General features: G+C 38.0%; 10 protein-coding genes and 1 long non-coding RNA gene across 16 annotated transcripts; 4 read left to right on the forward strand and 7 right to left on the reverse strand.

Annotated features, from left to right (window-relative positions):
• Positions 1 to 32,093: 32,093 nt before the first annotated feature.
• Positions 32,094 to 49,921, reverse strand: LOC5569658 (proclotting enzyme). 3 transcript variants are annotated; one of them, XM_021850948.1, is made up of 4 exons: positions 48,879 to 49,921; positions 33,578 to 33,774; positions 33,385 to 33,521; positions 32,094 to 33,322 (listed from the first exon to the last, which is right to left on the reverse strand). In XM_021850948.1, the coding sequence occupies exons 1-4, from the start codon at positions 48,973 to 48,975 to the stop codon at positions 32,422 to 32,424; spliced, it is 1,332 nt and encodes a 443-aa protein (XP_021706640.1). In that variant the 5' UTR covers positions 48,976 to 49,921; the 3' UTR covers positions 32,094 to 32,421. The 3 variants fall into 3 exon arrangements, with proteins under 3 accessions (XP_021706640.1, XP_021706639.1, XP_001652921.1); XM_021850947.1 differs by having other exon boundaries at positions 33,575 to 33,774; positions 48,879 to 49,906; XM_001652871.3 differs by having other exon boundaries at positions 33,584 to 33,774; positions 48,879 to 49,901.
• Positions 49,922 to 62,648: 12,727 nt separating this feature from the next.
• Positions 62,649 to 64,464, reverse strand: LOC5569659 (cytochrome P450 4C1). Its single transcript, XM_001652872.3, has one exon. The coding sequence runs from the start codon at positions 64,314 to 64,316 to the stop codon at positions 62,811 to 62,813; it is 1,506 nt and encodes a 501-aa protein (XP_001652922.1). The 5' UTR covers positions 64,317 to 64,464; the 3' UTR covers positions 62,649 to 62,810.
• Positions 64,465 to 68,453: 3,989 nt separating this feature from the next.
• LOC5569669 (inactive ubiquitin carboxyl-terminal hydrolase MINDY-4B) lies at positions 68,454 to 103,468 on the forward strand. Of its 2 annotated transcripts, XM_021850664.1 has the most exons (6): positions 68,454 to 69,131; positions 69,189 to 69,274; positions 87,901 to 88,014; positions 88,074 to 88,433; positions 88,505 to 88,726; positions 102,673 to 103,468. In XM_021850664.1, exons 2-6 carry the CDS (start codon positions 69,221 to 69,223, stop codon positions 103,096 to 103,098), a joined length of 1,176 nt encoding a protein of 391 aa, XP_021706356.1. In that variant the 5' UTR covers positions 68,454 to 69,131; positions 69,189 to 69,220; the 3' UTR covers positions 103,099 to 103,468. The 2 variants fall into 2 exon arrangements, with proteins under 2 accessions (XP_021706356.1, XP_021706357.1); XM_021850665.1 differs by having other exon boundaries at positions 68,454 to 69,274; positions 87,901 to 87,990.
• A 7,458-nt stretch (positions 103,469 to 110,926) lies between these two features.
• On the reverse strand, positions 110,927 to 122,284 carry LOC110679125. The gene is made up of 3 exons (XM_021853132.1): positions 122,103 to 122,284; positions 111,406 to 111,869; positions 110,927 to 111,332 (listed from the first exon to the last, which is right to left on the reverse strand). Exons 1-3 carry the CDS (start codon positions 122,112 to 122,114, stop codon positions 110,993 to 110,995), a joined length of 816 nt encoding a protein of 271 aa, XP_021708824.1. The 5' UTR covers positions 122,115 to 122,284; the 3' UTR covers positions 110,927 to 110,992.
• A 3,475-nt stretch (positions 122,285 to 125,759) lies between these two features.
• LOC5569660 (putative Dol-P-Glc:Glc(2)Man(9)GlcNAc(2)-PP-Dol alpha-1,2-glucosyltransferase) lies at positions 125,760 to 135,077 on the forward strand. The gene is made up of 4 exons (XM_001652874.2): positions 125,760 to 126,043; positions 126,102 to 126,572; positions 126,629 to 126,817; positions 134,472 to 135,077. Exons 1-4 carry the CDS (start codon positions 125,888 to 125,890, stop codon positions 135,039 to 135,041), a joined length of 1,386 nt encoding a protein of 461 aa, XP_001652924.1. The 5' UTR covers positions 125,760 to 125,887; the 3' UTR covers positions 135,042 to 135,077.
• Positions 135,073 to 160,529, reverse strand: LOC5569661 (cytochrome P450 4d2). Of its 2 annotated transcripts, none has more exons than XM_021855288.1 (4): positions 160,321 to 160,529; positions 136,227 to 136,610; positions 135,364 to 136,164; positions 135,073 to 135,296 (listed from the first exon to the last, which is right to left on the reverse strand). In XM_021855288.1, the coding sequence occupies exons 1-4, from the start codon at positions 160,472 to 160,474 to the stop codon at positions 135,142 to 135,144; spliced, it is 1,494 nt and encodes a 497-aa protein (XP_021710980.1). In that variant the 5' UTR covers positions 160,475 to 160,529; the 3' UTR covers positions 135,073 to 135,141. The 2 variants fall into 2 exon arrangements, with proteins under 2 accessions (XP_021710980.1, XP_001652925.2); XM_001652875.3 differs by lacking the exon at positions 160,321 to 160,529 and adding an exon at positions 147,223 to 147,564.
• Positions 160,530 to 162,457: 1,928 nt separating this feature from the next.
• Positions 162,458 to 189,375, forward strand: LOC5569662 (cytochrome P450 4d1). The gene is made up of 5 exons (XM_001652876.3): positions 162,458 to 162,730; positions 181,053 to 181,159; positions 181,229 to 181,508; positions 181,567 to 182,361; positions 189,073 to 189,375. Exons 1-5 carry the CDS (start codon positions 162,493 to 162,495, stop codon positions 189,240 to 189,242), a joined length of 1,590 nt encoding a protein of 529 aa, XP_001652926.3. The 5' UTR covers positions 162,458 to 162,492; the 3' UTR covers positions 189,243 to 189,375.
• Positions 189,376 to 206,471: 17,096 nt separating this feature from the next.
• LOC5569663 (cytochrome P450 4d1) lies at positions 206,472 to 220,328 on the forward strand. 2 transcript variants are annotated; one of them, XM_001652877.3, is made up of 5 exons: positions 206,472 to 206,757; positions 215,752 to 215,858; positions 215,928 to 216,207; positions 216,270 to 217,067; positions 220,000 to 220,328. In XM_001652877.3, exons 1-5 carry the CDS (start codon positions 206,601 to 206,603, stop codon positions 220,164 to 220,166), a joined length of 1,509 nt encoding a protein of 502 aa, XP_001652927.1. In that variant the 5' UTR covers positions 206,472 to 206,600; the 3' UTR covers positions 220,167 to 220,328. The 2 variants fall into 2 exon arrangements, with proteins under 2 accessions (XP_001652927.1, XP_021706624.1); XM_021850932.1 differs by lacking the exon at positions 206,472 to 206,757 and adding an exon at positions 211,379 to 211,492.
• Positions 220,329 to 239,359: 19,031 nt separating this feature from the next.
• Positions 239,360 to 263,561, reverse strand: LOC5569664 (cytochrome P450 4d1). Its single transcript, XM_001652878.3, has 6 exons — positions 263,210 to 263,561; positions 253,021 to 253,127; positions 240,627 to 240,906; positions 240,498 to 240,567; positions 239,884 to 240,437; positions 239,360 to 239,823 (listed from the first exon to the last, which is right to left on the reverse strand). Exons 1-6 carry the CDS (start codon positions 263,367 to 263,369, stop codon positions 239,480 to 239,482), a joined length of 1,515 nt encoding a protein of 504 aa, XP_001652928.1. The 5' UTR covers positions 263,370 to 263,561; the 3' UTR covers positions 239,360 to 239,479.
• A 5,592-nt stretch (positions 263,562 to 269,153) lies between these two features.
• On the reverse strand, positions 269,154 to 270,498 carry LOC110677845. The gene is made up of 3 exons (XR_002501234.1): positions 270,089 to 270,498; positions 269,614 to 269,722; positions 269,154 to 269,423 (listed from the first exon to the last, which is right to left on the reverse strand). It is a non-coding gene; the product is annotated as an uncharacterized LOC110677845 (long non-coding RNA).
• A 2,354-nt stretch (positions 270,499 to 272,852) lies between these two features.
• LOC5569665 (cytochrome P450 4d1) lies at positions 272,853 to 279,796 on the reverse strand. The gene is made up of 5 exons (XM_021849508.1): positions 279,425 to 279,796; positions 279,078 to 279,357; positions 273,945 to 274,014; positions 273,330 to 273,880; positions 272,853 to 273,265 (listed from the first exon to the last, which is right to left on the reverse strand). Exons 1-5 carry the CDS (start codon positions 279,692 to 279,694, stop codon positions 272,919 to 272,921), a joined length of 1,518 nt encoding a protein of 505 aa, XP_021705200.1. The 5' UTR covers positions 279,695 to 279,796; the 3' UTR covers positions 272,853 to 272,918.
• Between the last annotated feature and the right edge of the window lie 6,847 nt (positions 279,797 to 286,643).

Below are 286,643 nucleotides of genomic sequence, written 5' to 3' on the forward strand. Positions count from 1 at the left end.
TACCGAATCCATGGTATAATTAAGAACTGCACCAACGATTTTCAACCGACTACAAAAATCTGTTAAGTTTACTATAATCTGGTGAAAATCACTGAGCAGTGCAGTAAATTTGACTATGTTCATAGTAGCATCCACTACAAAGCATTGTAGTTCAATCCGTGACACCCACCGTACAACACAGTGTGGTCAAAAGTATGATGCTAAACTTCTCAAATCAAGAATGTCTCTAGTCAAAAATACTACAACTCTGGTTAAATCAACAGAATAAATTTTCTTGTGTAGTGATGTTGACTATGTTTTGGTAGAGTTAACAGATTAATGTAGTCGGTTGAAAATCGTTGGTGCAGTTCTTAATTTTACCATGGATTCAGTAGTTTATACAATAAAATTCATTTCAGTGTAGTCCCAACAATAACCTAAAACTTTGCGGAAGGCACCAAACTGATCGGACAAACCGTTTCTAAGTTATAATTTTTTGAAAATTATTAAGGATTTTTTTCTTAGGCCCTTCTCAAAAGTAAGGCTAGAGTTAAAATGGCGAGCCGATGATGCAAAAAGGCATTTTTGGGCATAAAGAAAGCATGTGCAAAATTTCATCCAAATCAAAAAATATAAAAATGAAATCTGGGAAAAAAAAGTCGTCATTTTCTGTGGAACCGCTCTAAAACAACAACGACGATAATAGCAATTTGTTAGCGTGCATTTGTATACAAGCTAATAATATCAAACATTGAATGCAATATCGTTTGCGAGGTGAATGCAATGCACCCTGAAATAAAGTTACACAAGAATATGTATGATTCATACAACACAAGGCCGATCATAAAATGCTGATAAATTTTACTCATTTGAAAATTCGTCCAGCTCGGATTTGTCTAATTCGCATGGAATAAAATAAACTATGAAAATATCAGGTGCAGTCATATTACACATACATATTTGTGTTGGCAGAGAAAATCCCCGTTCAACTTTAATCGTACCATTTACAGGTAGGTATACGTCGATTAAGTGGACTCTCGATTATATGGATCCTAAATTTTATGTACTTTCCTAGATGAACCAGCCTCGGGCTCCAAATCTCGTTAATAAAGATAATAATAATGTATGTAATTTGTTTATATTTACATCTTACCTCGATTTTATGGACATAAAAATTTCATGTTTTTATTTTTTATGTTTATCCGATTCTAAACTTGCGTTATGTAAAAAAATGTGAGAGGTTTGCGCTGAATATGCTAATAGAATGGCTAGGTCCTGTTTTGTTACAAAATTTTAAAATAATATTTATAAATACATACAAAACCTTAAACAAGATGAGAGAGTGTTGAAAATAAGAAGGGTTTAGAGCCACTTCCTTAGACTATTTTTTGGCATTTGCATGCTTTTTATTTGGGTTTTGTTCCAACCAGCGAACATCTTTCTAACATAAAAACAAACAATTACTCTTAACATGTTGCCATTAACGGATTCATTATTGCTACAACTAAGCCTATTGTGATAAGCGCGTATTGTAATTATTAAAGGTCGCCATTTATTATTTGGATTGTTCCGAAAATTTCACAATTTCCAATTTTTCATTTGTGTATTTAACTGTCAGGAATCGGTGCTAAAAATAAGCGTTACACAGATTTTTGATTTCAAATTTTCTTTCACAATCATAAAGCTTAACTCTTCAACTAATAAATAAAAATATTCTACATAGTCACCTTAAAAGGTGTGTGAAAATATGTTTTCCTAAAATAAGAGCGTTACAATGGTTCAGAGCTCATATCTCAGCAATCAGACAGAAATATCATAATTTGAATTCGTCGTTGGAAACATTCAAGACCAGCAATGCAGGGAAAAATATCAGAGTCGAAGCAAGGCATATGGAGAATTAGGGGCTCCCATTTGGAATGTTTACTAAGCCTATAAAAAATATTTTATGTATCACGCAATTAATTTTTGATTATGTTTCACGATTCGACACTTCTAGTATGTTAATCACGGCTAGCCCGCGGCTACACCCACTCAGGGTCGGCGTTCGCTTGCTTCGGGTGGACCCACTTACCTTCCCAATTGCACCAAGGTAAACGGAACAAGATAGAGGCAAACCCACTGATAGGGAAACCAAGACTGTCTTCCATTCAATAAAGTCGCACAATACACAGATAGAATAAGCTTAACATATTCATTTTCTAAGGGTTTACATTGAGAAAGAGAAGGGGGGGAGGGTAGGGTTCGTTGCGGCCGATCTGGAACAAGCGGTACTTAGGGCCCAGTGGCCTTCATGCGAGAGAGTGAGAGAGATACAGACATTTTCGGGTTTTACTTGCCACTCCTTTGGATGTCAGCTTAATCCGGTCTTGTGTGGCACCAGGGGTTGCTCCTCAATACTGCGTGCCCAGAGGTTCTCTTAGAGGTTAGAGGGTTCTGAGGGTGGTTCCGTTGTCCACGTGTTGGTGGGTTCTCTCCGGTCGAACAGCGTTCAACCGGGCTCGTGGTGGCTGGCTAGTTGATGGGGGTTGGATCGACGTCCTGAGTGCTCGCTGACGGGTTTGGCAACACATCGGATATTGAGCGATAGTGAGCGGGGTAAACCAGCCGGACCTCACTACCGCCCTCACCACCAAAGCTTTGGTTACCTCTTCCCGTGGCGTGTGGCACAACGATGGCGTTGATTGTTGGTCACCAGCACCAGGCTCGCCAACCGTTGGTTCCTCGAGTGGTCACAGGGATCCACGTGGGTAGATTGCAGGGCGGTTACAGGGATCCAAATGCGCCAACTTCCCACGGTAGCTTCGTGCTTTCCACGCACCGAACTAGACGATCCTGCACTACGTCCGACGACACTTTCCCTTCGGAGTTTTATCTTATTAATTCGATCGCGGGGTCCAACGGGGAACTCCAAAACGCTTTCCACTTGGCCCGAGATAAACTTTTTTCGCTACTTTTTCCAGCTTTCGACGTCTATCCTTCTTGACTTCTGCACAGTTCGAACGAAACGCGTAAATTTCTGAGACATATGATGCACATAATTGGAGCGTGGAAAATCATGGATATTTACATGATATGTCATGTAAACTTCAATTATATGTCATGTAACCCATCAGGATTCTGTGTGATTACATGACATATAACACATTTTTACATGATTTCAGACTTAAATTTACATGACGTCATGTTTACATCGCATAAATGAAGTTTACATGACGTGTAATCTTCATTATTTTTAACTGTGTGGATTCGTCATCAAACGTCAATATCCCACCGCAAAATCGCTAGTGTTTGGAGGGGATTTTAACCTCCAAATTGCCAAATAACCTCCAAATCATCACCTCCAAGTTAGTTGTAGTACCCAACGTTATATGAAATATGGTGGCGCGTCGATCGTTGCAAGTTTATCGTTGAAATGTCAATACTTTCTGCCCTTCCTTCAACCACAGGCAATTTCTCTTCCCATCTCTTTTTTCCTCCTCTCTCTCTTCTCTCTTTCACTCTTATCCGGAACTATCGACTGGGCCCTCAGGGGTACCACGTTCGTAGAGCAGATAATCATTCAGACGAGATGTGAAACGTTCTCAAATGTCAGGGTAGTAGTAAGGGGGGGGGGGGTGATAATGAGAATTTTATATTGAATTATCTAATATTCCTTACTTTTATGCCACCAAAAAAAAACTCCTATCTCCTAATCTACAGTTTACAACAGCCTCTTGGTCACCATAACGCGGGTAATTTAATTGGTAACGATTGGTCGATAACATGTAGATCTTCAATATAAAAATACTAAACTTTAAAAAAACAAACCGATTTTGGATTTTCTTTTATCATTTGAATGCCTAAAGTTATATCTATCAAAGAAAAATAATACTGCACATAGTTGTAGTAAGATGTAAGGTTATTAAGGGGTATGTCCAATTTCTTGGTCCCGTTTGCCTGTAAATCAAAATTTAAAGCAATGACATGTAGTTTTTTTTTCTCCATAAAATTGATTGTAGAAGTCAAGTTAATAAATTTAAATAAATATATCAATTTTTGAAAACACTCAAAATTTATTTCACCTTAAAACTATGGAAAACCTTTCTAATTTCACCTGTTTGTCTATAGCTCAAAATTCAAAGCAATAGCATGTAGTTTTTTTTCGACATGAAATAATTGCAAAAGTCATATGAAGATGTATGAATAAAAATGAAACTTCTGATTGCACTCAAAATTTATTCTACCTAAGGAAGCGTTAAAACCCTATTTCATGAGTCTGCTGTGTTTATCAAAATCCAAAGCTATTTTCGGATTGAATTTTCTTATGGAAGTTAATTGAACATGTTTGAGAAGAAATAGAAATTTTCTTATAACACTTCAAATTTATTTAACTTAAGAAACTACGAAAAAACGATTTCATGGGCCTGTTTGCCTGTAAATCTAAATTCAAAGCGATGGCACATAGCTTTTTCGAAATAAACTTACTAAGAGAAGTTTGGAGAACAAGTTAGAGCAGAAATATAAATTTTTGATGACCCTCAAAATTTATTTTACCCAAGAATTTACGTAAAACCCAAATGCATGAACTTATATGCTTGTGAATAAAAATTCAAAGCGATTGTATGTAATTTTTCTTAAAATTGAAATGTTCATGGAAGTCTAGCAAATATGTTTGAAAGGTAATACAAATTTTAGACTACACTCAAAAAATTTTTACCCAACTAACTACGTAAAACCCTGTTAAACAAATATTTATGTTTGTAAATATATATATATATATATATATATATATATATATATATATATACGAAGCAATAATATATTGTTTTTCCAACATCAAATTGATTGTAGAAGTAAAGCTAATACATAAGACAGGTAATAAACATTTTTTATTGCACTCAAAATTTACGTTACCTAAGAAACTAAGAAAAATTCTGTTTCATGAGCCTGTTTGCCCTTTGAAGCAAAATTAAAAGCGATGACACTATGTTTTATTCGACATAAATTTCTTTGTACCATTTAGAGTTGAAATAGAATGGGATTATTCATAGTTTTATTTATCTTTATTAACGAGATTTTTAGCCCTGGGCTAGTTCATCTCGGGACCAACGGCTTTACTTCCCTTCCGAAGGAAGTCGTCACTATAATTTTTATGTCATAAGTGACTATGTCGGGGATGGGATTCGATCCCAGGTGTTCTAACCACTACACCAGGTCCGTCCCCACATTATTAATAGTTTTTGAAGTATAATAAAGTTTGAGCGCTACCAAAAATTTTAATTCAAACACAAATATGTTATATAACTTAGTAAATTTTTAACGAAAAAAATGTAAGCTCAAGATGCAGAGTTTTCTTAGTTTTTCTTTGCGAAATAGTGCAATCACAAATTTCCATTACTTCCGTTGCATATTTATTTAACTTCTAAAATCAAAACGTGTAAAGAAATATTGCTTTAATTATTTCCCTACAAGCAAAACATATTTATTGGACTAGATTTCACGTTGTTTTTTTTTTTTTTTTTTTGGTTAAAATATTAATAATGAGTATAATCAAAAATTTGTACTACTTCTCAAACATATTTACTTCTTTATTCTTTATTCTTTATTCTTTATTCTTTATTTGGAGCAGGGAAAAGCCCGTTTGAGTTGAGCACCTCAGCTCTATCTCAAATGGGCGCAAAACCTCCTCATCTTTTAGTACCAACAGAAAAACATACAATCCAAATGATACAATTTAACTTAATACTATACACTATACACTATACAACTTACTTCACTTCTACAATCAATTTAATGTTGAAAAAAAACTATGAACTATCGATTTGAGTTTTTATTTACAAGCATATATGTTTATTTAACAGGGCTTAACGTGGTCTCTTTGTGAAAATAAATTTTGAGTGTAACCAGCCATCTCTTTATCTACTTAAACATGGTCACCCAACTTCTATAAGCAAATTTATTCCAAAAAAAGCTTCGTGTTATCGCTTTGAATTTTGATTTGAAGGCAACCTAGCTTGTTAGATAGGGTTACTCGTAGTTTCTTAGGTTAAATAAATTTGAAGTGTTATAAGCAGAGCTGCTCGCTGCTGCTGCTATCAAGGCGTAAAATTTGCTGATTTCGACTGGCCGACTGCGATACAAATCAGAACACTCTGTATACCATCAACATTATGCTGGTTATTCCATCACCAGTGCACTGATGGTGATGGAATATGGATATCACTGTAAGAATAAGTTTGGTCTTAACTTTAGTTAATGAAACGACAACTTATCAAAACGATATTTTTAACAGTGCTGTGGATGGATGGCCACTATTTATTGATCACCGAAAAACATTAAAAGCTTGGATAATTACCACGTGATCACTCATTCTGCAGTGATTATGATCTAGACAGCGGTGTCGCTTCACTGCTGTTGGTTGTCAAATCAAAATGATATTGATAGCTCGATTGTGATATTGATAGTTTTAGTCCATCAGCCATTAGTTGATATGATTGATATTGTGCAACTCTGGTTATAAGACAATATATTACTTCTCAAACAAGTTCGCTTAATTGCTATAAGCAATTTCATGCCGTAAAAAACTATTTGTTATTGCTAAATAATCCGATGTACACACAAACAGACTCATGATAAAAGGGTTTTTGCTGTTTCTTAGGTAATATAAATTTTGAGTGTTATCACAAATTTATATTTCTACTCAATAATAAATTTATATTTCTTCAATCAAATATATGTATAAAAAACTACATATCATTGCCTGAGATTTTGATTTAGAGGTATATAATTTAAAAATTGTTTTTTTTTCTTAGTATTATAAGTATAATATATTTTGAGTGCATTCAAAAAATTATTTTTAACTCAAACATGTTGATATTAGTTCTATAAGTATACTTCTAATGAAATAAATAAATATCATCGCCTTCAAATGTGATTTACAGATTTTTTTCTATAAGCGTTCGACCACAATGCTTTTAGTGGTTGTTAGTGAAAAACTTCCAGCATTTGGACAAATATTTGTAAAGTTATGATTTTTGAATAACGCGTGTAACGCTGTTTTGGGGTCACCGTCGTCTACGGTTTTTTTTTCTCACAGTAGCGTGACAATTAATAGAGCCTAGAGATGGATTATGGAGCTCTTTTAGAGTTTTCTCTAAAAAGGAGTTCTTCAATCCAGCAAGGATTTCTCAACTGATTAATCTATTTATTAAGCATCATTTTTCAGGTATTTTTTAAACGAATCTCCTGAAATTCTTCTAGTAGTTTCTATATTTCAACAAGTGCTTTTTGAAGCACTATCAGGAGTTGTTTTTACGGAATCTTCAAGAAGTACAAAAATGACTCCAAGAAAATGATTACATAATGTTTTACTGAGGTCTCTTTAAGTTTTCTACAGTTGCAAGACAGTTTTTGAAACCAATTTCAACTTTCGTCAATAAATTCGTTCAACAATTTTTTGAAGATAATTTTTTAGTGATACTTCTTGAAGCTATTTGAAAATTTCCGAAACAAATACTTCAAGTTATTTGTTTTTATATTAGTGCATTACTTGACACAGAAGAAACTAGCTGGTGGTGACCAATCGATTAGGTTTTCAGCTCAAACGGATGCTTGGTTCTCCAGATCCGTACTCTTGAAAATTTGAACCTTGGCTTCGATTCATCTTCACCTTAAACTATAAATTTTGCTACAAGAGAAAAGTAGTTTTATGAAAAACATTTCATAGAACGACCTATAAAAAGTAATGATGAGTTCATCATTGTAGAATGTTTGCTTTGGTTAGAAAAATATTATCAGTTTACTTTATGAAGATATCACTTGTTTCCCCTCGAAATCCGTTCTTTTTATGTCGTTGCAGCGCTACATGTTGATCAGCATCAAAAATCGCCAAAATGTTGAATGTCAAGGAAAACATGACCATTCATACTTAGAACCTCGTTCAAACCGCGGTTTTTAAGGTTAAATAGGTACTAGCAAAATCTTGCAAAGTGCTTGGTGAACTTTCAAGAAAACCGCCATTTTCATGCCAAACGGAAGGCCCATCTTACCCCGGCGGGCACTCTCACCCCGTCCTCCCCTATACAAAGAACCAAGTAAACATCTTCTAACAACATTAAATGTCTCCTATAACTATTATAGCATTTACGTAAACATTAATAAATCCACACGAAAGCCAAACTGGTAAAGAACCACACAGCCATTCGCACTGCAAATTTGATCGATTGGTCACTCACAGGATGTGCGCAGAGCGTTGTTTGGTTCTCCCTATTTGTACTCTTGAAAATTTAAACTATGGCTTCAATGCATTTTGATCACCTTAAGCATTTGGAAGTCAATCAAATTTTGCAGTGATTTGCATCTTAATGAACCTACAAATGAGTTTATTATCTTGCCCTTCAGTTTGGCTGACATCTTATAACACGTTATCAAACCCTGCTCCCCGAACATCTACTTAACCCACAGTGTATGAAGAATTTGCCACCTGACAGTTAATCTATTCTGCTCTTGGCAGTTGCGTGACAGCCTCGGATGTAGGTGTCCTTTAGCATGTCGGGTGCCTTCCATCGCTTCACCGTGTCTTGATTTCGCGCCTTGTAACCTCAAAGCACATGCAAATAAAATACCGAAAGACCGGGCAAAATCTTTCCCACCCTAAAGGATAGCGAAAAAGTATCAATGCGCAAATTGCACGAAGCTCATCCAACAACCTGAAAGACGAAACAAAGTTTTGTACCGCGAATGGGGAGGACATTCACCATTCCTTAGCAGTCAGGATTCGTGAAGGAGTAACTTCTAGGATCCGCTGAAGTAATCGAAGCAATAAATCAAACACCCTTCGTGGGCTCCGTATCAATAAATTGGAAAAGACAATCTCATCGTTTGCATAGGTGTAAATTTTCCTTCCGTTCTGTCACGACTTAACCAAGGGTATGCGATATTTTGAATGTTTCCTTAAAAAAAGTGTTGGAAACTAAATATCACAAAACTGGACGAAATCCAATGAGATGAAATTCATGATTCCCAATTTCGTTTGGTTTGTCATATTTAATATATTTTGCTGATTTTTTTGGTAACTAACGAAATGCTACGAACTTCAACGAAATACCGAGATAAATTCCTAACAAAAACTAAATTTGAAATGCAAATCGTATTTTCGAATAAAACTCATAACAGTTTTGATTAAGCACTAATGTTTTAACCAATGGAAAAAATGTCAAAAAAAAACACTTCAATATTGCTTTTACATTCTATAATCAACGTGTATTAAAATGATTTATAAGACAGTGATGCATAATGGATGCAAATGTAATATTTTCATAAGTGTTCAAACATACTGTTATTATAAGTTGCTTTGGAAACCTGTAAGTGTGAAATTGTGAATAAAAGTGCGGGCTTACGTTGCACAGTGGTCCAGGAATCAGTTTTACGCGGAAAGATGCATTTTGAGCTTTAGAATGAAATATTAGACAAAAACGGTCTTCTACAAAGTTGTTTGTATTAGTTAAGCCCTTTGTTTGGTTTTATTGAAAATTAGGGTGGACCACATTTTCATAGAAATTGTGTAACTAACTTTCTTATTTGTAGAAATTATATTATACATGCTTCAGCAAAGTTATAGACCATTCAATTTCAAGCAACTTTGCCAAAAAAAGTTTTTTTGTATCTCTTAAATTGACCGATTTAGAGCTTTTTTCCTGCAGTGACATAGGGTGGTCCGAACAAAACTGGTTTTCTGGCTCTAGAGTTTTCAGTTCAAATTTCTCATCAAAGTAGTCTATGAAACACTTTTAGAGCTTCAAAAAATGCGTAATTTGATGAGTGAAAAAACTCGCTATCTCCTTTCGTTTAGGAGTTATTGTTGTTTTTCTCTCAAAAACATGCCTACTTTGATTGTGAATATCTCTGATTGGGGCAAACATAAAAAATATCTTTTGACGGCATTCAAAAGACAAAATAAAATTGTATATTATATCAAAAAATTACAAATGTGTTATTTTTGTAAATCTAATAAAATGCCTTGAAAAACAAAGGTTTTTAAGCAGAAAAACTTTAATAACTTTTGAACTAAAATAGATATCATCAATATTTTTGCATGAAAATTTGCGTTTTGTTAAGTTCTTAAAGTCGTTCATAGACTGCTTTGACGAGAAATCTGAAATAAGAAAGATAGGGCTCTAAAACTATTTTGAAGATTTTCATGGTATGTATTTCTTTATTATTTTACATTTTGAGCATGAAAATGAAATTTTAGATAAAAATGGTCTTCTACAAAATTGTTTCTTATAATGTAAGCTTTCATACTGTGTCATTTGAAACTAGGGTGGTCCACAATATCACACATATCATATAATCAACTTTTTTGTTTGCAAAAATACTGGTATATGCTCTTAGGCAAAGCGGTAGAACATGAAATTTTGATCAACTTTGCCAAAAAAAGTTTTTCTGTAGCTCAAAATTTGACCAATCTAGAGCATTTTTTCCTAATCATCGCAGGGTGGTCCAACAAAAATAAGTTTTTTAACTTTAGTTTTTGTAATATTATTTTCTCGTCAGAGTCGTCTATGAACGACTTTTAGAACTTTACAAAACGCAAATTTTCATGCAAAAATATTGATGATATCTATTTTAGTTCAAAAGTTATTAAAGTTTTTCTGCTTAAAAACCTTTGTTTTTCAAGGCATTTTATTAGAGTTACAAAAATAACACATCTGTAATTTTTTGATATAATATACAATTTTATTTTGTCTTTTGAATGCCGTCAAAAGATATTTTTTATGTTTGCCCCAATCAGAGATATTTACAATCAAAGTTGGCATGTTTTTGGAAGAAAAACAACAATAACTCCTAAACGGAAGGAGATAGCGAGGTTCTTCACTCACCAAATTACGCATTTTTAAAAGCTCTAAAAGTGTTTCATAGACTACTTTGATGAGAAACTTGAATTGAAAACTCTAGAGCCAGAAAACCAGTTTTGTTCGGACCACCCTATGTCACCGTAGGAAAAAAGCTCTAAATCGGTCAATTTAAGAGATACAAAAAAACTTTTTTTGGCAAAGTTGCTTGAAATTGAATGGTCTATAACTTTGCTGAAGCATGTATAATATAATTTCTACAAATAAGAAAGTTAGTTTAATCATTTCTATGAAAATGTGGTCCACCCTAATTTTCAATAAAACCAAACAAAGGGCTTAACTAATACAAACAACTTTGTAGAAGACCGTTTTTGTCTAATGTTTCATTCTAAAGCTCAGAATGCATCTTTCCGCGTAAAACTGATTCCTGGACCATAGTGCGTTGGATCAGTTAGGTGTCTTTGCCGCACTTATTTGTCATCTCATGCTGAAAAAGAGCTATTAAAACACTAGATCAATCAGGCGTAATCCCGCACTTTTAATCGAAATCCCGTACTTAAATTGTGCCTAATGCGCTATATATCTAAAATTGATAAAATAAATGTTGTGTAATCTATGTTAGAATATTCTCGAAACGGTTTTTCTCTAATGCAAATATTTGCAAAAATACATCAAAATTCTTTTCAGTTTCTTTTTTTTCATAATGTAACATTTTCCTTGAATTCTGGAAACTCGTTTTTATTCTTGATGGTTTCATCTGATGTATGAATGCATAACACATTAATTTTCCTTTTGAAGTTAAACTGAAATAGTTTGGTGTATTGATTATTCTTTGTTATATTATTGAAATACAATTATCCATCAGGTTGAATATTTACTTCAAACATTCTGGATTACAGTTTCTTCCATACAAGCAATTATATAGGGCTTTTCATGTATTTTAAATAAATAATTTCTCTTAAGCTGGCCCAAACTAGTGCTTCGTTCCGTTTCGTATCGTCATGATAAAAATTGCCTAACGCATACCCATAAACCAAACTTTACCCCACCCCTCCCAGCAAACAAAGAACCGGGTGTCAATAAAATAATGAATGCTATTTACACCCTGACATGAACTTGAATCGAAACGGCGAACCTTTGGCGGGAAAGTGCCTTCCGGTTGGGTGGTTCGATGGGCAGATACTTGCAGCTGTCTTGTTGGTTGTTGGTTTGATAGTTTTCCTCACACTCCCGCATCAGTTCACGCGCCCCGAAAAAGTCACAACAGCAATTCGGTGCAAGTGACGACGATCATGCGATACGCCGTACCGAAAAGTGGAGGAAAATGCGGGTTCGAAACCACTGCTAAGTGTTTAGATCGCCTATACCTAGCTTTTGGAAGTAGAGTGAGCAAAACTTTTGGCGGTTGATTGAAACGGTAAACTGTTTTGCAGCCTTAACCTTGAACACTACTGGCTGGAGGAAAAAGTTGCTGCGGAGGAAATTATGAACCATTTTGTTTGCAAACCTCCACCCGCTGTAAATTGTTTGACGGTTTGGACATCTTGGCGCAGTGTGTTGTTTGGAGTAATGGTTGTTAAGTGCGATTGAGTATTTTCTATTGGTACTGTATTTCGCAGTCCATTTAACATGATTTTATATTATTGTTCGCTAAAAGTAAATACTGAATGAGAACGGAATTTTTGCTATTCCGTTGCAAATCAATCAACTTTTCATTGAAAAGATGCACAACATAAAGGCCTGCTTTTCCTACCAAAAAAACAATGCTGAAAAGTGCTACTTTTCAGCACTGGTTTCGGTGCTGAAAAATAGCACTTTTCATTTCTGTTTGGGAGGCGTCAGTCAAATATCCCAGTCTATTCTGCCATAGCATCTGATGTTATATCTAATGTGCGATCCAGATGCAAGACTAATGATATTGTCGGCGCGATAAAAAGTTAGAATCGGTTTCTCGCCGAAGTTAGAATTTTCTCAGAATCTATGCGAGATATCTTCAGAAGTAGGGTCAGGCGGGGCAAGATGAGCACCCTAAGGATAAGCGCGATTTAAGCCTACCACAACGTTCTTATTTTGGTAAAATTGGTAACCATCCTTATCTTTTACATTATTACTTTGACCTCCAACCATTAAAAGTTTCAAAAAGTGATGAATAGTTTTCCAAATAATACGTTAAAAAAAAGCTTTTTATCATCGGTCAAAATAACTGCGGGGCAAGATGGGCACCCCAATAAAAAGATGCAATTTACTAAAGAAAACTATTATTTTTCAATGCTTGCAATATCCCAAGATATTATCTTTAATTTTTGATAGTATTTATCTTTAACTAGCTTAGATTTTAAAACTTTTATAAAAAAATAAATAACTTTTCATAGATTGCTAAGATTTTACTTAAAAATCGATTAAATTTGTTGCTTGTTTATATTTTTTTTAGAAAAAATGTTTTTTGCAAAAAGGATACCGTAAGTCAAGCCCACAGCTAAATGTGGTTCTATAATTTCACAGTTTTACTTAATTTTGAACATGGTGCTCATCTTGCCCCAAGGGTGTAAATTTAATAATATAATCAAAACAATTGAAATATTTTGTAAATTTGATAAAAATTTTGCTCCTGATTATCTATACGGCCAAAAACGTTTGAATTAAATGGTTTACGCAACAAAAATATCACTTTTAAATGAACAAATCTTATATGAAAAAGTAAATGTTTGGACATCTATGTATTTTTGACAATATTTACGTTGTGCTGTTGATTTTTTAGCTGAAATTTATGGCCATCATATCAATTTAATGATATTCATCAGAACCCCAAATAATTTATTGAAAAAAATCGGGAGGAACGACACAAACTAGGGGTGCCCATCTTGCCCCGGGTGCTCATCTTGCCCCACATTACCCTAGTGCATTCGACTCGCACTCGGATGCGATATAATGCGCCCTACTTCTGAAGCATGGTATCATCCATGAATACCGAGAAAAATCCATTTTCGGCGAACTGCATTTTCCAACGATTGGCCGATCTTTCAATACTGGTTAACCTTCCGTCAGTCGCTCAAAAAAAAGTTACACGAGCGGTCGCATCGTGTACTGAGTACACGCGGAGCAATTTTGATTGTCAATCTAAAGCTATGAAAGATAGAGTATTGATGTCTTCGGCAAATATCTTCAGTTCAACGGTACCAATTGGTCAGTGGACAAATGAAACTTTGAAAACATCCTATCCTTCCAGTGGCCATCGGATTGTTCCCCGGGGGAAACGATGAAGTGGACATTTCGCAATGCAACATCTCGAACACAAATATCTCAGTATCTAAATTTTTTAGCAAGATGGTGTCTTCGGCAAAGTTGTTCAGTAGGTCAAGGACTAACATGTGATAGGCTGCTTGTTTCTGAATTCTGGCACCAGTTGGCGCTAGTGAGCATTTAATTTTTCAAACACGAATATCTCAGGATCCTGATTACCTAGAAAGATGCGGTCTTCGACAAAGTTGTTTAGTAGGTCAAGGACTATCATATTATAGCCCATCTAACTTGAAATTCTGCCATCAGATGGCGCTAGTGAGCATGCAATATTTCAATCACGAATATCTCACGATCCCGATTTTTTAGAAATATGGTGTTTTCGGCAAAGTTGTTCGATAGTTCAAGATGCTCAGTATCATGCTGTATTTCCAACCCAAATATCTAGGATCGTGATTGCATAGTCATGAAAATGATGTCTTCAACAAAGTTGTTTATTCTGTCCAAGGCTAAAGTATGTTTAACATGCTATAATCCATTTGATTCAAAACTATGCTACCAAACGGCGCTATTCAGCATTAAAATTCCATAAGTAAATACTTCAGAATCTTAACTACAGTCAAATTTCCAGTCGATATTTAAGGGATCATTCTTAGGAAAACTAATTGAAGGGTGCATCATAGTAACCATGATTTTTGTTTTTGTTTCAAGTATTGTTTCATGAGTCTTTATCGAGCTATGGAACATCGATTCATGGAGGTTTTAAAGTATTTAGAAATATGGCGTTTTCTGTTCTCTTTACAAACTGGGTTGGATTTTTCTTGAAACAAATATTATTCAACTGCTTCCGGGCTTCTATTATTGCTGTTTGCGTTTGACGTGCAAATCCAGTCTTAGTGAGCTTCAAATGCGCGAACACAAAGTATACAAAGGATACTTAGCAACCATGATCCATATCACCGCTAACGCAGCAAAGAAAACCAAATTTTGACTTCGCCTTCCTTGTTAAAAATCTTACTGCGTTTGGTGTTCCCGCATTTGATATTTGCATTTCAAACGCACATAGTAATGCAAACACAATAAGAAATCTTGGATAAACAGGTTAGGAAACACATTTAGGAATTATATTTATCTTCCTTTTTTTATCAGCTTCACCAGTATAAACATTTTTTTTATAAAATTCGTCCTCCTATTCACTTTTAACATAGTTTTTTTTTATAGAATCACTTTACGAATTGAGTTTTCGTCGAGTCTAGTACACGATACTGAAGACGGGCTTACAATGGAGATCGAAATACGCGTATCTGTCAAAGGATACACACTCTAGTGGAATTAAATGATACAGTACTAAATTCGGCTTTCATTCACTTCACACTACTTGAAGTTCAAGATTATCAAGAAAGTAGGGTTTATCCACAGAATTTGTTTATATAGAGAAGCGCGAATACTGAAATCAAAGAACTGTCAAACGCGGTTCCAACCGAGCAATAGGCGTTTTCACGAGATGTGTCAAATAAACTGATTCGAAAGGTTTTTGACAGTCTTGTATGGAAATGACGATCCCGTGTATGCACCAGTCCTCCACCGATAGAAACGAATGGTAACACGGACCTGTCTCATGAAAAGGCTTGTCTAGTTTGCGTCAGAAAGCTGTTACACAAAAACAATTGGGTGTGAGTTAGTGCAAAGCGACTTGAAAGTGACGTCACCGGTTAGCTCGGTCTATTATGGCAACTCACAGGATGAGAACATTGCTCGAATCACCTCAAATGTGATAGAAGAGTGCATGGTGACGTCACGAATAATTCCCCTTCCCTGTCCCTCTCTCATCATGCTCAATTGACTGTCCTGCTCCATGAAATTTACTGCTGGAACTGTTTCGATTTTTTATATGGAATTGGCGTTCACTGACATATGTTTTATATAGAGTTTTGAGGTTATGTCAGGCATGTATTGCCTGTGTTGATTATAAATAAATTCAAAATGCTCTCAGCGCTTCTCTAGTATAATCATATTCTCTGGGTTTATCATTAAAGTCAACGCTCATACTATCTAAACAATAAAATTGATTTTCTATATACTTTGTTCATAATTGATGCTCAATCATAACAAATTTATGAAACACTTTGGCATGGTGTCGAAAACGAATCTTACCAAAATCGAACAGTAATTATGTTGTGAAAAATTCGGTTAGCCGACATCTCGGTAGAACGATAATGAACTTTATATCTCTCGTTTTATTTTGTGCTTTCGTTTTTCACTGGTAACGAAATATTTTAACATTTGACAAAACGTGCACAGTTAGCCCAAATGATCAGAATCATAAGATATTCAGAAAATAAAATACTCACTTTCGCCGGGTTCCATAATTCCAAATATAATTGCCCATAGCATGTCAGCACTTTGCTTACTGAATAACTTTGAAGAATAATCAGGAACTCGAGATTCTGCATAAAAAAAAATAATTAGGACCTCTAGCGTAGCCTGATGGAAGTACATCTAGCAACCCACTCCGTTGTAAAATTGAATGCGGAAGAATTTTGAGTATATTTTACCCCTTACACGTTGGCCCGTGATACACAGAATAACTTGATCAAGGACGCCATCTTTCTAATCTAATGTTCTGTGAAATTTTTAGCTTTTTCGGTGGTGATTTAAAGGTGGCCCAAAGACAATGTAGATTTATATGGAAATTACTATGGAAAAATGTTGAGAAATGTTCCAGACACGTTAGTACTGTAATGTAAGTACAAATTTATCATTCCATACTAAAAACTCATTCTTCAAACCCTAATGAAGGATGTTGCTGAAGAAACAAATCCCTTTTGAGCTAAATTGTTTGGGATTTTCTGGGAACAATTGCAGGACTATAATCCCTTATGAAGCTAAATAAAAGCAAACAAACTCATGAATATCTCTTCTCCAATTCGTTGGAATGAATTTATCTCTTCAGCAAATTACTTCATTATAGTTTGAAGAATGAGTTTTTACTATGTGATGATAAGTTTATACTTACTTAATCTAGTATTAACGTGTTTAGAACATTTTTTTGAAATTTCTTTATAGTAACTTGCATATAAGCCTACATCGTCTTTGAGCCACCTTTTAGTAACCATCTAGAAAACTGAAAATTTCACAGAACATTATTTTTATGGTAATTATAGTAACAAACATATGCGAGATTGGATTTTCAAACTTTTATTAATTATGATCCGCTCTAATAATCACTAACACCGTGTAGTGGAAGAATTGCGAATCAAACGGCACATCACATGTTTAGTCCTTCATATACTTTACAGCTTGCCCCGATCAAAATACAGATGTCGCATTAGCGGCATCTGGTAGTAGAATTTCAAGTTGGGTGGCCTTTCACATGGCATATCCCCTACTCAACACTTTTGTTGAAGGCGTCAGCTTCCGGGATCCTGAGATATCTGTGTTCCAAAAATGTCATACTCACTAACGCCATCTGGTGAAAGAATTCCGAATTAAATAGATCATCACATATTAGTCCTTGAACTATCGAACAACTTTGCCGAAAGAACCATATTTCTAAAAAATCGGGATCCTGATATATTCGTGATTGAAATATTGCATGCTCACTAGCGCCATCTGATGGCAGAATTTCAAGTTAGATGGCATATAATATGATAGTTTTTGACCTACTAAACAACTTTGTCGAAGACCGCATCTTTCTAGGTAATCAGGATCCTGAGATATCCGTGTTTGAAAAATTACATGCTCACTAGCGCCAACTGTTGACAGAATTCAACAGTTAGTCCTTGATCTACTAAACAATTATGCCCAAGACACCATCTTGCTAAAAAAATTAGATACTGAGATATTTGTGTTAGAGATGTTGCATTGCGAAATGTCCACTTCACCGGTTCCCCCGGGACACATTCCGATGGCCACTGAAGGGTGAGAATGCTTTTAAAGTTTCATTTGTCCTCTGTCCAATTGGTATCGCTGAACTGAAGAAATTTGCCGAAAATATCAATATTCAATCTTGCCTAGTTTTAGATTTATAATCAAAATGCTCCGCGTGTACTCAGTACACGATGCGACCGCTCGTGTGACGGGCCCGTTGATTTTTTTGAAAAATTTCTTTCCTACAAGCAAGAAAAAGAGTAGATCTTGGAATAGGACCAACACCCGGATCAATTAGAAGGGGTTTTCAACGTGTTTTTCGAGTTTTCGCAAAGTGCGTGTACTCAGTACACTAGGGCGACCGACGGTGGGTTAAGGAATGGATCGTCCAGCATTCGTAGCGGTGGCAGCAGTACCCGCTACTGTACGCCCCGTCTTACATGCTCTGCCCTCCAATAGGAAATATGGGTCTGTATGACGTGAACTAGAAAATTTGTGACACTCGTAGATACTATGTCGCAGCCTACGCGATTGAAAAATACTACACATGGATGTATGCCCACCAGGGTTGGGAAAAAATCTGAAATTCATTCTACAGTAGCCAAACAAAGCCAATCGCAGTCAGCGAAGGCAAAAAGCCTTGAAAATTGCAAAACACCGGTTGCTAAGGGCAACCCAAAATTACGGTAGAAAAATGTTCTATTTCCCGCTGCATTTCCCGCATTTAGAGCCTTCAATGACACTAACGATTTAGAAAAGTCATGCACCCAACATACGCTACTTGATGAGATTCAAGTTTTTGAACTACTGTACTTAGAAAGCCATGTGATTTTCACGAAATTAAAGCCTGCTACTATTACCATTCCCAGCACTGATGCCCACGTGGTTTCTGTTGAAATGTTTGTTTGTGCTTTTGGAAATGATCCAGCTAAAACGGCATTATTCGTAATAGCAAAAAATGTTGTATGCAACTCGTTGCAAAACTCGATTTTTTCAGCACTCGTTGTACAACTCGTACTGAAAAAATCATCATTTTGCAACTTGTTGCATAAATAACTATTTTGTTCTATTTTTGTTACATTCATACAATTTTATGGACAAATATTTGTGATAAGACCAAAAAAAAATGCTCGAATGACAACCTTGCCCGAAGCGAAACAAGTAACTCGCAATAATTAGGTATTGTTTAGTTGTCAATACCATTCATTTCATTTATTTAGTAAACATCTAAACAGATAACACTGAATCAACAATTTCACGCCACAATACTCGGTTCGTGGCCACATCTCTCCATCCTCGGTTCTTCCCCACGCTCGCCTAATCGATGCGCACTTGATCCTCCCACCTAGCTCGCTGTGATCCACGCCTTCTTGTATCAACCGGATCCAAAGCGAACATCATCTTTACAGAGTTGCTGTCCGGCATTCTTGCAACATGCCTTGCCCATCGTATCCTTCCAGCTTTGGTCACCTTCTGGATACTGGGTTCGCCGTAGAGTTGGGCGAGCTCGTGGTTCATCCTTCGCCGCCACACACCGTTCTCCTGCACACCGCTAAAGATTGCCCTAAGCACCCGACATTCGAAGACTCGAAGTGCTTGTAGGTTTTCCTCGAGCATCGTCCACGTTTCATGCCCGTAGAGGACACCGGCCTTATGAGCGTTTTGTACATGGTACATTTGGAGCGGGCATGAATCTTTTTTGACCGCAGCTCATTCTGGAGGCCATAGTAGGCCCGACTTCCACTGATGATGCGCCTCCGTATTTAAGGTAAACGTTATTGTCAGCCGTCAGCAAGGATCCAAGGTAGACGAACTCGTCGACCACCTCGAACGTATCCCGGTCTATCGTAACACTGCTACCTAGGCGAGCCCTGTCGCGCTTGGTTCCACCAGCTAGCATGTACTTTGTCTTGGACGCATTCACCACCAGTCTAACTTTTGCTGCCTCGCGTTAAGGCGGGTGTACAGGTCTACCACCTTTTCAAATGTTCAGCCGACGATGTCCATATCATCCGCGAAGCAAACAAATTGAATGGATCTCGTAAAAATCGTACCCCAGCTGTTAAGCCCGGCTTTCCGCATAACACCTTCTAGCGCAAAATTGAACAACAGGCACGAAAGTCCATCACCTTATCGTAGTCCCCGGCGGGATCCAAACGAACTAGAGTGTTCGCCTGAAACCTTCACACAATTTTGCACACCTTCCATCGTCGCTCTTATCAGTCTCGTGAGCTTCCTGGGAAAGCTGTTCTCGTCCATAATTTTCCATAGCTCTACGCGGTCGATACTATCGTATGCCGCCTTGAATTGAACAGACGGGTCTGATGCTTCCGCTTCTGTCTATAACGTTCCATGTTCTGTCGAGTACCTTGCTGCAGCATTACTGCCCGCGCTGCGTTCTTCTCCTCCAGAATGATTCTACACTCCTCGTCGATTGGTTCCATCGACTCCGTTCAAGGTACCTAACAATATTCTCGCCTGCGACGTTGATGGCTGCTTTTATTGTACTCCAGCAGTCCTCGAGAGGAGTTTCGGCGAGCGAATCCTCTTCCGGCAACATTTGCTCGAGATGCTGGGCGTATGCTGTGGCGACATCCGGTTGCTTCAGTCACTCAAAATCATACCGAGGTGGGCGTCGGTACCGTACGTTGTTAAAGACGGAGAGTTTTGGGCGCAGCTTCACTATTACCAGATAGTGATCGGAGTCAATATTAGCGCCATGATAGGTCCTGACGTCGATAATATCGGAGAAATGCCGTCCATCGATCAGAACGTGGCCGATCTGCGATTCTGTTTGCTGTGGTGATCTCCAGGTGTATCAGTACGGAAGACTATGTTGAAAGTAGCAAAATCAATTAGTCATAAGATGTTTTCGTTCGTCAGTCGGTGGGTGATGAACTTTCCACTAGTCGGTCTGAACTCCTCCTGGCCAACCTGAGCATTTAGATATCCTATTATTTATTTATTTATTTATTTATTTTTAACTAAAATTTTGAAAGAGGGAAAAACCCCTTTGAGTGATTTCAATTGGAAATCTTTCTCAAAGAGGCACAAAACCTCTTTATCTTTTCGATAAACGTTACAAATCAAACTTAAAACTAAAGGCTCACACGGTACTAAACCATAACAGAGCCGTAATCTTGAAACATAATAATCCGCGTTAAGTGAGGAGTGTCATCGAAAGCCAGTGAGGGAGAGAATCGAAATCGAATCCAACGTGACATCTGAAAATAAAAGTTAAAAGAAAAACACAAAGAGTATCAAACCAAATATGAGATTTCATTTATAAACTGAAATGAAAGTTTCATTACAGGATACCATTTTGTACCAAGTATATCACGTACAGATACAGGAATAGGTTGACCCAAATTTACTATATTGTTCATTAATTTATTTCTAGGAGTAATGAATTTGTCACACTGAAATACTATATGATCGATGTCTTCATAAAATTCCCCACAATCACATAAATTGGAATCTTTTATGTTGATGCGATACAAATGGCTGTTACAAATATAATGGTTTGACATCAATCTCGAAAAAGAGCAAATAAAATTTCTACTTGCTGGCATATTTTTGAACCATGGAAAATAATTGACTTTAGGACAAATAGAATGACACCAACGTCCTTTGTCGCTCGAATTCCAACACGTTTGCCAATCCAAAAGAGATTTTACTTTTAATTTTGGATAATATTCAGAAGGAACTATGTTACGGCTGTAAATTATTCCATGATGAACACCAAATTTAGCTAACGTATCTGCCTGTTCATTCCCATAAATTTTACAATGAGCAGGAATCCAAATAAACTTAATGACAAATCCTCGAGAACTAAGTTCAAGTAATAATCTTTTCATAATTAATATAATATAATGAATTTTGAAGTTGAAATTATTTGTATTTAAAGCCTGGAGACAACTCAAACTATCCGAACAAACAATATAAATATTTGGTGCACAATCTTTAATCAAATTGCACGCAAAGTAAAGAGCAATTAATTCTGCTGAAAAAACAGAATAAGGAGATTGCAATTTAAAAAAATGACCAGAAAATAAATTATAGACACCAAAACCTGCGATACCGTCAATCAATGAACCATCAGTATAAAAAAATGTGCGGGAGTAATTCCATTGAATTTGCGCTCGAATAAAATGTTAGCAAAATGAGAATGGTGAAATTTTGGAATTTGTTTCATTTCATGGAATAGAGACAAGTCAATTAATGGTTTATATGAATGAATGGATATTTTTGAATTATAAAAGGTATACGAAGGAATCGGTTCAATATTTTCTGTAGAGCAATGAATGAATGAATCTAACATTTTGCTCGTAGGATTAATATCAAATAAAGATTTCAAAAATTCAATAAGAGGATGATTGTTTGAAAAACATTTCATCACAAATTTGCAATTCAATTCTTGAAAACGAATCTTCAATGGTACTATACCAGCAAGAACTTCTACTGATTGAGTATGTGTTGAATTCATAAGTTTCAAGCAAATTCTCAAGCAACGAAATTGTATTTTTTCAAGTTTGACAAAATATGTACGTGCAGCGCTCCCGAATGTAAAACAACCATATTCCATTACTGAACGAATAGTAGTTTTGTAAAGTGTAATTAAATCAGAAGGATTTGCGCCCCACCAAGTCCCTGTAATTGTACGAAGAAAGTTAATTCTTTTTGAACAAACTTTTTGAATATATTTTATATGAGCATTCCAGTTCAGTTTAAAATCAAACCAAATTCCAAGATATTTATATTCATCAACTTGTTCAATTTCAATACCATTCCAATATAATTGTATTGAAGAAGTTGAATATTTTCTCGAAAATATTATACATTTTGTTTTTTGAACAGAAAAAGAAAAACCATTTTCATGAGCCCACGTATCAATATTGTTCAGAGCACATTGCATAAAATGTCTTATAATTTCTCTTTTTTTGCAACTGATAGAAATGACATTATCATCAGCAAATTGTAATAAATAACATCCATTAGGAATAATTGAAGCAATGTCACTTGTGAATAAATTATACAAAAAAGGACTTAAACAAGATCCCTGTGGTAGACCGAAATAACTATAACGTATTATTTTCGATTTACCATTATGATAAAAATTCATGATTTTGAAAGAAAATAAATTGCATATAAAATTTGATATTAAATTTGGAATATTCAAATTATGCATTTTCATGTATAATAAATCAATTAAAACAGAATCATAAGCTCCAGAAACATCCAGGAATGTTGACACAACATCCTGCTTTTTATTGAATGAAAGCTGGATTTGTGAAGCTAAAAGTGCAATACAAGAGAAGATGAAAAAATATTATTGTCCTCAGCCCATAATTCAAGGCGATTTAGAATCATACGTTCTAATAATTTTCGCAAACATGACAATAAACTAATAGGTCTTCTACTATCAGCAAATGCTGGATCTCTACCAGGTTTGACAATATTTATAACTTTAATGAAACGCCATTCAAAAGGAATAATATTTTGACAAAAGAAAGTAAATTATTTAGTACAATAAATTCAATGTTGTCAATACCTGGAGCAGTATTTTTGGTTATTGATAAAGCCATGTCAAATTCAGCTATTGAAAATGGATTACAAAGTTCAGGAAAGTAATTGATTGAATTAGTTTTGTAATCAATGGACGGAGGAACAAAATCAGGACAAATTTTAGAAGAAAAATCATCCATCCATTGTTCTGAATATTCCAAAATAGTGAGTGGAGAAGAATTATAATTTCTTAAATTACGTGCTACGGACCACAAAGTTGACAATGAAGTCTCTCTGTCCAATTTTCCAATAATTTCTCTCTTTAAATTTAGTAAGTCTAGTAAACTGTGCTTCAGCTTTGCAATATAGAAAATAATCATTTCTGGAGCCTGATCTGCGAAATAATTTGATAGCTTTAGATTTATTTCTTAAAGAAATGGAACACTCATTATCCCACCAAAACGAAGGACGATTTTTTTTTTGTACTTTTTAAAGATGGTTTATTATGTTGAGATTTTTGCAAGCAATCTATTAACAACTTTGAAAAAGTATTGTAACTATCAATTGGAGTATCTGAATTGACAATATTGATTAATGAAATGGAAACAAGATCAGAAAATTTACTCCAATTAACATTTTTACAAAGATCGGGAGTAAAAACTTCATAAACCACTTCATTGTCTTCAGAAGTTTGCATATCAATCAAAATTGGTAAATGATCACTACCATTTGGATCATGAATAGTTTTCCAAGATGATTGCATTGATAAATTATTTGAACATAAAGATAAATCAACACAGGAATGATTATTAGGAGGCACAGCAATCCTAGTAGGGTAAGTGTTCCCTTAGTTGTGGGTGTTCCTATAGTTGCGGTAGTGCCGTTTTCACTGATTAAATTAAATTAGCCACAGAACCGACACTGCAAATCGACGTATTGGCTTGTTGATACACGAAGTAGTTGAAAAGAGCGTTCAAATTGCTTTAAAACTGATGAAATATCACTAAAATAGCTAAAACTGTTATTGCTTGTACCAATAGTTGCGGTAAAGTGTTCCTATAGTGGAGGATCCCATAAGAAAACCACGGATACCGCAACTATAGGAACACAAATTAAAAATATACCGCAACTAAAGGAACAGTGAACCAATAGTGGAGGTATTATTTTTCACTGACATGCCGTGGGTTACTGCGATGAAATATTTTTTCTCATTAAGCCATTGGTCGTTACTTCCCGTTCCAACACTAACATGTACATTAATTGCACTTCTTGAATTTAGGCGGTTAAATGAAGTTCAATAGTGCTTAGTACCTCCACTATTGGTGCATCTACCCTAATCGATCCATCATTGAGAATATTCAAATTCAAATCATCAATCAAATCCATAATTAATGAACCTCTACCATCAGTTTTTTCACTACCCCAGGCGAAATTATGTGCATTGAAATCTCCTAGTATATAAAATGGTGATGGGATTTCATTTAAGACGCTTTTAATTTCTGACAAACTAAAACTTGCATTTGGGGGGATGTAAAAACATATAATTGAAAACTCATTTTTGCCATTTCTAATCGTAACAGCCACATATTTGTGTTTGGAAGGATACATTTAAGTATTTAAATTCAACATTATCACGAATTCCAATTAAAACTCCGCCAAATGATGTATCTCTATCTTTTCGAATAATATTAAAATTAGGGATACGGAAAAATCTAGCCGTACCTAACCATGTTTCATTTAAACAAAACACATCTACATCGAAATTACTGAATTACGAAAGAACTGAACCGGAAAATGTTATTTTTATACAATGTGAATGCATATATTTTGAATCATTACCAGCAAAGAATAATTTCGATAAACGAACACAATCCAAAACCTTAACAGGAGAAATGGATTTGTTCTTAAAAACACCTGAACCATGAATTTTAATATCTTCACAATCCAAAGATTCATCATATATAATTCCATTAATTTCGCATGCATTAGAAGGAGCATAAACGCGATAGGAATCAAAAAATAATTTGGATTCAAGAAGAGCGTTAGCATCATCTCTTGATCCAAAAACTACACGCAATTTGTCCAGAAAAATTTTTTTAATTTCTTTAATGGACGTGTATAATTTGTATATCTCAGAAGAGATCAATAAAACATTGATTGGTTTCTCTTTCTTACGAAAGTAAACTACAAAAGGTCCAGGAAAACTAGACGGATAAACTTTTACTCGAAAGGATTTATTCGATGAAGAGGAATCACTAGAAACAACGTTTTCTTTTGACCCCTCTCCATCATCAGTTTCCATGACGGAAACTCAACAATTAATATTAAAGTATTATTATACTTTAAAATAGAAAAAAATGAAAATAAAATCAAAAAAATACTTAACAAACTTCAGCTGAACCAAGATGGTTTCAATTTTCAATAATCCAAGGCGAATAACGTCCTCTTGAAATACTCCTTCCGCGCCACACAGGAAATTCTATACTCCTACCGCACCACACAGGAATTGTATCCTCCGACACCGAACTAAAGGGCAAAGATTCACAAAGGCTTCAAGCTTGCAAACCGCCCTTGAATTACTCCTACCGCGCCACACAGGGATTCTTCTTCTACCGCGCCACACAGAGAATCGTCAACTATCGCACCACACAGGCAAAACACACCAAATCCAATCTTCGTAGGTCTTGAAAATTTTCTCACCTAAAAAAGAGAAAGGAAAATAACGTCCTGCCAGTTCAAGGCCTACTACACCCAATTTAGATATCCTATGATGATTTTGACGTCGTGGTTTGGGCAGCTGTCGTACTCGCGTTCGAGCTGCGGTTAAAAAGCGCCTTGATTATCATCAGTGCTTCCAGAGTGAGGGTTGTGCACGTTTATTATGCTGGCGTTGAAGAACCGGCCTTTGATCCTCAACTTGCACATTCTTTCATTGATCGGCCACCTGATCAAACGCTTCTGCATATCTCCCATCACTATAAAAGCTGTTCCCAGCTCGTGTGTGTTGCCGCAGCTCTGGTATGGTATGGTTACCTCTAAACGTTCACACCATTTATCCCTTCCAACACACTTTCTGCAGCGCTACGATGCCAGATCTGCGGTCCTTCAGCACGTCAGCGAGTATGCGTGTGCTCGCAATCAAGTTGAGAGATTTACAGTCCTTTTACGTCGCTGTGGTCTTCGCCGATTGTCTTGGTTCGTATTTTCTCATTGATTATTTGATGCTTGATTTTTTACGGCTGGCTTGCAGAGCCTGACACCAACCCCCTAGATTTCTGGAGCATCATTCGACCTAAATGTTCGGAGGGCCATAGTGCACAGTTTAGCTTAGAGTCCTTCTCTGGCAGTCGGACGATGATCAGCCTCCCCTGACATGGAGAACAGACGCTGTTGTGAGCCGCTCCTAACATGTAGTACAGACGCTCCATGTTTGCAGAATCAAAAGTAAAAGCAAACTCCCCCTCCCCTGTCAGCATACGACCAAAATTTCCACCGGGGTTGGCTATCAGATCTTCCCTAAGGTTGCTCGTACCCCGGCCAGTGCCTCGAGGAGGTAGGGATAGGAGTTGCTGGGCAGGAGGCTAAGTCTCTTTTATTCCTGCAGGTACGCGAGGTACCAATGGTACGCCATGCCCAGCCACTCACCAACCGCAGTGTTATTACAAGTATCGGGTGAAAAATACTGCAAGGCATTGGTTTTAACCTCTACAGTACTGGATACCGACATTAAGTTTCAAAATCCCAAATGCCAGCTTCGATTGATTATGATGTTTTTTTTTAAGAAAAACCACAAATGAGTTATATTTTTGATTCATGCATTAATTATTTTGAGTTTTATGATAGTTCCGGATTTAAGTACAATTTTTGGGGTATTTTTCGGAAATATTGGTCAACAGATTATTTAACTCTCCTGCAACAATGCTAGAAGTGGATTAAGGCGACCAAGAACATCGATCCTGAAACTATCATCTTGGCCAAACAAGATAACTATCCATCATTCACATGGCCCCTAGCAAGAATCATGGAGACCTTTGTCGGACATCATGTTGTGAGTATTTAAAAATTAGCAAATATCGAATGTTTGTGTTCTAACTATCAATTTAAATGGCATATAATAGAATTTCGAACATTCATTCAAATAAATTTCCGTAACGCTAGATAGGTATTCCAGAGATTTGCGTTTCATGATTTCCTCTCGCTTTTGAACACTACCACATCCTTACTCAGTGAATTCGATACGATAGTAGCAAATTGTAAAGCACAGCATGAATATAGCAGTTAAACCGATCACACGCATCGAATTTCTACTCTACCCGAAGTGGTTTAGAAATCTGACCTTACCTACCTTGATACCTTGATGGCTACAGCGTAGCGTCACGCCATTGCCGGGCGTATTGTAGAGCTCCATCTTCGTCGGTCTTGGGCGAAACTTCTCCAGTTGCCCCGAACGATTAGGGTCACCAGGTCCTCTTCCACTGCGTACAGCCAGCGTGTTCGTGGTCTTCCCCGAAGCCACCGACCTCTACCTGGTTCTCTGCTGAATATTATTTTCGCAATTCTTTCTTCCGACATTCGCACAAAGTGACCAGCCCACTGAAGTCTGCCGTATTTTACACGCTTGATAATATTCGCATCTTTGTACACTTGATACAACTCGTGATTCATGCGACTGCGCCACACACCATTTTCGAGTTTCCTACCGAGTATTGTCCGCAGCACTTTACGCTCGAAAACACCGAGAGCTTTCCGGTCTGACTCTTTCAACGTCCACGCTTCGTGCCCGTAGAGAGCCACCGGAAGAATAAATGTTGTATACCGGGCGAATTTTGTTTCCGTTTGCAAACTGCGGGACCTAAGATGGTTACGTAGTCCGTAAAAGGCCCTATTCGCAGCCGTAACACGTCTTTTCACTTCGCGGGAAATGTCGTTGTCACATGTCACAAGTGTTCCAAGGTAAACTAATTCTTCAACAACTTCAAACACATCCCCACCAAACACAACCTCAGCACCTACACCACCATGCCTGACTACCTGCAACCAAGTACTTCGTTTTGGTAGAATTAATGGTCAGGCCTATCCTCGCTGTCTCCATCTTCAGAGGCACGAAGGCCTCTTCCACTGACCTGCGATCGGTTCCAATTAGATCTATATCGTCCGCAAAGCCAAGGAGCATGTGCGACCTTGTGATAATAATGCCATTTCTCTGCACGCTTGGTATTCGCCGACGAAAGACTCCTCGAGCGGTCTCAGTCTGTTAAACAGGATGCGCGACATAATTTTGTACGCCGAATTCGGCAGGGTAATTCCTCTGTAATTGGCACACTCCAGTCTGTGCCCTTTCTTGTAGATAGGGCGGATGAGGCCATCCAACCAGCCGGTGGGCAATTCTTCGTCCTCCCATACTTTCAGCAGTACTCGATGGATCGACTGGTAAAGCTGCTCGCTTCCGTGCTTGAGAAGTTCGACCGGGATCTCGTCCTTCCCAGCAGCCTTACAGTTCTTCAGCTCACTGATAGCCTTCTTAACCTCTCCTATGGTTGGTGGGTCCACAGCTTGATCGTCATCATCTATGTTCATCCTGTTCCTCGCTACATTTCCATCCTCACCGTTCAATTGCTGAAAGTGCTCCTTCCACCTGGCAGCCACCGCCGTTTTATCGGTCAGCAGATTTTCTTCTCGATCATTGCATGACGGGCACTGGTACGGTATTGTGCCGCGCACCATTGACCGTTGCATAGAATCTCCGCATATCATTCCGGTCCATGCTTTCTTGAGCGTCAGCTACCACGTTTTCTTCGTGCTGCCTTTTCTTTATGCAGTGAATTCGGCCCTTAATCAAATTATTTTCTGCTGTTGAAATATTCTCCTGGAAAATGGAAAAATGTTTAGGAAAAACCGAACAAAAGTCCTGCCAAGAGATAATTACTCTAGCTATCGTTCAATCAGCTTGCATTCCTCTATCAGCAATTTACTGAAAAATAGTATTTCTTACAAAATGATGGCCTGTACTCGAAAAAAAAAATGCACCAGACAAAAGTGTTCGTATTAGTGAACTAATACATATGGATTATGTTTCTGCATAGTTACATTATTCAATGCCGCTGAAAGCCCGCACGTTTCCCTTAAGACCCCTCATTACATATTGTGCAATGGTGGAGCTAAACTTTTTGGTCACTTTCATCCATTCTTTCTTCAATTTGAAAGACACCTACACGTTAATGCTTCCAGTGGGCATTTTGCCCTTTGAAGGAAGCACCACACTAGACAACGGACTAGCATGCAACGCCCAGTGGTACAGTCGGAGAACATTCCTCACGAAAAGTTTTCCGGCCTGCAGCGGGAATCGAACCCACACACCTTAGCACGATGCGGCTAAAAGCCTGGTGACACTAACCGCACGGCTACGAAGCCCACAATTTCAGCTCGTTTTTAAACACCTTGGACGATTTTAAAACTATGGCCTTCATTATAACCCAAAATCTTTCCACCGGACGAGTTTCTGGTGAATCTGAGGAGTTGGTAGTTTTTGGTACAAAAATCAACGTTATTATCTCTATACCAATCCAACGTCGATCGCGCGTAATGGCATGATGCCAGACCCGGCCAAAATAATGTCTCGCCTCCGTAAGACCTCAGGAAGGGCAACAGATGCTTCTGGAGGCACTCGGTGCGGTAAATTTCGCTGTTGATGGTACCCATTGTAATGTACGGTTTACTCAGTTTACCGCATTGACATATGGCCTGCCAGAGCAAGTATTTTTTTGGCGAATATGACCATTTTTTCTTCCTTATGTCTTCCGGAACATCAAACCGTGATTTGGCAACGTAGAACTCCAGAACCGGTATCTGCTTTGCGTTTGCCTACATCAAGGGTTTCGTCACCCATTACCACACATTTCGGTTTCGTTAACCACTCTACACAGCTTCCTTGCGCGGGATTTGGCCGTCGTGTTTTGTTGATCACGTCGTTTCGGTTCCTTTCGGCCTTGAATACATGAAGCATACCGTTTTGATTCATATTACGGACACTTAAGGCCTCAGTGAAGTATAACCCAGCTTGGACCATACAAAATAAATCATTCTGTATGATTTTTTTAGCGTTATCGAGCGTCGGAAGCCCTTAACTTTCGGATAGTGGGTAAAGAATACGCGTTCACAACTTGAATAATTTTTAATAAATCAAAACGTGTGGCCTTTTCATGATTCTTATTCCGGACGCTCCCTCACTTTTGCCTCATATTCCGGACGCTTTGATTCGAATTACGGACAGCTCATGATAATCATTAATGGAACAGTCAAATCATAAATTGAAATCGTCCAGCCACTTAAGAGACGTCTAAAGTAGTTGGGCATTATAAATTTGCAATGTGTTTTTGGAAAAAAACCTAATAAAACGAGCCTCGAAAATGAGAACTTTTGGACGGCGAAAATTGAAACATTTCGTGTGAAATGTTTCCCGTACAAACGAGAGTGTCCGGAATTTGAAGCTGTCCGTAATATAAATCAAAACGGTAACTCGTTTCATGGTTTGCTGAACGAATCAGGCGGAACACTTGGTCTTCAGAGCCGCATTGCGAATCTAAAGGTTCGGATTATGCTTGAAATAATCCAACACTTTCAAAGCCTTCACAGGGTCAGCTGTCTTCGAATTTCTTCCACTTCCAGCCCGCGGTCGTCTGGGACACATTAAAAGGTGTTACCACCCGAAAGACATGGTTAATTCCCAGTTGTCTTATCAGTCATCTCTAGCTCGCAGTCGGATTTTCCATGACGACGCGCAAAATTCTCCAGAGATTTTCTTCTTATTTCGATGCCATCTCAATAATTACTGAACCGATTGTTATGAAATTTTGCACATGTAAACAATACATTCTAATTTAGTTATACCCAGATTTTCATCAATTTTACCCATGGACAAAAAAGTAACACACGGATAAAAATGGTGCATTGTTTTTCGAGTACAGGCCTTACCAAAAGGTTCGGACTGCGACATTAATGTTTGACCACTCATCAACTTTTACGTGTAATAAATTTGATTCGTTCCAACAAACTTTAAGCATATTCAAGAGGTCTTGCTCTTATAGACATAAGAGAAATATTCGATAGTGTTTGTCGTGAAGGTACGATTGTAAAATTGAAAACTTCAATTTTTTTATTTACATTGTTCGAATAAAAGTAATCTGTCAAATCGTATACTTCAGGTAAATCTTACTCTAAGTACGAAAGACTTCCTGTAGGAACTCAGATCATGGTACAAATAGCTTCAAGACGTTACATTGCTTTAGCACAAGATTCACATAAATGTGTTGAATGAAATCTGCGTAGTTCTAAACAAACATAAATAGAATAAACGTTAATATAATATACGTAAATGTGACTTTCAGTGTGGAACTAATTCTGAATCAATTAAATAAAAATGTATAAAAGAGACTTCAAAGGTTTACTTAAATTGGAATAAACTAAAAGTATCAAAATCACGTGTATTGTTTTGAAGTGTTGAATGGATTCCGCTTTCAAGAATTTCTAACATGATGCGTCAATAATACAAGTGTGATATAGCTTCCTCTGGTGGAAGAATTTCAATTATAAGACGATGAATTAAACCCCAATGCAATCATCTATGCTTTGAAACTAACGCTCAGATTGATTGCCCAAGATAACGGTAGGTAGTTACTGTTCGATCAAATTACATTTTTTTATTGGTTCTTAACACGAATAGGAGATAAATGCATTTTATAGATTAGAGGGTGGCCTCTAACAAAGTTCTTCTTCTCGGTCATGGATTACTGAAAATTGCATCAAATGGCCTTTTGCATTGCTCTGAGTATTTAATTCTACGCAAATAATCATTTTTCTGTTATTTTACATAGAATGCGACAATAGTTAATTAAACAACTGATGACAAAAAACTTCTGTTCAATAATATTGATCAAATACCACTTCTGCTTAAATCTTGCGACGTTTTAGTCGAACTATGGCCAATTTTAACAAACGTAGTTTAAAACACAGCATTTTCAATGATCCATCTAACATACGAGCTTATCCGAGTATATATTCCAGGATGATTAGCTTCTCCACAACGGATTCCCCAGGAAACGACTCCAGCCACGACCCAACGATTATTTGGAAGTTGAAGCATCAAAGGGCCACCGCTGTCTCCCTGACAGGAATCCTTTCCGCCACCATAATCCCCGGCACAAATACTCGATTCGAAGATCCTGTTGATATACACATCCTGGCAGTCTCTGTTGGACCAAATTGGCAGCGAAACCTCCATCAGCACCTTAGAATGAGGTCCTCCGAAGAATTGCGTTCCCCAGCCAACAACCACTCCTCGATAGCCGTCCCAAGTGTCATCCAACGGAGGCATGCAAATTGGCCAGATGTAGGAGTTGAAGTACGAAGGTCTGAATAATTTCAACAAGGCAATGTCGTTTTCATAGCTGACGGGATCGAAATCTACATGGCTTCGAATCTCCGTCACCCGGAAATCTCTCGACCTTGTTTCATTGTACTGCGTGAAGTCGTATTCCCCCAATCGCACCAGAAACTGATGGATCTTAAGATTCAGCACACAATGCGCTGCCGTCAGCACGTGTCGATCGGTGATTAGAACTCCTCCGCAAAACTGTTGCTGTCCACTATTTGGGACCAGTGCTGCCATCCAAGGCCACTCTCCTGGATCTGCCGGTCGCCCTCCAGCTATCTTCGAAAGCTGCTTCGTAGATATTCCACAGCCACGTTCTTCCGGTCGATCACGACTGTCTCGACCATCTACGGAGTTGTCCCCATCCATGCCATCTACGGCGTCGTAATCATCGGCTTGCGATGGAAGTCTTAGGGAAAACTCTGGACCCACTCCATCGCCTGCATTCTCGGGGCAACAGATTCCTATGGATCTGCGAAATAATTTGTGGAATGAGATATCGGTTTAGATAAAGAAGTCTTGTACTAGATTTACATGTTTTCGATGACACACAGCTGTCCCAGCAGCTTCCATAGATTATCGTTGGAACCCATAGTTTTACAATGTTGGTAACGTCTGCAGTAACCCTTCTCTCCTGATGGAGTTGTACACTCTTGCAATGTTTTATTTTTCTGTAAATGAAACTATTGTATTAAACTGTTTCCGATGAATCAACCAACAATACCACTCTCACCGAAAAAGGGTTCAGCATAACGCTGACGAACCGCTTTTTTCGTAATAGATTGAGATCCAAATGCCTTTTCTGGAGATCGGCCTGCACCACTCGGAAAGCCTTTCGTCGCTGCAATGGACGGTCTAGTCTGCGATTTGATTGATCTATGGAAGTAGCATCTCCACTGATGTGATTTTCGGGGGCCTGGAGAGCTGAAATTAATAAATGGAATCAATTAAGATCATATGAATTAAAAAGTAGAATCGTAAAAAAGATGTAGGTTGTCGTATTAGAGTGACTTGGATTTTTTTTATTCAAGGCTCTGCAGTTTTTGGAAGAATTCGATCAGCAAATCGAAGCAGCCTTCAACCCAGGCTCGTCGATTCAAGTGAAGAAGCAAAGGCTTCCGCCAATCGCGATCAGTATTTCCGAATTTGTTGGATTCAGACAGCATATCTTAACTTTATTAGAATATTATTAGATACTTTGGTTATCTATTCAAATCGTCTCGAAAGGAAACTGTCGTATTTGGCTGGAAAGCATTAGAGATCGCGAATAATTTTGCAGACAACTTGAATAGAAACCTTTTCCATGCATTTTTTTACTTAGCACGATGAAACCGAACGTTTGTTCAATGCCGTCTTGAAAGGTCTTTCGAGTGATGATAAATCTCTTGAAAAAGATCAAAAGTGAAATAAATTTCCAGAACCCTACTCTGTGCCAATAGTAATACCAAACATTTCCGCATGGATCCAAAATGCTCGATTTGTGAAGATTCTGAATGTCTGGCATATGAAAGAAGATGTATAATGAAATTGTATGTGTCAATTGCAGGCAGAGCCGTAGCGTGGTCTCATGGCGCCCTTGGCGAACCGACATTTGAGCGCCCCTTGTTTGAAGCTCAAGTTTTTTTTAAATATATTAAGAAAGCATTATATTACCTATGGCACAAATCTCCCAACTGGTGGGGAACGTGCCGTTGGAGCCGGCCTTCTGATAGTCATGTTCGAGTAATAATACCTTTTTTTTTAGTTTTTCTAATATATCATTTTCAAAATACTAAACTTGCCTATACTAAACGTTTCCTGCTCATTTTGTGTCAAGGCCCCCCTCAAAGGAATCTGATCCGGGCCCCATGAATCCCAAATTCGGCACTGCATACATGTATACCTATTTGAAAATTTTAAAAGAGATTTTGTAATGGACATTATGTCCCGGTTTGTGTGATAATATGAGTAATAATTATGTGGAATCCTACTGCTTCAATGTGAATCAGCTCAGAATCCAATTATTGTCGAAATCTATTTACCCCAATTACCGTTTTAAAGGCACTTTACTGAAGAAATAGTAAATTAATTAACCAAACTTTTTTTCCGCAAAATACTTAAATTAGAATTTCACTGTTGTTCGCGGCTTCTTTCAAAAGATTTGTGCCTTTAAGGTAATTATAAAAAGAAGCCAAACTTTGAATTTTCAAGTGCACAAGACTGGAGAATCTGACAACAGTTCACATTGAAAATCAATCAAATTGCTTGCTTGCTGGTGGAACTCAATGGGATAAATTTTCAACGCGGAGCTCAGTATGGTTCTCAAGTCTTGTGCTCTTGAAAATTTGAGGTATAGCTTCGTTCTATAATCACCTTAAAGTTTTGATTCAATATTTCATTTGTCTTCTGTTTCGCCTTAACTTTGAATTTTTGTGTCGAGATCTCCAAATCATTGCTGGAATTGGAAAGTTTTTATTTAATGTACATTGATAAGTCTGAGATTTGTCACAGGAGTTTTAAATCAACTATATTTTTAATTTTTCTGCATTTTTTCAAGATTCTTCAAAAGATTAAAATTAATTGAGTAACACTTTTTTTCAAATTCTCATTTTTCACCTTGTTTTTCTGGTTTTACGTCTTAACTGGGACAGAGCCTGCTTTTCAGATAAACGGTGGATGTATGGTGACTCGTTCTTTGTGAGAGGAATGGTTCATTGGAATGAGCAACCAGTAAAGGCAAAAAATCACTTGGAAGAATGTAGAAAATGTCTTCACTAGAATATTTTATCAGAGACTAGTTTTATTTCAACTTGCTAAAAAATCTTTACGTCATGTTCCAATAAAACTAAACTAAGTGGTGTTCTTATGAACACTTCCGTAGTTTTTACTGAAAGTTATACTTGCCAATTGACCATTTTTTGCATTTGGATTGGATATCGTGTGGCAAGCACGAATATACTCTATGCCCAGGAGAATATAGGTTTTGAACTAACAACCCTCATTGTAGCTGCGCGTTTTTCGCTAGGACTATTTAGGTCCCATAATTTGCATTGTCATATTTAGAGTTTTTTTAACTGTCTCTTTGAGAGACCCCCTAATGAAATATGTCTCTTCTAAAATTTTAAAAATTATGGCACGCATTTTGGCGCCCCCTAAAGGCTGGCGCCCTTGGCGGGTGCCAACCTGGCCAATAGCACGCTACGGCACTGTTTGCAGGGCAACCTTAAGGGGACACTGGAGACCGTGTTATTTTCCCTATCTTTCGTCTCACTCTAACAATAATTATCAAAACTTTGTGGAAGCAAATCTCGAGTTTTAGTGAACCGATGAAGCTGAAAATTTATCGGGTTGTGCGCTACATATACTACTTCGCGACTAAAAATGGATGAACCAACGTGCGAAGTTCGATTTTTGACCAACTTTGCCGCGTCGCGAGTCACTTCGCTATAGTGCGCATCTATGCCCTCCGCCGTGCGCATTATACGCACTATTGAGAATCGAGTTGCGACGCGGCGAAGTTGGTCAAAAATCAAACTTCGCACGTTGACTAACCCGTTTTCTAAAGCGAAGCAGTATATATAGAATCATAGTGATACATTTTCGCATCGATATATGGAGTGGTTCTTGGGATTTGCTTCTTGAAATGGATAGGGTGATTATGATGACGTCCCGTGCGGCCTTAAGTCAAACTTATAGGATCGCCCTTAGCGTTCAAGGATCCGTCCATCGTCATCATCGAAACTTCAACAGCAGTTTTGCTGAGTTTCGGTTAGAAAATAGAATACAGTGAACATGCTTTCTTATAAACTTTCATGATTTTGTACAAAAAAAAAAACAGCATTCGAAAATTCTCAAATTGATGGCGGATCCTATCCCTTTAAGGCATTGTGAAGACTCGTACCAGGCTGTTCATCTGCCTGGAAACGAGTTTATCGTACTTCTAATGCTATAGATATAATCTCCAACAATTTGGCAGTGCTTTTGATACACGCGCCGCGGTTTGTTCTGTTTTGCTTTTCTTCGAAACAAATCAAAGTGCGAATGTGCAACAATATTCAGTGGTTTCTATTATCGCGTTGCGAATTCTGTGCTACTGGATAGTAAATCCATCCCAGAAAAGTGCGTGAAACAGTGAAATCAACGAAGATTCTAAAGTGTCATAAGTGAAAATCGTGATTTTGGTATAATTTTGCATTCTTTTGTTTTGCGAAACAATCACTGGCTCACCTGGTTGCCAGAAAGTGGGGAACGAAATCTTCAAAGAAATTTTTTTTAAATATTATTTAATGAACTTTCTATTCAATTGGTTTACGTAGCTCCCAAGTGTGCGCAGCTAAAATTAGTCTGTAATAAGTTTGTAATGACTAAATTGCATGTAAATGAATTTTAAATTAGTTGATGATCCAGTGTTTAAAACTTTCTCTTTAAAACTTTCTCTTTTGAATCCGTATCGGCTTTACTTCCCTTCCAAAGTAAGTCGTCACTATGTCCTGTTTTGTGTGACTATGGACCATGGGGTTGCGATTCGATTCCATGTCATCGGCGTGAGAGGCGTGTGTTCTAACGTGAAATTTATTCGACGAAAACGTGTTCAAAGTGTTTCATGTAAACTTATATGATTCTTAGCGGAAATACTGCTCTTCTCAAATTTAATACGAACCTGTTCCCTTAATCGTTTTGTGAGAAAATTCACGTATCATATATGGATTCTTTCGGGAAATCCTCTCTTGAGTCTTGCTGAAATTTTTTCCAGGTTTCCACCAGCAATTTCGTCAACGGTGTTCTTGTGATATGCTTTCCTTGGCTTTAGGACATTTCGTCGAATGACGTTTGGTCGAATGGCATTTGGTCGAAAGGACATTTCGTCGAATGGCTTTAGAACACTTATTTTGGTCGAATGATGTTAAGTTAAATGGAAATGTGGTTGAAAGCTTATTTTAAAAAGGTTCATTGAAAGATCATTTGATAAAATTTATATTTTTTTGCAAAGTTGATAAGATAACGTAATTGAATAATTTGAATCATTAACTGTTGTTGAATACAAATGGGACATTTGCTGTAATCTACTTTTAAATTTAATACACCTTTTTATTTGTTATTTGAAGTTATGGGAAAATCTAAAATTTCAATGATTGTCCAAATGAACTTTTCAATAGTTTTTTGTGCATTAAATGAAATACTCAGCTCTAGTGAATTTATTATTCTTTTAAAATATCCTCATTCTTTGAAAAACTTGTCAACAAGTTATTATATTACTCAACGATGTGAACATAATGTGTTCTTCTTTTATTATTCTTTTGAAATATCATCGTTCTTCGTAATGAAGATCAGCTAATCTGATGGGAGCAGAGTTCGGGATCTTTCTTTGCATTCCGGGTCGTGGGTAAGTTTTTTGAATGCGGAAATCAGAATTCAAACGACAGGAAAAATTTGCTTCAAAGAAAACCTTAATGGCGAAGTGAATGTTAGGTGTCGGAAACTCTACTTATGGCCATTTCGCTTATTGTGAATTTCAGCTCAATAACATTCCTCAAGCAAATATATGGTTTTGCTGACAATGTTGATGACCTCGAGTGAATAACAGAGTTTGCAGTAGAAGCTTTGGATTAATAAAATGAAAAATGTGCTAATGCTATGCACCGCGTAAGGGGAGACCAGTTGACTGAGGTGACAAAAGTTGACTTGTTTCAATTTAAGATCAGCTTATCTTCAATCTCAGAACATACCTGAACGAGAGAGCAGCATGAAACGTCAAAAGGTAGATTAATACGTTGGAAGAGCGTCCATCAAATTGAATATCAAAATTTTGCTAATCGCATATAGATTGTTGGTAAAATGGCTGATACTTTTCCAAATATTCGACCATTCTTGTATAAGAGACAAAATACTACTCTCGACGATAGTCAGACTAAACGTAAAACTTTGTTCCCATAGTATTTAGATTTGAGCACAATTATTTACACGAAATGTCGGTTCGACCAAATATCCTATGCTTTCTTTTGCAACTAAACCTTTTCGACCAAATATCCATTCGACGAAATGTCCGTTCGACCAAATATACTTTCGACCAAACGTCATTCGACTAAATGTCATTCGACCAAATGTCTTTCGACCAAATGTCATAGATTCGCTTTCCTTTTCTCAAGGAATGCAAATCCATCGAATCCTTGAACATAAATATAAATCCTTCCATCAGAAATTCTTTCAACAATTGGCTTGTTTAACGGTATCCAGTTTTTTACAAATTCTGAAAAACTGATCTAGAACCCAATGTTACAGAATTTTTTGTGTCCTGGAATCATTTTTGAAACGCGATTGAAATCAGTATGGAAATCATTTTTGAATCACCCCTCGGCAAATTGTACTTCGGGACGAGCTGTCATTATGTGAATTGAAATGCCATTGAGTCTACAGATTGAAATATCAAAATCATGACATTGAAGCGCAATAAAATTGCGTTATACTTAGAAAAATGTGTTCTTATGATCAAGCTACAAATAACTGTATTTTTTCATCGCTAAACAACCTGAATGGGTAGTTTTATATTGAATTTGGGCCAAACGTCAAATCGACCGATCCCTACCAGAAAGCGAGACTGTTGGCGGCAGCCATTAGCGCACGTAAAAAGCTGGATAGAACAAATGTGCACGTATATGTACGAATCGTGACCATTTGCTCTCCAGCTGCGTGAATCTGGAGCATTTTCACCAGCTGTCAGTCGTTCCAACTAACGGGTCGGATTCGCTAGATGGAAAGCAGTTGTGTTCCAACCAGCGAATCCCCGCTGTACTTCATGCATGTTTTGTAGAAATAGCTCCTGAAATTCTCGAGGAATACATAATACAGTTCTTCCAAACATTACTGTAAAATTTCTCTAAAAATGCATCGAGAGATTATTCTAGCAGTGAGTCTTTTAAAGAAATTTCATTTTTTGAAAAAAAAATCTTCAGACATTTCTTTTGATAGTCCAACAAGGTTTCAGAATTTAATGAATACCTCAAAATATCAAAATATACAATCCATCATGAGCTCTTTCTCCCCATGATCTACCCAAGAATTATCCGGAGGATTCTATGAGAAGTTTCCCTAACAATTTTCTAGTAATAATTCTATAAAGTTTTCTACATTTCTTGAAACATGTGGCTATGAATTTCTCTTAGGGTTATCCAGGATGTCCCAGCAGTGCGGCAAAAGTTCTCTGATTGAACAGAGTAGTGTGTGGTATTTTAACACCTTATAAATAATGCATATACAATAGAAAGCATTGTGTTTGGATGGGCATCTAATTTTTCCAAATGAAGTGCGCTTTCCTGAAGAAGGTCACGTGATTCAAGTTGGAATTGGTTCACTACTGCGTTCATGGGTCCTGTAGTGGCGTAGCGGTAACGCGCCCTGTCTAGTTGATTGGGAGTCGTGAGTTCGATTCTTACCGAGAAGACGTGTAACTTTTTCGCAAATTTCAATTCATTGTCCGTTTAATCCAATTGCAGCGTTCATTTCTTTTGAACTGCCAGCTTTGGCCACCTTCTGAACACTGGATTCGCCGTAGAGTTGGGCGAGCTCGTGGTTCATACTTCGCCGCCACACATCGTTTTCCTGCACACCACCAAAGATCGTCCTAAGCACCCGACGTTCGAAGACTCCAAGTGCTTGCAAGTCCTCTTCGAGCATCGTTCACGTTTGGCGGCGTCCATTTATTACGTAACGCTAAAATTTGAAATTTTTGACCCCCTCCCCCCCTCCGTAACGCTTTTTGTATGAAAATTTTTAAATTTTTGTATGAGCCGTAACGCTGGAGCCTACTCCCCCCCTCCCCCTAGAGCGTTACGTAATTTGTGGATGCCCCCTTTCATGCCCGTGGAGAACTACCATAAGGCCTTATGAGCGTTTTGTGCATGATACATTTGGTGAGGGTGTGGAACTTTTCTGACCACAGCTTTTTGTGGAGGCCATATTAGGCCTGCCTCCCATTGATAATGCGCTTCCGTATTTCACGGCTAACGTTTTTGTCAGTCGTCAGAATGGATCCAAGGTAGACGAACTCGTCGACCATCTCGAACGTATCCCCGTCTATCGTAACACTGCTAGCTAGGTGAGCCCTGTTGCGCTCGGTCCCACCACATAGCATGTGCTTTGTCTTGGACGCATTCAGTCCAACTTTCGCTGCCTCGCGTTTCAGGCGGGTGTATAGTAACCTGGGACACGGTTATATGAAAAATTTAGATTCTCGCTCCAGTCCATTTTTGGATTGCATTTTGATCCCATAAAAACTGTGCAAAATTTCGGCTCGAATGGAGAAACTATATTTTAGCGCCAGCCGTTCAAAGTTTGTATTGGGTTTACTATGGAAAAACATACTTTTGCAAAGAAAAATCGTCAGTCATAGGTCGCCCATTGATATCTATAAATATTCTGAACGCAGATCTCGATAGGTAGTTTTACGATGAACAGCATTGCCGAAGACCGCAAAGCAATCCGATGCTTGTGAAAAAAGTTATTAAGCTTAGACTATTCTGAAATTTCGCCCGATTTTGTTATTATTGTTATTCCTTTACGTGTTAATCAACGTCGCCTTGCCAATAGGTTTTCATTGAATAACTTTTTTCACAAGTGTCGGATTGTTTCGCGGTCTTCGGCTATAATTTTCATCGTGAAAATACCTATCGAGGTCTGTGTTCAGAATTTTTATAGAGGTCAATGGGTGACCTCTGGCGATTTTTCTTTGCAAAGGTGAGTTTTCCCATAGTAAATCCCATACAAACTTTGAGCTAGTTAGAGAAAAAGTGGCGTGATCGGTTGGTTCGGTTGGAGTAAGTGAAAAGTGCCGCGATCGGCTAGTTCTGTTTGATCCTTCGACTTTGACGCTTGCTCCTGCGGGGGCGAGCGACGAGGGCAGGATCAAACATGTCGCGCATCGGTCTAGTAAGAGAAAAAGTGGCGTGATCGGTTAGTTCAGTTAGAGTAAGTGAAAAGTGCCGCGATCGGTTAGTTCTTTTTGATCCTTCGACCTTGACGCTTGCTCCTGGGCATTGCGTCAAGAAAGCCCGTGCAGTCGTCAGTTTTTCTATTTTTTCTGAGTGCTTTTATATAGCCGAGCAAACGAGTGAAGCTGAGAGTGGATTGTGGCTGCTCAGTCAAGGATAACGGATCAATTGGTGAGCTCGTTTCATGCTACTATTTTTAATCTATAAAATATGTATGACTGCCCAGATAGCCGTAGCGGTAAACGCGCAGCTATTCAGCAAGACCAAGCTAGGGGTCGTGGGTTCGAATCCCACTGGTCGAGGATCTTTCCGGGTTGGAAATTTTCTCGACTTCCCTGGGCATAGAGTATCATCGTACCTGCCACACGATATACGCATGCAAAAATGGTCAATCGGCATAGAAAGCTCTGAGTTAATAACTGAGGAATTGCCCATAAGAACACAAAGCTGATGAGCAGGCTCTGCCCCAGTTGGGATGTAACGCCAGAAAGAAGAAGATGTATGACTGCACATTGAATCGTTACAATGGTGCGACGTAAATATTAATTTTCAACAAACTATGAATTGTTCGTCGCTGTGAGTGTCGACACAAACTCTGATTCATGAATTATTTATGTTTAACATTTTTTTTTATTTTCAGAACACCCCGTTTTACCTTTATTTTTTGTAATTAAAAAAAAATTAATGGTTCGACACTACAAGTGTAGACTTGCAAAAGGTTCACTTTATCCAACAAACTTTGGATGGTTCGCCACTGTAAGTGTCGGCGTAAGAATAAGAGTGTTCTATGATGTTCCAACCAATCGAGTTTTTTGTTTCTTTTAAAATAAGTAAAATATAATAACACATGCTTTCGTCCTGACTGCTGTAGGAATGTTACATTTAGATATTTGTTCAACAATCTTTGAAAGGTTCGTCACCTCAAGTGTCGGCATAATTTTCCTTTACATAGAAATTGTCCATATCAAATGAAAATATTATATTTTCATAAAAGCATATTTATATTTGACAAAAAACTTTTTATCATGGTCTAATCACTTATCAAAGTGAATCCTTTGACCCAACGATCCTCCCCATTAACAAACATCCTTCCCAGTAACCTTTGTGGAGATGCAGAGGCAAACACGGTCTCCAAATAGCAAAGGTTACACACTAACATTCCTTCCCCCAATCCCACCTGACTGCAAGGACGTGGCCGGCGCCGTTATTGACCCTGTATAAATAAAGGCACTGAATTATGCACATTGAAGAAGATTATGGCCAATCCCAGCCGAACTTCTAGTTGATTCTTTGTGCATTTTCACTGACTTCGGTCAATCACGGAATAGCAACCATTGGTATGTGTAGTCAGTCTAAGCTAAGCTTAGCTAAGCTATAGATATAATCTCCAACAATTTGGTCTTATTAATGCTCATCTCCACATCCAGATTTTTTCTTCTAAAATATGTTTTAAGCAAGCAGTAGCATTTTTTCATGAAACTTAATAATGAAATCTAGATCAGTTTTAGTTTATCTAGATCACGGCTGTTAAATGTCATGAATATCACGTTACTTCAATATTTGAATATTGCTAATGGAAAAAAGTCATTGGAAAATGTTTTTCCCGGTGACTTTTTCTGAATAACTATCGGTTAGCAATATTGCTGATGCTTCATTTCGACTGAGAAAGTGCTATGAGCATTTTAATTTCTCCAAAATTTTGACATTTATTAGCACTGAACTCCAATTCCGAACAAGACTCATATTCCAAACAGTGGCGATTTCAAATGTAAGAAATAATATCAAGAATCATTAAAAAAAATTGATACAACTGTGAAGAAAGAGAGTGGTTTTCTTGAAAAATTGCTAGAAAAAGTCTAGTATTCGGAATACGAGTCATGTTCTGAATTTGAGATAAAACGCTACAAGATTTGTGACTAATAGTAGCATCGCTTATGACATTTAGAATTCGTTGAAACGCAAAATGCCTGTTGTTACCCAGAACTACTCATAGCGAATGTATTTAATAGGATTTTATGAAGACATTAGTGGAAAAACTAAAAGCAGCATGATTTTTGAACGAATACTTTTGAATTTAAATAAAATCTAAATTCCTCCAAGGAATATTCCAGGAATTTCACCAGAAAAATCTCTACAAGGATTTCTCTAGGGAGACAGAGGGGACGCTTCTTAGCTTAGTGTTCAATGAGCACTTCTACAGTTATTAACTGAGAGCTTTCTTTGCTAATTTTGCCATTTTCAAATTCGTATATCGTGTGGCAGGTACGATGATACTTCATGCCCAGGGAAGTCAAGGAAATTTCCTTTACGAAAAGATCCTGGACCGACCGGGAATCGAACCCAGACACCTTCAGTATGGCTTTGCTTTGTAGCCGCGGACTTTAACCACTCGGCTAAGGAAGGCCGCTTCTCTACATGAGCTTCTCTCAAATTTATTCCATGCGTTTCTTCGCTAATTCTTCCAAAGATTTCGTCGGCTATCCCTCTATGGAAATCTGCATGAATTTCTCCAGGTATTTAATCTAAGATTCCTCAAGGGATTGTCCGGAATATCTCTGGGGATTCCTCCATGGAATTTATCAGGGAGTTCTCCAAAAAATATAAAGAATCCTCCAGGGTTTCCTTCAGGGATTTATCCAGGAATTGTTCAAAAAATTTCTTCAGGAAAAGAAATTTCGGTATGAACTTCTACATAAAAATTATGAAGGAATCCAAGGAGGAATTCTTAGTGTAGTTTCTGAATATATTCCTAGAGGAATTCATTGGGGAATATCTGGAGGAATTTATAAGAAAAATTTTGGAGGAAACTCCGGAGGAATATTTGGAGGCCCATAGAGTAAAGTGGGGCAAAAGTTCGAGTGGGGTAAGAGTTTCTTTTTAAGATTTCTAGCTCAATTCAAAACAAAACTTATAAATGTCATGGTGGTTCGAATGCTATTCAAGTAAGAGACTTTCAACCCAAATATCATAAACATCGATTGAGATTTTAAAAAGTTATAGCTATGTGTTATTTTTCGACGTGAATATTGTACTTTTTGGTCAAATTTTCGATGCATGGAACCAATTGAAGATAAAATCTTTTTGAATATTTTATGTTAGGGCGTTTCTAGGCCTATCATAAGGTTGCTTTGAGGTGTATTAGTTTTTGCATAAATGCTTGGAAACAATTTTGGCCCATAGCGGGGCAAAAGTTCGACCGATGTATAAACTCACGGAAAAATTTGCAAATTGCCTTAAATCCACATATTATCTTCAAATTTAGCTAAATTTGCCTGATCATGCGAAAACTGTCTACAAAATTTTACATTTTCACCTAGTTCTACGAAAAACTGCTATTTTTTAGTATATTACATTTAAACCTGTTTTGGGCAATTTTTTGATGAAAATTTAGTGTGTATTTTTCGGCAAATTTAAGTTCACGGCTAGGGTAAAGTATGCATGTCATAAACGGATCGATATTTTGTGTTTTAGACTGCGAACTTTTGCCCCACACTAGATTCGAACTCTTGCCCCACCGGTGGGGCAAAAGTTCGTTTAAGACAATCAATTTTGAAACTGTTATAACAGTAAATGAGTGAATATTTTGACACATGTTTGTTCAGCAAAATTATAGCCAATGTGTTGAAGGTTCACTGTATGGTATTTGTTTTGTTTCAACTAATATTGTTTTCCTGGTAACTTTGATTACACCACTAAGGTCGAACTTTTGCAGTAATTCATGTAGCGGTTATCCTGGAGTTTTCTCTGGAAAGAATCTCTGGAGAAAATTCTGATGAAACCCCTAGAGTTATCTCGGGTAGAACCCCTGAATGAAACTCCGGAATTATTCGTGGAGGAATCCCTGCAAGTATCTTTGAAGGAATTTCTGGAAAAATCGCTGGAGAAATATCCGTAGTAAACCTTGAAGAGATTGTCTTGGTGATATTCCTGCATGAATCCCTGTTGAGATTTTTGGTAGAATTCTGGATGAATTTCTCGAGAATCTATAAAGGAGTGTTAGGAGAAATCGCTTGGAGAAATCGTGATGGAATCTCTTAAGTAATTCTTGGAAGAATTCTTGGAAAAGCTCTTAGAGATTTTTTTTATAGAAATCCCAGCATTATGTTTGTTTTGAGGAATATATAAAAGAATCACTGGAGGCATTCCAGCAGGAACTCCTTATGAAAGCCATGGCGTCACGAAATTTGTAATGCAATCTCCGTAGACATTTTCCAGCAGAAATCTATGGAATAATCCTTGCACGAATCTATGGAAGAACTGCTGAAATTATTTCTGGAGCCCTATTATAGGCGGTCTCAAAATCTGGTATCAAAAGGTCTTCCTGGAGAAATCCCTGAAGAAATTTCTGGAGCATAAATCTCATAAATAGGGATCCCGATTGAGATTATCTCCGAGGAATTTCTGGTAAAATTCCTGCAGAAATCTTCGAAGGACTTCCTAGAAAAAAATTTGGAGTAGTGTCTTAAGATATTCCTGGAGGAATATTTGGTGTATTAACTGGTGGAATCTGGATATTTCTGGAGATCAGACATTGCAGAATTCGCTCTCATTTGAGTATGAAGCACGATCAAAGCAAGCAAAGAAAAACATCCCACCTGTTCCAGTCCATGATCATACAAGCCCTAGGACTTCAACTTTCATATCAGATAAAGAGGAATTTACGTATTCTCGGCAGTCTAAGCCGACGCCGCGTTTTTTTTTTTTTGTAAGTTTCTCGGACATCAGCAGACAAGTTACGTTTTTGTCTGTTTACATTTATGCGCTGTTCTATCCTCTATCGATACACTCAGACAGAACTGCAACAAGCTTTTTGGGAACGTTTTTACAACGCTTCGAACATCTTTTGTCAGTGTGACTATTGTCGGCAACCTGGTTTTCTTCGGTAGCTTTCCATAAAAAAAAACGGCAGACAAACCTCTTCGACAGCTCCAAATCAGCCGCATTTTGATGCGGATTCATTTGAATTGGTGACATCTCTGGCGAAATTGTTTGTTCTGTCTTGGAAATCTCGTCAACGGAAAGCTGACATCTGAATGTTTTAATTTGTGTGATTTGATAAAAAAAAATGCTGTGCATTTGCCGTTTTAAATTTGGTTGCCGATAATGTCGAGGCCGTAAATAACTTCAATTTGGTTGAAATTACACGATCAAACTAAGATTAACTCGATTTTTTAACATGCTTGCAGTTTCCATACAAAATTCTGTGTTTCTCTTATATGAATAAATACAATACTTTCCTAAACCATCAAAAATAACTTTTGAGAATTTAAAATGTTATGAACTTTGTTGATAAGTATTGTTATACATATGAAGATTGATGCATATGAAGTTTGATTTCTGTGGAAAATTTAGTTAATAAATTGCTGGCAAACTTGCATGGAAGTTGTCTGAAATATTATTATTATTTTTTTCATTTTTTATTGCCATTTTCTCATTTTTGAGGGTACGATATTTTTGGAAACGGCAATGGATTCAGCAACCCTTACCCTCTCTACCGGCAGCTTCATATTTTACCGCAATAAAAACATTCAAACCTTGATTATTTTTTGTTTCTCGATATTTTTGCACCATTTTTTCACAAGTTCTCAAAAAACTCTACTAGTTTAAGAATCTATGTCGATATCTGTCATCGGTGATCTGGTTTTGAAGATATTCCGATGTCCTTGGGGGACCAACATTTTCCATATAAAATGTCTTTGGCGGTTATTTTGTTTTACGTCCATTTATCAAAAAAAAAAAAAAATAAAATAAAATGTGTGCATAAAGCTAGGCGATATGAAGCTACTCTGAAAAAAAATAATACAAATTGGTTCAATATTCTAGGAGATATCAGAAAACTACGATATGATATCTTTTGAAGTTTTTAAGATTTTTATTTGGCCAGCGTAGTACCAGCTACATGAATGCTCATAGCTCAAAGACCACTGTACTAAATTGTTTCATTTTTTCACAACTTACTCTCAATAATGTATTGTTTTGAAGAGTGAATATCCGATAACGATAAAAATTCTCTAGCCGTGGATTATAGCTACGCATCGGTCCCCCAGGAATTTTGGAATATCTCAGGATCCAGTTGACCAATGAACAATATTGACATAGATTCTTAAACTTGGAGAGTTTTTTTGAGAACTTGTGAAACAATGGTGGAAACATATCGAGAGACAAAAAAAATATCGAGGTTTGATTTTTTTACGGTAAAATATGAAGCTGCCGGTAGAGGGGTTTACCAGAACAAAGCAGTATAAGGTACCCCGGGGCAAGTGAGAATCCGGAGTAAGTGGGGCGTTTCGTCATAGCTCAACTAGGAAAAGTTTTTCATGGGGGTATTCTTCTAGAAAGTTGAAGATACAATGACAAGGAATGTATTTAGTACAAAACATATTGTTATTTTTATTACCATGTGGAACATGGGGATGAAATGTTATATATTCTCATCAAGAAACTTCTAGACCATAGCATATCATTCTCGGTTGACATGTTCAACAAGTGTTTAGTTTAGACATCTTAGGTTTAGACCAATGGCTTCACTTGCATTCCAAAAGAAGTCGTCACTATAACATTTGTGTCCTAAGTAACTATCTCGAGGATGGGATTCGATCCCAGGTTCTCGGCGTGAGAGGCGTGTGTTCTAACCACTACACCAAGTGGTATGTAACCTTGACATTTATGAACAACCTTAACGCTTACCTTAACAAAGAAAAAAAATCTTATATACACGCTGTATTTATGTTATTTTTTGTTAAATTAGCACTCCCTTCACTATGATGGCGAGCAACCATACGTTGTCATGATTTTGGTTTTGCTGAATTCATTGCATGTCATATATTTAAGTATCAAATAGCATAATGTGTTCAACATCTCACGATAATGTGGTAATGATGGGATTTTTTTATCACTTACTCTGAATGAGTGCTTTTTCCTAAAGGGGAATTCCCTCGTATGCTTTTATCATCCCGAATAATATGAAGAATAAAGAACGCAGTAATCAGAGCAAATTCTTCTTGGTTTCGACATCTTCTAATTTACTGCTACATGCTTTGGCAAAGCATAAGACCTTTAACATACCTTCATTTTCAAGCTCGCCTTTCATCAAACCAATCGTCGTTTGGATCAAGCAAAATCCAACGATAACCCACAAACTAGTGGACCACTTATAGGTCATTTTTAACAGAACAATTCTCAGCACAGTTCTCTAGTAAACTTCACCACTTCTCATGATACTGACTAAATTTCTATTCCGAGATCGAAAGTCTCACTTTCTCTATTCGCAGCAGAACCTCAAATTTAATTGGCTGGTCTCGATCTTCACCGCCCAGCGCACTTCTCTTGACTGAACGCCACCAATTGACGATCGAAACTCAGTCGCCTTATCGCACACCCTCTCGTCGCAGAGCATTCCATTACTCGAGGCCCGCTGCTATCAGATCGTCCTTCCTGTGTGCGAACGCAAAATGGGGACAAAATTTGCCAAAATATAAATTACAACCTAATATGTGCTGCAGCGTGGATATGTAGGCCTAAGTGTCAATGAATTTTATTGGATTATTGAACTGTAACTCGATCACGGTGCTTGTAGTGCGTTGCCTCGATCAGAAGGCGACCGACTCACGCGCTTGAGAATCTGTTTCAAGGTTGAGAAAAGTGTGATGATTGCCGTGAACAGCATTTCTAATCAAACAAGTCATTGATGTTCTACTGGTTCAATCTGAGTCGTAGCCGCTGATAGATTTGCCGCGCGGACATTTGATTGGTGGTGTGAATTATTACCAAAACAAAAAACCTAACAAACGCAAAGTGCACGATCGTGGGAGAACTAGAGGTGGGCTTACAACTGCCTATTGATAAGCGAAGCATACTTGGCACGGGAAATAGTGCAGACGTGGTTGGAATTGCTAATTTCGGTGCGTATTTTTGATGGAATTAATAGGCACCATGAAAGCACGCGACTAGGTTGAAGGATTAGCATTGATTGATTAGGTTAAACAGTTCATGTAGTATTTACCGCGTCAATAACATATCATATACGCTGCTCAATTGACTCCCTTTTCACCTTATATGTTATTATTTTACCGAGATTAATAACTTAAACATTGTGCATTGCGTGTTAAACTCTCCCAGTGACAATCTTGAAGAGCCATTCACTCACAGAAATTTTATTATGTTGAAATCACCTCGAATTGGAAACGTCTGTGGTAAGTATTACACAGATAAAAATATTTAAATATCAATGTAGCGTAGACAATAAAAGACAGTAAAAGTAATCCAAATTCATCTATTGTAACAACATTCAAGCATTAAATTAAAAAAACAGTAAATTTAAAATGTATTTTATTCAAAAATAAACTATTTGTCGTTGACATTTCAGTTTATTTTGATGCTCCAAATATGTGCATGAAAATAAACTGAATTTTACAACCTATTTTTAGCTGTGTAACATCCAAAATGTTGAGAAAACAAGAATTTCTTCTTTCTGGCGTTACGTCCCCACTGGGACAGAGCCTGCTTCTCAGTTTAGTGTTCTTATGAGCACTTCCACAGTTATTAACTGAGAGCTTACTATTCCAATGACCATTTTTGCATGTGTATATCGTGTGGCAAGCACGAGATACTCTATGCCCTGGGAAATCGAGAAAATTTCCAACCCGAAAAGATCCTCGATCGGTGGGATTGGAACCCACGACCCTCAGCTTGATCATGCTGAATAGCTGCGCGTTTACCGCTACGGCTATCTGCCCCTAAAACAAGAATTTAAGACGTCTTTGTTTTTTGCGTACATTTTCAAAAGAAGTAACCGGATATGGATTCACTTACTCGGACCGGATGCGGATTCACAATATTGAATTACAAGCAGCTCTTATATTCGATATTCAATAAGGTACCGTGGGGCAATTGGGAACGAAAAAAACGATAGTTCAAACAAATTGTTCAATAAAATTTTCAAATGTCAATATTTTTCAAATCCAACAACACAATCACCTTTTGGCAACATATTTGCTGGTGTGTGCATGAAACTAATCGAATAATTTCGAAATTGTGAAAACCTTGGAAGAAAGTTTTAGAATGAGCCAATGGACGCAGTTACCTCGCTAAGCGGGGCAAGTGGGACACATCAAGTTTCATGCGTCAATCCACATCATTAACAACTCTTTAATGAATGTTCGAATCCTCTGAGCAGAATCTCAAATAGAGAAACTTAAAAGTAGATGGAGTACCGTGTACCTTTTAATTCCGCTCCTAAATGCTTATCTTTGACAGATACGCGTATTTCGACTACCACTTGCAGTCTTCTTCAGTGTCAGTTACTCGTATCCACTGAAGAAATCGTCGCATCTCTCTACCTTTCTTTCTCTATTTCTTCAGTAAATACGAGTAACTGACACTGAAGAAGACTGCAAGTGGTAGTCGGAATACGCGTATCTGTCAAAGATAAGCATTTAGGAGCGGAATTAAAAGGTACACGGTACTCCATCTACTTTTAAGTTTCTCCACATCATTAAGTCAACCATTACAATAATAGGATTTTGATAAGTCATAGATGTTTAATTTTAAGTACATATTTGATGTACATAAGGGATCAACCATAAAATACGTTACGTTTTAGGAAGAAACTCTTTATTTAATAGTGTGTCACCTCACATTTAATATTAACTCAAAATTCCTCAATAAAAGCGTGAAGAGGAGTTAAACATGTTCCATATATATCATTTATAAGTTCTTAATTAAAATGTAGCACATAAACAATCAATAATTGACGAAATTATAAATATGTTTTGTTATTATTTATGTACATGGCAGAAAACTACCTTATGGGATGGAATTGTTTTCCATCACTACTTAATTTGGTAACAAATAAAGTTCAAATGACATAGGAAAGTAATCGTTCTCATGATGCATTTCAAATTTCAGCTATGTGTTTGTTCAATTTGAAGTCGTATTTCAAAAATAAAAAAATAATTAAAAAATAAAAAATAATAACACTTTTCTTCTCTCTCTTATGTAATTACGTAATTTGAGGTTGATCTTTTTTGATAAAAATCATTTGTTTGAATGTTTTAGTGCTACTCTCTAGCAAAATGTATGAAACGTGTACGAAAAGTTTTGATTCTGGTTTTTGTTTTGATAGGTCCCGCTTACCCCAGGTACAAATATATTTTGGGGTAAGATAGACCATCGAAAATTTCATATGAAATGAAAACAAAATACTGGTTTATCGTTAGCAGCTTGTAATAATACTAAAAATTATAGGTTAGTGATGGAAATTCGATTTAAAACACATTTATTTTTTGCGAGTCAATGCAAGACGTGAAACGTGTCACAATTTGTTATGCAAGTTGAAAATGGCGCTGACCTGACAACTGTTACATGAACCACATGGTAATAAAAATAACAATATGTTTAGTGCTAAATACATTCCTTGTCATTGTATCTTCAACTTTCTAGAAGAATACCCCCATGAAAAACTTTTCCTAGTTGAGCTATGACGAAACGCCCAACTTACTCCGGATTCTCCCTTGCCTCGGGGTACTTTATCTCAATATCAAGTTAGAGAATCATAGTAAAAGTTGGATCGCAATAGTTTCATAAAGCCTGTCCCGATTTCAGTATCAAATGCTTAAATTCAGGCCAGGAATACATCTTTATTCAATTTTTAAATGCTTTTCATTTGATTGCCGATTTTTTTATTTTGTCACACTCTTTGGTTTAAACTCAAATTTCGGGTGTATTCTGTTTTTCGTGGCCTAGCGTTCCTGTGGTGTTTTTGTCGACTAAGCAATCTTAAACATAATCAAAGGTGTCATGGTTCTAATTCAGTCCTGTCGTCCTGCTTAGTCGCGCTTAGTCGACGACTAAGAAGCTTTTCTCAGATTTTTTACAATTTTCGCCCTGATTCATGAAAAATATAGGAAGAGTGATTAATCATTGCGAGATCATGTGCATCCTATCGCCCTGTAAGACATATATACACATTTTCAAGCTATATCAACGCCCTGGAGTAATTTGACTTTATTATACGTAGGCCAGGTGCATCTGACATGCCCTTTATGACATGAAAACAAGTTGACTATACACGTAGATAAGATGCACTTCAACGCCTAGAAAACATTATTTGAAAATATCAAGATGTATGGACGGCCTGCAGTCATCTGACCGTAGGTCAGGAGCATCTTGTCATCCTTTAAGATATCAATTTGAAATTATAAGCCGTATCAACGCCCTGAAGTAATTGGACATTATCCCACAAAGTCCAGATGTACTTAACGCACTATATGACATCAATCAAAATCTACGCCCTGGAGTTATTTGAATTTGTCTCATGTAGATCAAGTGCATCTCAATCCCCTGAGGTCATTAATTGAAAATTGCAAGCTGTATCGACGCCCAGGAGTAATTTGACATTATTCTACGAAATTCAACCGCATCTTAACCCCCCGAAGACATTAATTGAATGTCCAAGTTGTATCAACGCCCTGTAGTAGTTTGTAGCCTATGTAGACTAGGTGTACTTAACCCCTGTATTTCATCAATGGAAATTTCCTAGTTGTATCCACGCCCTGGAGTAATGTGAATATGTATCACGTAGATCAAATGTATCTCAACCCCCTGAGGGCATTAATTGAAAATTGAAATCTGTATCAACGCTATGGAGCAATTTGTCCTAAATTGATAAGGTGCATCTGAATTTCCTGTTAGTTATCAATTTAATTTTCCAAGCTGTATTAACGCTCTGGAGTAACTAAACCTTATGCTTCATGGATCAGGTGCATCTTGACGCCCTGTAGGACGTCAAATAGGAGTTATATCAATCTACGTAGACTAGATGCTATGTGTTCCAAGGGAAATATGAGACATATCACGTGAAGAAATACCCAAGATTTATCAAAAAATGTTTAGCTAGCTGGCGTACGAGGGGTCCACCAATTTGAGAAAACCGAAAGGACCACCCATAAGTTTTATGGAAAACTAGCGATCAGTGACATAAAATTGGAATTCTAACGATGGGTGCCGATGGCGGTCTGGTTTCAGCAATATTTCAAAAAAAAAAATACTCTACTTTCAATTCAACACAACGATGTCAAAGTAGGCCTTTGCCGAATCGACTAATCAGAAGTGGTCTTTTTTGACAGGCATTTGGTTTCGATTTTGTATTTTGACCTGACACGTCCTGTCTTAGCTCCGAACGACCCATTACCCCGAATTTCGAAATCACGGACCAATGCCATCCAAGGTAATTGTACATTCGAAGAAACAGTGTTAGGGTTTATGGAATTCAGGGTAATAATCGATTCGGGATAATGGGGTAGAATCTTACTCAAAATATCCATCACAAATCACAAAAAATTTTGAGAACCAACTGAACTTGTGGGATTAAAAATTAAAATATTTTAATTGATAATTAAAACTAAGATTTTCACAAGGCACGCATAGAAAATTTTTGAAAATTTTCGATTTTCCTGGGTAGATTTCAAACGAGATTTATAGAAAATCCTAATTCATGGTGAACAATCCATGTGATTAATGAAATTCAAAATACTTCACTTATTGCACTCAAAACTTTTGAGTCGATTCCCGAGGAAACCGTTCACACTAATTTCTGGGGAAGTCATTGAATAATTGTTGGTCGGATTATTAATTTGAGTATTTTAAGGAATATGCTCTGTACAATTTGGAAAAGATTCAAAGAGATGTTCCTAGGAAAAAATCTTGTTAGTTTGTCGCTATATTCACAATTGATTTCTACAGAGGATTGTAGTATCCAAAGGGAGCACATAATAGTAATGAATGATACCATCACTAAATCTATTTTTTTTAACCGTTGCACTTCTCACACTTTTACGACAAACCGTTCGAATTTTCAAAAGTAATAATCCATGATTTTTAACACTATTATAAACTGAGACTTTATTGCAAATTATAAATAAATTTATTAACACAGCCAATCGCGTCAAAACGTGTTTTTTTTTTTTTCTCTCAGAATCACTCCGCACTACCGCCGTACGCACCAACAATTCGTGCAGAAAATCGCCAATAAACTGACTTGGCTCAACGGAATCATGTTCGTCGAACCTCGTCTTCGAAGTTGTTTTCTATCTCCTTTTTGTCTTCATTCCTCATCTCTTTCTCTCCAATTCGTAGCCGCGCTGAATAGGCATACCATCATCCCGGCACAGCGTGAGCATGCTTCCCGAGCATCGATGAATATCTTCGTGTTCGTTTGTTTCAAGGTTTCTTTCGATCGGCTCTCGATAGATCTGTGCGAAGAAAGAATACACTGGAAAAATAATTAAATAATTTTGTTCGGATATATTGCATTCTATTCAACTTATCTGATATGCTTTATTCATTATACTACAAGGATGATAGCAGATTTCTTATGATTCCACAGACGTGATCTTTGGGTTCCCTTGTCCAGGCTTTTTTGCAGGATTCTTTTAAACAGTTAATCAATAAACGCTTGTGCTTCCCAGCATGTATCACAGAATGCAGCAATTGCAGTTGATTCAATTTGAGTTGCATTATATTGATCTGACACTAAACAAACGAACAAAAACTTTATTTCCAATGAAGATTTCAAGTACTTTCATTTACAGGGGTCCGCGGGATTTTTTTTAGAACTTGAACTTGGACTGGAGTTTCAGAAAGTTTGGGAATCACTGACCTAGAATGGCATGTTTTTCAGGGGATTGAACATAATGTTCAGGAAGCTTCGCGATAATATTTAAATGAAATTCTACCCCAGTCTTACAATAATTCCAGTAATTGTATTAAAACTCAAGAATCCCAGAAATAATATTATTCACAGATAGTTTATAACTCTCAGGTTCACGAGCGTAGTGAAAATTCATGTTCAAAATGTGTTTTATTCAGTTTATGGACAAAAGGTCGAAAGGACAAAAGGTCGAAAACGATTTGCATGGTTTTCCTTCTTTGAATAAAGATTTTCGACCTTTTGTCCCTTCTTTTTTGTGCTTCGAACTTTTGTCCTTTCGATCTTTTGTCTTTCGACCTTCGATCACTGTTTGACTTTGTTTTTGAGTAGATGCCATAAGTAGTTAAGTCAATCGATTTTTATTAACACCACCCAGTACATAGCTAATAAATTATTTTAAGGATTCTTAAAACATTCTTAAAAGGCAGATGTATTGACACATCATGGGTGGCCTGTGATCTGGGATCTCCCTGCCTACGACATAAAATCTCTTTATAGAATGTTGAAGCAAAACGTTGTTAGATTCGATTCGCATAATCATTTTGGGACGATAACAAGACTAAAGTTCATGAATTCGTATCGTTGCTTTTTTTCTGTCTCTCTCTAACGAAACCAGTTCAGTCGCATACGAGTGTGAAAACTAGACTCATCCAAAATAGAACAATCAAGCGTATGTGCGATGATATTGACACGATTTCATATAGACACACCCTCTGTCGATCGATTCGTTCTTGGAAACGAATGTGGTTCATTCCTAAATTAGGCCTTTCCTTGCATTTCATGAGTGTTATCGCGGGGGTTTACCTACATATCAAACATATGATTTTCATTTCACATATTCTCTCAATGTTAAGATGAAACGATTCCAAGCCTCAAATTTTCAAGTGCACAAATCTAGAGAACCAGACATCCATTCAAGTAAGAAACTTGATCGATTGGTCATTCACAAGCGGAGACCAATCGATCAAATTTTCATCTTAAACAGATTTCTGGTTCTCTAGATTTGTGCTCTTTAAAGTTCGAGGCTTGGTTTCGATTCATCTTCACCTTAACTAGCTTTCATATGGTCCACCAGTAGGTACTAATGTGAAAAAGTAGTTGCATAATATTGCACCGGAACCGTGTTCCATTCAGCTCGGTTGTTCTGACATGTAATCTAAATCTGTCTTAGGGATTGAAAAAATAATAACTTTCAAAGTACTTTTGCGCCGCAGCTGCCAACCAACAGCAGCATGCAATTATTTCAATAATTTGAAAAGTTTATCCAGTGAACTGAAAAGTTCGGATACCTGTCTGCCTCATCACATACAATGTAAACCGTACTTCCACTATTATGGCACTCACTTCGTATGTTAAACCGGATGACAGGTGTGCATGAAAGGTGCTTTACTCAGGTGAGCTTCCTGGGTTGCATGTCACGGAAGTTGAAAACTTTAGCTGGAATGAAATAGGGTTGAAATATTTGTAATAGTAACACGAATACCATTGTTGCGGCGCAGAGCACAGAAGCTTTGCGATGAGTGATTTTTATGCCCTTCGAAGTCAATTCAACAACTGTCAGTGTCAAGTGTCTGTTGAAAAATATATCATATTCTAGGCGAAAAAGAATCGTGATTGAGTCGTAAAATGAATACAAAGTAATACAATAAATGTTTTTTCAAGTGATAATTTATTATGTAAGGCATTACCTTATTATTTTTCATCCTGTAGGATGCTTGATAAACAAATGAAACATTTTGTAAGACATCTCAAGCATTTCCTAAAGAAGACATGGTAACAGTGGAGAGACCAACACCCCGTCCTAGACAATAAGAATTCGCATAAAAGTTCACGTAGCAACTCGTTAATTCATACAAATTACATCAAACCCGCAAAACACGGTGGATAAAATCGTCAGATTGATGAGTTTCCTCGTATAAAATCTTTTTTTTTTCTGAGTTCATTAAAATTTTGTACATCTTATTTCGTCCCGTACACTCGTACAAAGTAAGTCGAATCAATGCGTAGCAGCTGACAAATTAACATTTGTTATCATAAGTTAAGTTGCAAAGCCTCCAAGTGTTGTTTGGGGTATTTCTTCTTCTTCTTGGCATTACGTTCTCACTGGGACAGAGCCTGCTTCTCAGTTTAATGTTCAATGAGCACTTCCACAGTTATTAACTGAAAGCTTTCTGTGCCAAAGTTATTATTTTCCTGAATAATGGCTCCAAAATTAAAAAACAGGTTTGATTCACATTCTCCATAAATAAATTCGAATGATTATCGCGAGATTTCCAAAATTTCAAGCAAAACATAAGTGATCCATTTTACTGCCATGAAACACATAGTTTTCACTATTATAGGTCACTCATGATGTGCAACTTCAGCCTGCATATTTCATGGTTAAATATGGTTGTCGATTTTCTAGTGGTTTCAAGCGCAAATCTTTCTCTCGGAAGCAGTACCATCCGTAGGATTTGTAACGAGCTATTGAGGAAGCACGAAAGACCGGAAAAATGCGAAGAGCAGCTAAGATGTTTCATGTTCCGTTTTCAACCACCCAACGTTACATTCGAACGCCTCCGAAAGGTCCAAAACCTGGGTCCTCTATATGTCAAGAGCTGCATTTCCATTGAGTGAATCGGGTTTACTCAGCACTGTAAGCGATTATGCAGAAAAAAATCCGGAAGACGAGAAATATCCCCAGTACTTTCCCATGTAAGTTGAATATAGCTAATTAATAAAAAAACATAAATGTGTCTCGTATAACAACATCCAACAGACAGAAACTGGACCCGTTGTTTCTTGGAGAGACACCCGGACTTGAAGTCGTTACGGAGCAGCAAATCCGTCACTGGTTTCTAGAGGTGGAAGAAGCTTTACAAAAGGACAGCCTCTTCCCCTATTCGTTCCATGAGTACCCATACCACTTGTTTCAAATCAAATGGAAAAAACCCTACCGCCACAGGTAGCTCTTATTCAGCTTCTTCGTCTACCGAAAATTCTAATGGGAAATCATCAAATGGACCCACTTCAAGTGATATATCTGCCTCAGATTTTAATTTTCTAACTGAACAATTGAATCTGATGATTGATGCAATGTTCAAAGCCACCACTATGACTGAAGCAGTCGAAGTAGGTGTAAAATTTACAAATCAAATTGTTATTGGATTACGCTTTTCTAATGGATCCAAATAATAATTTAAATATTTTAAATTGTAATGCTCGTTCTCTGAATGGTAAAGAGGACGAGCTGTTTAATTTTCTTACGGTTAATAACGTGCATATAGCAGTTATTACCGAAACGTATTTAAAACCTGGATCTAAACTCAAAAGAGATCCTAACTTTTTTGTTTATCGTAATGATCGACTTGATGGTGCATGTGGGGGAGTTGCAATCATCATTCATAGGCGTATAAAACATCAACTGTTTTCGTCATTTGAAACTAAAGTTTTTGAAACTTTAGGTGTCTGTTGAAACACAGTTTGGTAAATATACTTTCATAGCTGCCTATTTGCCTTTTCAATGCTCTGGACAGCAAGTTAATTTGCTCAAAACTGACTTGCGAAAATTGACTCGCAATAAGTCAAAATTTTTTGTCATTGGTGACTTTAATGCCAAACATCGGTCATGGAATAATTCTCAAAGTAATTCCAACGGCAGAGTTTTATTTGATGAGTGCTCTTCAGGTTATTTCTCAATTCAATACCCTGATAGCCCTACATGTTTTTCCTCTTCTAGAAATCCATCTACGATTGATTTGGTCTTAACTGACTCTAGTCATCTTTGTAGCCAACTGACTACTCATGCTGATTTTGATTCTGATCATGTCCCTGTTACATTTCAAATATCCCATGAAGCGATTCTCAATCCTATCAGCTCCACTTTCAATTATTTTCGAGCCGACTGGAATATATATGAAACATATATTGACTCTAATCTTGATGTCAATATTCCCTTACAAACAAAACTTGATATTGACAATGCTCTTGAAACTTTAACAAATTCCATTGTTGAAACCAGGAGCATTGCAATTCCAAAATGTGAAGTAAAATTTGAATCCGTGATTATAGACGATGATCTTAAACTCTTGATCCGTCTTAAAACGTGAGGAGAAGGCAATTTCAACGCACTCGTGATCAAATTATATGGCAGGATTTGCAGAAAGAAATCAAGAAACGTTTTGCTCAGTTAAGAAACAAAAATTTTGAAAATAAAATTTCTCAATTGGACCCTGGCTCTAAGCCCTTTTGGAAATTATCTAAAATCTTGAAAAAACCACAGAAACCAATACCGGCATTGAAAGAGGAAAACAAATTATTACTAACTAATTGTGAAAAAGCTCAAAAACTTGCTATGCAGTTTGAAAGTGCGCACAATTTTAATTTAGGACTTACTAGTCCAATTGAAAATGAAGTTACTCAGGAGTTCGAAAATATTCTCAATCAAGAGAACGTTTTTGAAAATGCCTGGGAGACTGATTTGGAAGAAGTGAGAACTATTATTAAAAAATTCAAAAATATGAAAGCTCCTGGCGATGATGGAATTTTCTACATCTTCATCAAGAAACTTCCAGAAAGTAGCTTATCATTTTTAGTTGATATATTTAACAAATGTTTTCAATTAGCATATTTTCCTGACAAATGGAAAAATGCTAAGGTTGTTCCAATTTTAAAACCAGACAAAAATCCTGCCGAAGCTTCTAGCTATCCAATCAGTTTGCTTTCCTCCATCAGTAAACTTTTTGAAAAGGTTATTTTGAACAGAATGATGACCCACATCAACGAAAATTCAATTTTTGCCAATGAACAGTTCGGATTCCGCCATGGACATTCGACCACTCATCAACTTTTACGTGTTTGATCCGTTCCAACAAATCTGAAGGCTATTCTACTGGTCTTGCTCTTTTAGACATAGAAAAAGCATTCGACAGTGTTTGGCATGAAGGTTTGATTGTAAAATTAAAAAAACTTTAATTTTCCAACATACATTGTTAGAATAATCTGAAAGACTTCCTGTAAGAGCTGGTGTTCCCCAAGGCAGCATTTTGGGACCAACATTATACAATATTTTCATATCTAAGGTATCTCTCAGGTAAGTTACCTCAGGGATGTCAAAAATCTTTGTTTGCGGATGACACAGGCCTCTCCGCCAAAGGACGAAGCTTGCGTGTCATCTGTAGTCGATTGCAAAAAAGTTTGGATATTTTTTCTTCATACTTGCAAAATTCCAAAACTCAACTAATAATATTCCCACATAAACCAAAAGCTCTTTATTTGAAACCTTCAAGTAGACATGTTGTCACGATGAGAAGGGTTCCAATAAATTTAACTTTCTAAAATCACATTGAGGGCATTCAAGCCAAATGTAACAAATATGTAAAATGTCTCTATCCCCTTATTAATAGTCTTAAGAACAAGCTTTTGATATTCAAACAAATTTTCAGGCCAGCCATGTTGTATGCTGTACCAATATGGACTAGCTGTTGTAATATCAGGAAGAAAGCTCTGCAGAGAATTCAAAATAAAATTTGAAAATGATTCTGAAGCTTCCTCCTTGGTATAGTACCAATGAGTTACATAGAATATCCAATGTTGAAACATTGGAACAAATGTCAAATAAAATAATTAATAATTTCAGGCAAAAATCGTTACAATCTTCTATTGCCACGATTAATGCGTTATATGTTTAGGTTAAGTTAGGTTAAGTATATTGAAAACTTTTTTTTTCTCTTATAAGCAGGTGAAATCAATTCACCTGTAAAAATCTGAGCTGCTACGGCAAATGAAATGTAATATGTTGTTAACAAAATGTTAATAAAATCTTAAATTTGTTTTACCAAATAAGGATGATAGTGTTGTCTAATAACACAGAACACCTAGATATAAGAAATGAATGTAATGTTTGAAATGATACTAATAAAGAAATTAAAAAAAAAAAAAAAAACAAAAGGACAGCATTGATCTATCGATCTTCTGTTTCTGTTCGGGATGAACCACTGCGACCAGTTTTCTTTGATCTTTTGTGGTATACCCGTGTCCTTTGTTTTGTGCATGTCGTTCTACTCCATTACTATTGAGAAATAATGAAGTAGTCGTTTTTTTATACAAATATCATTCCTTACCATTTTGCATAGAGCCTCTTTATAAAAAGATACCGCTATTTATACCTTTTGGAGAAAACAGTTTGTCACCATTAAACTCTCAAAAGCGCGCCCCTTAATCAGGTTCGGCCACTAAGCTGGTTGAATGATACTGATCTTGACCATGCATCGATACTCTAGCGTATCAAATTATTGCTTCTACTTACAGCCAGGTCTCCTATTGGACACATGGTTGGGGGGCGTAATAGGAATCGGCGTTATAGGGAGACCCAGGGCTTACGGGATTTCATCACTTTGGGGGTGTCGTTGAATATCTCGTATTCCAAAAGAGATAGCACAGTACTGTCTTCTGTGAAGTTTCAGTGCTAAGTACGATCTACCTTTAGGAGTTGAGAATCATCCTTTTAGTTGAGAACTTGGCCGGTAGGGGCGCTTTTTCTGATTTGCACTATATGAACCATGAGGGATAAGAATGCAAAATTTTGTAACATATGCTATCTGTAGATCCTGATCAAAGACAAATTAAAGACCTCCATGTCCCTTGCAGTTGCCCAAAATTTTATGGCTCATAAAGTAATCTAGAATGCCGTGAAAAGTGTACTGCGATCTGTCAAACTTGGGTACTTTTTGCACTACCGAGGGACGAAATGCTGTACTAGAAGTGGTACCCAATCTGAGCCCGAGTGAGACGGACCTGTCCTGATGTTTTGGAAGGTTGGTGTCTTCGAAAGAGTTGTTCAGTAGCTCAAGGGCTGACATGCGGTGGTCATTTTGATACGGAATTACGCCACCAGGCGGCGCTAGTGAGCAAAGCATTTTTGTTTTGCGCATAGCTCAGTTGCCTGACCACTTAGAAAGATGGTGTCTTCGGCAAAGTTGCTCAGTATCACAAGGGCTAACATTATTTGAGCCGAAAGTTTCAAAATTTTGCCACTAGGTGAGTCCTTACTCAGTATGATGTAACGTGCAAAAGTTTGGGGTACGACAGAAAGTCTTTCAAGTTTTTCATTTCACTTCAGACTCGCAGCAATGAATCAAGCTGAGTTGAAAGGCGATTAATACATAATCATTTGAATTTATTGGGAAACAAAAAATAACAAACTCGATAATAAGCACTGATACGTTATTTCACTAGTGTATTTATCTAGAATAATTTTTAAATCCACACTCAACAACCCACTCAGGTACCCCATCCAAGGCAGCTCTTCAATTTCTCGCCTCTATCTTGATAGGAATGCCATACTCCGGTCGCAGCACCAAATCGGTTCGCAATTTCACAGAGGCCGTCGCCTCACTTGGCAGCACACGAAAGTTCGCAATCAGTCGAACGACCGTCATCTTCAGCTGCATCATTCCGTACTTTTGTCCGATGCAGTTCCTCGACCCGATGCTGAACGGAATGTAATCGTATGGACCTCGGAGGTTTTCGGCATTCTCGGCAAATCGCTCCGGGATGAAGCGTTCTGGATCTGGATAGATTTTCGGATTTCGGTGCACCATGTAAATGGGGATGAATATGTCTTGTCCGGCTGGGATGGTGGCTCCGTTGAGCTCCGTGTCTTCCGTGAGCTTCCGACCAACGTAGGATATTGGTGGAAGTAATCGCAGCGATTCCTTCACAATCAGATCCAGATATTTGAAGTCTTGGATGTTGTTGAAAGTCAGATGAGTAGTTTTAAGGTTTTGACCTTTCAGGATGGAAACGATTTCCGCGTAGAGTTTGTCTTGGATGTCCTGATGCAATGCTAGTTGCATAATGGTGAATGAAATTGCGGATGAGGTGGTATCGTGGCCTCCAAACATGAACGTGTCAACTTCCTCTCGGATGTCTTCGTTTGATAGGGACTGACCTTCTACGGACATGCACAGAAGGAGATCGAGGAAAGTTTGCTTTTTCTTCGATGAGGTAGTGTTGTCCATTTCGTCATTACGAGGTCCATTCATCAACTGCTCGCGACGTTTCCAGATTACGTTATCCGTGAACTGATGTAGTGTTCGGATCAACTTTCGCTGTTCCCAAGCATTTGGATGCAAGTACCAATATAGCGTTGGAAACATTCCCAGGAAACTGAAAATCCTTAACAGAAACAACTCTGACAATCGATTTACGTCCCGAACGTATTGGTTCTCCGGATCATCTTGAGCATGCACTTGAACTCCCATCGCTGTTTCGCAGATACTATCCAATGCGTACAACGAAACGTAACGATATACGTCGAACTCCGAACCTCCTTCATGCACTTTCAGCTTATCGATCAAGGTGTCCGCATTTCGATTGAACACTTCTGCAAAACCTTCCAAAATCGTGAAATGGAACGTTGGTGTGATAATCTTCCGTCGCTGGAACCATTTTCTCCCGGTTGAAGTCAGCAGTCCCTTACCCAGCCAGGGTTCAATGAAGCTATACGACAGAGACTTTTGCACGGTTTTCGCCATCAGGACCTTTTCCACATTGCGAGTACTGCTAACATTGAACTTCAGAGTGTTGCCAATGCCCCACGTCACGATATCCGGACCGAACTTTTCGTGATAGTAAACCATCCGCCGGAAGATGCCACCAATGTCCGCAGGAAATTGCAGCAAGTTTCCGACCAATAAGGCTGGTTTTGGACCGGGAAAATGTTTGGCCAGTTGCTGCAGTTTGCTCCGGTTTATGCAGAACCGAGCCAACCCTACCACTAAGATAACGAGAAATACTGCAAAGTTAAACATGTCGACTGGTTGAATTCAACAAACTAACTATTTCAGACGTTGCTTGTTGACTTTAAGTAAGTCAAACTCGATCCCAAGTAGTTACTAAGCCTGTGACTATCTCGAAAAGTGAATGGAGCAAATTTCTTTGGGTTGTAAAACGCTTAACTGACCTACTCCACAGGGTACTTGAAATTTATTTTCGCCTATGACAGTGGAGAGGATAGTTAATAATAACAAAATACCTCTTGCTTCAAAATATTTTAAAGTCGATTCAATAGTTCTGACCAAGTTGTGCACGAAAAAACAAGCATTAGCAAGTGTATCCCTAATAGAAATACACAATTAACCCCTTCCCAAGAACCAGTAAAACATAAAACTTCTAGCTATCGATTAGACTAAATTGGCCAGACACGACAACCGTCGTCAATTTGGCGGGCACTTCACAATTTGGCCTGCAATGGAAAGTGTGGCTTCACAATGACTGGGTTGGTGTCCTGAAAACAAATGGCAAAGCTAACAGGCACTAGGTATCTGGATTCCCCATTCCATCGTAGACAAATGGCAAACTGCTGCAGGACCCGTTTTTCAGTGAATGCATGGCAACCGGCGGCGTGCGGTCCTTCCATGTCTGACTGTTGCAATGCAATAAATTCGCGATGAGCGATTAACCACGAGGAGGGTGCTCTGTCTTTCGTTCGGGTTCGAACTGCAGTCGGCGCAGTGCAGTGTTGCTAGACAAACTTGAGTATTTTTGAAAACTGGGAAAAGGCTGTTTTATTCCGATTTGTCGACAAATCACAAATTTCAAGAGCATCCATGAATGTTGTAATAATAGTTTTTTTACATCTTTTGATAGTACCATTTCGAACAGTACCTTCATTTCTTATATCTAGACAACACTATCATCCTAATTTGGTTCCACCGAATTTAGCTTTTAATAGCATTTCGTTAGCAACATATTTCATTTCATTTGCCGTAGCAGTTCAGAACTTTTACAAGTGAATTGACTTCATCTACTTATAAGAGAGAAAAAACGCTTTAAATTAACTAAACCGAAACATATAACGCATTTATTGTGGCAGTAGAAGATTTCAACGATTTTAGTTTAAAATTATTAATTTTAACTGTAACATTTACCACCTCGACATTCACATTTTTCTACACGACCATCAAAATCCAAAGCAAACCTAACCGTTCAAAAAAAAAATGTCGCGGCTCCGCAAAACTGTAATCTACTTCTTCCCAACGTTTTTCAAACCCGAATGCGAAATGACTCGAGCACAGTGGTAACACAATTTTTCCGGTTTTCTGGGTTTTAACTTTTTGCTCGGTAAAGGCGGCATAAAATTGAACTGAGTTGTGTTTGATCCTTCGACCTTGACGCTTGCTCGTTAGGGGGCCGGCGATGAGGGCAGGATCAAACATGTCGCGCGTCGGTCGAGTGAAAGTGAAAAAGTGGCGTGATCGTTTAGTTATGTTTGATCCTTCGACCTTGACGCTTGCTCCTACGGGAGCCGGCGATGAGGGCAGGATCAAACATGTCGCGCGATCGGTCGGGTAAAGTGAAAAAGTGGCGCGTTCGATTAGTTCTTTTTGATCTTTCGAAGTTGACACTTGCTCCTGGGCAGTGCAGCAAGAAAGCCCGAGCAGTCGTCAGTTGTTTTCCCTCTCGGGTCGTGCGCCTATTTTCTCTGAGTGCTTTTATATAGCCGATCAAATGAGTGAAGCTGAAAGTGGATTGTCGCTGCTCAAGGATGACGGATCAATTGGTGAGCTCGTTTCATGCTACTATTTCTAATCTATAAAATATGTATGACTGCACCTTTAATCGTTACAACGGTGAGACGTAATATGATTTTTCAACAAACTATGAAAGGTTCGTCACTGTGAGTGTCGACATAAACTCTGATTCATAAATTATTAATGTCTATTTTTTTTTTTTTTTTTTTTTTTTTTTTTTCAAAACACCTTTTTCCTTTTACCTTTATTTTTGTAATTAAAAAAAAACTTTGAATGGTTCGACACTACGAGTGTAGACTTGCGAAAGGTTCACTTTATTCAACAAACTTTGAAAGGTTCGTCACGTCAAGTGTCGGCATAATTTTTCTCTACATAGATATTGTTCATATCAAATGAAAAAATAATATTTACATATAAGCATGTTTATATCTCACCAATAATTATTTATCATGGTCTAATCGCTTATCAAAGTGAATCCTGTGACCCAACGATCCTCCCCATTAACAAACATCCCTCCCAGTAACCTTTGTGGAGATGCAGAGGCAAACACGGTCTCCAAATAGCAAAGGTTACACACTAACATTCCTTTCCCCAATCCCACCTGACTGCAAGGACGTGGCCGGCGCCGTTATTGACCATGTATAAATAGAGGCACTGAATCATGCACACTGAAGAAGATTATGGCCAATCCCAGCCGATCTTCTAGTTGATTCTTTGTGCATTTTCACTGACTCCGGTCAATCACGGAATAGCAACCATTGATATGTGTAGTCAGTCTAAGCTAAGCTAAGGTAAAGGCGGCATAAAATTGAACTTGTTCATATGTATCGCAACGGAATGATCGATGCGCGCTATAGTCATTACTAATACCGACGTCGTATCCATTTGTTCCGTTGAGTAGCGTGTATGCCGAGATAGGAGTCGAGCTCAAAACATTCGATGCGATCGGGGAGGCAGTAGGTATGATTTTTGCGATTGTATTCAAAATTCCCTTCACTGCGTTCTTCAACTGTTTCACGTCATCCTCAACTGATTTACGCTCGGTGCCGTCAGCTGTTCTTGAGCAGGGCCGTACATTTTCATTTCATTGAAAGCATTTTCAGTCCCCAACTGACTGACTCAAGCTTGCCTTTGAGTTGAAACTCTACTGTTTCGTTTCAATCCGACGAACCTTTCCATTCATCGCAGCAAGCGTAGTCTCTCATCTCTTTCGTGCTGCTTATGCGTCGCGCGTCATAAATCGGAGCCTCACCGCAGCAAGCTGGTCTTTCAATCGGTAGTCTCTAACTTTAGGAGCTGATTAATTCAAATGAACGACGTGGTGGCCCGTATAGTATCTCTATCTTAATTAATTACTCAACAAGTTACATAATTACACTGCAAAAAATAGGTCAAATGCAATTTGAAACATTTTGATAGATTTCAATGAAATTAAATGAAACGAAATTCTTACTCTTTCATTTCACCTTTCTTGTTCGTTGCTTTCAATTCGGATAACGAAACGAATGAGTATGGAACGAAAAACAAAGCGACGCAGTTGTTCGTCACCATCGAGACGACACAACCAAGCCTTCGTGTTTCACAAAATGCTTTCGAAAATGCACAGCCCTGTTCTTGAGTTCCCATCGCATGGAATACCATCCCTCATTTTTCGGAACACACCCATGCACGCACCACACAGCCATAGAATATTTTGCGTCCGCGAGAGCATGTCGAAGTCTCCTTCTTTCAGGCCAACACAGTCAGCGTGGAAAAAGCACACACAATCACCTTCGCAAACCGTGTAAAGATCATCATGACTGTCAATACACAGAGAGCATTTCTTGCATTTCGTATCTTTCGCCATTGCAAGTTGAGAATGTCCACAATTGTGTCGGAATTGAAACAAAGTTTTTGAAACTAATACGGAACCGATGCTGATTACACTATGCGCAAATGCCAAACCGGTTGAACTTTGAACATCTGATGAAAAGCTAAGTTCTTATCTAAACGAATAACAGTAGATAATTAGATACAAAGTCAGAGCGTTCAAAGGCGGGTACACATATCAGATCGTCACAACACAACAGAGAATACCTAAATATAGTTGTGTGTTGACAAACTGATTTGATATTTTTATATTCATATCCTTTTTAATAGTGAACAAGACAACGTGTATTTGATTTTGACCAAATAAAGTTCATCAGATCGTTACCAAATCAAAACAAAATTTTCCTACAAATCATACACTTTTAATAAAAATATCAGTTTACTTCAAAAAGGTTGTATTAACTACAACTTCAATCTCTGGCAACATCCTCTAGTCATGCCTTATATTCACAGTTCATGCCGAACTAGAAATCTCTACAACGGCGGTCACGAGCGAACTTTCCAGCGTTCGTGCCTTGTTCAGGCACTCATAAAATGCTCGTTTCACGCCCATTTTCACACCATTCGGTCGGAAGAACTCATTCCTAGCACAAGTCGCTCCTCGCAATAAAAGAACCTATCCGGTAACCAAAGTGCCCGCGTTTGTTGAACTAGAATACCGCGTAGACGATCCGGCGGAGGGGAATGGTGAACCGGCTATCCAACCCCAATTCGTTCACCTGCTTTGGTTTTTCCATTTCAGCATGGTGTTTTAATTCAATACGCGCCTCAAGTTAGACAACAGTGCGGTGGTCGCGTGTCCGGAGCAAATATCTCTAAGAGATGGTGTTGATCGATGGAAAATTGGTTGGCAGTGAAAGTTATTCATACGATTTTACAAACAACCATTTCACCGAGTGAAACATCTAGATTAGGGTCATTAGCAAAACAAAGTTTTCCGGGAGAAGATTGTGCATGTGATTTCGGTGTGATAACATATTTCACTGGGAAAGTTTCCGCCTGCATTACTGAAGTGTGAGGCTTTTGGCATACATTTAGGAGGGTGTTTCGAAGTGCGTATCAATCAATCGTTCTATTTTATTACCCTGTGATTTGAAGTCGTAGTCAACAGCCATAAATGAAGAGTCATGAAGAAGCAAAATTTGTCGTTTGAAGACGGTTTAAGTGTCTATAAGGTGCAACATTAACGATCCCTTTCATTGGTAGTGCTGTGATTCCCGACTTGCACGAAAAGAGTGTTTTTGGGAGTGGTGCGAATTTATAGTGCCATCGTATTTTTAGATAACTGAATAAACAAAAATTGAAACGAAGAAATGTCGAAGCTGAAACTTGTCGGCGGAAGGCCAATCACCATGGATGAAGCTATTGTAAGTGTGTTTTTCTTCCAGAACGGGTATTGTCGGTGGAGTGGGTTCTTGTCGATGAGAATGCTTTGAAGACGTGTCAATGGACTCTGGAACGAAGTGGCTACAAACAAACTATCGATATCATAGGGAAATTTGGGTTCAGTACTGGTGTTCAACCTTCCATAGGCCTTGAAAAAGTTACGAATTAGAACCTTGGGCTTTGTTTTCATGCCTAAACTAAAAATGAATTGCGATTTTTTTTTCTTGATCAATTGTAGTGCTGCTAGATGAAATTAGAGACATAAATAAAAACTTGTTTCAGACCCAATCTTCAATTGGTTTTTGGGGGAATTATGTTCCTCTACTTAAAATTCTCTATCAACTGAAACATTTATGCCTTTATACATGTTGGTGAATGTTTGGGAATTCGTAAACGCTTTATTGGCAGAACTTCAGGGAAACTCCAAAGATCGCCTAGAAGATATATCAGCCAAATTTCAATGGACTTTATTTTTTAAATAGTGTAGCAGAACTTTCTAGAATAAACTTCGAAAAATATATCCCAAATAATAGCTGTGCATTTGCTTATAGAACACACATTGAGAAGCAAGTTATTTTTAAAACAAAACGTAATGGACGTGGATGGAAAAATGTCACTAATTATGGACCTGTTTTGGGACAAGTTCCCGACGAAAATTTCTTGAGGAATGCTTTATGAAAATTTTAGCGATGTACCTTTTATTTTTTGACTCAACGCCCATGAAACATTTCTGGCAAACATAAAAAAAAGCCCAAACATTTTAAAAATTCTGGCGTATGTGAAGAAATTTCTTAAACTTAAAGGTGAACTTCTGGTAAACTTAATAGTAAAACCTACAGATGAACTTTCCGAACATTTTGTGTTGTTTCATGGGATTTTTTTTGTTTCTGGGTTTTCTGGTAAAGTTCGTATAATGTTCAACCTGATTTGGAAGAATTTTTGAATAGAGTATAGCATCAAAATTGTGTTGATTTCCCAAAATATCTGTGAGGATGCAATTATCAATTACTTGAGTAAGTCTCCAGCATCAATCTATTATTCCAATGTTCTTGGAGGATGTTTGACAGAGTTCCTGAATAAAGCTTGCATGATTTCAAAAAATCAATCATCATATGGGAGACGTTAAAAAATAATAAAGGATTCCAAACTAAGGTACCGTAACGCATATTAAAACAATGCGAAAACAAGGTGAATCATTCCGAATCTCTGGGAGAAAAAAAAATATTCTTAAATTTTTTTTGAGATTTTTTTTTCCGAAATATTAAATTTATTTACACGTTTTGAACAAATTTTTACATAGTACTCAGTATTTTTTTTTTGTCGAAATGTCTGTAAGATATCTTAATCGACCTGTTTCGCTTAACCTCTTTCAAACATTTTTCCAGAAATTACTATGGAAACTACAGGGCATATTTTTTGATAAACTTAATCATTAAAAAAATCATTCAAAAAAACAAACAGGTCAGGATGTATTATCTATATAAAATTGACTATGAACGTTTCTCGTATTGCATATTTTTTTAATAATTTATGTAGTCGTGTCAATTGCTTGTTTTTAGCTGAGAGGTCCAAAGGAGTGCAGACGTTCTGGTCGATTTTGAGTGAATTGTGGAAAAAATCTTGGCTCCCATTAGTATAGAATGCACAATTTCTGAAAAGAAACCTCAAAGTTGATTTTCTCAAAAAGCTTTTTGTTACTTACACCCCTTAGCTTCGAACCCCCTTCTAAACAAATGATTTAGTTAGTCATTGTATATTACGAATATTGAGTTCAAATTGCAGTACATTCTAATATAGAGTAAAGTGGGGCAAAAGTTCGAGTGGGGTAAGAGTTTCCTTTTAAGATTTCTAGCTCAATTCAAAACAAATCTTATAAATGTCATGGTGGTTCGAATGCTATTCAAGTAAGAGACTTTGAATCCAAATATTATAAAAATCGATTGAGATTTGGAAAAGTTATGGCTATTTGTTGTTTTTCGACGTGAATATTGTAATATTTGGTCAAACTTTCGTTGCATGGAACCAATTGAAGATAAAATCTTTTTCAATATTTTATGTAAGGGCGTTTCTAGGCCTATCATAAGGTAGCTTTGAGGTGTATTAGTTTTTGCATAAATGCTTGAAAACAATTTTTGGCCCATAGCGGGGCAAAAGTTCGACCCATGTATAAAATCACGGGAAAATTTGCAAATTGCCTAAAATCCACATATTATCTTCAAATAAAGTTAAATTTGTCTGATCGTGTGAAAAATATCACTAAAATTTTACATTTCCACTTAGTTTTGCGAAAAACTGCTATTTTTGGATATAACAATTAACCCAGTTTTGGGCAATTTTTTGATGAAAATTTAGTGTGTATTTTTCGTCAAACTTAAGTTAACGGCTGGTGTAAAGTATGCCTGTCATAAAAGGATCGATATTTTGTGTTTTAGCCTGCGAACTTTTGCCCCACACTAGATTCGAACTCTTGCCCCACCGGTGGGGCTAAAGTTCGAATAAGACAATCAATTTTGAAACTGTTATAACTAAAAATGGGTAAATATTTTGACATAAGTTTGTTCAGCAAAATTAAACCCAATATGTTGAAGTTTCACTGGATGGTATTTGTTTTGTTTTAACTGCTATTGTTTTCCTGGAAACTTTGATTATACCACTAAGGTCGAACTTTTGCCCCACCTTACTCTACATTTTAAAAAGTCTAAAGGCAAGATAGGGGAAGCTGGTTGAATTTGGTCACTGTTCTAATTCGGACTATCAAGCATTACTCAATACTGGTGCTACTGTTAAGATCGTGTGTATTGTTTGGCTTTGATCTAACGCAATAAATTTGACGCCTTTCAGCTAATTCGTATAATTTTAACATTAGTTTGTTGTTTTCAAGTGCTCTAGTGTGCTGTCAGTTACCATTATGTCCAAGCTTCTGTAAGTGATAATAATTCTCCAATCAGTCTGTGTTTTTTATAATCGATTCCCCCAAACCTAATCTTTCATTTAACTCTATGGTTTTGATATGCCTATGTATTGTTTGTGCTCAACTACACAGCAAAAAAATCTTAAATTTACATGGCACGTTAACTTTCATGATTGTCATGTGAATCGAATTATCATTTGATATTAAACGATAAATAATGTAAACTGCCTCATTGCATTCAGGAATGCTTGTAAACTGAAACATTTCATGATCTTGCATCCAACATTCGCAAATGTTGCATGCTTTCTTGCATCTTGAGAGTGAAATTGAAAACAAGATCGCTCAGTTTACATGATTCCACGTTGAATATTCTGCCAAAAATAATGCACATGAATGGATCGACGGCGTGTCATTCCATGTGCATTATTTATGATTGAATTTTCAGCGGAAAATCATGTAAATCGAGCCGTTTTGCAAGCAACATTCTTTGAGAGAAGGCGTTTCGCGTTCAATATTAAGGAATTTGGTAACAATGTTGTATATGATAGATGTGTTTATAGGTTTTATCATTGAGAGATGGCTTTACATGATTGAAACTAAAATAACGTTACGTGTAAATCTAAGATTTTTTTGGTGTGTAAGAAATACGGAAGACCACAAAAAAACAAAGGAATCAATAAACCAATTACTTGAAAAGCATCTCCATCAATACCACAGCCTACTTTGGATATAGCTTTCCAAAATATTTTGTCAATACGATACAAAAAAAAAGTCAACGAGTGCTTAGAACAATAAAGTCTACTTTCCCTTACAAAATTTGAAGTTTGGCTTCGTTTTATAATCATTTATTTATAGCGTATTTTGACCTTAATACGTATGTCGATACTTCTCCAACTTGATGTCCAAAAACTCGAAGCTGTCACTTTCAGTTTCCCAAAAAAGTTCACCTTTAAACCCCGATATTTTCATGCAATGTTTCAATGTGCTGAAATTTAACTATATTCTAAAAACAAGCCATTCTAGCTTATTCTAACGAATTTTGTGAAAATATGATGAGCGTTTCAAAACATGGCAAAAAAAACTAGCACGAATGATTTTCTAATACATGGCAAATTCCTTCTTCTTCGAAATCGAAACAGTTGCTTAGTGTAGAAAAAATATCAATTGATGGGATACTCTTAATTTCTGTGTCAATGCAAGTTTTTGCATATCTAAACTGTATCTCAAATAGATCTTCTTCTTTTATCTTTATTAACGAGATTTTCAACCCTGGGTTAGTTCATCTCGGGACGGCTTAGCTTCCCTTTCTAAGGAAGTCGTCATTATATCGTTTGTGTCATAAGTGACTATCTCGGGGATGGGATTCGCCCATCCCCTAAATCTCAAATAGATAAAGATACGTGTAGAGTTGTACGGTAAACTAAACCGTATAGTAATAAAATAAATTTACTCATTGCGCTTGATAAAGATGAACAAATTAGTAGCGAAAATGTGAGAACCATTCCAAAGGGTTTGAATCCATGACTCTTGTATGCCAGAAAAGCGCTTTATCCAACTAACCTACTGAGCCAATTGATTTAAGCTCGAAAATCGTAATTTTCTTAATTAAATCGCTCACCAAAAATAAATAGTCGTGGATTCGAATCTCACACGAGCACGTGAACAATCTATTTCATAATTTATCTATCTCATGCATGTGCAATAAGGACCGCACGGTGTGCTGGAACACACATATTATCGAACTTGCATGAACCTTAGAGTAAAGTGGGGCAAAAGTTCGAGTGGGGTAAGAGTTTCTTTTAAAGATTTCTAGCTCAATTCAAAACAATTCTTATAAATGTCATGGTGGTTCGAATGCTATTCAAGTAAGAGACTTTCAATTTAAATATCATAAAAATCGATTGAGATTTGGAAAAGTTATAGCTACTTGTTGTTTTTCGACGTGAATATTGTAATTTTTGGTCAAACTTTCGTTGCATGGAATCAATTGAAGATAAAATCTTTTTCAATATTTTATGTAAGGGCGTTTCTAGGCCTACCATAAGGTTGCTTTGAGGTGTATTAGTTTTTGCATAAATGCTTGAAAACAATTTTTGGCCCATAGTGGGGCAAAAGTTCGAATCAGCGGGGTAAAAGTTCGACCCATGTATAAAATCACGGAAAAATTTGCAAATTACCTAAAACCCACATATTATCTTTAAATTTAGTTAAATTTGTCTGATCGTGTGAAAACTGTCACCAAAATTTTACATTTCAACTTAGTTTTGCGAAAAACTGCTATTTTTGAGTATATTACAATTAACCCAGTTTTGGGCAATTTTTTGATGAAAATTTAGTGTGTATTTTTTGTCCAACTTAAGTTAACGGCTGGTGTAAAGTATGCCTGTCATAAAACGATCGATATTTTGTGTTTTAGCCAGTGAACTTTTGCCCCACACTCGATTCGAACTCTTGCCCCACCGGTGGGGCAAAAGTTCGAATAAGACAATCAATTTTGAAACTGTTATAACTAAAAATGGGTAAATATTTTGACACAACTTTGTTCAGCAATTTTATAGCCAATATGTTGTAGGTTCACTGTATGGTATTTGTTTTGTTTTAACTGCTATTGTTTTCCTGGAAACTTTGATTATACCACTAAGGTCGAACTTTTGCCCCACCTTACTCTATATCTTTTTCACTAAAAGTTAGCCTTGGTAGTCAAAAAAAGCTTGCGGCATATTCAAAAAATTTTCATCGGCAAAAAATTGAAAAAAGTCGATTTTTGTACTTTTGACCTTTCTCCATACATGGGTTCATAGAAGAATATATGAGTTACACTAATTTTGATGAATTTCAACGGATAAAAACCAATTTGACATACCTTGAGGACGAATGAATAATCCTAAGTACACTAGCACAATATGACCAGCCCATGGCGGTATGCCGCATTTTATATAACCATAAATTTCACTTTGACCTTCAGAATAGTAAGCTATTCATAGAAGCACATTGTATTCTTTCTGGTGAAACGTTCCAACTGGGATAGAGACTGCTTGTTCCATGAGCACTTCCACAGTCATTCAGCATATCGTTTTAACTATTTTAAATATTTCGTTTCCGAACTAAAGGGTCAAAAACAATGCAACGGCATTAGAGCAAGAACGGAAAAAACGGCTCAATGTCGACTAAATCAGATTCAACAAGGACTTGACGAGTGAAGTGTAGATCTAGATGGGCTTGCCATTTTGCCGTTGTACCGTGCTGCCGTTCACATTGTGTTTGGGGCTTAACGATTTGGAATTCTGTAGAAGAAAGCCTTGATTTGCTGTGTTTAACATAAAAAATAGTTCTAAATAATAAGCCTAATATGAGCAACAAAATGATAAAATGCGGTGAAAATCAATGTTTTCTTTAGAAGTCACAAATTATGAATGTATTTTCCATCAGGTGTCTTGTTTCCATACCCATGGATTATATTGTCTGTCATATTTTGACGTATGCGACAGAGTTTCTCAATCAAAATATGATATCCTAGATATGGAAGCACATGAGCTACATACTGCAGCATATAGCCTTTATTCATGAGTTTATACACAAAAGTTTTAAGAGGGGTTTCACCATAACACGACTAACAGTGAATGGCTTCATAATATAAGAGCAAGATTATGTCATGAACATGAAACATAAATTTAAGTATTTAGTTTCAGGTAGGTGAATGTTACATAGGGCTTGACGCTTGCTTCTTCGGGAGCAGATGATGAGGGCAGGATCGAACATGTCGCGCGTCGGTCGGAAAAAAAGTGAATCAGTCCGCTAGTTCTGTTTGATCCTTCGACCTTGACGCTTGCTTCTTCGGGAGCGGATGATGAGGGCAGAATTAATCGTGTTGCGCGTTGCTCGCGTGGAACTGTGGAATCGCGGTCGCGGAACGCGTTAGTAGTGTTTGATCCTTTCATCTTGTAGCTTGCTCCTATGAGGGCGAGTGACGAACACTTATTTGGCGTTCAATTCGTTTATCGAGTAATATCGCGAATCTGGTTAGGCGCATTCATTTCAAATTATATATTTATTGTTTACCAAAACGAATCCCTCCCCCATATCCTAACTCCCAGTGTTTACTTGTGGAAGTGCAGAGGACTCCTCGGCTTCCATAAAGTAAGTAACACGTCAACATTTCCCTCTTATCCCCAAATTGACCTGCATTCGGACGCAGCCGGCGCCGTTATTGTTTATTATAATAATGAGAGCACCAGTGCTTACACATTGAGGATGCTACTGATCCCGAGTAGCGTCTGTTGGTTCCCTGTGTAAATACAGCTGTTTTGGCAATAACGGAGTAGCATATGCGGGCGGTCAATCATGCTCATGCTCATGCTCAGGTAGGTGAATGTTACATAGGATACGATAATGATGTGAGATTCTTTAAAATGCACCCAACCAATGTAAAGCTATCATAGATTTTTTTGGTTTGAAATCTTACATTTTCTGTATCGAAACCTTACATTTTCTGTATATGTAACGTTATTTTACAAAAAAAAAATGTATAAGCTCTAATTTTGGATGTAAATATATCGCATAGAGCTCTACGTAAAAGTCTTTCTTTATCTTTCACTCTTTCATGAAAATTTTAAACAACGAGGCCAGTAAGAGTGAAAATGCTATACAAGATCAAAACAGAGTAATGCTCTTTATTTTTAGCTTTATATAATTGTTTAATTATATTTACAATTCTATTATCTTTAAGTTTCATACACAATAAAGAATTCCAATGATTTAAATTATTTAGCATGCTTAGATTTGTAGTATGTTTACTCTAATTTTTTATAAGGTTATGTACATAACTGAAGTCGATGAAAAACGGCATACCACGATGAGCTGGTCATATTGTGTGATTGTATGAAGAAATTATGCTCAATTTGAAATGTCTGATAATTATTTTATGTTCAAGATATTTTTTTTGTTTTATTAACGAGATTTTTAGCCCTAGGCTAGTTCATCTCGGGACCAACGGCTTTACTTCCCTTCCGAAGGAAGTCATCACTGAAACTTTAGTGACTATGTCGGGGATGGGATTCGATCCCAGGTCCTCGGCGAGAGAGGCGAGTGTTCTAACCACTACACCAGGTCCGTCCCCTATGTTCAAGATATGTCAAATTGGTTTTTATCCGTTGAAATTCATCAAAATTAGTATAACTCTAATATTCCTCATGAGCCCATATATGGGGAAAGGTTAAAAATATTAAAATCGACTTTTTTCAATTTTTTGCCGATGAAAGATTTTTTAATATGCCGCAAGCTTTTTCTGACTACCAAGGCCAACTTTTAGTGAAAAAAGATATGAGGTTCATGAAAGTTCGATAATATGTTTGTTCCAGCACACCGTGGATTGTCTCTATCCGAGCAGTTAGAGTTCGCGGCTACAAAGCTAAGCCATTCTGAAGGTGTCTGGGTTCGATTCCCGATCGGTCCAGAATCTTTTCGTAATGGAAATTTCCTTGACTTCTCTGGGCATAGAGTATCATCGTTCTTGCCACACGATATACGAATGCGAAAAATGACAACTTTTGCAAAGAAAGCTCTCAGTTAATAACTGTGGAAGTGCTCATAGTGAGGACGTAATGCCAAAAGGAAGAAGGTTCATGTGCAATGAGTGATTCAATCAGACTTAATGACATCCATTTTTTATATGATTATTATCTACTGTTCATTACGGGCTCACAAATATGTTGTATTATGCGATTGTGTTACTGTGCCCCGAAGGACCCGTTTCCCCGAAAAGCGATGTAGCTCAAATAAATGGAATAGATACTTTAATAGATTTCAGTGGCAAGATGGAGGTATTTGGTAATCCTGTGTATAGTTCAGGATTACCAAATACCTCCATCTTGCTACTAAAATATTGGCCAAAAATGATGACGATGAGGAAACTCCAAAGAATCGCCAATCAAATAAGGAAGGACGCATATCAAAAGACCAGTATGTTCACCACCCTAGAATGTATAAAGTTATGACAATTCTGAGTGCCTGAAATTTTTCGGTTTGAGCTATTCAGGGAAATTATTATGCAGTAACAGTCTGAAAAAATAGACAACAATGCTCTGACCTTACGTAAGTGGATGGCGATAAAAACACCTGACCGATCTTGCCCGATCGCAAGAACGGCCTATACGCAATATCCCTGTTTTTGGAAATCGTCTCTAAAAAATCAAACTAAATTTTATTTCTAACTTCAACTTTTTACCAGTCTTGCTTTATGCCGCCAATAAATGACATAGTCATAGTCAATTTATGGTATTTTAATTGAAAAATATATAAACAATACTCAAACATTTAGCACAATTTCTTAAAACAATTACTATATTCCAAAAATAGAAGACATTGGAAATATTACTCCTTCAGCAATTACCTTCATCATACAATTTTCCGAAGAAACCATACACTTAAACTTCCATTTGACCGTATTAGCTTATGAGCCATTTATGTAAATAACTCTATAAACAGGATTTATCTCAAAACATCGGTCTCATTGAAAGAATCATTTTTAGATTCTCTCCCAGTGTGTAGCGATCTTGCAGTAACAAACTTAATTGAGAATTTATTTGCTAGATGGCGCTTGTAAAACTTTTCCTTCAATCTTCTATATCTTAAAATCCTGATAGACTTTAAAGTTGGTGCATTCGCAAAGCTGTTAAGCTGATCAAAGGCTATCTGAAAGTTACAAACCTGATTGGAAATTTGTCCGCTAGGTGGCACTAATGAAAAATTTCCTTCAATCTTAGGCAGATCAAGGGCTATCTGGCAGTACGAATTTTATTGGGAATTCATCCGTTAGGTGACGCTTGTAACAAATTTTCTAGAATTTTCTATATCTCGAGGTCCTGATAAGCTAGAAAGTTTGTGTTATTGAAAAAAAAAATGGATTGGATCCGCTAAGTGGCGCTAGTAACAAATTTTCATCAAATTTATATATCTCGAGATCCAGAAAAGATAGAAGGCATCTGTCTTCGGCAAAGTTATCAACAGATCAAGGGCAATCGATTTAAGAGAAAAAGAACGTTAGAAGGATATGTTTACAGTAAATATATCTGCCAAAATGTACCTGCAAATTGAGAAAAAAATCGATGGTAAGATTTTTTCTATTGTATGATTCCTGCTAAACTCCTATTCCTAAATTCGGCAGCACCACCAAACAAACAAAATTTAACCCAACATCCCTTTGAGGTAGATTGAGGTTCTTGAAATAGAGAAAAACTCTGATAATGTCACTAGTAACTAGAGACCCGATGGGCTCGGGTCGGGTTCGGATTTGAAAATTTAAAATTTTTCGGGTTCCGGATTCGGGACGGGTTTGAAGCCTACAAAATAATCGGACACGCATACAGAAGATTGGAGAGAATTTATTAGTAGTGAGCGTCATCTTACATATAAATTTCAAATCGGATTTGTTACTGCCAGATGGCCCTTAATCTGCCGAACACTTTTGTCGACGAAACACAGCGTCGTAGCGTGCGGTTGGTCAGGTTGGCACCCGCCAAGAGCGCAAGCCATAGAGGGTGCCAAAACGCGTGACTCACTTGGTAAAATTTTGGGAGATACATGCTGAATCAAAGCACCATATTAGTAAAAATTTTAAAAGAGACAATAATGGAAAATTGGAACAATTACTAAAAGGCTTCGAAATAAACATGCTACAAGCATTTCAACAGACATTATTTATTATTTGCATTGATTCATGAGCTAGAAGTTTACACATTACACTTAAAATTAGATTGTTAATGTGAAGACTCATTTAGGTTTATCAGTTTTACGAGAAATGCTTTCTATTCTGTAGTAGTGCGCGGTCTTTTGATTTGATTTTATGTTCCTGCAGGACGAGCGACAGAATCAAGACAAACGTAATATTCTTCATCGCAAAAATACCTATCGTGGTCTGTGTTCAGAATTTTTATAGAGGACAATGGGCGACCTCTGCCGCTTTTTATTTGGAAAAGAAAATTTTCCCATAGTACATCCCATAAAAACTTTGAACGGCTGGCGCTAAAATATAGTTTCTCCGATCGAGCTGAAATTTTGCACAGTTGTTATGGGACCTAAATGCAATCCAAAAAGTGGACTGGAGCGGGAATCTAAATTTTGTCCCACACAATTTAGGGTGCCAATGGAATGTATGGGATAATTTTGCCATCGAATTTCAAAAAATGGTAGTGCTCAAAACTTTTGTCTCCTCGAAAAAAGTCCCCATGCAAAATTTGAGCTCAATCGGCCTTCGTTAAGTGGACCCCCAAAGCGGTCAAAGTTTGACTTTTTTGACCCATGAAAAATCTCCCAAGGGGGTACATGAAATTTCCGAAATCGATTTTTTTTTTTTGGTGCTGGATGTCTTAGAAATGCATGAAACGTCGAGATCTGGTGTTATTTGGTATTTTTTTTTTTTTTTTTGAAAAAATCGACTTTTTGGGACTTAATTTTTGAGTTGGAGGAATGAATTGAATTTGAAATGAACGATTTGAATTCAATTGCTGAGAAATTCAAGGCAATAGTATTGAAACGTACCCTATATCATTGTTGGCCACTGAAAGCATATTATATGTGATATTTCATTAGGGTGGTTCATTTACTTTTTATTAGGGTGGTCCTTTTTGTTGAAAAATTTAAAAAAAATGAATTTTAATTGAATATTGAAGACAATAGTATTGGAACATCTCTCACATTATCGTAAGCCATTTTCTACATTTAATATGTAGTATTTTATAAGGGTGGTTCACTAATTTTCCATTAGGGTGGGCCTTTCTGTCGAAAAATCATAATTTGAATGGGATATTAAAAACAATAGTATTTTATCACCCCTTTCATCGTCGTAGGCCATTTCCTTCATTAGATTCGTGATACTTCATTGGGAAGGCTCACTTATATTCTATTACGGTGGTCCTTTAAAAAAAATGAAAATTTGAATGGAATAGTAAATACAAGAGTAATTAAACATCTCCTATGTCATAGTAGGCCACTGTTAACATATAATTTGTGATATTTCATTAGGGCTATTGTCCTCAGTTTTGCATAAGGGTGATAATTTAATTTGTAAATTGAAAAAAAATATTCTCAACAGATCTAACAAATCAACTTTGTTTGTATAGTTTTGAATCATGATTCTTTATTGGCATGCAACTCTTCGTTAAAACATTTTCATTAAGGGTTTCTTTTGAATAGTTAAAATAAAACGTTCCAATAACAATAATCAGTGAATTCAGTGAAGCACAACTCTAACTGCCATAATCAAAATACAGATTAAAAAGGAATGAAATAGTTTTTGACGTATTCAAATTATGACAATAGCTTGATGGGCGACGATGAAGGGCAACAAAATTGTTTAGTTTATGTTTTCAAAAGAGATTCTCAGCCTTGGACTCCTTCATTCCCGAAACAAAAATACGTTGCCCAACCAACATGATATTTTTTTAATATCACAATTCCTTTCCTCTCCCTTTCGTTGCTTACCTTATTGCTACTACAACCATTGTAAAATCTAACAGTTCCCCATCTTAAGGGCCCCGGGGTTAAAGTTCAGAGCCTTCTCACCAATCACTCTGATTTTTTTTATCTGAGCTTGCACAGATGGTGCAAAACTGAATTGGAAAGGTCACTGAGGCTCAATGCTTGATCTCTGAGATGGGTGAATCAGAAATCACGATGTTGCAAGCGGATTTTGTATGAGACGAGGACTCCGAACTGGTTCAGCTTAGTGAAGTGTTGCATTCCGAATGAAAATCACGCAAAACTTTTCAAAAGGACCTTTCTAACAATGAGAGGCTTTCTAGAAAACTCTTTTGTTGTTAACTAAGTTACCTTTACATTTTTCGTCGAACATTACGCAAATATTATGTATTAGTTCACACCATAATCTTTCGGTCTGTAGATATTAAGGTTGAAATTTTTACAATGACACCATAATTAAGGAAAGAGGACGAGACTTTTGCGAGAAATCATGGTTTCAAACTATACGAAAAATGATGCACCCTAATGGAAAATGAGAGAAACTCCCTAATGAAATATGTTAACAGTGTCCTACGATGATGTTGCATATCAAATGGAACTAGAGGCGCATGAAGTCAGAGGAATTTGAAGCCTCTCTAAACAAAAATGAAGACAATGGCCTACGATTATAAAAGAGGTGTTAAAATACTAATGTGCTAAAAAAAGGATCAAATTCAAAATTTCTTGATTTTTATTTTATTTTTCGGCAAACACCAATGGAAAATAAGTGAACCACCCTTATAAAATACCACATATTAAATGTAGAAAATGGCTTACGATGATGTGAGAGATGTTCCAATACTATTGTCTTCAATACTCAATTAAAATTATATTTTTTATTTATTTTTATTTTTTAACAAAAAGGACCACTCTAATGGAAAGTAAATGAACCACCCTAATGAAATATCACATATAATATGCTTTCAGTGGCCAACAATGATATAGGATGTGTTTCAATACTATTGCCTTGAATTTCTCAGCAATTGAATTCAAATCGTTCATTTCAAATTCAATTCACTCCCCCAACTCAAAAATTTACTAAGTCCCAAAAGAACGATTTTTTCAAAAAAAAAAAAAAATCCAAATAAAACCAGATCTCGACGTTTCATGCATTTCTAAGACATCTGGCAACAAAAAAAATTTAGATTTCGGAAATTTCATGTACGTTCATTATATTTTTGAAGAAAATAAAACTAGGGAAAGTGTACCAGTTATGGACATAGTGGTTCCCTATTTGGCCATATGCGAAATTCGGATAACTTTCACATTTTTAATATTTTTGAATGTTTTAACATCAAGATATATCGTTAATCTTACTGCTAAAACACAAAAAAAACTTTTAAAAATGTTGAGACATTCAAATTATCACGCATGACAAAATAGGGAACCACTATGGCCATAACTGGTACACCTACCCTAAATCTTATAATATTGTGATTCGTGTAAGTTTTCCAATATTTAGTACCAAACATGTATTGAACTGATTGAGGTACAAAAAATTAAATGTGTCTGAACAAGTATATGTTCAATTTTGCCTTTAAATGTGTTTTCGATGACGAACGGTAAGAATTATCAAACAATTGAGATTGAAATCACAGACAAACAGACGTCACACACTCATCATTGTCCATCGACCACCTTTTTAACGGTCGATTCAAAAATATGTTAGGTTGCCAATCCGCCACCCGCAGCGCTTGCTTCGTTTTTGTTCGTGTTTGACGTTTACACACTACCGCCAACTGTTGGCCCGTCGACCAAACACGCTGATTTTAGCATTGGGCGTACATGTCCGCGTGACTATGATTTTGATCGAGATTTGTTCTAAGTGTTACGTCTGTTTGTCTGTGTTGAAATTTCTTTTGCAAGTTACCCCACAGGGGTAGTCAAGAACGATTTTGAATTTTTATAGTCTGTTCGTGTATACTCTGCATGACACGAAAAGGAGTTGTGCGCCGCCTATACGTCAGTCGTGCAATCAGTTTCGGAGATATCCCTAGTTCATCCACAGCGATAAAGGCCTAAATGAGTATTTTCATTTTCATTTTCATTTTCATTTTCATTTTGCAGCGTTTGGTGGGGCAATGAGAGCGCAAGTCAGTCCAAAGCCGGGGTAAGGGATAGGTAATGGCCGTAATAGTCTATGCGGACCACTTGAACACCATCGGAAAGGATAAGAAGGGTTGGGGTAGGGTATAGGGAATGGAGAAGACTTGACACAGTAATGCGATTAATGCTGCAAAATGTAAATGTGCTGAAAGCAATTTAATTTGAGTTTTGAAGTTTGATTTGACTTATTAACATTCCAAATAGATCGGCCATTGTACAAGTAAGAAAGAATATGCTGATCGCTTTCTAGAAATTTTATAAACAACAAAATAATAACAATATGAGAGTGATGCTAAGGGCTGCTGATGGCACAATGCGACGCTTTAGGAGATTTTGATACTGATTGAACATTACTATACAGAGCGCAATTTAATCGATGGTGATAACTTTACAAACTTTATCTGTTTTTACACTGATTGACGATGCTGATTTATATAAAAATATTTTAAAAATATTTGATATTAGTTCATTTGTTTGTGTGATCTGGAATAATAATTGTTAATAATGGAAAAATTTTACATACCCTTGATGAAATACTTCCCTGACCAGAAATATTATATTTTGAGCGCCCTTTTCGAAGCTATTCTATCCAGATGTCCATGTACTGCTTTCAATCCTGAAATTATTCTTATTGTGCATGCTCATGCATTATATTAGTGATGCTCATAATCATGCAACAGATAAGAAGGAAAGAAAAAGAGAATATAAGAACAGTGATTAGTAATGAGTTAATTATGTAGTTTTGTTAGAATTATAAACAATTAAACAGCAGTAATGAATAACTTATAAAATTACTTTGCAGCATAGCTGAGCCTTTCGGAACGTAAGACCGATGTATAAAAATAATTTGTTTCGAAATTGTCCGCGTGGTCTTCTAGTGCCCCTATTAGATCAGAATCAGTCATAGACATACATATCGAATGCTCGCCATGACCCTATGACCAACATTTGTATATGTATAGACTTAGCTGATGTGGCTATTCTAATAGGTAGTTCTTTCACTCATTGATTGTCTTCAAAACCTTGTCAAGTATAGAAAATTAATTTTATTTCATTTATTACTACATTGAAGCTACATTGTTTTTATTAAGTATTAGGTATTATTTTGTTTTTATCACTATTGATATTATCAAGGCCAGAATTCCCAGTGAGTGAAGAATTTTATAGTACTAGAACACCATAGAAGATCGCTTAACATTACCTAATCATGGAACGGCTTTTTGCTCTATTATTTTAGGTAGATGCTATTGATCTCCCTTTGCTCCTATCCGCAACCCGGTGCACGCGCCCTGTTGGTTTTCGAAAACCTCGTAGAAGATTACAAACCGTCAATGGCATTCCCAATTACTACCCCACATTGCACATTCAAGGGTCTGATTGTGCTCCTAACCCACCCTCAGTTCGTAATCTTCTCGCCATCTTGAAATTATATTTTCCCGAAGTGAAAGTAATTTTGATGAGTGATAGCCTAGTGCAACCCAACTGCATAGTACAGTAGTTTAACCAGAATCTTAAGGTCAGAAGATAAAATCTAAATTTTGTAATAAAAAGGTTGCCATTGCTTTGAAATTTACCCAACATCTAATCAAAACTACTAACAACAGCGAACAATTATCAAAATTCATCGCTCCCTGGAAAATATAATCCCAAGCCCAGGGATAAAGGCCTAAATGAGTATTGGAAGTTTATCATGGCGTTCAACCATCTCCCGGGACACCCTTCTATAAAAGGAGAACGAGCAACGAATATCGCTCTCTTTCTTGCCGCAAAGCTCCATCTCGGCGCCATCACAAGAAGTGGATCGTTGAACACTCCGAGAAATTCTTTAAAGTCAATTATTGAAATTATTTTGTGAATTAGTTGAAATAAAGTTAAGTTGAATTAGTGTAATATAGTGTACGGGTCTGAAACGGTTCCGGAAGGAGTGCGTCTTCGTCGGAACGGTTAATCCCAAAGATGGCGGTTCCGCGATGGAACTTTCTGGGATTCACCAGCAGCTTCACAATGGCGGTAGCTTAGTAACTCACAGGCGCAGGACTGTCGGACTAGCGGAGTTTTGACGCTATCCGGCTCGAAGAACCACAAGTCGAGAGCACAGCGAGCAGCAACGAAACGAGTTTAGCCGGAGGTAGAATTCCCAGAGATAGTAGAGGTCACAGGAGCTTCAAATTGATCAGTCTCACAATAATAATTTTACTAAACAATTCACGCACTTTTATTCAAACAAATATCACTATATTACACTAATTCAACTTAATTATACAGCATCCAATTTTCGTTGTCACAATCAATCAAAACAAATCGTCCTTGGAGTATCCGTCACCGATCAGCTGTCATAAAAGGAGAAAGAAAGGGTAAATAGATCGTCGAAAGGCTTGACAGAAAAGAGCGAAGATCTCTGGTGATTATGCAATTGGTTGATTCGGTGCAGCATTGGAAATGAGAAAACGAAGTGTTGATGGTGATGTAGTTCGCCTTGACCAGGAAACCCCAGAATTGATCGATTGGTTGGATTCTGGCCCCTGTGAAGCGATCCCATTGACGACTCATTTTTTGCGTCCAACATAGTTTTTAACAATCAAATTATCAAAACTTTTATATTGTCTATTTTTACACTACTAAATACTGCAACAGATAGCATATGCCTCGAATGACATATTTCTACCGTTTGTGTGGAACGAGGAACGTTTTTCAGCATTAGTTTCATACAATCCAACGTGTAATATGATATTCACCTCCAGCATACCAACCAAAAAAGAAACAATACCCAAACCCTCACCAAATTCTTCTGTTGTATACCTAAGGTCAATAAATCGCGGAATAAATCATAATAATTTAAATCAATGCTGAACGAAACGACAATTCGATTACATGTCGAAGTGTTGCAAATTTCACCCCTGTTGCAAGTTACCCCGTTTAACAGTACCTAACAATGTACACCCCATTCCGTTTAGACTATAAGGGCTAAATGAAATTAAAGCTAAGATATATTAATCTTCTTGATAAATCAATACATCATAAAACTATTTTTCAGTTTCATCTAATTTTCAAACATTCTTGCTGCCTCAATACCCAAATCTTTCTTTGTTTTATATGGCATGATAGAACACTTTTCCAAAACGTCGAAAAGTACCTTAATACTTAGGAATGTATTGAAAATTGATTTCTTTCTTTAGTAAGTGCTTTTATATCAGTTTATTTAGATTGAACAAGATTTAAAATGTAAGTGTAATATATAATTTAGTGTACGAAGAATCCACACTTGCTGCATAGGAATATCTTGCATACAAAATGGAAGATTTTAAGAATATGGCAATAAAGCACAGAACTGAATTGTACACTAACACTAATTAATTAATGATGAGCTCATCTACAATAAGAAACAATAAACTCACTTGAATTACGGCTGGCTAACTCATCAGACGTTTTATATTGACCGTCCCAAATATCACAGTGAGGATATGTTATGATAACGGAACTATGTTTGAAGATTAAACCAACTATAAATTTAATAAAGCTCAGTGTGATAGCTGTTAAATAAAGACATCCGCAATGTTTCAAGTTGTAGATCAAACTAAAAGCTATTTTATTCGTGTCCTTTTGACAAACCATTGTACTTTAACAGAGATAGGGAGCCGGATCCTATTCTTGGCACTCTTGATTCACTTCGACAGTGGGGTTCTTTGAAAGCTACTGGCCACAATTTGCGTCGTATTGAAATGCATCTTATTGCAAAGTTTTAGACAATTCGGCCGAGAAACCCCCCATGCCAAAGTGAATCATGGAAATTCCCTAGTAGAACTGCACCCCTAAAGTGGACCACATTTAAGGTATACAACAGGCACATAAATCAATATGCAAATATTGTTTGCATAAAATTGATTGAAATCGACAAATAACGCTTTTTAAACAGTCAATATCACAAAAATCAGACGTGCTTTGACATTTCTGAAAACGGCAATAAATTCAACGACCTCAAATTGATGTTGTTCCTGTCCTGTATTATTGAATGATAAATAAATTAACCATTGCCTTCATAAGATACTAATCATACTGTAATTGATTCCATCTTTCCAGGAATTGCGTCAAACAGTATTCGGTTCAGCCGCCAGCCCTCCCCGAGGCGAATGGACCCGTACCGGAATCAACTTCGGTGCCGCAAACGGAGTACGCCCCCCGGCATCACTTTTTGTGCTGAATCGATCCTCAGGCGCGGCACCACTCACATCTCCTTTCCCTTAACCTTTCAGGAATATCCCTACGGACTGCGAACGCCACGCAATGCCACCCGGGGAATGCAATCGGTGCTGCAGGCATTCATCATCAAGCATTTCATATTCGACGTTAAGCCTAGAGATAAGTCTGTGCCACTCGAGGAACTGTTGAAGCCTACCGAGGCCGAACAGGCACAAGCTCTATATCTAGCTATCTCGGATATCCTATGGAACATTGGTGAAAAAACCAAGGCAATTTTCGCTCTACCGGGTGAAGCATCGCACATTCCGCACAGCCACGTGTACTTCCAGGATAACGTTACGGAGAAGCTGTTCTTCTTCGAGTTCACCACGCTGGATGAGATGCAGATCTTCGCCAAGCGTTACCTGCCCTACGTGAGCTGGCCGCGTTCGACATCCTCCGAACTTTGCTTACCGAGTGTCTCTGTCTACCTTATATTTCACAGTTCACCGAGAATCCAGGTCCCGGGGCCCTACTGCTACTGTACAGCGCCGTTGTGACGCGTGGCATGGAAAATCTTAGAAATGATTTAGACGCACCAAAGGGAGCACATTTAATGGGTCCGTATGAAGAAGGATCACTAAATATAGTCACTTTGTTGCTGACAGGCCGTGCCACGCCGTACTTACACAATGGTGTTGTATACGTTGGCGATGAAGATCACTACGTAAGTATGACATGTCGTTTGGTTGCAGATCCACTCTCTTACACTACCCTTGAGCGAAGTCAACTGGTTACCACATATATGTTCATTTCTCCTAAACCTAGTATGAGTCTTCAAAGATTCTGATTGATGTATAATTCCGATAATAGCTCTAGATTCTCCGAGCTCCAGAAGATCTAGACATAATTTTGTAATGAATTCTTAATTCTTCTTATCCATATGCGCCATATTAGTCGCAGATTTTTTCCAGGCAAGATTTCCAAAATCTTTCAAATGTTCCAAAATAAAAAAATTGGCATCCCAGGGGATGGATGGAGGTTCCGCAAAAATGTCAGAGAAAGTTTATTCGACAAACTTGTAAATAAAGACATAGAAAATTTTGATTTGATTGAGAAACCACATTAGCCCACAGTTATAAATTCTTAGAATGAGCAAAGCAAAGAGCTACAAAGTTATGGAACTGTCATTGCAAATTTAAATTTTACAACACATTGTTAACCGCTCTACCGAAAGCTTCATTTTTACCGAAAAATTCAAATTCAAATCGTTATAACTTTTTTGTTTTTCAATATTTTTGCACTATTTTTTCACAAGTTCTCAAAAAAATCTTCTAGTTTTAGGATCTGTGTCGATATTGATCATTGGTCATCTGATTTTGAAGATAATCCAAATTTCCTTGGGGGACCGACCCGTAACCAGAACCCCCGTTTGTTTCTCAGGCTACAGAATTTAAATCGTATTCGGTTATTCACTCTTCGGAACAATACATTAATGAGAGTTTGTTGTGAAAAAATGAAGCAATTTGGTGCAGCCGTCTTTAAGTAATGAGCATTTAGGTTTCTGGAACCACGCTGGCCAAATAAAGATCTAAAAACTTCAAAAAAAATCATATCGTAATTGTCGGATATCTCCAAGAATTCTTAGTTGATTTGCATGATTTTTTCAGAGTAGCTCCTTATTACCTGGCATTATATAGCACACATTTTATTTTGTTGATAAATTGATCAAAAACAAAATGGCCGCCAAAGACATTTTATATGGAAAATGTCGGTCCCCCAAGAAACATCGGAATATCTCTAAAACCAGATCACCAATGATCAATTTCGACACGGATTCTTGAGCAAGAAGAGTTTTTTGAAAACTTGTGAAAAAATGGTGCAAAAATTTTGAGAAACAAAAAAGTTATAACGATTTGAATGTATTTTTTGCGATAAAAAAAAACCTGCAGGTAGAGGGGTTAATTGATGATTTTATAAACTGCCTTCCTTAGCCGAGTATTATTAATCAAATCAAAAAAGGGCTGGCCAATTTCGCCGTTAAAAGAAAGGTCCTCAACTCTTCAATGTAGGTCGTACTGTATACTAAAACATTGCCGAAGACAGAACTGGACTATCTTTTAACGCATATCAGATATCTGACAATATTCCCAAATAGATGAAATCTTGGATAACGCGGATTTTTATTACGCTCCTCAACCGTGTGTCTGTTAGGAGACCTGACTGTAGTTACTTCCACTCTCCGGTTTCGCCAACAGCAGCCGGGTGTTGTTTATAATAGTCTTCAACCATGATCTCATACAGCTACTGATTTAGCTGTGTTGGCTGGCGCGCGTTTCCTGATTGATATTAAGACTCAGACTCCCGGTTTTGATTCCAGACCACGACGGGAAATTGTTTTGTATTAGTGTAAACTAATTCCACAGCCATTAAAGCCATGACGCAGCCAAACTGTTCCCATGCATCTCGAACTCGGCGCGGACACATGTGTATTTTTTTTTTGTTTTCTTTTGCTTCTTTCCATGTTCTTCGTTATACAATGCTTTGTATTGACGACCATTACAATTTCTGTAAATGCAAGAATCTAATACAATTATTGTATTAGAATCATGCAGAATTGTATTGAAATCTTACAGGTACCGGTTGCGTGTAGGGATTCCAACAGAGATTCCTCCGAGAATTCCTCCAAGGAGAACTTTTGATCGTTACTAGAATTTTTTTACCGGTGCCGACAAGGCTCCAGGAATACCTTCAACAATTTCCCCAGGAATTTTTTAAGGTTCTTATTTAGGGATTTCTTATAATATTATTCCAGGGATTTCTGCACGAAATCAATACAAAGATTGTTCTAGACATTTTGCGAGGAGTTTCTCCAGGGGTTCTTCTATAGTCCTTCATTATAATCTTTACTGAGATCCCTCCAGGAATTTCTCTAAGGATTTCTCCGGGAATTTTTCAAGCAATTATTCCAGGGACTGCTCCAGGGATCCCTGTAGAGATTTCTTCAGGATTTCTTCAATCGTTTTCTCTCGTTATTCCTATAGAGCTCACCAAAGATTCCTCCAAGGATTCCACCAGGAAAATCTCTACAAAAAATACTGGCTTTATCCAGGAATTCCTCCAAGAAACCTAAGGAATTACTCCTGTTATTTCTTAAGAGATTTTGCAGAATACCATCAATCATACTTGCAGAAATTTTCCCAGGTAGACCTCCCGAGATTCCTCAAGGAATTATTTCGATGATTTATTCAGGGATTACACCAGGAATTTCTTCTAAGGTTCCGCAAGAAATTCCTCTGAGAATTCTTCCAAAAATGCTTCGATTTTCCTTCCATAATGCTTCCAGGAATATCTCCAAGAAAATCGCTACATGAATCACTACAAACATTTTTCCACGTAATCCTCCAAGAATTACCCGAGAAATTTTCCAGAGATTCGTTATTGGCCTCCAAAAATTCCTGTTCAAATTCTTCTATAAGTTCCCTCATTAATCAGAAGTTACCCTATGAGGAACTCCTTTATTGAAAAAGTTTTTGAAAAGCCCTTAGATAAATTTCTGGAGGAATCACTGTCACTGGAGAAATTTTTTGAGCCATCCCTGGAAGAACCTCTGGACAAATTTTATGAAGAAATCCTTAGAGTAATCCCTAGAGATCCCTGGGTGATCCAATAAAGAAAAAAATATGGAGTGATCTCTGTAATATTAAACATCGATTTTCGGAACATCGATTCAAAATCGCCCAACGCTAATTCCTAGTATACTTAAATATTTACTTACAGATATTCAAACGTACATTCATTTATATATACATCCAAACATATGTACATTAGAGCGATTCAAATTTTAAAATTGTTTGAAAATCCAATTTTCCATATGCTTCTTAGCATCCTTACCATAAAAATAGTGTTATGTGAAATTTTCAGCTTCTTAGGTGATGATTTTAAAGGTGGTTCAAAGAAAATGTAGGTTAACATGGAAATTACTACGGAAAAATTTTGAGAAATGTTCCAAACACGATAGTACTGTAATGTAAGTAGAAACTTATCATCACATATTGAAAACGCATTCTTCAAACCCGAAGGATATTGCTGAAGAAACAAATCCCTTTGGCCAAATAACTCGTAAATAACTCGTAAGGATGCACTTGAAAATGAACCTACCTGTCACACCGTGGCTTTACACCCCTTAAAGAGTATTTGAGTAAAATTTGGTAAATATATTATGTTTATATATATTTTTTAAAACTTTTTTCAATGACGGGTGATTTGCAATTAAAACACATTAATTAGTCATCTTTTTTATGAAACACACAAAAGTCATGGCCGCCGAGATTCAGCATGAAATAATCAACACCTGTTTAGATTTTGTAGAGTGTACTATATTTGTTAAAAAGCATAATTTTCAAAACTTTTTCAATAATTCTTGCGCTTCTTCGTGCAATTCCGAATGCTTCTGTGCGATTCGACGAATTGTCAGTGAGATCACTGGATCTGATGTGAGTAGCAATCGCAATTGTATTTTTTTGACATGGTTACTATGACTGATTTCAATACGACTATAACTACTGTAATAATCACTGCTATACATAAATCAAAGACTCAAGATAAATAAATTGAATGCCTCTCAACTCTTGCAACATATTACCATTTATGACTTTTAATACGGCATGATTTTAAATTAAAATCTTCTTTGGGACGTTACGTCAGGAAGAAGAAGAAGAAGAAGACAATAAGAAAACGAGAAGAAATACAACTGTGGTATATTCACCAAAGTTGTAGAATATAGCACTACCAAAAACTTTGTAGAACATAGTAGGCTGCTAAAATTTGTAAATAAATGACTTATGAGTGAAAAAATGATTTTCTTCATTTTTTTCATATATAAAGTCAATTATCTCAGAAAGTATAAGAGATAGAGAAAAAGTTTGTTCCTCAAAGTTGTTTGTATTAAAATATGCTACAACTTTGCTGAACATACCAACTTGCTATCTAATAACATAAAAAAGTTGGCGTATAGGACACTATTGCGATTAGTGCAGAAAAAAAAAATCCCTTTCGTACGAATTGTAGTACAACTAATTTAGAGACACTTCTGGGAAGCAACCTATACTCTAAAACCACAAAATGACGTCGTAAAGTTCATGTCCGCCTAAACTTGCTAACTGGACCATTGTGCAATGGGATAATAAGTTCGTACTTACATTACAGTACAAGCGTGTTTGGAACATATCTCAACATTTCTTCATAGTAATTTCCATATAAACCTACTATGTCTTTGGGCAACCTTTAAGGTGAGAAAGCTGAAAATTTCACAGAACACTATTTTTATGGAGGATGATAAGGAACACATGGGAGATTGGATTCTCAACCATTTTCGAATGTTGAACCGCCCCAATGTACATAAACACATCTCTCGAAATCACACAAAAAAAAATACTCTAGACCCCCGACCGATTTTTTTTGGTTTCTGCAGCAAATTAACGCAAGAGACCAAGACTTTATTGTGGCAAAGATTCAGACTTACGTATTTTTTTGTAATAAAGTTGTTCTACGAAACACACCTTGAGGGATTTCGTCAGAGATTCCTCCAAGGAGAACTTTTGATCGTTACTAGATATTTTACCGGTGCCGACAAGGATCCAGGAATGACTTCAACAATTTCCCCAGGAATGTTTTAAACTTTTTCTTTAAAGATTCCTCAAAATATTATTTCAGGTATGTCTGTACGAAATAGCGTTAGCGTTAGCGTTAGCGTTAGCGTAGTTACGGTATACTTCGTAGATTGGATACTAACAACATTAATGTTTCGTTTGATAATCTCATCAAGACTGCCTTCAGGAACAAGGCTGGGGAATAAACCTTGAACCAATCTTGAATAATATTACCAAACGCAAGAATATTGCTATTCCTGGCCACGCCCATCTTTACCGTAACTTGGGATAAGGGAAGGAAATGTTGATGTAGCACTTACTTAATGAGAGGCCACCGACTCAGCGACGCCCTCATAAGTGCTACGGAGGTGGGGTTTGGGAGGGGTATAAGGTCAGGTCTGGATTCGCCTGAGAAGCTGGCGATGGACCCAGGGCATTTGTAGTTTAATTGTTTTAAATTTAATCTTTTGATAGCCGGCAATCAAAAGAGAAAACATGTGTATTTAACTTTGGAGACAATTAGTTTTCTGCTCAGTATTGAATACAAAACAGAACCGATCCCTCCAGGGTCATCGGACAGTTCTTAAAAAAAAGAAAAAAAAATACAAACCAAAAACTATAAAAACGCGTTCCGAATATGTAAGCGGACAAAAAACTTGCAAGCACTACGCGCTCTCTAAAAGTAAACTGACCGGAACGGGCAAACCGAAAAACTGTCTGTGAAAACGAGCAAAAAAAAAATCAGTTTCGTGACAACTGACATGTTGAAATGCGTTATCGAACACCCGGAAAACGAAAAAAATACCGATTCTAGAAGTTTCGAAGCATCATATAATCAGACTAATTCTAAGATTCTATGCATAATAATAACGGAACAAACTCACCGGATTGATTTGTTGTAATTATGTCTGTCCCCACCGGACGGAAAAATATGGTTTGTCCTGATACCATGGCAGCCAAATCCAGTTGAATCACAGCATCAGGAACACAAGTCACTCACTTCACTTTCATCTATTTTTATTATTTTTTTCTCGTACATAACAATTATATTTAAACAATGAATATTTGAATATAAATTAGCAGAATAAAATTTCTGTTTTGACGGCGAAGAAAAATTTTCGCGTCCGATTTGCATCACAGCACACTTCGATCTCCCAGGTTGCCCCCTTGGGTTGATCACCTATTTCAGGTATGTCTGTACGAAATCTACACAAAGATTTTTCTAGACATTTTGCGAGGAGTTTCTCCAGTGATTCTTCTATAGTCGTTCATTATAATCTTTACTGAGATCCCTCCAGGAATTTATCCAAGGATTTCTCCGGGAGTTTTTCAAGCAATTATTCCAAGAGACTGCTCCAGGGATTCCTGCAGTGATTTCTTCAGGATTTCTTTAAACGTTTTCTCTAGTAATTCCTATAGAGCTTACCAAAGACTCCTCCAAGGATTCCACCAGGAAAATCTCAACAAAAATTACTGGCTTCATCCAGAAATTCCTCCAAGGAACCTAAAGAATTACTCCTGTTGTTTCTCCAGAGATTTCTGCAGAATACCTCCAAGCATACTTGCAGAAATTTCGCCAGGTAGACGACCTTCGAGATTCCCAAAAAAATTATTTCGGCGATTTTTTCAGGGATTCCACCAGAAATTTATTCTGAGGTACCGCAAGAAATTCTTCCGAGAAATCTACAAAAAAATGCTTTGATTTTCCTTCAATAATGCTTCCAGGAATATCACCAAGAAAATTGCTACATGAATCACTTCACAGATTTTTCCAAGTAATCCTTCAAGAATTACCCGAGAAATTTTCTAAAGATTCGTTATTGGCCTCCAAAAATACCTTTTCAAATTCTTCTAAAGGTTCCCTCATGCATTCCTCCAAGGATTTAATCATAAGTTACCCTAAGAGGAACTCCTTTATTGAACAATTTTTTGAAAAGCCCCTAGAGGAATCGTTGGAGAAATTCTTTGAGCCATCCCTGGAAAAACCTCTAGAAAAATTCCGTAGTAATCCCTAGAGATTCTCTAGGGTTACTACGGAATTTTTCCTAGAGGTACGCAACGTTCTATTTTCTCTAAGGGCCGATTTCTTCACCTTCGTCGCTTAAGCCGTAAACCACGTTGGTTTGGGCGCAAACAATCTGCAATAAAGGCAAAAAACTGGAGTATGAAATCGTGCAATAAATCATGGGAAGTTGTCAAGCGAGTCTTAAGGACGGCCGCTTGACAACGGGCCAGATGTTTCCCGTGCAGCAAATCCTCTAGTTCATAGATTTTAAGACGGCATACGACAGTATCATTTCACACTGGGCCAGGAACAGAATTTAACCAGACAAAACCTCTAGCGCTTTAGAGGTGCATTTTATCGGGTTGGTGTCTTTGGAGACGTATCTTGAATTTATTTGTTCTTTAATTTGATGATACAAGTTACCACCGTGTGGAGTGACATTGGGCCTAGGGGTGACTTTGACCGCACTCTTCAATGCATCTTCATAGCTAGTATGGGAATCTAAATACTTATTGATGGCCATCCAGTGGCTATTTATAACGCATTCTTGAAGCGTACCACATTGTATTTATTATTCCGGTTTATGTTTGCTGTAAAATTATTTTCCCAAAATGACCATTGGCGTAGATAGGGAGGGGCCAGGGAGGACCTGCCCCCCCCCTCCGAATCATGAACTTGCCCCCCTAAAAGTTTTTTGAAAAAAAAAAATAACAGTATAAATAAAATGCATTTCCCAAATTTTTGGATGATCATTGTTTGACAGGCAATTAATGTAGTTTTATAACGTCTCTTATTGCCAAACTGTCTGTTTTTTGTCCTTTATGTTTTAAATGTTAAAGTTCTTCGAAGCACGTTTAAGTGTTGGCAGAATTTGTTTAGCTATTAAGTATGAATACTAACTCTAATATAATGTTCGACATTAAGGGATCAATTGTCTAGATTGATTTTGAATTATTTATAATCCAAATCGTTCTTACCCAGAAACGTTTGTGTATAAGAAAGATATACACTTTATATCAATTCTGTTCAGAAATTTGTTTCATATTTGACAGTTCTAATTTTAAATAAATTACGCCTGTTCGACCTTTATGAATCTTGCTTTGAACCTTGCTTTCAGCTTTGTGCGAATGATGTCTAGGGTTTTCTAATAACAATTTTCAGATTTCTTTCAGATATTCACAGAAGATTCTGTCAGACTTCAACCTGGTAGTACGTACGTTGGGTAGCTCTGATGAAAACTGCCTGTAGTTAGAAGACGTGACGTTACTTATAAGAAAAATAGTTAATTTTTACTTCTAAATCGATGACAAGATATCGATGATACATAGCTTCGTAATGATATGGAATAATTTTTTAATACCCCACGTTGTAACGCTCACATTTGTTTCTTATCTGTGTTTTAAAGCAAATTTGAGGAAAGTCTCACTAAAAATATTCTTAAATTTCTCTTGATTTAGATTCTATATTTCACTAAGTCCGATGAAACAGTCATTGGTTAATCTTCTTTCACTTATAATTCCTGATCAAAAGCTGTTGGTTTTTCAAGAACTAACTCATATGTGTTTGAGTGAATATGTATTTCTCAGGCTCACATTTATAATTTATGATTTATAGGATATTTTTACATTTTTATTAGTCCAATTGTGAACAAGCCATCATAATAGGATATTGTTCAATTCATGAAAAAGGTTCCGTTTTTCTTGTGTACTTTAAACAGCTGTAATTTGAGATCGACAGCTTTTTTTCAAAATAAATGTCAATCCTTCAATTTGATGATAGCCATCCAGCATTAATTTTTATAACAAAAAAGTATTATTCAATTTTATGTTCAAAAAAATAGAATTTTATTTGTTACCTGTTGAGGTTTGGAGAAACGAATCACTTGCTGCTGAAATGCTGAGCAACAAATAATCATAAGTTTCAGAAGTGCTTCATTTTTGGTTGCCTTTTTGGTTTCCAGAGGTTGGAAAATCACATACACAAAAAATGAATTTTCGAGTTGGAAAGGTGAACATGTTTCCTGATTTTAGTCTCCTTTGTGTTATGTGTATATATTTGTATTTCATTTAAAACTATGTGATTGGGTAAAAACGTCATCCTGGCAAAATAAACCAAACAAATTTTCCGTGAAAGTGGCGTAGGGTATACATAAGGTTGATCAATCGATTTTAAACACTTTAATCGGCTCATAACTATTATCGAAACAATCATTGTAAAGTTATGTAAGTACGATCCATTATCTATTATGAGAATGGGCCGTGGCCCCCCTCAAGTCTAATGGTTATTTACGCCTATGAAAATGACCCTTATGGCACAATGTCACCCCGCACGACGATTATTACAAGTCCTAGAAGTCTTGTGTCTTCTATTTTACACGTTCTAAAACTTTGCCGAAAACGTGAAAGCTATTGGACGCGAAATAAAAATTATACATCGCAGCACCACCTATGCGGTGAAATTTCCAACGAACTTCTATCATCAAAACAAAGAACAATTAAATCCAAAACAAGTCTCCTCAGACACCAACCCGATAAAATGCACCCCTAAAATTCTAGAGGCTTTGTTTGGCTAAATTATGTTCCTGGCCCAGTGTGCATTTGTGGAAGTCGTGCCAACAATGGACCTTAGAAGAAGGTCCATTGTTGGCACTAAATGCACTATGCTTAACCTTTCGTTCGTCGCGCGATTTTTTGTAACGCGAGTAGTCGCGCGTTGTACTTTGTACAACACCCTTGGTTTTGCGAATATCTCAGGAGTCTGACCACTTAGATAGATGACGTCTTCGGCAAAACTGATCAGTAGCTTATGGGCTATCATTATCATAGCCAAGAAATTCGGGATTTTTCCACTAGGCGGCGCTAGTGAGCATGAAGCTTTTGTTTCCCAGATCTCATGATCCTGACCACTTAGAAAGATGGCGTCTTCGGCAAAGTTGTTCGGTAACTCAAGGACTATCATTGTTTGAGCTAGTAGATTCAAAATGTTGCCACTAAGCGGCGCTAGTGAACATAACACATTTGTTTCGCAAAAATCTCAGGAGCCTGATCACTTAGAAAGATGGTGTCTTCGGCAGAGTTGTTTAGTAGCTCAAATTCTTTCTTTGTTTAATCCTAAAAGATAGAGATTTATTAAAATAACTATAGTCCCTGAGCTTCTAAACAACTTTGCCAAAGGTGCCTGTTTAAAAAGTCAAGATCCTGCAGTATCCGCAAAACAAAAATTTCATGCTCACTCGCCGCCTGATGGCAAAATATCGTATTTCTTGGCTCAAATAATGATAGACCTTGAGCTACCAAACTACTTTGCCGAAGACGCCATCTTTCTAAGTGGTCAGGCTCCTAAGATATCTGCAAACAAAAGTTTCATGCTCACTAGCGCCGCCTAGTGGCAAAATTTTGAATCAACTAGCTCAAAAAATGATAGTTCTTAACTTACTAAACAACTTTGCCGAAGACGACATCCTTCTAGATGGTCAGGATCCTGAAAAATCTGCAAAACAAAAGTAAAACTTCCATGCCCACTAGTGCCACCTAGCGGTCAAATTCCGAATTAAATGAGGTACCATCAGATAGCGCTTTACCTCCAGAACAACTTTACCAAAGACCGCAAGTTTCTATACTATCTGGATTTCGAGATATGACGATTTCAAACTGTGGTTTCCTCGAACCGTACATAGTGCGTTCATTATTATGCGACTTCCATGTACATTTATTGATTTTACCGTATTATAAAGGGTCATGCTGTAACTAAAAACTGTCGAGTATTGTTCTTAAGAAGATTATTGAGGAATACATTTTGGTTTGGTGTCGATAGATATCTTTGTTGCAAAATGATGGCATATAAATCACAACTGTTGTACAAAGTACAACAGCGCGACAGCCCGAAAGTTAAAACGCCCATAAGACCGGTAGTCCTTTACAGGTATGCAACGTGGACGTTGGAGGACCTGCAAGCTCTTGGGGTTTTCTAACGCCAGGTGCTTAGGATTATCTTCGACGGCGTGCGGAAGAACGGTTTGTGGTGGTGAAAGCTGAATAACGACCTCGCCCAACTCTACGGCGAACCCATCACATATACAGAATGGCCTAAACTGGAGGGATACGATGGATGGACAGAACATATTATAAGAATGCCGGACAGCAATCCTGCAAATATGGTTTTCGCTTCGATTCCGATTGGCAGAGGGCGTGGAGTACAGCGGGCCAGATGGGAGAATCAAGTGCTTAACGATTTAACGAGTGAGGAGCAGATCCAAGAATAAAGAGATGCGGCCACGAACCAAAATGGTTGATTCTATGTTATCTGCTTAATTTTAACAAAATAAATGATATGAAATGACACAGACCACATAGAAAGTCCGTGTCTTCGTTGAAGTTGTTGAGAAAACTTAAGGTCAGTGCTGGGAATGGTAATAGTAGTAGGCTTGAATTTTCGCGAAAATCACGTGGCTCTCCCAGTACAGTAGTTCAAACACGTGAATCTCATCAAGTAGCATCAAGTTGGGTGCACGAATTTTTCTGAATCATGAGTGTCATTGAAGGCTCTAAATGTGTTGATTTAGAGCGATCGATTTAATAAATAAATGCTACGGAAACTTTCTGATATTTGTATAACAATCCCACGCAACATATATATCTGATATTTGTATAACAAACCACGCTTTTAAGAAAGATGTCTAGAAGGGAGAACTTCAAGAAAGAATAATTTGAATGAAGTGAGTAGTTGCTCATAAGGGAGCTCCTAGTTGATTTCACCATGAGATCTTACCATAAACTGGATTGAACTCGACTACATCGAGTCCAAGAAATCTTAGTAGCTAAATTTGAATCAACATAGCCCCGTAAAGTTTTCGGATGTGGAGGAGTTTTGGTTTAATATTCGATACGTGCCATACGAGGGTAGTTTTATGTGAAAATGCTGCATGTAATAACTAAGTGTTCCCGGGAACGACGCATAGGAAAAAAAACGGATAGTAGAATAGATGTTGTCAATCGTCAGAAACAGCTTTATACTGCAGAGCCTAGTCGCATTCAGTTGAGGGTAGAGTTCAAATCTCGAGAAATGTTCAAATCTCGATGCATGAAATTCCCAATGTTGTCAGTACAGGCGTGATAGTTAAAAATTATGCTTATAAGCAGGATGTGGCTCCTTATGGACCAATGCACGAGCTCACCATTTGACGTTTGAGCGGTGCCGTGTTATTTACGTGACCATAGCAACGAGTGAATTCGGCACCGCTCAAACGTGAAATTAGTAAACACGTGCATGAACTAATTTAACGTTTGAGCGGTGCCAAATTCACTGGTTCCCATGGTCACGTAAATAACACGGCACCGTTCAAACGTCAGATAGTAAACGCGTGCATCGGTCCATGGACCAATGCACGAGTTCATTATTTGACGTTTGAGCGGTGCCCTGTTGTTTATGTGACCATGGCAACGAGTGAATACGGCACCGCTCAAACGTCAAATTAGTGAACTCGTGCATTGGTCCATAGTCTGGGGCCAATGGCGAAGACAGTCGAAAGAAAAGACATGAGGTACTACTTTTGCAAGAAGATTCAGGGGTCTATTTTATAAGTCGAGTCGATCAAAATGATTCGACTGGAGTCACTGTCGACCGAAAAATTCGCTCGACTCAGCTCTGTCACTCGAGTTTTTCGACAGTTGTCACTCTATGTGACTGGATTACTATGGGAGTCAACGGGTGACATCTGAAATATGCATGTTTGCTTTGATCGACAATGAATACAGACGAGTCACATGAATCTGCTCGATTTATAAAATAGGCCCCTCAATTGATAATTCAAAGTAAAAAAAAACTCTTGGATTGAAACTAGCCCTTGCTGGTTATGGAGATTGGCATTGATTCTGGTTGGTTTTTAGGGTTTTAGGTTCTCTCGGACAAGCCTCGACCAAGTTCAATGGGACTATTATGATATCGTTGGCTTTTGAATGGCAGTAACATCCATAGTGTGCTCTATAAGAAAAAAAATCATCAAATAAATTCATTAAAACCAAATAAAATAAAGTTTCGCATTATAAAATACTCCACCAGTTATCCAATAACGGACATGTTCACCCGCAGACAACTGCAGTCTGACAGTTTTCGATAATCATACGGTTGCTATGCCTACTACCCATATTTGCCCAACGGAAGGAGTTGATATTTTTCTAGATCATTGATGCAGTATTTTCACGAAATGATAGGAGCAAATCAAAGCAATGTTGCATTGAGAAAAGAGGAGTGTGCATTTTCCTTCTACCTGATTTATTGATCAAAGCAACGCAATGCAAAGGAGATTTTGAAGACTGGGCGTGAGTTTCACTGGCTTCGCTGACTGTGATTGGCTTTGCTTGGCTACTGTAGAGTGAATTTCAGATTTTGTCCCAACCCTACTTAAGGTAATTTTTTGCTGAACACTTCTATTCAAAGCTCTGTCATTGAGTGGCGCTAGTTTAAAGGTTAAACAGTGCATTTTGAGGCGTAGCATGTTCTATTGAAAGATCCAGACCATGTAGGAAAATCGTTACTTAGCTAAGTTGTCCAAAATGCTGGAATCAATGGTAAGCTGAACTCATTGGTTCGAAGTTCTGCCACTACGTAGCGCTAGTTTACTTACAAAATCATGCATTTTCAAGCAAACTTTCGTGTTTCACATTATGCTTTCGAAATTGCAAAATCGTGGTCTGGATAATAAGATAGAACATGCTAATAAAAGGCATGATGGAATAGTTACACTAGCGCCACGTAGTGGCAGAGCTTCGAGTGAAAGTATTCAGCAATCCATTTTGACCAGTCTATTGAAAAGCTTTATGAAGTTCAAATTATTTATTCAAGCCTTGCTGAATAAAATTACATTCCAATAAATTTCATCCATCCATCTCAAAGTTACTACACGAATCTCTTAAATGGTTAAAAATCCTATAGAATTTTATGAAATTCTGATAATCACGCGGCAAAATGAAGAAGATAGTTCCACCAGTTTATCTAAACCTCTATCAATCTTTCTTGTAGGCTCTACCACAGTTCGGCATTCTGGGCCGAGGGTCCATCGGGTTGCTGATATGGGAAGGTGAGAACGAAGCCATGCGCTCGGCGTCCCGTCAGCCCGGATCGCGTCTGAAAACACCGGCCACTCCAGTCTGGGTCAGCTGCTGTTGCGGTCACTTTGGGGTGTTGTTCAACTCGAACCGGGAACTGCTACGGAACTATCACGCCGAAAAACGATTCGAACTGCACTACTACACGCTGGCCGGCTGCTATCTATCGATGACGGTGGACAATCGTCAGCAGGAGGAAGGCGCCGACGATGGCCAGGAAGACGGCGAACGGAAGCAGAACGACATGGTATCGACGCCGCTGGAACGCTTGATCCATACCAAGTGGATGGAAGCCAAGATCACGTACCACGGGCCTTTGCCGGCATCGTTGAATTTCTAGATTTGTTTTTGAATGAAATTTAAGTCACATTGGAACGTAGATAAGTTTTGAAAAGAACGTTAATAATCATCTGTCATTTGCGGTCGATTCTGTGATAAACAGGGTTATAGTCAAAGTGTGTGATTCAAGCAAATTGCATCATAATTCATTAAAAGTTTTACTAAATGTGCTTTTTAGAGGCAGGAATGACAAACGCCAAAAAACAATTACGACAAACGGCACGTTAAATATGAAGCATTGCATTTTAAACACTTATCGATATCAATGTGATACTTATACGTAAAAAGGAGCAATGCATGTCAGTTAAGTAGCCTTGAATTACTGGAGAGTACAAACATTGAATAGTCTCAATAAAGTTTGCAAGTGTTCTAAAAATTTGTATTACTTCGTAAATCCGAATAGTCCTCGCGAGCATGATTGAAACCGTTTGCTGCAAATAGTTTAGTCTGAGGAAAGTCCCCGAAAAATGCTTATCGGCATTGTTTTGCTCTGTTTTCGAGTAAAAATAAAATATCAATCAATCAGTTCCTCTATTTCGAGCTGACTAATAGCATTACTTAGAGAGTCTTTCTTTTATTTTAGATTTTTTCTCATTGAATCCTACACTACCCGTCATTAGTACAGACTAGTTAAAACATGTGATCAATATCGATGTAAAAATTCATACTCGTTTTAGATGTCAAAACTATCAAAGAATAATTAGACCTCTGTGTTTGTTTAACTAAATCGCTGAAAAAAGCCCGAATATTTTTTAACCTTCCAGTCGTCGCGCGGTTTGCCACCGTCAGAACCACCACGCTGCTGTTGTGAACGAAAAACGAGGTTTTTTCAACAGTGTTGTACAAAATACAACAGCGCGACGACTGAAGTGTTAACTACCGTTGTCATGTGTCATGAAGCAACCCAGTTGTCGGTGGATTAACATCTTATATTACCGTGATGCATCAATATCAAGACGCTTAAGCAAGGGCAAATGTTCAAATTCAGTTTCGATCAAGTTTTTCTAAAGTTAAGAATGAGTTCAATTATCTTATAGACAGTTTTATATAAAATCTAGGTAATACTGACAAATTTTATGTCTAAAATTAGATTTATAATATGTAAATCGCTGAATTAATAAAATATGTCTTGTCCTTAAATCCGGACACCAGAAGTAAGCTTTGTATTTAAATCCGGACAGCTGCACGAAACATGCATATTTTATAAAGTATTTAAAAAGAATAGCTTTAATCGATGAAATGCCTCATTGATAAGAACATTAAACACGATCAGGCTCCATCATACATGATTGAATGAAACATAATTATATGCTAGCTTTAATTACCTCACCTGAAACCAGAGATATCCGATTCGAAGCTGTGGGTTCGAAATGTTGCGTTGATTATTTAAATTGATTATTTTTGGGCATTCAAACGGCATTCTGTTCACTAATGACACTTTTTAAACGACGTTGGGTTAATATTGTGTTCATATTATTAATTTACACTCTCGAACACGTAAAATATACCACTTTAAAAAATGTCCGGTTTTAGAGCCATTTGCCTGTAATTCCGGACAGTCTCTGTTTACAACTTTAAATGGCTATTTACACCATATTTGAAGCCACGATGTAACACAATCTTCGAAAAATCGTCGTTTTCACTTGTATGCTGCAATCACATATCTAACAATATAATACAAACTCGTTTTCGCTGACTAAATGTTGTGAAGCGACGATTGTCACAGTTCTGTAAAATTGAACTAGCAGAGGAATGACGTCTAACTGGGGGAACATGTTTGTTTTTATTCCGATTAATTATTTGGCAATGATAACTAGATTGTAAATGATAGTGAAATGAGCAACAGTGTTAACAGTATAAACTATGTGTAAAATCAAACATATAAACATTTAATTTTACTCATAATTGATAAATATTATCAGAGTGTCCGGATATTGGTACCGACCGGATTTTGATTTTGATTGTGCCTATTTGTTATTAAGAAGTAGTGTCAAACTTGAATACATGATAATCAAAGTATAAATAGTTTTTGTTTGAATAGATATAGTCGATTCTTTAATTAAGATACTTCACGGAAAATGTGTTAGTTCTGGGACTATTTCCTGGGAAATCCTATCCGGAATGATGGTACTCTAATGATAATTCTTCTGCTTTGTTTCTAATGTGGACCAATTCTAGTTTCCACACCATCAATGGGGTGATAATGGATCAAATTTCATAGACAAATAGATTAATGGAAAGTTATCAAATTCCAAATGTTGTTACGCCAACAACATTTACAAATGCTCCGGCTTTCGAGAAGGTACACATCATTTGCGGTAGAGTTCTCGGTCTGTACAAGGATGATGTGAAAAGACTCCAGTGCAATAGGGGTGAACAATGTGCGTTCGTTAAGATCGAAGACTTGGCTCTCGCACAGATGATAGTAGGGCTGTTGTTATTCTCAACTGGCCGTTCCTTTGGTGAGTTGAGATGCGATGTTGCGCTACACGATAAGTTGTTCATCTGCTACAACCGACAGCTCACCAAGCCATCCCAAGGAGGGTCGTACTGAATTGGTGAGTTGTGAAGGAGAGCAAAAAATAAAAGGCACAAAAGTCTGTAATGAGTTTTTGAAGTTTACATGTACACGACGAAACACGTGTCAAATATACAAATTGAAATTGAAATTGTATACAGTATTCGACAAAACATTTGCAACATTGTCGATTTTCCATACAAAATGACCAACTTTGGTAAGCTAGATCTCAATTATTTATGGACCGATTCAAATGAAATTTTGACAAAACAGCAAACATAACATGAAATCTAATATATATTTTTGAGTGATTTATCCAATCACGAGTTCAAAAACAGTAACGATTTGACTAAAGTTAATTGACGATTTTATGTAATTGACAGACACAGTTAAATATAATGAAGATTACACGTCATGTAAACTTCATTTATGCGATGTAAACATAACGTAATGGTAATTTAAGTCTGAAATCATGTAAAAATGTGTTATATGTCATGCAATCACACAAGATCCTGCTGGATTACTTGATATATGATCGAAGTTTACATGACATATCATGAAAATATCCAATTATGTGCATTATATGTCTTAGAAATATACACGATTCGTTCGAACTGTGTAACTAAACACATTGAAGATAGCTTCAGGGTATCTTCAACAAAGTTGTAGATTTTGACGAGATGAACAAGTTTGTTGAAGACAGTTTTTGTGTAGGGCTATCAGATTTTGAGATAAATAGTTTTTAATTTTTCGTCGAAAACTTCACTTTAGTTAAATCGTTATTCCATTTGAAATCGTGATAGGAAAAAATCATTCAAAAATATATGTTAATATTCAAGTTATGTTTCATTCGAATCGGTCTATAAATAACTGAGATCTAGCTTACCAAAGTTGGTAATTTTGTATGGAAAATCGAAATATCACTACAAATCGGAAATATCACTGTTGAGTGAATCCCTTTGGGATTCTGCTGTATATCTTGAGATTATTTTTTTTTATATATCTCTAAATTCTTCTGGAAACCCCAGAATTATTTCAGATACCGCACTGGGATTCTCGAAAAAAAAGACATCTTTTTGGAATTCTTTTCATTTATTTAGTTAACATCTAAACAGATAACACTGAATCAACAATTTCACACCACAATACTCGGTTCGTGGCCGCATCTCTCCATCCTCGGTTCTGCCCCACGCTCGCCAAATCAATATGTACTTGATCCGCCCACCTAGCTCGCTGCGCTCAACGCCTTCTAGTACCAACCGGATTCGAAGCGAACACCATCTTTGCAGGGGTTGCTGTCCGGCATTCTTGCAACATGCCCTGCCCTTCGTCTCATCCCAGCTTTGGCCATCTTCTGGATACTGGGTTCGCCGTAGAGCTGGGCGAGCTCGTGGTTCATCCTTCGCCACCACACACCGTTTTCCTGCACACCGCCGAAGATCGTCCTAAGCACCCGACGTTCGAAGACTCCAAGAGCTTGCAGGTCCTCTTCGAGCATCGTCCACGTTTCATGCCCATAGAGGACTACCAGCCTTATGAGCGTTTTGTACATGGTACATTTGATGCGGGCGTGAATCTTTTTCGACCACAGCTTCTTCTGGAGGCCATAGTAGGCCCGACTTCCATTGATGATGCGCCTCCGTATTTCACGAGTAACGTTATTGTCAGCCGTCAGCAAGGATCCGACGTATACGAACACGTCCACCACCTCGAAGGTATCCCCGTCTATCGTAACACTGCTTCCTAGGCCGGCCCTGTCGCGCTCATCTTTATGCGTTCAGCTCCGATACCATCCTTACCAGCAGTTTTGTTGTTCTTAAACTGGTGAATGGCATCCTTAACCTCCCTCAAAGTGGGGGCTGGTTAGTTTCCATCCTCCAAAGTACTGACGAAGGCATTTCCTGCGTTGTCTCTGTAACGTGAGAATACAGCATGCGAACCCCTGAGCATGTGTCGGAGTTAGCTTTGTGTATGTATTGTTCACTATTAGTTTTCACTGTATCGCCAAATGTCAACTATAGGTAGTGCTAGTGAAAACAAGCGACAGAATGGCTAGATCGGTATTATTTTATTCTAAGAGATCACCGAATATCTTTGTAGTGTTGAAAACAAGGCAGAATCATCGATCTTCCATGTGGTAAAATCAAACTCAGCGTTTTATTTACCCTGCTGGAAGATCAGTGATTCTGCCCTGTTTTCAACAGTCTCGATCTTCATTGCCTGTGCTTTCAGCGCCATTCAGGTGCTCATCGAAGTGCTACTTCCAATTTTCGATCACCTCACGCTCGTCCGTCAAAATGCTCCCATCCTTATTTCGGCTCGCGGCACGAAGCCGTTGCGGGATGCGTTGAGCTTCGGATAGAACTTGCGTGTTTCTTGAGACCGGCACAGCTGTTCCATCTCCTCGCACTCCGTCTCCTCCAGGCGGCATTTTTCCTCCCAAAAGAGGTGGGCCTCTTGTTGCCGTTTCCATCTATAACGTTCCACGCTCTGCCGGGTCCCTTGCTGCAGCATGAGCATTCTTCTGCTCCAGAATCTGCCTACATTCTTCGTCAAACCAATCGTTCCGTCAACTCCGTCCCACGTACCCGACGTTGCTCTCAGCTGCATTGTTGATGGCTGTTTTCACTGTTCTCCAGCAGTCCTCAAGAGAGGCTTCATCCGGCTCACTCTCTTCCGGTAATGCAGCCTCGAAGTGCTGCGCGTATGCAGTTGCGACATCCAGTTGCTTAAGCCACTCTAGGTCATACCAGGGCGGCCGTCGGTACCGTACGTTGTTAACGACGAAGAGTTTTGGGCGCAGGTCACCAGATAGTGGCCAGAGTCGATGTTAACGCCACGATAGGTCCTAACGTCAATAATGTTGGAGAAGTGACGTCCATCAATCAGAAAGTGGTCGATTTGTGATTCTGTCTGCTGTGGTGATCTCCAGTTTTATTGGTATGGAAGGCTGTGCTGGAAGTAGGTGCTACGAATGGCCATATTCTTGGAGGCGGCAAAATCAATTAGTCGTAAGCCGTTTTCGTTCGTCAGCCGGTGGGCGCTGAACTTTCCAATCATCAGTTTGAACTCCACTTCCTGACCATCCTGAGCGTTTAGATCTCTTATGATGATTTTGACGTCATGGCTTGGGCAGCTGTCGTACTCGCGTTCGAGCTGCGCGTAAATAGCGTCTATCATCATCAGTGCTTCCGGAGTGAGGACTGTGCACGTTTATTATGCTGAAGTTGAAGAACCGGCCTTGGAGCCTCAACTTGCACATTTTCTTATTCATCGGTCACCACCCGATCACGCGCCTCTGCATATCACTCATCAATATAAAAGCAGTTCCCAGCTCGTGTGTATTGCCGCTGCTCGGGTAGATGGTATGGTTAATTCTAACCGTTCGCACTATTGATCCCTTCTAACACACTTCCTGCAATGCTACAATACCGAACCCACGGTCCTTCAGCACGTCAGTGAGTATGCGTGTGCTCCCGATGAAGTTGAGAGATTTGCAGTTCCGCGTACCGACCTTCCAGTCGCTAGTCCTTTTACGTCGCTGTGGTCTTCGCCGATTGTCCTGGTTTGTATTCTCTCGTTGATTATTCGTTGCTTGATTTTTTTTTTACGGCTGGCTTGCAGGGCCTGACACCAACCGCCTAGACTTGCGGAGAACCATTGCCCCTAAATGTTCGAAGGACCTTAGCTTAGAGTCCTTCTCTGGCACTCGGACGATGATCAGCCGCCCCTGACATGGAGTACAGACGCTCCAGCATGCGACCAAAGTTGTCACCGGGGTTGGTTACCCGATCTTCCCTGAGGTTGCTCGTGCCCCGGCCAGGACTACGAGGAGGTATGGATAGGAATTGGTGGGCATGAAGCTAAGAGCCGTACAGAGGAGTCTATTTTATTCCTTCAGGTACGCGAGGTACCAATAGTGGGCCATGTTCAGCATTTACCATTGGCCACCACTGCCATGATCGGAACAGGAGGCTCCTATCACCTTAGCTACCACTTGCCATCAAGAACTGGATCTATATATTCCTATGAAAGCGACGTCAGCCACAATAAAACGTAGTTTTGAAGTTTAAACCACAGTGGTAGCATATTTAACAAGCATAGCCTTTAGTAAGTCTATGTTTCGCGTCCATATGGAATAGATAGATCATTCCTGAATGACAAGAATATGAAATGAATCAAACCTGAATCTTTACATAAGAAGAAAATCAATCCTGAATTACTCAACCCTGAGTCTATTGAATGTAAGTAATTCAGACCTGAATATTAAGTAAATCAGTTTTGAATTCCTCTAGTATGAAGTGAACGAGTCCTGAATCGCTCAAGTGAATTCAGTCTGCATTTATTTAAGTTGATCAGTCCTGAATCACTGGAATGCGGAGTATGTAAATATAATATGAAAACAATTGAACATGAAAAGAATCAGTGCTGCCTTACAACGTGGTATAACTGTTAAAGCAGTGGATAGCACTGAAAGTGTCCTATATGCAAATATAAAGCTAATATTTTGATTATTTAATGCATGTTCTAATAAGGCTTAGAAGCATTATTGATGCAGCAATAAAGTGATGGAAATGCTGTTATGTATTTTGCATTTTTAGTGCTTTTATAATGCCCATATGCATTCTGATGTTAATTTTGGGCTTATTATGCGTACCTTGGTAGTTACTTGGATCAATCACATGAATATATGAAGAGAATCAGACCTTAATCGCTTGAATATGAAGTAATCCAGACCAAAATCAGGCAAAATACATGAGACATCAATATGCTCTTATATTGTCGGTAATCGCACGAACGGCTCTATCGATCAATAACTGATATGGCGGCGTCCATTTATTACGTAACGCTAAAATTGGAAATTTTTGACCCCCCCCCCCCCTCCGTAACGCTTTTTGTATGAAAAGTTTTAAATTTTTGTGTGAGCCGTAACGCTTGAGCCTACTCCCCCCCTCCCCCTTGAGCGTTACGTAATTTGTGGATGCCGCCTATTGAGAATTCACACGCAGTCATGGATTCTTCTCCTTATTATGTGTGCTCTTCCCGCCAGTCATTACATGGCTGGATCAACTGCATTTCTTACTAACCACGTAATGAGAGTACACCGAAGAAAACACCGAGAGTACACCGAACTGAAAACTTTAACTTTCTAGCTAGAGCTCACTTGGCATCAGACAGAATATATATTACTAAAGAGTTCTCTTGCTTCAAGATAGGTATGCTAAACTCTTCAAGGCGATGCAATATTACGCTGAATTTCCCAATATCTTTTCAAGCGAGTCCGTAATCATGTCGAGTAGTGAATCTATTGGTCTTACAAGTAATCTATTGATAACCACACATTCAAACACACCAAACACACCATATTAAAATCATTCTACATTTCTATTTTTACATCCGGATCATCCATACAGTACATCAGTTCCTCAGCCAAATCACTCCGATTGGCTTCCCGATGTGATCGCTTCCGTCGTCTTTGGAAGTTAACCTTCCCCGGAAAGTACATGTCGTCGTGCTTGGCTTTGATGTGTCCTGAAAAGTTGGAAACCTTCCACGTTCCCGGCCTGTCCCGTCGAATAGTGACCGCAATCACGCTCTCCGGATCACAGAAAGGACAAAATATCCGGGCCAGTTCACCCAACTGATCGCTGCTGACCTCAACCCGCACTAGTTTCAGTCTTTCGAAAAATGGTCCTTCCATATCGTCGTGTTCACGCCTGAAATTAGCACAAAAAGTAATTATTCTGTAACCTTTGTATCTCACGTGAGGTAATTCACCCTCCGGAGTACCTGGAATCGTAATAGCTGAAGATTTTTTTCAGGACTTGTCCGACCGTATCATTCGAATCCGTGAATTCCTCCGGAGTCGTCGAGGTTGTCGGGGTTTCCTCGGTGTTCTCAGGAGTATCCGATCTGGTAGCGCTATCTTGTACCATTTCGGCTTCCGGCTGGAAGAAATACTGAAATCCATACTCTTTGATCGTGGCGGCGATCATTTTGAGCACGCTTCGTTCACCGACTAGGAAACTGAAATCCTTGATGCTTCCCCGATAATTTCCCATTATGGCGGCTACTTCTGATTCGGATTTGTTCAGCAACCTAGGAAGGCGACGAATGTCCGATTCGATGTAGTTGATTGTAGTGTTGTCCAAGTAGATCAGTCCGCAGTGGATGAATTTGGTTTGCTCGAGGGCGGCCTGTACGGTAATCGGTATCGGGCCGACCTTTTTGGAAAGCTCAAACCAAAAATGTTCCTGGAGCAATAAAGAAATAGTAATGAATGAACTGGAAAAAGGGCATATTTTATCCGCCTCAGAAAAGGTCTATAGGTATGCTGAAGGTAGGCTGGCCGGAATACAGCAATTATTTATAACTACTTCGAGAAAGGCATGGAAATGCAATGACCCTAAAGAATTAAGCTGTGCAGAATATGTGGCAGCAATGGCCATAGAGCAAGCGAGTGTAATTAGATCACATAGGGCCAGATAAATGCGGAGACTTAATGGATCAAGATGTTCGTGCTTATATTGCTTATATTGAAATAAGACACCAACACGTTAATGTTTCCAGTGGACGATTTACCGTTTGAAGGAAGCACCACACTAGAGAACATACTAGCATATAACGCCAGTTGCACAGTCAAAATACTTTTATACCGAAAAGTTTTTCGGACTGAATCGGTAATGGAACACACTCCTTGGATCGACGCGCACCGACGCGGCTAAATACTAGGTAACACTAACCGCACTAACCGTTGATTCAGGGATATACAAAGCGTCGTGCAGAACATGTGCTAGCATGAAAGCACTTGGAATGCTGTAAACAGAGGGATAACGCAGATAATGTCATCGCTACAAAGGATATGGCTCCGGGCCGCGATCAAAGTAGGCTTATTTCTCCGTCGGGGACGAGACTAAGTAGCGTGCATACCGTTGTATCGTTAATATGTCTTCGAGACGCCTGAAAACCGGAAGTCATCTTCTAATCGGAATTGCAGGACCAACCCTGGCACTTGGCCGACCGGCATCGAATCGGAGTAGGCTGAGTCCAACACCGGGCACCAGCAAATACCTGTCGGGGCGCCTTTGAACCGGAAACTTCTCTTCCACCGGAATCGCAGGACCGACCTCGGCATTTGCCCGGATAGCATCAGTTCGGGTGATCTTCCGCCGCCCGGGAAATCTTCGTCGGAGTAGGATACTTAGAACATCCACCGGGGACTACTCTGAATAGTACGTAACGTATATCCAGCTTCAGTCGTCGGAGCACCAGTAAACCAGAAGCCATCCTCCGACCGGAATCGCTGGACCAACTTCGACATTCTACCGGCCAGTATTGGAGCAAGAAAAACAGCGTAGGGCTAAAGTCGGTTCGGGAAATTTGCTTGCGTAGGGGATTTCTCCGCAGGAGGACTATGCCGATTAGCATCAATGCGCAGAGCAACCAAGCTTAGCAAGCGCCGAAATGCCGTCCCTAGCGTAGAACAGGTCGTCGCAGAGTAGCAAAGTACAGTGAACCAGCACATGAGCGTCCAGTAGAAGTTGTGCAGGGCTTTTGAGTGAAGCCAGTCCAAGAGTAGAATGGATCGTCGCACAGAAAGCTGCTCAAAACCCCGACGAGATACAACCGCCAATCAAGCAAAACGAGTTATCTCAAAGACACCGTTGGAGGCAGCTTTTTTGACAACATTAAGCTCCAACAGCTGTGCAAAACTGAGCAGCGCGTCCCTAGCGAAATCACCCAACTGGAAAGCACGTCTTACCTTACCGAGGGCTGGATGCAGAAAGAGCCACAATCTAGACATGATTGCACTGTGAAGCTGTGCTCGACAGTAAGTGCACACTCACACTCAGCTAGCATGAGATGTACATAGGCTGTGCCGTTCTACGTGTATGTGTGCTGCTTCTATAATCATTATCATCACCAATGATGTTGTGTAATAGGGCATGCCACACAACAGCAAACTAGCAGACCATGTATAAGCTGAGATTGACGAAGTGCATGAGCACAGCCTACCCCTCAAAGAAGTTGCTTGATGTAGTTCCGGTGGAAATCACGTGATACTTCGTTTAAGGCAGTTAACACTGAAGTTACACAGATGTAATAACCCTAGTGGTCTTTGGCGAATCGATGAAAAAAGTAGAGTCGATCGCAACACACACTTTATCTCCGTAGTTGAGCAGGGGTCATCTATTAGTCATGTGTTCATTTATGGGGTCATTTTGCACTTCTAACAAAGCTAGAAACTTTGACCTAACCCGGCTATCTTGAGAGCTCATGGGATTTAGGCTCTCTGTGGTTCTCAATCAAAGGTCTACTACAGCCTATTACTCAATGGAGGCACGTTTCGAGTGTGGTAACAGAGAAAAAGAAGAGGAAAACAACTCTGCACCACGCCACCTTTCATTGGCTTGTACTACAAGTCTGATGTCCCCCTGGTAGTCCTCATGGTATTACTCCAAGGGGCTGAGGGCTTGTTGTTGCCTATACGCTTTTTCATCACCTCTTGCTCTATTCGATCTGGCTGCAATTTGTTTCTCCATGGGCCATGTAAGTCTTTTCTCGATAGATGCTACTGTGTTTGTTGGTGCGCTTGACTCCATTACTCTGCTTATCATGCTTTACGGGCGGACCGGTTGGTTGCCGAGGTCAGTCTTACGATTCCGGTTGAGGGGTGACTTCCGGTTAGCAAGCGCCCCGACGACTCAAAGCCGGCGGTCGTCGTGATCGATACTACTCGGCTTAGTTCCCAACGGTGCAGCTAGCCTACTCCTATTGAGAATACCCCGACGGAGGAATATCTCCCGAAGCCGGTAACGTTACGCGTTGTTCATACTCCATCGATGGCCGGTAGAGTGCCAGCCCAGCGATTCCGGTTGGAGAATGGCTTCTGGTTAACTGGCGCTCCGACGACTCAAGCCGGTGATACACTCGTACTACTCAGAATACCCCTGACGGTGGATCTATCCTACTCCGACGAAGATTTCCTCGGCGGCGGAAGATTATCCGAACCGATGCTATCCGGTCAGATGCCGAGGTCGGTTCTGCGATTCCGGTGGAAGGAAGCTTCCAGTTCACAGGCGCCCCGACAATCATTTGCTGGTGCTTCCCGCGATCTACTCAGTTAGTACCCAACGGTGAACTTAGCCTACTCCGAAGCTGGCCGGGCAGATGTCGATGACAGTCCTGCGATTCCGGAGGAGCAAACTTCCGGTTCACTGGCGCTCCAACGACTATTTGCTGTTGCTGTTTGGGGAATTTCTCAGCTAGTCCCCGGCGGAGGATCTAGCCTACTCCGACTAGATGGTGGTCGGTCAAGTATCAGGGCCGGTTGGAGGGCGACTTCCGGTTAGCAGGCGCCTCGACAACTTATTACTGATACTACGTTACGCTCGTTCTACTCGGTCTAGTCCCTGACGGAGGGTCTAGCCTACTCCGATCGCGCCCGATGGTCTCCTCTCATCAACAGACTGACTTGTCGAGTGCCGAGGTCAGACCGACATTTCCGGTGGAAGGTTGGTTTCCAGTTCATCAGCGCCTCGATAACCCGATGTCAAGCTCTGTTCTCTGCAATTCGTTGCACTGCTCTGCTCGTCAGTTGCGCTGTAAGCCATATATTATTTCCACCACCATGTTCAAAAGATCGGGGTCGCTTATCATTTCACACCACCACACCTTCGAGGACAACATGATCTGGCGTTTCTTCAATCTCCATACACTCAGGATAAAATTATGAAGACGCATGGCCGAATCGATACTGATACTGCTTGAAGCAGCCGTGACCTGTGTCAGATGGAAGTTCACTTCCCCATGCTCCCCATGCCTGGGTGAACAGGGCCGTTAGATTCGGAATGAACCTGTGGGTCCACTTTCCTTTCTCGGAGGCATCCCATTCTTGCTGCCACTTCCTCGCCTGCCTTATTTCTCTTCGCTGATAGCAGTCTGTCTTCGGACAGGATGATGCAGATCGGGATCATCCCAGCAGTTACGCATGCCGCCTCCGACGATATAGTCATGTACGCGCTCACCACTCGCATGGTGATGAGTCGGAACGCGCTGTTCAACTTCTCTCAATTCCGCTTAGTCTGTAGCGTCATGACCCAGGCTGGCGCACTGTATCTTAGTAGCGATGATGAAGCGCCAGTCAGAAGCAAACCTCTTACTGCTTGTTGGGCATAATCCTTGTGAGCGCATGGCTCGCCTTCACCGCCTTCTCGCATGCATAATCGACGTGACTGTTGAAGTTCAGCAGATCGTCTAGCATTACGCCCAGGTGTTTCAACTTTCGCTGTGATGGTATGACATGCCTCCCGACAGTGATCTTACCGTGCATGACTGCTTTGCAGTTGCTAACTAGTAGCACCTCCGTTTTGTGGTGGGCTATCTTGAGCTTGATTCCCTCCATCCAATCTTCAACCAGTCAAATTGCCTCCGTTACCAGCATTTATACTTCCCCCTGCGTCTCACCTATTACCGTTAGGACGACGTCATCATTGAAGCCGACGATCTCGACCTCCTTTGGTAGCTCCGACGATAGGATCCAGTCGTACATCGCCTTCCACAGCGTTGGACCCAGTATGAAACCTTGTGGGATTGCAGCCGTTATTCATAACTGCTTCGGGCCGGCGTCGATTTCATACCTCGGTACTTGGTTTTGGATGTAGCTCTTCGAAATCTGGCACAAGTAGTCAGGAACCCGCATTCTGTGCAGCGCTGTGGTAATGGCTTCCCAGCTGGAGCTGCTGAATGCGTTTTTCACCTCTATCCTGACCATGGCACAGTAACTATCCCCTGTACGCTCTTGTTTCAATGCTTTTTCGGCCCGTTCCAGCACCGTCCATATTGCGTCTACCGACGACCTTCCTTTCCGGAATCCAATCTGTCATTCTGATCGCCCGTTCTCGCTCTCTGTGCATTTCATCAATCTGTTGAAGATGGCCCGTTCCAAGAGTTTATCAAGTGTATCCAGTAAGCATATAGGCCTATATGATCCTGGATCCCCGGGCGGTTTTTCTTGGCTCCGGCAACAGTACCAGTTTCTGATTTTTTTATACTTCTGGAAATTGACCTTCGAACAGGCAATTCTGCGTAACCTTCCTAACCATATCTGGATACGCAAGGACCGCTGCTTTAAGAGCCACGTTGGAGATTCCGTCCGGACCCCGGGGCTTTGGTCAGCTTCAGCGCTTTCACCGCTGCTATAAGCTCATCGTTGGAGACCTGACGAGCTTCATTTGCCATTATCACTCGATAGGCATCCCCCCAAGGTTTAGCATCAGCTTATGAAGCAGTTAGACTTGCTCTGCTCAATCTCACGTTTGAAAGCCGCTCTACGACTTCCTCGTGTCTTGTTCTCTGATGTCGTCTCATGGCTTTAAGAAAAGCGGCGCGAAGAGTGCAAAGTGCCTCGTTCCACCAGTATACGGGGGAAAGGGGGAGGGGGGTCTGGCCAATGATCACGGTCCATACAATTTGTTTTTTGTTCTCTTCGTCAAAAAGTTGCCGATTTCGAAGTAAATTGCCTACCTTTAAGTGTTTAATGTGGTTTAATCTGTTATTAAAAAAAATTTAGTTCTGAAATTTATTGACTTAACAACAAGTTGCAAGATTTTTGAGATTTGATTCAGAATCAACGATCCCATATCGGTTGTGTAGCAAAAAACTTCACTTCTAGATTTCTGAAAATCTATTTTGGAATTTATATACCGTAAGGACGCCATTCACCGCTCATTTATCAGCATTTCAACATATTAAATTCTGTCGAAATTCGGTTTTTCATAAATTTTCAAAGCTTTTTTCGCTAGACGCAAGATAAAACAATTGTTTTTGTAGAACAAAGGTAGAATTATGAAAAATGTATTATGGTATCGAATAATATGTATGATAAGGATATAGGTTTAGGGTGCCATTCACCGCTCATCCTAAGTATGGGGCCCCATAAGAAGCACTAGCTAGAATTAATTTACTTTCATTTGCTGGCAGTTATCTTTGTACTATAATACGACAACATAATGAACCATAGCAGCTAAGAAGCAATTTTAGATCTGCCATAATAAAATAGTTGATGAACTCACTCTAATACAATCCATTTTAATATTCTAATACATGTTAATAACTTATATTGTGAAAAATTGTTTAGTTTTTTAAAATAATTCGATGAGCGGTGAATGGAGCATGAGCGGTGAATGGCGTTCTTACGGTAGCATTTTGTAAAAATAAAAATTACTCAATAAGATCAACATCCAATCAGTATATGTTTAAAAAATATTTGCATGACAGCAATCGTTTTGGGAATAAAATAAAGTGTATTTCAAATGATATCTAATTATTTACGTTTTAACGTACAAGAAGCGTTACATACCTCTAGGCGCATCACAAGGGAGTGACCCATTTCGCAAGAAGACGCTTCACATAAGGACGTTCCACACATACACAGAGAAAAATCAAGCTAGTTTGAAACAACCAAAATTTTCGTTGTTTTTCAACCTAGAAATTTAGTTGTTCTTAACCATGAATTTGTTGCTACAAAGTCATGGTTTTGTTTGAAACAACTTAAAAAGCTGTGATGTTTTAAACTGAAATTTTCATTTTGTTTCGACATTGGTGAAAGTTGTTTCAAACTAAAATTTTAGTTTATTTCTAACCAAAGCCTAGTTTACTTTTGCCAAAAACTTAGGTTGTCTATATTTATAGAGATTTCGAAAATTCAAAGAAGAATTTAAGTTTGAATCAAACCAACTTTTTTGTTTGGAGGAGTAAACAAATATTTTTTCGATTCGAAACAAACTAACTATATAGTTTGATTTGTTCTCGTTTTTTTTGCAGCGCTTGCTTATTTATTGTGATATACCTACTCAACAATATTATTTGATATCTACCAGTTTGTGTATGGTGTATATTGTCAAATGTGTGTATCTTTGGGTAAGCATAACATATTTATTGAAGTATTGTTCAAAATTTATCTCACAACCGCTTCCGGAAATAGTAACTTTTACGTTACCTCTCATAATATTTCAGATTCTGTCAAACCGGACAACAAATTTCTAGTTTGTTTCAAACAAAAGTTGTTAAAATCAAACGGCAAATTTCAACCTAAGATTTTGTTTGAAATGAAGCGAAGATTAGTTGTTTCTACCAATTATTTTTCTCTGTGATAGACGCCTGGCATAAAGGACTGCATAAGTAGTTTCATACAAGAACAAGTAACATTCAAAAGAAGGTAGATAATTCCAGTGGCGTAGCTAGAGGTTTGGGGGCCCAGTGCGGAGGTAGTTTTGGAGGCCCTTCGAATAGAAGTTTGCAAAATATGCCCTTTTTACCAATCACCGTCAACATTTCTCTAGAAAAAATCTGGGAGAATTTTCGAAATATCTGCGGCAATTTCTTTGAAAATCCCTTGATAAATTGACATCTTATAGGTGTAGGAAGTTTCCATAATTCCATCTGTATTCGGATTCGCACTAAGAATCTATTCACTTTTTTTTAACTTCTTTTGGAACTTCGATTTTCGCGAGCACTACTGAAAGCATTCCGTTCTTCACAACTTCCATCTCCGAACTGAAAATTTTCACGTTTAAAATGCAGTGCTGTACTTTACTTTTTAGTTCAGAAGCTCACGTTTAGAACATCATCTAGAGCAGAAGCTTACAAGTTTAGACCATTCAATCGCTCGCTATTACAAAGCACGCTTTCCATCACAGAACACTACATTGACAATTTGATGTTCTCGTTCTTCAAGTTCGTTCTATTATTTCAAACTGATTTCAATGTTTCTAATTCTACAATAGGAACGCCAGATAGATAATTACAAACAATATTATTGTGATTTTTCGACCGAAGCAATTTCCTGTAGTTTCTGTATGAAAGCGATAGAAGAAGTTCACTGGATTTGTTACTAATGGTGATTCTAAAGAAATCCTGTTGGAATTTCTGCAAAAAATCCTGGAATAATTTCAAAACGAATTCTTGTACATATTTTCCTGTTTTTCCAACTAAATCTTAGAGAAATCTCTGGAAACGTTTTATAAAAACAAAATATTGATAAAATACATAGTATAATTTCATATAAATTACCAGGACAAATTTTTAAACAAATATCCTGATTAACTTTTTAGGATCACCCGAAAATAAATTTGAATGATTTTTGGTAGGTATTTTAAGAGGATTTAAGGCATTTTGATTTGCAGTCACTGCCCAAGATAGAAACAAAATTCAAATCTGTATTTTTTTTTTATTTTATTTGTTTACTAGTGGTCCCGGCAAACTTCGTCTTGCCATCAAGTAGGCTGTTGAAAATCGCCAAGGATCGTCCCATACAAAATGACAGTTCCGTTCACTCTCGTTTTTTAGACTTTCCCGGTGAATATCCTGGACTTTCCATACACACAAACACGTCGGAACCCTTGACGAACAAAACGGAGAATAAATCATTCAAATCCGTTGACCCGCTCGTAAGTCATTTCGTGACATACAAACACCATTCCATTTTTATTTATATAGATAGATACCCAAGTTTGGAATCTAAATATTTTTCACCGCCTTGAGCCTCCCAATTGGCCTCGGACATAAAAGAAAATTAATATAGTGAATAAAATATAGAAATCTTTGACTTGCTCATTCTACAAAATTGTAATTTGAAAATATCTCAAACATTGATATCCAAAAAAGTGTATAGCTTTAGCCTTTAACTCATGTACATTAGCCTGGGACACGGTTATATGAAAAATTTAGATTCTCGCTTTAGTCCACTTTTTGGATTACATTGCAACATTGCAAAATTTCAGCTCGATCGATGAAACTATATTTTAGCGCCAGCCGTTCAAAATGTGTATGGGATTTACTATGGGAAAACTTACTTTTGCAACGAAAAATCGCCAGAGGTCGCCCATTGTCTTCTATAAAAATTCTGAACACATATTTCGATAGGTATTTTTACGATGATCAACATTGCCAAAGACCGCAAAGCAATCCGAAGCTTGTGAAAAAAGTTATTAAGCATGGACTATTTGGAAATTTTGCCTGAATTTATTATTATTGTTATTCCGTTACGTGTTAATCAACGTCGCCTTGCCAATAGGTTTTCATTGAATAAATTTTTTCACAAGTGTCGGATTGTTTCGCGGTCTTTGGCAATACTCTGCAGCGTAAAAATACCTATCGAAATATGTGTTCAGAATTTTTAAAGAGGACAAAGGGCGACCTCTGGCGATTTTTCTATTCAAAAGTAAGTTTCCCCATAGTAAATCTCATACAAACTTTGAACGGCTAGCGCTAAAATATAGTTTCTTTTTGAGCTGAAATTTTGCACAGTTGTTATGGGACCTAAATGCAATCCAAAAAGTGGACTGGAGCGAGAATCTAAATTTTGTCCCACACTAATGTACATATACAGCCATTCCATGAATAACCGATCTAGTGGGTCACCGAATACCGTGATAATTTGCTATTTTGTTCTAAATCCGAAATAAGGATACACGTGTTTTTGGATTTTTTGCTTAGGGTGACCATTTCCGAAATAGGGTGACCAGAAAAATCACGATTTTGCAACATTTTTATTAATAAAAAAAAATATAACTTTTGAACCATTTGACCGATTTTCAATTTTCTTAGACGAAATGAAAGCTAAAGATTTTGACTTTTCAGGAAAAATATAAAATTTCACTAAGATTGTTTTTACATGAAAATAAATCAATAATTACCGTTTTTCGTGTTTTGAAGGCCTCGGGACCAAAAGGGCTATTGCTGTTCTCATGTCAAATTTTCAGCGATGTATGTTTTGGGAGCATTGTAGTGCTAAAATAGTTAATTACTAAGTAGTATTGACAGATGTTAAGGTGTACTTTCAAATATGCTTTCTCAACAAAAGCTTATCGAAAAGGCTTAACTTTGCATTGAAATTAAGTGGATTTCATCAAACATTACGATAATCTCGAGAATCCCGGGATTCTCGTGACATCAAATTTGATATCCCGGGAAATTCCGAAATTCCTCAAATCCCGGGATTTTTTGATTTGGGATGGCCACTCAAATCGGGATCAAAATAGCATTAGAAAAATCAGAACTGAGTCCTTAAGGTACCTTTAGAACGTCACTTCGCTAAGAGATTGGAGTTCGAATTCAAGTTATGCTGCAACTAATCTGTCATGGATCATCAAACATGGAAATCATGGAAGAAGCGTACAGAAATTGAAACGAAAATAGCACTGACATGGAGTATTATACTAATCCTTTTAAATTTTGCATTCGTTCAGCTTGACTGATTAACAAAAATTATCTAACTCCGATTAGTATCGTGTAGATCTCGCACTTTGAAAGTTATCGAAGTTATCCGCATTATCAAAGATACCCCGTTTTACGGTGTATTTCAATCAGTTCGATTTCATCTCTGTACGCTGATCGCCTCTGCATGAAGATGAAAATTTGATCCAATAAATATTAATTCATACTGTTCCTAATTTGATAAATAATTAAACTTCACGTTTGCTTACCGTGTCAGACATATTGATTCACGCAAATTTATTTCAAAACTGTATGTTTTTCATTCAGAAAAACATGTAAACGATTTCTTTATTTTCGAAACCAATATTCCGCCAAGAAATTTTCTTCACTACTGTTGTGTTTACAAAATGCGAGCTTCACTCACTGACTAAGTCAGTGCTTCACTCGCGTACATTTTCCACGGTGCTCCAATTACCGTTATTATCAAATAAAAATATACCATTCAAACGGCAGTCAGCAGCTGATTCCTGACGTTGTTCTGTACCTCTGGGCCGATTTAAAAAAAAATCCTTAGTCAGAATTTTGAGTTACGCCCTTTTGAAGTTTATATGATAGAAATCACATAAAATATGTCATTTTTACTTGATTAAACAAAGAGATTATACAAAAAATTGTAGTTTCGATTTTTTATCTGGTTTTTGATATTGAAAACCACATTTTCATAAAAAAAAATCCTGACCGACATTTGAAAAGGGCCAATGCTATGTTTAGTTATTACTTATCAACCAATACACGAAAAATTATATCTAACAATCTAACGCCTGATAGTGATTTTAGGAAATTGTCTAATTGTTTAATATGAATGAATAATTCTTGGACATGATATGCAGATCCGCCCTTTTGAAGTGTATGGAAAGAATATTGCATGGTGAATTCCGTTTGTTATATAATCAACGGTTAGGTGCATAAATAGTCATTACACTTTTGCGGTTGTTCTTAATTCATTAAATTTAGCAAGTTGCATAAAATTTACACGTACACATATTGTCTGGATTGACATTAGAAAATGGCCAAAGTATAATTGAAATATATACACATCAATATAGCTGAACATCAAAGTTGATCGCAACATTCGAACATAACATAGAGTAAAGTGGGGCAAAAGTTCGAGTGGGACAAGAGTTTCTTTTTGAGATTTCTAGCTCAATTCAAAACAAAACTTATAAATGACATGGTGGTTCGAATTCTATTCAAGTAAGAGGCTTTCACTCCAAATATCTTGAAAATTGATTCAGATTTGGAAAAGTTATGGCTATTTGTTGTTTTTCGACGTGAATATTGTAATTTTCGGTCAAACTTTCGTTGCAAATGAAGATAAAATCTTTTTCAATATTTCATGTAAGGGCGTTTCTATGCGTATCATAAGGATGCTTTGAGGTGTATTAGTTTTTGCATAAATGCTTGGAAACAATTTTTGGCCTATAGTGGGGCAAAAGTTCGAATCAGCGGGGCAAAAGTTCGACCCACGTAAAAATCACGGAAAAATAAGCAAATATCCTAAAATCCACACATTATCTTCAAATTTAGCTAAATTTGCCTGATCGTGCGAAAAATGCCACCGAAATTTTACATTTCCACTTAGTTTTACGAAAAACTGCTATTTTTGAGTATATTACAATTAACCCATTTTTGGGTAATTTTTTGATGGAAATTTAGTGTGTATTTTTTGGCAAACTTAAGTTTACGGCTGGTATAAAGTATGCCTGTCATAAAAGTATCGATATTTTGTGTTTTAGCCAGCGAACTTTTGCCCCGCACTAGATTCGAACTCTTGTCCCACCGGTGGGGCAAAAGTTCGTTTAAGACAATAAATTTTGAAACTGTTGTAACAAAAATGGGTAAATATTTTGACACAAGTTTGTTCAGCAAAATTATAGCCAATATGTTGAAGGTTCACTGTATGGTATTTGTTTTGTTTCAACTGCTATTGTTTTCCTGGGAACTTTGATTATATCACTAAGGTCGAACTTTTGCCCCACCTTACTCTATCTGTATCTATCTATCTGTATTTTGTTTGTTTGTTCAATCTGTATTTTTGTTTGTTTGTTCGACGTTATAGCACTGACAGGTCTGTGAAACAGCGTTACGCACAGACTCCGACGCCTGCTCATTTTGTCAGCCTAATCCTCGACCAGTCGCATTGTAAAGTCTTTTACATGAAACTAGGTGATATGATATTTCGAAGATTTTGTCAGACTCTGCTCTTCCCAGCTCTCGACAAACTTGTTCAAATTACCTTTAAAACAAGGATCCAGCTCAAATAAAAAACATTTAATACAAAATGCTTCAGGTCCTTAAAATACATAAAAATTATCATATATAAGTAGACACTCTTATTTGGACTTACTGTGAAATAATATTTCGAATCTTCATTTTCTTGGATCATATGAGAAGCACGCATTAGGAGTCAGAATCTGTGCATAGCTATTTTTTACAGAGCTGGGAGCGTTATAAAGCCATACTAATATCGAAAGTGTACTGTTCAAATCTTTTGCGCGCAGTTGATAATTAATAAAGTGTCCATTTGTAAAAATATGTATAAGAACAAGTGGGGTGAATCAGAGTAGAATAAATTTAAGTAGAGTAGAATTGAATAGAATAGAACAGATTAGGATAGAAAAGGATTAAATGGAATGGAATAGAATACAGATTTATAATATAGACACAGATAAGTGATGTTCGAGTGTTTCGGTCAACTTTGATACAGTCATTGTTCAGCTATATTGAAATGTGTATATTTCAATTATACTTTGGTCCTTTTTCAATGTCAGTATTATAATAGTACTGTAAATTTGGAATCGTTCAAATATTATGTAACGAGGGGGCTCGGTAATTTTTCTTACAAAATCTGTATCGTGGGGGAAGAAAGGGGGTCTGAAACTGGAAAATTCTGCGTTACATTATATTTGAATCATTTCTTCTATGCACCTTGCTAAATTGAATGAAATAAGAACAATCGCAAAGGTGTAATTATTATGTATGCACCTAGCTAACCGTTGATTATAGATGGAGCAGAATCCCCCATATTCCATATTCCTTCCATATATTTCAAAAGGGCGTAACTGCATATCATGTCCAAGAATTTTTCATATACATTTGAATGCTTTGGACAATTTCCTAAAATCACTACCAGGCGTTAATTTGGTAGATATCATTTTTCGTGTATTGGCTTATTAGTAATAACTAAACATAGCATTGGCCCTTTTCAAATGTAGGTCGAGAAAAATTTCAGAAATTTTTTTTTTTTTAATTTCTTAACCATATAAAAAATAAAAACTACAAAATTTTATTATAATCTCCTTGTTTAAACAAGTTAAAGTGGCATATTTCTTGTGATTTCTATCATATAAACTTCAAAAGGGCGTAACTCAAAATTCTGACTAAGGATTTTTTTCAAATTCGGCCCAGAGGTGCAGAACAACGTCAGTAATCAACTGCCGGCTGCCGTTTGGATGGTATATTGTATTTTATAATAACGGTTATTGGAGCACCGTGTTTTCCAACTGTCAATAATTACTACACATTGAACGGAAATTACTCATTTTCATGCTAGATCTAACCTTACAAATGAAATTTATATTTGCTTATGTAAACCATCTAGGTTTATTCGTTGCATATTCCAACTGAGTTGTATTCAAGTGGATGTTTAATGCATTCTCGTCTTTGTCGTGGTTGAACCCCAGGTTAAACCAAAGGTATTAATTTATGATATTTTTGATAGAATCGGTAAAAGTTACCTACGTTACCTTCCAATCTTCTCGTGTCTTGCGTGCAATACCTTATGAGATCGCACGCAATTTCCCATAGAAATTCATATAAGATTCCGATGTATCGAATTACTGTGTTGTCACCGGTAAAAACGTAAACAATTTTTCCGTCATCAAAACATTGACTGACTTGTTTTCTTTCGACCTAGTCGTCACATAGAAGTTTTTACGATAAGCCGATGAAGCTGGACTGAACTTCCGTTCATTTTGAAGTGAATGCCGTGAAAATGAAAAACCAATTCATATTCTTTGCATTTATTAGTGTTTACTCGGCAATTTCCCTTATCCTGTTCAACTTAGTCTACCGCACTTCGAAAGTTGTGGTCGATGAGGAGTTCCACCTGCGCCAAGGTGAACACTACTGTCATGGGCGGTTCGATGTTGTAAGATTTTAATAGTATTTCTGGAGTAAATTAACTATTGATTTTTTTTTGTTTTTAGTGGGACAACAAAATCACAACGTTTCCGGGGTTGTACTTAGTTTCGGCATCATTCTTGGGCCCATTCCAAGCCTGTTCGATCTATCACCTACGAATGATCTCGCTAATCGCATCCATTGCCAACGTTTACCTGATTTACATAATTCGCAGAGTGGTTCTAGCCAATCGAAGTCCATCCTACCTGCTTCTGGAGTCGATTTCGTTGGCCACTCTTCCGCCGTTGTATTTCTTTACACATCTATACTATACGGACGTCCTTTCCGTTACGATGGTGCTCACTATGGTATATTTTAGCCTGAAAGGAATGCACAACTGGGGTGGAATTGCAGCTTTTATGGCCATTTTGATGCGACAGACTAATATTGTGTGGGTCGGAATGGTTCTCGGTAATCAAGTCATCAAAACGGCAATCGATCTCTGTCAAGCAGATGGAAAGGGTTCCAACAGGAAGGGTCGCCATTATGGATATTCGGTGAGAATGTGAGATGACTGATCAATCGGCGCGAATATAACTATTGAATATTTCAGGATTTGTGGCAAACAATTAGGATTATGCTTCGTAAACCTAAATTAGTAGTTGATCTTCTCAGACATGTATTGCCCAAATATTTCGGATACATTATCAATATTGTGGGCTTTGTCGTTTTCCTATGTTTGAATGGGTCCATCGTTATCGGAGACAAATCTGCTCATGTGGCTAAGCTTCATGTGCCTCAGGTATGTACTGTATATCTACTATCCTTTACTAAAATTTGTTGTTGTACTTCAATGACTAAAATAACTAAAATTTATTGTTGTACTAAATGAAAAGTATTTTATAATGCACTAAACCATTGAAAGTAACGCAGGGTAATGATATGTTTTTATAACCTATTCTGAAATGCAAATATAATACAAGATAATTTTCATGTTATCCTACAAGCTATAGCTGGACCTTATATTTGTATCATACTGAGCACTTTTCAAACTGCGGTTCCCGTAATAATTTACACCGAAAAAAAAAAATTTGTTTTTCTACTAAATGTGAAAATTGTGACATGTTTGAAATGTCATAACTTTTTTGTTTATTGGTTTACCATCACCAAATTTTTATGGTAGATAGCTAATGTAATGGACCGTTTTCCCTCAAAAAATTACGTTGGTATTCCGATAGGGTTTTGAGATATTTGAGTTTTTGTGTCAAAAATTATGTTTTTTAATGCAAAAAAAATTTTTTTTTACTGTGTGTATTTTTTTTGGAATCTTTATTTAGTTGTTTAACTTTGTTTCTTTAGTTGTCTAACAATCGAACGAACCGTTTTTGCTGTGCAGCTTTTTGAATATTTTTGAACCATTTTCACATACACCCTTTTGAAAAGTTAGTCGTGACTCAACTTGAAGATTTGATATCGGAAAATGACGATTTAGATGGAACTGGAAAACTGTGCAAAGTTTCAGCTCAATAGAAAAAAATGAATTAAAAAATTTTCCAAATTTTGGTGCTGTTGCTTGGAATCACTCAGCACTGATCAAGGCCTGCTGATTTGACGAACTCGAATGAACAAAGTAAGTGAAAAGATAAAGATTGTTCATATTTCAAAGTTGACACCTTGTTTATGAATGTAGGTAACTATTCTACTAGAGGTAGAGCTCAAAAACTACGAGTGATATTCCCCCAACCTTTAATACAATATCATGCAAGTGATTTATCCATTTATGGCTAAATTTTCTAAATAACTAGTCTCTAGCAAAAAAAAAGTGAAGCAAACAGCATGTTTAAAACTTTATCTGAATACTAAAAATCATAGGGGGTTGTGTACAAGACACGACCGCATGACGTTAACTACACCAAGTGATTTTCTGCATTTAAATTTTAGTCGATTTTCATAGTTGAAGCCTTCCTTTAGTTCAAACTCTAATATAATATCGTGAGGGTCGCAACATTTTAGGTTTTCAATTGACGCTCAGTATATTGCCGTAAGACGTAGTTAACGTCAAAAGAAGAATGAGCGAAGCAGCAGAAATTGGTCTGCTTTTACAGTGCACTAGCCAACCCAAAGGAATCGTGAAAGACAATATGAACGAGTTTGGTTGCGTAAGAAAGGGGTTGACATTTTCCCAATTTTCGACAGTCTATCGTCAAAAATCAAAAGTTTTCTCTATTTGAGTAAAATGTTGTATACATTTCCGACCGATTGATGAGAAAATATTGAAAATCTACCGATAAATGGCTGAGTTATTAGTATTCAAAATATTACATAATTTCGTGATGGTCGCAACATTTTAGATTTTCAATAGGGTAATGACACTTTATTTTGTTCAACCTTTCGAACATTCAGTTTCTTTCACTGGCCGCCGAGCGACGACACTGTTGTTTGTATTCCACCCACTGATCGCGCTACGCTGGATTCTCAAATTTCTCAAACTTTCAACACAAGCGCATGGAAGAATGGTAGTCAGAGAACTGTCAAAACGTATGGAAAATAATGAAAAACGTTAATTACTTGCAATTAGGAAACTGAATAAAAAAAAGTAGTGATTAGAAATCAAGTGTAAAGTAAATACATAACTTTTTGTGTTTAGTTCATCTTCCGTAGTGCTTCTTTGGTTCAGAATTTCGATTTTACTACCACTGAAAAAGAGCCATCTATTGCCTTTTCAGTTTTGAATATCGCCCTATTGACACTCAGTATATTGCCGTAAGACGTAGTTAACGTCAAAAAACTTCATTTATAAAATAGAGTGCCATCGTGCGTTTAAGCGCATCCGAAATTATAAATTTCACTCTTCATGGTTGTTTCATCGAGAAATCTCATACATTTCCATACTACGCGTATCTTCAACGATACGTAAGGGTTTTCCTTCAAAGATTTCGATCGATGTTTACAGAATAGGGGGACGTGGGGTAAAAAGCACCACTTTAGGAAGATGTGCCTATATGAAGACCAAACAACACGTGTGTAGTTTTTTAATACACTAATCTAGTTGGATTTTGTGTTGAGCAAGATTTTATTCATTTTTTAGATTTTAGATTTTTTTTTTAATTTTTTTATAATTAATAATAGATTCTTGAAAAATCAACTTTTTCCCAACACTTATTTTGCGTGAATAATTTCCATACGAGGCATGATGCACTGCTTTTTGGGGCAAGACGCACCACAACATTGAGACAAGCACTGCCGTTTTAAAGCAAAATTTTTTTTATCAAAAAAACACGAGTTTCAGTATGTTCTTGCTTACAAAATGATACAATTGTGCATAATAAAGAAGGGAATACTTTAAATGACCTTCAGGAGGCCTGTTCCAGAGGCACGTTGCCCATCATTGTGTTATTTTGCCAAATCATCTCATCATCAACTGACCCAGTCTCTGTCCATTTGTTTTATGAGTAGAGGTTGCAAAAGATATAAGTTTATCACTTTCTGAATAGTAAACGACATGATCGAGAAAGTTACATCAAAACCATGCTTTTCCAATTTATTGTTCTACATTTAGGGTGCCAATGAAAATCAATTTTTCGAATTTCAAAAAATGGTAGTGCTCAAAAGTTTTGTCTCCTTTCCTGCCAGATGTCTTAGAAAAGCATAAAACGTCGAGATCTGGTGTTATTTGGAATTTTTTTTTTTTTAATAAATCGGCCTCTTGGACTTAGTAAATTTTTGAGTTGGGGGAGTGAATTGAATTTGAAATGAACGATTTGAATTCAATTGCTGAGAAATTCAAGACAATAGTATTGAAACATATCCTATATCATTGTTGGCCACTGAAAGCATATGGTCGGCGTTAACTCAGAGGGGATCAAGTACAAAATTTGGAAAAAACGGATTATTCTGTCATTAGATGCAGCATTTCCTTAGCTCCATTTCAGTTTGATCAGATTTGATGAATCTTTTAAACTGCGTGAGATATGCGACAAATTTACTTTGGATGATCAAAAAAATCGATCAAAGCATGCAGTCAGAACGGACCAAGTGCATTTAATCACAACAGTGGAAACGATTAGCGCGCAGAGGAAAAGTGAAAATGAAAGTTATTCCAAGTGATTTGTCGGATTTTACGCCATCAGATTATTCTTTTTTTCATCCGTCAATGGAAATTGGTAAGTTTCACATAATCTAATGCGTTTGATTTTGATGCCTGGCCATTTTCTGTATTTGGATGGTTGATCAGAAATTGCATCAATTTCTGTGCAGACAGAGCGGACCATGTAGTAAAAACCAATAAGGTGTGATTGATGAAATTTTTCAAGTCGATTTCAAAACTCGATTGATGTTTTCAGTAGCTATAAGATGTCTGCAGGGAATGTCCTAGAACCCGCTTAATAAAACTATACAGTTTGACCGGAAATCAACACTTGTACTTGGTCCTCTCTGACTGAACGCATATTTGAACTTTTCTGTTCTTCAATGCCCTGAGCTAATTGAATTTTGTTTCTCAGACTATAGCAGTGACACGGATTTCGGAATTGAAGATATTCTCGAAGAATCTTACGATACCGATATTGAAGGATGTTGTAAGTTTGTTTTTGTTAGATATTTTGACATTGTTGTAAAATCTTGCCCCTGAGCAGATGATGAAGAACATGAACCAGCTAGCCACGACAGCAACCCAAAAATTCCTAACGTAAATTCGGAAGAAAGTAAGTGTCTTAAACTATTCTTGTGCTTATTCTGCGCGGCGTGTGAGTCGAGACGACTCGCTCTCACCGCGAGTGACGTGAGACGACTAATGTTAAACAAATGGGAGCGAGTCGACAATTGTCACCTCATTCGACTCGTGTCACCTCACACGCCGCGCAGAATAGGCACGTCTGTTTATGCTTATTTACATCAAGTTTGGTCTACTATCAGCCGAAACAGAAATTTCACCAGTTCAAGTCCCATCAAGTCCATTAGATATAGAAAATGAAGTCGAGAAAGAATATGGCCATTCCGTTCGTCCTAAGAAACGTAAATACGCAGAACCTGAATCTTGGAATAAGAACTCTGGCGTGAAATATGTAAATACGCTAGGAATATGGCTGTGAGTGCCGCCTAAAATGTTCAGAAAAAATTACATTTTTGCAACGTCGTCAAAACTTCGAGCGCTTTTACAGCAACGCATCCTGGGAAACCCAAACAGCAATCTTAATAGCCTGAATCAGAGTATCAAGTGTTTATCGTAGGAAGGAAAAGCTGTTGGCAAATTTTGCAAGATATTTTTCTCGCCGATACTACTTTAGTGCTGATTCGGTCGACGTTGAAGTGTGTAAGGTAATTATTTGGCCATGATTTAATAATTTCGTCACCGCTTGATTTTTATTTCTCAATACAGAAAATGTTCATGATTACTCTGATTGTGAGCAGCGCAAGGATTCACAGAGCTTTAAAAAAAGGTACGACGAACTCCGTATCCGACATGAGAGGAAAGCATCGTCCTGGCATTGCGATATCTGAGGCGAGCATGACCAAGGTTCACGAGCATATCCTATCGTTTCCATCTTATGAAAGCCATTACCGCCGAAGTGACACTCCAGATTCGCGCTATCTTTCAGAAGACTTGAACATTACTAAAATGTTCACGTTGTATGCAGATTGGATTAGAAACGAGCAAAAAACCGCACCCGAAGTGAGCAGTGTAAGTTTCGCAACTTACAAAAGAGTTTTCTACAAGTACTATGACCTTAAATTCAAGAAACCGAAAAAGGACGGTTGTAAGGTATGTGACAGCCTCAAATTTCAAATCGAAGCACTTTCGACTACAAACGGCGATTCAGAAGAAGTTGATGACCTAAAAAAGATTAAGGAAGAACACTTGTCGCAAGTCGATTTGATGATTAAAAGTCGATCAAATGATGCTGAGCAAGCAAACGATAGCGATACAGTCGTTATTTCGTTTGATTTGCAAAAAACATTTCCGCTGCCGAAGGTCACTACTGGCGAAGCGTACTATAAACGCCAATTATCGTTATTCAACCTTGGAATAAATGATCTTACCACAAAACAAGGATACATGTATCAATGGCACGAAGGAATTGCTTCACGAGGCGCCCAAGAAGTGGGTTCTTGTTTGCTGGAATATGTCCGAAGGAATGTGAAAGCAAAGAAGATGATAAGCTGGTCTGATGCATGTGGCGGCCAAAACAGAAATATAAAAATTGCATTACTTTGGATGTATTTGGTACAACTCGAAGAATGTCCGCTAGAAATGATTGAACATAAGTTTTGTGTTTCTGGGCATAGCTACCTTCCCAACGACCGCGACTTTAGTCAAATTGAGAATAAGCTCAGAAAAAGTAGCAGCATGTTCTCTTACGAAGAGTTTTTTTCAGACAGTTAGAGCATGCAAACAAAATAAAAAGTGATTCGAGGTGACAAAGATGGAAAAGAACATGTTCTTTTCCACCAAAACATTAGAGGCTTTAATAACAAACAGAAAAACTGACAACGCGAAGGTAAAGGTCAACTGGCTGGCAATAAAAGTGATTCGTGTTCAGAAGTCAAAGCCTGGTATATTGATGTTTAAATACAGTCACGATCCGGAAACACCCTTCAACGAACTGGACATAAAGAAAAAGCTTGGAGGTCCAGTGCCTAATATGAAAGATACCATACTGCAATCACTGTATCCTGATGGACATGGCATATCAATATAGTTATATATATATATAGTTCACTTACTGAAGTATGTCCCCCCAGTACATCACGAATTCTACATAAACTTACAACAGGATGACGAGAAGGAAGATGATAAAGTTCCTTAAAGATTTGTGATATTATATTTTATTCTAGTATTGAAAATAAAAACATTTTGAACAACTTAAACAAGCTATTGTTTTTATTTCTATTTTTGGTTTCATTTCTTTAACAGTTTCAGAAATTTAAATCAAGTTTGACTATACGAGCATTTAATGATTTTTTTTCCTAAAAATTGTTCAGTCAGAGTGAACCAAGTCTCTGAACGATATTCATTGGTTCAGTCAGAGTGGACCAAGTGCACATACTCAATTAGAAATCGTTCTCTATGAGGTTTTAATTATGTTTTTTCCATACTTATTACATCACATTGCTTTGTTTAAAAGCAATATAAATATGTGAGAAAATATTGATCAAAAATATCCAAAAGCTCAAAAGTAGCAAGGTATTAAACTTCAAACTCAGTTTTCTCAAAATATGAAAAAAGTCACTTGGTCCACTCTGACTTAACCCGACCATATTATATGGGATATTTCATTCGGGTGGTTAATTTACTTTCCATTAGGGGTGTCCTTTATGTTAAAAATTTAAAAAATGAAAAATAGAATTTTAATTGAATATTGAAGACAATAGTATTGGAACATATTTCGATAATGTGAGCCATTTTCTACATTAAATATGTGGTATCTTATTAGGGTGGTTCACTTATTTTCCATTAGGGTGGGCCTTTATGTCGAAAAATCATAATTTGAGTGGGATATTAAAAACAATAGTATCATCGTAGGGCATTTCCTTCATTAGATTCGTGATATTTAATTAGGGTGGCTCACTTATTTTCCATTGGTGTTTGCCGAAAATTAAAATAAAAATCAAGAAATTTTGAATTTGATCCTTTTTTTTAGCACAATAGTATTTTAACACCTCTTTTATAATCGTAAGCCATTGTCTTCATTTTTGTTTAGAGAGGCTTTAAATTTCTCTGAATTCATGCGCCTCTAGTTCCATTTGATATGCGACATCATTGCGACAATGTTAACATATTTCATTAGGGAGTTTCTCTCATTTTCCATTAGGGTGCATCATTTTTCGTATAGTTTGAAACCATGATTTCTCGAAAAAGTCTCGTCCACTTTCCTTAATTATGGTGTCATTGTAAAAATTTCAACTTAATAAAAAAATATCATCATTTCGTTGGCAAAAACTAAATTAGCATTGAGTGTTGCAAGTCACCCCGCACAAGGAAAATTTCACCTTTTTATGATTTTTGGTCTGATAAAATAATTCGATTCCATCTTCTGTCATCTCATACTGCAGGCGGGTCGGCCATTAATAGTTCAAAAAGGAATTTAGATTTTTAGATGACGTTTAGATCATGGTTTCGTCTGGTTGAAGTTGAAAAGTGTTGCAAGGGGTGACTTATAGTCACTTCCATTTTTGCCACGTTTAGATACAGTTCTAAAATCCACTTTTTTGCAATAGTTTTGAAAGCAGAGATTCACTCTTCCTTTTGTTCGTGATTTCAACATGTTCAGTGAATAAACAAATGAAGAAGTGGCCTTCTAAGTTGTTTTTTTTTCAAGACGGTGTCCATTATATATTACCCCCGCTAGCTTTCGCTAACGCGTTCTACGAAAAATCGAAGGCACGGGTCCTATCAACACTCGAAAGAATCATAGGACATAACACTCGATAACATAATAAATTTATTTCTATTACAGATCTTCTACTTCTCGCTATTCTTCGCCGCATTCAGCAGTTCCCACGTGCTGTCCACGCTCAAACGGATAGCCCGATTCATGCGGAAGAAGTGGCCGATGACCATTCTCTGCATATGCCTCTTCGCCGCAGCCATCCACCTGAACACCATAGTCCATCCGTACATGCTAGCCGACAACCGTCACTACACGTTCTACATCTGGAATCGCTTCTTTGGCCGCTGGTGGTTCGCTCGATACCTTCCGATCCCGGTCTATTACGCCGCGTTGGTGCTTGTGGTGCTGATGCTCCTGCCGAGTAGCAATAATCACGAACAGACCGTGGGATTCAGCTTGCTGTGGATGTTGGCCACCATTGCTTCGGTGGCCTTGCAGCAGCTGATCGAAGTTCGGTACTTCATTTTGCCATTCCTTGTCCTAAGACTGATTCAAACTAATGTTCGGACGTCGTCGAAACTGCTCGCATTGGAAGTGTTGGCGAATTTGGCAATCAACGCCGCTACAGTGTACGTGTTCGTGAAGAAGGAGTTCTACTGGAGCAACTATGAGGACGCCCAAAGAATTATTTGGTAAGGGATTAGTGATAAAGATCTGAAAGGCTAAGTTGGATAAACATGTTTTATTGTACACATATCACATTCGGTAAGCCTCTGTAAGATGATCTACATCTTAGTTAAGCACGTGGTACAAAAGCGATCTTAAGTCCATCTTTTGGTTTCAAGGTCAGTTGGATGATCAGTTGCGGCTCTGGTCCCGCTTCTGTCAACCGATAGTTTCTAATCACCTTGGAAAGGGTACTCTTAAGTTCCAACATGGCAAATTTTTGTCCTATAATGTAATAGATCTCTTGTGAGAATTTTGATAAGAGAAATTTGAAATTCTTTAGAATATATACCGATACAGTTCCTAGGTCCAGCGCTGAATGGGATGTACGCATACGGTGAAGACTGTTCCATAGTTCGCTCGGGGCTGAACCGTTCCGGATCGAACTTTTCCGGATCATCAAAGAGCTTCGGATCACGATGCATCACAATAATTCCTAGATTGAAGTTGGAGTCTTCGGGGATGACGTTTCCGCCAATCGTAGTCTTCTCTGTGAACTTCCTGCCAATGATCGGCACCGGAGGATACAGTCGAAGCGATTCCTTGATCACCATTTCCAAGTACTTCATGTCTTGCAGATTTCTGTAGGTCGCTGGGATACTCAAATCAGTACCAATGATCTCGGTAACTTCTTTGTACACCTTTTCTTGAACCTCTGGGTGACGAGCCAACAGGAGTAAAGTGAATGCAATAGCAATAGTAGTGGTATCATGGCCTTCGAACATGAACGTATCAACCTCTTCCTGAATCTCCTTATCCGTCAATGGTTTTCCATCAACGGAAGCTTGCAACAATACATCTAGGAAAGCCATCTTCTTCTTAGAACCGATACTGTCATCCCCTGAAATTCCGCTGTCACCGTGATCCATCAGTTCTTTTCTCCTCTTCTGAATGATGTTTGTCGTGAAGTCATGAAGCACCTTGATCACCTTATCTTGCCGCTTCCTGTCCGGCGAAAGATTGAAGAGGAAGTCCGATCGCTGCCATACCTTCACGAATCTGGTAGTTAGCAGATAACTCAGCTCCGTAACAGCTCTAACGTATTTTGAATCTACGTCAGTCTGGGCGTTTATCGGAGTTCCCATTGCAGTCTCTGAAATTAAGTCAGGTTACTTACGTAAATCAACGTCGAAGGGGTAACTTTTTTCCACTTACCACAAATGACATCCAGTGCGCAAAGCGTCACATACGGGTACACATTCACCAGCTTCCCGGAGGCCTCCGGCTTCAATTTCTGCACCAGAATCCCACTCTGCCGGTCGAACACCTCGATGAACTGCTCGAGAATCTTGAAGTGGAACGCCGGAGTGATGATCTTGCGCTTGTTGAACCACTTCTGATCGGTGCTCAGCAGCAGCCCGTTGCCCAACCAGGGCACCAGAAACTTGTACAGCTCGCTCTTGCGGATCAGCTTCTGGCTGCTGAGGACCGTTTCCGTGTCCGGGGTATTGGTGCAGAACAGTGCCAAACGAGTGCCGACCCACACGCGGAACATCGTGCCGTATTTGCGGCTAAGTGTGAATATGAAGTCCATGACATCTGGGAAGAATGGAATATTGTTTAAGAACACTACGCTGAGAAGCAAGCTCTGTCCCATTTGGGACATAACCCCAGAAAGAAGAAGAAGAAAATCTTGAAATCAACGACTGTTTGAGCTTATCCAACACTTTTTTTGAATATATTCTACTGAAACTAGTTATCTCCCGAAAGATCACGAAGAAGGTTTACATTCATTTATATGGACATTGCGGTATTGATTTTAAGCCACAAAGCTTGACGCCATATTAAAGGTTTCTAATATGAATACTGGTAATTCCCAGAGTCTATCGGACAAAAAGTTTCCTTCTACTATATTTCTAGAAAAATCATCGTGAAAAATTGCATTAGCTGGAGGGTTTTGACATGCAATCTGTAGAAAAAAAACCTAAAAAATCGACCATCCTTTTGAACAAAACCGATAGAGGAATCTCTGAATAAAATCTTGCAGATATGTCTAACGCAAGTCATGAAGGAGTTCTTGTGTGTTTCCTGTAGGAGTTAGTCATGAAATCTTTGAAGAAAAAAATGTAATAATTATAAGAACAAACTTTGCAGGAATCTTCGAAATATTTTCTAAAGAATTGTTTGTAAGAATTAGTAGATGACTTCATTAGGATAATCAGAAAAGGCTAGTAAATTACTCAGAAATTGGGGATCCCAATGATCATTCCAAAGAGCAAAAAAAAATGGGAATCCTGTCAGAACGCTAGAATAACCATGTATCTCTGTAAAAAAAATACCAGAAAAGGTGTATGGAGAAATACTTCAAAGATTTCTTAGAATATTTTGAGTAAATTCTCAGAACAATCCCTGAAGATATTTCTAGAAATATGAATGCAGAAATTCCTAAAAGGGATTGTTTCTAAATTCATGGGAGATTACCTGCAGATTTGTTTTTGTATGTCAGCTTCCCTAATGATTTATTCAAATTATAAGATTCACCGTTCTGTGGAGATTCAGTATTTAACCGGAGAAGGAATCACCCTTCACGTGATGCTCACACAACTTACCCAGACAAGTGACCGTTCGCAAGTGCCAGAAAGAATATGGTTAATGCACCAGACCGCTTGCTGCGATCAATTATATTGCCACTTCCCAACACAGTGCAATCTATGCCTCACATTCTCCCTATGCTCCAAAGAAATTAAAGTTAGTTTTCAATTAATGATAAACAAACAAATAAATGTTACAAACAATGACAATCTGCTTTTTAGAACTTGTTATCCCTAATCACTGTACACTATGTAAACTTGTCTAGCGTTGCACATTTTTGGCAAGCTGTAGCTCAATAACTCCGTGAATCGTCCCACGTAACTCGTAAATGCCCTAATTATTTTTGTCATAGGCAATTATGTTGAATTTTTATTTTGTTCTGCAATTTTCTTCTTAGATTTTTTTATACATTTATTTATGTTTTAAGCATCGAAATTTTACTTATCAAGATGTACTCCGCTTTGAATTAATAGCTCTATTTTTTGCTCAATGTTCTGTCCTACAGGCTGGCTATACTTCCATTTTTAATGTTTTGTAATCTGTTTATTACGTGACGTAATGCATTTACAATAAAGTCGTCGATTTTTATTCAATGTGTACACATAATATTACAGACTTGTCTAGGAACCAGGATATATAAAATCTCTTATACCGTCAGTGGGCAATAATTTTTGCATAACAGAGTGTAATTGGCATGTAACAAAATAAAAAAAAACTACTACCGTGCACCCCCGTTTATTTGAACAGTACCTCATGCAAACCATCGGGGTTCATTTTGAATTTGAACATCTAGTCACCCTAGAAACATGTTTCTGGTTACCTCTTTCACTGTTTTGTTTTGATTCTGCGTTCCGTTCCACAGTGTTCCATCTCACTTCGCTCCGTTCCATGAGATAAATGACGTTTGAACCAATTTTAATCTGAACGATGTGCAAATTAGCGGGGTACAGATTAAAAAGTGTTCAGATTAAATGAGGTCAAACCAACGGGGGTACCCGGTACAATAGCTTATTTTGCTTTACATATTTTCAAATCATTACATATTTACATTACATTCCAATTTGACTGTTACACACAGTGACGCGAAATGATAATCTTTGTTTCATTTTCCTTTCCCGGATTTTGCTAGGATTCATCTTTCTCTATGGCGAGCAGAAACAACAATATTTTGTCAATACAGTATTTGCTCAAAGCAAAATGAGAAAAATGTAAATTTCTGACATTTATTCAGTGCGATGTTTCCGAAGCTCATCTTTTTTCCACGACACAAACCGAAATATTCGAAAATTATCATTTCTCGCTCAACCGACAGAATATATGAAATTGCCATCCAATTGCATATTAAACATCTAAGTAGGCATGGTCAACGCCTTACTCATCCAGTAACGTCAGACCAGAATGGGAAGTTTATCGTGGAACTTTCATTTGCCAGCAATGATTGTTCTCCATTAGTTACCATTGCTGGGGCTTGGCATCCCCCAGAACGAACAACATACTGCACGCTTCCGTACTGTCATTTGCATATAGTAAAACAACAGATTTGTCCTCTTCTCCTCTTCTATAAAGAGTCTAAAATACAAAGAGGCGAAATCTGATCATACTGAAATTAAATCAGCTAGCAACTATGGCGAATCGAAGAAGCAGCACTGCCAATGTTGAATCCCACGCTAAAAGTGGTTCACATGTTTCATGTGTTGAGTTTACACTGGTTTGGGTAACGAATGAAACATTGACTGAATGAGTGGAAAACCAATGTAATCAATAGAGCATAGTTTATGCAAAACATGAAAATTGCAACCGACACCCGTGTATTTAGAAAAAATGCTATTTCAGAAGAAGCAAAATTTTCGTGAACAGTAACTATTTTGTGTGAGCCGTTTTCAGCGTGTAAGAAAAAGTGTTTGACAAGTCTCTTGCTCGTTTGGAATTACATGGACAGTAAATTTGGAATTCCAATTTTAACATTTCGTTTCTTTGCCTATAGTTTCTTTACTCTTCTAGCAAACAACACACTGCGACTTTCTTTCTGACATTTGCGCTAAGCAAAACAAGAATCGTCAATTTTTGCTTATCGTTAGCGGACATTGCCAGAGCTCCTCATTCCTACTGGCAAACAACACGCTGCAAGCTATTGTTCCGATATTTGCATTGAGCAAATCAACAGAGTCTACAATTTTAGCTTCTCGTCAGTGGACATTGCCAGGGTTTCTCTTTCATCCTGACAAACAACACACTGTAAGCTTCCTTTCTGACATTTGCTAGAAGCAAAACAGCAGAATCAAAAATTTTAGCTTCTCATCAGCGGACATGGCCAGGGCTCCTCGTCCCTCCTGGCAAACAACACACCGTAAGCTATTTTTCAGATATTTAGATTGAGCAAATCAACAGAATCGACAATCTTAGCTTCTTGTCAGTGGACATTGCCAGTGCTCTGACAAACAACACACTGTAAGCTATCGTTCTGACATTTGCTAGAGCAAAACAACAGAATCGACCGAAATTTGTTTTTTTTTTCATGCTGCTGTAGATTTTCCGCTCGGCTTCCACACAAGAACGCCAATATTCTTCTTTCCACGAACATCAATCAGCTGCAGATACTATCAGCTATCACTTTCATCGAGCACCAAGACGTACCTTCCAGATTCACCAGTCTGGGCTTCTTTTTTAAAAAAAAAATATTTCTTGCATGCACGCTGCAGGGTAATTCTTCCTGTAAAAAAATAATGCCAGGTAACTTTTCGGCAAAATAGCGAAAATCTGGCGGGATCGCCAATGTGGAGATTCAGTATTTAACCGTAGAAGGAATTACCCTTCACGTGATGCTCACACAACTTACCCAGACAAGTGACCGTTCGCAAGTGCCAGAAAGAATATGGTTAATGCACCAGACCGCTTGCTGCGATCAATTATATTGCCACTTCCCAACACAGTGCAATCTATGCCTCACACGTTCTAAATTGCCGTTTCCTAATTTTAGTGGAACTTTAACTGGTTTGCTTGATGGACGACTTTTTTCAGAACTACAACTCCAGGGAACATAGATATATGTTTAAATGGTCATGGTTCCATGACTTCTCATGTCACTCGTTCAACATATGTGGTACTTCTACTAGACCAAAAATAAACTGTGCATATAATTTCCAGATAATCGCCGAGATTGTTAGGTTTGTACTGAAAAGCTTGTTGTCAAGCAAAGAAAATCCTGTTCTAAAATAAATAATTTCCAGAAATTCCTCCGGAGATTTTTCAAAAGAATCCCTTTGAGAATTTCCCACAAGAATTCCTGCGGAGATTTCGTCCAAGAATTCCTATGGGAACTTTTTCCAGAAATTCTTTCGGAGATTTCCTCCAGGGATTTCATAAAAAAAATCCTCCGAGGATTTTTCAGAAAATTCACCCAAAAATTTCCTCCTGAAATTTCTCTGGGGAATTGTAACGAGATTTACTCCAGGAATTTATCCGTGAATTTCCTCCAGGTATTCCTCCGCGAATTTCAAGGTTTCCTCCGAAGATATCCCCCAAGAGCTCCTCCGGGGATTTTATCCAAAAATATTTCTCGGGATTTCCTCCAGAAACTATTTGGGGGCTTTCCTCCAGAAATTGCTCCAAGGATTTCCTCCAGAAATTCTTCTGGAGATTCCGTCGAGGAATACCTCCAAAAACTCCTCTGTCGATTAGCTCCAGAGCTTTTTTTTTTTCAAATATTCCTCCGGGGATGTCCCCCAAGAACTCCGGGGATTTCCTCCTGGAATCCCTCAGATGTTCCTCCAAGAATTCCTTTCGTCCAGAAATTTTTTCCACCAGGAATTGCTCCAAAGTTCTTCCGGAGTTCTTATAGCAATTCCCTCAGGAATTTCTCTGAGAATTCCTTCAAATTTCCTTCGAGAAATACTCCAGAGTTCCTCAGGGTTGATCTGGGAGTTCCTTCAGTGAAGATCCTCTGGAGGTCCACCGGGAATTTGTCAGCAGTTCTTCCTGAAAAGTCTCTGGAGCTCCACCGAGAATTCCCTCGGATTTCCTACATAGTTTATCCGGAATTGCTCAAGCAATTACCATGGAGTTGCTACAGGAACGCCTTCGGACCTCTTCTAATAATTGATCCAGAGTTCCCTCACCGAATCATCCGAAGTTCCACTAGGATTTTTTTAGGAATTCCGGAGTTTATCTATACAATATTCCTCAGTTCCACCAAAAAATCCTTCGGAGTTCTTCCAGGAATTCCTTTGGAGGTCCTCCAGGAATTCCTTCAGAGTTCCTCCGGGAAGTCCTTCGGAGCTCCACCTTCAGATAATTCCTTAAGAAATTCTTTCAGCAATTCCTCGGGAGTTCATCCAATAATTCTTTCAAGGAATTTTTCCGGGGTTCCTCCAATAGTTTCTCTGAGAATTCCTTCGGGAAATCCTCCAGATTTGATCTGGGAGTTCCTCCAGGAATTACTCTGTGAAGATCCTCTGGAGATCCACCGGGAATTTGTCAGCAATTTTTCCTCCAAAGTCTCTGGAGCCCACCGAGAATTCCTTCGGAGCTCCGCCGGAAGTTCTTTCCGAAATCCGCCACGAATTTCTTCGGAATTTCTTATGAAATACCTTTGCAGTTCATCCGGGTACTTATTCGGAGATGTTTCTTGAAATAAACTTAAGTACGCAAGTATTTAACAGGAACCCGTACATTTCACCATAATCTCAACAGCTGAAAAATTAGGTGAAATAAATTAACGGAGTACGATAATTTTTTACAGATTTCGGTAAAATTTCACCGGAATCCGGTAAATTTCGACGGAATGACAGTGTTTTATTTTACCAAACTGTTCAGCTGTTGAGAATACGGTGAAATTCACGGATTACGATAAAATAATTTCTAATCCTACTGATTCTTTCCACTATTTGTTTGTTTTTGTTGATCACATTCGAATTGGATAAAAAAAAATACAACAACCGGTGACAAGGACTCCTGGAGAAACTCTGAAGAAATTCCTGGAGGATATCTGATAAACATCCTAGAGTTACTCCGGAGGAATCGCTAGAGGAACTCCGGAGGCGTTCCTGTAGGAACTCCAAGGCAATTGATTAACGAACTCCGGTAAAATTCATGGAGGAAACCCAGTGGAGCTCTAGAGGAACGGCCGGGGAATTGCTGGATCAGACCCTGAGCAATTGCTGGAGGAACTTTGAAGCAATTCCCGATGGAACTCCGGAGGAGAAATTGCTGGATTAAATCCAGAGCAATTGCTGGAGGAACTCTAGAGGAATTTCTGAAAAAAAAGTTCTGGAGGAACTCTGAAGAAACTCCGGAGGATTTCCGAGGAATTACTTGAGGAAATCTGAGGAATTCCCAGTGGAGCTCCTAAAGAATTTCCGGAGGAAATCTGAAGGAATTTCTGAAGGAACTCCGAAGAAATTCCATGAGGCACTCTGAAGAAATTCTTGGAGGACCTCGAAAAGAATTCCTGAAGGAACTCCGAAAGGTTTAGTGGAGGAACTGCGAAACATTTTTTAGGGAATCTCCGCAGAAATTCCTGAAGGAACTATGGAGCTCCAAAGGCAACAATTTTGAAACAATTCCTAGAGGAATTCCTGAAGAAATTTTGAGAGAATTCCTGGAGAAATTACGAAAGCATTCCTGGAGAAAGTCGGAAGCAAACCCTGGAGAAGCTCAGGAGATATGTTTGGAGGAGTGCCCGGAGTAACGCAATTACTTTAAAGACTTTGTGACGGAGCTCTATAGGATTTCTCGGAGGAAGACCGGAGGAATGCCCGAAGCAACTTTGAGGGAATTCCCGGAGAAACTCTGAAAAAAATCTTAAACAATTCTTGAAGGTACTCCTGGAGGAACTCCGGAGAAAATGCTCAAGAAACTTCGGAAGAATTGCTGGCGGAACTGCATAGGAATTCAAGGGAGAAATCCGGAAAAAATGCTGAAAGATCTACGAAACATTTCCAAAACGAGCCATGAAGGAAATCCAAAGGAATTTGTGATGCATCTCTGGAGGAATTTTGGAGGATATGCTGGATAAAATTCAGAAGAATTGCTGAAAGAACTCCAGAGGAATTTCTGGAGCAACTCAAAGAGGAATTACCAGTAAAGCTCCAAAGAAATCGCCGGAGGAACTCCTGGAATTCCTGGAAGAACTCTGGACAAAATCCTAGAGAATCTTCAAGAGGAGTCCTCCTGGAGAAACTCCGATGTGTTTCTGGAGGAATTCCGGAGGCATTATTAGACTATGAAATAATTGCTAGATGAACTTCGGAACCCTGAAGAACTTCCAGGAAAAATCTTCCGAAGCATTCCTGGACACCATCCCCTGAGGATTTGCTTTTGGAAATCCCCTGAGGTATTTCTGGAGAAAATCACCGGAAGAGTTTTTGGGGGAAATCTTCGGAGGAATTCTTGGAAAACATATCTGTTGCAAATCCTCAGCAAAACTCCTCCTGGCATCCTTTGCATCCGCCTTTCATCTTATATCAATCTCAACCAGGCTATCGACATAGATGGAGACACCATCTTCTATGGTGACAGGAGGGCCCGTTTGGCTTGTCAGATGGATCGGGCCCGGGACATCCTGTCTACTGCGAATCACTGCAGTTGATATAGGGCATGTCCATGGTCTGATCTCAAATCTTGCACCTTCACGTGTTTCAGAGAAAAATCCGAACTGGTAAACAAACATGCGTAAAACCAGATTTGGTACATCTGCAATCTTGGTCCAAACCTGACCAAAAATAGATCAGCTAGTTAGCCTGTTCTAAAATAATAGACCAGAAAACTGGTATAAAATAAAATTGGAACATCATTTGCAACACCGGTGCAAGCTCCAATTTTTAACATGGTCTAAAATATGGATCAAACCTGTGATTTGGACAACCGCTAAAGTTGCCCTAATAGGCCTTTTCACAAGACGTTGCTAATCAGCTGATCCTGAAGCTGTTCTTCTATGGGAATGAAAGGCCCGTGAATGCACCGGCTCTTAAGCAAATGTACACAAATGCGTAACTAGGATTTCCTTGGAGTATAGATATTCAGTCCCAAATCTCAAGTAAAAGTCTTAAAATGTTAAGTCTTCACGTCCAATTCTCCAAGTCCAAGTCCCCAAATCAAAGTCAGCTTCTGCTTCCGCTTCTGACTGATTCTTCGGATTCGGATTCTGATTCTGATTCTAAATTAAAATTCAAATCCAAATACGAAACCACATCCGGAGCAGAACCAAACTTAAAATCTGAATCCGAATCGGAGCGGAAATCCAAGTTCTTGAATGTATCTGGATTCGAATAGAATTACAGTCGAAGCTCGTTATAGCGACTCGTTATAAGGACCGTCGGTATACGGAGATGTTGCTATGAAATCGTCGTTATAAAGAGGTTGGATGTCGTTATGGAGCATGGAGGAATAAAACGATCATAATATGTACTAAAATAGCTAAACGAATGTCGTTATATTGAGTAACTATTGAATATAACACTAATGTCGCAATAGAGAACGGTCGAAACAGAGAAATGTCGTTATAAAAGTAGAACTTAGTATGGGAATTTGCAGGAACCATTGGAAATGTCGTTATAGAGAGATTTGTCGCAATAAAAGTTGTCGTTATAACGAGCGTCGACTGTAATAATCCAAATGTAAATCCAAATCAAAATCAGAATACGAGCCCATATCTTAATTCAAATCCAAATCTGCATCAAAATATTACCCCAAATTTGAATTCACATCCGAATTTAAACCGGAATCAGGATCCAAATCCAAACCCAAATCCGAATCAGAATTGAAATCCAAATTCAAATCCGGATCAAAATCTGAATGCAAACCTTCAGGCCGACAAACTTTTCGTCAGGAACGTATTTCGACTGTGCCACTGGACGTTGCATGCTAGTCTGTTGTCTAGTGTGGTGCTTCCTTCAAAGGAACTGGAAGCATTAACGTGTCGGTATCTTTAATTCGTTTTTTTTTTAACCTGAATCCAAATTTGAATCCGATTCCAGAAAAAAAACTTATATGAAGCGAAACCCAGCTCCAAACCAAACCTAAATCCAGATGTTAATTGAAATTCAAATCTGAAACCAAGTTGTTCATTCCAACGCAGATCTGGATCTAAATTTTAATCTGCTTCCAAACCAGAATCCAGATACGTATCCAAACCCAGATGAAAGTATGAATTCAAATCCAAATCTAAAGCCGAATACAAATTGGTACCGTAAAATGGTGTAACTTTGATAATGCGGGTAACTTTGATAGAGCGAGACCCACAACATACTAAACGAAATAACAATGTTTCTGTTAATCAATTAAGCAAAACAAATGCAAGAGTAAAGAGTATTAGAATGACACTTCATGTCAAAGCTATTTTCATTGGAATCAAGTACATTTGAGAATATATATGCAACTATTGAAAATTTATAAGATTTTAGCATTTTTGAAACGCTTACAAACAATCTGTTCTACGGTCACTATTTGATGAAGTCATAATGACGAATTATCCTTGGCAGCCTAGTTGTAGTAGAACATGAATTCGGTCTCAAATCTCTTAGCGAAAACCGTTTTTGCGAACTGGGGCCATTTTTGTAATCTAAGATAGACATTTCCATGAAACGTTAAACGATTATAGGTATGGAACGCCCTATAAATGTTCCGTAATTCAATCAATTTTGTTCGATTTTATCAAAGTTATCCCAAAACAGAAAACCGACTTTCGATTATATGAAAAATATTATATCCATTCAGAATGAATCTTTTGGCAATCTATCAACTGCAGTCGATAGTTATGATGCCAGTACTTGTTTTAAAAATATAAATTATAATTTTTTGAAACAGCATGCATAAATATTCAAGTTTTTTTTTTTGCGAAAAAACTATCAAAGTTACCCCGTTTTACGGTACTAAATAAAAATCAAAATGAAATTTCAAAACAGAAATTCAAGTCAGAATCCAAATTTGTATACAAATTCTAATTCAAATGCAAATCATAATTCAAATTAAAGTTCAAATTTAAGTCCAAATCCAAATTCGAATTCGAATTTACATCTATATAGAAAACCAAATTTCTAGTTGCGATTCAAATCTGAATCCAAAACTAATCTTATTCGCTATCCAATGTATGGGAACTAAACTAGAAATTGACAACTTTTGTCCTGAAAAGCACCGTTTGTTCGGTTCAGAAACATATAGTTTGATGACCTGTGCAACCAATCATCGTAAAATCATTTCAGCCTCAACAACAGCAATCAACAATGATAATCAATATGATCAAATTATTTTTTAATTTTTAAATCATTTCCATTCGTGATCGAATTTCATCTCTGAGATAAGCATTTGGAATTCATATCATGTTTTTTGATCACATATTGATTTTATTCATTTCGGTTTCGGTCGCAAGTTGAAGCGTTCATTAAACTCAAACTCGTCTATCTGTATAACTTAATAAATGCCTTATAATTCACACCTTCTAATCTAAAAGCAGCTTTGCACAATCGCTCGTATAGTTGCTGACTAACGAAAACTGCACTTGAAATAGATCACGCGTTGCTTGCATCAGACGCTTCCTGTAGATCCATATTTATCAATTTACACAAGACTCCAGACAACGCAATCACTACTTCAAGCCGGTGGATTAACCCGAGCGAAACAATACCTTCTGGCTTTTTGTTAAAGTACAAATAGTAGCATCCGATGAGCGGAACCGCTGCTGGACCCGGCCATTGGGACTGGTATTTCAAGTTCCTCCGAACCAGTAGATAATTAATCGCCAGCACTGCTCCGGTGATGACCAGAATCCAATCTAGGATTGACATTTTCCCCCGATTTAGACACAAACAACGCACAACGCGTGCTCCAAATGATAAGGCTGAACTATATCTGCTCGCTGGTTAAATGTAACATTCACAAACAACAGTTAATCGACGCGAAATATGAAAGATGCAATCTTTCTCGCCGGCTTTCACAACTCGAACTGAGCAAAAATAGCGTTGCCCGTTCATTTAACTTCTACGCCCTATTCTCGTAAACTCGTTCCCGGTTCGTACGGTGGAGTGAATGCTCCCATACATTGATCTCTGAAGTGGGCATCGCCGATGGCTGTGAATGAAAATAATAGTTATAAACAGATGCATTTGCAATTGCAGGAATGGTTAGTTCTGCCATCATCTGTGATAACGATATGCACCACGTGTAGTGGTACTGAGCGAATGAACATCTGATCATCATTATGGTTAGATGAAGGTAAGCACTAGTTCCTGTAGGGATGGTAAGAATATAAATGTAACGTAGAGTTAATAGGATCCAAACGATACGAGTACTAATGGTGAGCACTTTTCCATTCGTTCATATTGAATGAGTCATTCTATTACTGAATCAATCGATTTTCACTCTATAATAATGATGATGATGATGATGATGATGGTCGAAATCGTAAATACAGTATGACCCGCAAAAATGCGAGAATCATTTTACACTAAAACCTCAATTTACGAAGTCTTTTTTTACGCTACCTCAATTTAAGTCACTTTTTTACGAAGTAAACTCAATTTACGTCACTTTTTTACGCAGTGCGTAAATTGAGTTTTGACAATTCTGTGGGAAATTATTGATCTCCGGTTGGGGAAAACCGATGAAAACCCATATAATATGGGTATTTTCGAAACGGGCACGACCTGAGACGAGACTCGCGAAGACGGTCTTCTTTATCTGTGATTGCTGAGTTTTTTTCTTATTCCACTTTGTGTTTTTACCAATTATGCGCAAGCCGTTCAAACTCTCACATGAACCTTTCAGCAAAAAATGATTGAGTTTGCATCACATCGAATCATAAATAGCCGTTTGAGTGAAATTTCATGCCAGCAAACGTAGCAGACATTAGAAATAATTAATCTTCTGCTTAGATTTATCAGCAACTTTGGAAAAAACTGCTCCGCTGACTGAGGTTTTTAATAACAATTTACTTTGAACACAATACTTTTCACTTTTTCAGCCATAAAAACGGTGGGCTGCATTTGACGTTTCGTGAGAGGGGAATCTGGGCTGCATATGACGTTGATATTTTTCCTCTTCGCGAGTCTCTCTCAGGGCACGACGAGAGGATAACGAAAAACGATGTCCGACGCCATTTTGGAATCCAAGATGGCGACCTCTGGTTTGGGAAAACCCATACAATATAGGTATTTTCGGAATGGACACGATGAGAGGATGACGAAAATCGATGTCCGACGCCATTTTGGAATCCAAGATGGCGACATCTGGTTTGGGATAATCGTTGGAAACTCATGCAATATGGGTATTGTCGGAACGGACACGACGAGGGGATAACGAAAAACGATGTCCGACGCCATTTTGGAATCCAAGATGGCGATCTCTGGTTTGGGAAAACCGTTGGGAAATTGTTGGAAACCTATACCATATGGGTATTTTCGGTACAGGCACGACGAGGGAATAACGAAAAACGATGTCCGACGCCATTTTGGAATCCAACATGGCGACCTCTGGTTTGGGAAAACCCATACAATATGGGTATTTTCGGAACGGACACGACGAGGGGATAACGAAAAACGATGTCCGACGCCATTTTGGAATTCAGTATGGAGACATCTGGTATGGGAAAATCGTTGGAAACTCATGCAATATGGGTATTTTCGGAACGGGTACGACGAGGGGATAACGAAAATCGATGTCCGACGCCATTTCGGAATCCAAGATGGCGACCTCTGGTTTGGGAAAACCGTTGTAAAATCGTTGGAAACCCATACAATATGGGTATTTTCGGAACAGGCACGACGAGGGGATGACAAAAAGCGATGTCCGACGCCATTTTGGAATCCAAAGTTGCGACCTCTGGTTTGGGGAAACCCATACAATATGGGTATTTTCGGAATGGGCACGACGAGGGGATGACAAAAATCGATGTCCGACGCCATTTTGGAATCCAAGATGGCAACCTCCGGTTGGAGAAAATAGTTGGAAACACATGTAATATGGGCATTTTCGGAACGGGCACGACAAGGGGATGACGAAAATCGATGTCCGACGCAATTTTGGAATTCAAGATGGTGACCTACGTTTGGAGAATATTGCTGACGAATATCGATATCTGACGCCATTCAAATTCATTCTCCAGAATCTTAATCAATGAAGTCTGTTTTTACGCAAATTCAATTGACGTCACTTATTCAACGAAGTTAATTCATAAACATCAGTACAGATCAATACATTGATCCATTTGCTTATATTAAGGCGAAGTAGGCCGTCATTGAAAATTGTAGTGAGCATCGATGATTGTGGCCAATCCGTCTCACGATTGCGAATTAAAGAAAATCACTAGGTTTTGCACTGACATTGCTGAAAATGTATAAGCATATTTTCTGTATGTAAGCGCAAGTAGTGATACTTTTATGAATCAATGTTACTTAAGTTACTTAAGATTACTGAGTTTTATCACTTTCAAATTGCAATCTGCAAAATCAACATGGCTACCAAAACGAATGACGGGCTACTTAGCCTTAAGAGTTAAGATTTTATGCTATAAATAAGTATCATCAATGTACAACTACTTAAGTATGTAGATACTCAGGCTTATATATCGTGGAGTCCGTGGAAGTACAAAAACATCGACACAACTCAATACAACACTTCGTTTGCTAATATGGATAGTAAAAGGCCTTTGCAATATTGAAGAACTATCTATTGATGATTGGTTACGCTTGTATATCCTAATGCCCATATTTAATAGAGATCTTAGAGGACCAAGGACATCCGCACAAATTCATAAAGTTCACCGTTTACCCACAGGAATGGTAAGGGGCCTTTGGAGTATTTGAAAACTATCTTCTAATCACTTATTATGGCTGTAGATCTAAAGGCTTTAATTCAATGGAGTCCTTGGAGCACCAAAAACATCCGTATAAATCAATAAAATATTCCGTTGACTTGAATGAATGGTTAAAAGACTGTGCCATAGTAAAAAAACTACCTATAGACCATTGATCACGTTTGTAGATTCAAAGGCCTATATTCAATGAAGTCTTTTTAGGACCTAGGAAAAATTACAAATTTTAACAATACTCATTTTACTGCTACATATAGATAAGGGCCTGTGTCATATCAAAAAAGCATCTATTGATAATTGGTTACGCTTGTAGATCCTAAGACCTATATTCGATACAGATCTTGGAGGACCTAGGACATCCTCACAAAATAATACAATACACCGTTTACTCACATGAATGGTTAGGGGCCTGTAGAGTGTTTGAAAGCTAACCTCTAATCTCTTATTACGGTCGTAGATCTCAAGGCCTATATTCAATGGAGTCCTTAGAGGACCTAGGACATCCGCACAAATTATTACAATTCACTGTTTACTCACAGGAATGGTTAAGGGCCTGTAGAGTATTTGAAAACTAACCTCTAATCTCTTATTACGGTCTTAGATCCCATGGCTTATATTCAATGGAGTCCTTGGAGAACCTAGGACATCGGCACAAATTATAAAAATACTCATTTTACTACTATGAACAGATAAGGGCCTATGCCATATAAAAAAAAAACATCAAAAGATCGCTAAAAATGCCAGTACATTGCAGGTATATATTCCAGGAAGTTTTTGGATGAACTAGAACACCTGTTGTACTCATTTAATTACCAAAACATGGATCTGACAATACAAACGCTTCTTAAAAATATAACAATCTTCTAGGGTCCAGTGTTGTGAGACATTCTTATACATAGAAATGATAAATTGATCTTCGTTAACTCATGTAGAATCACATGCCCAAACTCAAAAAGATCTTGGAAGACCTTAACTTGCAAACATTCTGGCTTGATTTAGAACCCAATGTATTAATAATATGTCAATGGTGCTAAAAGAACATATTTTTTCTAAATAATATAAATTGAACAACTACCGAAAAGCTAAACATTACATATAATTTGCAATTGGATTAGATGGACAAACAAATTGAATATAAATTGATTTCATACAAGTAGACTCCAAACGGCAAAACCTCGTTTTACGAACTGAGCTCCCTCGTTTTACACACTGATTCAATTTACGCACCAACTCAATTTACGCACCCCCGATCTAGTTCGTAAATTGAGGTTATAGGTTGTATCATGATAAATGGTAGTTTTTATATGGAAAACTAAAACGAATCATAAACTTAATTTATTAGTAGATTTGTTTAGTTCGTTTAGAATCTCTTTTTCATCTTAGACATGATTTTAATCTGTCAATTTTCCCATCCTAAAAAAAGATTTGGAAGAATACTTAAAAAAAATAGTATATAGACATCGAGTTCAATAACTTTGCGATAGAAACTTTCACAACGTCAACGATATGGTGGATTTTTTTTACTATTTCGTTTATTTGAGGCTCAAACGCGTTTAACGCTTTAAGGAGTCTAAATTCATTTTTTTTTATTTACTTTTCAGTACCAAAATTAGTACGGGTTGGAGCCAGGGTACTCGTGGCAACTCGAGGTTAATGGTCACAATTTTGAAAGGGAAGGACATGGTAAGGATTTTTGTAAGAAGGTAAGATCTCGCGTTGAGTATCATACAGGCGTATCTGCAGTGATCGATTTCTCTTTGTCGATTTTCTCTTTGCAATAATACGAGAAAATCAAAAGATTTTCGTAACATTTTACGATGTTGCAAGACGAAGGACGATGAGTACTTTCTACTGAACCAAAAATAGCTATCGAAAACAGTCACCCGGCCGAGAAATAAGTCAAAGAGAAAATCGATGAAGAGAAATCGATCATTGCAGTTACGCCCTTATGATACTGAACGCGAGAGATGTATGCTTAACAGATTTCATCGACCGGAGTGCCTCAATTGAACTGAGGCTATCCGAGAAGATGAAAAAGTGGTCTGCGGGCATGTTTGAGATCATCCCCAAAGCGAAGTTGATTGCTGCCAGCTCAGCAACATAAACCGTGCAAGGTTCCTGAAGTTTTCGGAAGGCGGAAGAGTTTTCATTGAAGACACTGAAGCCAGTGTATCCATTTATACGAGACCCGTCAGTGAAACATCTCCTGTAGGAATCGACATTTTGGTACTTTGTGTTAAAAATACGTGGGATAATTATACATCGAAGTTGATCTGGAATTTCATGAATAGCTTATTTCATAGTCAGATCATATTCAACAGAGAAACTGTCATTGGTGAAGTGTACACGTGGAGGGTTATAACATGGAAGACTTATGTCAGATGACATGTAGTAGAGATAAGCTCTTAGGAATTTTGACTAAGTATTCAGTTCAGTTTGAGCAATTCTTCGAAGTTTTCGATGACGAGTGTGTTGCTCACTCCACATTAAATAAGTATTCTTAGCGAGAGCTCCCACACTTAGATTAAATTACTGGGGTCGGTAAAATTTTACTGGGTTTTGGAACTACCGAAAAAGTCAGAAAAATGAAAACTGTCGCCACACGTAATTGAAAAGCAAATTTCACCATGTTTTATTTCTTATCGATGTGTCAGTGAATCATCGATTTGTTTTCGGCGAGAATTAACGTACAAATAAATTGCCAGATTGTCCGGACGTTTCGGTCGTTTTACTGGCCTACGACCATCTTCTGCGGACTCTAAAATATATTTTTTAACATTTAGAACACATCAAAAACATAAAATTAACACCTTACAATCTTCTAGCCGTTTGTTTACAGTTGGACGGCTATAACTTTTACAAGCATCATAATACATAAATTTCTACATACAACATTCATACAAATATCTTCTGGTCATGTGTTGGTAATAGATTTAAGCTTAGTTATAATAGAGTTGTACGCCGTCTTAAAATTGGCAGAGTCTTTCTGTTTGTTTACAACATTATCATCGCCTCGTATCTTAATGTGAAAAGTTTCTGTTATTAATCTAGTGTAGCTATTTGTAACTTTGTCAAGTATTTTTGTCTTGTCAAAGTCGAAAAAATGTGTCCTTCTTCTATAGTGTGTTGTGACAATCCTGTACCAGATATGTTTTTTGTTTTTACATTATACTTATGTTGACTTAGACGTTTACACAGAAATTGACTTGTTTCACCAACGTAGGATTTTTCACATGCACCACAAGGAATCTCATATACTACATTTATGTTTTTGTCTTTAGATATTTTGTCTTTAGTTTTTGTAAATAGTACATCTTTAATTTTGTCAACTGGTTTATAAGCCACCTTAAAGTCGTGTTGTCTTAGATATCTAGATAGCTTTTCACCTAGTCCTTCAATATATGGTATCGTTATAAAATTGTTCGTAGCGTTTTCCTTGTCTTGTAGTGTATTGTACATTTTGTGTAGTCTTTCCCTAATAACTTTTTCTACAAGGAAACACGGGTAGTTGTTTCCTGTGAGAATTTGTTTAACCGTTTTCAATGTGTTTACCCGATACTTAGCATGAGTTAACTTTAAGGCTCTATCTACTAGTGCTATTATTGTATTGTTTTTGTGTATGAAAGGACTAACAGAGGTAAAATCTAAATATCTACCGTCTGCATCTTTCGGGAACCACTCCGTTGTGATCGTGTTGTCTTCGCGCCGCAGAATCATGTCCAGAAATTTCAGTTTTCCTTCTACTTCTAATTCAAAAACATATCTGGTACAGGATTGTCACAACACACTATAGAAGAAGGACATATTTTCGACTTTGACAAGACAAAAATACTTGACAAAGTTACAAATAGCTACACTAGATTAATAACAGAAACTTTTCACATTAAGATACGAGGCGATGATAATGTTGTAAACAAACAGAAAGACTCTGCCAATTTTAAGACGGCGTACAACTCTATTATAACTAAGCTTAAATCTATTACCAACACATGACCAGAAGATATTTGTATGTATGTTGTATGTAGAAATTTATGTATTATGATGCTTGTAAAAGTTATGGCCGTCCAACTGTAAACAAACGGCTAGAAGATTGTAAGGTGTTAATTTTATGTTTTTGATGTGTTCTAAATGTTAAAAAATATATTTTAGAGTCCGCAGAAGATGGTCGTAGGCCAGTAAAACGACCGAAACGTCCGGACAATCTGGCAATTTATTTGTACGTTAATTCTCGCCGAAAACAAATCGATGATTCACTGACACATCAAGTCGCGGCGATTGAACCATTGATATCATTTCTTATCGATATATGATATAAAAAGAAAGCTCTCTGCAAAATGTCAGTGAAAAATCTCTGTTTTTCGATTTCTGACTTTTTTTAGTTTACTGACTTTTTCGGTTGTTCAAAAACCCAGTTATTTTTACCGAACAGATTGAGTGTGCCCAGTATCGGTTCTGTAGCGGTCAAACCCCTGTATATGGGTTCGCCGAGTGCCTTTTGCATCAAACCAAACCCCAAGGTATTTTGAAATCAAAGATTGGTCGATGTCTGTTCCTAAAAGCTTAATGGTGGAATTCTTCATAGGCCTTGTCTCAAACATTCGTATTTGTCAGATTATATAAAGTGTTTGCATATGAAGCGCCGTAGACACATACATATTTTAGCTCAAACTGTGTATTCTATTCTGAATAAGGTTGTAATTAAGTATGATAAAAAAACTGCATTTTTGAAAAACAATGAGTTGGTATTAATCTGATTGGTCTTTAACCGAAGGGACAAATTTCTTTTTCAGAAATTTCGTACAAACCTCTGTAAGGACATTAAACCCATAAGCTGAGATTTCTTCCAAAACGATGTCCTGATTAAATTGTATAATTCAGCGAATGGAATAAACCATTAATGTACTATATAACGTATTTGATACTTTATAGCGTATTGATTGTCCAAGATACATTATTCTTGTGGGTAGAAACAATCCAAAAACAATTCAATATTATGTAACAGTAAACTGTATTGTTTTGTGGTTAATTTTATCATCGAGTTCAATAACTTTGTTATGAAAGCTTTTAAAACGTCAGCAATGGGGCGACATTCTACACAGGCCTTATCTCGAACATTCGCCCATGTCAAATAGTAGAATAGATTTAAACCTGGAGTGCTGGAGACTTGAACATATTTTGGAAAAAACGACTCATTTTTGAGAGCCGTGGTTAAAACGTCATATAAGTGTGATAAGCGGCTCTGTTTGGCTAAAAACCTATGAACCAGTATTGATCTGAGTTGAATCTAACCAAAGGCACTAACTTCTTTCTCAAAAACCTTCAATACTGCCCATAAAAGCATAACTGTCCCATATTGATTTTCGAGCCAACACCTTTTCTCGTAGCAACATCTATGTTTTAATTAGAGGGTCTTGTCCCGGGACAAAAATTCCAGGAAATCCCGGGATCTAAAAAATCCCGAATCCCGGGATATTTTAGAAAATCCCAGGATTTCCCAAAATTTCATGTTTTACTTGAAAATGCTGTTGTATTTTTTCAAGTTATGGCACAAAACAAGCAACATGTCGCTTTTGTGACTGTTGATGCAAGAATGTATTTTAGTTATTGCATTCAGCATACTCTCTAATGGTGGTACTTACTATAGTAAAATCGAGGATAATACGCGATTGGCGTATTAACTTCGATGGAGCTTACCACCATAAGAGTTTTACAGATATTTAAGACCACTTATGCTTTAACTTGTGTTTCTCTGTTAGTTACGTAATATTCAATAAACTATAACAGGTTTCTCTACGGTGTGTTCCATTTTTCAATAATTGATTTGGAGGTTGATTTTTTATCTTCCCGTAACCGTTTCAATTTTCCAGGTGTACCTTACAGTTTTCCTGGTCTAACTTGGCTCTAACGTTTAACATGGCTGTTATGCTAATCATTTAAACAGGGCTGCCCAACCTTTTTGGCTCTTTTTCGACATAAATTGTTGGTGCGTTCGCAAGAATAATCCAATATGAACAAAATTAGTCTCAAAAGAAAACTTGTTAGTATATCTGTATAATCCATGCTGAAAATTTTATATTTTATATAAATTTGAAATTTTTAGCATGGATTAGACAAATATACTATCAAGCTTTCAGTTGAGACTAATTTCGCTCTATTTTGCTCATTTCGGTTTATTCTTGCGAATGCACCAACAATTTATGTCGAAAAAGAGCCAAAAAGGTTGGGCAGACCTGCTTGGAAACCATGAAGATTCCATATGACATAACAATATAAATAAATTTCATAATCATAAGAGTAGATTTTTATAGATTTCTTGGTAAAATTTGAGAGTGATTGGTTTTATCATCTTATGCATCAGTATTGATTTTCGACTCAGATTAACTTAAACAAGTGATTATTAACTTCGATTGCAGATAGGTAAAATTTTGATCAATGAAATCTAAGATTGCAATGTTTTTTTTCCTCAAAGAACTCAACTTCACCTTCAAAAAACAGGTTCGGTTATTATGAAACTACTCTAGAAAACTAAACATTGCTTCAAAACCCGCTCTGATTGTTCTATAGCCGTTTTGGGAAATCCCGGGATTTTTAAAAATAAAATCCCGTATCCCGGGATTTTTTCGAGTCCGGGAAACAAGACCCTCTAGTTTTAATGCATATTTTACCATGCATATTAAAATTAACAAACTTTGTTTGAAAATGTTGTGGAAAAATATGAAGTGGATGCAGTCGCATATTGAAAAAAAGGCATAACAATCTCTATATGAATTTTCAACCCAAATAACAACTGTAAAACGTGAAATGTGTTCAAGTATATATTTTTCGCTAATAAATAGAAGCAAATTGAATTGCCTGTGCGGTTGTGTTAAATGAATATGGTATGTAGAAATGAACTAGAAAATTCTGGATATTTGTATGAGAAGGCAAATTTCAACCTTTGGGTGCCATTTTCTCAATGCCTACTTTTTCCACATGGGACAGTTATGCCATTATGGGCTGTATAGACCTCTGTATATGGTTTTTATTAAGCTACAACAAAAAATAAAGGCACATCAAACCCGTAGGAAGGCAATGCTCCCTGAACCATGACCCTGGCCAAATATGTTATTGTGACCATGAAAAACACATTCTCTAAGACTTCTTTCATCCTCTGATACCAAGAAAACTAATATTTTCAACGATTAAGTGTGATTTTTTAAAGATAAAAATTTCGCCAACATAGTATAAGACGATCAAACACTTTTTCTGACTTAAAAAGAATTTGTTCCTTCTTTTTTGCTTTAGTACATTATTCATGTTAGTAAAAAACAAAAATAACAAAATGTTCCTATATAGCAAATAACCATTCGAATACACTACATTTATCAGATGATACATTCACTAACGAAAACAATAAAAAATATGCTTACGTATGCCAAATTCACGTTCAAACAATTTTCGCATTTTTTTTATGGGCCCTGCTGTAGTATATATGAGTACAAAAGCGGAGGCGATATACGTATATTTTGCATGCAGCTTAATGGCACATGTACGTATATCGTCTCCAGTTTTGCACTCTTATTCACTATCGTATACGGTTTCGTGTTTACTGATAATTTATCATTTTCGTGGAAAGCAATTGTTGCTTTTTTTCTGTGTAGCTTGACTGACACAAGTAAACAAAACAAGTTCAGAAAACAAACAATATTAAGTGACAAATATTTAAAAGTAGTTTTGCAAAAAGTGATTTTAGCTGCGATTTTGCAATCGACATATGCAACAATATTAAAACTTCTATGAAATAGAAGGGTCACCAAAAAGAAATTTTCGCCATTAGCCGATAGTCCGTTGTAAGTTTACAAAAAAAACCATCCAAGTCTTGTACCTACAACAAATTTACCAGACAGTTACTGTTAGACAAAACTTAAGACCAAAAACGACAGAATTAGTTTCCCCCTGAAGAAGACACCAACCCCGTGTCGAAACGTTGGGCAAGTAATAAACCTCGTTTTATTCCCGAAAAGACTGCGTAGCCTGCGGATTTAACGAACGAGATTATAGTTATTTGTGCAACAAGTCGTAAATTAATGATTTTTTCAGCGCGAGTTGCCATTTTTGCAATTAAGATCTAGTTGGATCATTTCTAAAAACAGAAGGCAACCCACATGGACAAACATCCACGTTCAGTATCGACTCAGAGTTTTCAATCACATTGGCATATGGCTACTGTTCACACAGGACTGTCACAAATTTTCACTTTTCTATACAAATCACGTTTGAGGGCCCTATTTTATAAGTCGAGTCGACCAAAAACGACTCGACTGAAGTCACTGTCGACCAAAACTTTTGCTCGACACGGCTCTGTCACTCGAGTTTATCAAAAGTTGTCACTCTATGTGACTGGATTACTATGGGAGTCGACGGGTGACATCTGAAATATGCATGCTTACTTTGATCGACAATGACTACAAGCGAGTCACATGAATCCACTCGATTTACAAAACAGACCACTGAAATACATTCGGAACAGATGGAACAGGTAAGACATGCAATTTTCTGTCAGCATTTTTCGTCTGCTAGGAATAGACCTTTATGAAAAGTAGGCTCATATACAACGGAATAGAAAAATAAATGTGTGTAAAATTGAAATTTTTCCATTAAAAAAAATCAGTTCTAAGGTCGTATTAGAAAAACGTTTTCCTTACAGTTCCAAGTAGTAATTTTGCTAGAGAAGGTTGCGTTCAATATGGGACTGTTCACACGGAGCACTGATCAGGAATCACAATAAGTTTCATTAAATGTTCGCAATAGGTTAAAAAATCTTTGAATAAGAGATAGAAAGAAAATTTATGCAAATTACAAAGCTACAAGAATTGTTTTAACTTTTCTGACCTAAAAAACTAAAATAATTTCAGACTTGAGGCTATTGACTAGATTATTCATTTAAATCAGGATCAGAGCTCGTTGGAGATTGTAATAAATCCATGACAAATTAAGATGAATGGGCAAGCCAAAAGTTCCTCACAGCTTCTAGGCAACAATTCTATATATGTATGTAATGTAAACCTTTACTTTCATGATAAATCTACTCGGTATTGCTCAAGTTTGTAATATATTCTATCTGAGAAAATCATTCCCTCAATTTCCATTCTGTACACGGACGATTAACCAATTAAACTATATCTATATTTCCGGTCGAACTATGATAACTTGGAATTAAATAAAAATAAAACATTATCTAGAGATATTTTATGCCAAGGCTTACCTACGCCTATCGTAAGAATGCTTTGAGATGTATTATATTTTGCATAAATGTGTGGAAACCAATGTTAGCCCATAGTAGGGCAAAATGTTCGAGTCCCATATTAACTCATGAAAAATATTGCAAATTGCCCTAAACCTACATGTTACCTTTCAATTTGGTAAAATATGCCTGATCGGATAATAAGAGTCACAATAATTTCACCTTTTAGATTTTACCTTAATTTAGCGAAAAACGGCTATTTTGGCGAATATTTCTTCAACCCTGTTTTTTCCGAATTTGGAGTGTATTTTTATGCAAACACCATTCTACAGCAAGTAAAATATATTCTTCGCAGTTGTTTCAGACAGCGATCATTTGCCTTACACTTTTTTCAAACTCGTGCCCCACCAGTGGGACAAAAGTTCGTTCAAGACAATTGATTTCAACTGTCATAACTAAAAATGGATAAATGTTTTGACAAAATTTGTTCAGTAACACTGCAGCTAAAATGTTAAAAATCCATTGTGTGGTATTTATTCCTTTGCAATTGTTTTGGTTTTTCTGGAGAAATGGATTATAGCAAGAAATTCGGTCTATGCTATGCATAAAATGGATTATAGCAATAAATTCGAACTTTTGCCCCACTTCACTCAAATTAAATTCGCTGTCTTCTAAATTAAAAACACACGTACCGTCTGGCCTTCGATTCCAGTAGAGGTATGCATTTCCCAAGATCGGAACACTGGCCGGGCCAGCAATCTTCACCGACCTTTGCTTGGCCGCATCCTTCAGGCACAAATTTATCACCAACAGTAGTAAACTGACCAAAATAAACGACCAAAACATGTTTCAACTTTCACCTTTGATCACCGGCGTTCAACTAAGTAATCGATGGTTTCAATGGACGACTCGTTTGCAAATCATTCCCCACCAGTGGACTGCATTATCAGTACCAATAGAAATTTTATGATCTGGTTGTTGTTGGCTTCAAAAGTGTGATAAGATTATTGAACTCGAAAATAGGTTCGTGGGAACCTTTGCCATCACTGCATACAGTAGCGCAGGCCCGGATTCCTCGGGGCCTCAAATTCTTGATAAAGGAATATCAAATAACTGAAGATCCTGATTCTAAAAAACTAGCTAAACTGATCAACCAGTAAAATGGTGTATTATGTGATGAAGATAACTTATGCATTAGGAAGGTTGATGATACCATTTTACTTGTATGCCATCATACTTTGTTTCGTATTTACTGTAAACAAAATTTTTAGCCGAAAGCTAGACCAACTTTGATCAACGTAACGTTTATACATTCTAAAAACCTAAAGGCAATCAGAGTAAGGGTGAATGATCGATAAAGTTACATGAGGAAGTACATTACGTATATGGTTGGATAAGCTCATTAACCTCCTATCACCCGTCCAGTAGAGCACTAACAGTAAAAAGCAGATGCCAATGCAGGCTTATTAGTTTTTGCGCATTCGAGACCCAGTGAACCGTAACTAAGCAGCGTTATTAATTAGTATATATATATATATACATCGGTTCAGATGATTACAAGATATGAATGAAATGTGTATTGATACAACCGTTGTACTGCAAATTAGAGGACTGAAATGAATTATGAATGCTGACCAAAATGCTGAAGCCCAGTTCTTTTTTTTCGGACTTATCCAGAAGTAATGAGTCATCTGCCAGGCAACAGTCATGGTCAGGATGGTCATGAAAATCCAACATCAAACCCGATATCCCACAGTCCGGTACATGAGACTTGTTACGAGTGAATGAAGCTGGTATCCGATGACGCATTCTTGATCTACCTCAATCAAATACAATAGTGTGTTATCGAATCCATCTGTCCATCACGCATATGCATTTTTCTTCCCGATTTCGTAGCGTTGCCAACTCGATAGGAGAGACTGGGTAAACTTGATCTCCATTAATAATTTTATGCATTAAGTTTTTTTTTTTATTTTTTTAATTGCTATTCCAACATTACATTCATTTCTTATGTCTCGGTGTTCTGTACTAGGCCACACTTTAATCTTAGTTTGTTAAAACAATATTATGCCTTTATTAACATTTTGTTAACATCACATTACATCTCATTTGCCATACCAGTTCTGAATTTTTCTATGTCTAATTAAAAGAGCCAAGATAAGTAGAAAAGCCTTACGATTTGATGGAACGTATCAAATTTGTTACACGTAAAAGTTGGTGAGTGGTCGAAAGTCCATTTCGAAATCCGAATTCTTCATTGGCAACAATTAAATTTTCGTTAATGTGGACCATCATTCTGTTCAAAATGACCTTTTCAAAAAATTTACTGATGGAGATAAGCAAACTGATTGGACGATAACTAGAAACTTCTGCAAAATTTTTGTTTGGTTTTAAAATTGGAACAACCTTAGCATTTTTCAATTTGTCAGGAAAATATGCTAATTGAAAACATTTGTTACATCAACTAAGAATGATGAGAAATTCCATCATCGCATCGTCAGGGACTTCCATATTTCTGATTTTTTTTAATTATAGTTCTCACTTCTTCCAAATCAGTTACCCAGGAGTTTTTGAAAACGTTGTCTGGATTGAGAAAATGGAGCTTATGATTGGGAATCGTTTCATGCGATATTTGAAATGTAACAGGGGCATGATCAGAATTAAAATCAACGTTAGTAACCAGTTGGCTACAAAGGGGATCCAATCTCCCCTGTTTCCCCTACAAACGAGCCCCCATCAACTGGTGTTACAGGTGTTCATTTTTAAGAGCGCTGACCTACATCTAAAGATGTGGTTTATAGTCTAAACAGTCTAATGTCGCCGATAAAACCTGCCTGTGGAGCTTCCAGTTCCCTTAGTGACGAATGATTGGTCCTTCGCCGCGGATTAAACTGACGATCTACTTAATCCAACGTCCAGAACGCGGGGCGCGCACGGTGGAAACCATGTGGATTTACTTATCGCTTTTGACGGTTGGGTTTGTGGCGGTGGTAATCTATCGGAAGTTCGCGAGAACACTGGAAGTGGCACAACAGTATGCTGGCCCACCGGCCTTACCGATCCTGGGGAATGGACTGTGGTTTCTCAACAAACAGCCCGACGGTTAGTGAATGAAGTGATGTCTTGTTACTAATGGCAGTGGTGGTCAGGAATACAATGCATGTCCTTAGGAAAGAGTTCGATGCTCTTTTGTGTGTTAAAACGAAACTTTGCCAATAGTGAAAACATAAATTAACCCGCTACTGATACCATGGACAGAGAGTCAACAATACTTATCTGAATTAGGGGCCAAAACTTACCAGTTTCTGAATGGTTATTGCACAGTAAAATCGACAACTTCTGAACAAGAACTAACTAACTATCTAACTGAACAAACAAGAAGCAAATTGTACTATCTCGTATCTACTTAAACGTAGAAGACATCAGTCAAAACAGTGAGATTAGTATTTTCTGTAGACCAAGCCTGTATGGCAGCGATCAAAGCAATGCGACCCTCGAGAAGGATTTGTGCGGCTCGCGTGTAAAACGTGAATATTATTCTGATGTGACCAACATAATTTCCTGATGACAGGGTTTATATTTTTTCATTCTTGCAAATAACATCAAATGTTGTTCTGTGAAATCATGAATAATGTGGCTGCGTTTTTATGTTCTGAATTTGAATGAATATGACGTATTTCGCGCAAACTCGAACAAATATTGGCAGCATCCTTTCAGATTTCATCTAGCCTATGATTTGAAAAGGGACAATCTTTTTCCCGATTTTTTTACGAAATAATATTATAGAAAATTGTTAAACCCTACAAAAAGTGTTGTATGGATGATTTGTTGATAAATGTCTACACATCCATAAAACTTGATTGAAATCTCGGATTACGATTTGGCGCGAAATGGTGGACGTTTTGTTTTCTATTTTAAGGTGAAGATGCATCGAAGCCAAAGCTCAAATTTTCAAGAGCACACGGCTAGAGAACTAAACAGCCACCACCACCAGCGTGTGACCAATCGATTAAGTTTTCAGCTCAAACCGCTGTCTAGTTCTCTATGTTTGTGCTCTTGAAAATTTGAGGTTTGGCTTCAAAGCTCAGATTTCTTCGATTCGCAACATTTCTTGATTAAACCTCAATTAAAATTTTATTGAACCAGTATCATATTCTTGGAGGGCGTTTTCTTCTTCTTCTTGTTCTTGGCATAACGTCCTCACTGGGACAGAGCCTGCTTCTCAGTTTAGTGTTCTTATGTGCACTTCCATAATTATTAACTGAGAGCTTTCTTTGCCAAAGTTGCCATTTTGGCATTCGTCTATCGTGTGGCAGGTACGATTATACTATGTGATGGTGCCTCATTGAATTTGACGGTTGGGTGGCACTCGTGGGCATAACACTCTTACTTTTGTTATGGAGATATCTCAGGAATCTGTCCATTAAAAAATATGGCGTCTTCAGCAAAGTTGTTCAGTAACTCAAGGACTATCAAAGCTCGAGATAGTTGATTCAAAATTTTGCCACCAGCCGGCGCTAGTAAGCTTGAAACTTTTATTTTAAAGATATCTCAGGACGTGACCAACATACATCGAAATGATAAAGGATTTTCTTTCTGGCTTACAATGACCTTTCTGGTCCTTCTGCTACTGATCGGAACAACAGTGAATATGCATTTATTTAAAAGTGCTTTTATAGATGGCTATATTTATGTCATCATCATCAGTCATCTGAATTCTTGTATCAGAATAGCATGCACCAGGTGCGAGCTCAACAGGAAGTATCGCATCCGTTGGGAGTTTTGTGATTTCAAATGGGTGAGGATCCTGAGTTTTTGAAGATATTACTGAGAATCCGGATGACGCTTTTAGGGCTACTATACTAAATCCGAAAGGAATTCTGGGATTTTTAAGATGCATGTAGAAAATCTGGGAATCATCTTAAGATGCATGTAGAAAATCTTGAGTTCCAGTTGGAGTTCTTCGATTCTAGTAAAGGATATTGGAATCAAAAGCAATTTAGGGTTTTCGATGGATGTTATGGGCTTCCAGTGGATGTGGTTCTTCGTCTTGGCATTACGTCCTCACTGGAGCAGAGCCTGCTTCTCCGCTTAGTGTACTTATGAGCACTTCCACAGTTATTAACTGGTAGCTTTATTTGCCAAAGTTGCCATTTTCGCATTCGTATATCGTGTGACAGGTACGATGATACTCTATGCCCAGGGAAGTCAAGGAAATTTCCATTACGAAAAGATCCTGGACCGGCCGAAAATTGAACCCAGACACCTTCAGCATGGCTTTGCTTTGTAGCCGCGGTTTCTAACCAGTCGGCTAAGGAAGGCCCATGTAAATGTAAATGTGGAAATTTCGAATAGTTCTGCGGTTGAAAGCCACCCACCACCGACGGTCCACCGATGAAAGAGAGGATGTGCCACGGTGTTGCCGACTGACGGTGACGGTTGTTTTCTTGTAACTTTAACTCGTAAGTTCATAGTCATCATCAGTACATTACCCAGTAGAGGAATTCAGATACTTTACCGTGCATTTAACACAGATATGGGTGTAAAAGAAACATTCTATACCTACAGTATCGGACATATAAAATGCACCAAAGCCGTTTTTCCATACAAAACGCTCAACTTCAGAGAGCTATATCTCCGCCGTTTCTCAACCGATTTTTCTCATTTTTTCTATGACGAACTACAAATTACCTTAATTTTTGATAACTATTGATAAAGTTGTGTGAAAATTTTTGGTTTAAAAGATACAGATAGGTTCAATTTTGACATAAAAATGCACCAAGATGAAAAGTAATGTATCAGACAAACTATGCGTCGTATCTTTTCGACGTCTTCAGCGCATTTGGTCCATACCACGCAATGAACTAATACTCTTAACTTAAGAGTATTAGTTCATTGCGGGCAGAGTCTGAAGAGTCTTAAGACACCAAGATGCTACGACGCGTAGTTTTTCTGCTACATCACTTTGTGTCTTGGTGCATTTTTTATGTCAAAATTCAACCTATCTGTAACTTTGGATCAATAGTTTTCACAAAACTTTTACAACAGTTTTCGAAAATTGAGGAAATTTGTAGTTCGTCCCAGAAAAAAATGAAAAGAATTGGTTGAGAAACGGCGGAGATATAGCTCTCTGAAGTTGACCATTTTGTATGGAAAAACGGCTTTTGTGCATTTTATATGTCCGATACTGTTCTTTGTCACGCCCAGGCTTGGGATCTGTGATCACAATTTGCCACAGTTCATCGATTCTGCCAGTCAACCAAAACACAAAGCAGCAGCAGCATCAATACCATCAGGTGTTGCCAACGGTTCACACACTGCTTGACTTTTTTTGTCTCTCCACTTTGACTGTTTTCGGGCAGCCATCTCGAGGTGAATGATTGAAAAAAATGTTAAATAATTCAATCGCTCATACTTCGCTTGTGTTTTCAACTAATTGAAATCTATATGCGCTAACAGCAAGAGCATAATCATTCCGTTGAGATACATATAAACAAGTTGAATTTCATGCTGCCTTTATCGAGCACCACTGTGCTCGAGTCATTTCGCATTCGGGTTTGAAAAAACGTTGCGAAAAAGAAGATTACAGTTTTGAAGAGCCGTGACATTTTTTGTTTTGAACGGTCATGGTTTGCTTTGGATTTTGATGGTCGTGTAGAAAAATGTGAATGTCGAGGTGGTAAATGTTTGCTACAGTACATTTCCCATCCCTGGTCACGCCATGCACCTGATATCCAAACAGCCAAAACAAACTCGCCAGCTGTCACTTTGCATTTCAAAATGGTGGAATGAGAAATCTGACGTTTAATGGGGGTCCTCGCAAGTCTCGTCTCAGCTACCAACCGTCCTTACATAGTGAGATACGCACTTTTAAGGTGAAACAGTTTAGAATCAACGTCTAAGATTGCACTAGAGCTTCAAATGCACAAATCCTACAACAGTACACTTTTTATTTTGGCTTCGTGCACTAGCAGAAAGCTTAAAATAAGAAGATCAGAAACGTTAGCCAACTATTTCTCCAGTTTAGTGCCTTTGAAATCATGAGTAGGGGCACAAGTCGGCCATTGTGCCGACCATCTTTGGATTCCGAGATGTTTCACCTTAAGGTAAAGATGAAACAAAGCCAAATCGTAAAATTTCGGGAGCACAAATCTAGAGAACAGAGCATCCGTTTGAGATGAAAACTTAAAATTTTCGGTGGTTCTTCAGATTTGTGCTCATGAAAATTTGAATGTTGGCTTCGATTCATCTTCACCTTTAGGAAAAAAGTTTAAACAACAAAAACTTTGTCTTGTCTTAAATGAAAATTTTTAGCGTGTACTTTCAAACAAAACTAAACAAGTGAAAGTCACAATCTTTCACAAAAAACTCGCTGGAAGTTTTGATTGTGTTGGCGAATAAAAAATTACCTTGCTCAAGTGAGCTGAAGATGAAAGCAGACATCATGTATACTAGGGTGCCAATGGAATGTATGGGAAAAATGTTGCCATCGAATTTCAAAAAATGGTAGTGCTCAAAAGTTTTGTCTCCTCGAAAAAAGTCCCCATGCAAAATTTTGAAATTTTACATTATTTTCATATTAATAAACATTCTTTAACGCAAAAAAACTTCACAACACACAATTCGACAATAGTTACGACAAACAACGTTCATTTACTGCAGGTTACATTGACATTTGTGCTCCATTAGGAATAAATAAAATCGTGGAATACGATGATCAATTTCACCCTTCTGATCAATTACAACCGATTTTACGGTATTTCCTTCAAAATTTCCTATGAAGTGTCCTTCGGAATTTCATTCTGAACTTTTCATTGGAATTTTCTTCGAAATTTACTTCGGAGTTTCTTTTTGAGTTTCCTTTGAAATTTGCTTTGGAGTTTCCTTCCGAATTTCTTCTAGAGTTTGTTTCGGAATTTCCTGTGTAATTATCTTTGGAGCTTCCTTCAGAATTGTATTCGAAATATTATTTGGAATTTCTTTCGAAGCATTGGAATTTACTTTGGAATTTCCTTTGGAATTTCCTTCGAAATTTTCTTTGGAGCTTTCTTCGGAATTTCATATGGGATTTCTTTTGGACCTTTGAAATTAAGTGCGGAATATTCTTAGAAATTTCCTTTACAATTTTCTTTGGAATTTCTACAGAGTTTTCTTTAGAATTTCCTTACAAATTTGCTTTGGATATTCCATAGAAAATTCCTTAGAAATTTTCTACGAAATTTCCTTTTAACTTCCTTTTTTCATTGCAATTTGCTTCGGGATTTGCTTTGGAATTTTCTTTGGAATTTCCTTAGAAATTCCCTTTTGAATATGCTTTGGATATTTTTCAGAATTGTCGTCGGAATGTCTTTTGGAATGTGCTTCAGATTTTCTTTTAGAATATTATTCAGTTTATTTTTATTTTTTTTTTTTTTTTTGGGATTTCCCTTATATTTTGAAAGTTTCAATCGAGTTTCCTATGGAATTTCTTTTGGAGCTGTGATTTTTTCTTCGAAATTTCCTTAGAAATTCCTGTTTGAATTTCATTCGGAATTTGCTTTGAATTTTTTTATGGGATTTCTTTCGGAATTTCTTCTGGAATTGCCTTCGGAATTTCCTTTGTAATTCGTTTCGGAAGTTCCTTTGAAATTTCTTATGGAATTTCCTTTGCAATTTCTTTTAGAGCTGGCTTCGGAATTTCATTTGGAAATTTCTGCGAAATTTTCGTCTGAGTTTTCTTTGGAATTTGCTTCGGAACATCCTTCAAAAATCCATTCGGATTTATTTTTATAGAATTTCCTTTTGAATTTGCTTTGGAATTGCTTTCGGGATTTGCTTTGGAATTTCGTTTGAAATTTCTTTTCGAGCTACCTTCGGGATTTGATTTGGAATTTTCTACGTTATTTTCGTCGAAATTTACTTTGCAATTTTCTTCGGAATTTCTTCTGGAGTTTCCTTCGGAAGCTTCATGCTAAATTTGATTCGAAATTTCATTTGGAATTTTTTTTGGAGCTTTGAAATTATTTCGGAATTTTCTTCGGAAGTACCTCTAAAATTTTCGTTTCCTCTGGAATTTCCTTCGGAATTTTCTCTGGAATTTCCTTCGAAATATTCTCTGGAATTTCCTTCGGAATTTCCTCTGGAATTTTCTTCAGAATTTACTCTGGAATATCATTCGGAATTTCCTTTGGAATTTCCTTCCGTATTTCCCCTAGAATTTTCTTCGAAATTATCTCTGGAATTTCCTCTGGAATTTCTTTCGGGATTTCCTTCCGAATTTTCTCTGGAATTTCCTTCAGAATTTTCTCTAGAATTTCCTTCGGAATTTCCTCTGGAAGTTCCTTCGGAATTTCCTTCCGTATTTCCCCTAGAATTTTCTTCGAAATTATCTCTGGAATTTCCTCTGGAATTTCTTTCGGGATTTCTTTCCGAATTTTCTCTGGAATTTCCTTCAGAATTTTCTCTAGAATTTCCTCTAGAATTTCCAGCGAAATTTGCTCTGGAATTTCCTGAGAAATTTCGTCTGGAATTTCCTTCGGAATTTTCTCTGGATTTTTTTTCGGAATTTCCACTGGAATTTCCTTCAGAATTTCCACTGGAATTTCCTTCGTAATTCCCTCTGGAATTTCCGTTGGAATTTCCTTTGGAATTTTTTTCGGTATTTCCTCTAGAATTTCCTTCAGAATTTTCTCTGGAATTTCCTTTGAAATTTGCAAAACTAAATTGGAAAGGTCACTGATGCTCAATGCTTGATCTCTGAGATGAGTGCATCTGAAATCACGAAGTAGCAAGCGGATTTTGTATGAGACGAGGACTCCGAACTGGTTCAGCTTAGTGAAGTCTCGAAAACTTATTCAAACAGACTCAAATCAAAAAAGCATATAAACTTGCTTTATCGATTCTACGTGTTTCGCAGACGAAATTCTACACATTTTGCTCTAAACCAACTCGATTTTTCACTTTTAGAACGTTTACTTTCCGGATTTACAAAACGACGAAAGTAAGATTTTCAACTTTTGCCACCTAACCACTACTTTCGCCGCTCCGCTGCATGGAGAGACAAAGTGACTTAACCACGAATCGAAACAAAACATTACTTGAGTCGATTTTACACTGGTAGAAAAACGTCGAAAGTAACTGAATAAATCGGCTTATCATTTTGTAATAAAATTTTTGTGGGAAATAACAGGATCTCCCTAGTTTTAGAATGCGAGCTTATTGTATGCAAAATTTAAGCAATGTACACGGCGAAAAAATGTCAAAAAGGTGATTCATTTTAAAACAGTTTTAGAAGACAGGTTATGATTCTTCTGAATTAATTTTCTCAAAACCGTATGGAAGTTACTTACGTCGATTTGAAAAAGTAATCGAGAAGTGTTGCATTCCGAATGAAAATCACGCAAAACTTTTCAAAAGGACCTTTCTAACAATGAGAGGCTTTCTAGAAAACTCATTTGTTGTTAACAAAGTTACCTTTACATTTTTCGTCGAACATTACGCAAATATTATGTAGTAGTCCACACCATAATCTTTCGGTCTATAGATATTAAGGTTGAAATTTTTACAATGAGAAATCATGGTTTCAAACTATACGAAAAATGATGAACCCTAATGGAAAATGAGAGAAACTCCTTAATGAAATATGTTAACAGTGTCCTACGATGATGTCGCTTATCAAATGGAACTAGAGGCGCATGAATTCAGAGGAATTTTAAGCCTCTCTAAACAAATATGAAGACAATGGCCTACGATTATAAAAGAGATGTTAAAATACTATTGTGCTAAAATAAGGATCAAATTCAAAATTTCTTGATTTTTTTTTTAATTTTCGGCAAACACCAATGGAAAATAAGTGAGCCACCCTAATAAAATATCACGAATCTAATGAACGAAATGCCCTACGATGATGAAAGAGTTGATAAAATACTATTGTTTTCAATATCCCATTCAAATTATGATTTTTCGACAGAAAGGCCCACCCTAATGGAAAATAAGTGAACCACCCTAATAAAATTCCACATATTAAATGTAGAAAATGGCTTACGATAATGTGAGAGATGTTCCAATACTATTGTCTTCAATATTCAATTAAAATTCTATTTTTTTTTAACAAAAAGGACCACCCCAATGGAAAGTAAATGAACCACCCTAATGAAATATCACATTTAATATGGTTTCAGTGGCCAACAATGATATAGGATATGTTTCAATACTATTGCCTTGAATTTCTCAGCAATTGAATTCAAATCGTTCATTTCAAATTCAATTCACTCCCCCAACTCAAAAAGTCCCAAAAGGTCGATTTTTTCAAAAAAAAATTTTACCAAATAACACCAGATCTCGACGATTCATGCATTTCTAAGACATCTGGCATCAAAAAAAAAATTCAATTTCGGAAATTTCATGTACCCCCCCCCCCCCCCCCCCTTGGGAGATTTTTCATGGGTCAAAAAAGCCAAACTTTGACCGCTTTGGGGGTCCACTTAATGAATTCCGATTGAGCTCAAATTTTGCATGGGGACTTTTTTCGAGGAGACAAAACTTTTGAGCACTACCATTTTTTGAAATTCGAAAAATCGATTTTCAGTGGCACCCTAATGTATACGCGCTTCATATCAAGAGCTTGAGATCAGCTTGCCAAGAGTGTACTAAAATATCCGCGCGCTTGAGCACGTGCTATGGTGAGGCACATTTTTTTAGATCTCATGTTGCAATGTACTAGCTCAAGCGATCACATCTGCACTGGATCATGCGCCGTCTCATGACAACATCTCAATGTGATAGAGCATTTAAGACTCGCAGGCGAAAGATTCAGAAGCAAGGGAAAGGAATTAAACCATGGATTAGGCTGCCCGCAAGCAGTTTGAGGTGAAACATCTCGGAATTCAAAGATGGCCGGCACAATGGCCGACTTCTCCCCCTACTCACGTTTTCAAAGGCACAAAACTGGAGAAATAGTTGGTGAACGATCCAAATCTTCTTATTTTAAGCTTTCTGCTAGTGCACAAAGCCAAAATAAAAAGTACGCTGTTATTGGATGCTTTCTTTGCGAGATTAGTGCTTTTGAAGTTACAGTGCAATCTTAGAAGTATGATTCAAAAACTGTTTCACCTTAATAGGCTGCCATTTTCATTCAACGCGTTTGGGATTCTAGCACTTGTGCCTACCACCGAAGAAGAATAATCATAGACCGACGCCGTGTGCTTCCGTGGAGTTATTGTACTAGGCAAAGATAACTGCATGAAAGTACTCAGTAAGCGCATTTCACGAGCCTCTCGAGATATTCTCATGAGACTCGCTCATTAGGATATATTTTGTACGTATCTGCATCTCGTGCCTCACATCATCTGTGAGATGCGAAATGAAATATCGCATGGCACACTAGCTCATTTAGGTATACATGAGAAATACGACACTCTGGATGAAAAGAAACAATATTTAATATTTTGGCATGCATGGGAGTGTTTTTTTAATAGATCCAGTGAAGTGATTATGGTGGTGGAAAATTGCAGATAAAGGAAGTTTTTCAGAGGGGCACTCGGGGCAATTTTGCTGAGGACTAACTTCGAGTTTTCTTTTTTTGAAAGCTGAGCTCATATTTGGCCAAAACATGCGTCGTACTTCTGTTTGCAAAGTTACAGACGATTAGGTCGACAATAAAACCCCCATGACAAAGTGAATCATGAATGTGTCCAAGTAGCTCTGCACTAGGGCGATTCAAATTTTAAAAATGTTTGAAAATCCAATCTCGCATATGCTCCTTACCATGAAAATATTGTTCTGTGAAATTTTCAGTTTTCTAGGTAGCGATTTAAAGGTGGCCCAAAGACAATGTAAATCTACAGAAATTACTATGAAGAAATTTTAAGAAATGTTCCAAGCACGCTAGTACTGTAATATAAGTAGAAATTTATCATACTATACTGAAAGCTCATTTTTCAAACCTTAATGAAGAAATTTAGTTTAGAAAATAGTTTGGACTTTCGTTCGGGATTTTCTTCAGAATTTCCTTAGGATTTTTCTTTGTAATTTTCTTTTAAGGTTTTTTTCAGAATCAAAATTTCCTTTGAAATTTCCTTTGGAATTCCTTCAGGAATTTAATTTTTTTGGAATTCCCTGTAGAATTTCTTTGGGAATTCCTTTAAGAATTTCTTCTAGAGTTACCTTTTAAATTTCCTTTAGAATTTTCATTGAAATTTCCTTAGTAATTTTCTTCAGAATTGCCTTGATTTTTTTAATCTCCTTTGGGATTTCTTTCGAAATTTCCTTTGAAATTTCCTTTTAGATTTTTCTTCTGAATTTCCCCTGGAGTTTCCTTCGAAATTTCCTTTGAAACTAACATAAGAAATTCCTTTGAAATTTCGTTCGTAAATTCGTTTGTAATTTCGTTCGGAATTTTCTTTGGAATTTTTCTTCGGAATTTTCTTTGAGGATATCTTTATGAATTTCCTTCGGAATTTCTAGGAATTACCTTCGACAATTTCTTTGGAACTTCTCCAGATTATTTTCATGGGTTCCTCCTTAAACTGTATTATTTATTACTCTGGGGATTCCTTTCAACTTACCTTCAGAAATCCCTACGTCATTCTTCGAGGAATTTCTACAGGAATTGTACCGGAGGTTCCTACAAGAATATCCAAGTAATTCTTCCAAAAATCCACAAAGATTTACTCCGTAAATACTCCTCCAGGATTTCTACTGAGATTTCCCCCCCTCAAAATTCTCCAAAAACTTCTCCTAGAATTTCACAGAGAATTTTTTTAACCGTTCTTTTTGAATTTCCCTAGACGGGAACTCCTGAATGAAGCTCCCGAGCATTTTCTGGAAAAACTTCCTAGAAACTTTCCGAAGGAAGATCCTTCGAGAAATTCTAAAGTAAATTCCTAACGAAATACAGAAACAATCGAAGTTCCAAAAGAGATCCTAATCACGAAGGAAATTAAAATGAAAATGCCGAAGCAAAATCCAAAGGAAATTCCAAAGAAAATTTCAATAGAAACTAAGCAGAATGTTGCAAAGGAAAAAAAAAATTATAAAGAAAATTCCGTAAAAACTCCAAAGAAAATGTTTAGTTCCGAAGGAAATTTCAAAGAAAATTGTAAAGGAAACTCCGATGGAAGCTCCGATGGAAGCTCCAAAGGAAATTCCAAAGAAAATTCCAAAGGAAATTCCGATGGAAATGACGTAAGAAAATACAATGGAGATTCCTAAAGAAATTCCGAAACGCCTAATTTTCTCGACTTCCCAGGGCATAGAGTATCTTCGTACCTGCCACACGATATACACATGCAAAAATGATCAATTGGCATAGAAAGCTCTCAGTTAATAACTATGGAAGTGCTCATAAGAACATTAAGCTGAGAAGCAGGCTTTGTCCCAGTTGGGACGTAACGCCAGAAAGAAGAAGAAGAAGAAGAAGAAGAAGAAGAAGAAGAAGGAATCTCATGGATACACTACCAGAATAAACTGCCGGAGAAACTAACCAGAAGAACTTCCTGATGGAACTACCAGTACGAACTTTTTCGATACACATCTGGATGTGGCGGATTTAAGAAAAAACCTCCTAGAGGAACTTCCGGAGCTGTAAGATTTTGGCAAAGAGATAGTTATCATTCCAAATTAAGTGTGTAACATTAGACTGAAGCAAGTTTGGAAGTTTTTGCTCCCCTATGGTTAAATTGTGTCCATTACAATGAAAATCCTTCTCCCAAAATTTTAAGTGATTTGGAAGAAATTTGTGTACACGCCATTTGAAGTTTATATGGAAATTACTATGGAAAAGCCAAATACTCTATGTTCGGTCCTCTAACTGCTCGTCATGATAATCTATGGAAAAGTGAACCAGCTATTCTTATGCAAAATCTTCCCAGCTACTACTTTTCCGAAGACCACATTTTGATGGGACGTAAGGATAATTTGTTATTATTGATATCAAAGTTTAAATCAAGCCGAGATGATCATTCCATTACTTTCAGAGCAACAATACTTTTTTGCTGTAGAACTTAGTAGCCTGGATCTAGGGGGTGCGAACTCGAATATTTAGGTTGTTCAAATTGAACACAATCTTTTAAACTAATGCTAACCGTTGTTTGTTTGCTCGTCACGTAGGAAACCACATTCAGAGCGGATACCTAACATATTTCACACAAAGCTTCATTAGTTCAATACAGACAATAAAACAAATAAATAAACTTAATAAGGAAGTTTCTGGCTGTTTGTAAGTAAGAAATATATTTAAGAACAGTTGTAAAAGACTTATGCATAATTTGAACCAATCTCAACTTTTCCTTAACAGTTGGCGGTCTCTGTGTTACATAAATTGTATAACAATTTTTAGCGAGACGAAATCATGACCAGGCATGCTCCGATCATTTTTACGAAAATTTTAGTTTGACAGCAGCCTGCCCGGGTAGAGGTGAATAACAAAATAATGGTACAATAAGAACAAATTTTGCAATCATATCTAGTTTAACCATTATTATGTTATTAATATATAACATTAATATCTCATCAATAGCAAAACATACAATCATAGCAAAATTTGTCATTGGTATGTTATACTTGAAAGTCATGTAATAACTAATCAAAAACAAAATATACAATCATGGTAAAATTTGTTATTTGTGCAAAAATACTAAAAAAAACATTAAATATCTAAGGAATAACAAACATCGCCATCACAGTAAAATATGTCATTATTTTAATATTTGAAAACTTTATTGAAATAATTCATGAGAACAAACCAACATCAAATTTTGCCATAATAGCAAAATAGCCATAAATGCATATGTTTGTTGCAGGAAAGCAAAAAGTTTCTTTTTTAATCATGCTCAATTTAGGTATTAAAGTCAAAGAACTAAAATTACCATTATTTTGATCTACTCGTGAAAAGCTTATTTAGTTATTATTTTGTTATCAATATCATGATAATAACATATTTTGTTATTTACTGTTGCCTATATTTTTACTATTATTTTGTTATTACAATGGCAAAATATGTTATGATTTAGTTTTTATGCCATATACTCTTAGTTATTATTTTTGTGATTTTATCTCTTATTTCAAACATACAAAGAACAAATTTTGCTATTCAAACATTCTATTTCAATGGTAAGTTTTGTTATTCTTTTGCAATTCTGTTCTACCCGGGTGGCTTCATGTTGATATTCAATTTGCATATCTCTCGGGCGTGGATTATTTTTTATTTATTTAGTTAGTGTTACATCAATTAATTTGATAAAACCTCGTTAACGATGCTACGCCAATTTACTCGGTCCATGGCTGTGTCTCTCCAACCTCGATTTTGGCCCACGTTCTCCAGATCTTGTTGCACCTGATCAAGCCACCTCGCTCGCTGTGCTCCCCGCCTTCTTGTGCCAACCGGATTCGACGCGAACACCATCTTTGCAGGATTGTTGTCCGGTAGTCTTGCAACATGCCCTGCCCAGCGCACTCTTCCGGCTTTCGCAACCTTCTGGATACTTGGTTCGCCGTAGAGCCTAGCGAGCTCGAGGTTCATTCTCCGCCGCCACACACCGTTCTCCTGCACTCCGCAAAAGATCGTCCTAAGCACCCTTCGTTCGAACACTCCAAGTGCTTGCAGGTCCTCTTCCAGCATGGTCCATGCTTTATGTCCATAGAGGACCACCGGTCTTATAAGCGTTTTGTACATGGTACATTTGGTGCGGGGGTGAATCTTTCTCGACCGCAGCTTCTTCTGGAGCCCATAGTAGGCGCGACTTCCACTGATGATGCGTCTCCGTATTTCACGATTAACGTTGTTATCAGCCGTTAACAAGGATCCGAGGTAGACGAACTCATCAACCACCTCAAAAGTATCCCCGTCTATCGTAACACTGCTTCCCAGGCGGGCTCTGTCGCGCTCGGTTCCGCCTATCAGCATGTACTTTGTTTTTGACGCATTCACCACCAGGCCGACTTTTGTCGCTTCACGTTTCAGGCGGGTGTACAGATCTGCCACCGTTCCAAATGTTCTGCCGACAATATCCATATCATCCGCGAAGCAAACACATTGGCTGGATCTTGTGAAAATCGTACCTCGGTTATTGAACCCGGCTCTCCGCATGACACCTTCTAGCGCGATGTTGAACAGCAGGCACGAAAGTCCATCACCCTGTCGAAGTCCCCGGCGAGATTCGAACGAACTAGAATGTTCGCCCGAAATCTTCACGCTATTATGCACACCGTCCATCGTTGCTCTTATTAGTCTTGTGAGCTTCCTGGGAAAGCTGTACTCGTCCATGATTTTCCATAGCTCTTCGCGGTCGATGCTATCATAAACCGCTTTGAAATCGATGAACAGGTGATGCGTTGGGACTTGGTATTCACGGCATTTCTGTAGGATTTGCCGTACAGTGAAGATTTGGTCCGTTGTCGAGCGGCCGTTGATGAAACCAGCTTGATAACTTCCCACAAACTCATTTGTTATTGGTGATAGACGACGGAAGATAATCTGGGATAGCACTTTGTAGGCGGCATTCAGGATAGTGATCGCACGATAGTTTTCACATTCCAGTTTGTCGCCCTTCTTGTAGATGGGGCATATGACCCCTTGCTTCCACTCCTCCGGCAGCTGTTCGGTTTCCCAGATTCTGACAATCAGCCGGTGCAGACAGGCGGCCAACCTCTCCGGGCCCATTTTGATGAGTTCAGCTCCAATACCATCTTTATCAGCGGCCTTATTCTTGAGCTGGCTGATGGAATCCTTAACTTCCCTCAATGTGGGGGCAGGTTGGTTTCCTTCATCCGCCGTGCTGACGTAGTCACTTCCTCCGCTGCCATGACCCTTATCGCCTGTGTTCTCCGTGCCATTCAGGTGTTCATCGTAGTGCTGCTTCAACCTTTCAATCACCTCACGTCCGTCCGTCAAGATGCTTCCGTCCTTATCCCTACACATTTCGGCTCGCGGCACGAAGCCTTTTCGGGATGCGTTTAGCTTCTCGTAGAACTTTCGCGTTTCTTGAGAACGATACAGCTGTTCCATTTCTTCACATTCGGGCGTGGATTACTTTGATCTATTCTTCTCGTCAGGAGCACCACTGTTGCCTGCCGAACAGTTGATGAAGCATGTAAAATGCAAACCCACTTTGGAATGATGAATGACAATTTATCCTGCGTCCAATCAAAATGAGTGTCCGATCACGGACAGTAGTTAACGAGGGCAATCCTTCCGGATGGAGGATCCCTGCTTTGGCGGCCAATTCCTCTTCGGAATGCCAGGGATAATCGGCCAATTCCTTCTCCTGAAGGAATTCCTGGGGTGTCGATAGCTCAGACTGTGAATATGATTTCTTAACAACAGTCCTGAAAAGGACTACTAGCTGGGCTGCTTCGGTGAGAGAAACGCTTTTGTTATCGGTTTTCGAACTACGACGGTTTATTCGCGTGCCATACAACGGCTAGAAACTGAATACTGAATTCTGTGCACGCAAGCTCCTTAAGTAGGCTGCAGGTAGAAGGATTCATTGCATGCACAGTGAAATGGCTGCGGTGGGAAATTTCCACTGTCTTATGTACTACATACTGGATGCTGCAATCGGTGCACAGTGGTTCGATCTAGAACAAATGTCGGACAAAACCTCAAACTCTCTTCAAATTAGCTGAAATCATATATTTGACATATTTTATGCAATATTGAACTATTATGGACTTTAATTTTCGATTTTTTCTTGTTTTGGACTGATAATTAGAATATTCAGGTTTGGACAATACATTTTCAACTTTCCAATCTTCCATACAAAATGGTCAACTTAGGCAGGCCGATTCGCAGTTATTTATTGACAGATTGATATGAAATTTTCACAGCAATTGAATTTCAACATATATTTTTGAGTAATTTTTCCATGCACAAAAAATAATAACTATTCATCCAAAGATATAGAAGCTCTACACAAAAACCATCATAAGTAAATATGTTCATCTCGTCTTAATGACCACCTTATTTATTAAATGCGCTTGCAAATTTGTAAAAAAAAACACTACGATGAACTCGTGATTGGAAAAACCACTCAAAAATTAATGTTGAAATTCATGTGACGTCCGGAAAAAAAAAATGTGAAAATTTCATGCACATTTGTCCATAAATATCTCAGATCTAACCCTGCCTTTAGGCAAGTATTATCCATTTAATCAGTTTCAGCATGTCATGTCTTTAGCTTCAGTCTGTTAACATACTTGTTTTAATAGCTAAAGCAAATCCACGTAAGGAATGATTTTTCCAATTTGTTTCATTTTATCTGGAGGCTGCATTTCGAAGGAAATAGTTTCGTTCAACCATCTTAATAAGCCGAGATAATTTGTGTTATTTTATTTAGTGACAGCTCACATTTAAATTCAAGGATGTTCAATATCCTAATAATATCAAGTAAAGGTGTAGACAATATTTTATTAAGGTATAACACCAATATATTGCATACATAGGGGCCCAGAGAGTCCTAGCAGTAAACGCGCAGCTATTCAGCTAGACTAACCTGAGAATCGTGGGTTCGAATCCCACCAATCGAGGATCTTTTGGTAAAGTAATTTTTCTCGACTTGCCAGAGCATAAAGAATCATCGTACCTGCCAGACAATATACACATGCAAAAATGGTCCATCGTCCAAGAAAGTCCTTAGTTAATAACTGCGGAAGTGGTCATAAGAACACCTGCCTGCTTAGAAGGCTTTGTCCCAGTTGGGACGTAACGCCAGAAATAAAAAGAAGAAGAAGAAGATTGGAGCGAGTTTTTCGTTTCTTCTCGGGACGGGATGCAATTCATGGCTACTGCGATTGCAATGCACGTACTAGCGTATTACAGGACTATTTTTATTTAATTAGAATTGCACTCCGTACACCTTCAAACGCGTTGAAAGTGGTCTATCGCAAGTTTTCGCAAAATAATTTGTACCCTACTTAAAAGCTCTTGTTTTTAGCTTTCGAATGAACTTATTCTCATCGCGGGCATTCGCGGGCTACTAATGTCTTAGGGTACTTTTATAAAAAATAATATGTTTTTTGAACAATTTTAGCTTTAATTCACTTTGTATGAATATAATGAAAATTTTTATTCAACTCAGGTGTGCTATATGTATATACAAACAACTTCTCTAAAGATACCATTGCGGCTTAAGCTCTCTTTAATTTCTTAAATAGCTTGTAAAAAATGGATCGTAAATATTCATTTTCTTGAAAAATCATGTACACGGTCCACTCAAAGAGCTGTAAAAAATTCTAATTTCAATGAATCAGCTTCAAACTATGGATTTGAACAACAGAAGTGTTGAAGAAGTCGGGAAAAATATTACTGTAAAGATAAAACAACTTTGATTTTTGAGGTTTTGGCCGCCCTCGGACCATTGTGCGGTGGTCCGGGTGGTGTGATGATGGAGAGCTCAAGCTAGTCGGACGGGTTGCGTGAAGTAGTGTGCGTGTGTGGTTCAGGTAGGAAAGGGTGTTTGTTAGTGGTGGTAGCCGAAATACTCGCGGCGACTCGAGGTTATTTATGTGCTTGTTTTACATGAATGGGAATAGAGGGGAATGGATTACATAGACAGGATCAACAACAGGGTGAAAACGATGACTGAACTGATCAGGGTTGAAATGTTGCACACTGTTCGCATTGTGCGTGAACAATGAGGTCTTGGGCAAAGTTGTAGCTGAGAAGATTTCACATAAGAAGAGTTTGTTCACTTTTCCATAAAACATTACGACGAAGAGATAGAGGGCTGAACACCAAAGCTTGACGTTTTCGATAGTAATTTCCATATAAACTTCAAATGGCGTATGCACAGTCAAATTTCGTCCGAATCATTTCAAACTTTGGGAGAATGCTATTTTCCATAATGAAAATCGTTTAAGCATAGGAAAGCCAAAATTTTAAAATTTTCATCACTCTAGTGTAACATCCTTTGGAGGTTCCCAAGTTTTCTGACAAAGTGAAATTTTGGGACACCCTATTACTTAGCGGAATGGTAACAACTGCGGCTACAACGAAATATCATGCTAAGGGAGTTCAGGTTTCATTCCCGGTCGTCCCAGGGTGTTTTCAAAATGAATATTTCATTGGCTGACTAGACCGAAATAATCAGGGACTGTCCTCCAGTAAGATGTTTTCTGTTTAGAGTATCTATAAGCAAAAATATGCATTAACCGAATAGTATCGATATGAATCACATACACAAAACTATAATTGTATTTTTCTTTTCGGATCATTTTTGTTTCCGGAACCGGGTAAGATTGCGGAATGATTTAAAACTCTTTATTCACATTTCATATGTGCATTGTTCAGGTTACGAAATAACTGATAAAGGTAGTCAAAGTTATGGTCTCAAATGGACTTTTTCCAGATGTAACAGGTTTCTTCAATTTTCGGGTCAGAAACTATCCGAAGTCCGAAATTGTACCTTTTGTTAAGCACAAAAGAAGGTTAATATAAACTTGATTTCAGAATTTCTTCCAATCATCCACAAACTCACCAGTACATATGGCGATGTAGTCCGCTTTTGGCAGGGGCCCCAATTCACACTGTATGTGGGAAATCCAAGCATGATCGAGGTAATACTACTCTTATTTGCTAACTTCTCTCTATCCATTGATCCAAGATATTCCATTCATACATTCCAGACCATTCTCACCAACAAACACTTGACCGATAAATCTGGCGAGTACGATTACCTCTCCAATTGGCTTGGAGACGGTTTGCTTCTGAGCAAACGCCACAAATGGCACGCCCGACGGAAGGCCATCACTCCGGCGTTCCATTTCAAGATCCTGGAACAGTTCGTCGATGTGTTCGACCGCAACGCTGCTGAACTGGTTGACGTCCTGGAGAAGCATGCCGATGATGGTAAAACTTTCGATATGTTCCCGTATGTGCTGCTGTACGCTTTGGACGTCATCTGTGGTGAGTTGGGCACAGGATGTAAATTGAAGAGAAAGCATGAAAATTTGGATAATTTCAGAAAGTGCAATGGGAACATCAGTTAACGCCCTCCGAAATGCCGATTCCGAGTATGTGCGAGCGGTCAAGGAAGCAGCTCACGTTTCCATCAAACGGATGTTCGATATCATCCGAAGGACTTCACTATTCTACCTGACTCCAAGTTATCAAAAGCTTAGAAAGGCACTGAAAGTTCTGCATGGTTACACAGACAATGTGATTGTTTCTCGAAGAAATCAACTCATGAGTAAAACTGACTCGGGGGGAGTATCCGACGAGTTTGGCGCCAAAAAGAAGGATGCTTTCCTCGACATGCTGTTGCGAACTAGTATCAATGGGAAACCGTTGACCAACTTGGAGATCAGAGAAGAAGTGGATACTTTCATGTTTGAAGGTCATGACACAACCACCTCGGCAGTGGTTTTCACGCTGTTTAATCTAGCGAAGCACCCGGAAATACAGCAAAAAGTCTATGATGAAATTGTGTCGGTGATTGGAAAGGATCCAAAAGAAAAGATCGAATTGTCACATTTACATGATCTTTCCTACACGGAAATGGCGATCAAGGAAACGCTTCGGCTTTTCCCGTCGGTGCCACTGATTGGTCGTCGATGCGTAGAAGAGATTACCATCGAGGGGAAAACCATTCCTGCTGGAGCGAATATCATTGTCGGCATCTACTTTATGGGTCGAGATACGAAATATTTCGAGAATCCATCGCAATTTATACCGGAACGGTTCGAAGGAGAATTTTCGGTGGAGAAGTTCAACCCGTACAAGTACATCCCATTCAGTGCCGGTCCGCGAAACTGTATTGGTAAGTCACGATATGAGCTGCATTAACCTTTACGTACCCATGATCCTTTTTATAAGCTTTCCAAAATTTTAATCAGCTATTGAAAAGTTATTTTATAATCTTTTTAAAATAAATTGATGTGTCTCAATTTGAATGCATTATGCAACCAGTGCACCTAACGATTCCGAAGTTATTTCATTTGGGTCAAACCCTGCTCTAAATCAGCCCACAGATGAATCTTGAAGACGGTTTGACCAACAATAAGTCCGCCCCCAGTTTAGTGTTATATTTGACAGTGTATGAACCAATTTTATGGGTGGCAATTATCGTGAATTTATGCAGCGTCAACGTCGTAGTGTCACAGCAAACGTTGTTTCTTTATGTTTGTCAAGCGTTTTTCCACAATCTTTTATCCTATTTCTTCAGCAAATCTACCAGCAGTTCTACAAGTGATTCCATCAAAAGTTCAACAAGCAACTCCTCCACTGATTATACCTACAATAATTCTATCAGGAGTTTCAGCACGAATTTCATCAGAAGTTTCAGCAGAAATTCCGCCAGGTAATGCTATAGGAATTTCTTTAGGAATCCTACCAAAATTTCTTCATGGATTTCATCGGCAATGACTTAATGATTCCAATGGGTGTTCCCCAGAAATTTAGTCAAGATCCTTCCGAAAGTTCACCTGGAAGTGCTCACGGGATTCCATCAGCAGTTCCTCTAGGGATTCCTTAGAAAATACATCCAGGGGTTCCATCATTATAACTTTAAATGTTATTGTAAGGATTACACCAGAAGTTATTGTAAGGATTACACCAGGAATTCCTTCAGAAATTCCACCAAGGACTCCATCAAAATTTGCTCCAGGGTTCCTACAGAGATTCCATAAGCAGTTCCACGATGAATCATGAGTTTTTCTAGGGATTTAAACTCGAGCTCGCCCAGAAATTCAGTCAGGATTACTTCTCAAGATTCTTCTATGAATTATACGAAGGATTCCTTCAAAGTTTCCATCAGGATTTCTAGGGATTTCATCGGAAGTTTCTCTGAAGATTACATCTGGATTTCTAATGTAGATTCCACCAGGAGCTTCTTCAGGGATTCCATCTGGATTCCATCAGAAATTTTTCCTGGGATTCTACCAGGAGTTACTTCAGAGATACCACCTGGAATCGATCTTCTAGTTCCTCAAATGATTCCATCAGGAGAACATCTTGATGTACTATCCAAGGATTCCATCAGGTGTTTTTCCAGGGATCCTATCAGGAGTACCTTTAAGGCTTCAATCAGAGTACTTCTGGGAATTTCATTATAAGTTCCCCAGGGATTCCATCAAGAGTTCGTTCAAATTTTCCACACGGAATTCCTCCAGAGATTACATCAGGAGTTCCTCAAGGAATTCCATCAGGATTTCTTCTAGGGATATCTGAAGTAGTTCCTGTGGGTATTATAACAGTATTTTTTTTTTTTTCAAGCATCTTATCAGGAATTTCTCCAAAAATTTCAATAGGAGTTCATGAGTTCATGGACTATAGGGATTCCATCAGGAGTTCGTCTAGACTATAGAGATTACATCAGAAGTTCATTCAGAGATTAAATCTGGAACTCGTCCAGGGATTACATCAGGAGTTCTTCTTGGAAGAGTGTTTAAATTATTCGCTGAAGGATTTTCTGGAGGAATCTGTGAAGGAATTTCTGGGAAAATCACTATAACATTCACTGGAAGATTTTTGATAAGAGGAATTCCTGGTAGAGTCTTTGAATCCCTGTAGTAAATTTCTTGAGCAATCTCTTTAAATATTTTAAGAATAATTCCAGGGGGAGTCGCAGAAGCAGAATCCTGGTAGAATCGGTTTAGGAACTCCTGAAGTTTATTTGGACGAGTTTGTTAATAAATCTTTGGAGAATATTTTGGTGGAATTATTGATGGAAGCATTGGAAGAATCACTAAAGAAATCCATCCCTTAAGGAGTTTTTGGACTGATAAAATTCCTGGTGAAATCCCTTGGGGAATTTCTGGTGATGAGTAACTTGACTCAAGTTACTTGAAGAATCCCTGGACAAGTTTCTCGAAGAATTTGTGATGTAATTCCTAGGTAATGCATGCTGGAATCCTTGTAATTAAATTCTACAGGGATTCCTGAAGGAAACTTTGAAGAAATTGTTACAGCAATTTCTGGAAGAATTCTTGGAGGCAGACTTGGAGTAAGCCCTGACGAATTACTGGAGCACCCACTTGAAGATTTTTTTTATTGATAGTTAAAGGAATCAGTGGAGGTAATCGGCGGGAGTTCTCGTTTTATGGCGGGAATTTGAAGATTTAGGCTAGCTTGGTCAAGATTCAAATCGTATTCTTGGATTCCAATGAGTATTCTGAAAAACCTATGAATTTTTTTTTTTAAGTTTAGGGATTCGGATTGGAGCCCATGATTTCAATGGCAATTTCCCTTGGATTTCGGTCAGGTTTCCTGCGATTCCAGTTGGTAGTATGTGATCCTGGTGGAAGTTCATAGTCTGTAAAACCAATTCTAAGATTTCCATGGGTGGGTATTCTGAGATTTTGGAAGGATTCTGAAGGGATTTATAAAAATCCTGTACGAACTCTTTGGATTCCTATACAAATTCTGGGTTTTCGATGAAAGTCTAGTAAGAATTTTAAGATTTACAGGAAACTTCAAAAATCTTTCAGGTTTCGCGGCGGATGGTAGAAACTGTTTGGTGAGAATGCTGGATTCCATTAATTGATAATAACAAAAATCTGGAGCGAGTTCTGGGCATCCAGTTGGAAGAGTTTAGTTATGAAATTTGAGATGTATGGTATAGTTTCTGGAAAGATATCGATCTGGAATTTTGTAGGAAATATCATGATTCTGATCATCATCCTGGGATTCTTGAATAAATTCTGCCATTTCAATAGGAATCCTGGAATTATGGAATACATCCTGGGTTTCCAATGTGCGATTGCAATCTGTGGTTTCAGTGGATATTTCAATGGAAGTTCTTGTGAGTATTTTGAGCTTAATGTGGGAATGCTGGAATATAAGAAGTGGAATTTGAATATATCACCTGGGATTGTGGATGGAATCCTAGGAATTTGTTAGAAACGCTGGCGTTATCGATAGGTTCTTGAATTCTTTAAGAATTTCTGATTATCTGTTAGAAATTTGAGATTTTTCGAATAGTTGCAACTTTGCATTGGAAGTTTAGGTTATATAATGTGTATTTTACAAATTTCGGAAAAACTGCCAAAATGTCTGTAGAAATTTTAAAAAGGTCTTAGGATTTTAATACAGAAATTCAAGGATACAGGAATTTTAGACACTCCAGCGTTGGATTCTTTGATTCCTAACGATAATCCTTGGAATTCAACCATTCCTCCAATAATGACTATTACTGTTCTTGCAGGATTGTGTATTGTTGTCTATATGCCAAATTTAATTTGCAACGAGATCTAAAATATACCTGCCAATGTATCCATGCATCCAAGTCTCTCACCAAAATTCAAGCGATGTTCAAGCTTTTCTAATGAAATGCCAGTTTCTTAAGAGAATTATGAAACATTCCTTCTCGACAGATTTGGTCCATATAAGATTCCTCCCCATTTCATAAATTCAAGATTCCCACCAAATACCAATAGCACATATCGGAATATAAAATATAACACGGAAGTTCAATTGAATTTAAAGAACTCCAACTAGAATAACTGGAGTTTCTTTTAGTATCTCCCAGAAACTTGGGAAGTTAATAAATCTTCGAGCTGTTTAGTAGAATACCTATAAGTAGATAAACAAAGCGAATTAAATGGTATAGTACTAAATTCGTTTTTTTCATCTGCTAACTTTGGAAGGTTCTCCCAAAAACTTGGGAAACTTCTACCAGAAGCCTGGAAAGCTTCCAAGAATCTCCCAAAAGCTTGTGGAAGTTTTACCCAATAGCTTGTGGAAGCATCTCCCAGAAACTTGGGAAGCTTCTCCCTGAAACTTGGAAAGCTTTTTCCAGAAGCTTAGAAAACTTCTCCCAGAAACTAGGGAAGCTTTTCCCAGAAACTTGGGAAGCTTCTCCCAAAAGCTTGGGAAGCTTCTTTCAGAAGCATCGAAAGCATTTGCCAGAAGCTGTGGAAGCTTCTTCCAGAAGCTTGGGGCCAAATGCATGGAAAGGTTCTTCTAAAAGATTGGGAAGCTTCTCCCAGAAGCGTAGGAAGCTTCTCACAGAAGCCTACGAAGCTTCTTCCAGAAGCTTGGGAAGCTTCTTGTGGAATTTTCTCCCAATAGCTTGTAGAAGCATCTCCAAGAAATTTGGGTAGCTTCTCCTAGAAGCTTTCAAGAAGCTTCTCCTAGAAGCTTGGGAAGCTTCTCTCAGAAGCTATTTTCTGGTAGTTATTTGTCAAGAAGCTAGTAAAGCTTATTTCAGAAGCTTATGAAAGCTTCTCCCAAAAGCTTGTGGATGTGGATACTTCTTCTAAGGGCTTCTGGATTTTGGTCTAGAGGTTAGAAGAAGTTTCTCTTACAAGGTTACGATAGCTTCATTCAGAAGGCTTTTCAAAGCAGCTAAAGACAATTTATCGCAGCAGTTTCTTGAGACTTCTCCTAGCAGCTTATGGAAGCATCTCTAAGAAGCTTATGGAAGATTATCGTAGAAGCATGTGGAGTAAGAACTGATGCAAGCTGCTCCAAGAAGCTTTTGAAAGCTTCTACCAGAAGCTTGTGGAAGCTACTTCCTAAAGCTTGTAGAAGCTTCTACTTGAAGTTTGTAGAGGCTTCTACTTGAAGCTTGTGTAAACTTCTACTTGAAGCTTTTAAAAGCTTATATCTTAAGCATGTGAAAGCTTAATTCCCATCCAAATCTCAACATTACTTTCGGATTCAAAGAATTCTTCTTAACACACGCCATAAATCCTGAACTAGTTTAGGATTCCAAGATATCCCACCAAAGATTAAAACAAGTAATGGACAGATACCTTTAGAAATGTGAAAACCAAGCATGAAATAGATTCTAAAATTCTTTTGAAAATTTCCGATTTATTATAAAACCTAACTCCCACTGCAGTTCAACCAAATTTTAAAAATTCATATCGAAACACCGGATTTTAAGGAGTTTAAATTCGCAATACCGTTTCGTCTCGAAATCCAAACAGACCCATATTTCAAAAACATGGTTTTATGGAGTCTTGGTTGAAACGTTTCCCTAAAATATGTCATCAAATTACCAGGAAACGACAGCAAATTTGAATTCAAAATCATCCAATTTAAATCAAAATTTTGCTCCATACTTTTATGTAAAAACAATTCTTAACAAAATTTTATCAACATTTTATCGGAACGCCCAAAAACTTACGATGAAACTTTGCGAAGAGGTAAAAATGTCCACAAATACATGCTACTTCATGCCTATCAGATGCATTTGAAGTCACTGTTGCCCTTAAGTGTTCGGAACATGAGTCAAAACGGTATTTCCAATTACAGAATCTCCTTCTAAAATCTCAGAAGTATTTTTTTTTTTCAGAAATCACCTAGCGGAACTCAATAAATCTCTCCGACTCAGATTGACCATGAGGATCACAGCATTTGCATCTAAATATCTAAAGTTATGTACGCAGTCCAAGACTTTCCACTACAATAATAGGAATTTCTTTCAGAATCTCAAAATTTGCTACAACGTTTCAGAAAGTCTATGGGAATATACAATCTAAATTTTAGAACTTCTACCATTACTATCACGGCAATTTCACAAAAGTTCTAAAATTTCTTTAGAGTTTTCAAATTTTAGTTTTAGAATTCTGATGAGATTTCTAAGATAACGATGAAAATGATTTTATGTGACTACGTACGTACACACTAATTATGTGTTACAAATTCGGAACTCGTCCGTTAAATCAAAAAGATTTCAGCAGATATGCAATCTTAATCCAAGTATTACCAAATATCAGAAACAAGAAACTTCGAAAATTGATCAATCTCACCATAATTCGAAAATTTTTACCGGTGTCCCAAAAATCCTTTCGAAATTCTAATAATTTCAAATCTTAAGAAATGAAATTTCAGGATTTTCTAAGAATTCATACTGTTTTCTGCTATCATATCCAATACCATCATCTATCGAAATTTTAGCATTCCCACCGGAATCCCATGTCCCATGAAATAAAGATCCCAGAAATCCAGAAGTTTCTATCGCAGTCCTAGAATTGTTTCCACAATCCCAGATTATATATTCAAATTTCCCGACTTATCGGAACTCCAGCATTCCCTCAAAAACTATCCCATGATTTGTTGTCTTGGACTTCAATGGCCGTTCAGGGCCAACCTTGGATGACTGCACAAATTACGGATGACTCCAGGGAAGTACTTTCATATTTTTGCCAAAACATTTTTTGCGATGCCTACAACTTTATGATTAATTTGGATGAGAAAGAAAATATTGTGTTACACTATATATCGACCTTTTGACCGTCTTGTTTCAAAAAATCATGAAGTTTGATATATTGCGTGCATGTTTTCTAAATACATCACTGTGATTTGGCCACTTCCACCGGGATATTCGGAACATGTGCAGGTTGAATCTAAATAGTCATTGAGAATGACTTGAGAATAATGATCTCATTATTCGCCGAATCAAAATGTTTGTGGTGACACATGATTTGTAAAATACTTCTCAAAAGCTGATCGTAGATTTGAAAATCGTCTAAAACAGACGTAAGGTATACAAAGGTTAATAATCATCTTTCCTTTCTTCCAGGTCAAAAATTCGCTCTCAACGAAATGAAGAGTGTGATATCCAAGCTTTTGCGCCATTACGAGTTCATTCTACCGCCAGACAGCGTTGAAGAGCCACCGCTAGCATCTGAGTTGATTCTGAAACCGCACCAAGGAGTCCCCCTACAGATCAGGCACCGAGCGCTCAACTGATTAGACTTTCCCTTAAAAGGTCATCCACCCGAAAACAAACTATGCCATTAATAGGACCCTGTTTTGTTCAGAACATGTCCAACAATTATAGTCATGTAAACCGTCAACAACCAAGTGATACAATGTGATATAATAATAAAATGTGGAAAAATACGAGACGTGCTCAATCAAACGCACAGAACCGGCTTTTCGTTGAGACTGAGAATGAAGCCGGCGCGGCGCCGATAAATCAATCGACGAGCGATGCAGCTAACAATTTGAACTTGGCTTTGGCACAGCGATTCTTAATTAGAAGGTGTGTGGTTGCACTTGTTTTCCTTGCTCCTTACTAGAAAAATGTCCAAAGCTTGGGTACGCTTTAGCTTGCATTCAAGTTTTATCTCTGTTAGCTTTCTACAGAAGTACATTTTACTGGGAAACGTTCATCTCATATGTTCATTCGTTGCACTGAAACACTTGTGATGTAATTAACTTAGCAGACCTAGACGAGTGCTACTAATGGTAAATTTAACAAAAAAAATATTGTTTTTGGCAAAACTATCATCCTAGTTTGGTAAAGCTAAATTGAGATTTAAATATAATTTTGATAACAATTTATTACATTTCATTTGCCGTAGCAGATTAACATTTTCACAGGTGAATCAAATTCACCTAAAAGAAAAACAAAATATCACTTATTATACAACTCGAGCCAACATTGCAATAGACTATAGAGGATTGTCTAAAATCACAAATAAATTTAATCGACTTTTGTTCCAATGATTCAACATTGCATGTAGATCATTAGAATTTTACCAGGTAAAGAGCTTAAAAATTTTATTTTGAATCCTCTGCAGAGCTTTCTTCCTGGTATAACAACAGCAAGTCCATATTGGTACAGCATACAATATGGCCGACCTGAAGATTTGTTTGTAGATCGAATGCTTCGATTTTCTGTTAATTTGTGAAGACAGGTCTTTCTTTTATTTGTAACATTTGGCTTGAATGCCCTCAATATGATTTCCGAAGATAAAACTTTCGTCTAGAACTTATTTTGCCATTAATTAAGCTGATGAAAAATGGCATACAATCTCCAATTCAAAACGACAAACGATTTAAGTCGTTTTACCAGCTATTCCGAAGAATTTTACCAAAACTTATCCTTCACACAAACATGTCGGAACAATTGTCGAATGCAACAGAATTGTGTGTTGTGAAGTTTTTTTTGCGTTAAAGAATGTTTATATATATGATAATAGTGTTAAATTAGGAAATCATGTATGGTGTGTTATTGGCAAACATCCATAAACTTCTAGTTCTAAACAAGGATTTGAACATGGTATAAACCTGAAAGTTTGTGAGGATACTTAAAACATATCCTCAACCAGATTTCGTCACCAAAACTCGTACCAATTTGCTCATTTGGTTGAAATGTTTGATTTTCTGTTAGATAGTTTGAAATTCCTTGGTAAATTGCCTACATTTAGGCGTTTTCCGCTTAATTCTTGAATCTTAATTATTCATTATTTCTATAAATATAATATCATTAAGAATTTAGCAAGCATATTCAGATTCAGGGAGCTCAAATTTATTATGTAGAGATGTTTTGAAAATTGTCAATAATCGCAATGACAAATGATCAAGTTCACCACGAAACGAGATCCCACGATTTTATATTTTAGAGATATTTTTTAGCACTAAAATTACATCTGTAAGAAAATTTCGGAATATGAGCCAATGAGGCTCACCTTTGTACTTGTTTTCCTGCATTCAGTTGTTTGACATTATCAACGTTATGGAAAACAGACCAGAAAAATCGTGAAAAGTGATCAATTTCTCCCAAAATTACGGTAGTGTTTTTGACATTCTGGGTTCAATTGAACGTGATCATCAATTTTCCTGAACCAAAAAGGAGATGATGTGCTTTTTCTCATATGTTTGAGCTGACAATCCCATATTAACTTCAATTCAAATGCGCCAGCTTATGGAACGACCAAATGAGCTGAATTTTTCAGAAAGGCTTCCTTTAACCCAAAAAAATAATCTCCCCAAATTGGTCCAGTTTCATGGATCAAAAATCATGGCATAAATTGCACAATCTCATTATTTCACTATTTTTTGCCATTACAAGTGTCTTGGAACATGATTTAGGGATGAAGACTCTAATTCGGGCATAGTCACAATTTTTTGGTTGTCAAAGGGCAACATTCTAACACAAATTTTGTTTTTCATACGTTTTTTGGCTTTCAACTTTTTGTAACAACTATCGTTTAAGCAAGCTTAGGCAAGAAGAATCATCTTCTATCGGTTCCTTAGTCTTGAACGCGTGTTTGAGTAAGATATCTCCGTTGGAAGTGGCGGGGAGCGATTTGTACGGTATAAAGAAGCTCTTCTTTAAATATTTGAAGTGCTTACAACAATAAGTATTAATTAAATAAGGTTAACGACACTTGAATATAAATTTGTATCCGAAGATGATAAATCTATATGAGAATGAGTTATCGACCAGAAAATAATATGCTTAAACACAAAATTTTCACGGGTTTTGGAGAAAATTGATGAGTTGAGTTTTGAAACTTAAATTTTGGTTTTTGGACATGTGCAGCTATTTAACGTCTGGACATGTAGAAAAACATGTTTATTTTTAACTTCTCGTACGTATTTTTAACTATCTGATATAGTAGATGATAGAGGGTCTTGTTTCCCGGACTTGAAAAAATCCCGGGATTCGGGATTTTCATTTCCAAAATCCCGGGATTTCCCGGGATTTTACAAAATTATTTTGAAGCTAGCGAAAAGCGGTCGAAACCTATTAAAAGTGCATTTTATGATCATACCGAATTGAATATGTAATAAGCCTTTGAAAAATACACTCAACGTTGCCAATTTGTATGATATTGAAACTATATTTGGTTTATAAACTTTTCCAAAAGAAGGTTGTTCTCTTCTTCTTCTGAATTGGTTGAAACTTAAAATATATTTATTTTTCAATACCCTGAATGATTAATGTGAGATTCACTAAATCATGTTGAATTATAATTAATTCTTCTTTTACGCGACGTTTTTATGACGTTTGTGTACAACATTGACGCAATTATATCACGATTGAACGGAATATAAGTAAATGAAAACCGAATTTAGTAGGGAAGGTGTACCGGTATTCGCCATGTACCAGTTATTCGCCTCCCCAAATTATATAGCGTTTTACGGCACATATGGCTGCCAATTGTTTAGTGTTGGTTAAATTGCTTTCAGAGGATACGGAAACATTCTCAGAAATCTCAAAATTTGCTCAGGAAATAATAGAAAGTAATCATTTCTCTTAAAATATTTGCTTCTCTGTGCCTCTGTGCCATGGCGCTCCTGATTCACCACCTTTCATAAGAAATCAACGTATATGGCGAATTGAGGAACTGAAATTAAAAACGTAGCGAATACTGGGGCAAGTGTTCTAGTATTCGCCACCCAAATTTTTAATACAAACAAAGTTTCCAATCAGTTTTTATATTTTTACTTATATTTTTACTACTGAACATGGATTGAAAGCTTTCGTTAAACGTATTGACAGTAATCAAATGACTTGTGATTTATTTATGAGCAATATTCTTCCTTAAGGTGGTGAATACTGGCACACCTCCCCTATTATAACATTCAATTCAATTTAATTTGACCTCAACAATATGGCCGTCTCTAGTATAGTATACTCGAAACGGTTTGAGACTTGAAACGGTTTTATAGACGAATTTGTGGTTCCATTTCACTAATAAGACCATGCAGAAGTAAAAATATTGCGACTCCTATTTCTTCTCTCATAAGAAAAAAAATAAGGTACCGCGGGGCAAGTGGGAACGAAAAAAACGTTAGTTCCAACAAATTGTTCAATAAAATTTTCAAATGTCAATATTTTTAAAATCCAACAACACAATCACATGTTGGCAATATATTTGCTGGTGTGTGCATGAAACTGGTCGAATAATTTCGAAATTGTGAAAACCTTGGAAGAGAGTTTTAGAATGAGCCATTGGACGCAGTTACCTCGCTAAACGGGGCAAGTGGGACATATCCAGTTTCATGCATCAATCCACATCAGTAAGTCACCCATTACAATAATAGGATTGATAAGTCATAGATATTTAATTTTTAGTACATATTTGATGTACATAAGGGATCAACCATAAAATACGTAACGTTTTAGGAAGAAAACCTTTATTTAATAGTATGTCATCTCACATTTAATATTAAATGAAAATTACTCAATAAAAGCGTAAAAAGGAATAAAACATGTTCAAAATATATCATTTATAAGTTGTTAATTAAAATGTAACTCATAAACAATCAACAATTGACGAAATTATAAATATATTTTGTTATTATTTATATGCATGGCAGAAAACCACTCAATGGGTGGAATTGTTTTCCATCTCTACTTAATTTGGTAGAAATAACAAATAAAACTTAAATAAAATAGAAAATAATCGTTCTCATGATGCTTTTCTAATTCCATCTTTGTGCTTGTTCAATTTTGAAGTCGTATTTCAAAAATAAAAAAAATAAATAAAGAATAATTACACTTTTCTTCTCCCTCTTATGCAATTACGTAATTTGAGATTGATCTTTTTTGATAAAAATCATTTGTTTGAATGTTTTAGTGCTACTCTCCTGGAAAATGTATGAAACGTATACGAAAAGTTTTGATTCTGGTTTTTGTTTTGATAGTTCCCACTTACCCCGGGTACAAACATATTTTGAGGTAAGATAGACCATCTAAAATTTCATATGAAATGAAAACAAAATACTGGTTTATCGTTTGCAGCTTGTAATAATACTTAAAATTGTAGCTTACAGATGAATATTCGATTTATAACACATTTATTTTTTGTGAGTCAATGCAAGACGTGAATCGAGTCACAATTTGTCTTGCAAGTTGAAAATGGTGCTGAACTGACAACTGTTACATGAATCACATGTTAATACAAATAACAATATGTTTAGTACTAAATACATTCCTTGTCATTGTATCTTCAACTTTCCAGAAGAATACCCCCATGAAAAACTTTTCCTAAGTGAGCTATGACGAAACGCCCCACTTACCCCGTATTCTCACTTGCCCCGGGGTACCTTACTACTGTTATGGTAGAGGCTCTTAAACTTTTTTGCAGTCTTATGGCCACTACTCTCATACGAAAAAAAATCCATTTCTCCACGATGCATTAAAAAGGACTTTTTGTCTTTGCGACATTCTCAATAAACCATCCAACTAATTATCTCCGTATTCCTCATCCATCACAAGAACATAGTAAAAGTTGTTTTTGACTGCTGAAGAATGCAAATTTGGTCTTAGAACTAAAGTGAAATTCTAAATTGCTGTTTTGAGGTAATGAAAGGGAAGTAGACAACGATTATATAATCATCTCATGTTGCATAAACTGATTTTTTTGCTGCTTGATCAGGGCTTATGATGTTTCCTTTGAAATTCCGGGATTTCCCGGGATTTTCGAAAAATATCCCGGGATCCGGGATTTTTTAAATCCCAGGAAATCCCGGGATTTTTGTCCCGGGAAATCCCGGGCAAGACCCTCTAGTAAATGATTGTTTGAATTTGGTTTTTAACTAAATACTAAGTATAGAGATGGGGTTTTGCCAGCTATTTGAAAATCTGGACCAATGTGCGGGGGGTGCCCCGTGGAATCATTCATTGATGATATGTTTACATATTTGTTTAGCTTTGATAAATTTTCCATATTGAAGTTCCCTAGGTACCGCAAAATACGAACTTAAATCAGGATCCATCAACAATAACTCATTTATGGATCCATAACTCTAGCTAATGTTTCAGATAGGCAATCAAAATTTTTAGCAAATCTAAAAGATCATTCTCATATTGGACACCTGATACGACTAATCATACTGTAACCGGGAAATGTTTTTTGAGCTGAAGCCGGTAGCATCAACACAATCTATCCTGAAGCAACACGCAAAGTGAAGGAACGCACGGATAAAAGAAAAATATTATCATGCCCTATGAAAGGTATAACCATCAGTAGTTCATCCAAAAATAGTTAATAAAATAAATCCAAACAAGCAATAATTGATAAAAAAAAAACTATTATCAATTCGTTACAGTACTGCATTTATATGTACCTATACCATTCGTCAAAAAACTCGGTAAAAAAAAAAACAAAACAAAAAAATGAAAATCAGTAATAGACAATTAAATATTTCCCAAGAAAAAGCTTATATGAAGCACTTTAATATAAAAAAAATCCAAAGAAAATAAAAACAAAAAAAATGTATTTGAAATCTTATAAGTAGCAAGAGTTTTAGTACAAAACTCTCTCATACATATTGGGGATCGCAGTAGGCAGCGCACGTGAACGAATGTGTTGAAAATTGATCGGTCACGTTTCTATCGTCTCCGCAAATTCTGCTGGTGCAGTTTTAGAAAAAAGTGTCTATATCGGAAATTAGTTGGTTCATCCTGCACGCATTCTGCTGGGCAGTGCTTTGTTAAAGCCCGAGCAAAAGGGATGATGCTTTGAAGCCAACCCTCAGATTTTCAGGAGCACAAGTCTCGAGAGCTGGACAGTGGATCGGGCTGAGGGCTTGATCGATTGCTCGATTGGTCACTCGCTCTTTACCAGAAAAATCGTTTTTTTTTTTGCGTCGTTGCCGAAGTTTTTTCCTCTTTTTAGTTCTGAGTGCAATCAAGTTAAGGTTTTCGCGTCGTCGGAGTGATATTTTGCTTTTATGAAATTAGCTCACCACACCGCTAGCGCATGACGGCTCATCATAGTAGCATGTCCGAAAAAACTTGAAACTATTGAGAATCAGAGCTACAGGTCCAAAGCCCTGATAAAGGTGGATGGTTGTGATGGCTATGACCGTGGTCACTATATAAAGAACAAACGGACAATACTGTATCGTTTCAGCACCGAGGAGGCAGCCCCTCTTGGCCGTGTAGTTCCGGCGTCCAGAATAGAACTACGGACAACCCGTTCCGGTGGTAAGAGTCCACCAAACGGGGTAACCCCAATTCAAGGTGTGATGCGAAAAACCGTGCTGAGGAATGAATGGTCGAAGGGGTGAAAAAGATGTTCGGCCATTAACGGAGCCTGTGGGGCACCTGGGCACCCCTCACAGTATTTTGTCCCTTACCGCGTTAATGCAGGGCTCTGGCGTGGTTGACCTCTTTTCCCGTGCTACTCGTGGGATCCAAAATGAGTACAAATTCAAACAACAATCAGATTAGTAGTGGAAGTGCAGGTAGTAGCAGTAGTAGGGAAGCGAACCCCTTCGCAAGAAGTGGGCTAGCTAGATCTCCGTTGAGGAGAGTAGAAGCAGGAGGAGGCAGCAGTGCACGTAGTGCCAGTGCTGGAACCCATATTTCATCCCCGGCTAACGCATCGGGTGAAGTTATGGATGGAGCGTGGTTGATGAGGGCCATCAATAAAAGTAGAGATGGGCTCTCTGCGATGGAAGTGGCTGCACAGCAGCTCGACTCCATAATTGACTTTGCGTCCTCGAAGTCTAACATCAGCAAGGACCTCAAGCAGGCCTTGCTTAGACTTCGTAAGTCAATGTTGGCGGCCAAGCAAAACCATGCTGAACCCATGGTGACTGTGGCTGCGGCAGAACCCGTGGAACTGAAGGTGCCGAAGTCTACCCAGACGGAACCCTTCGTTTTCGCGGGCAGCCCCAAAAGCGTGGAAGCGAATGCTTACAGCAAGCAATCGCAGAAGCGCGCGAGGCAGCCGTCAGGGGAGGAGCTACCCGGCGGCGCTCGTAAGGCCAGGCGGATACTGACCCCGAAAACCGGCAGAAGTGCCGGAAAATCGGACCCCAGCCAGGCGTCCCGGAAAGCCGAGAAGGGTGGGCCCGAAAAGGCTGGCCCCTCACGGAGTGATGGGAACAGGGGGTTGCGACCTTTGAGAGGTCCTCCATCACCACAGGTCAGGGCGGAGCAGGGGGGGGACGCCCCCTGGACAACCGTAGTGAGGAAGAAGAAGAAGAAGAAACAGGAGAATCAGGAGCGCAGGGATACCAGACCTAAGAAAGGTAGGAGGGTAGGTGCCAAGCGCGAAAAGGGTGATGCGATCATCATCAAGACGGAAGAGTCCAAGTACTCGGAAGTCCTGAAGGCGATGCGCAGTGACGCGAAGCTTGCGGATCTAGGAGCCGACGTACGCAGTGTCAGACGCACTCGTACAGGTGAAATGATCCTAGAGCTTAAGCGCGACAAGGAGCGCAAGGGCGCCGTCTACAAAAGTTTGGCGGAAGAGGTCCTTGGCGCTGGTGTTGAAGTGAGGGCTCTGACGCAGTCAGTGACTCTGAAGGTGATGAACCTTGACGAGATCACTGACGCAGAAGAGCTCGTCACGGCACTGCGGCAACAGTGCGAAGTGCAGGTGCCCACCACCGCCGTTCAGCTACGGAAAGGTCCGGCAGGTACTCAGGTGGCCTTAGTACACCTACCTGTGGCAGACGCAAATAAGTCCGCTAAGGTAGGTAAGATCAAGGTTGGTTGGTCAGTATGTTCACTGAACATACATGAGCAACCAGTGATCTGCTTTAGGTGCAGGGAACCTGGACACAAGTCCTGGGGCTGTAAAGGCCCTGATAGGACTAGGTTGTGCAGGCGTTGTGGTGAGGAAGGTCATAAGGCACTAGGCTGCAAGAACCCTCCCAAGTGCTTGATTTGTTCCGGCAAGTCCGTGAACAACAATCACCCAACGGGAGGCTCAAGGTGCCCGACCTTCAAACGAGCCATCAACGAAAAGTCACAGTGCAGGTAACGCAGCTGAACCTGAACCACTGTGACGCAGCTCAGCAACTGCTGTACCAGTCAGTTGCTGAGTGGGGGACGGACATCGCCATCATATCGGACCCATACCGAGTACCCGCCGGCAACGGCAACTGGGTCGTGGATGGATCCGGAAAAATGGTGGCGATATGGACAACGGGTAAATACCCTGTCCAGCAGTTGGTGTCTACTACCTACGAGGGCTTCGTGATCGCCAAAGTAAACGGGGTCCTCTTCTGTAGCTGCTATGCGCCTCCGAGTTGGTCGACTGAGCGGTTCACGCAGATGCTGGACTGTATGACGACCGCGCTGACAGGGCGAAGGCCAGTTGTAATAGCGGGTGACTTCAATGCCTGGGCCGTGGAATGGGGAAGCCGTAACACGAACCAGCGAGGTCAAATCCTGCTAGAGGCACTGGCCGTGCTAGATGTCGATCTGGCTAATGTTGGTGCCAAAAGTACCTTCAGCCGTAACGGAGCGGAGTCGATTATCGACGTTACTTTTTGTAGTCCTGGCCTAACGAGTAGTTCGAACTGGAGGGTAGACGATGCCTACACTCACAGCGACCACCTGGCGGTTCGCTACAGTATCGACTACAAAAATAGCAGGCAGCGGGTTGAGGAAGCGGCTAGGCCAAGGCCAAGCCCTCGTAGGTGGAAGACATCGTACTTCAATGATGAAGTACTTAGGGAGGCGCTCCGCCGTGAGCGTAACCTACTCGGGCTAAGCGGGGACGAACTGGTAGCGGTGCTTACGCGTGCATGCGATGCGACCATGCCTAGAAAAGTCCACCCTAGGAATGGGAGACCACCGACATACTGGTGGACTCAAGCTATTGCGAACCTGCGCCGTGCCTGCCTACGGGCCAGGAGACGGATGCAGCGAGCACGTACCGAGCAGGAGCGTGAAGAACGACGGGCGGTGTTCACCGCTGCCAAAGTCGCGCTGAAGTCTGAGATAAGGGCAAGCAAAAAGGCCTGCTTCGAGGGACTCTGTCAGAGTGCCAACGCGAACCCGTGGGGTGATGCCTACAGGATCGTAATGGCGAAGACAAGAGGTGCAATTGCTCCTACGGAGCAATCTCCACAGATGCTGGAGTGGATCATCGAGGGGCTCTTCCCGCGCCACAACCCTAGCCCATGGCCTCCTTTTGTAGGACAGCCGGGGATTGGGGCTGGCGATGAGGATAGAGTAACTGATGAGGAACTTGTAGGGATTGCAAAATCCCTAAGCATGGGGAAGGCACCAGGTCCGGACGGAGTTCCAAACCTGGCCCTCAAAGTCGCAATCTTGGAGGCTCCCGGTATGTTCAGATCTGCTATGCAGATATGCCTGGACGAGGGAGTATTTCCAGATGCGTGGAAGAGGCAGAGCCTGGTACTATTGCCAAAGGCGGGGAAACCACCCGGTGACCCGTCGGCGTATAGACCAATATGCTTGATTGACACGGTGGGGAAAGTGCTCGAGAAGATCATCCTCAACAGACTGTCGAGGTACACCGAGGGTGTAAATGGTCTCTCAGGCAACCAGTTCGGCTTCCGGAAAGGGAGGTCCACTGTAGACGCTATTCTGATGGTTAAGAAAACCGCTGAGATAGCACTCCAGCGTAAGAGGAGAGGTATTCGCTACTGCGCAGTAGTGGCTCTGGATGTAAGGAATGCATTTAATAGTGCCAGTTGGGCGGCTATTGCTGATGCGCTCCTGCGTCTGGGGATACCCGAGTACCTGTACAAGATTCTCGGAAGTTACTTCCAGAATCGGGTATTAGTCTATGACACAGAGGTGGGTCGGAAGTGCTTTCACATAACCTCAGGAGTCCCGCAAGGTTCCATCCTGGGTCCGGTGTTATGGAATGTCATGTACGACGAGGTGTTGAGATTAAAATTCCCGGCGGGGGTGGTCATCGTTGGCTTTGCCGACGATATTACGCTGGAGGTCTACGGTGAATCGATCGAAGAAGTGGAATTGACTGCAGCCCACTCGATCGCAATTGTGGAGGAGTGGATGAGCTCCAGGAAACTGGAATTGGCTCACCACAAAACTGAGGCTGTTGTTGTCAACAACCGAAAGTCGGTGCAGCAAGCGGTGATCAGTGTAGGCGACTGCACAATCACTTCGAAGCGCTCCGTCAAACACTTGGGGGTGATGATCGACGACAAGCTTACCTTCGGTAGCCATGTCGATTATGCCTGCAAGAGAGCCTCCACAGCTATTGTGGCACTGTCCCGGATGATGTCCAATAGCTCTGCGGTGTACGCCAGCAAGCGTAAGCTTCTGGCCAGTGTCGCCTCGTCCATACTGAGGTATGGTGGCCCGGCTTGGGGCACGGCTTTGAGTACCGATAGCTACCGTAGCAAGCTAGAGAGTACTTATAGGCTAATGTGCCTGAGGGTTGCGAGCGCGTACCGTACCGTGTCACACGATGCACTTTGTGTCATCACCGGTATGATGCCTATTGGTATCCTTATCATGGAAGACATAGAGTGCTTCGAAATGCGCGGCACAAGAGGCATACGCAGGACTGCCAGACTGGCCTCCATGGTCAAATGGCAGCGTGCGTGGGACAGTTCCACCAAGGGAGTGTGGACTCACAGGTTGATTCCGAGGTTAGATATCTGGGTCAATAGGCGCCATGGGGAACTAACATCACCCACATCGTCTCGGAACTCCAAAGGAGGTGGCGTGTGGACTCGAGGAGTGACTAGTGCAGACGCTAATCAACAGGTGGTCCAAGGGTTCGCAGTCGGCTAGGTAGGTCATACCGGTGCCCTACGGTCGAAATCGACCCTTACAGCGATTAAGTGGCCGCGGGGAGAACATCCTGGTAGCGCTGCTGTCGTGGCGCCGGCCTACTGGGTGGATACGAGCCTCTGGTTGTTCGGGGCAGGTGGAGGCCCCTTCGTCAGCAATCCCAGCTGGTGCTAGCTGATAGGGCCTGAGCCTTCAGTAGGTCAAATTGCGAAGCCCGCAGTATCAGTTCTTGATACCTGCGGTGCAGCTGGGCGCTGGCTTAGTGGTCGACCCTGCCCGCCTTCAGCGGACAACGGGAGGTGAGGACCACCCGGGAAGCTGGCAATGCGCCAGCATGCTACCTTGGTGGACCCCCATAAGCGTGTCATCGATGTTCGTTGCTGCATGGCTACGCAGCTAACCTGGAGGATGCGATGTGCAATAGCCCCTCTCCGAAGCAATGCCTTCTTGGTGGTCCCGGAGAGACGAAGGGTTTGGCGGCAATGGAAATGGTTTAGTGGGTCGGGGGTGTAGTCCTGTTTACTGCTTGTACGTAGTAAATGGTCCCCAACCCCACACTCCCGGACCTCGGTCCGGAGTCTGTTGAGCAGATTATCCCCCCATTGCTTAGAAGGAAAAAAAAAAAAAAAAAAAGGCTGCCCCTCTAGCACGATGTGGGTAGCGCAACCCTGTTTATGTGGCCTATCGAAGACTCTTCACCAACCAAGAAAGGCAAAAGTAGAGCAAACGGATTGATTATACGGCAACAAACCCGGCAACGAATAAAGGACAACGAATGTCGGCGTGAACGTGGCAGCTATCCAGTAAATAAGCTGGCCGAGAACCGGAGAACGTGAATTCCGAGCGGTGGACCCCATCGCCAACACTTCATTCAAATACCACAGCTACTACAGCGGTGGCGACAGAGCAGAACGTGGAGTTGGAATCATAGTGATTGGGAAGCAGATGAAGCGAATTATTCGGTGGAAACCGGAAAGCGACCGAATCTGTGGTTGAGAATGAAGGGCAAGTCCTTCAACTACAGCCTGATCAGCATATATGCGCCAACGAACGATAAGCCCGATGACATGAAGGATGAGTTCTATGAGAGCCTGGATAAGGCCTACGGAGAGTGCCCAAAACAAAATGTCAAGATAGTCATCGGCGACACGAATGCGCAGATCGGGAAAGAAGATTTCTTTCGACCCGTCATTGGAACGGAAAGCCTCCATTTCGTTACCAATGATAATGGCCTGCGGCTAGTACCCTTCGCTGTTGCTAGGGGGATGGCTATCAGCAGTACCTACTTCGCACGAAAGAATATCCACAAACACACCTGGCAATGCCTGCTTCCAAATAGACCACGTGTTGGTTAATGGGCGATATTTCTCAGATGTCATGGCCTGACCTTCCGAGGCCCTAATATCGACTAGGATCATGATCTCATTGTAGCTAAAATTTGGGCTCGGTTATCCAGCGTCACGAGTTCCAGAACAAACAGAACGCTGTGCTTCAATATACAACGCATGTCGACTGATGGAGTAGCTGCGCAATACCGTCAGCAACTAGACGAGCAGTTGGGAAGAATCAACGTTGCTGGAGACGTCGACAGCCTGTGGGACCCTATCCAAGAAGCTGTGACAACAACGGCGCGGGTAGTGATTGGCACTGGTCGACGACGAAGACGAAACGACTGGTTCGATGAAGAGTGCCAGAGAATGACAGACATGAAGAATGTCGCCAGAAGCCGTATGCTTGTGGTCGGTACAAGACAGAACAGAGAGCGTTACAGGGCAGCGAGCGCCGAAGAAAAGCAAATCCACCGCAGAAAAAAAGGTAACACGAAGAAAGTATGGTAGCTGAAGCTCAAGAAAGGATGAACCGGAATGATATATCGGATACCGATAAAACGGCGGGGGCTGGCTGCTGAAAATGGTAAATGTAGCGAGGGACAAGTTGAACATTGACGATGACGATCCTGTGGATCCACCGACCATAGAAGAGGTTAAAAGGCTATCAGCGAGCTGAAGAATTGTAAGGCTGCTGGGAAGGACGAGATCCCGGTCGAATTTCTCAAGCACGGAAACGAGCAGCTTTATCAATCGATCCACCAAGCACATCTTAAGGTATGGGCGGACGAAAAATTGCCCACCGGATGGTTGGATGGCCTCATACGCCCAATCTACAAGAAAGGGCAAAGACTGGAGTGTGCCAATTACAGAGGAATTACCCTGCTGAATTCGGCGTACAAAATTCTGTCACGCATCCTGTTTAACAGACTGAGACCGCTCGAGGAGTCCTTCGTCGGTGAATACCAAGCTAATTTTCGTGAGGGCCGTTCAACAACGGACCGGATGTTTAGCTTGCGAATGATCCTAGACAAATTCTGGGAGTATAACTAGCAGACTCACCATCTGTTTATTGATTTCAAGGCGACGTACGACTCAGTGAAAAGAAATGAACTGTTGCAGATAATATCTGAACATGGCGAAACTAATTAAGCTGATACGTGCTACGCTGGATGGTTCGAAATCAAGTGTTCGGATCGCAGACGAGGTGTCAACCTAATTCGTGACGTTAGACGGGTTGAAGCAGGGGGACGCACTTTCGAATTTACTGTTCAACATCGCAGTCGATGGTGCTATTAGGGGTCTGGCGTGCAGAGAAATGGCACTATTATCACAAGGTCGCACATGCTCCTTGGCTTTGCGTACGATATAAACCTAATGGGTTACATACATGGCCTGATTCGCTACTTACCGCACAGAACGCACATGCGCTAGTGTCTTTGCACGAAAAATCGCTAAAAGGTAACGTAAACAATATTTGTATGGCGAAATGTATCTAACGAATTATTTCTCAAAATTGGGAACTTTCTTCGAAAAACATATTTGGTACCGGTTGTACGTAATAATAATGACAATCACGTCTACTATTTTTTTTTTCGATTAATGCTTTCATTTACGAAAAATTTGAAGTTAGATGCCTTTTTCATACAAAATAAAACGAAAGAACTTCTGCTGATCAACTGTGGACAAGTACAACGCAGGTAATCCATTGAAATCGATCGCAGGTCAGTGGAAGAGGCCTTCGTGCCTCTGAAGAGGGAGACAGCGAGGATAGGCCTGACCATTAATTCTACCAAAACGAAGTACATGGTTGCAGGTAGAGATAGAGTCAGGCTTGGTGGTGTAGGTGCTGAGGTAGTGTTTGATGGAGATGTGTTTGAAGTTGTTGAAGAATTTTTTTTTACCTCGGAACACTTGTGACATGTGACAACGACGTTCCCGCCAAGTGAAAAGACGTGTAGCGGCCGGGAATAGGGCATTTTACGGAATTCGTCTATATTGAAGATGGAAAACTACACCCAAGCAACATCTTTTGGTTCTTTGTGCTCCAGAGCCGAAATTTTATTACACCTCTACATGATGATACAACAGCTCATACATTTTACGACTTCTAATAAATTTTGAGAAGGTTCTGAGAGGGTCGAAGCAATCGAGTTCGTTTAGCGCACGTCTTCGAAGTTATTTAACATGTACATCAGCTTGTGCGTTTTGTGTTGACGGAGTTGAAATTGGTTTGTTCAAAAATGAATTAGCAATTGGTGAGCTCGCTCCATGTTTTGTTTTTCTGTTCAAATGAGTAAAACATGATAACACATGCTTTCGTCCTAACAACGGTAAGAATGATATGTTTATGTAGTTGTTCAACAAACTTTGAATGGTTCGTCACTCCAAGTGTCGGCATAACATTTCTTACACTTGATTTTTGTATTCATTTTGACGAAAAATATTATATTTGCTGGCATGTTTATATCTCACAAAAGATTATTTATCATTGTTATTACTTATCAAACTGAATCCTGTGACCCAACGATCCTCCCCCAACTGCAAGGGCGTAACCGGCGTCGTTATTGTTGACCCTGTATAGATAGAGGCGCTGAATTATGCACACTGAAGAAGATCATGGCCAATCTCAGCCGTAGTTTTGGTTGCTTCTTTGTACATCTTCACAGTTAGTCACGGGATAGTAACCATAGATATTTGTAGTCAGTCTAACCAAAGCTCAGCTAATCTTTACTATATCTAATATTGTTGTTCGGAAAACTCAATATACAGTTTCGATTAGAATAATAGAAGTGAAAGCCGATTTTCATACAAAATGATCAACTTTGGCGTGCTGTAACTTTGTTTCCATATGAGCAATCGGCATGAAGTTTTGGCAGAGAACTACAAATATACTCAATTCCATCATCACAGAATTTTAAAAATTTCACACTACCGGTTAAAAAGTTAAGCACCAGGTGAAATCGCTCAAAATAATAGTAGTTTTAATCATTTTAATATCTGCTGTGTTTCGAGTTTTTGAATTTTTCTTTACTCATCGTTTGAACCATTTCCACCCAAGCTATAAATGTATAAACAAGAAAAATAATTTACAAAATGGTTGCTGAACAAAAATTTACAAAAGAAAAACTACTATTATTTTGACCGATTTCATCTGGTGCAATCGGCTTTTACTACTAAATATTATTCTGAACACAACTGTATGTGTTCAGAATAACAAAATAGGGAAAGTGTACCAGTTATGGCCATAGTGGTTCCCTATTTGGCCATATGTGAAATTTTGATAACTTTCACATTTTAAATTTTTTTGAATGTTTTAACATCAAGATATATCTTAAATCTAACTACTACAATACCCAAAAGTTTTAAAAATTTTAAGACACTAAAGTAGTCACGTATGGCGAAATAGGGAACCACTATGTCCATAACTGGTACACCTACCCTATATGCATTATTTTCCGTAACATAAAAGCTTATCTGATTGATGGAACACTTTTTGGAGTCCTTGATAGATCTTGATAAGGCAAAAGTAGCATCTAGTCTGGTCTGGTTGAACATCGATCATATGATTAATTTTATTATTATTATTTTCAAAACAGGTGAATGGTTAAAAAATATAATTTTACGATAAATTTTAAATGCATTGATTTTTTTTTTTTTCTAAATAAGACAACTTTTGGAATATCTGTAAAGTTATGTGTCATTTTTACACACTTGATATTTTTTGGTGCAAAACAAAAAAAATATTTATCAATATTACATTAAACCATTCAACCAAAATTTTCAATTAAAAATCTCACTTAAACTGTATTTTTCTTTCTGATTACTTTTATAATGGCAAATTATACCACAAATCATCTCAAAAAAATCCAAAACCCCTCGCAGAACGGTTTTGTGGGTACGCACCTGGTACTAAACATTGATTTATTCTTGAAAATCGATTGATTGGTTTATTGGATTGGATCGATTTATTGGTAATTTCCCATTTATAATTGCTTATTCTAATTGATTTACCGGTATAATGTATATTTTAGTGCTTTTATGTATTTTTTTTTTCAAACTATTGTTTATGTCTAAGTATTTTATTAACTACTTTTTGATAGAACACAGAGTGTTTAATTTCTTTATATGCTTCTTAATTTAGCCACCATGCATTAATGAATGGCGGGAATCAGATCCACGGTGAACACCGCACGGCATCAACAGAAGGAAAATTCCGAGAGCAATAAGCTCGCCGTCGTCCACCATCATCAAAACAAAAACAAATCTATCCTAACGTCCAACTAAGCATCTGAGCACTTGTAGTTTAACGTATAACCTTTGCTCCAGTGCATTTGAACACCTAATCCGCTGATACAAACTCAGCTGAGCCGTTTTTCCGTGCTTAGTAGTGGTCGGACGGTCGTCGCGGGTAAACTCACATTTTGCAATCAGCTGCCGTGTGGATTTAGAGCCTGTGTTTTACCACACATTGAACCGCCGCGCAAGAAAAAAAAAACGATGTGGTTCCTGTTGTCCCTCGTGGCAGCTGCATGTTTGGCGTGGGCGATCTACCGAAAGTTCGCAAGAACTTTGGAAATATCCGGGCAGCATACGGGACCACCAGCGTTACCGATCCTGGGGAATGGGCTGTGGTTCCTCAACAAGCAACCCGATGGTTAGTTTCGATTCGATTTGATAACAAGTCTAATCAAAGAAAAAATGTGCGGAATGTACCGATTTACGATAAACGAGAGAGATAATATGGTTTTATAGCTTACTGCTGTGTGAAACACAGTTTATGAAAAAGAAGATAAGTGTACAGTTAAAATAGTAGTGGCTGTAGTTCCTTATCAGATAAGTTTTCCTAAACTATATGTTCTCTTGAAACTATGAATCTGGGCCATCCATCCATTCATCATCGTGATGCTCTCATCTTTCAATACAACAGTCTTCAGCAATCATCAAAACTTACGAAAACCACAATACAAAAAGAAGCTGTGCTCAAAGACTAAAAAAACAGAAATGTGTTTATGAGCTCTGTAAAAAAACACCTAGTAAACACAAATCATATAGAGTAGTGTTTGATCCTTTGACCTAGTTGCTTGCGCGCGTCGTTCGCGTAGTGAAGTGAAAAAGTGCCGCAAATCGCATTAGTAGTGTTTGATCGTGTCGCTTGCTACTGCGGGGACGAGCGGTAAATACTTGTTCGGCGTTCAATAAGTTTATCGAGTAATATCGTGGATCCAGATCCCTTTACGATCCTTGTTTGGACCCGTTCCTTCGATTTTTCGTTGTACCCGTTGGCGAAAGCTAGTGGTGGTAATCCTTCTTGGACACCGTCTTGGAAAAAAAAACCTCTCGAAGGTCACGTCTTCTTTCGTTTATTCACTAAACATGGTTGCAGCCACAAACAAAAGGAAGGGTGAATCTCTGAATTCACAACTTCCTTCCAAAAAAGTGGGATTTAAAACTGTCTTTAAACGTGGCAAGAATGGAAGAACGGACGTTTCTCCGGAATGCGAACTTTCTTCCAAGGGTGAAATGGATAATGTTAATAATTGCATCGAAATCAGCAATCAGTTCAATGCTCTAGACAAATTTTCCGAACATCAAATTGAAGCAGTCTCTAGCCCAGGCTCTTTGATTCAAGTGAGGAAGCAAAAAGTGTCGCCTATCGTGGTCAGTTGTTCCGAATTTGGAGGATTTAGGCAGGAGATCTTGAACTCCATTAGGGGAATCAAGGTTTCCTTCCAAATCGCAAAGAAAGGAGACTGTCAAGTTTTGCCGGCAACTCTTAAAGATCGCGAACTTCTTCTCAAAAATCTTGAAGAGAAGAAGCACATTTTTTTTTACTTATGACGACAAAACTGAACGTTTGTTCAAAGTCGTCTTGAAAGGTCTCTCAAGTGACTATAAGTCACCTGAAGAGATCAAAAATGGAATAAATGATTTACTTGGATTTTCCCCAGTCCAAGTAATCATTATGAAAAAGAGAACCCAATCTGGCATTCTTTGGAAAAGGCTATCTCAAGAATATTATTTAGTACAATTTAACAAAAAAGAACTAAATAATATTAAAGCTTTAGAAAAAGCTAGATTTATGTTCGATGTCCGTGAGACATGGGAACAATTCCAGAAACCTGGAGAACCCCACTCAGTGTTGTCGGTGCCAAAAGTGGGGTCATGGTACAAAAATTGCCACATGGATGCTAAATACATGTTTTTCGGAGGTTCTTCTCACGCTAAGGACGTCTGTCCAGTGAGGGCTGATACCTATAAGTTTAAATGTGCAAGTTGCAAGGGCCTTTATAAGTCAATTTTTTGGGCTTGCCCTTCGCATAGGCGAGACGTCGCGGCTCGTGCCAGGCAGAAGAACAGTAATATCTTTGTATTTTTGTAGGTCGTTTCCGGAATTTCCCAGAAGCATCGAACAATGCTCATTTTTCAGTTAACGATCGCTTGATTAAGAATCATACCCATCAGGAAGATTATAATCATGCTCATTCACAAACTAATTTTAATCCGTCGGGTAGCCGTTCGAATGTATCTACCCAAGGAAAATCCTTTGCCGATATCGTAACAGGTAATTTGAACTCCTCTCCTATTTGTACTATGAGTACCCATTCTACTTGTTTCAATTTCGTAGTGCTTTTTATTTGAAGTGATTTATTTGTGATAGTGCTCAAATCTTTAGTGCCGAGTGAAATGTGATGAGAAAGAAAATAATTTGCCTGCGCTCCCTCTGAAAGTGGCATATTTCCAGTTATTTAGCATTTGCTAAAATAAGCCACCTGGTGAAGAATTCGACATTCCTTGGTTGGATTGGGCAGTAATTGTGCTTTAAATTATATTCATTCAGTTTAATCATCACACCACGGCATGAAATGCGCGAATTCATGGAGATAATATGATTTGAAAAGTGAAATTGTGGGAACCGGAGTAAAATTAATATGGCGGGACCATAATTGATAGATTGTCATCGACAAATGCTGTTTTGTCATCATAAATACACAAATAATGGCACATTGTTATGATTCGGAATTTGTGGATGTCAAATTGCCATGACAAATGCTGATTGAAGATGATGCAGCTCTTTTCGCTTTTCATGGTAACCATACAGCATTCAACGAAGTTTGCAGTTTGGGTATGCTATTATGTAGAATATACGTAGAAACAATGAAAATGAACATTAGTTTGTCGTTTTTTTCGTCAGGATTAAGTGTTCGTAACGCATCTGAAAAGCCCAAATACTGATTAATTAAGTATAATTGATGTAAGCTATCAAGATTGAACTGCAAGTCAATCAGTTTACAAACAGCTTTTGTGACAACAAGGTGTAGTATATCAATCTTTTATCATAGTGTTACCAATCGTTTGGGTAACAATGAATTTGTGTGGTGGAAAGGCAAGCTGATGGTTCAGATTAATTCAATTGTTATATTTGTTTATTTTGTATTGAATAAATTATTTATTTAAATGTCTAAGTGTTAGATAAACGTTTGTCTCCACGGTTCAGTGTTTGAGTGATGTTTATTTTACGCTTAGTAGCTTAAGGTGTCTTTATTTATTTATTTTGTTGTTGATCCCGATTGCAGATTTGTTCCATATTTATTTATTTACTAGTGGTCCCAGCAAACTTCGTCTTGCCATCAAGTAGGCTGTTGTAAAACGCTATGGATCGTCCCATACAAAATCACAGTTCCGTTCACTCTCGTTTTCCCTACTTTTCCGGTGAATATCCTGGGATTTTTATACATGCAAACACGTCGGAGCCCTTAAGGAACAAAACGGAGCAATTATTTAAATACGTTAAACCCATTCGTGAGCCATTTCATGACATACAAACACCACTCCATTTTTATTTATATAGATTTCAATCAAATCAATATCTCGATTCGATGGTCAGAACTTTGCTGCTGCTCGAGTTTCTGTCCCTTCAATAGTAATTTTGCAAAATGTTACTCCACTGATTCTTTTATCATTTCTGGATACATTTCTGGAAAAATGATGATGAACTTCACGAATTATTTGTAACTAATGGTCCCGGCAAACTTCGTCTTGCCATCAAGTGAGCTATTGAAAAACGCTATGGAACATTCCATACAAAATGACAGCTCCGTTCACGCTCGTTTTTTCCAAATTTCCCGGTGAATATTCTAGGATTTTTGTACACACGAACACGTCGAAACCCTTGATAAACAAAACGGAGAAAGAATAATTTAAATCTGTTGACCCGTTCGTAAGTCATTTTGTGACATACAAGCACCATTCCATTTTTATTTATATAGATTAATCTTATTATTTATTTATTTATTTATAAGTTTATTTATTTAGTCATTTATTTATTTTTTTATTTTTTTTATTCATTCATTTTTGCATTTACAAATTTGTTTATATTTTTTATTTACATTATTATTCAGATTGTTTATTTATTTTTTCATATAACATAAATTTTATATTGCGTTATTTACAAAAAGAGGAAAACAAGTGTAAGGTTAGGAAATGTTAGGGTTTCGCATGTAGCCCAATCGGAATCTTATTTTTAAAAGTTTTGTAAGACACCTTGATAACTAAAACTTGTTTAGAGTGTAAGGAACTCATTGTTACCAAGATCCACTCATCACAATAAAAGAAGACGTCATCTTGTGATCTATCTTCAAGGACATAGCAGGTGGATAAGAGGAGTGGCTAGAGGAATAACACCCCCCACGACTACTATAAATGGGACAGCAAGATTTGGGAAAGTCTCTTTTAATTGTGATTCGGAGTAGTGATGAAGACGGTCCGGTTTCGTCCGTTACAAAACGAACCGGTGATTAGTTCCGCGAAGTGAAACCTTAACTAAAGTTTATCTTAAAATTAATGGTGTAAAATTGTACAGTTATAACGTCACAAACAGTTTAAAAACACCTAAAGTTAATAGTACGGGTCAAGGAATGGCACCACGTCAGCTGGTAATAAGACACCATTTTCTATAAAACGCTAGTACCAGAATAAGTTTAGCCTTCTTTGATCGTAATGTACAATCAATTCGAGCGAGTGTGGTGAAAAAGAACTGCAGTGAAAGTGATGCTCGGAAGTGACAAGAAGGGTATCTTCGCATAAGGGAATCCCAGTGACGTTGCGCAAAATCTGTACCTTGTCAGAACATTTATCGGTGTCAGCTCGCTCGAATCCCGACCAAGTGATAATGCGCGCTATAGTACCACTCTCCGGACATTTTGGAACTAAGGCCATTCGCTATACAGGCCTATACCGTCAGAACCCCCCCCCCTGTTTCATGTGTAAGCCAGCCAGTAGCCGTGTAAGAAGAAAAGGCATGAAAAAGAAGAAAAGGATTCACTCCATACAACCCCAGCGTCCAACGAAGTTTCGTCCGTCATCGCAGCAGCAACGGCCGCAACGTACCGGTGAGCTCCATCCATCTTGAATACCACCCCCCCCCCCCCCTTGCAAGTCTCAAAATAAACGTGTTTATCGTATAAGTTTGTATATTCCACTATCATTATTCTGTATGGCCCGTCTGAACCTCAGCTATTAGAATTTAAAGGTTATGTAAAGAAAAATCTTGTTTTCCGTTGTCCTTCCACTTTTGTATTGTCCGCCTTTGCACCACTCAGTTTTGAAATTCTCCTGGAACCCTCCTAAAACGACCCTGAGATACAGGCGTAACAAAGGAGGCCTTGAGCGCCCACCCCGGAAGTTGCCGTCGGCTCTAGACCAGTAGCTTGGGGCTTTGGCAGGTCCCCTTCTAGGACTTCGCAAACATACCTGGACCAAAGAGATTCATATCAATAGCCGTTACAAATAAGTATAATTCAGCCACCATATGCAGTTTAAATGAGGTATTATATGCTGCAATAAAGCTGGTTTTGTAGCCACAAAATTTTAACTTTATAGCTTGTCTCTAAAAGGTTTTGAAAATAACTAAGGGCTGACTTACAAAATATCATCTTCTAGTAACTTTAAATGTCGCCTCTAGCTATCATAGTATTCACGTAACTGTCATAAAACACCAATAAATCCACACGAATGCCAAATTGCTGTGGAATTGCTACTTGGGCCATTACAAGTGATATGTCTGCCTCTGACTTCAATTTTCTAACTGAACCATTGAATCATATGATTGATGCAATGTTCAAAGCCACCACCATGACTGAAGCAGTCCAAGTTGGTGTAAAATTAACAAATCAAATTGTTATTGGATTACGTTTTTTCTAATGGATCCATATTATTATTTAAATATTTTAAATTGGAATACTCGTTCTTTGAATGGTAAATAGGACGAGCTGTTTAATTTTCATGTAACAGTTATTATTAAAACTTATTTGAACCTGTATCCAAGCTCAAAAAAGATGCAAACTATTTTGTTTATCGTAATGATCGACTTGATGGGGCATGTGGAGGAGTTGTATTCATCATTCATAGGCGTTTTCGTTATTTTAAACTAAAGTTGAAACATTAGTTGTTTCTGTTCAAACACAGCTTGGTAAATGTATTGCTGTGTGCGTTTGAAATGCAAATTTCAAATGCGGGAACACCAAATGCGGTAAGATTTTTCACAAGAAATGCGGTGTCAATGATAGAATTTTCTTGCTAGGGCGGTGGTGATTTCTATAATCGTTGATAGGTGTCCTTTGATTGTTTTGTGTTACCGCATTTGGAGGAAATTTGGTTAAGATTTGCATCTCAAATGCAAACAGCAATATTTTCATAGCTGCAAGTTAATTTGCTCCAAACTGACTAGCGAAAATTGACTTGCAATAAGTCAATTTTTTTGTCATTGTTGACTTCAATGCCAAACGTCAGTTTTGGAATAATTCGCAAAATAATTCCAATGGCAAAATTTGATTTGATGAGTGCTGAGAAATATCCTGATTTCTCAATTAATTACCCTGAAAGCTCAACATGTTTTTCATCTTCTAGAAACCCTTCTATGATTGATTTGGTCATAACCGACTCTAGTCACCTTTGTAGCCAACTGATTACTCATGCTGATTTTCATTCTGATCATGTCCCTGTTACATTTCAAATATCCCATGAAGCAACTCTCAATTGTATCAGCTCCACTTTAAATTATTTTGGAGCCGACTGAAATATATATGAAACATATATCGATAGTCTTCTTGATGTAAACATTTCTTTACAAACAAAACTTGATATTGACAGTACTCTTGAAACTTTAGCAAATTCCATTGTTGAAGCCAGGAGCATTGCAATACTAAAATGTGAAGTAAAATTTGAATCCGTGATTATAGACGATGATCTTAAATTCTTGATCCGTCTTAAAAACGTGAGGAAAGGCAATTTCAACGAACTCGCGATCCTGCTATGAAAATTATATGGCAGGATCTGCAGAAAGAAATTATCTAAAATCTTGAAAAAACCTCAGAAGCCAATACCGGCATTGAAAGAGGAAAACAAATTATTACTAACTAATTGCGAAAAAGCTCAAAACTTGCTATGCAGTTTGAAAGCGCGCACAATTTTAATTTAGGTCTTACTAATCCAATAGAAAAGTAGTCAAACAAGAGAACATTTTCGAAAATGCCTGGGAGACTGGTTTGGAAGAAATGAGAACTATTATTAAACAAAAATCAAGAATATGAAAACCCCTTGCGATGATAGAATTTTCTACATCCTCACCAAGAAACTTCCAGAAAGAAGCTTATTATTCTCAGTTTATATGTATTTCACAAATGTTTTCAGTTGGCATATTTTCCTGACAAATCGAAAAATGCCATAGTTGTACCAATTTTGAAACCAGACAAAAATCCTGCAAAAAGCTATCGTCCAATCAGTTTGCCTTCCTCCATCAGTAAACTTTTTGAAAAGGTTATTTTAAACAGAATGATGGCCCACATCAACGAAAATTCAATTTTTGCCAATGAACAGTTCGGAATCCGCCATTGACATTCGACCACTCATCAACTCTTACGTGTAACAAATTTGATCCGTTTCAACAAATCTGAAGGCTACTCTACTGGTCTTGCTCTTCTAGACATAGAAAAACATTCGACAGTGTTTGGCATGAAGGTTTGATTGTAAAATTAAAAAACTTTAATTTTCCAACATACATTGTTAGAATAATTCAAAGTTGTCTGTCAAATCGTACACTTCAGGTTAATTATCAGAACAAGGCAGCATTTTGGGCCAATATTATACCATATTTTCACATCTGACTTACCTGAGTTACCTCAGGGATATCAAATATCTTTGTTTGCGGATGAAAAAACTCAACTAATAATATTTCCACAGAAATCAAAAGCTCCTTTTTTTAATCCAAATGTAATAAATATGTAAATGTCTTTATCCCCTTATTGATAGAAAATCTAAACTTTGTCTTAAGAACAAGCTTTTGATATTCAAACAAATTTCAGGCCAGCCATGTTGTATGCTGTACCAATATGGACTAGCTGTTGTAATACCAGGAAGAAAGCTCTGCAGAGAATTCAAAATAAAATTTTGAAAATGATTCTGAAGCTTCCACCCTGGCATAGTACCAATGAGTTACATAGAATATCCAATGTTGAAACATTGGAACAAATGTTAAATAAAGAAAAATTATAATTTCAGGCAAAAATCGTTACAATCTTCTATTGCCACGATTGATGCGTTATACGTTTAGGTTAAGTAAATTGAAAGCGTTTACTTTCTCTTATAAGCAGGTGAAATCAACTCACTTGTATAAAAGCTAAACTGCTACGGCAAATGAAATATAGTATGATGTTAACAAAATGATAATAAATGATAGTGTTACCTAACACAGAACACCTAGATCTAAAAAATGAATGTTATGTTTGGAATGACACTAATAAAGAATTAAAAAAAAATACTCAGCAAAATGCCGTATAATGAAACTTTCGAAAATTTAAATATAAGTTGGGATACCGTAATTTCGGGGGTGAAATTGATCATTTTTCACGGTTTTTCTAGTCTGTTTTCTATAATGTTAACAATGCCAAACAAATGCAGGAAAACAAGTACGAAGGTGAGCCTCATCGACTCATGTACCGAAATTTTCTAACAAATGTAATTTTAGTGTTAACAAATATCACTAAAATAAAAAATCATGGGATCTCATTTCGAGGTGAAATTGATCACTTGTCAATGCCATTATTGTTAGTTTTCAAAACAACCAACATGATAAATTTGAGCTTCCTGAATCCGAATATGCTTGTCAAAATCTTAACAAGACAATCATTATATAAATAACGAATAGTTAAATTTCAAGAATTACGCGGAAAACGCCTGAATGTATGCAATTTATTAAGGAAATCAATGTTATCTAACAGAAATTCAATTATTTCAACCATTTGAGCTGATTGGTACAAGTTTTGGTGATGATATCTGGTTTTCGGATATATCTCAAGCATCCTCACAAACTTTCAGGTTTATACTATGTTCAAATCCTTGCTTAGAAATAGAAGTTAATAGGTGTTTGTCAGTAGTAATAAACATTTTTCAACGCAAAAAACTTCACAACACACAATTCGACAATAATTACGACAAACAACGTTCATTTACTGCAGCTTACATTGATATGTGTGCGCTATAACGCATAAATAAAATCGTGTGATACGATGATCAATTTCACCCTTCTGATCAATTACACCCGATTTTACGGTACCATATAAAATAGTAACCGAAGCCGTTCGTAAATTTTCAGAATTTTTACCGATCATCCAGCGTCTTACCGATGAATATGGTGATGTATTCCGTTTTTGGCAAGGACCAGAATTCACATTATATGTGGGTAGACCATCCATGATTGAAGTAAGTTTATTAAAATATATGATCAGTTCTTTTACAATAATGTTTTTAAAATGTTCCATATTTGTACAGACCCTCCTAACGGACAAGAATTTGACGGACAAGTCCGGCGAGTACGGCTACCTCTCCAACTGGCTCGGCGATGGCCTATTGCTAAGTAAACGAAACAAATGGCATGCCCGACGGAAAGCCATCACTCCGGCGTTTCACTTTAAGATCCTGGAACAGTTTGTGGATGTGTTCGATCGAAACGCGTCTGAACTGGTGGACGTCCTTGGGAAGCATGCCGACAGCGGAGAAGTGTTTGACATTTTCCCACATGTCCTGCTCTACGCTTTGGATGTGATCTGTGGTGAGTTTGATAAACGCTAATTTGTATTCCAGGACACATTTCACTCGATTGGAATGTTTTAGAAAGTGCAATGGGAACGTCCGTGAACGCACTTCGGAATGCCGATTCCGAATACGTTCGAGCAGTCAAGGAAGCGGCCAACGTTTCGATCAAAAGAATGTTTGATTTCATTCGACGCACTCCTCTTTTCTACCTTACTCCGAGCTATCAACAACTGAGAAAATCTCTGAAGGTCCTTCATGGGTACACGGATAACGTGATAACATCGCGTCGGAAGCAACTAAGCAATAGCTCCAACAAAAATCACAAGGATTCAGATGACTTCGGATTCAGGCGAAAGGAAGCGTTTCTTGATATGCTTCTGAAAACGAATATCAACGGAAAACCGCTGACCGATCTGGAGATCAGAGAAGAAGTGGATACTTTCATGTTTGAAGGTCATGACACAACCACCTCGGCTGTGGTCTTCACGCTGTTAAATCTGGCCAAACATCCCGCAATACAGCAGAAAGTCTACGACGAGATTGAATCCGTTATAGGAAACGATCTTCAAAAGCCAATAGAGTTGTCCGATTTGCACGACCTTTCGTATCTGGAAATGGTGATCAAAGAAACCCTACGCCTGTACCCATCGGTACCACTGATCGGTCGGAGGTGCGTCGAAGAGACTACCATCGAAGGCAAGACGATTCCGGCCGGAGCGAACATCATCGTCGGTGTGTTCTTCATGGGACGGGATCCGAACTATTTTGAGAAGCCGCTAGATTTCATCCCGGAACGGTTCTCTGGAGAGAAATCTGTGGAAAAGTTCAACCCCTACAAATACATCCCGTTCAGTGCCGGTCCTCGGAACTGTATTGGTAAGTGATACGGAGATAATTGAGAATCATTCTATACCAAGTGTTCACAGCACGTGTAATCGATCATCACCGATTACAACCAAATTTTGATCAAATGTTGATTGACATAAAACATTACAAAAAGCCAATTTTGTATGCCAATCGAACTTTCAGCGTTTTTGAAAGATATCATTTAAGAAGTTAAAAAGAATATTTCGTTTGGATACAGTACTGCCACATAAAGCTTTTTCAATTTCAAAATTTTAAATCAATTTTTCGTCGGATGAGTAATTTTTGATTTCAAAAATTTTGATTCCCTCGTTTTTATCGAACATCTTACAGTCGAAAACACTTAACTCCCTGAGATGTTTCAATTCAATCTTGAGAAATTGTGTTTTTAAGTTTTCAAATCCATTGTTCTTACATAAAATCCCAAGAAATCTTAGATTTTGATGAATAATTGCTCAGTGAAAAATTAAAATATTTTGGGCTGATAGTGTAAACTAATAATATTCATCTACAAAATTTACAAATGTTGCTAGATTACCTGTTTAAATTCGATTGATTCAAATGATATCGAACCAAGAGGGCATGAAACAAAATTAAAGCTCTTCAATATATAGTTGGATGTATCAAGTAAAATATTAAGTTGCAGTGTGGCAAAACATGTTTAGGAAATCAAAATTTCATCCTAATTTGAATATATAGAATTCAATTATAGACCAAATAGATTAAATGCCTATTATTTAAAAAATTGCAAATTTGAAAAAAAAACATTGACATATTATTTGTGCATCTTTTATTTAAAACCAGCACATGCAAATGCTCAAATGGACATGCGGCTTTTTCCAGAGAAAAGGAACAACCGCGGTTTTGCTTCCTTTTAACTTCTTTATTTTGGGAGTTAACATTGCGGTGTTTCATCCAACGCGATCGCTCCTTTTTTGGATAATTTAATTTGGAACGAATGCGTGCTTTTAGAATTCGCCAATAGACCGACTGCTTTGATATTAAAAATGAAACAAATGTAAAAAATATATGATATGGCAACACTGTTGAAAAACATTTTTTCAGTGTCTGTTGTTTGTTGAAATCCTAATTAGTGCAAATATCTTATATTTGCCTTGAGTAATAAATTCTTCGTTAAAATCCGTGATTGCTTGGAATTTTGTATGGAAAATTCGGACTTTTTGACATTGAAACGCAGTTTATCAAGATTGTCTCCATACAAATGTTCGTCGAAAGAACAAATCTCTCTCAAATCATACAAAAATCCTAATTAATTGATAAAACATGATTTTGACGGATTTCACGCCAACACGACAAAGGGATTGGCAGTACCCCTTCAGAATTCAATGAAACTTTCTGGGTGTGAAGACCAGTGCTGGGAATGGTAATAGTAGTAGGCTTGACTTTTCGCGAAAATCACGTGGCTTTCCCAGTAAAAAAAACGTGAATCTCATCAAGTAGCCTATGTTGGGTGCATGAATTTTCTTAAGGCCGCACGGGACGTCATCGTAATCACTCTATCCATTTCAAGAAGCAAATCCCAAGAACCACTCCATATATCGATGCGAAAATGTATCACTATGATTCTATATATGTAGTGCACAACCCATTAAATTTTCAGCTTTATCGGTTTACTAAAACTCGAGATTTGCTTCCACAAAGTTTTGATGATAATTGTTAGAGTGAGACGAAAGATAGGGAAAATAGCACGGTCTCCCGTGTCCCCTTAATCGTTAGTGTCATTGAAGGCTCTAAATGCGGGAAATGCAGCGGGAAATACAACATTTTTCTACAGTAATTTTGGGTTGCCCTTAGCAACGGGTGTTTTGCAATTTTCAAGGCTCTTTGCCTACAGCAGCAATAGGCGTGAGTTTCACTGGCTTCACTGACTGCGATTGGCTTTGTTTGGCTACTGTAGAATGATTTTCAGATTTTTTCCCAACCCTGGTGAAGACTATGTAAAACTAAGATACTTTACATACTATGTTTTTCCAAAATCGATCTAGACTAACATTTGGAAAGGGTCAAAGTTTTTTTTTTCACTTTTTTTATAAACCCGTATAACTCGAAAACGATAAGACCTACAAAAAAATGTTGTATGGGGGACTGTCGTGAAATTTCCTGAAGTTTTAGAAAAAAAAAACACATTTTCTACACTGAAAAAAAAAATATTCAAAACTTTAAAGTCGTCCATACATTCAAATTTACTAAAAGTTGTCCATACATTTCAAAATGGGGGGTAATCGAACTTACACTCCTTGACTCGACGCGACTAAATGCTTGGTAACACTAACCACACGGCCACGAAGCCCACATGTTGTATTCTTCCTGAAATTTTTCAAGGTTTATTTAAATAACTTATCTACAAAATTGTTCAGGAGTTTTTAAAAAAACTTCTTCTGATATTCATAAAGGCATATTCCATCATTTTGTCTTAGGGCTCAACTGGAATTCACACGAAGAGTATATGAGAGAATGGAAGAGCTTATTTTTTTTTTTTATTCGTCCAGGTTTTCTTCAAGGCACCGCGTATCAATTTTTTGTCAACCTGAATCGTTCACAATACACCCGAATCTGTTTTTGCGTACCGTGCAAAAAAAAAAGTTTTCAGTTCAAAATTTCAAAAACCGTGCAAAAAAAGTAACACCATATCTCGACGTTTCATGCAAAAATAAGGTTTTGGCGAAAAAAAATGTATGGAAACTTTTTTTACACGGCCGAGTAAAAAAAATCCGTGCAAAAACAGAATCGGGTGTATCTAGATCAGGAAAAACTTCCGATAGATTGTAGCAGAAATCCAGGAATTTCTTATTACATTGGGAAAGCCATTACCATCAAATATTATGAAGCACAGGTCGACTTGCAAATTGTTGCTAAGTTCAACAACTTTCGTACGATAAAAACAAAGTAATCCCATACTAATGTTTCATTTATACCATTCCAGGCCAAAAATTCGCTCTCAACGAAATGAAAAGTGTGATATCGAAACTTTTGCGCCACTACGAGTTCATCTTACCGGCAGGCAGCCCCGCTGAACCTCTGCTAGCATCTGAGTTGATTCTGAAACCTCATCATGGAGTCCCACTACAGATCAGACGCAGAGGCCACTAGGTGCAACTAGTTGGCCCTTCACCGGGAAGGGTCATCGACCCATGTGACTGCTTACACATGTATGTGTATAACATACTTATAATATAGAACTAATGTCTATAATGTGATAGAACGATACAATTCTGTGAAAGATCCTACTCCAATAAAAACGTTCAAACTCGATCGTCATCGTGTTGGCAGTTACAGTGCCGCAATTAGATTGCACATAGAACCGGCTTGAGAACAACCTTCGCCTTAGAACACAACTAGCATTGCTTTGCCGCCAATGACGACGGCGACAGACAGCCTTTGAACTTGACCATAGTTACCGGTTTTCCTCTAAAAGGTGTGGATTGGAGCGCGCAATTGAATTCACCGGCCAATGATCATGACTATGAGGGTACGCTTCGGCTTGCATTCAAGCTCGCGGGCAAGTCAACGTTCATTTGGCCTAACGCTTTCTAGTTTGCGATGCACTAAGGTAGGAGGAGAGCTTTCATTATTGCACCACGTGCAACCACTTGCTGGTGGAGTACTAACAAGATATTTGAGTAGAGGTCATTAGAATTAATTGTAGCTGCCAGTAGGTGTGACAAACTTTGATTATTTCTGGTTGCTTTACGGCGCAATGCACTATCGGAATAACGATAACATCAGAACGAGTGGTTTAATTACTTTGTTTTTGAACAATCTGTTATTCAATTACCGATGACACTTAGAACGAAAACATAACACCAACAACAATGTTTTTAAGCCATCATCCTTTTCTTACTATAGCATTCGTTTCTAATTCTGATCAGAATTACAAATGGTTACCTCAATCCTTAAGGCCAATAACCGCCAAAAGTAACAATTTTCGTTTTATGACGTACTTATAAAAAATATTATCATGGGTCAATTATTAGACCATGGCAAAACTTAAAATGTTACGCAACACTTAAGTGTTGCGTCTGACGGTCTGTACTTTGATAGGTACTTCAATTGGAACCGGTTCGTTGCTTACAATCAAAGTTCTTTCGGTGTCGTTTGTTTGCGTCTAAAGCTATCAACCGCGAACGACGCATTGCAAATAATAACAAAAACAAAAAGTATTTTATGATTCATCCCTAATGGCACTTTAGGAGGGCTAAATATATAACATGATAATTAGCCATTTTAGAAAATTAATGGCTGCTCGGAACGGGATTCGTTACATCGCAAATTCACGCCGTCCTCTATATTCAACGATGTTTTTATTTCGACATCACTGTCATCAACACTATGCCCGTTATTTTGCTAGAGTCTCAATCGATTATACTTTACTTTTTTTATGGAGTCATGTTCTTCGAGACATGATCTGCGTCATAATGTTATGTCAACGAATTGATTGCCTTGAGGAGCACCTTTTCAAGATCCTGATCCACTTGATCAAACCACCTAGCTCGTTGTGCAGTTTTTCATCTTGTACCGGCCGGATTCGAAGTGAACACCATTTTTGCGGGATTGTTGTCTGGCATATTCACAACGTGCCCCGCCCATCGTACCCTTCCAGCTTTGGCGACTTTCTGAATACTGAGTACTGGACGAGCTCGTGGTTCATTCTTCACTTCCATAAGCCGTTTCCACATTCTCCGCCAAAAATCGCCCTGTACATACCTGGCATAGGGGTTACCTTAATCATAAAGATCGTCCTGAGCACACCTTGATCAAAACTCCTAGCGCTTGCAGATCCTCTTCAAGCAAGCAGTGTCCATAACCCATGCCGGAAGAGGACTAACGGTCTTTTCAGCGTCTTGTGCATGATAGGGGAACGGTGGGTAAAATGAACAGGTTTGTGTTTCATGGTCTATGCAAAACATAGCACAATCCGAAATTATCAGACTAAGGAACTATTTCCACAACTCTAGTGCGATCTAGAACTGTCTAAAGCTGGAAAAGTTAACAAAAAACAAATTAGGTCTGCCCGTTTTTTTCATATGACGTAAATTTTCTCTCGAGAATTTAAGGTTATAACTAAATGCATCAAAATTCTACTGAACTTCGTGGCACATCATATCTTAAAAGTATTTATGATAAGTAGACAGAAATTTGTAGTATTTTTATCGTCCAAATTCTTAGAAAAATGATTTGAAGATGTTGGTTCTTTGGGGGTAAAATGAACCACTCTAGATGGGGGTAATATGAGCACCGGGCGAATACTATCGGATTTGATTTCAGATGCCGAGAGCTCTCCGGAGAAAATACATAGATAGACATAAACAGTAGACCTCTCGCATACTCTGAGATAACGCCCTAAAAGCCATTGGTAGCCACGTGTGTAGCTCGTTGTTTCTGTGCAAATGAAAGAATAAGCATCCAAACCAACATCACGGGCAGGTAGATAATGATCCTTTCGTCCCCATAGCGTTGTGAAATAATAAAAACACACATGGTTACCAATGGCTTTTAGGGCGAGATCAGAAGTTATGCGAGACCTGTTCATATTTGAAAAAAAAAAATGTCTGGAAATCTACCAGTCAAGCAGTGTTTTGAATTCTCATGCTAAGAACAATGTCTGGTCAAAATTTCAGCTCATTTGATGAAGATTTCAGTATGCTTCAAATTAAAAATGTGTTTTTGGGGCAAATTTCAAGATTTGAAATTATGATATTTTGATTAGCATGTGTAAAATTAAAAACATTTGCTATTACCACTATAAAGCTAATTCTATTCTGGTAAGGTTTGCCGAACACGGTAATAAGATTAAATTGAGTTCTAACACAGTTTTCTGAATATATATGGTATAAAAACACACATTGACATTAGTTTTTTCAGGCCCTTGTCAACGGGAATCGAACATAGTAAATCTATGAATTCATTAACCATTAACAGCTTACATGTTACTTTCGACAATAAATTACAAAAAAAATGCCCAAAAATTGAACAAGTTATCATTGCTTTTTCTTTCCGAGTGATGATTGTTTTGATCGCATTTCATTGACGATTCAGAACGATTCAAAAACGATCATCATCATCGGTCCAGAAAAATCAGTTCTAATGTTTTCAGGGGCCCAAATAGCCGTAGCGGTAAACGCGCAGCTATTCAGCAAGACCAAGCTGAGGGTCGTGGGTTCGAATCCCACCGGTCGAGGATCTTTTCGGGTTGGAAATTTTCTCGACTTCCCAGGGCATAGAGTATCTTCGTACCTGCCACACGATATACGCATGCAAAAATGGTCATTGACATAGTAAGCTCTCAGTTAATAACTGTGGAAGTGCTCATAAGAACACTAAGCTGAGAAGCAGGCTCTGTCCCAGTGGGGACGTAACGCCAGAAAAGAAGAAGAAGTGTTCAGTTTTTACATTCTTCGAAGCTCGAGGCGGTTTTACAAATGTGCTTCCTAATTTACAATTTTTTTTTTCAATTCATTTTCGTAATGTATTGCTGCTGTTTGCATTTGAGGTGCAAATGTCCTTCAAATGCGGTAAGACAAAACAATCAAAGGACACCTAGCAACCTAGAGGGTGCGAACTGGATATCAACAAGCAGCCAGGCTTCTGTCAAGCCTAAATTTTCATCAAAATGATCCGAGTATGCCTAGGAGTGTGTGGTCCCCAGCAAACCAGAGATCATAAAAGAATGTTAATTTCAAATTGTATAAATGTGTAGTTTACGTTGGAATTGCATATGATTCAAAATTGAATTATTTTAAATTGTTTATGGAGTCAGTAATTTTATCTGATTTGAATTTGCATCCAAAAAAATTTCAACTTCATATCACAAAATATGTAACTTCAAATTGTCTTTACCTTGCGATTTCTAGTTCACTTGATACGATTATATTATAATCTTGAAAGTGAGATTAGATATGAGTTCATCTGATGTAAATGTAAAATTATACAGGGGAAGAGAACACATCGCTGGATGCATCTAAAAAATTAAGCTTAAACTGAACAAGAGGTACTAATGAATAAATTCAAAAAAACACCTAAGTTTTACAGAGACACACTGGCATAACATTATATATATATTTCCAGAGCGCAACTTTTGGATACCCTTGCGGCCCGAGGTAGACAACCCTATGTTCCTGTTAGAGATGTGTTGGGCACCCGCGATCTCATTTACATGGTCGCAATTTACGATTTTCTTCGCTTGTCCAGTATAAAAGTTTAATTCTCCTGTGTTCTCTTCTCCAGTTTTTTTTTTTTTTTTTTCTCTGTGTTTTGTCCCCTGTATGTTGGATTGAGGATCCTGGCCATCCGGCAGACGAATACCGGCAAGAAATTGGTACCAACGCCACTACACGTTCATCGCGATACCACGATATACCTCCCGGATGTGCTGCAGAAAACCCTAAACCCAATCCTCACCATGTCCTTCCTTCCAAAAATTGTGACCATTAACCTCGAGTTGCCACGAGTACCCTGGCTCCATCCCATACTAATCTTAGTACAAAAAAGTGAATGATTTGTAAACAATACAAAAAATGAATTTCGGCTCCGTAAAGCGTTAAACGCGATTGAGCCTCAAATAAATGAAATAGAAAAAAAAAAAATAACATTATATAAGCATTTCTGTTCAATTTCTACGATAATCGCTTCACTGTTAGGTGGATTAACTGGGGAAGCGTTTGGGGTCACAAATCGAACCGTATTTTTTCCCTAGTCTGTTACTGCTGCATACCTACGTTTATTCTTTGAAAACCACACGACACAGGAAAAGATGCTTAGGTCTTATGAAAAAACATTTCTGACTTATTATATGATTTCTGATTGTAATAACTTGATTGATGATCGTCACTAATTTGCAGCCTGTCTCACGATTTTCATTTATGTTTCTTTGCTATATTTGTAAAAATTAAATCATACAAAGTGCAAAACACTGTCATACAAGTTAGTCATAATAAGCGCCAAATCAACTTGTCTGAAGTTGTATTGGCCATGATAATTTGTCTTAAATATATGTAAGGTAACAAGGTGTAAAACGCCCCCCTAAGGAAAAAGTGCTCTATCACAGTAGCAAATACATTAAAGAAGTATTTATATTGCTTTTGAAAAAGGGTACAAGATGTTTTTTTTTTGTAAACTGTTCAAATCTTGACGTATCAAAACATCCCGGGAAATATGCCCCTCCCGTAGAAAAAAGTTGCACAGCGTTGTAGATCATCAAATCGATATGGACGTTCATGAATCGACCCACAATTTTAAACACACAGATCGAACGTGTGGATTTTTACCAGTGCAGTAAAGGCAGTCGAAGAGTCAAGCATTTACGAGTTCTGCCATCTACATCTATTGATTGTCTAATTACACTACCTGCCATCATCCTTCAAATAAACATGCTCCAGAAGCATATAAATCCATAAATTCAATGTTCACTAGGCCCGCTCAGTAGCAAAATTAAAAATAAAGCAATGTCATGCAGATTCTTGAAATACTTGGTTCAGGTTCACCCCCGGATATAATTAACGTTGTCCGAGGCGGTGTTTTAATAAATATATGAACTATAAAGCATTTAATTGCAAAATAATTGAAAGTAAACAAGTGGTTCATAAATCGTGTTCACATTGATTCATATTTGTGGACAACTTGTTTTGCCGATTCATAAATTGTGGTTTTAGACAATGTTTGACACTTATTTGAAAATTTCAAATGTTTTCAACAATTTTAATGACAACCTTGTGCATGTACTGCAGGTATATACCCCACTTTACCATTCGGCATTGATTTCATCAACAAATATTGTTTATTTTGCTCCCTATAATTTTTCAAATTTAGGCAGAGCCTTAAATGATTCATAACTGTGGGTCCAGTGTATCCAAAGTTATCTTGGAATTATTCCACCAAAATCTCCATATCGTGAAAATGAAGGGAGGTGTATTGCCCCGTTGGGGCATATTACACCAAACCACCCTATATGGCCCCCAAATTTGTGCGAATAGAGAAAATTCGTACATTTCCCTCTATTTGGTTTTACCTAATTTGTAATGGTATCATTATCAAATGAGAATCAAATTGTTTATTTCGAAACATGTTAAAGCTGTGTCAATTATTGAAGCAAACTGATGTATTCACGAGATGCACCAACGACAAATTCTCTTGAACGTGAAGGGCAGTATAGATGGAGTAGACGTAGCCGATTGGCTACATTGTCGGATTTATATTTGCCAGATTTCCGTGTCATTCAACAGTGACTGAACGGAACAGTGGTAGCCAATATGATTAGCGATCTCAAGATCAATGCATGGAGGCTTGCACCCACTTATTTTACCTTTTTATATTTTATTTGTTTGTAAAAACAAAGTCATATAAAGAGCAAAACACAATTATGTACGAAATTATAGAAAGCACCAAACGAACTCGTCTGAAGTTGTATTTCCTACACTGCATTTTCTGGGATGCACGTATATGGCCTCCACTTATGTCCACATAGAGGGAATCTATGCATTTTAAACAATCATTTATTTCACGGATAAGCGTTCACTTTACTGAGTTGATTCTCAGTTATGTGAACAAATATGTTGGCTGGGTCATTACTTCGTGACACTAAAAAAATATTCATTTTATGTGACACAAAAACTATCAACTTGAAGGTACGTTCTACTTGCGTATGTTTTTTCAGATATTTGTGAAATATATTTCAAACTAAGATACGGTCAGAAACTATCCGATTTAGCTGATCTATAGGACTTGTCACCTGCATAAAAGTGTTAAAGTTATTATTATAGCTTTATTAAGGAGATTTTCAGCATCAGTGTTAAAGTTTTGTGTGAACTATTTTAAGTGTGCACCTTGAAAATGGTTTCCTGCTAGACAAGCAAACAAACAACGATTAGCACTGGTGGAAAAATTTGTTTTCAAATTGAAAAACCAAAATGTTTGAGACCGCACCCCTCATCTAGCAACGATTGCTCACATCACCGCCAACCTAGCATAGAAAAGCTTACTTTGACATCGGATTGCCTGTGGAAAATCTTACCGCGTTTGGTGTTCCCGCATTTGATATTTGCATTTCAAACGCACACAGCAATAAATTGTAACTTTAAGCAGGCTTGTATTTTAGATACATAGTCATCGTGTTCTGGAAATTAGAATACCGAAATTTTCATACAGACAGGTAGGTATTTCAGAGAGAACACTCCTCAAAAATAGTGATTTTCATGAACCTCGAAGCACAAATCTGAACCAAACTGTATTAAAACTTGCTCCAATCATAAAATGGCGCTCGACAAAATTTTGTAGAATTAAATCAACTTCTATGTAGCGATATGGGGGCCCAGATAGCCGTAGCGGTAAACGCGCAGCTATTCAGCAAGACCAAACTGAGGGACGTGGGTTCGAATCCCACCGGTCGAGGATCTTTTCGGGTTGGAAATTTTCTCGACTTCCCAGGGCATAAAGTATCATCGTACCTGCCACACGATATACGCATGCAAAAATGGTCATTGGCATAGTAAGCTCTCAGTTAATAACTGTGGAAGTGCTCATTAGAACACTAAGCTGAGATGCAGGCTCTGTCCCAGTGGGGACGTTACGCCAGAAAGAAGAAGAATGTAGCGATATTTCCGATAATTTTTGGTGTTCCGTTCGATGCTATGAATTTTCAAAGCAAAACACAAACTATTAGTGCGAAACGACGTTTGTTTGTGTATTACTTTCTTGGCAACGGAGTGTTTTTCAATCTAGTATTCATAAAAAAATTGTTCTTTGTCTCGATCTCTCCCTATCTCGATGGTCCCTTCGATATCGAGATGTGGAGAGGCGACTGTAAATAGAAAGCGTTGTGTTTGAATGGGCATCTAATTCTTCCGAAAGAGGTGCACTTTGCGAAAAAGGACCACGTGATTATTGAGGTGAAATCGAATTCAGGTTAACTTCAGCGTTCATGAGTCCTCTCATGGCGTAGTGGTAACGCGCCCCCACTAGAGATCGGGGAGTCGTGAGTTCGATTCTCACTGAGAAGACGTGTAACTTTTTCGCAAATCTTCACATCAATTTGTCCATCTAATCCAATTGCAAAGTATATGTAGTGTTTAGCTTTTCGGTAGTTGTTAAACTTCCACTCGGCTGGTTAGCCGTAAACCACGATTCATAATTAAAAACAAGTATAATAAAATAGGCCATTTTCATTAATTATTCACGATTCTCCATCGATAACAATACGATTTCGTGAGTATGTTTTCTCCACTTACTTATTTTTCTTGATGGAGAATCGCGAATAACTAACGGAAATGGCCTATTTCACTATATAAACAATATTTGTTTGCATCAAACTGGATATATTGGAAGATGGCTACTTACTGGTATCATCAGAACGTTTTTATTTTGACAAAAAATCATATTTTTTAAATTGACCACAAGTTATTCTTAGAAAAACTTTTTTATTAAAAAAAATCTCCGTCGTGAAACTTTGCTCCAATATCCGTTTTCCATCAAGATTTTAATGTAAAAAATTAAAATAGTTTAAAAATGGGGTTTTGTGCACTTTAAAATTTAAGTTTTATTTTTAAATTTTCCATGAAAAAAATATATATTTTTCACTGTATATTTTTTTTTTCTTGCAGTCCAATTGATTCGCTACAACTTCTTCATAGAACATTTTTCTCTAAAATTAACAGTTTCGGAATTAGAACTGTTCAAACAAATTGCATGCAATACTTTATACGTCATTTTGAGTCAAAATGATCGATTTTTTAATGGAAAAACTAATTCTACCATTCCAAAAGCATGTGTAATGCATACAGTTTCTCCAAGAATACGCTAAGATTGATTAAACCAGCATTTCTTCTAGGAAAAACTCCCGAATTTCTCCGATCTTCTCTTTTTCCCCAGCAAGTATTCTTGAAATGAATTCAACAGAAAATCCCATAGGAAAATGTCTAGGGATTTCCTTAGTGATTTTTCTAGGATTTGTTCTTCATTCACTTTCTGGATAATTTGATTGGTCTCCATAGATGTTATGAAGTATTTCCTCTTGAATTCCTTTAGGAATTAAACTTGGAATTTCCTCAGGGATTTATTCCAGAATAGTCTAAATGTATTATCTGGCTATTCGGCCTCAATGGAAGTTGATCCTCAATATCAGCTTCTATATTCGAATAGCCTAGATAGCCGTGTAGTGTCGGTAGCCGATTGCAACAAGGCTAGAAATAACACTACGGATTGCCTGTTCCGGTGGTATAAGTCCATCATACAGGTGGCCCCTAATTCATGGTGTCCTGCGGCTAAAAGCATACCGTGCCTAGGAATGAATGGTTAGGGGGGTCAAAAGAAACCTAACCGTGAACGGTGCCTGTGGAGTACCAGGGCACCCTCCACAGTATTATGCCCTTACTGTGCTACCCGGAGCAATGGCGCAGTTGACCTTGTACTTCTCCGAAATAATCGGCTACTCATATTTAGCCTCAAATCAGAGGCTTGATACGAGTGGGAGCATGTTAATGTAATATGAATCGAATCAAAATTATCCAGGTGAACCTTCATCATGCAAAGGGCGCATCAGCAGTGCTCAGCAGAAGGTTCACCAAGGAAAATATCAATGTGGGACTAATTCAAGAGCCCTGGGTAAATAATGGAAGGGTACTTGGTTGCCCTTCGAGCAGTTGTAGAGTTTTGTACGACGAAACTCAGTCCAAACCACGGACGGCTATTCTTGTAAATAGGGACACAAAATTTGTCCCAATTACAGAATTTATCCGTAGAGACATTGTTGCGATCAAAGTAGAGGTGCCAACTATCCGTGGTAAAACGGAGGTATGTATTGCTTCTGCTTACTTTCCTGGAGATGTTGAAGATGTGCCTCCATGCTCTGTCGTTCATTTTGTCAACTACTGTAAGAAAATTAATGCCCAATTTATAATAGGGTGCGATGCAAATGCCCATCATACAATTTGGAGCAGCACCGATATTAATAAAAGAGGAGAAGATCTTTTAAACTACATGTCGTCTAACAACATAGACATATGTAATAGAGGTGATTCTCCTACTTTTGTAAACTCTATCCGACAAGAGGTTCTTGATCTCACGATCTGTAGCGACTTGTTATCGGAGAAGATTGTGAACTGGCATGTTTCTGATGAAGAATCATTGTCAGATCATAAACAAATCCGGTTCGATTTTGAAGCTGGATCAGAAATAACAGAAATCTATAGAAACCCGAAGAAAACCAATTGGGATCTCTATCGTTTTCATTTAACGAATAAGAATTCGTATAACGGTGAACAGTTCACGACTGTTTCACAACTGGAAAATGCCTCTGATGGGATCATTGACCAAATGGTCTCATCTTATCATGCTAGCTGTCCTATTCAACAAAGGTCATCTAACAGGGATGTGCCTTGGTGGAATGACAAGCTGGCAGGATTGAGGAAGAAATCCAGGCGGTTGTTCAATAGAGCAAAGATCACTTTAGATTGGGTTGAATACAAAAAAGCCCTAACAGAATACAACAGAGAACTAAGGCACGCCAAACGTAAGGACTGGAGACGGGTATGTGAAACCATCAACAACGCTCCTGCAGCTGCAAGGCTGCACAAAGTCCTTTCAAAAGACCATTCAAATGGTCTAGGTTGCCTTAAAAAAGAAGACGGCAGTTATACTGTTGACTCTTCTGAAACACTGGAAGTAATGATGAGAACTCATTTCCCTGAATCGATCCCATATTCGGATGAAGAACAGGTCTCAGATGAGGCAAGACATGTATGGTCGATAAATGCCTATCAGAAAGCTTGTGAAATCTTCACGCCTTCGAGGGTCGAATGGGCATTGAGTTCTTTTCAGCCTTTCAAATCTGCCGGGAAAGATGATATTTTCCCAGCCTTACTGCAACAAGGAAAAGAGACGCTTTGTCCGCTCTTAACCGAAACATTCAAAGCAAGTGTTGCGCTTTCATATATTCCAAAAGCGTGGCAAAAGGTCCGAGTTGTCTTCATTCCAAAAGCTGGAAGAAAGGATAAAACAACTCCCAAAGCCTTTAGACCTATAAGCCTTTCCTCTGTCCTTTTAAAGACAATGGAAAAAATAATTGATGACTTCATCAAGTCAACAAGTTTAATAGAAATGCCTCTTTGTAAATACCAATTTGCGTATCAATCAGGTAAATCTACCATTACGGCGCTGCAGTCGCTGGTAAATAAAATCGAGAAATCTCTTGAAGCCAAAGAAATAGCCGTGGTTGCTTTTCTCGATATTGAAGGAGCATTCGATAATGCATCCTATAGCTCTATGAGTTCAGCCATGGAAGCAAGGGGCTTGGATAAAAGTGTTATCGAATGGGTTATGACCATGCTCAAGGGTCGCACAATTTCTGCTGATCTAGGAGGTGCGCAAATATCTATAAGATCTACGAAGGGATGTCCTCAAGGAGGAGTGTTATCGCCCTTACTGTGGTCTCTTGTAGTGGACGAACTCCTAAGAAATTTAATAGATCAAGGTTTTGAGGTAATTGGATATGCCGACGATGTGGCCATCTTGGTTCGTGGAAAGTTTGATAACACGATTTCCGATCGGTTGCAAACTGCGTTAAACATTACTCTCAAATGGTGTAGGAAAGAGGGGTTAAACGTAAACCCTTCAAAAACTACTATCGTGCCTTTTACCAGAAGGAAAAAGGTAAAGCTTATACAGCCTTCTTTGAATGGAGTTCAAATTCAATTTTCGGAAGAAGTTAAACACCTTGGTGTTACTTTGGATAAGAAATTGAACTGGAACTCTCATCTGAGCAAGGTCATAAGTAAGGGTACTAATGCCCTATGGGTCTGCAATAAAGCCCTAGGAAAAACTTGGGGACTGCGACCTAATATGGTAAACTGGATTTATTCAGCAATAGTCCGACCAAAAATTAGTTATGCTTCACTGGTATGGTGGCCCAAGACAAATGAGGTAACCGCTCAGAAGAAGCTGGCTAAGTTGCAGAGACTTGCTTGTATATCAATGACAGGGGCAATGAAAAGTACACCATCGGTTGCCTTGGATGCCCTTCTTAATATACTGCCTTTGCATCAATTCATTAAACTGCAAGCTGCAAAAAATGCCTTGCAGTTTATTCGTTATAATAAAATACTAGATGGTGATTTGATTGGTCACATGAAAATCATCAAGGAATTCAATTTGAATTCAGATAACAAAACAATAGAAGATTGGATGACAACGAAGACCAACTATGATGTTCCCTTTAAAGTGGTTAAACCAAGCCGCTATACTTGGGATTCTGGTGGGCCAAGTTTACGTGCAGGTTCTATTGTGTTTTATACCGACGGGTCAAAGATGGGCGACAATACCGGAGCTGGAGTTTTCGGCCCTGGTATCAGCAAGGTAATCGCTATGGGGCGCAGTCCCACTGTATTCCAAGCTGAAATACAAGCCATCATTGACTGTACAAATGTTTGTCTCAAAAGAAACTATAGGTTTGCAAAGATCTGTATTTTCTCAGACAGTCAAGCAGCTTTGAATGCTCTAAAGGCATTCACATGTAGATCAAAGTTAGTGTGGGAATGCATTCTTTCTTTGAAGCAATTGGCCAGTAGGAACGAAGTTACATTGTACTGGGTGCCCGGCCATTGTGGAATTGAGGGGAATGAAATCGCCGACAATCTAGCAAGACAGGGTGCAGCTTCGAGCTTTGTCGGCCCTGAACCGTTCTGTGGTATTCCTGAGTGCACTCTCAGGATGAAACTGAAAAATTGGGAAATGTCCATGGTAGAATCCAATTGGAACGCCACGGATACATCCAAGCAAGCGAAAAGATTCATAAAACCCAGTCTAGCTAAAGCCCGGGCTATACTGAATCTTAATAAAGGAAATCTTAGGGTAATAACTGGCCTGATGACCGGTCACTGCCCAAGTAGGTATCATCTTAAAAATATAGGAAAAATACAATCCTCTGAGTGTCGTTTTTGTCAAGCTGAAGACGAAACTGCTGAGCATTTACTCTGCAATTGCGGAGCATTGCTTAATCAAAGAACGTTAACATTTGGAAAAGGGTTATTAGAGCCCTTGGAAATTTGGCAAGGTAGTCCTAATAGGGTAATAGACTTTATAAAACGAGTTGTGCCCAGTTGGGACAGTGTGACACATCAACCAATGTCTATCACATCTCAATTGTGAAAGGATATTTGATGAGCACCAAATAAAATATGGGTCATACCACAATATTCCTAAATAATGGAAGCAGTGGTTAAAAGGCTCTACAGATGAGGGAAAAAAAAAAAAAAATGTATTATCTTAAGTCAATTCAATATTTTTTCAAGGAATTCTTTAAAATTTCATCTATTTTTTCTCTTGAAATATCAGCAATATATTACTGTAGACATTAATCCTTTTCTGTGACTCTGCCATAAACTTTCAATTTAAGGTTCATTTTAGGGATGTAATTTTATCGAAAACCACCATTCAGAAAAAAATATTTTCTTCTGGAAGATTTCTAAGAAGTTTCCGAATTCTTATAACATTTTTCGAGGATCTTTTTGATAATTCCTCCAGAAATGGAGGGAGGAATCCTGAAGTGATTTCGTAGATTAACTTCTAGAAAAAATCTCTGAAGGAATCCCAAAATTTTTTTATTAAATCGCCATTTGATATTTTTATGCAATATCTTGAGTAATTTAGAACAATCCAGGAAGAAAGTCTAAAAATAAATTAAATTGGAGGTATTCTGCAAATTTTTTTTTAAAAGAAGTTCCCCACAAAAAAGATTCGTCCCCGCAACAAATATACCGTATACAAAATGCTGAAGCACTCGGAGTCTACGAACGTCGGATACTTAGGACGATATTTAGCAGTGTGCAGGAAAACTGTGTGCGGCGGCGAAGAATGAACCAGGGGCTTGGAGCCCATTAATATATTTCATAACGCTAGCAGGGCTGGGTGAGTGTTCTAGCGATGTTACGGCTCATACAAAAATTGAATAATGTTCATACAAAAAGCGTTACAAGGGGTGTGTGCCCAATTTCAGCGTTATGAAATAAATGAATGAGCCCTTGCTATACTTTACGGCGAACCTAGCATCCTGAAGATAGCAAAAGCTGAAGGAATGCGTTGGGCGGGGCAGCCGAGGGAGGAGGGAGGCAGTTGCGAACCGTATGGCGTATGGCGTGAAATTGTTGATGCGGTAACACCAATAAATGAATGAATTGAATGCAAAAACGCCAACTTTGGTAGAGAAAGCTCACAGTAATTGTGGAAGTATTCATAGAAGATTAAGATGAGAACTAAGCTGTGTCCCAGTGGGGACGAAATGCCAAGAAGATGAAGAAGAAGAATATATTGTAACTCTATAGACTAGCTAAAACTATCCAAATTATAACTTAAGATGTTGTTAAGTTATGATCATATTTTGTAATACCAGTTGTTATAAACTAGACGCAGAATGATGTTAAAATAACTTGAATTGTGCACTAGAGCATATCAAAATTGTAACATATTTTGTTACAACAATCGTTTGGGTAAAATCCAATTATGGTATTTTATTTTTTTTTTATTTTATTGATGTACAAGGGGGTCAGGGGCCAAGTCTCCAGCATAAGTTTAAAAACTCACACCTTCCATAATACACCGGGGGTTTTGGAGTTTGGGAAGTAGGCAACGCAACATCTTTGACCAGAAGGTTCTTTAAGTTTTGCTTTTACTCTAGACTTCCCCTACACGTATGAATGATGCAAGGTCGAAAGAACATGAATCAGTCATACATATAACGGTAGTGAAGTGTTTTGCCTAAGGATATGTGAAAGGAGGGATTTTGTGTGGTGTTTTGTAAATCGCTCTGTGGAACAAATTTGTTATTAGTTAAATAATAAGTTCATTTGATTTACCTTTCAATTAGTATTCAATGATTACAGAAACTTTATACTTAACAAAGGCGTGGAGTGCAGCAAGCTAGGTGGGCGGATCAAGTACGTATCGATTTGGCGAGCTTGGGGCAGAACCGAGGATGAAGAGATGCGACTGCCAACCGACGTTTTCTCGGCCATTACGCTGCCATGATAAGAGATGCCTTTCCTCTTCGATGAATTATTCCTCGAAGCGGGTTAGATATGAAAACAAGGATAAAGAGAGAAGGAATGTTAGTGATTATTACATTAGACTGATGCAAATTTTGAAGTTTTTGCTCCCCTATGCTTAAACGATGTCAATTATGATGAAAATGATCCTCCCAAAATTTGAAGTGATTCGGAAGAAATCTGATTGTGCACACGCTATTTGAAGTTTATATGGAGATTACTATGGAAAACGCCAATCTTTTGTGTTCAGCCCTCTAACACGTCATCATAATATTTTAGGTAAAAGTGAACACACTCATCCTATGTGAAAACTTCCCAGCTTCAACTTTGCCGAAGACCACATTTCGATGGGACGTAAGGATTATTTGTTATTATTGATAACAAAGTCCAAATCGTGCTGAGATGATCATTCAATTACTTTCAGAGCAACACTGCTTTTTTGCTGTAGAACATAGTAGCCTGGATTACTTTGATCTATGCTTCCCGCCAGGAGCACCGCTGTTGCCTGCCGAACAGTTGGTGAAGCATGCTACATGCAAACCAACTTTATGATGAAGAATAACAATTTATCGTGAGGTCCAATCAAAAAGTGGTCTTTGGCAAAGTTGTAGCTGGGAAGTTTTCACATAAGATGAGTGTGTTCACTTTTACCTAAAATATTATGATGACGTGTTAGAGGGCTGAACACAAAAGATTGGCGTTTTCCATAGTAATCTCCATATAAACTTCAAATGGCGTGTGCACAGTCAAATTTCTTCCGAATCACTTCAAACTTTGGGAGGATGCTATTTACCATAATTAAAATCGTTTAAGCATAGGGGAGCAAACATTTCAAAATTTGCATCACTCTATTATTACATGCTTTATGGCAGTATTGGCGTACATTGAAGTCATACAAAATTCGCTCTTTGGATTCCCACGATAACAATCCCTGAAACTAATGATAAACAACAAAAAATTAATCCAACAGAGCGAGAACCTTGATGTTTCAATGTATGACAATCCAGCTTTATTGCATGTGAGAAGTTCTTGGTGATATTCTCACAACGGCCATTCAGAATGGTTCGACGGATGTAGATAAAAGATCATTATGATAAAATTAACGCGACGACATGTTAGTAAACTCAAAACGGTTAATTTATTTGCAACTGTTAAATTAAATAGTTAAGCTAAGGGTCGGTTATTGCATATAACTTTATAGATAAGCAGCAGTAAAGCACGAACGCGAATCCATCCCATCTTCAAATGCACAACACTTCATTCTGGAATTTTAGAACGTCCATGTTGTAACTTGTTCACACAAGAAATCTGCCTTGACCGAGTTGGCAGAACGCGCCCATACCAAAGGACAGGGAACTAATTCCATGATACCTTAATTACAAATACAAAAGCTACTTCTATGTTATTTCCACTACTACGCTCACGATAATTATGTTATGATCGTTAGAATAAAAACGATAGAGGTTACTACTACATAACAGAAATACTACCCAAAGAACGCTATTGTCGCCAGTGTTGGTGTGATAAATGCAAAGTAGTGCAAAAATGCGTAGAGGATTAAATAAGTTATTAATTACAGCATTTTGTTCAACAATATTATATTATATTATGAAAGATGTTTCAAAATGAAACATTGCAGTAACAGCAGTGCCATCAGTTTTCTAATTATTATACATATATCAGTAACATTACTAAACTATCTCTAACACCGCTACAACCTACCTTACTAAATAACGCAATACCGTAAAATGCCGTAATTCAGAACATTTTGGAATATTTCTCAAACATCGTAAATTGTTGTTAATGACAATTTTAATTGGAATTATTATGCATTACCAGCATATACAAATAGTGGTATGGACAAATTTCAAAATTTTTCTTAAATTTCGATTAATTTTGGACCAAATATGCGGATTTAGGCGATGCGCTGAATTACGGCACCTTACGGTATTACTAAGGTAATAATTACTACATTGTTAGTAAACCTAACATAAATGTCTATTTTCAATGACCTGTGAGACGCAGAGACCACCCGCACCCACTCTTGCGCCTCGTGGTCTACTGAAAAAGATTTATGTATATTTCATTTTCATTTTCATTTTGCAGCGTTTGGTGGGGCAATGAGAGCGCAAGTCAGTCCAAAGCCGGGGGAAGGGATAGGTAATGGCCGTAATAGTCTATGCGGACCACTTGAACACCATCGGAAAGGATAAGAAGGGTTGGGGTAGGGTATAGGGAATTGGAGAAGACTTGACACAGTAATGCTATTAATGCTGCAAAATGTAAATGTGCTGAAAGCAATTTAATTTGAGTTTTGAAGTATGATTTGACTTATTAAAATTCCAGATAGATCGGCCATTGTACAATTAAGAAAGAGTATGCTGATCGCTTTCTTGAAATATTATAAACAACAAAATAATAACAATATGAGAGTGATGCTAAGGGCTGCTGATGGCACGATGCGACGCTTTAGGAGATTTTGATACTGATTGAACATTATAAAGAGCGCAATTCAATCGATGGTGATAACTTTACAAACTTTATCTGTTTTTGCACTGATTGACGATGCTGATTTATATAAAAATATTTGATATTATTAGTTCATTTGTTTGTGTGATTTATGAGTTATTAATGGAAAAATTTTACATACCCTTGGTGATAATACTTCCCTGACCAGAAATATTCTATTTTGAGCATCCTTTTCGAAGCTATTCTATCCAGGTATCCATGTACTGCTTTCAATCCTGAAATTATTCTTATTGTGCATGCTCATGCATTATATTAGTGATGCTCATAATCATGCAACAGATAAGAAGGAGAGAAAAAGAGAATGTAGGAACAGTGATTAGTAATGAGTTAATTATGTAGTTTTGTTAGAATTATAAACAATTAAACAGTAGTGATGAATAGCTTACAAAAACATTGCAGCATAGCTGAGCCTTTCGGATCGTAAGACCGATGTATAAAAATAATTTGTTTCGAAATTGTCCGCGTGGTCTTCTTGTGCCCCTATTAGATAAGAATCAGTCATAGACATACATACCGAATGCTCGCCATGACCCTATGACCAACATTTGTATATGTATAGCCTTAGCTGATGTGGCTTTTCTAATAGGTAGTTCTTTCACTCATTGATTGTCTTCAAAACCTTGTCAAGTATAGAAAATTGATTTTATTTCATTTATTACTACATTGAAGCTACATTGTACTTATTAAGTATTAGGTATTATTTTATGTTTTTATCACTATTGATATTATCAAGGCCAGAATTCCCAGTGAGTGAAGAATTTTATAGTACTAGAACACCATAGAAGATCGCTAAACATTACCTAATCATGGAACGGCTTTTTGCTCTATTATTTTAGGTAGATGCTATTGATCTCCCTTTGCTCCTATCCGCAACCCGGTGCACGCGCCCTGTTGGTTTTCGAAAACCTCGTAGAAGATTACAAACCGTCAATGGCATTCCCAATTACTACCCCACATTGCACATTCAAGGGTCTGATTGTGCTCCTAACCCACCCTCAGTTTGTAATCTTCTCGCCAGTTTGAAATTATATTTTCCCGAAGTGAAAGTAATTTTGATGAGTGATAGCGTAGTGCAGCCCAACTGCATAGTACAGTAGTTTAACCAGAATCTTTAGGTCAGAAGATAAAATCTAAATTTTGTAATAAAGAGGTTGCCATTGCTTTGAAATTCACCCAACACCTAATCAAAACTACTAACAACAGCGATCAATTATCAAAATTCATCGCTCCCTGGAAAATATAATTCCAAGCCCAGGACGGGTAAAATCCAATTATGGTAAGAACTATATATTTTTACTCATTTTTTGGGTAAATGTTATTAATTGTGTAAGTCTATTTTAAAGAAATTCAAGAAATTACATAAAAAAGGTTTTATGCTGTTTAAAAAACCAAGCCGTTAACGGGAATCATACCGAGAAATATACCAAATCACCGGGATGGACCTGACGCTCTTACCATCGAGACTGTTGGTACACTTGGAGTGAAGCGCTCAACACTTAATTTTTTTTATTTAAACATTTAACACATTTGAAAGTTGAGTAAACATGTGTTTCTAGGATAAAATTGGGACAGGGCTTTAGGACCCTAACATGCTCATGCTCTCTGGAGGACTACTAAATTCAAAAAAGGAAAAGAGGAACTAAACGACAAAAAAAACTCTGCGCTAGACCTGATTCACAAGCCTTGCTGTATCATAATAATACACTGAAAACATTATAAAGTGTTGCGATGTTTTCTTTACAAATAACAACAATAATATATTTCAAAAATATCCTTATAAATAAAAATTCGTATATAAATTGCAACTATCATATCACATCTCATGTACAAATAAAAAGCATTATCAAAATATCACTGTCTCTTTTTCAATCTCAACAAAACCCCGTACGTGGGCCGCAGTATCATTTCCCCGATAAACGATTCCTCCTGGCCACCTTCCGGTGGCAACACTTCGAAATGCCTCAGCACTTTGCTGGCCACGCTTTTCAGCTCCGCCATCGCAAACTTCTGCCCGATGCAGTTCCGTGGTCCAGCACTGAACGGAATGTACCGGTAGGGGTTGACCTTCTCCGCGGAAATTTCCTTCTCGAAACGCTCCGGTCGGAATTCCAGCGGATCGTCGAAATACTCCGGATCACGACCCATGAACATCGGCATCAGGATTAGATTGGACCCCGCTGGGAAGGTTGTTCCCTCTGTAAAAAAAATCGATAGATTAGAAATAATTGGCAGACAGGTTTTGCGAATTTCAGTACCGATTTCACTGTTCTCCAGCACTTTTCGTCCATAGAAAGGCACTGACGGATACAGCCGCAAGGTTTCCTTAATCACCAATTCCAGGTAATGGAGCTCATTTAGCATGGAAAGAGTAACCGGTCCTGTCATACCCTCTCCTATCACAGCCTTTATTTCATCGTAAACTTTATGCTGGACCTCTGGGTGCTTGGCCAACCTGTACAGCAGGAAACTAATGGCCGATGTTGTCGTGTCGTGCCCTTCGAACATGAATGTGTCGACTTCTTCGCGAATTTCCACATCAGTCAGGGGCCGTCCATCGACCGTAGCTTGTAGCAACATATCCAGGAAGGCGACTTTCCGACGAATTCCGAGCTCAGAGGTGGCATTATTATCGGGGTTTGCCTCCTTGGCATCACTTAATTCGCGCCTTCTGGATCGAATTACACTGTTGGTATAACCGTGCAGAACTTCCAGGACTTTGTCTTGCCTCTTCCGGTAGGACGACAGGTTGAACAGGAAATCGTAACGTGCAAGGACGTCGTACGTTCGGATGTGGATAATCGTTGTGATCCTAATCAAGATAATTAACAGTTAGTTACTTGAATATTCAAAACCCCAACAAGAAACTTACTCTTTCACGGCTTGTACGTACTCCGAGTCAGAATGGATCTGTGCATTTACCTTTGTTCCCATAGCAGACTCTGAAACAGCCTCAAAATCATTCATTAGCTCAACTAACGGCTCACAATACTTGACTTACCACAGATCACATCCAAGGCGCAAAGTGTTACCAACGGGAACACGTCAAACGTTTCCCCGCTTTCCATGAACGGGGTCAGCTTATCGATCAGGATGTTACTCTGGCTGTCGAAGATCTCTACAAACTGTTCCAAAATCTTGAAATGGAACGTTGGTGTGATGATTTTCCGATGGGAGTGCCATTTTCGGTAGCTGCTCGTCAGCAATCCGTCCCCGAGCCACGGTCGGATGAAGTTATATTCGCCGGACTTTTCGATGAACTTGGGACTGCTCAGGACGCCCTATAAGAGGAAATAACAAATATTTTCAGAATCAGTGTGCATCGTACTCTGGTGCTGTGCGTACACAAATTCTTTTTGCGGTTGAAAACTACTTAAAGAAAAAAAAAACAGTACTTCTCAGTGATACTATTTTTCTACCTATTGATCCCTTATCGCTTCTTGTTTACACCCGTTAGCGAAAGCTAGCGGTGCACACTACTAAAAATCCTGTGATTTATGTCTTTTGGGATGCACATAAAATTTGAAATACGTTAGTGTCTGATTCGGGAAATGTCAATCACAGTTCCATCGTTTTCGTGTCCTTTATCATGTAAAATTACATTTTTTGTTCAATACATCTTCAAGGACACGATTTTGTGTCGTTCCATCATGTGTCATTCAGTCATAATCATAATTGCAGTAATTTTCATTATTTTTAAGAGTGTGGTAATCCTTCTAGAACACAATCTTTATTGTTTATTGTGATGGTAGCGAACAGTATTTACATTAATGTATGTTTAAAATGTATTTTTTTGCAATTTCTCATCGTAATAGGCTGTTTTTCTTCACGCCAATCTGTCATGAAACGGCCTACTTTCCTGCACTGAAGTATGCAGTGCAGGAATAGTCATTACCTAACTGAAACCAGTGCTGTAAAGATTCATTACCCAATGCTTTCTCATTACGCAATTGTTTTGAGTTGCGTTATGAATCATAACCCAACAATTTTTCAGAAATTGTAAAATAATAGTGAATGCATTCCGATACAATTTCTGATACCCTCAAGTGGTCTTCTACGAAATTGAAAAAAATGTTGTACGTAACTCGTTGCAGAACTCGATTTTTACAGCACTCGTCGTAATTATCCTATTCGGCAAGCCTTGTGGCGCAGCTATTCAGCAAGACCAAGCTGAGGGTCGTGGGTTCGAATCCCACCGGTCGAGGATCTTTTCGGGTTGGCAATTTTCTCGACTTCCCAGGGCATAGAGTATCTTCGTACCTGCCACACGAAATACACATGCAAAAATGGTCATTGACATAGTAAGCTCTCAGTTAATAACTGTGGAAGTGCTCATAAGAACACTAAGCTGAGAAGCAGGCTCTGTCCCAGTTGGGACGTAACGCCAGAAAGAAGAAGAAGAAGGTGGTCCACATCAACGAAAATTCAATTTTTGCCAATAAACAGTTCGGATTCCGCCATATTCGACCACTCATCAACTTTTACGTGTAACCAATTTGATCCGTTCCAACCAATCTGAAGGCTATTCTACTGGTCTTGCTCTTCTAGACATAGAAAAAGCATTCGACAGTGTTTGGCATGAAGGTTTGATTGAAAATTAAAAAAATTTGGGGTGGGTAATGTCTATTACATTACCGCGGGGTTGACGTAGAACTACGATGATTAATAATTTGATTTGTCAAGTGTATGAATTTGTAAGTGTACTAGTTTTGTGTTGTTATTGATCGGATGAAGTTTTCAGAAGTTAACTCTTTTTGGACTTATTTTGGTAGTCCTGAAAAGAACCATTTGTCGTTCTGTGGTTCCGAGAACCAGTGTTTGGTGTTCCAGGAATAATGCCAGATGATTGAATTTGTTTGTTTGGTCGTTGCTTCCTTGTGTTGCTTGGTTGGGTTATCGGTTTCTGGCCGGTTTCGCCAAACTCCTCCAGTAGATTAGATGTTTGATAGCTCGGGTGCTTCGATCGTGATAATCGATAGAATCGGTCCAGTGCTTTGGTCTGTAGCAATATCCATTGCATGAGCATTTAGGCTCTGTACATTGATACTCATCAATATGCAGGCTTGGCCGCTATGATCCAGTATTTCACGCAGTTCGTCTCAAAGCGTCACTAATCGATGATTGCCTAAGCGCTGCAGCTCATTCCTCAAGTCAACCCTCTTGGTAGAATTGCTGCCTTTGGCGTGATTGAACTTAAAAAGTAAGAGGTTGTTTCCGAGATACGACCGCCAAAGTGACGTTGGATAACATTAGCATCTTCTATTTCCTGGCTTGAGACCGTCACGAACTTATGAAAGATTTCTGAGAGAACAGCACCAATTTTCGACCCAACACTAACTTTCTACCGATTTTCGATACGGTTTTGGCCTACTTTGTATGAAAATCCGAAAATTGGCACAGAATTCTTGTAGGTCGAAAATAAGTGCTCTTCTAATCAATTTTCACACTATTTGTTGCATGCCATTGTTGACCTATTATGAACATTTTGTGTTATTATTTGGTTGGTTCGATTAACTCTTCAACCGGTCGATGGAAGAAGAAGCATGAGCGATAACTTTTGCTCAACAAACAAATATTCCGCTTGAAGGTCCACGCATGATCCACTAAGATTGATTGCTTAAGGCCCAAGTAAATATGGTGCAAAAGTCAAAACTAAAAAAGCAGTTTTCTTTTTTCAAATAGACAAATCGAAGAAAATAAAAACACACAGCTCTTTTATTTTTTAAATAAAACGGCTGTGTGTTCTTATCTTCATGAATTTATTATTTTAAAAGGAGAAAACTGCTTTTTCAGTTCTGACTTTTGAGCCATTTTTTCTTGCACCTTAAGTGGGTTCCGAAGTCTTTCGATACTCGTCGTATCCGTGGCGAACGTGCTGAAATTGCATTGAAGCACAATTTCAAACAACTGCCCTTTTCAGGGCCACAATTGATTCAATAATTTATTTAGTTATCAATTATAGTTTCGGATGATTAGTTTTCAACGGAGATAAATGGCAAACAAAGTTTAACATAGGTTCCCGTCGTTCGGGTCGGGCGGCGGTAGCAGTCTTTTCTGTGTGCGTATTTCCATTCGTTCGACAATGTCTTACCAAATCGAAAGACAACAAAGCTGTTTCTTATTAGTTTTAGCTCTGTGTTCGACGAGTTGATACAGATCGCTCTAGTATCATTTAGGTAGCGACGGCGACAACGGCATTATGCGATCATCTCTAAATGCGAAACAAACCGGGAGGAATTCTTCATTCAAGTGCCGTTCGCAATTTATCCGACTCATGCACACACTGTCGAGGATCGCCCCGCGCGCGCACAATGGGAAATTTATTTCCCATTTATGGTTGCGTGCAAATGACTGACCAAAATCTGAATCAATTACATTCAATCATCAGTAATGTCGCTCTTCACGGTGGAAAATTCTCACAACTCTTTTAAAATGAAATTGTCGTCCTGAAAAGGACGGTCGGTGGTAGTCACCGTCGATCAAACTGGCTTTTCATTCCATTGTTAGACAGAAACACACCAAAAGATCACCGAAAACGATTAAATTAAAATGCGGTCGGTAATTTTGTGCTCTCTTGTCCATCCTTGTATTCGACGGTTTGCTCACTCCTCCGACGGTAATTATCAAGGTTTCTGGACGCATTCTCCACGAATTCGATGGGCTAGCTGGATGCCAAGGGCTATGATGAGCGATTACACGGAACCCGCAGCATTTAGCTTGGGAATAAACAGCAGCAGCAGCGACGAACGTGTAAATTTTATTCCGATATGAGTCCTTCTCCGGTTGCTGGTCAACGATTGACTGATGCGCGCATGAAGTCGAGTTTGGTTGGCTTCGACTGAACACGAGATAATAAAGAGAAGTAAGAAGAAGACCGAAAGGGGCGTTTCCCTTTGAATGACGAAAGTGGCTAAGATATCGCGCAATGATGTCTGTGTCAGGAATACACAAGAAAAATGTGCTTTTCTATAAAAAATAAGACATGCTTCGATATTTCCCAATTTTTCAATAGTTTAGTCATGATAATCAATAGTTTTCATTGTTGGAGTAGATTCGAAAGATTTCCAATCGATTGGTGCAAGAATCTTGAAAATCTATCCGGGCGTTAGTAAGTTATTAAAAGTCAAAATCTAACAACTTTTCGTGACGCGAGCGATTTTTCGTTTTTCGAAATTGTACCCCAGTATGTTGCCGTAAGACGTTATCCAACGTCAAAAAATTGGAAGAGTTTGTCAAAAATAGCCCTTGCAGTGAAGTAACCCGCGACAAACCAACATATACCAATTGCTGATCCTGGCTTTTGTCATAGTCGTACACGACCTCGGGGAAAGTTCCACCTTGCGACTTATGAACAGTAAAAGCACAGGCGCCAACCATCGGGAACTGAATGCGTTTGCATGTGATTATGCCGCACAGTTTGAAAGTAAAATAAAAATTCTCTATACAGGAGTGAAATTGGAGTTTCAAAACCAAGAGCCTTACGTTGGCATGAAATATTTTGAACTCTTATAACTGTTTTCTGGTTTAACGAAATTCCTTGAATAGCACCTCAATTGAAAGACAAGACATCAAAGGGTCATGTCGTTTACTTACTGAATCCCACATAACTGTCTAAATAGTTTAATAACTGTTTTAGAAGAGAACGTTGATTTCAAGCAAATCTATAAATAGGGGTGGCTAGAAAAAATTTGACGTCATTTGCTTTCCATTCTCCGCTTGGATCGCATCTCAGCAGGCAACAGATCGTCTTGCTCTGACCGGGCGTGCTTCTCAGGCACAGACTTCGATAGCGAAGGACTTCCCCGTTTGTCTTGCTTCGCTCAAATCAAACTGTCGAGCGAGCGAGAGAAGATGCCGTCCGAAGCCAAAGTCATCACCGCTGCCGCCGCCAAGAAGAAGAAGAAGAAGAGGAAGCAGTCCACAGGAAAATTTGCGGTCGAACTGTGAACACGGTCGGGCAATTCATTCTGGCTTTGTGCTTCACCGCTTGTTTGCATTCACCCAGCCATCGTCATCGCCGCCATCATCAGATTTCAACTTAAGCCCGGTGATCCACTACCTGTTATTGTTGTGCGTCATCCACGCCACGAATCTTTCGGTTCGTCGTATAAGCAAATAACTTGCTCAAATTTATACATTTGAGTTGAGGATTCCCCGTTTGACCATGGCAATCAACTGATAACATCCCGCAGTGTTATTTATCTGTAAGAGCATCAAAGCTAACAAAGCCATCGGCCCTTTTCAGGGCCATCAAATTGGTGGAAAAGAGTTAAAAGAGAAATATTTCCGACTTTATATATTACTTCTTATATTCCTAAATCAATTTCACAGCTTCATACAAAATTTCATTTGTCATGAATAATTTATGACTAAACATTTTGAGACTGTAATCGCGGACGCTGCTGCAGTGCCGTCGGGGTGAGTGCTCAACATTCCACAACAATTGTAAAATAGAGTGGCATTTCCAACAGCCTCTTTGATGTTCCATATTTTGTGGGAACACTTTGATTAGCAAAATTATCACATGTAACAAAATTGCGACATTTTAAGAATGCATTCGAATAGACATTCTCATTGAACAATTGTAATAATTTTGGCACCCATGGATCAGAAATTTACCGTCATAATAAAGAAAACTATTGAATATCATGCGTGATTTTAATTTATTGTAAGCTATTAAAATAATGTTGATATTTTTACTGTCCATACGAACGCGCATGTGAATTTTCCAAGATATGTAAATCCCTAACCAAGACATCAACTTCATGTACCTTATCCTAGATTGGTCAATCAGAAGAAGGCGAAGAATACGAAAGGGAGGAGCATCGTCTGCAATTCAAATTATGTAAAACATACTATCTTTGACAGATTCGGTTCATTTAAGGGACGAATGACCTTCGGATTAAAATCCCTCTGTAACAACAACAGGATTCGGTTCATTTCATTTACACTTTCGAGCTAGTAAGAACTTCTCGTGATAATATAGCTAGTAATATTTCTTAATGTGCTTACCAAAAACTTGCTATAATCTCTTAATTCATCTCGTAGCATCATACAATATCTGATTTATCACGAATAATCGACAATACGACAATTTGAGGATGTTCCGAGAACTCTGCTGCAGTGCCGTCGGGATGCAATAACAGCATAATGCTCATCTTGTACATCCCTTGCCAAGAAATCAATTTCATATAGCCTATTTCTCAGATTAACGCAATAGACAACATGTAGAAAAATCAATTCAGATCAATAGTTGCTCATTACAATTGGTCAAGAAACAATTTATTGATTTTAATGTCGCAATTTTAATACATTTTCCAATTTCCGTACTCGAGAATTTTGGAAGCGGGGGCCGTGATGCTCTGGATGGATTGTCCTCCATGACTGGTCCTGGCTGGATATATTCGTGGGGAGAAACTCGACCCTTTACTGCAGGAATTTCATTAACAACTCTTTGGTAAAGCAGAAATTTTCCGAGGAAAATTCTGATAAAAGTGAACTTTTTCAAAACAACTCTTATTGATTGGAATATTTATCAACAACTCTTTGTTAAGTAAAATCATCCTTAATAACTCTTTGCTTCATCGCCAAACCAAACCATTTCATTGAATTCATCATGTACAAGAATATGAATGGTAAGGAGAGGCAGATGGTGTATATTTCGCTGGCGTTACTTTCCAACAGGTCGCCGGTTCGCGCTGACTACTAATCCGTCCACTGAATGATTTTCAGTTGTTGCTTTCGCTTCGTTGATCTCTGGTTCCGTTCGCTACTCGCACACTGCTGTGGCTTTCACGCGCTCTTCTTTGCTGCTCCGCTGCTTGATCCGTTCGTTATGCCGTTCGATTTGTGAATGAGCTGGGAGCAGAACAACCAGTGGTTTTATTTGCTCGAGCTCCGTTCACCGATGGCGAGTGGTGGGGTTCTCGCTTGGTTGTTTCGTCACTCTGTTCGCTACTCGCACGCGATTGGTTATTGCTTTCGCGCTATTTTCGTTGATGGTGTAATTCTTCGCTGAGAAAAAAAAGGCAACTCTATTGATTTTTCATGCAAAATGACCGACTTTGATAAACTATATCTCAGTTATTTATGAACCGATTTGAATGAAATTTTCACAGAATATCAGACATAACTTAAATTTTAACATATGTTTTTGAGTGATTTACTAAACATATTGAAGGAATAGCTTCATGGTATCTTCAGCAAAGTTGTAGACTTTGACGAGATGAATAAGTTTGCTGAAGACAGTTTTTGTGTAAGGCTATGAAATTTTAAGATAAAAAGTTTTGAATTTTTCGTCGAAAATTACAGTTTAGTCAAACCGTTATTACTTACAAACTTGTGATTGGAAAAATTATTCAAAAATATATGTTAAAATTCAAGTAACATCTGATGTTCTGTGAAAGTTTCATTCGAAAATATTTCCATAATAACTGAGATCTAACTTACCAAAGTTAGTCATTTTGTATGGAAAATCGAAAAAGTTGCAAATGCATGCGAATAAGTTGGGGCCTTCCTTAGCCGAGTGGTTAGTGTCCGCGGTTAGCTGAGAAGCAGGCTCTGTTCCAGTGAGGACGTTATGCCAAGAAGAAGAAGATGTTAATAAGTTCTCTGTTTATTCAACAAACCAGCTGAATAATTCATGGGTACACAACAGAAACAGGGTAGCGGATCACAGGGATTTAGTTGAAATCTGGAAACGTAGCTCAATCTTGAAATCTTGAGTGATTTCACAAACCAGATTCTGGATTAACAGCTCAGCAAGCTTCTAGCAGCGAGGTACTTCTCGCTAAGCAAGTTCGGAGGAGCTCTTACCAGCTCGAAAGCGGAAATGGAATGAAACTGAATCCAACGAAGGCAGCATGTTTTATAACCTTGGAATAGCAGATGATGCTCCTCCCTTTTGTGCTCTTCGCTTTCTGAACGACCAATCTGGGAAATGGGTATGTGCCAATAATGTGTTGGGCTTGGAATTACTTGAAAATTGCGGAGAATACTATTACGTGAGAAATTGGTCGAACATGAATTGTTGGAATGATTGGCATTCCCTAAATATTCAATACGAGCTATTGATAATTAATAGTTTTCTTTATTATGACGGTAAATTTCTGATCCATGGGTGCCAAAATTATTACAATTGTTCAATGAGAATGTCTTTTCAAAAGCATTCTAAATATGTCGCAATTTTGTCACATGGGATAATTTTCCTAATCAAAGTGTTCCCATAAAATATGGAACATAAAAGGCGCTGTTAGAAAAGCCACTCTATTTTGCAATCGTTGTGAAATGTTGAGCACTCACCCCGACGGCACTGCAGCAGCGTCCGCGATTACAATCTCAAATGGTTGAGTCATAAATTATTCATGACAAATGAAATTTTGTATGAAGCTGTGAAATTGATTTAGGAATATTAGAAGTTATAAATAAAATCGTAAATATTTCTCTTTTAACTCTTTTCCACAAATTTGATGGCTCTGAAAAGAACCGATGGCTTTGTTAGCTTCGATGTTGTTACGGATAAATAACACTGCTCGGACCAGCAAAACTCAGGGGGCTTCTGGTATTTGCTCCTAACGGGATTGCTTCTTGACCACCAATGATGATTTCATCACGAGTCGAAATTTTGAAGCGCGGGTCAACAGCTTCTCGGCCGATTAAATTTGCGGCGGCGATGACGATGGCTGGGTGAACGCAAACAAGCGGTGAACCACAAAGCGAGAATGACTCGCCCGACCGTGTTCACAGTTCGACCGCAATTTCTCCTGTGGACTGCTTCCTCTTCTTCTTCTAGGCGGCGGCAGCGGTGATGGCTTTAGCTTCGGACGGCATCTTCTCTCGCTCGCTCGACAGTTTGATTTGAGCGAAGCAAGACAAACGGGGGCGTCCTTCGCTATCGATGTCTGTGCCTGAAAAGCACGTCCGGTCAGAGCAAGCCGATCTGTCGCCTGCTGAGATGCGAGCCAATCGGAGAGTGAAAAGCAAATGACGTCAAATTTTCTCTAGCCACCCCTATATATAGATTTGCTTGAAATCAACGTTCTCTTTTAAAACAGTTATTAAACTATTTAGACAGGTATGTGGGATTCAGTAAGTAAACGACATGAAGCTTTGATGTCTTGGCTTTCGATTGAGGTGCTAATCAAGAAATTCCGTTAAGCAAAGTTATAAACGTTTAAAATATTTCATGCCAAAGTAACGCTCCTGGTTTTGAAATTCCAATTTCACTCCTGTATAGAGAAGAAAGACGTACTTCTACGTCAAAAAAAAAACAATTTTGCAACACACACTGTTAGAATAGTCCAAAGCTATCAATATTTTACCAAATTTTCACATCTGACTTACCTGATTACCTCAATCTTCCATTGCCACGATTAATGCGTTAAACATCTAGCCTAGATGATCTAGGTTAAGTAAGGTTAAGTTAATTGAAAGCGTTTTTTTTTTCTCTCTTATATGCAGATGAAATCAACTGAGATGAACTAGCCTAACTAGGCTAAAAATCTCGTTAATAAAGATAGAAAAAAAAAATGAATGTGCTTCCTGGATCGCCTTATAGTAATCTTATTACTATAAGCATTTCATTTTATTCAACCAAATAAAGAAGTGTGATTAATTCGTCGATTAATTTAATTTCTTAATTTTTTCACATGAGAAGTTAAATCTCATGGAAAACATAATGAGGACCGAAACTACAAATTTTCTGTGGACGATTACCGATCGGTTATTTTGACAGCTCAGCTCGAATCCGTAAATTACCGATCAATCAGTAATCGGTTGGTTTACCGAACCGATTACCGAACAGTCAGCTGTTGAGATTTCAGTAAACCAGTTACCGAATTCGGTAATTTGATCTAAGTGTGTATTTTTTTCCAAACACATTTTTGGAATTTTGTATTTTTTTTTAATATATGTTTACTTAAGTTGAGACATTTTTGAAAAACATACTAAAAACACATGGCTTACACAGTTCGAAAGAAACGTGTAAATTTCTGAGACATATAATGCACATAATTGGAGCGTGCTATATATTGGACATTTACATCATATGTCATGTAAACTTCAATTATATGTCATGTAATCTAGCAGGATCCTGTGTGGTTACGTGACATATAACACATATTTACATGATTCCAGACTTAAATTTTCATGACGTCATGTTTACATCGCATAAATGAAGTTTACATGACGTGTAATCTTCATTATTTTTAACTGTGTATATCCTCAGCATTGGATTGACCAAAGTTTAAAATTACTAAAGTTACTCTTTAAAGAGCAATCGCGAAATTTTGGTGGAAAAATCTGAAAACTATTAAAAATTATTAGAACATTAAAAAAATCTGTGAAACCTCAACCAATCATGTACGCCCCATTATTTGCGTTTGAAAAAGCTATCAACTATTGAAATCGGTTAAAAAATGGCAGAGATATTGACAAAAATGATTTGCGTAAGCTCAGGTGATCCCAAACTTTGGCACGATGTCTTGAATTACTGATTTATTGATTATGAATAGTTTTCAGAATTTTTCGTCAAAATTTCGTGAGTGCTCTTCAAAGAATATAAGATTACAATTCTAATGACACATTGATTAAAAATTTCAAATTTGAAAAATATTTTTTGAAAATACATACGAGGTAACAACATTGCCTTTTAAATGCGTCATAGAGCGTTTAAATTGGACGTGTAAACACAGAGATATGGAAAAAACACATTAGTATGTTTTTAAGGGGGTGAACCCAAACTTTTGCACGGGAGTGTACTTCAGGTCTCCATACATACGAGCTGAATAGTGTACTACACGGAGAGACCTTGTAAATTATATTTGCTATTTCGTTATGCAACATTCTGTGGAAGCTGATCCATGATGAAAGTTTTGTTTGCAGTTCAGTTATCATCATTGAACTTCGCAAGTCAAAGTTACTCTGCGCCGCAATCTATCTGTGTTTCTGTGCCACTGTCACTGTCGCTGCTCGCTCTGTTACACTCTAAACAATAAGCATTGCATCCCAGTATAAACATCAACGAACCTTCGCACATCTAAGAGTGTTTACATTAGTATTCAGGTGTCATCGTAACTTGGTACTATTTGCCCTATAAGCTATTCAGCACCTGTGCGACTAATTTTATTGCCAATCCACCCGATTAGCGACGACGCGACGCATTTTGTGGTGACATATCGGCTAAATCTGTTGTATATACGATTGGCTTTAAGTACCGTAAATAGGGTCCTAAAGCCCTGTCCCAATTTTAGTGCCAAACGCTTAAGTTTGGGCCAAAAACACATGTTTACTCAATTTTCTAATGTTTTCCGTTGGTTTAAGCCCAAAAAACATTTTTTTAGATTTTGTCACATCCTTTGGCTTAAACTCAAATTTTGGGTGTATTTTGTTTTCCGTGTCCCTTACGAAATGTCAGATAGGAACAACCCCAGTGGTCGAACTAAAACCCCTGTGTTTTTTTTGTCGACTAAGCGAACGTCAAACATGATCAAAAGTGTCAAGATTCATTTATGGACCAAATTTTGAAATTAAAGTTTAAACATGATATAGCCATTATTTGAGCGGGAAAAATTGCTAAAGTAGTTACAGTAACATGCTTTTTCGTGTTATTAAATAAAAACAAGATTTCATTAAAAATTTTAGGACCCAATTGGGATATCTTTGATAATGCGGGGCCCACCGCTACTTAACGAAATAACATATTTTATGTTGATCAATTGACACTTGGTGGCAGAGTTATTTTCATTGGAATCGAGAATATTCTTCTAGGATTACGATTTTATTTGATTTTAACGAGTTTATCACTGATTATTGATACTCTAATGCATACATTTTAATCCTGGTTCTCTATCAACATTCTTAAATACAGTTCCGACTGCGATGTGGTCAGACAGTTCAAGCGTGTTCTATAGAATAAGGTCGTAAGTCGCATGAACGATTTCTTTTCATCGATCCTCTCTTCTGTGAATAAAGACGACAAGACGCAAGTTTGTCAACATTTTGTTACCTCAGGACGCAAGGTTGCATCGCTGCCCAGCGTTCTGAGGTGAAAAATGCTAACAAACCCACATTTTATCACCTTCATTCACATAAGAAAGGAAAGATGAAGAGAAATCGATCATGCGATATACGCCCTTATTCTAAAACACGCTTGATGTTGTTTGGTTATGGATTTCATTAGTTTATGTTTGTTTGTATATCAAAAATCAACTTTCGATTATATGAAAAATTATAGGTGATTTCAAAATGAATCGACATACATTCCTTTAACTTTAATCGCTAACTTAGTTGCCAGTGCTTGTTTAAAAATCACTATCAAAGTTATCCCGGTTTACGGTACGATAAAACATATACCACTTCTAGCCAGCAAGCAACAACGAGTAGTGTAGTATAATTACCTCGGCGACCTTAGCATCCGTTACGATAATGAGCAGCTCTGGACCGAGCCAAAGGCGGAAGCATTTCCCCGCTTCGCGGACAGTCCTCTCGATGGTGAGGAAAAAATCTGCAATGATCAAATAGAATTAAAAAAAAAGCAGTTAGTAATATGCACTTGCAATATATTTACGTTCATTTTTTTTATCTAAATAAAATGTTTCGCTAGCTGATCGATCTAAGCACGTTTACCTGATTCCGCTAAATTTTAAAATTGTTTTGCCTTCGTTTCAACAATACTTGCCATACCTTTTCGTTTGGTAACCTGTTTGAAAACATTCTAGAATTCCGCAGAAGCTCCATTCATGTGAGTGATAGCTGTGTTCCATTCACTACTGAGCTGTACATTAAAAATAAAAGTCAATAATCAGAATGCGATATCAAAAAAAGCCGACAATGCTAGTTTTTTCGATAGCAACAACTCTAAAAGTTCTAGAACGAACTGGACATCGTCAGTTCGTGAAACGCAGTAACGTGATTGTAACATTTGACGATGACGCTGGTAGAACCATTCACTGGGATGTCCAACTCAAAAACTCGTTCACCGGTATTACCTAGCCGTTTGCTTACTAGGTGCGTGCATCCAGATCAGCTGCGCTACGTGCTGATTTGGAACATGGGACTGGAAAATATGGATCACCGAACGAGTTTTCGGGCATCTGGAATACAATGTGACTGAACCATGTGTTTTGATTGACTCTACGCGTTGGACAGATTACCGGTTTTCAATTGCATCGTTATCACCGGTGATCTGAATGGAATTTGCTGGAATATACGCAGCAAAAACCATTGTTGTGGTTGAAATCTTCTTTCTGGCGTTACGTCCCCACTGGGACAGAGCCTGCTTCTCAGCTTGGTGTTCTTATGAGCACTTCCACAGTTATTCACTGAAAGCTTACTATTCCAATGACCATTTTTGCATGTGTATATCGTGTGGCAGGTACGAAGATACTCTATGCCCTGGGAAGTCGAGAAAATTTCCAACCCGAAAAGATCCTCGACCGGTGGGATTCGAACCCACGACCCTCAGCTTGGTCATGCTAAATAGCTGCGCGTTTACCGCTACGGCTATCTGGGCCCTGGTTGAAATGTCGTCACCAAATTATGTGGGTCCAACCAATATCATGTCATAGCCAAATTATATGGATCCATTATTCGAAACAGTTTACCGTATTATTCCAATCGTTGATTGATACACATTTTTATGTTAAGATTACATTTCTAATTTATTTTTTCAAGGATTTTCAGCTTTACCTGTAGGGCATTATTTTCCTATTTATCATTATTTTGTTTAATTGTCCAGTTTAGTATAATATTAAACATAATAAAAAAAACTCAAATATTGCAGTGAATTCTCTTATCACACAACGTCTCATGAAATTTGATTGTACACCTTTAGGTTTCATTACAATAGAAGTTTAAGAACAATTCAGCAGGTTTACATGTAATTCACCCTAAACTTCACCTATTCATGGGGCAGTACAGGATTAGGGTCAGTATGAATCAAAGCCAAACTTCAAATTTTCAAGAGCACAAACCCAGAGAACCAAACATCCGTTTGAGCTGAAAACTTAATCGATTGGTTACTAGCTAGTGGTGATTTCAGCTCAAATGGGTGTTTGGTTCTCCAGATTCGTGCTCTTGAAATTTTGAAGTTTGGCTTCGTTTCATCTTCACCTTAAGATAAACCCAATTCTTATATTGCTTTGGGGCTAGTTTAAAGATTCACGTTGTGAAGACTTTGTCATTGATAAAAGTTTCTGAAATTCGATCTATTCTACCGAGTGGATTGTTAACTTTGTTTGTTTACTTTGAATGGTTTCAATTGCTTAGAAGTGCGCTGTAGTTTCCTTTTCTACGATTACAGTTTTCCCGACGAAAGGTCGAGCAGAGAAAGCTATATGAAAGATCTTGGCGCCATACTGGACTCCAAATTGATTTTCAGGCAACATGTCTCCTACATTAGGGCGGTTCAAAATTTAATAATGTTTGAGAATCCAATCTCCCACATGTTCCTTACTATCTTTACCTTAAACATAGTGTTCTGCGCAATTTTCAGCTTTATGGGCGGTGATTTAATGGTGGCCCAAAGACAATATATATGTTCCTACATATGTAGGTTTATATGGAAATGTCTATGGAGAAATTTTGAGATATGTTCCAAACACGCTAGTACTGTAATGTATGTACAAAACTATTATCCCATAGTAAAAACTTATTCTTCAAACCACAATAAAGAAATTTGTTGAAGATAGAAATTTAACCCGACGGATAGCAGAAAAGATATTCATGAGTTTATTTGCTATTATTTAGCATAATATGGGATTATAGCCTTTCAAACATGTACAAAAATCCGAAACAAAATTAGCACAAAAGGGATTTGTTTCTTCAACAACATCCTTCATTAAGGTTTGAAGAATGATTTTTCAATATGGAATGATAGGTTTCTACTTACATTACAGTACTATCGTGTTTGGATCATTTCTCAAATATTCTCCATAGTAATTTCCATATAAACCTATATTGTCTTTGGGTCACCTTTAAATCACCACTTAGAAAGCTGAAAATTTCACAAAACATGGTAATGGTAATGATGGTAAGGAGCATATGGGAGATTGGATTTTCAAACATTTTTAAAATTTGAATCGTCATGCTCGTACACAACTAAGAAGGAATCTTGGACTCATATTTAGAATAGGGAAGGAATTTAGAGACGTATATTGCCTGAAATTGCTGTATTGAGCTTTTCAGTCCGTTCAGTGCTAGAATACGGATGAGCGGTTTGAAACCCTTCCTATCTGAATGGGTCTAAAAGAGAGAGTTCGACGCAGATTGATTCGTTGGGCTTTGCGGAATTTGCCGTAGCAAAACCATTTCAAACTCCTACCCTACACTGTAAACATCTCTTCGTATTTTATCCAAAATCCATTTCGTAACACAAGATTTCGTACGTATGACGCTGTTTGCATTCATTGTACGAATTATTTGTACTTGACAGAATTTCGCGATTCAGTGACTTTATGAAATATTCGTAAGATGCACGATAAACAATTCGTAGATGTGCGTTTTCATATTTTTTGTGTTTGTCTTTCACTAACGCTTCTCGCAAAGGATGAAAATTCTCGAATACTTTTTCAAACAACCGTAATTCAGAAGTGTAACCAAGCTTCGATTCTGAATCAATTCGACAAACTTACACTCTGAACCAATTCCACTTTTCGGTATAACATTGATATTTCGTTATCACGACGTAACCATGAATCAAAACAAAACACTACTTGAGACAATCTTATACTGCACAATAGTTTAAAAAGCAGATACACGCATGAAGATGCAAAAATCTAAACAGCTTTGGAATGAAAACTGTCATCAATAATGTTGTTTGTATTAGTTAGGCCATTTGTTTGATGTTATTCCAAATTAGAGTGCACCACCACCAGTGCATGGCGATAGACTATGGTTATCACTGATTGGTTATACTTAGCCGTAAATTAAGCAAATAAAATAGCAATTTATCAGTTCGATATTCTTGACAGCGCAGCAGATGGTAGAAACTGTTTGTTGGTTATTGAAAAACATTAACAATTTGTATGATTACCACGTAATTACATTTTGTTAACAACATATTATATTTCATTTGCCGTAGCAGTTCAGATTTTTTGCAGGTGAGTTAATTTCACCTGCTTATAAGAGGAAAAAAACACGTTTTTAATTTACTTAACCTAACTTAACCTAAATGTATAACGCATTAATCGTGACAATAGAAGATTGTAACGATTTTTGCCTGAAATTATTAATTATTTTATTTGACATTTGTTCCAATGTTTCAACATTGGAAATTCTATGTAACTCATTGGCACTATACCTGAGAGGAAGCTTCAGAATCATTTTCAATATTTTTTTTTTTGAATTCTCTGCAGAGCTTTCTTCGTGGTATTACAACAGATAGTCCATGTTGGTAAAGCATACAACATGGCTGGCCTGAAAATTTGTTTGAATATCAAAAGCTTGTTCTTAAGACAAAGTTTTGATTTTCTATTAATAAGGGGACAGAGACATTTTACATATTTGTCACATTTGGCTTGAATGCTCTCAATGTGATTTTTAAAAGGTAAAATCTTATCTAGCATGAGCCCTAGATACTTAACTTCATCTGATCAATTTATTGGAACCCCTCTCATCGTGACAACATGTCTACTTGAAGGTTTTAAATAAAGAGCTTTTGATTTATGTGGGAATGTTATTAGTTCAGTTTTGGAAGCATTAGGAGAAATCTTCCATTTCTGCAAGTATGAAGAAAAAATATCCAACCTTGTTTGCAATCTACTACAGGACACGCAGACTTCGTCCTTTGGCGGAGAGGCCTGTGTCATCCGCAAACAAAGATTTTTGACATCCCTGAGATAACACAGGTAAGTCAGATGTGAAAATATTGTATAATATTGGCCCCAAAATGCTGCCTTGAGGAGCACCAGCTCTTACAGGAAGTCTTTCAGACTTGGAGTTCTGATAATTAACCTGAAGTGTACGATTTGACAGATAACTTTGAATTATTCTAACAATGTATGTTGGAAAATTTAAGGTTTTTTTAATTTTACGATCAAATTTTCATGCCAAACACTATCGAATGCTTTTTGTATGTCTAGAAGAGCAAGAACGGTAGAATAGCCTTCAGGTTTGTTGAAACGGCTCAAATTTGTTACATGCAAAAGTTGATGAGTGGTCGAATATCCATGGCGGAATTCGAAACGTTCATTGGCAAAAAATGAATTTTCGTTGATGTGGGCCAACATTCTGATCAAAATAACCTTTTGAAAAAGTTTACTGATGGAGGAAAGCAAACTGATTGGACGATAGCTTCTGCAGGGTTTTTTGTCTGGTTTTAAAATTGGTACAACCTTAGCATTTTTCCATTTGTCAGGAAAATATGCTAATTGAAAACATTTGGTAAATATATCAACTATGAATGATAAGCTACTTTCTGGAAATTTCTTGATGAGGATGTAGAAAATTCCATCTGCGCCAGGAGCTTTCATATTTTTGATTTTTTTCAATAATACCGTTTTGATTCATATTACGGACAGCTTCAAATTCCGGACACTCTACTTTGTATGGGAAACATTTCACGCGAAATGTTTCAATTTTTGCTTTTCAAAAGTTGTCAATTTCAATACTCGTTTTAGTAAACTTTTTCCATAAATATCTTTGAAAATTTATAATGCCCAACTACCTTAGATGTCTCTTTGGTGGTTTAACGATTTCGATTGATGATTTGACTGTTCCATTAATGATTATCATGAGCTGTCCGGAATTCGATTCAAAGTGTCCGGAATATGAGGCAAAAGTGAGGAAGCGTCCGGAATAAGAATCAGTAAAAGGCCACACATTTTGATTTATTTAAAATTATTGAAGTTGCGGAAGCGTATTCTTCACCCACCGTTCGAAAGTAAAGGGCTTCCGACGCTCGATAGCGCTAAGGAATCATACAGAATGATTTATTTTGTATGCTCTATGCTGGGTTATATTTCCATGAGTCCATAGTTATATTCGATTCCCGCTGCAGGCCGGAAAACTTTTCGTGAGGAATGTTCTCCGACTGTACCACTGGGCGTTGCATGCTAGTCCGTTGTCTAGTGTGGTGTTTCCTTCAAAGGGCAAAATGCCCAGTGGAAGCATTAACGTGTAGGTGTCTTTTTTTTTTTTTTAAAAAAAGGCTATTTCAGCAATGCTCAATTTAAGAATTTTCGTTGTTTTCCCCAAAATCATGAGTAGGAAAAAATGTTCATAACAAAATGTGGTATGAAGAATCTGAAACCAATTGCTTATACATGGTCACTTTTATTTCATGCTAAAATATAACATATTTTGCTATGATGCAATAGTGAAAAATAACACAATGAGTTATTATAGGATATTTTGTTGAATCTTTTGTTATTTTAGCTATTAACACTCCAAAATTAAAACATATTTTGTTAGAAAATACGTTAGCTGAGTAACAATGCTGTTGAAAACCATTGGTCGAGTATGGTTCGAAAATACAAATTTAATTAACGTTTCTGCGCGACCCAGATATATCAATACGGAGACGAACCAGCCACTGGCTGAAAGTCTCCTTAATAAAGATAAAATAAAATAAAATAATAAAGATTTATCAATATATGATCAATATGTTTCTACAACGAGCTGCCAATGATTGCTGTCACAAAAACAGGCTAGACAATCGTCACCGTCAAATGGAAAAAGTTGGCGACAAAACTAAAAGAAACATCGTCACCGTCACTTAACCAGCGTCGGATGTTGGCATCATTACGAGCAAATACGATATCTTGGTTATGGGCGAATTTTCATTCGGGAGCACTGAGTCGACTAAAAATATGAATCGTGTCTTCGACAGATTATGACCATTTTTTGGAAAAAAAATAAAACAAAATCAAAACACGTCTGGAATCGAACAAACGATCTCTAAATCGTCTACTTCACACGCTTACCAACAGAGCTATTGTAGAATCATGAGGAGAGCGGGTTCATTTGCCAATACAAGCAATTGTGTGATGGCATTCGTTGGTTGGTGCGAAGCAAGCGAATATACAGTATACGCCTTCTTCTTGTGAGTAAGGATAGCAAGCGGAACGAAGAAAAATTTGCTCGTTGACGATTTTGGATTGAAGTTAGCCGGGCACGGGACGATTGCCTGCCCTGCACAAAAGGCATGTTGTTAAAAATCAACGACTTCTCACAGGCTTGACAGAAATTATTCTGCGATGCAAAAATGAGGTTTTTCTAAAAGTAAAAATTGAACTTAAAATTTACAACAAGAATCCTCAAACGATTCGAGTGAGAGTGCATCGAAATGCCTGGATTTTTTCTGGTACTCTTTATCTCTTGTTTCTATGTTCTAAGAGCAAGTGCTCATACTTTAACATAACTCAGTGAGTGACACGTCCTAGCAAAATAGGCCTTGTGAGCTATAGAATCCACTGCGTCGGAAAGTGGCAATAGAATTGATCACAGCAAGCTGGTTGGCATCTCTGAATGATCTCACTACTGTCACTCGCCTAAAAGATGCATTCATGCTGCCTCACTTGCGAACCGACACTTGCCTGGGTAAGTTGTATAAGCATCGTGTGGAAGGTGACTCCTTTCCGGTGATTATCCAAACCCCACAGGCCTCAAGGAGTTATGTTGGCACCAGGGTTGGTAACCATCGGTTTCGTCACTGACCGATGACGAAAAATTGAGAAAAATATTCAGTGCGTAAAAGATCGTCATTTTCTTTGTCTTCAATGACTGGCAAGGAGACCACGACGAAACAAAGCCGCAAAAAGTCTACGAGTAATATTTTTCGTCACTCCTCCCGTCATCCCTCCGCACTGAACAAACATAAGCTTCTAATCGTCACCGAGCGCACAATTGCGGACAAAGAGAGTCTAAGCTACGAGCTACTAGTCAACAAGGTGTCTTGTCTTAGCAATTGGGCACGCACAATTTCAAGAAGTTGTGTTAGCCCTGCCGGTAGGCGTGTGCTACCGTTAATCTAAGGGTTTTTTGTTCAACTCCGGAAGCGCGCAATTTTTTTTTTTTTGCGGGTTCCTTTTTGGTCGGCTTTTCAATTGGCACCGATTAGTTGTCTGCCTTTCCATTCAAGCTGAACATGTTCAACAAAAACACAGACAGAGAGAAACGGCAAAGATTTTTCGTCGCAACGAGGTGCTTGGTTACTGGTAGTTGGGCGACGTAGGTTGCGCTGAGCTGAGGTAGTGACGAAAACTTTTTATTTTTCGTCACCGTCACTGATAGTCTGTCGAATCCGGCGACTAATAACAACCCTGGTTGGCACTCTTTTCTGATGGAATTTCTCTCCGTTGTATTTTGTATCACATCTTCCTCGCTCATTTTTCGTTGCCTCTCTGCTTATCAGTTTTTCATTATTATGAAAATTTATTGGCTTTTTTCGGTGAATACAATACCTATACTCAGAGTGAAAGGGAGTAACGAAAGTAATGAAATGACAAGATGGATAGAATCGCTAGCGAGCGACGAGAGAAATGAATAGAAGTTGAAAATTTGTTTTAACAGAGGGCCATATGTGTGAACAACACAATCGAAACGACAAATCGTTGCCTAACGTCCTGGTCTTGAACGGCTAGATGTTGTAGTGTTGGTCACTGCTAACACTTGACAGGCAAAAATTTGTAGCCTCGACCTGTTAACTATATTGTTCGGCGTATGTAACAGTTCTATCGATCGTTGCTCCTAAAACTTTATTATGAATATCTTAACATTATTACAAGAAAATAGGGTGGGATCAAGTCTGCTCAGTCCCTCCAAAGGAATATGGAAGCTTTCTAGCTGCTCAAGAACCACAAGGCAGATGGCAACTTTGGTTTCAGATCATCAAGACTAGTTGGAGAACTAGGCTAATAATTTTAACCTGGGATACAGAACAGTTACTGGAGGAGTGCGAGCAAATGTATTATATGCACTATCGAACATGAGCATGAGCATAAATGACCGTATTATTCGTAGTTAATACTCCATGATTGATCTGAACAATCGAAATTGCAAAAATCGAGAGCAAAATTTTAAAAGTCAATAACGGCGCCGGCCACGTCCTTACGGTCATCGGGGGATGGAAAGAATGTTAGTTAGACAACCGTTGTTACTAGAGACCGAGTACACCTCTGCATCTCCACAGTTGTCATGGAAAGGATATTTTGTTAGTGGGATAAGGAATAGATTTGGGAGTGATGCGATCCATGATATAATTATGCCTGACCGGATTCGACATGTTCGATCCTGCCCTCGTCGCCCGTCCCCGCAGGAGCAAGCGTCAAAGTCAAAGGACCAAACACTAGTCAGGGGTTATATGCACTCAGTGCTGGGAATGGTAATAGTAGTAGGCTTGAATTTCGCGAAAATCACGTGGCTCTCCCAGTACAGTAGTTCAAAAAAGTGAATCTCATCAAGTAGCCTATTTTGGGTGCTTGATTTTTCTAAAACATTAGTGTCATTGAAGGCTCAAAATGCGGGAAATGCAGCGGGAAATAGGGTAGGTGTACCAGTTATGGCCATAGTGGTTCCCTATTTCGCCATATGTGATATCTTAAATGCCTTCATATTTTGAAAAATCTTTTGTGTTTTAGCAGTAAAATAAAGGATAAATCTTGATGTTAAAACATTCAAAAAGATTAAAAATGTAAAAGTTATCCAAATTTTGCATATGGCCAAATAGGGAACCACTATGGCCATAACTGGTACACTTTCCCTAGAACATTTTTCTACAGTAATTTTGGGTTGCCCTTAGCAACGGGTGTTTTGCAATTTTCAAGGCTCTTTGCCTACAGCAGCGATAGGCGTGAGTTTCACTGGCTTCGCTGACTGCGATTGGCTTTGATTGGCTACTGTAGAATGAATTTCAGATTTTTGCCCAACCCTGTATGCACTAATTACGAAAAAGGCATCAATCTTGATATGCTATCACTATTTTTAACTCCGCCTACAAAGTTCAAACAACTGAGAAATGAAAACGATAGCAATTGAGGGAATAAGAAGCAAAAGGGTGTAAGTGACAAAAACCTAGTTTTGAATAAATAGATTTCAAAGCTGTTTTCAGCAATGTTTCGAAAGCTTCAAATTGTATGAGAATCAATAAAACAAGCTAATCTTTCACGAATTATGTTATTATTACTATTGGAAGGCCCCTCAATTGTTCGTTGCCAATTATTTTCCTTTTAGTTGAAATCTTCAACGTGCATATTTTGTTTACGTATCTGACTCTCCAAATTTCAAAATTACACATTTGGTTTTCATATAGCTACTTAAATGCTACGCACTTCCCGATTACTTTTTTGCTGACGTCCAGTGTAAATAATCTCCCACGCTTGTTGGACACATATTGATCTTAATCTTCGATATGTTACTAGCACTCAACAATGCAAAAGCAAAAAGTAATTATTATGCACTGAAAAATGGACATCCATATGAACCCAAAGCTGCGATCGTATTGATCGTCTATCTCAACGTCATTGTTTTCAATCCACATACAATTTGCATAAACGTTTGTCTATCCCTCCATAATACACATGATTCTACTTAACAGTTCAATCACGCACCACCCAATCACAAATCCACGTGTTCTAAATTTTTGCTTACCAGGTGGAGACTTGTTAATGAATCTAAATGCATTTCCCACTAGGGGGTAACACTTCGGTCCACCGATCTTCGCTCCATAATACAGCTGGTTCGCGAACTTTTGATACACAAAAACGGCCAGACTAACGACCGCAAAAAACACCGTCACCAACAGGAACATTTTCCGTTCCTAAATGACTGAGTTTTATTGCTGCGACGCAATGACGCTTTCGTTTCGTGCACGACTGTTAGTTTGAAATTATAATATCACGCTTTCCGTCGAACAATATGATGGGCTGCAATTAACTGCTAACTCGGAACCGATCGGATCAACAATCGCGACGCGACTAAGAGAAGAACGCTGCTCCTGGCTGGGATTACCCCTAAATGCTAAACCGGGAAGTGAACAGCGCGACTTAGGCTTAGACAAACCTTAGTATAACCCACCCGCTCAGATGATGGGAAAGCGATACATCACGCTGAGGTTAAAGCTGCTCTCACGGTGTGTCTGGAGCCGTTATTGACGACCAGAAAAAATGACCATCAGTTATGTCCTCTCCAATTAAAAGATCCGGATACCACACTTATCGCTCACCATATGTGGTATATTGGACTAGTAATATTGTGGGGCTTGGGGATGCTACAAAGGTCATTAGCCAAATATTTTAGTTTACCGTAGCGTCCCAAGAAACATTTGCCTATTTTATAATCATTTATTAAGCAATTTTTCACAACTACATACTGAATAGTTGCTTTATTATATTACTTTGCAGCTGCTACGCACACATTGTTCAAGCAAATCTGGTGAAATTATTAGGCTACAAATCATTTAGTGACTGTAACAATATATTGAAATGATGTTTATTCAGGGTTTCACTTAGCCTAATAAGGATTGATGATTTAACAACGCTAATTTAACAAACAACATTATTGCAGTTTAATTCAGCATCGTGTTTAACAACATTTTAATTATTTGCATGTGAAACCTTTGTTCAGGCGTTGTTCACACAAATTTGGAGAAGTTATAAAGCGTGTCGTTGTATTATTGACTTTATTCTACAACTTGAAAATCGCTTTATAAGCATTTATCTCAGTTTTTATTCAACTGCCACAAAATTGATTGAAAACAAATAAATGACTAAAAATCGCTAACACCGTATATATGAAATGCAGCGTACACTTTTACTATGAATTAATAACCACTTTAAATAACTACCTGGATACTGAATTCAAACTCCAGACCTTCCCATCGTCAGTGGTATACCTTGCCATCTACGCCATCCTTGAATTCATATATCAGCTTTCCAGTGCCCAATATAAACCTCTTGTAGTTGAACATTGATCATGCTTGAGCTTCTGTTCAACAATATCTAATCAACACGTGCCATGCTGATCAACAACTGAACAAGCGCATTACTTCTGCTGCTGTTCAGTACTGATGCGAGCTGAACTCAGTCGGCTATTTATAGCGCACAATGAGGAAATTTATGTCAATGCTGGTCAAAGATAAAATTTATTCACAAAGTAAAAAGCCCGAAATAATTAATCAAATTTCATAATAAGTTTTAACTTGTTAAAACTTTAATTTAATTGTTCATCTAACTGTACTAAAATTCATTTATTTCATATATAATATTTTTATAAGATTAATCTTTTAAGTGTTTGTCGTGCTTTTCCGTATATTAAGCATTATAGAAATATAAAGTATGTTTCAACCATTTGTATGTTAAATGTGCTCTTTTTGTTTTTCAAAATAATCCTATATCAAAAGACTGATTCAAAATATTTTCTAAACATAATTGAATAATTGTATTGAGAAAGACCAAGACCAAGCTGAGGGTCGTGGGTTCGAATCCCACCGGTCGAGGATCTTTTCGGGTTGGAAATTTTCTCGACTTCCCAGGGCATAGAGTATCTTCGTACCTGCCACACGATATACGCATGCAAAAATGGTCATTGGCATAGTAAGCTCTCAGTTAATAACTGTGGAAGTGCTCATAAGAACACTAAGCTGAGAAGCAGGCTCTATCCCAGTGGGAACGTAACGCCAGAAAAGAAGAAGAAGTGACCTCTTTTGTAAGGCTTATTTGTTGCTGAACAATGCGTTTATTAATCGTTATTTTGGCCTTCTTTAGATTAACTGCTCGGATGATATATTTATGTTGTATTAAGATTTTATAAAATACCTATTCAGCTTTAAATCATGCTCATGTTAAGCATGGAAACAACTGAAGTGCGAAGCAACCAAAAAGTGCGAAGCAACCAGAACCTTAGTTCGTCTCCTGTACATCTGTTCACACAATTATATTTGTTTGGTGGAATATTGTCTCTTTAATAGAAGGAAAAATGACTTGTTCAACTCATTAGTAAAACAATCTTGACAAGTCGGCAGAGATTTTTTGGAGAAGTTTAATAAGTCTTGATACTACTATAATTCATTTCAATGACAAATGTTGAACATTGTCTTAAATTTGGATCTAAATAGCATCTTCTCAGCTCTTTGTAGAGCATTCTTTCAGCTGTCACCATTATTCAACAATAATTGAATATGTATGTTTATTTATGACTCTGGACTGTAAGTTAGGTAACAACTTTCATGTAATTATTGTTATTGTGGATTTTTTTCATAATTTCACCTATAATTTGTCCATCTTTACCACGCGTAATGAGTTAATTAATTTAATAACCATGCGGATTGGATTACCGAACAGCTCAATATAAGTGTCAGTTTAAATTATGATGTTTTTAATCCAATTTGAATATTACCCTCGTTGATCCATAGTCACCCACATGTCTTAGATTTGATTTTTAAACATTTGAAACATTTGAAAATAACATAAAGAGACATGATATGTTTTGCTTGAATAAAAGCATACTCATATACTGTTATTCGCATTGTTTTTAAATTTTACTAATCATGCTGGTCAACATTTTAAGTATAAGACACTGAAACTTTTGTACGATTTGTTGTTAATCAAATGTTTAATATTTTACTAAAATGATGGCTACAACTTATAGAAGCTTTTAATCAGTCAATTGTTAAACTTCTTATGTGTTGTAGAACAAAAGCTACTAATTAAAAACAAGTATTTATCGAGCAACGGACTCATGTTCCGTAACCGGTCGTTTGAGAGCGTCGCGACCCATTGGAAGCCCACACAATAGAAACCTCAGCCAGCGCAGTTGCTGGCTAGTGTAGTGTGCTATACCTAAAAAACAATGCGCTCTCGGGCTAGGCATTGGATATATATATATAGTAAGCGTTGTGTTTGGATGGATTGTACGACATTTCCCAGAATGACGTTCCCCAGAACGACATTCCCCAGAACACCATTCCCCAGAATGGGGCATTCTCCAGAATTCCATTCCCCAGAATGGGACATTCCCCAGAAAATCATTTCCCAGAATAGGACATTCCCCAGAAAAAAACAAGAGATTTTTGGGGTGTTGAAATCCAGTTAAACGGTAAATAATAAATAGTGAACGCATTTAACTGCACAATTCGAGGAAAACCAAATTATAGTTTTCATAGGCGAAACATTTTCGTATTTTTTTAACGGCAGGTTTGTTGCAGCCTTTAATTTTTTTGACTGGAGAATCTTTAAATCCAAAATTCTAGAAATTCATCAAATACAGCGCCACCTATGGTCGGAAATGTAATACGAACCGTTGGACAATTTTTATATATTTTTGACAATTTTCTCCTTACAAATTTCAAGCACGTTTACTCCCTCCTTAGAGCTGATGGACTCAGTTAAAATGTTTACAGTATTGTACAGTTTACAGTCTGATTAATATGGGCTACCCTAGTGCACACAAACTACGATATTTTTGTAGCTATTTAGTTTTGCTATAAAAGCAAATTACCAAAGACAATACAAATTTTTTAGAGTTATTCTGTTCCATTAATCTACATAACTACGAAGACAATAAAACTAGGAAGAACAGCATATGTTCAAAAGAAGGAAGAATATTCTATGAAAGCAGAAAAACTAATTCCATCAATTTATTTTGTACATATAAGGAATATTACACTATACAAAACACCCTTTGAAAATACAATTAGAAAGAACAGTCAATTTTAATAGAAAGAGGAATAACTATAAAAACTAAAGAAAAACCAATAGCTTGGGTCAAGTTTGATCATGAAACATGGTATGACATATGTGAGAGCAGATTATCTTAAACAATTGTGCTACTTTTCCTCGAATGTCGGTTCCCCAAATGTCGTTTCCCTGAATAGCCTAGTTCCCGAAAAGTTTTTAGCTCTTATAATTGTCATAACTTTTTGTGTTTTAAAGTCACTTTATTGGCGGTTCTTTCGAGTTTCACCATCATCGGCATTTATGACAAGATGTATTTAGTCGAGGATGACGTTATAATCTAAATTGTCTTCTTCTTTTAATTGTCAATCATTCATTCTAGTCCTTCAAGAATATTCTTGCACCTGTTTGAACTGCAGCACTTTTCGGGGAAACGAGTCATTCGGGGAAATGTCTTTCGGGGAAACTTATCATTCGGAGAGGTGGCATTCCGGGAAATGATATTCAGGGAAATAACAGTAGCACAATCATGCTAAGCATTTGCCCTTTAAGATTTTGGTTGGATCTGCCAGTCAACCACTTAGTTATTTATTTTGGATTTTCAAAACCATGTCAGTATAAACGTTTTTAACATTTGTAAGGGCCGTGTATTTGGCCAAACCATGCTCTGCCCATAACTGCAAAACAGTCACATTCGATATTTTTGACAAAATGGAGTTAACATCATGGAGAGTCATAAAATGATAAATACTTTCGATCAACTTACTAAAATCTGTGAGATTGTTCTAGAAAATTCGAAAAAAAATACCAAGTTGTTTTGTCACATTGGTAATTATAACTGCATAACAGTCACATTGAGATTATAAATGGGCCTCGTAATGTGATAGCAATGAAATTTGTATCAGAATTATTTTCTAACAATTCTTCTAGTATACGATATGAGTTGTACAAAATATCAGCCTCAACTAAGCATTTTTGAGTTCCTGGTAATTTTTAAAAATTTTAGTTTCCTCCCATACTGCCATAAAATGCACACTTGGTATTCCATTTACTCAATGCCTACTTTTGTCGAATGTTACAAATATGCAGTTATGGGCAATGCTCCTCCCACATAGATGACCAAGTGGTTTATGAACGGCCCCTTAGATGATTTTCGTGAGACAAGGGAAGCTAACACTCGCCGTTCAAAAGATTTTTTTGAAATCAATTTCGATTTTATTCGCTTGAGATCCATAATAATGATTTTGACAAAATAATATTTTGGGTGAATTGACGTATTTGTCCGGAATTCGAAGCTTCTGGAAATTCGAATCAATTCAGTAGGTACATTTTTAACGACAAAAAAAACTGAGTCACCAAATTTATTTTTTCCATTCTTTAAAAACGTATAAAAACGATTCTGGGGAATGTACCATTCTGGGAAATGTCCCATTCTGGGTAATGGGTTTCTGGGGAACGTCATTCTGGGGAATGTCGTTCTGGGGTTTGACTTTCTGGGAAATGTCCTACAACCGTTTGGATGGGCATCTAATTCTTCCGAAAGAGGTGCACTTTGCGAAAAAGGACCACGTGATTATTGAGCTGAAATCGAATTCAGGTTAACTTCTGCGTTCATGAGTCCTCTCATGGCGTAGGGGTAACGCGCCCTAACTAGAGATCAGGGAGTCGTGAGTTCGATTCTCACTGAGAAGACGTGTAACTTTTTCGCAAATCTTCACATCAATTTGTCCATCTAATCCAATTGCAAATTATATGTAATGTTTAGCTTTTCGGTAGTTGTTAAACTTCCACTCGGCTGGTTGGCCGTAAACCACGATTCATAATTAAAAACAAGTAAAAGCTACTATATTTGCATTTTCGGAGGTTTATTCAGCTCTTATTCAAAACACAAACTTCAAGTGGAATAACAGATTTTTTATAAGCAGGAATTAATTTTATTCAATTAATGATTCAACTAAAAATTTGTTCAGCAATGGTTGCTGCTATGCAGCTTGTATTAAACATGTAAGTAGCTTAAAAGCTACCAATTGTTCCTTGGGGTAGCTGTAGTATAATTGGTAACGCGTCCGTGTACAGAATGGAAATTGTGCGTTCAAGTCCCGACGGCTACATAATCTTTTAGCACAATGTTTCCACAATTACATTTAATTTGGCAAACATATGTCTATCTGCCGATATTGAATACCTTTCCCCTAAAAAGTAAAAATATTTATTTATTTATTTATTTATTTTAACAAAAATTTTGGAAGAGGGAAAAACCCCTTTGAGTGATTTCCTTTCGAAATCTTTCTCAAAGAGGCACAAAACCTCTTCATCTTTTCATATAACGTTACAAAACAAAAAGAAATCTTATAACTAAAGGCTCATACGGCAAAGATATACCATAACAAAGCCACAAACTGCAACATGAATCCAAGCTATCTGAAGTATGAAGTGATTTCCAAACCAGGATGAGGGAGGGGGTCTTCCAAAATAGAATCCATCTTCACATCTGCAAATTAAAATAGAAAAAAAAAAAAAAAAAAAAGAAAAAAAATGCTGACTGCAAAAGTTATAATATAAAAGAGAATTTTTAATTATTTTAAAGCGAAATCATATCACTCTTATATTTCCCACAATAAATGCGTTACATAGTCAGGTTAAGTTTATTTAAAGCTTTTTTTGTCTTATGAGAAGGTGAAATCAACATAGCTATAAAAATTGTGAAGTGAACTGCTACGATAAATGTAACATGTTGTTAACAAAATGTTAATACAAGCTTAATTTAGTTTTACCAAATTAAGCTGATAGTATTGCCACACAGAACCCTTAGATATAAGAAATGAATGTAATGTTTAAAAGGAAATATATACTTTACTTTGCGTGTTGAGTGCAGCCTATCTTTTTTTTTCGACCATAACGGTTTCAGACACACCGTGACTCTGCTACTACGCCGCAAATCACAACACATCGAAGCGCTTAATGTCAGCTCACATGCTGAAAAACGTTGGAGTCAGTCTAACTAGATAGAATGTAGGTATAGTAGGAAGCAGTCTAAGCGCAATGCGTGCCTTTTAGAACAGGATTTCCAGCCGCTTAGAATCACACCTCTATCAGATGGCACTGAACTTGACGAGTGCGCGGTTGAACAAACTGACTGGTTCCTACATGTATTATCTACTTGCAGGAAAGGACGATGTTCCAATTACAGGTGAGACGCGCTTGCATACAAGCAAGCGAGAGAATGGTTCGAGGGGCCATTCACTGCGTGTGAGAAAGCTTCCAGAATAAAACAGTTCACCTCTGTAGTTTGTCGCTCGTTTAGTTATGTTTGATTTCGATTCAGTCATTTCTATCAGACAACCCTGATAATATAAATTCATTAACAACAAGTTACGCAATATTAATATGACCTTTTTATACCAGCGTCAATATCCACTGAAGGATTTATTACCTAGATTAATTGAAGTACAGTAATCCGGGGAGACATTATTCACTTTTTCTTATACATATTTCTTTGAATAGGAACTCAAACACATATATAATTAAATTAAAAATATTGAAATATGATTACCAAATTAAATATTGAAAACACCGTAAGAATTGAAAAAGTTTCATCTGTCGCATTTTTTCAACTATTCGTTTATTGTCTATGTATACACAAATACGAATCGAAAGTGAATACTTTTCAAATGCAAAAAACACGCTGATGGTGCATAACTTTTTGGTTTCTCGATGGATTTTGTTGAAACTTTCAGAACTCCCCCGAAAAACTCTTATAGTTTATGGTCTCGGAAACTTGGGAGTACGGTCCACGTGGTTCAGAAGTTATTCCGGATTATCTTGGGGTACCAAAATTGGCCACATCGTCCATTCAACGGATATCTCAAAACCCAGATGAGCTAGAAGGTTGGTATCTTCGGCAAAGTTGTTAAGCAGACTAAGGACTATCTGCCAATAACAACAGTTACAATTTTACTTCAATCCCTGATGAGCTAGAAGGTTGGTGTCTTCGGCAAAGTTGTTCAGCAGACCAAGAGCTATCTGGTAGTGATTGGGAAATTATTCGCGCCAGTAACAGCATTTCTTCAATGTTCTTTGTATTGAGAAAGTTTATATGTTCGGCAAAGTTTTTCGATTTTGGCATGGTTTGATGTTGGCAACACGGAAATACATATGCAAAACAATGGATCATGGGTCAGTCAACAATCGTGCTAATCTAGATATTTCTGTGAGCCGTCTTGAGGCTTACCATGTTCAATTTAATTCGTGATCATTATTACGTTGATAGAAGTTTCAATTAAAACAACCGTTCTATTTTGCACGGTTCAATTGGGGCACCATAAAGGTTTTTTGGCATGTTGCCAAAATTGAACATGCACTATATATCTGGCGGTGAAAAATCTGATTGAGAATTCATCCGCTGGAAGGTTGTTGTCTACAGTATATATTTCTAGACTGCGATGGTAGGATTTTTGCTGTCCTATAATCCTGATAAAATTCCTAATATTTTTATATACTATCGGCTACGTTTATACCTACAGTTGAGCAAAATAATTTAAATAATAAATAAAATTAATTGTGGAGAATTATGGAGAAAGATATTTCTCTAGAAATTTCCCGAATATCAAAACGATTGTTTGAAAAAGACATTTGTGAGGATTTTTGTTTTTCTCCATTATGTACAACCGCTACATACTAAAAATACTTTCCTGAATATATTTTTCAATATCGTGAAGTACATAGTTTATCAGACGAATTTTGACATACAAAATTATTATGTGTATATGGTTCCTATTACCGTGCATTAGTGTAAAGGGCAATATTAGATTTATTGTTATGTCATCACTAAACTACTTCATATTTAGTTTTTGAGTGAATATGGAATGGTTTGGACAATACAGTTAAACCCCCTACAACGATTTTAATGAAAAAATAATTATTAAGCCAATTTTTCAACTTTTTATGGTTTTTATTGTAAATAAAGATTTTAAGACTCTTAAAGATGAGTGCGCATACTACTAGACACATATTTGCTCCATCAACAACGTTTCTTCAAGATACAAAATTAAATCATGATGAAAACTATACGCACGGTGAATGGTGCACTAGTGTGCACGGTAAATGGTGACATAGAACGGTACGAGGCGACCTTAACATGATATTTTCAAACATAATTTTTGAGTATTTTTTTGTTATGCATCACTAGTTTTAGTTTTTTCCCTGAGTTATTATATAATTGCACGCAACGTTGTGGTATTCTAGTACGCTTCAAATTGTTTGGAAAAGTTGTATAATTTTTTGAAGTGCAAATTTTTCTTAAATGCACGGTGAATGGTAGCTTGACGGTACATTACTTCACTTGAGCGGTGAAAATAAATATTTTGTTCCGAATGTTTTGAAACCATGAATGGGTTTGACATTGTTTTCGGAAACCATCATCATGACGACAGCAGCACACCCCAGCGGACAAATTGTCGTTTTGGGAGCGAATGGTAAGGCAGAAATGCTTCCTGGTAAAAGAAAAGATCATACAGTCAAATCTCCATTGAAAGAACCATCATAATCGGTTCATGTAGATTATAGATCATGGAAAGTGGTAAGTTGTCTGTGATATCATTCTACGATAAAGAAGTTTACAATTTTCCTATTATCTATTCCTAGTCTATTTTACTACTTTCGCAACTTCAATACCTTCTTCTCCATCCCTACCGCACCCTGCTTCTGATCCTCACTGGAACGCCTCCTTCCGGCCTTAGCACCAGCTCGGCAATCATCCGCTCCGAATTGGGCTGCTTTGGAGGCAACACCTCGTAGTGTCGTACCAGTTTGCTGATCAAACTCTTGATTTCCGCCACGGCAAACTTTTGCCCGATGCAGTTTCTTGGTCCGGCGCTGAACGGAACGTAACGGTAGGGATTAGCTTTTTCGGCTGACGTTTCCACCGCGAATCGCTCCGGTCTGAATTCCAGAGGGTTTTCAAAGTATTCCGGATCACGCCCCATGAAGTATGGGAATATTGCTAAGTTGGATCCTGCCGGGAACACAGTGCCATCTGGAATTGTGGAAGGAAGATTATCTACTGACTTTACTTTATTTGGTACAAACAAGGATCTTACTGATTTCTTGGTTTTCCAACAACATCCTACCATAAATGGGGACAGATGGGTACAGTCTTAGGGTCTCTTTGATTACCAAGTCGAGGTAGTTCAATTGGTTCAGCATTGACAACGTGACTGACACATTCAGATCATCGCCAATCACGTTTCGTACTTCGTCGTAGACTTTCTGCTGCACATCCGGGTGCTTGGCCAAGATGCCGATGAGGAACGAGATGGCCGAAGTTGTCGTGTCATGACCTTCAAACATGAACGTATCGACTTCCTCGCGAACTTCGAGGTCATCCAGGGGTCTCCCGTCTACTGTGGCCTGCAGAAGCATGTCCAGGAAGGCCACTTTCTTACGGATTCCAACATCATTCTCGTTTTCGTCTGACTTTGTGAAGGCGCCCTTGGCTAACTCTAGGCGCCGTGAACGAATGACGCTATCTGTGTAGTCGTGGAGAACTTTCAGCGCCTTGTCTTGCATTCTTCGGTACGGGGTGAAGTAGAACGTGAAGTTGAACCGTGCAAATGCTTTGAATGAGCGAGCCATCGCAACAGTAGCCATGCTAAAAATAGAAGGTGGATGTTCAGATAAACGTGGATTAGCCCAAAACATAAAACAAAGATTACTCCTTAACGGCTCTCACGTATTTCGAATCCGAATTGAGCTGAGCGTTGACCTTTGTTCCCATGGCGGATTCTTGAAAACAAAAACATTGAAATTGTTAAGCTACAGTTGCGATAAGATAATGTGGATGAAGGGTACGGCCAACAGCAAATGCAGGTCATATATTCCATATAACTGTAACACGAGCTGTTCCAGCAAAAATAAATGTTCGAAAAGTCGCAGTGCTAAACCCTAGAGGGCAAGAGAGCATTTTCTTTAAAAAATCATTCAGAGGTCCCACCAAATTCTTTAATGAAAAATGGTCTTTTTTTGTCTATAATTAGATCTTTTAGTCCCATCTAAATTGTTATATCAAACGCTTACGCTTGCGTCAGAAATATATGTTTATTATTTTTTAATGTTTAAGTCACCATGGAATATCGAGTAAGGAAATGTGAACTGTACCAATTATGGCAGTATTGGGAACAAAAAGAGATTTTTCTCATTGTTTCACTATAATGTAACAGATAATTTTCACAGGAATAATGAAACTATTCGTTTTTGATGATAACTAGACTTTGATAAAAAAAAAAACATTTGGAAAATGAACATTTGAAAATCTTGCTTCACAAAAATGGCGTCTTCTTATCAGTTTGCTACAGGACATCCGCACCGAAATTTCTGTTTTCATCCGATAAAATTACTTCAACCCATCAATGTATGTTGCCTAGTGAGAACACCAATTAACCGTTTTAGATTAGAAATCGTGTTATATCCACTATGGCAATAACTGGTACAGAAAGTGCATGAGAACCCAATTACGACGATATTTTGAAGGCTATTCGTTTACATCAGTGTTTCCCAAACTTTTTTGACTTTCGCCCCCTTAAGACCAATATTTTTTTAGAATCGCCCCCCTGAAATTTCAACATTTGTATTAAGCGTTATACTTACGTTGTACGCTAGTATTGATCAATATTTCATCATAAGTATACCAAAAATGATTCAAATTTAAAAGGGTATAGCAGTCAATCAGCATAATGCTTCTATAAAAATACCCTAAGAAGAGTGTCTTCTACTTGTATATCAGTAAAAGAATCATATGTATCATATGCATAAATTGTTTTTGTATCAACAAATCTATCCTGGTTTATGAGCGATCAACAAAAAATGTTTAGCTCACTTTCTGTTTTTTTTTTGTCCTTTTCAATGTTTCTTAAGTTAATAATTTTATGGAAAATTGGGTAATACATTTTCGTCTGTTCTGAAAACAGTCCAATCTATTTACAAAATATAAGAAAAAAAACCAAACTTTTTTCAACTCATCTTTTACTTAAATGTAACGTTTAATTTAGATGTTTTTAAAGCTTTGATCCATGCAATTTTATGTCACTCAGGCCTATTATCAAGTAGGATGATTTACGTATATGGGATTCAGAGATTTTATCTTTGGAACTTGATTTTCGTCTACCAAAGTCACATATTTTTTTCAATAAAATGGTTTGTACTATAAATACTGATTAGTATGCGGGTCCACAAAATATCAAAATGACAAGTTTATCAAATGTGTGAGAAATCTGCCTCATTCTAAAGATCCCCTAACAAAAAGTCACCAAACTTTACTTTGGCCTTATAAATAAATTTCAAACATCGCCAAAAGTTTCTGCTTTCAAAATGCATTGAATATTTTTTTTAGCAAAAATCATTCAGATCTCAATCGTCAAATTTGTCTATCATAATTTAAAAACGAGCGCGTTTAGAGTAAAGAATCGATGAAATAGTTAGGTGTAAAATAAATTCTTCGTCAGATGTATATGCTATCATTAAAATATGAGTGTCTCTTACAAACTTTGATTCTATATTTGTTTTTCAATTGCTCTCGCTTTCGCCCCCTTTTTTAGCATTTTCGCCCCCCAAATTTAGTTTTACAAATTTTTGCCCCCCTGGACCTAAAAATCGCCCCCAGGGGGGCGAATTTGCCCACTTTGGGAAGCACTGGTTTACATCCAAAGACGAAGACGAAACGACTGGTTCGATGAAGAGTGCCAGAGGGTGAGAGACATGAAGAATGTCGCCAGAAGCCGTATGCTTGTGGCCGGTACCCGACAGAACAGAGAGCGGTACAGGGCAGCGAGACCCGAAGAAAAGCGAATACACCGCATAAAGAAAAACCAGCACGAAGAAAGTGTGGTAGCTGACGCTCAAGAAAGCATGAACCAGAATGTTATGCGGAGATTCTATGCAACGGTCAATGGTGCGCGGCACAATACCGTACCAGTGCCCGCCATGTGCAATGATCGAGAAGGGAATTTGCTGACCGATAAAACGGCGGTGGCTGCCAGGTGGAAGGAGCACTTTCAGCAATTGTTTAACGGTGGAAATGGAAATGTAGCGAGGAACAGGATGAACATAGATGACGACGATCAAGCTGTGGACCCACCGACCGTAAGAGAGGTTAAAAGGGCTATCAGTGAGCTGAAGAACTGTAAGGCTGCTGGGAAGGACGAGATCATGGTCGAGCTTCTCAAGCACGGAAGCGAACAGCTTTACCAGTCGATCCACCGAGTACTGCTGAAGGTATGGGAGGACGAAGAATTGCCCACCGTCTGGTTGGATGGCCTCATCCGCCCTATCTACAAGAAAGGGCATAGACTGGAGTGCGCCAATTACAGAGGAATTACCCTGCTGAATTCAACGTACAATATTCTGTCGCGCATCCTGTTCAACAGACTGAGACCGCTCGAGGAGTCCTTCGTCGGCGAATACCAAGCTGGTTTTCGTGAGGGCCGTTCGACAACGGACCAGATGTTATATTGTGAATGATCCTAGATAAATTCGGGGAGTACAACTTGCAGACTCACCATCTGTTTATTGATTTCAAGGCGGCGTACGACTCAGTGAAAAGAAATGAGCTTCGGCAAATATTGTCTGAAAATGGTTTTCCGGCGAAACCAATTAGGCTGATACGTGCTACGCTGTATGGTTCGAAATCAAGTGTTCGGATCGCAGAAGAGGTGTCAACCTCGTTCGTGACGTTAGACGGATTGAAGCAGGGAGACGCACTTTCGAATTTACTGTTCAACATTGCATTTGAGGGTGCTATTAGGAGATCTGACGTGCAGAGAAACGGCACTATTATCACAAGGTCGCACATGCTCCTTGGTTTTCCGGACGATATAGACCTAATTGGAATCGATCGCAGGTCAGTGGAAGAGGCCCTCGTGCCTCTGAAGAGGGACACAGTGAGGATAGGCTTGACCATTAATTCTACCAAAACGAAGTACATGGTTGCAGGTAGAGATAGAGTCAGGCATGGTGGTGTAGGTGCTGAGGTAGTTTTTGATGGGGATGTGTTTGAAGTTGTTGAAAAATTTGTTTACCTTGGAACACTTGTGACATCCCGCGAAGTGAAAAGACGTGTTGCGGCTGCGAATAGGGCCTTTTACGGACTACTTAACCAGCTTAGGTCCCGTAGTTTGCAAACGGAAACAAAATTCGCCCTGTATAAAACATTGATTCTTCCGGTAGCTCTCTACGGGCACGAAGCGTGGACGTTGAAAGAGTCAGACCGGAAAGCTCTCGGTGTTTTCGAGCGTAAAGTGCTGTGGAAAATACTCGGGGGGAAACTCGAAAATAGTGTGTGGCACAGACGCATGTATCACGAGTTGTATCAAGTGTACAAAGATGCGAATATTATCAATCGTGTAAAATACGGCAGACTTCAGTGGGCTGGTCACTTAGTGCGAATGTGGGAAGAAGGAATTGCGAAAATAATATTCAGCAGGGAACCAGGTAGAGGTCGGCGGCTTACGAATACGCTGGCTGTACGCAGTGGAAGAGGACCTGGCGACCCTAATCGTTCGGGGTAACTGGAGAAGTTTCGCCCAAGACCCACGAAGATGGAGCTCTACAATACGCCCGGCAATGGCGTGACGCTACGCTGTAGCCATCAAGGTATAAATGTAGGCATTTGTTTACATTTTTTATTCAGTAAAATAAAAAAAAATATTTTACGGGTAACTTCGGTAAGGCATTCACCCTTATTCTTGTTTACGGCGGATCTAACTTTCGATAGAAATCTTTTCGTTCGAATCCATAGCCCACTTGATTTTGCTGGCGTAAACGAATTTTTTAACAAATGTACACAAAATTGTATTAAAAAATTCGTTTAAAATAATTTTTGTTCATAACTTTTTACTAAGATTTTTTTACATATTTTCATGTCTTCTACAAAGTTGTTAGATATCTTATAACGCATGTTTTTGCTGAACATTGCACATCTCTATCTCTTAAAGTGAAAGAAATATCGGTCGAATTTGTTTTAATAATGCTTATTTGTTTGATAGTAAAAACCCATGCTTAAATATAAGAGTTTTTATCAACTGCCAAAAGGGAAGATATAGTACTTTCATGAATTCATCCAGAACTTCGTCTGCTATTTTTTAGAGATTCCTCAAGAAACTGCTTTCTTAAAAAGGTTTTTTTTTTTGTATAAACCCTAGATAAGTTGCTGAAGGGACTCCTGGAGCAATCCTTGTAGAAACCTGTTAAAAAAAGACATCTTCACGTAAATGCTTCCAGTGGACGATTTGTCCTAGCATACAACGCTTAATTTCACAGTCGGAGCATGTTCCTGAAAAAAAAAATTCCAGGCTGAATCGGGAATCGAACCCGCTCTCTTTGGTCGATGCGGCAAAATGCTTTGTAACTCTAGGGAATTGAGGAATCCCCGGTTAAATTCCTAGAAGATTCCCTGGAGGAATTCTTGCAGGAGCTTGTCGAGGGATTATTCAACAAATTCCTGGAAGAATTGGCTACGCAGTCTTTATTTTTAAAGGCTTTTTTATAATAAAGACTGCGTAGACGAACGTAGACAAAAACACACCCAAGCCGTTCCCATAGGGGACGTTAGCCACAATGAAGGACGTTTCAAGTAATACTGTTTCATATGGTTTACCCTCCTCAACATCTAATCCAATTTCTCTCGCCGTTCCCTTACGGTGCCTATCCATCTAGTATTCATTGCTTTCTTCTCCATGCTCCCTCTTACTTCGAGCAAAATAGACCGATATGCCGATAAACAAATTCAAAATATAATTATCACGGTGCATACCTTTGTATGTAAGATAACCGTTTCTGCACTCAAGAATACCTACCACAGATCACATCCAGAGCGCACAATGTTACCACTGGGAAAACATCAAAGTCCTCCCCACTCTGCGCTTTCGATTTCAACTGACCAACGAAGATATTGCTCTGTTGATCAAAAATCTCAACAAACTGTTCCAAAATCTTGAAATGGAATGTCGGAGTGATGATCTTTCGCCTGGAGTGCCATTTCCTTCCGGTACTGGTGAGCAATCCATTTCCCAGCCATGGTCGTATAAAATCGTACTGAACGGATTTGTCCAGCAATTTCTGACTGCTGAGAATCGCCTGCAATGTAACATCTTACCGTGGTTAAAACATTCTCCACGCTACCACTTCAAATTCATCCACAAACCTCCACCAACTTGGCGTCAGTTATGGGGAAAATCAAATCGGGCCCAATCCACAATCGATAGAACTTTCCACACTGCTCGTTAGTTTTCTGCACTTCCTGTAGAAACTCCACCGGGGACTTTGTCCCGTACTGGATCGAGTTTCCCAAAAGGGGATACCCTTTAGGGCCACCAATCTTAGCAGCATAGTGCAAACGATTCGCAAACTGCTGATAAAAGTACACGGCTAAACCGATCGAGAGCACAACAACCGAAGCCAATAAGATAAGCATGTTTTTTTTCTGATTATTTCTTCAACCACGTTTGACACAGTCGAAAATTCAAAACCGCTTTGGGTCCTGATTCGATCACGACCTGGGCGGTACTAAGGTTGTTTTCGCTGAATGAAACAAATTTTAGCACATCTGCTGAGTCACTTACGTAGGTTATTATCTGAGGGAAAGAATTAACGCTATCAATAAATGCGGTTAAAGACACAGAGAGTCGCAGTAATGGGCGGCTTGTAATGAGTAGTGCCAAATTGTCGAATCATTGTTCGGTGTAAAAAGTGGGCAATCAGAATCAAAAGCTATGAAGTTGAATGAAGGAAGTTTGAAATGAGGTACAAAAACAGGAAGAAACATAGAATGATAACAAAAACACAGATCTGAACAGAACAAAGTTCAATGGGGAAGAATGTAACAGCAAGCAATACATTCCTATGGATCCGGTATCGGAATGCCTTCTCCAGAGGAACATGTAACCTACATGTAGTTTTTTACCACTATATGTTAAAAGCAATAGGATAAACTATAGATTCATCATACCCCCTGCTCCTTCAAAAGTAACGTAGATTGTGAACGGCGAGTCCAAAACACAGGCATCAGAGGGCCGTTTTTTTAAATACCTAGAGCAATAAAACAATTCTTTTCAGTGCTACAAAAACTGTACTTTTCAGTACTATTTTTTTCTACTATTGATCTCTTTACGATCCTTGTTTGGACCCGTGCCTTCGATTTTTCGTTGGACCAGTTGGCGAAAGCTAGCGGTGGTAATCCTTCTTGGACACCGTCTTGGGAAAAAACCTCTCGAAGGTCACGTCTTCTTTCGTTTATTCACTAAACATGGTTGCAACTACAAACAAAAGGAAGGGCAAATATCTGAATTCACAACTAGGGTTATGCGCTAGTATCCATCGTATTAAGCATTGGTCAGTGAGAACTGCAATTTTCCCAGTATTGCGGTGAATGATGCTGATACAAACCGATGCCAAACAATTCTTTCTCAAAACGGCTTTAGCATTGTACAATAACATTTTGACAAATCTCGATCTTATTTTGGAAACAATGCAAAGAAAATGCATCTTACCGTATTCTCAGTCCGTCGTATCGTTTTCAACTCCGTCGCAATCAGTTTCCAGATTCGTCTTACAACTTACGGCTCACTGTGTGTATTGAATGGTTAAAACACAACATATCAACGCTATAAAAAATGTTTTACTAGAATATATAGATCTACGGGCATTTCCCTCCATTCCTTCAGCATGATGGAATATACTAATTTCCTTTAAAATTAATTGTTCGTCATCATAATTCAGCCCAAACATATGAACACAATACTTTTTGACCGTACAATTATGCCATTTGCTCACAGTACAGCGAAAACAACACAATCAAAGGAACCGTATTTTTACGTCGAGCGTCGCACACACATTGATGCGCACAAGCTTTTTTTCTCAGTACCGTAATCCGAGGTAAAATTGATCAGCGGGGTAACATTGATCGGGATGACTCATTTTGTTAAACATTCAAAGATTTATTGATGAAACATTTTCGAACCATGTATAGTGCCTCTCTTTCGTATATTCATAAGCTAATGATAATTAAGGTTTTTGCAAAAATTGCGTTTAGTTCATGCGCAAATTTGTCAACTTTTTGAAACAATGATTTCTATCATTTTCACTGACACTACCGAAAATTCATGTCTCACATGAGTTCTGCAAACGATCTGATCAAGGAAAATGCGGGTGTTACTAAAAATGGCATAGCCGAAAACGATTCCATTGTCAAATCTTTCATAAGTTTATTCAATTAGGTAACATTAACCAATTACTATTACGAATGTAGAATTTCCTGAGGAAATTGCCTACTTTTAGGCGTATTCCGCGGTTCAAGGTGTTTTTAATTTTGAAATAACTCAAAAAGTAAATGACTTGTAATAGTTTGGTCTGCATATTCGGCTTCAGGGGCCCTGATTTTAGTAAGTAACGACATTTCCAATATTAGCGAGCGTTGTTCACTTGGGTGATCAATGTTACCCCATATCAGCTGAATCAAAAAATCACTTCAAACATTTATATAAACATGTTTAAATCTTTCGAAAAACAAAATAAAATACATAGTTAGGAGCGGTGGGTGCCAGTACTTGTTTTAAAAATATGAAACTTGTAACATTTGTATTGTGAAATAAAAAATTTAAGAAAAACTAAAAAAAATGATCAATGTTACCCCGGATTACGGTACGACGGATTGAACTTTGTTTACATTCTCAATTATACGCGGCGGTTGAGGAAATTTCGTAAAATTTGGTGATTTATTGAAGTTTTACGGCGTGTGATTGGAATGAAATCCTTCAGTGAAGAAGTATGAAGGTTTTCCATAGTGAAAATAAGTGCCCGGCAAAGTCACCCACGGTGGCGGGAAGAAACTTATGTTGGAATGTGGTGTGGCTCAGTCGATCGCTAAGCATTTCTCTCAAACCGTGTTCGTCCATGCGATTTCGGTGAAAAAGTGCAAAGTGGATAATTGAACTGAAGTTATTTACCGAAATACAGTAGTTTTATTGCATTTTTGGTGTACAAGTGTACAAACCATAACAGCTTTCACAAAATTACACTTGGATTATGAATCAATGTTGCAGGTAAGTTTGAATATCCGCCGTAGTGGAACATTTAAAATTTGATACGACGAATAGTAGCGCTTACGACGAAGTAGAACAAAACCCTACCTTCCAAAACAGTGGGATTTAAAACTGTCACTAAACGTGGCAAGAATGGAAGAAAGGACGTTTCTCCGGAATGAGAACTTTCTTCCAAAGGTGAAATGAATAATGTTGATAATTGTATCGAAATGAGCAGTCAGTTCGATGCTATAGACAAATTTTCCGATCACCAAATCGAAGCAGCCTCTAGCCCAGGTTCTTTGATTCAAGTAAGGAAGCAAAGAGTGCCGCCTATCGTGGTCTTCTTCTTCTTTCTGGCGTTACGTCCCCACTGGGACAGAGCACTTCCACAGTTATTAACTGAGAGCTTACTATGCCAATGACCATTTTTGCATGCGTGCAGGTACAGTCACCCCACAGTTATGGATCAACTAAGGGTCATATTTCACACAGAAAAAAGTTTTAAATAATAACAAAAGCTTAATTTTACCAATCGTGGAATGTTGTGACGCGTAGTCTTGATTTTAATGTAAATTTGTGCTATGTATAATGCACATGCATGATCCCGTATAAAGAAATTAAAATTACACTCGCCGCATTACTACTCAAGCCCAGAAAGCACAAATTTACACGATGAGCACTGACTGAGGTTGATGCAGCTTCGGCAGTCTATGCTGAAATCAGCAATCGTCGCCATATTGACTGGCAGAAGATTTTACTACTTGTGTTAAATTAGTGTGAAAAAAAAACTACAGTGATGATCAACCGCAAGGATGGCTAGTTGTCCGGATTCAGAATTAAATTGAGTGGAGCAGCTGTTTGTGCGTTTCTGCAAGCTTGAATCATTCGACAGGAGCCGGCTACACATTTACTCCTTGTTGCTTGCAAGCCTTTGGAAGCTGATGATTTGATCTAGCACTGTTTTATTCTACGTGTTCTTAAAGGATACATGTGAAACAATTCAGAAATAAAAGAATATTTTGAGCAAAAACGTCTCGTCATTTGTTTGTCTGAAAACATATCGTCGTTACCATGCTTAAGTTTTCCTATTTTGTTTTGTTCTAACCAAACCAACCAAACCATGGGAATGAAATTTTAACATCGTGTAAAATTACGCTATTCTTCGCATTCCCTTCATGTGCATTAGAATTGGCGGAAAATTACATGGATTTTTCATACTTTTTTTTTTAACAACATAAGATCAAAAATCAAATTCTCGATTATTTACGAAAAAATGGTCGATTTTTATAGAAATTTCAAACGATGTCCACCCCACAGATGTGGATCAGTGGGAGAGGAGGATCCCTATTATGGTTCATATCGACTCATATTATGGATCAGAACACTATAAAAGCAACTTATCTGCGAGGTAAACGAATGGTGTGTTAGTGAAAGCATACGTTCTGGCGTTTGTTTCGGAATCGTCTTAGGGGCTGTCCATTAATTACGTAAGACAATTTGAGCGGTTTTTCAACCCCCCTCCCCCCATGGTAAGATTTTTTGTATGTAAACCAAAAATAATTTGTATGGCGCGTAAGAAATCTTGGTCAGTTGTTCCGAATTTGGGGGATTTAGGCAGGAGATGTTGAACTTCATTAGTGGAATCAAGGTTTCCTTCCAAATCGCAAAGAAAGGATACTGTCGCGTTTTGCCGGAAACTCTTAAAGATCGCAAACTTCTTCTCAGACATCTTGAAGATAAGAAGCACATTTTTTTACTTATGGCGACAAAACTGAACGTTTGTTCAAAGTTGTCTTGAAAGGTCTCTCAAGTGACTATGAGTCACCTGAAGAGATCAAAAATAAATTAAATGATTTACTTAGATTTTCCCCAGTCCAAGTAATCATTATGAAAAAGAGAACCCAATCTGGCATTGCTCAGAAAGGGCTTTCTCAAGAATATTATTTAGTTCACTTTAACAAAAAAGAACTAAATAATATTAAAGCTTTAGAAAAAGCAAAACTTTTGTTTGATGTCCGTGTGACATGGGAACATTTCCAGAAACCTGGAGGAAATTACCAGAACCCCCCTCAGTGCCGTCGTTGCCAAAAATGGGGTCATGGTACACGCCAAGGACGTCTGTCCAGTGAAGGAAGATACCACCAAGTTTATAGGCTCGAATTGTGGGGCTAATCATAAGTCAAAATTTTGGGAATGTCCTTCACGCCAAAGAGTCATTGAGACTCGTGCCAGGCAGATGAAAAATAATATCCGTTACGACAACGGTCGTTTCCGGAATTTGCCTGGTAGAGTATCGAACAATGCTCATTTTTCAGTTAACGATCGCTTGATTAAAAATCATACCCATCAGGAAGATCATAATCATGCTTCTTCACAAACCCATTTTTTATTCCGTCGGGTAGCTGTTCGAATCTTTCAATTTCGAATGTATCTACCTACGGTAAATCCTTTGCCGATTCAAAACAAAATAAAAAAAACCCTACCGCCACAGGTAACTCCTACTCAGCTTCTTCGTCTACCAAAATGTTAATGGGAAATCATCAAATGTACCGTAATCCGGGGTAACATTGATCATATTTTTGAATATTTATTAAATATTTCGTTTCAAAATGCAAATGTTGCAAATTTTATATTTTTAAAACAGGTACTGCCACCCATAGCTCGTGACTATCTACTGTATTTTGTTTTTTGAAAGATTTAAGGATGTTTTAAAAAATGTTTTAAGTGATTTTTTGATTTAGTTGATATGGGGTAACATTGACCACTTATATAAACAACGTTCGATAATATTAAAAATGTCGTTACCTACTTAAATCGAAGCCTCTGAAGCCGAATATGAAGACCAAATGCTTACAAGTATTTTACTTTTTGAGTTATTTTAAAATTGAAAACACCTCGAACCACGGAATACGCCTAAAGGTAAGCAATTTCCTAAGGAAATTCCACATTCTTAACAGTAATTCGTCAATGTTGCCTAATTGAGCATACTTATAAAAGTTTTGACAACGGAATCGTTTTCGGCGATGTAGTTTTTAGTAAGCACAGCATTTTCCTTGCTCATATCGTTTACAGAACTTATGTGAGACATGAATCTTCGGTAGTGTCATCCTTAACCACTGAAATCATTGTTTCGAAAAGTTGACAAATTTACGCATAAGGTAAACGCAATTTTCGTAAAAATCTTAACTTTTATTAGTTTATGAATATAAGAAAGAGAAGCACCATTCGTGATTTGGATATGTTCCATCAATAAATGATGATACGATTTTTTTACGACATTAGTCATTCCGCTCAATGTTACCCCGCTGATCAATGATACCCCGGATTACGGTACCCACTTCAAGTGATATGTCTGCCTCTGATTTTAATTTTCTAACTGAACAATTGAATCTAATGATTGATGCAATGTTCAAAGCCACCACTATGACTGAAGCAGTCCAAGTAGGTGTAAAATTTACAAATCAAATTGTTATTGGATTACGTTTTTCTAATGGATCCAAATAATAATTTAAATATTTTAAATTGGAATGCTCGTTCTCCGAATGGTAAAGAGGACGAGCTGTTTATTTTCTTACGGTTAATAACGTGCATATAGCAGTTATTACCGAAACTTATTTAAAACCTGGATCTAAACTCAAAAGAGATCCTAACTTTTTTGTTCATCGTAACGATCGACTTGATGGGGCATGTGGGGGAGTTGCAATCATCATTCATAGGCGTATAAAACATCAACTGTTTTCGTCATTTGAAACTAAAGTTTTTGAAACTTTAGGTGTTTCAGTTGAAACACAACTTGGTAAATATACTTTCATAGCTACCTATTTGCCTTTTCAATGCTCTGGACAGCAAGTTAATATGCTCCAAACTGACTTGTGAAAATTGACTCGCAATAAGTCAATTTTTTTTTGTCATTGGTGACATTAATGCCAAACATCGGTCATGGAATAATTCTCAAAGTTATTCCAACGGCAGAATTTTATTTGATGCGTGCTCTTCAGGATATATCTCAATTCAATACCCTGATAGCCCTACATGTTTTTCCTCTTCTAGAAATCCATCTACGATTGATTTGTTCTTAACCGACTCAAGGCATCTTTGTAGCTAATTAGTTACTCATGCTGATTTTGATTCTGATCATGTCCCTGTTACATTTCAAATATCCCATGAAGCGATTCTCAATCCTATCAGCTCCACATTCAATTATTTACGAGCCGACTGGGATATATATAGAACGTATGTTGACTCTAATCTTGATGTTAACATTTCTTTAGAAACTAAACTTGATATTTACAATGCTCTTGAAACTTTAACAAATTGCTTTGTTGAAGCCAGGAGCATTGC

Source organism: Aedes aegypti, chromosome 3, assembly GCF_002204515.2.
Source record: "Aedes aegypti strain LVP_AGWG chromosome 3, AaegL5.0 Primary Assembly, whole genome shotgun sequence".
Classification (NCBI taxonomy): Eukaryota; Metazoa; Arthropoda; class Insecta; order Diptera; family Culicidae; genus Aedes; species Aedes aegypti.

What these genes read in the sequence shown, in the direction of transcription:
- LOC5569658 (XM_021850947.1), bottom strand. Translation starts at nt 48,975, where the DNA reads ATGACCTATAAGTGGTCCACTAGTTTGTGGGTTATCGTTGGATTTTGC. An exon ending in ACCCTTTTTCGGTGAGAGTG is followed by an intron (nt 33,522 to 33,574) that starts GTATTGTTGGTT and finishes TTTCATTTACAG; the next exon opens with AAAAATAAAACATTGCAAGA. An exon ending in CTGTGTGTCATCGAAAACAT is followed by an intron (nt 33,323 to 33,384) that starts GTAAATCTAGTA and finishes ATTATTTCGCAG; the next exon opens with ATCCATAGGAATCTGTTGCC.
- LOC5569659 (XM_001652872.3), bottom strand. Translation starts at nt 64,316, where the DNA reads ATGTTTAACTTTGCAGTATTTCTCGTTATCTTAGTGGTAGGGTTGGCT.
- LOC5569669 (XM_021850664.1), top strand. Translation starts at nt 69,221, where the DNA reads ATGTCGAAGCTGAAACTTGTCGGCGGAAGGCCAATCACCATGGATGAA. An exon ending in GCCCCCCGGCATCACTTTTT is followed by an intron (nt 88,015 to 88,073) that starts GTGCTGAATCGA and finishes TTAACCTTTCAG; the next exon opens with GAATATCCCTACGGACTGCG. An exon ending in TTGGCGATGAAGATCACTAC is followed by an intron (nt 88,727 to 102,672) that starts GTAAGTATGACA and finishes TCTTTCTTGTAG; the next exon opens with GCTCTACCACAGTTCGGCAT.
- LOC110679125 (XM_021853132.1), bottom strand. An exon ending in TTCAGCTATTACGATTCCAG is followed by an intron (nt 111,333 to 111,405) that starts GTACTCCGGAGG and finishes TGCTAATTTCAG; the next exon opens with GCGTGAACACGACGATATGG.
- LOC5569660 (XM_001652874.2), top strand. Translation starts at nt 125,888, where the DNA reads ATGAAAAACCAATTCATATTCTTTGCATTTATTAGTGTTTACTCGGCA. An exon ending in GTCATGGGCGGTTCGATGTT is followed by an intron (nt 126,044 to 126,101) that starts GTAAGATTTTAA and finishes TTTTGTTTTTAG; the next exon opens with TGGGACAACAAAATCACAAC. An exon ending in CTAAGCTTCATGTGCCTCAG is followed by an intron (nt 126,818 to 134,471) that starts GTATGTACTGTA and finishes TTTCTATTACAG; the next exon opens with ATCTTCTACTTCTCGCTATT.
- LOC5569661 (XM_001652875.3), bottom strand. Translation starts at nt 147,382, where the DNA reads ATGTCAATCCTAGATTGGATTCTGGTCATCACCGGAGCAGTGCTGGCG. An exon ending in CTTTAACAAAAAGCCAGAAG is followed by an intron (nt 136,611 to 147,222) that starts GTATTGTTTCGC and finishes CATTCTTCCCAG; the next exon opens with ATGTCATGGACTTCATATTC. An exon ending in TGGACCTAGGAACTGTATCG is followed by an intron (nt 135,297 to 135,363) that starts GTATATATTCTA and finishes ATTACATTATAG; the next exon opens with GACAAAAATTTGCCATGTTG.
- LOC5569662 (XM_001652876.3), top strand. Translation starts at nt 162,493, where the DNA reads ATGATTGGTCCTTCGCCGCGGATTAAACTGACGATCTACTTAATCCAA. An exon ending in GAAATCCAAGCATGATCGAG is followed by an intron (nt 181,160 to 181,228) that starts GTAATACTACTC and finishes CATACATTCCAG; the next exon opens with ACCATTCTCACCAACAAACA. An exon ending in CGCTTTGGACGTCATCTGTG is followed by an intron (nt 181,509 to 181,566) that starts GTGAGTTGGGCA and finishes GGATAATTTCAG; the next exon opens with AAAGTGCAATGGGAACATCA.
- LOC5569663 (XM_001652877.3), top strand. Translation starts at nt 206,601, where the DNA reads ATGTGGTTCCTGTTGTCCCTCGTGGCAGCTGCATGTTTGGCGTGGGCG. An exon ending in GTAGACCATCCATGATTGAA is followed by an intron (nt 215,859 to 215,927) that starts GTAAGTTTATTA and finishes ATATTTGTACAG; the next exon opens with ACCCTCCTAACGGACAAGAA. An exon ending in CGGTCCTCGGAACTGTATTG is followed by an intron (nt 217,068 to 219,999) that starts GTAAGTGATACG and finishes ATACCATTCCAG; the next exon opens with GCCAAAAATTCGCTCTCAAC.
- LOC5569664 (XM_001652878.3), bottom strand. Translation starts at nt 263,369, where the DNA reads ATGTTCCTGTTGGTGACGGTGTTTTTTGCGGTCGTTAGTCTGGCCGTT. An exon ending in CATTAACAAGTCTCCACCTG is followed by an intron (nt 253,128 to 263,209) that starts GTAAGCAAAAAT and finishes TGATCATTGCAG; the next exon opens with ATTTTTTCCTCACCATCGAG. An exon ending in GCTGGAGAACAGTGAAATCG is followed by an intron (nt 239,824 to 239,883) that starts GTACTGAAATTC and finishes TTTTTTTTACAG; the next exon opens with AGGGAACAACCTTCCCAGCG.
- LOC5569665 (XM_021849508.1), bottom strand. Translation starts at nt 279,694, where the DNA reads ATGCTTATCTTATTGGCTTCGGTTGTTGTGCTCTCGATCGGTTTAGCC. An exon ending in CGCTCTGGATGTGATCTGTG is followed by an intron (nt 274,015 to 279,077) that starts GTAGGTATTCTT and finishes TTTGTTTTCAAG; the next exon opens with AATCCGCCATGGGAACAAAG. An exon ending in TACGTGAGAGCCGTTAAGGA is followed by an intron (nt 273,881 to 273,944) that starts GTAATCTTTGTT and finishes TTCTATTTTTAG; the next exon opens with CATGGCTACTGTTGCGATGG.